The 288,358-nt window shown below is 40.2% G+C and overlaps 1 protein-coding gene across 2 annotated transcripts; it reads right to left on the reverse strand.

The window, feature by feature from the left end:
• Positions 1-1,029: 1,029 nt before the first annotated feature.
• LOC126269060 (ubiquitin carboxyl-terminal hydrolase 8) lies at positions 1,030-229,839 on the reverse strand. Of its 2 annotated transcripts, XM_049973962.1 has the most exons (16): positions 229,194-229,839; positions 215,647-215,868; positions 177,550-177,692; positions 150,946-151,102; positions 147,506-147,668; positions 134,945-135,092; positions 109,170-109,657; positions 102,177-102,361; positions 84,303-84,427; positions 76,423-76,508; positions 76,215-76,346; positions 52,218-52,448; positions 44,410-44,517; positions 29,426-29,647; positions 28,375-28,508; positions 1,030-2,035 (listed from the first exon to the last, which is right to left on the reverse strand). In XM_049973962.1, exons 1-16 carry the CDS (start codon positions 229,295-229,297, stop codon positions 1,726-1,728), a joined length of 2,958 nt encoding a protein of 985 aa, XP_049829919.1. In that variant the 5' UTR covers positions 229,298-229,839; the 3' UTR covers positions 1,030-1,725. The 2 variants fall into 2 exon arrangements, with proteins under 2 accessions (XP_049829919.1, XP_049829920.1); XM_049973963.1 differs by lacking the exon at positions 28,375-28,508 and having other exon boundaries at positions 1,892-2,035.
• Positions 229,840-288,358: the final 58,519 nt, after the last annotated feature.

Here is a 288,358-nt window from a genome sequence, read left to right on the forward strand (position 1 = left end):
TATATGACTGTGAATCCCAACCATGAGAAGTTAATAAAGATAAGACTGATTTTAAAATAAAAAAGGAGTTTAAAAGAAACAATTCGAATCATGTGCCTAGTGAATGAAAAGAAGAACAAACAAAACTTAGCTTACTGTCCTAACATTTGTAGACGTGGACAATTTTTTACGATATAAGATGAAATATGATGTCCCAATCCTTTAACTAAATGGAGATAAAGTGTGCACGCGCACATGCACACACACTCACACACAAAAGACAGGTTTGCAGTCTATCACAACTTATGTTTAACTTTTCTGTCGAAGAATTAATGAAAGTAGTAAAATGAAATATCAGAAGAAGAATGAAAGTGTAATGGGAAAATATGTAATTGCTAAGGATATTTGAAGACAATTTGGCTAAAAGTAATAAGACCTGGAAGATGTGGTGAATAGAAAGCAACATTACAAAGGCTGACAACAGGAAGTTACTTGCACCATTTAATAAAATGGCACCACTTGCATCAATTAATTACTAGCTATTCAGAAACAAACTGACAACTATATTGAATTGTAACATATTAAGCTAAGGAATACAACTGCAAAAATCTTCATATTGTTATCACAGACCATAAGGTTCGTTAGCTTCTTGATAGTTTCTAGAAAACTTACTTTATTAAATGTGCTAGTTAAATAGCTGTATGTCGCTGCTTATCTGACAAATCTTTTAACCCTTATTATACTGTATTATGAACGATTAGTAAATACAGTGCCATACTGTTATACATTTATTTTTATTTATGGACAGTATGGTCACCTACAGAAGACCTTATAGTGTGTAACTGGAACTCTCTCGATACATATGCAGCAATGTAAGGAAGTCACGAAAGATTTTTATATCTGTGAACAGGTGCAAACTGTATCACTATCCTTCCAAATATACATCACAAGATTCATACCATAGCATCTTATCAGTTAAAATGTGAATTCATAATCATAATTGGACAAAAGGAAGTTTATGAAAAGTATACGACTGAACTGCTTAAAATGTAATTTTTTGTAGATATTTTATTACATACAGCTCTCTTATGAATGATAATCACAGCCATTCATCTGACATTGCAGGCCTCCTGTTGACTCCAACATACAGCATGATACATGCTTATAATGTAACGTGGATCCCACATTTAACAAACCATAATAAGGTGGGCTTATTGTGAAAATGAGGATCAACATTCATACGCATTACTTAACTTATGAGTACAAGCATTATTACAACAACATTACTGTACATTCTGGCACTTTGTTGGAAATGCTATATACATGTTATAATTTAATAATATACATAGCACAAATAATACAAGAAAACATATACAGTAGATTATCATACAATTGATTTCAGCCTTACCAAATTTTAAGCCATTTTAAATACCAGGCCCATATTTTAAAAATACACAGTATTCATTGTGATGGTACATGAAGCATCTTCAATGCATCTTCGACAACTTCAGCCATAATCTTTGGTGTTGATTCTATCAAGTTTTCATCCATATCAAATGCATCACAATCCATATTTGCTACACATTTAAAAAGCATTTTGTACATATATTTAAAAATCCCAATAACCAATGTTATTGAAAATTTTGTACATTATGTGCAAATATAAGTTTTTAAATGAACAGAAGTTACTAATATACTTCTGTAAACCGTTAGCAACCATATAAATATGTTCTGCTGCATATCAGTTCAGCTTATTGTACTGTGCAAAGATGCATAAAACAAAATGTATGCAGCACCAGTTTTCACAGATAATGGTGACATAGCATTTACTTCATGGTCATCAAATTTATACCAATTATTTTTTACATCATTTTTACAATATGCTGTATAATGGCCACCTTCCATAGTTCCATAATGATTTGAGACACCATACAAACTGAAAGTCATGTGTGAATGGTTGTAACTTGATTCATTAAGATACTGTTCCATATCAAGTTTGTCAATGGGAAAATCAACATAGTTTTGTCTTTTCCGACACCAACCGTCGACGTAAAACCTGAAATAAGAATGTTCAAAATGAGAATTGGCAAAGCATGCAAGCAAAGATGAGAAATGATACAAAACAGTGGTACAGAACAATCATCTCATTGTTGCCAGTTTTCTTTCTTTCTTCTTTTGTTGTAAAGCAAAAAGAAAGAGAGAAAGAAAGGAGGAAACAGTCATGCGCAACTCAATGTAAACACACAGGACAGATGAGCACAACCACTAAAATAGTTTGGATTTCACAGACAATTGTCAACTCCACAGGCTCTATTTATCTTGACAGTTTACAAACAAAAATCAATAAATCAGCAATTATTTCCATTGTGATTATTTTGTGATCTCAGCAAGGCTTTTGATATCCCTAAGAAAAGATTAAACTGTTATGGAACAGTATGCACAGCAAGACAATGTTTTTGTATCTTGTATGCCTTACAGAAAAAAGTGTGTTTCAGTCCTATGTGGATCACACAACAATAAGTAGCATTTGAAGTGTGTGGCCAGAAAATGTAATTGATACGAATACAAGAATGAAAGCAGTACTGGTCATATAGCTGAAAAGGCAGTTAATGAAATATTTGACAAATTCAACAGGTTATTCAAAGCTAATGAATTACCATTAAATTTTGACATGATTCAGTGCATACACTTGAGTACTTTTCATTAAAACTGCACTAGGTACAGCTCTAACAATGAAACACAAGAAGTAGAAAGTACTGAACATGTTTCTACCAGACCTTTCTCAAAAAATATTGGAAAGTGTGAAAATAATGATATGACCATAAACAACTTTTACAATGGCTTCAAGGAGGTGTTTTTTTTTATGTGAGTAAAAATGGGAGTCTTATACACAGGTGCACATGTATTTAGCACCCTGTCAGAAAAAATTTAATATCTTATGGGTAATGTGATGGAATTAAAGACTGAACTATAGAACTTAACTTTTGGACAAACTGCTACTCCAACGAAGAGAACCTTCAAAAACATTATAAGTAATATTTCAGATACAAAGGATGTTCAGAAAGTTCTGCACAGTCATCTCTAACTTTTTTTAAATTTTTTGCAGCAGGAGAATGAATTTTTTTTTAACATACTTGGATCATTTAGCTATAAGTTGGTGTATAAAAGTATTTTTTTATTTACAGGTGAGCCATAATGGACCATGAAGTAGATGTCAGGTTGCAACAATGGTCGGTGATAGAGTTCCACTTTAAAACCAGTGATGACTCTGCCACACTGATTCACAGGAAGTTGCGCCCTGTTTATGGGAGGACACAGTGGATCGCAGCAGTATCCAGCAGTGGTTGCAGAGGTGTAAAGAAGGTGATTTCTCTCTACTGGACAATCCACGATGCGGTAGACCATCAACGGCAGTGAGTGATGTGAATAAGGAGACCATTGGTCAAATCATCCAAAATGACAGATGTGTGATGACACGGCAGCTTACTGAAACTGACTTGTTTGTCATTGGGTAGTGTGGTATCACTGATACAGTAACTAGGGTACAGAAAAATTTGTGCACGCTGGGTGCCTTAAACATTGACAAGAGAAATGAAAAAGATGAGGAATAATGTGTGCGAGAGTCTCACGAAGACCTTTACTGAAGAGTGGAGACAATGTTTTGATGGCGTCATTACCCAGGATGAAACATGGTTATTTTTGTTCGAACCTGAGAGCAAAACCCAATCCATGGAGTGGCGTCATCTGGGTTCCCCTTGGAAGAAGCAACCAAAACTTTCACGAACCGCAGACCGAAAGGTGATAGCCTCCTCCTTCTGGGATCAGTGTGATGTCATTTTCATTGACTTTTTGGAACCTGGGTCCACAATTTTCTGCGACCGTTCCTGTTTGTCACTGAACAAGCTGTGATGTGCCATCAAGACCCACAGACCACAGCATCAGGGTCAGTCCATCAGACTACACCATGACAATGCCAAACCCGATACAGCCCTTATGACACAGGAGAAAGTCAGGAAAATTGTTCCTCATCCTTCCTACTGTCCAGACTTGGCTACATCTAATTTTTACCTCTTTGGTCATCTGAAGGCCCACCTGTGCGATAAAACATTTGATAGTGAGAAAGACCTTATCTGCTGGGTCAAGTGATGGTGTAAAAGTCAATCCCCAGAATTTTATCAAAGTGCATTTACATCATGGAAAGAATGTTGGGCCAGATATGTCACAGCTGATGGAGGCAACATTGAGTAGGCTCGATGTATAGCTAAATGTTCCAAGTATGTTTACAAAAAATTCATTCTCCTCCTGCAAAAAATAAAAAAATCAGAGACAACCATGGAAAACTTTTACTTTCTGACTGAGAAAACAAATGGCAGTTTTCGTAGTTCTAGCTTCAAAATTCCCTTAAGAGCAACATACTTTCATAAAGCCTTTCATACACAATTTAACCTCCTTAGGAGTAGAATTTCGGACAATCTCTTCCTAAATGATTTCTACTGAATAAGATTCACACATTCTACACACTTCAAGTTTCTATCCTCAAGTGGTTTGGGTTGGGCAATGATGAGTCAGTGAACCAGTCTGACCCTACTTCAGCCTCTTAAGGGTTGAATTTCCAAAAACAGTGAAACAACAAACCTCAACCTCCTCTAATTGCACACAGACCCAGTCTCTCCCATCTACTCAATCTCCCACTTCCAGCTCCACTCCCCCCAACTCCTCAAAATTCTAGTCAACACAATCTGGAACCACAACACCCCAATTCAGTAGTTAACCTTTCCTCCAAACCTCTCTCCCAATCCGAAACCTCTGTCCTATCCAAAGGCCTCACCTTCAGCCCCACTCCCAGGTTCAACCAAACTGCCCTTGTCAAAGATTTACTGTCCTACACTCGTAGTCTCTGCTGGAAATATCACTTTGCCATGAAGAAAAATAATCCTGATCCCACTCCTAATGATCCAACTCCCCAAGACACTATCCAAATTGAACCCCGCCTGGAACAGTTCCGTCCTCCATCACAGCGGGACCCACCTCCTCTTCCTCAAAATCACCCTCTCCAAACCTTCCAGGAATTTCTCACTTCCAACCTTGCCTCTCAATCTTTCTTGAAAAACCTTAATCCTACTCCCAACAACACCACAGCTGAAGCCCAGGCTATCCGTGATCTGAAAGCTGACCAATCCATCATCATTCCTCCGGCTCACAAGGGTTCCACGACCGTGGTACTTGATCGTCGGGAGTATGTGGCTGAGGGACTGCGTCAGCTTTCAGACAACTCTACATACAAAGTTTGCCAAGGTAATCCCATTCCTGATGTCCAGGCAGAGCTTCAAGGAATCCTCAGAACCTTAGGCCCCCTACAAAACCTTTCACCTAACTCCATCAAACTCCTGACCCCACCGACACCTCGCACTCCTACCTTCTACCTACTTCCTAAAATTCACAAAACCCAAACATCCCGGCTGCCCCATTGTAGCTGGTTACCAAGCCCCCACAGAACGTATCTCTGCCTAACACCTTCAACCCATTACATGCAGTCTCCCATCCTTCATCAAAGACACCAACCACTTTCTTGAACGCCTGGAATCCTTACCCAGTCTGTTACGCCCAGAAACCATCCTTGTAACCATTGATGCCACTTCCCTATACACAAATATCCTGCACGTCCAGGGCCTCGCTTCCTTTCACGCCGATCACCTGCCACCCTACCAAAAACCTCTTTCCTCGTCACCTTAGCCAGCTTCATCCTGACCCACAACTTCTTCACTTTTGAAGGCCAGACATACCAACAATTAAAGGGAACAGCCATGGGTACCAGGATGCCCCCCCCCCCCCCCCCCCCCGTATGCCAATCTATTTATGGGTCGCTTAGAGGAAGCCTTCTTGGTTACCCAAGCCTGCCAACCCAAAGTTTGGTACAGATTTATTGATGACATCTTCATGATCTGGACTCATAGAGAAGAACAACTCCTGAATTTCCTCTCCAACCTCAACTCCTTTGGTTCCATCAGATTCACCTGGTCCTACTCCAAATCCCATGCCACTTTCCTGACATTGACCTCCATCTGTCCAATGGCCAGCTTCACACATCCGTCCACATCAAACCCACCAACAATCAACAGTACCTCCATTATGACAGCTGCCACCCATTCCATATCAAACGGTCCCTTCCCTACACCCTAGGCCTTCGTGGCAAACGAATCTGCTCCAGTCCTGAATCTCTGAACCATTACACCAACAACCTGAAAACAGCTTTCGCATCCCACAACTTCCCTCCCGACCTGGTACAGAAGCAAATAACCAGAGCCACTTCCTCATCCCCTCAAACCCAGAACCTCTCACAGAAGAAGCCTAAAAGTGCCCCACTTGTGACAGGATACTTCCCGGGATGGATCAGACTCTGAATGTGGCTCTCCAGCAGGGATACGACTTCCTAAAATCCTGCCCCGAAATGAGATCCATCCTTCATGAAATCGTCCCCACTCCACCAAGACTGTCTGTCTGCAGTCCACCAAGCCTTCGTAACCTCTTAGTGCATCCCTATGAAATCCCCAAACCACCTTGTAACCGCCCTTGTAACCGCCCCCGGGGTAAAACCTGTCCTATGCACCCTCCCACCACCACCTACTCCAGTCCTGTAACCCGGAAGGTGTACACGATCAAAGGCAGAGCCACGTGTGAAAGCACCCACGTGATTTACCAACTGACCTGCCTACACTGTGACGCTTTCTATGTGGGAATGACCAGCAACAAACTGTCCATTCGCATGAATGGACACAGGCAGACAGTGTTTGTTGGTAATGAGGATCACCCTGTGGCTAAACATGCCTTGGTGCACGGCCAGCACATCTTGGCACAGTGTTACACCACCTGGGTTATCTGGATACTTCCCACCAACACCAACCTATCCAAACTCCGGAGATGGGAACTCGCCCTCCAGCATATCCTCTCTTCTCGATATTCGCCAGGCCTCAACCTCCACTAATTTCAAGTTGCTGCCACTCATACCTCACCTGTCTTTTAACAACTTCTTTGCCTCTGTACTTCTGCCTCGACTGACATCTCTGCCCGAACTCTTTGCCTTTACAAATGTCTGCTTGTGTCTGTGTATGTGCGAGTGTACACCTGTCATTTTTTCCCCCTAAGGGAAGTCTTTCTGCTCCCGGGATTGGAATGGCTCCTTACCCTCTCCCTTAAAACCCACATCCTTTCGTCTTTCCCTCTCCTTCCCTCTTTCCTGAAGAAGCAACCGTTGGTTGCGAAAGCTATAAATTCTGTGTGTGTGTTTTGTGTTTTATTTATTGTGCCTATCTACCGGCATTTTCCCGCTTGGTAAGTCTTGGAAAATTATATATATATATATATATATATATATATATATATATATATATATATATATATATATATATATATATATATAAAACAGAAAGAAACTTCCACATGGGAAAAATATATTACAAACAAAGATTCCAAGACTTACCAAGCGGGAAAGCGCCGGCAGACAGGCACATGAACAAAACACACAAACACACACACAGAATTACTAGCTTTCGCAACCGATGGTTGCTTCTTCAGGAAGGAGAGGGAAAGATGAAAGGATGTGGGTTTTAAGGGAGAGGGTAAGGAGTCATTCCAATCCCGGGAGCGGAAAGACTTCCCTTAGGGGAAAAAAAGGACAGGTGTACACTCGCGCACACACACACACATATCCATCCGCACATACACAGACACAAGCAGACATATTTAAAGGCAAAGAGTTAAGGGCAGAGATGTCAGTCGAGGCGGAAGTACAGAGGCAAAGAAGTTGTTGAAAGACAGGTGAGGTATGAGCGGCGGCAACTTGAAATTAGCGGAGGTTGAGGCCTGGCGGATATCGAGAAGAGAGGATATACTGAAGGGCGAGTTCCCATCTCCGGAGTTCGGATAGGTTGGTGTTGGTGGGAAGTATCCAGATAACTCGGACGGTGTAACACTGTGCCAAGATGTGCTGGCCGTGCATCAAGGCATGTTTAGCCACAGGGTGATCCTCATTACCAACAAACACTGTCTGCCTGTGTCCATTCATGCGAATGGACAGTTTGTTGCTGGTCATTCCCACATAGAAAGCATCACAGTGCAGGCAGGTCAGTTGGTAAATCACGTGGGTGCTTTCACATGTGGCTCTCCCTTTGATCGTGTACACCTTCCGGGTTACAGGACTGGAGTAGGTGGTGGTGGGAGGGTGCATAGGACAGGTTTTACACCGGGGGCGGTTGCAAGGGTAGGAGCCAGAGGGTAGGGGAGGTGGTTTGGGGATTTCATAGGGATGAACCAAGAGGTTACGAAGGTTAGGTGGACGGCGGAAAGACACTCTTGGTGGAGTGGGGAGGATTTCATGAAGGATGGATCTCATTTCGGGGCAGGATTTTAGGAAGTCGTATCCCTGCTGGAGAGCCACATTCAAGGTCTGATCCAGTCCCGGGAAGTATTCTGTTACAAGTGGGGCACTTTTGGGGTTCTTCTGTGAGAGGTTCTGGGTTTGAGGGGATGAGGAAGTGGCTCTGGTTATCTGCTTCTGTACCAGGTTGGGAGGGTAGTTGCGGGATGCGAAAGCTGTTTTCAGGTTGTTGGTGTAATGGTCGAGGGATTCAGGACTGGAGCAGATTCGTTTGCCACGAAGGCCTAGGCTGTAGGGAAGGGACCGTTTGATATGGAATGGGTGGCAGCTGTCATAATGGAGGTACTGTTGCTTGTTGGTGGGTTTGATGTGGACGGATGTGTGCAGCTGGCCATTGGACAGATGGAGGTCAACATCTAGGAAAGTGGCATGGGATTTGGAGTAGGACCAGGTGAATCTGATGGAACCAAAGGAGTTGAGGTTGGAGAGGAAATTCTGGAGTTGTTCTTCACTGTGAGTCCAGATCATGAAGATGTCATCAATAAATCTGTACCAAACTTTGGGTTGGTAGGCTTGGGTAACCAAGAAGGCTTCCTCTAAGCGACCCATAAATAGGTTGGCATACGAGGGGGGGGGGGGGGGGGCATGCTGGTACCCATGGCTGTTCCCTTTAATTGTTGGTATGTCTGGCCTTCAAAAGTGAAGAAGTTGTGGGTCAGGATGAAGCTGGCTAAGGTGACGAGGAAAGAGGTTTTAGGTAGGGTGGCAGGTGATCGGCGTGAAAGGAAGTGCTCCATTGCAGCGAGGCCCTGGACGTGCGGGATATTTGTGTATAGGGAAGTGGCATCAATGGTTACCAGGATGGTTTCTGGGGGTAACAGACTGGGTACGGATTCCAGGCGTTCGAGAAAGTGGTTGGTGTCTTTGATGAAGGATGGGAGACTGCATGTAATGGGTTGAAGGTGTTGATCTACGTAGGCAGAGATACGTTCTGTGGGGGTTTGGTAACCAGCTACAATCGGGCGGCCAGGATGTTTGGGTTTGTGAATTTTAGGAAGTAGGTAGAAGGTAGGAGTGCGAGGTGACGGTGGGGTGAGGAGTTTGATGGAGTCAGGTGAAAGGTTTTGTAGGGGGCCTAGGGTTCTGAGGAATCCTTGAAGCTCCGCCTGGACATCAGGAATGGGATTACTTCGGCTAACTTTGTATGTAGAGTTGTCTGAAAGCTGACGCAGTCCCTCAGCCACATACTCCCGACGATCAAGTACCACAGTCGTGGAACCCTTGTCAGCCGGAATATATATATATATATATATATATATATATATATATATATATATATATATATATATATATATATGATGTAAATAAAATAGAAAGAAACTTCCACATGGGAAAAATATATTAAAAACAAAGATTCCAGGACTTACCAAGCGGGAAAGTGCCGGCAGACAGGCACATTAACAAAACACACAAACACACACACAGAATTGCTAGCTTTCGCAACCGATGGTTGCTTCTTCAGGAAGGAGAGGGAAAGACGAAAGGATGTGGGTTTTAAGGGAGATGGTGAGGAGTCATTCCAATCCTGGGAGCGGAAAGACTTCCCTTAGGGGAAAAAAAAGGACAGGTGTACACTCGCACACACATACACACACATATCCATCCGCACATACACAGACACAAGCAGACATATTTAAAGGCAAAGAGTAAGGGCAGAGAGAGAGATATATATATATATATATATATATATATATATATATATATATATATATATATATATATATATATATATTTGTGTGTGTGTGTGTGTGTGTGTGTGTTCAACGGTACAGACAGACATTTGTTTGATGGCGCACTGGGTCATGCAAAGAATTTTCATGTGTGTATTACACTCCAAGACAATGCAAAACCTAAGTTTTAAAGCCTTCACCCGGTACCCTAAACCGTTTACGACGAAGTTGCTTCTGAACTCAACAGTTTAGAACAAATCGACATTTTGTAACCAGTTTTTGCAAGTTAGTGGGTATCTCCCATTGTGATCACAAAAAAGCGAACATGAAGATCAGACGTTTTGCTGACTTTAAAGCCACTGTTAATACTCAAATAATGACTGATTCCTCGTCGTTTACATGAATTGATGAGCCTACGGATTGCCTAGCAGGTGGACGACTCTTCAAAAAAATTTTTGCCGAAGACTTATCTTCAACTTCCCCTGAATGAAGAAACAAAAAAAGCTATGGTGACTAACATGCCTTCACTCAGGAAGTCCCTCACTGCTGCAATATTTCAATGCTTTCTTGACCGTGTGACATCAAAAGTTCCGTCCTGTTCAAATTGTTTAGATGATGATATGGTATCCAAGCTAACACCGGAACAGCATCTTAAAAATTTGGAGTGTTTTTAAAATTTGAGGAGACACAGAGCTCAAGTGTAATTTACCGAAATGTTCGATTTTAAAACTGAAATTGAATGCTTGGGACATATTATTGAGACCCACGATGCTTGTTCCTCAATCAAGCATTTAGAGGCCATATGGATATTATCTTATCTTACAAATGTACGAAAACTCCAAACTGTTCTCGGAAAAGAGAAATACTACATCAAAGTCATTTCAAATGGAGCACAAGCAGCCACTCTTTGTATATTCATATTCATATTCTTTATTCACCATTGACCACCTGAGGTGGAATAGGCAATGGTATAAAAATGCTCCTTTTGATTTGACTGGATAATGCAAAATATCTTTTTAGAAATTGGAACATGCATTACTGGTTTGTTCTTGTTTATGCATTTTGATCCACAAAAAGAGTGGTTCTTGCAGTTGAAAACTCTTCATGTGGAACAGGGCAGTTTTATCTCACAAGGTTGGCAATATGGAATTTCCTGTAGCATTTGTATCTAAAACACTTAACAATGTCACAGTCAACCACAGTCAGCTGTAAAAGGAAGCTTTAGCCATAATTTATAATGTCACAAAATTTCATCGATATTTGTACGATAGAAAATGTTTTCTTGTGACAGATCATAAACTGCAAACTGCTCTTTTTCATCTGTACCTGATCATACAGCACGAAAGTTGCAACATTAGTTACCTAGTGCTTTCCAGTTATTAACATGAAATTCTTTATCGCCTTATGTCACAGCGTGTAATACAGAAGCTCTGTTTCATTTACCTATGGGGAAACAATCTGGACTTCGACACACCAGAAGTTTCTTGTCTTCAAATTGATCATTCTTATTTGCAAGCACTGCAAGCTTTTACCAGTGATTCTCAGCGCATCACAGAGGCTACTGAACCTGAACAATTACGATTGATCACGTACTGCATTTGGATACAGTGGAGTCACAATCCAAAAATCAATCTCACAAGGAACCCCATGAGTGCGAGTTCACAAGACGCCAATGAAGTTTATGCCATTCGATGCCCCGCATTTTGTCTACTGAGCAGCCACAATATTGGCTGCTAATTGCAACAGAGGTGGGATTGGAGGTATACAATGGAGAACACAGCATGAGGCTAAGGAGCATAGTTCCACTGCTTAGTTGACAAGTGCCTCACAGCAATGCTACAGAGCTAGTGCTGCTGATACAAAGCATAGAATGACAATGATAAACAAAGCAAAACTGCAAACTGAGGGTGTTCTATGGCTACATGGATGACACGTTCGTGATTTGGCCACATGGTGAAGAAAATCTACAAGAATTTCTTAACAACCTCAATGGCATACATGACAATATTAAATTCACCATGGAGGTGGAAGAAAACAGACGTCTGCCTTTCCTCATCATAATAAAGAAGAAGACTTGTGGCACCCTAGGCCATTCTGTGTACAGAAAGAAGACACACACTGACCTGTACTTTAAAGTCAGCAGCTGCAACAATCCACAACAAAGCAAATCCATGCTCACCATCTTGGTGTGCACAAGACGAGAGATATGCGACAATGAGAGTCACCTGCCAAAATGCAGCACTTGAGAAAGACCTTTTGCAAGAATGGTTATTGTGAGTCGCAGATAAGATGCATATTAGAAAAGAGCAACATTAAAACTATCTTTCGCTCATTGGCCAAATCAAGATTATGCTATGCTTAGTGAAGGATAACCTAGGAATACAGGCACCAGGAGTCTACAGCATCAGCTGCACATGTCGCAAACAATATGTTGGCCACCAGACCCAGCGATGCATATCACAGTGCTACTCAGCTCACATAAGGAGCATTCACCTTGGGCAAACAGAGAAATCTGCCGTGGCAGAACACTGTCTCAAGGAAAATCGTATGTTTGATTTTGAACAAAGAAACCTGCTGTGCAGGGTGAACGGGTTCTGGGAGTCAATCTTTGAAGAGGCTGTGGAAGAACGAGTTCATGACCAGAGGAGCCTGTGGTCCAGTGGCTATAAAGAACTTGACAGGACATGAACTCAACGCTTCACCTATAGATGACAAATAGGAAGCTTGTTGAAACGTTACCACAGGACGACGCCTTGATTCAGCTGATGACCCGAGAAGACTCGATGCCATGACTTGACTAATAAACTGAGAAGACTTCATCATTGAGATTCACAAAGAAAGTGTAAATTCGCATATAGCTGTCAGTTTTTTTGCACGACATACCGCACACAGGGGCTCTCAAATTGATTCTGTATTCACAGAGGTCCAAAAATGTTTTTGATATCATTCCTCATAAGCGGCTTCCAGCTGCATTGTCTCAGTTGTGTGACTGGATTCGTGATTTCCTGTCTGAGAGGTCACTTCTAATACTGTGTGTTGTGTACCCCATTATGACGAAAACTTGATGTGAAATTCAGAGGTTGGTTGGACTGAGACTAGCTTGTAATGGCTAAGGTGTGGGTTCCATTCCTGCTGGAGGTACCCATTTTTAACAGCCACAAATATAACCTATTTACCTCCAGTAATGCCAAGTAAAGAGCGCAGGACTGGCACTAGATTGGGATTCAAGCTCGGATTCCAATTTTTCTCTAGATTTGAACCCTTCAAGATGATACTGCCTCATCAATTTTGGGGTTTCTTCATGATGCCAAACTCCTCCAGGTCCCTACACATGGCACGATTCTAACTACTATTTAAAGGGAATTCAATAGTTGACACCTGTTCATGTGGGGTCAACAATGATGATTTGCGCAGCACAAAACTATTTGTTGCAATACCTCTAGCCCAACATGTGCGCATCTCACTACTGGTAAAGAAACAATACATATTTCAAGTCTATTTGTGGCAGTAAGACAATAGCAAAAGGTGCCGGGTTTGAACCCTGCCAGGCAAAAATCAATTGTGTCACTGTTTCCGATTTCAATACCATGTTGTTGGTGAACATATTTATAATCTGACATCAGATTGTGCTAAGTTAACAATTAACTTAGGTACTGGGTTCTACTCCCCGTCCATCACCACAACTTTACTTCATGGCGTTTCACAATTGTGGTATTACATACTTTTTGTGGATACTTCTCATGGGCAGTATAAGCTTCGTGGTGTTCTTGGTGCAGTGCTGAATGTATAGTCATTTACTTTCTTTTCAGGTTTGGATATTCGGTCTTGCAAACTGATACTGATGAACATTTCGATATGTAATGTAACATTTTGGTTAAGTGTCAAAATACTTAAGTAATGAATTAAATTTAAAATTTAGTGAGCAAAGCACTGAATTAGATTCGAAATTTCAAGACTTGTCCAAAAATATGCACAAGAAATTTGATACTGTGGTGACGAACTTGAACAGTCAATTAAATGTGAATCTCATGCAGATCAGAACTGCGAGCACAAGTCTCAGAGGCATACCATGAGATTTCTGATCAAGTTGGAAGGTTGTCTCAAGATGGAAAAGAGTTGAAAGATACTCAGACAACAAACACAAACAAAAATGTCAAACTTGACAAAGCAGTTTAATGATCTTTCCCTTGAGCAAGATCACAAGTGGAGGAAAATCTCACTGCTCAAGGTGAAAAATTAAAGTTTTTGATGAATGGATATCCAGATGTAATACGGACATATATCAGAAAGTAGAGAAAGAAATACATGCCACAATGCAATGGAAGTATTATCCGAACTGGGAACATCAGGCGAATCTCTTCACAATGAATTTTGTCAGATACAAAATATTTTTAACAAAAAAGTTGCCTAGGTTGTGGCAAGAAGTTGATGACTTAAAGGGGAAATCCGACATATACAAGAGTCGCTGCACGTGGCAACATCTCCACTGCTGTTTTTGCATCATAATTTGACGTGGGCAAGAGAAAAATGACGTAACATCATTGCAACATACTGGACCCTGCAGTCTGTGCATAAATTCCCCACTGGAACCTGTGTGGGTGGCAACAACTTTAACTGTGGTGTTTCTGGAAGAAGTGTTACTGAAACATGATCAATTTCAGATTTTGTTCCTGAAAAGAAATTCCCACATTCCATTGTGTTTATAGGATATTTTAGAAGGTATTACCTACATCATAGACAGATCGCTAGAAAATACAATTTGTGCTAGGTTATATGCAAGGTGAATCCGCACTGTGGGCCACAGCTGCTGCCAAACAATATTCTACATATGATTAGTTTGAGCAAGTGTTCTCGGCCAAAGTATTGGTCATTGCACTTACAAGCCTGCCTACAATAGGAAGTTTTCAGTTCTTAAGCATGGAGCCTTCAAAAATATTTTGAACGGTACATTAATAAGACATGATATTGGGATAATCCCATCACACCCAATGATGCGGTCGGGATACTACAAGGCAAATTACCGGTGGACATATTTGAAAAGTTAAATCATGCACCAGAAGATAACACCGAGGGTTTTCAGTCTAATCAATGAATTAGATTTAATCTATGACAACACGTGACAAACAAACTGACACAGTGGTACACCAACAGTGCATTCCTGCACCCATAACAACAACGGCCGGTACGACGCTCTCACAACAGTGTAAACAGAAATCAGGAGGTGCATAATGGCACCAAATTCCAGCATAGAAACCTAAATAATAGGTTCCACACTGGTCATCAGAATGGCAGGAACAGACCACATGCAGAGCAGTGGTCATCAGGCAGAAGAATGGTATCCTGTGGAGACCAAACTATCCACAGGATAATATTCAAGCAAATGGAAATCATGGCTGGAATCAACTTGCTTCCGAGTCGAGACCACCGAAAGGATGATCACAAACCTTGCAAAATGGGACACTATCGATTTTGGAGTGCATGGATGAGAGGCCTCGACAAACAAACAATGCGTCAAACTAAATGTAGTCTCATCGCACTCTGATTGTAGTTGCGGGTATTAATGGGGATGACAGTTCTTGTAATCTGACAAGCATGCTTCGTTATAATGATAATCAAGATATCTGTGATGAACTATGTACTAATATGATGCCATGTAGGGAAGTCTGGGTATATCAGGTACAAGCGGCACTGAGTGGTGTAGTCAGAGGTATTCCAGTCACCATAGTGATTGACACCAGAGCTAATATGAGTGTGATGGCCATTCATTTCTTAAAAAGAATTTTGGAAAGAACTAAGGTTCCGAATCTGCTGGTAAAGAATTGTGTCGAGTCGGAACTGTGAAGAGCAGAGAAGCAAGTATTGGTTTTAATAGAATTTGTGAGCAGAGCTGTTGAGTGCTCGTTCCTAGTGGTTAAGAGCCTAAATTTATCTTGTTTGGTGGGAATGGAGTTCGCAAAATGGAGGAATGTGTGTCAGCTTCCAATGTGGAACATGCACCCTATTTGTTAATGAGAAGGAGGTGAAATTGACGGGAGGTGAAATTGATGGGAGGTGAAATTGACAAGGACCGCCAGGGAAAATTATGCCAGGACCTGTCAATCAAATTAATTGATATAAATGTACTCTGGAAAGACATTCATTTTACCAACACTGAAACAGAACCAGTGACAGTCAATGCAAATCATAATCTACCCGATGTAAACGGAATTTGCACCAAGACTCAGGAATCTGAATGACTTGACATAAAGCAAAAGAACAAACTTGTGCACTTATTGATGACATATGTATATTTTTTTTCTAAGAATCCTGGTATTTCAAAAGGATACACCTATCACATGAATGACGCTCCCCACCAAACTTATTGTAATCAAATCTATGCCACCCCATGGGCCAGGAGGGAGGTAGTGACACAAGAATTACACAAGATGCTCACATAGGACATTACTGAGACCTCATTCTCTGCCTACTGCAATCTGTTGTTCATCATAGTGAAGCCAAGAGGTGGGGTACACTTAGTTCTCAATGCATGTAACATAAACAAAATCACTGTGCTCATATGAACCAGTCTGGAAGTTCTGAAAGAGTCATTGCAAAAGTTTTCAGGTATGAACTTCCTACTGACACTCAATTTCTGATCATCATTCTGGTAGATCCCCTTGACAGAGGAATCTAGGAAATATACTTCTTTTGTCTTCACTGGATGGTTGTACCAATTTAGGGTGCTACTGTTTGGTATGAATGTCAGATCTGGCATATTTATTATGGCCCTCGACACCGTTCTCGGGTCGGGTTTGTTAGACTGAGTTACCGTTTAGTGGATGACTTGTTAATAGCCACAGCTTCCTGGGAGGAGCACATAAAGCTGTTAAGGCAAGTTTTGCAACAGTTTTCAAAGTCAGAAGAGACTGCGAACTTAGAGAAATCAAAATTCGGCAAACAACAGATCAAGTTTTTAGGACATGTCATATCTATGGCAGGTGTAGAACCTGAGCCAGACAAGATACAAGATACAGCCAAATATCCACTGCTAATGTCACAAAAACAGCCGAAAATGTTTTTGGGCATGACATCATTCTTTAGGTGGATCATTCAGAATCAACTCTAAAGCAACCAAGAATTACTGGCTTTGTTAAACAAAAGTTCTCTCTGGTCCTGATCCCCCAGTGCCCGGAAGCTTTTGACAAAACTAAAGTTGTGCCAGGCCATGCTGAGATCTTGCACCATCCCGATACGGGAAAGGATTTTTTGTTTCATCTCAAATGAGTCATACTCAGGACTTGGATCTTATTTATTTCAGACAGTTGAGGTTTATAGTTAAATGGAAGTCCATGTCATCATGTGACGTTGCAAGTTCTTACGGGATCAAATTTATTGCAGTAAAATACCTAGATGTGGAGCCTGGTGAACATACAGGGAGCTGCAAACTTGTGTCTTAGCCATGACTTATAGCACATCTGTCGCTACTAGCTAGCATGAGAATGGGCTTCTGTGTCACTTAGAACGACCTTATATTCATACCCCCTATGAATCTAAATAAAACATATTAAATATCAACATATTATTTTCAAACTTGGTATACTATTTTTTGTTATTCAGAAGAAGATCTCCAAATTACAAAGCTGTATATATAATAGTTTCGACGATTCAGAAAATTACCTACAACCCACCAAACCGACACTCAGGGTGAAAAATTCAGTTAGAAACGATTACAGTTTGTCTTTTGTTACCATTTGAAATCATTCACTGAGTTCTCAATATATCAAATCAATTAGTTTGAATTCTTATTTTCAAAACTTCAATTATTCTTCATTTCATAGTACAAAAATTCAGAAAAAATTTCCATCTGTTTATTATGTTGTTTTGTGAATAAATGAGAATGAGTGAGAGTGTGTATGTGGGACATACGAAAATATTCAATATTATATTATGTACAACATTAAGTAATTGGAATGCAGGAAATATGTAATTTACCCACACTGCTGATGACACATGTCTAGGGGTGATAGGTTTTGTAAGAAGGCGACCAGAATATTAGTTTAATGTGCAATCGTTTTCGAAATTATTTTCAAGATTCATTTTATTTCGTTTTGTTTTATTAAACATTGTGTTAGTATTGACACTTTGGGATGACATAAATTACTTTCTGAACAGTGATTGGCTTAGGCGAGTTTTGCCATGAGAATGATCTCTAAGGATCTTTCTGATTAGTCCGTCAGACTGATCAGCCAATGAGAATTAAGTAGTTCCCGTGCACAGCTAGTGAGATATGCTGTGAGTGAGGTAGTATCGGGAGAGTCGCTCGCCAGATTTGGACATGGAAGGAGATGTTAAATGTGATGATTCTCATTATGTATACAATGATATTGAGTTCCTCAAGTTTAATATGTGTGGTGACTAATGCTGATGTAGTATCAACAGTTTGATGAAGGTTTGGAGTTTTGGGAGTATTTTGTTGGGAAGTTAGTCTTGTGTGTACTTTCGGCCTTTATGCAAAATTCCGTGTGGTGTATTCTGTATTCAGTTGTGGAGTATTTGGTGAGCAGCTCTTTTAAAGAAACCCACTGAAAAGGCCGAAATGTAAAACTCATTTATAGTAGCGGATCTGTGACTGTGAGATCGTGCCATCAATCGGGTTGGACTTGAGTAAATTTCTGGCTGCTTTGCATGCGAAACTGGTTGTATGAACTGTGAACAGAGAACTATAGATACGTTAGTTAGGTAAATGCAGACTCGATAGCTCATTTTCATGTGTACTAGAAGCAATAAAAAGACCTATATACAAATTTTTTGGAAAATTTACTATGTGAAAAAATACACTATATCACTACCCGAAGTCTTGATATATGTGAGATTGCAGGAACTGAAATACTACTGGAGTTTGTGCGCACTTTGCAGGATAGATATTAGGCAGCATTTTCTTCAGTACTGCTTTTTCGCCATCTAGTAAGTATCTATGCTTGCAGAGTGAAGGGATGTTGAGCAGAAGCTGTACTGAGGTAGGTGGACGTTTATTTTGAACAGTACGACGAATGATTTTTTTTTAACCCGCCCCGCAGCAATCAGGTTCGCTTGTAGGGTGTGGACAGTGTGTTAAAGGTCATACTCGGCCCTCTCCATGGACTGGTCTCTTAAGAAGTTTCATTACTTTATCTGTGGTTGGCATGTTACAGTGTTCTGCAACAACAAAGCTTTAAGTTTTCCTTTAATCTGTAGGCTACACTAGCAGAGGTTAATGTGGTGGGTATTGTTCTTGCAAGAATATGATTTTGAAATTGTTTATATAAAAGCTAGTGAAAACGTTATTGCTGGTGCATTATCCATGTTACCCTATGGCTCGCCCGAGTTTAATGAACCTGTAGAACAGGTGATAGATTACAAAGTGTTGCTTATGAAGGACACTGTTCAGTGATGATATTACTTATAGATGTGTAAAAACATGAAAGCACTGCAGGATACAGATCCTATGTGTTCAAAAGTTAAATGGTTTTGGTAATTCAGACAAATCAAAGACTGAGTCAGAATTACACCTTGCATAATGATGTGTTTTTCCACAGGAGAAATACAGACAATGAGTTGTTGTTGTTTGTGTGTGTATGTGTGTGTGTGTGTGTGTGTGTGTGTGTGTGTGTGTGTGTGTGTGTAACACGTGCAAACCACAATCACCTGATATGGTGTACATACATGGCCTGGGGATATTGTTGTAGGATTGAGAAATGTAAATGGAAAATTGCCACATACTGTTACTTGCCAAGTCTGCACAGAAGAGTACATAGTTTTTTGCAAGCATGTTGTATGTCAGAAGACTAAACCAATGAACCTGCTAAGTAAAATTCCCTTGCATCCGATTCTGACAAGTAACCTGGAGGAACTGCCTCAACTGACATTTCTGGGCCATACCCTCAAGGAAGGGGAGGTGTGAAATACCTAGTTGCAATTCACAGTTTATTTCAAAACATGTCTGTCTACATGTCATGAAGTCTACTGATGTTGCACCAATAGTCAAGAGATTGAGGGATGACTACTTCCCTAGCTTTGGAAATCCCGATGCAATATTATGCGACAATGCATAAAATTTTACTAGGCGAGTTTGGTGCTCATTTCTGCATGAGCATAAAATCAAACAAATTCTGATTTCACATTTACATTCTGAAAGTAATTGTACAGAATGAATTTTCAGAGAATTCAATCATTTTATCAGAACTACACACCACATAAGCAGACAAAGTGAGCTGATTTTGTCACCCTGTCTGAGGACATAATGAACAACCTTTCACATCTTTCCTCAGGTCACAAACCAAAAGAACTTATGCTAAACGAAGTCGAGAAAAATGAGTGAAGGTCTCTGCTTCCAGTGGCCCTGAGATGTGACATCTCATGGTGAAGAGAAGAAACTCCATCTCTTGTGTCCTTGAATGCCAGTGCTGTGACATGCAAGGGAGCATATGATAAAAAACTAGGTCAGACCCAGTGGTTTGACCTATATGAGATGGTGCTACTTACATCTCATCCTAAGCCATCCCTTCTAAAGAAATAGAACAAGCAGTGACAATTATTATACAGTGGCCCATACCAAATAATGAAAATTACACATGACGGACACTTCCTCTTTGTGTACCCGAATTCGTTTAAACTCCAAGGACTACAAATTTATGACATTTTTATCTTGTACTTTGTATACGTAAGTATCTCAATATAAAATATATAAAATGACTTGACTTTTTGTCAAATAATGCATGAATGATGGTGCTTGTTGCTCGAAGTACTGAAAGCAAATGATGCTTGTGCAAGCAGTAAACTATTCACTTAAAATGATGTCAGTTCTTATGATAACCTGTGCTATATTTAATGTTGATTCATATTTTGAGGATTGTGTCCTCCACACACCAGTTAGTGCCTTCTGCACTATAAATTTTAGTAATGTAAGTGAATTCAAGCTAATATTTTTATCTTGCCATTTGGCTAATGTGTTCTTTTATGTAATGTAAATGGTAATCTAGAATTTAGTCACTGAGGATATGGATCCTCTCATTACATGTGTTACTAATGAGTGGAACATCACTGTAAGCACCTGCATGACGATGACTTTTGCGCCTAAAGTGCGAACATTCATAACCAATCATTACATAGACTAATAATCATTGCAAACATGGACTTAGTGGTAGTCGCTATTCCATAATTTTCTTTGAGATACAGATCTCTAGAAACAAACTATATATAGTAGTTTCAAGTTTCATGAACTGAATACTTCTGTGAAATTAATTCTGATGTACCTAATTAGTATACCAATTTTAAATTCTATGATCTCTGTGTTCACTACAGTGTATTATATAATACGTTTTTCTAAAGTGTATTTGTGTTTATGCTACGAGTATATGTTTGTATGAATAGTTTGCTATGTCCTGAACATGATGTGGAAAATGAGTTATTGGGTAGATGCTGAAAGTGTGTCATGTGAGGTTAGTTTATGTTGTACTGTTGTGTTGGCCAGCCTTGTTGTTTTTCTGGCTCTGGTCATTTAGCTTTCCTTTCTGTGATGTTTGGGTTTAGGAGGCTTGATGTCTCAACCTTTTATCTACATTATCTTATTTGTTAGACCTTGGGCCAATTGCAAGTGTCAGACTGACTGATAAATTCCAAACTTGGAAAATAAAGCTGACTTTAACCTATGCCTTGTCTCTGAAAATCACTAATTACTTGTTAACTGACCATTTGTAATTAATTAGGAAGTACAATCTTATGAAAAAGAATCTCAAAAGACTATTGTCATGATACTGGGACTATAGCGCAAATATTATGCACAGTTCCAGTGCACAAGCTATTCACAGATAGTCATGTGACGAATTATGATGCACAGACACTCCATGAAGTGAAGAAATTCACAAACACATTGGCAAAGCAAAACTTTCTCAACTCCGTGTGAGGCCAACAGACATGAAACAGAAGAATGTGCATAGCAGTAGTGTTTACTCACACCTGCTCGGCCCCGATTGGGTACTCCCTCGGACAATGTAATCTTCGATCTTGCAGGTAGTGCACTCTTCACAAAGACTGTCACAGAATAAACATGCATGTGACGAAGTTAATAGCATGAGAACTGAAGAGTCACCTGACTGTGCATGGTAGCTGATGGGCACAGCTCAGATATTATCAGAATATTGTCACGTTGTGTGCATTATTAAACTTAAACCTTTCTGTATGGCAGCAAGAATTTACTTACATGCCATATATGGACACTCCAGCAGTGTGTGTGGTGTCATTTTGAAATAAATGTGTGTTTAAGAGACATTTCTGCTCTCTTGAGCACTGCTGTTTGTTTAGCATTAAATGTTTTGAACACTAGTAAATGTTGAGCCAGCGGACAGCACATATAGTACCAACTTACAGACAGTGTACATAAAGTGAGTCCATAGTGAAACGGATAACGATCAAAGTTTTGCATAAAACCAGAAAATGGGTCAGGACATAAGTTCAGAACATCACATTGGCAGTAAAACATGAACGAGTCTTTATCAATCACTGATGCTGGAATTTGACTTTGTTTCATGAAACCTGTCGAGTACTGTGCAAACAGTTTGCAACACTCCGGAGCCTACCAGTGCGCGCGCCTGCACTTTCGAAGTTCACGGTTCCTGCACACTGCTATTTTGCTGACAGTGTACGTGCAGGGGGCTGCCTGCAGTCATCAAGCTGAGGACGTGGCCTGCTCTCATGCCCCCCCCCCCTTCCCCCCCCCGAGTGCTCTCCTGCTGATGCACAAAATGAAAATTTCATCGACGAGCCTACATTGAGTTTATGTCATTTAAACAAGAAGATTCTGATGTTACTCAACATTATATGACCATGAGTTAGATCTGTATAAATTTCTTACAATTTGGATATTTTCTTTGACAGCCATCGCTAGAAGACCTTGAGTCTTCTTTTCTTTGTATAAATTCATTACTTTTGAACTTTTCTGCATCAACACTTGTCAGAATACTACGAGTCAACTTGTCTACACTGTTTTTGTACAACTTCAACCTTTCTTTGGACCATCGCCGACTGTTGATCTGTGAAGACGTCAAGTCTACTTAGCATTGCATCTAGCCAAATTTCTAGAAAATGGTAATAGTCTGAAGCGTGACCATTTCAAAATTCATCCTTGGCAAATTTATGACATGAAATCATTGAAATCGGCTATAACAAGTGAAATCTTTAACTAACCAAGTTGATGTGAAATATCTGATTTGTAAATCATTGTACTTTTATGAAAAACTTTAATCTTTTGAAGTTATCACTCATCTATGGATCCGTGTATTGGTTGTAAAGATACAAATACTCTATGACTGAATTTGAATTCTATTTTACTGAAATACCTATAAAATACATAATTAATTAAATCAAAATCATCATCTGATTCTACTGTATGTAACAAGATCTGAATTTCTTATGGTATATGTACACTTAACCTGTGTACCAACTTATGTACTGAAATACTTTGTGAAATGAAAATATGGCAACCCATTGTACCATGGCTTATAGCCTAATGTTGGCCGAAGACTTGAAGGTATTCAGTGTTTTGTATACCTTAAGGCCTTAAAAGGGTAATGTGTTATTACTTTTTATTTCATCCCATTTTGTATGTGTGAACTGTTTACGAACTAATTCTGTAAATGATGCACCTGTGCTCTTACATTAAGTAAGTATCAAACATATAAAACCTCATATCTAATCGCTGGACTAATTTTGTTCATCTGACATTTATACTTCAGATTTTTTGTTATCTCTTGTGAGTTTTGTCTTTTGCTGTCTTGCTCTGCGGATGCCATTCAGCTGTGCTCACTGTAAAGATTATTACGTAAATGATAATTAGAATTTTCAAACAATGGAAAATCCAGGATGACACGTATCAATACTATGAAAAGGAAAGTAGCTACTCACCATACAGTGGGGATGCTGAGTCGCAGGTGGCTTCAGTTGCCAGAGACTGCAACTGTGTGTGTGTGTGTGTGAGAGAGAGAGAGAGAGAGAGAGAGAGAGGGAGAGGGAGAGAGAGAGAGAGAGAGAGAGAGAGAGAGAGAGAGAGAGAGAGATCTATTTTTGACGAAGGCCATACTGGCCGAAAGCTTATTTGTGACAGTCTTGTGCCTATCTGCAACTCAGCATCTCCACTATATGGTGAGCAGCAACTTTCCTTTTGATAGTATAATTTGGAGGAATCACGAGTGGAACAGATGTATCAATGGCACTTTGCTAGTAGATGTTAATGACCAAACACTTTTCATGCTCACTCATTGTGTCTTACGCTGTACATTCCTGAGATATTTGGTACGATCATTTTATGTGCACTTCGCAGGATTTTCACACAAGCTATGCAAAGAATGATTCGGTCATTCATCTACTAAAAATGACATCATTGTGCAGTCTACATCAGTCAGACATAGGCCCCACGAACATTTAGAAGTTTCTGATGGTGATCAATTTCCCTTATATGTTGCATTCTCAACTTCACACCAAATTCGGTATGAAGCATTAGTTGTATTAGTGCATTGAGCCATACGTATTGCGGATGACAATATGCACAACCATCATCTGGTGACACACAATTTTTTTTAAATTTATATTAAATCATTGAAATTACTGTTTTTGAATCTATTTACGAGTAGTAACATGCCAAGAATCATAGGACCGGTAAATGTGATGAAGGATTTAATAGAATTTTTAGCCAATTAATATCAGTTAACACAAACGGAAAGAAGAAGATGAATTTTACTTTTTTGCAAGGAACTCAACTGGATCACTAACACTGACCACTTGTTTAGAATAAATTCTGCTGATAAATGAACTGCAGTTCACAGGACTTTCAGATAGCAGTTCAGGCATTTGGCTGAACAAAGGGCACCTATAGTTTCAAATATAAACTGCTGATTTAATGGAACTGCTCTATTCAGATAATTGCCCAGCATTTTAACATCCACACTGCTGCATGCTGTTCCTCAATGCAGAAAGGGTGCACACATCTCTGCCATGTGACATCATCCGTTCTTTGTTCCAGCAATCAAGGAGGAGTTGTGGACGAACCCCTTTAATCTTGTTCTATCCACTGAAAGTTGTTGGCTTATGAAATAATTAATATTTGGGCATCTTTTGTCAATGCATTCATGCATCTGTTCTCTCAAATGTCATGACGCCTTCCAACAGGTGTTTTGCCTGGCATAGTTCTTTCAAAACATTTTATGAGTATTCTCAAAGCAGGAATGACTAGGAGAGAAAACAAGCTGTAGAAACATGGATGAGTATGGGAAAGGTAGATGCTATCTTTAGGAAAAAAGACAAATAATTGTATGAATATTAAGAGCTTATATGGCAAGCTAGCACTTAGCAAAGAAGGGAAGGCTAAATGGTGGAACATATATACATGTCCCATGAGGAGTGGTTAAAATTCATAGATATCATATAAATATTTGTCGATATGACAGGAATGATCATTTGAAGCAAAAGAGCCTAGAAAATGTGGGGTCTAAAATGCACACCTTAAGAGCAACAGGCACTACTTCATCTTCATTATTGTGAAACAATTCTCTTCTGATGTGAGCTATTTAATTTACGTATTTTGTTAGGTGGCAGTATGGTCCAAAACAGGTAAAAATATTCTGTAAACATGGGCTCTAAAGTGCATACCTCAAGAGCTATGAGCACTTGCTCATCTTCGCTACAGTGAAATACATCTCTTCTACTGAACAGATGCTCATAGCTCTTAAGGTATGCATTTCAGAACCCATGTTTACTACAGAATTTTTCCTTGTTTTGGTCCATTCCATCAGCCCCCCGCCCCCCAAATATGGAAAGCAGAGTCAATGTTAGCTAGCTTTTTTTTATTTGAATGATCATTAGTGTCATATCTCTGACTATTGATCATTTCTCTTGGGACACTATGAATAGAGGTTATATGTAAGGGAAACAAACTGGAGGGAAATATTTACAAAGATAAGAGGAAGCAGGAGAAGGTAAGATTGGAGATACGATACTGCGAGAAGGTGTTGACGGAACACTGAAAGACCTAAGTCTAAACAAGGTTCCTGGAATAGACAACATTCTCTAAGACTTATTTAGATACTTGGGAGTGCCAACCACGAAAAACTTTTCCACCTGGTTTGCAATGTTTATGTCACAGGTGAAATACTCTCAGACTTGAAGAAGGGTGTAATAATTCCAGTTTCAAAGAAGGCATGACAAGTGTGAGTAGTACTGAACAATCAGTTTGATGAGTCATGGCTGTCAAAATACTGACATGAATTATTTACAGAACAATGGAGGAACTGGTAGAAGCCAACCTTGGGGAAGATCAGTTTGGGAACACATGAGGCAATACTGATTCTATAACTGATTTTAGATGATAGGCTAACAAAAGGCAAACCTATGTTTACAGGATTTGTAGACTTAGAGAAAGCTTTTGACACTGTTGACTGGAAATTTGACTTCGAAATTATAAAGGTAGCAGGGGTAAAATACAGGGAGTGAAAACTTAATTACAACTTGTACAGAAACCAAATGGCAGTTATAAGAGTCGAGGGGTAGGAAAGTAAAGGAATGGTTGAGAAGGGAATGAGACATAGTTGTTGCCTATCTGCAATGATTTTCAATACACTGAACAAGTAGTAAAGGAAACCAAGGATAAATTTGGAAAAGGAATTAGAGTTCAGGGTGAAGAAATAAAAATTCTGAATTTTAATTCTGTCAATGGAAGACTTGAAAGAGGACCCGAAAGGAATGGATTGTTTCTTGAAAATAGGTTACAAGGTGAACATCAATAAAAATTAAAACAATAGTAAGAATGTACCTGATTCAAATCAGCCAATAATTTGGGAAATTAGATTAGGAAATGAAGACAATGAAAGCAGTAGATGAGTTTCGATATTTGGGCAGCAAAATGAGTGACGATGGCTGAAGAAGACAGGATATAAAATGCTGTCTTGCAATAGTAAGAAAAATATTTCTGATAAAGAGAAATTGGTTAACTTGAATATAAATTTAAATGTTAGGATATCTTTTCAGAAGGTAATTGTCTGAAGTGTAGTCAAGTACAAAAACGAGAAGTGGATGATAAACTGTTCAGATTAAAAGAAAATAATAGGAGATTTTGGAATATGGTGCTACAGGAGAATGATGATTACATGCACAGATAATATAATTAATGAACAGTTTCTAAATAAAGTTGAGAAGAAAAGAAATTTGTGGCACAAATTGATTAAAAGAAGTGGTCAGTTGATAGAATACATTCTGAGGCGCCATGGAACTGTAAGTTTGGTAACAGAGGGAAGTATGGGGATACAAATTGTAGAGGGAGACCAAGGGATGAATATGGTAGGCAGGTTCTGATGGATATTGGTTGTTACTCATCACACAGAAATGGTACTGAGTTGCGCACAGGCACAATGAAAATGACTGCTAATATATATTAAATCCTGGACTTCCCATTACTGGATACAGGTTGTAGTAGTTATGTGGAGATGAAGAGGCTTGCACATGACAGACTAGTGAAGAGCTGGATCAGACCAACTTTGGACTTAAATACCACAAAAGTAACATTTTCGAATAACTTCTCACTAAAGGAAAGAGAATTTATTGTAAAAAATAAGGTATTTAGAATTATGCTGTTTCCAAAATAGTATATTTTGCAGGCATCTGTTCATGCAGTTGGGGATGGCTTATTGACAACATATCTCAAGTCAGAAAGTAAAACAGAAAGTGTAAGGAAAAAGTGATCTGTACTATAATCTAGTAACCTAACTTTTAACATAAATTATAAAACTCTTTAAAAATCTAATCTTCATAGCGGCATAAACAGACAGACAGGCGGTAACAACATTTTCAAACACAGATTTAAGTTTTTTTTCCTGAACAACTTGTTCAATATATGTGCAAAAACAATTGGTTGCCAATTCAGTTTGTGACTGACTACTTACTTCTATTGAAATCAATCTCTCTCTCTCTCTCTCTCTCTCTCTCTCTCTGTGTGTGTGTGTGTGTGTGTGTGTGTGTGTGTGTGTGTGTGTGTGTGTGTGTGTGTGCGCGCGCGCACGCATGCATGTGTGTGTGCGCGCGCACGCGTGTGTGCGTGCATGTGCTCGCATGTGTGAACAGTGTGCAGCTTTTTTTTCTATTGGCCTATTCCACATCATGACATTTGTCATGAATATTAAATAAGGAAACCATAAAAAAATGTAGCCATCTTAAAAATGAACCGCAAACATGGAACTTTGGGTAAAATGTGAATATTTATAAAACTATTAGAATAATTTTCATGAGAAATACCTTTTAAAATGTATAATTAAGACTGGAGGTAGATACAAAATGTCAAATTTTTTCACGGCATCACGTTTCTCCTTGCAAGCAGGACACGTCCAGCCAGTGATTCGTTCACCTGCTAAGTACAGTTTCAGGCAGTCCTAGAAAACATAGGACCTGTTACTGAGAACCAACAGGACTGATTATATATTACAAGGCTTTTATAATTTTTTATCAACAGTCTCAGTCATTCACATAAACAAATGAAATGTTCAGAATGAACAACAGCACACAGTTTCTTTCTTGGAATTAAGGTGCTGTAATATTTCCATAACAAATATTCATTATTTTTATTCTATAATATTTGTTAGTTACATGTAACTGTATATATTACAGCACTTAAACAGAACTACAGGTTACAGGTAACAGAAAATAATTGTTACCCTACAAAATATAAATACTGCCAGTGTGCTACACAAAATACTGTGTCATTTCTTTTTACGTATTAGTTAAAGTTTGGGTGTTGCAATAGATTTTCATATAGTTGCAGTTTTGTCCAAAATATAAGTTGACATACGTAAAACTGTTGTTTAACACCAGCAGAATTGTGGAGACAATGTTTTGAGTACCACTGCCAAGACATTTAGACACTGTTAATGTTATAAGTTATTTATATAGTACAGTTATATAAATAACACAAAATGATAATGAATATTTTATTTTATTTACTTGCTACTATATTACTATCAAAACAAAACCTATTTTGGTGATTCAAAATTAGATAATAATGTACAACCTCCCCCCCCCCCCCCCCTCTCTTTAAGGCTGACCACGAAATACAACCAGTTTCTCAGACGTTTATTAAATTTTTAAGTAAGTTTTTATTTCAAGTTGCTTTTTTCCAATACTACTACTACTACTACTACTACTACTACTACTACTACTACCACCCCAGCTGCTGCTGCAAATAACATACTACTACCGGGTGAGCCTTAAATAACACATACAGAGTCTTGTTAATGTATTTATTTTTGTTCAGATTTGTATCACCATCAAGCTTCAAAACACTATTACTTACATCAAGCGAGCAGTTGTTATTATGTGGCAATGGAAGTGTCAAATTGGAAAATGTCTCATATGTTACTGATTCTTTGTCACATCTGAGGCACCTGACAGTTGATTTTTGCTGTCCATAAAACAGATCAACAATGAACGACTTGTTTTTCCTCTTAAACTCTATAAAATGCTTGCTTGCCTCATTCAAGACACTTTGGCTCTCATTTATTCGGGAATCATCTTTCTGAAAGAAAAGACACATCAAAGTAATATGCAAACATATCATAAACAACAAATGTATAAAAGACGAATATTCATTCTCTCATTACAGTAAATAATGAAGACTTTGAGGCCCACATTCTTTTCTTCTTGTACATCTCTTCCTAAATTGCAGCCGGCCGAGTGGTTCTAGGTGCTACAGTCTGGAACCGCGCAACCTCTACAGTCGCAGGTTCGAATCCTGCCTGGGGCATGGATTTCTGTGATGTCCTTAGGTTAGTTAGGTTTAAGTAGTTCTAAGTTATAGGGGACTGATGACCTCAGAAGTTAAGTCCCATAGTGCTCAGAGCCATTTGAACCTAAATTGCAAAATGTGCTGTGTGACACTATTTTCATACCACTGCAACACAAAAACACATCAAAGATATCAGCTATATAAAGAACCTTAAAACAGGATGCAATCTGGAATGGCATTAGTGACTACCTCAAAATATATTGAGGCAACGATCAACGGTGTTCCTATACTGTTCCTACAGGATATTTTAAGTTGACTTTGCCATGTATTATTGCACCTTGTGTACAATTCTGCTGATGAGTGTTTCAAAGTAATGCAATAAATTTATGTTGTTGGAGAACGATAATTTTATTACAGTTGAAAGAAATGAGTAGCATTTTTTCAAAACTCAATAAACACAAAAAAGTACATTTTTGAGGAAACACGTTTTTTTTAAATATTTACTAATAAATGAGGTAATTTAACAATTAACACAGACTTTTTACGCTTGATTTCAGCTGTGTGTTTGACTTTTATTCTTATTGTTTATTTCAGAATAGAGGGAGAAAATTTCCAAGTTTTTCCAAAAGTCAATAAATGAAAAGATGAAAGTTGGAAGTTTTGTTGATATAAACATTCAAATTGATTTTTTTCCATTTTTTAATATTTAACATTAATTACAAAGACAGCTTCTTTATAGTTGATTTTGGACAGAAATACAATAATGCGCAACATCATAAGACTGTAACATTATACATTTCTACAAATGTTTGATAAACAGAAGTGTAAAATAACAAACACTGCTGAAATACAATACAAAATACTGCTGCAACATTACTAAACTGGAACTCTATTGATCACTTTCAACAATGTCCTTATAAAACTCTTCTGCTCTTTCTGGTTCATTAAAATGCCTGATAAGTTTTAAGACATTCTTTTTCTTTTCCTTGCTGACTGTGATATCCTTTTCCAATAAGGCTGCTTTCCTCTCTTCTAGGCTGTTGTTTCTGGATTTCTGTATCTCAACCTCTAAAGGACAAAACAATACGTTCTTCTTAGACTTTTCAAAAGCTTTCACTCACTGAGCAATCATTCAGAAAAGCTCCTTAGGTCACACAGCTTTTAATGGATTGGATCTGAGAGCATTTGCTTCCCAGTCTTTATTTAATACCTTGACAATGCCATCTTGTTCCATGACTTTACAGTATTCAATCAGTGAAAGAATATCTTCCTTTTATTGGTAGTCTTTATCCAATCTACAAAACACTCTGTCATGCATTAGGCCTTCCCTCAGCCTGTTGCAGCTACACCTGGCCATCATTTTGCAGGTCTTCCAGTGCATCTTTTACCCTGCAGAATGCAGGACAGAAAACCATACGATGAACTGTGTCCACGTACCGTTTTTTTTTTCAATTTGACTGGTCTCAAAATAAATGCATTTCATTAGACCATTCCCTGGTTTGGATGCCTTACGACTGCTGACAAAGTCCAATGGCACGGGGGCTACTTGGCCGCATCCTTTCGGTCCTTCTGTTTCAGACCAAGTATAAAACCAATTCTTTCCTTTGTCTGTACTTGGGAATGAATCAGAATGTACAAATCGTTTAGCCAAACGTGTCTTGAATATAATACTTCACCTACGGTGTTGTCCGATTCTGTTGTATATCAATAAATACTTTAGCCACATTTGGATTTTCCTTCTTCATTATTGAATAGAATGTTTTTGCACAGAATGAAACCTGTGGTTTGTTACTAATTGATTTTTTCTCTCCAGATCTGTTCCTTTTGAGAGTCTACCTTTGGACACCCCTGATGTTGCTCAAAAGGTCGTGCCACATACAAGTACTGTCTGGCCATTTTTCTTACTTATGCTGTACTTTATTTCAATAACATTTTTTCTTTATGTTTCATTCATGTTGTACATTCTCCCTGATAAATCTGGCTCGAACTTGGCAATAATCAGGAGTTAATGTTGTTGTGTAAACCACTAATTTAGTTCTGGCAGAAAGTGCTTGCCTACAGTTTTTTATTGCAAAAAACTCTCTGACATTACCATTGAAAATTATGTCCTACACTGTCAGTCTCCATTTTCAAGTCTCTCAGAAGCAAAGTACAGTTTGTGTTTATTGGCTTTTGCTTTAACTGGCAGAGAGCAAGCATCAAGTTTTGCAAAAACTCTTAGGTCTCAACACCCTATAACAATATAAAACACTGGCTTTTGACAAAACCATTTCAACAGGCCATGCATCATAAAAAGCTTGATTTGTAAATTTAAAAAATCTAAATTTTGAAAAGCTGAGCATTTACTGACTTTCTGAAAAACTGCTCCTCAAATGCCTGTGTTCTTGTTTGAAGAATGTGTGTGACATTTGTCTACTGGAGCCTTAAAATACTCAGGATAGCACTCAACGCAAACTAAATATTCATACCATTAACAGAATGACACCGAGAAATATATTAAAATCATTTACAAAAAGCTTTTATTCCCTCAATTAAAAATAGATTCATGTGCATTGACATGTAGGGGCAATAGAAAAGAGACAACCATTGTCATGTTTAAGATTTTTTTAAGGGTAAGTCATACAGTGATTGAAAGATAAAAGTTTCTATTAAACAATGGACACTCCAGGTTGGAACATCAACAAGGTAGATTACCACTCACCCACACTGACTAGCATACAGACAACAAAAAGCTTTCAGCAAAAGCCTTCTTCAAAAAGTAAACACACCCATATTCACACAAGGAAGCACATCTCAGGCACACATGACCAGTCTCAGCTGCCGGAGGTGGACAAGAGCTGTTAGTGTAACAGTCTTTTCACTGTGTCTGTCTGCAACTCAACACTTCATCTGAAAGGTTACAAGCACTCCAGCTTGTCTCCTTCCATTAATAAGTTAACACTATCTGCTCCATGTTATGACAGGAGATACGCGCGTCATACTATTCTCATAGCTTTTTTTTTTTTTACCCTGTTTACCAAACTTGATTCTGAGTGCTGTATTTCATAAAAAGTGCAGGTGTTGTCTGAAGTTATGTCAGTTTCGACAAAGGGATTCTTGAGAACCTTGTAGTTTGTTTCCCCAGGAGTTGCAGAATGGCTGAGGTGCACAATTCTGGAAATAACAGCGCAGTTCACTTGCCACTCAGAGGATTATGTCCCTCATTTACACTGTTGGTGGAGACAGCAGAGTGAGACTTGTGGGACTCCCTGTCACTGAAAGGAGGACAGGATTTGTGGTGTTGTGGCATACAGTACTGTCTGTGCCCAGCTAGCTGGCCCACAACCTATTAACACCTGGAAAGAACTCACTGTTTCTGAAGAGGCCAAGCCTGTTCTTACTACATTGCTACGATGATGAGTGGGAATGTAACCTTTTCCCAAAACAGTTTCTATTAATGATTTGTTACATTTGCACCAAAGTGGAGAAATTTTTCTCTCTTCAGATGCATTAAAAAAAATAGTTTTAATGGAAGTGATTCATAACTGAATTTACATGACTACACTGTCCAAACAAAATCTTATGACTAAATTATTTTCTCATTGGTTACAAATCAGAATTCCATCAGTGAATACAAGTACACTTGCAAATGCAACTATATAGTGTGATGGTATTACACAGTCCAGTCACATTAATGTGATCACCACCTATGTTCGACATCTATGTACCATAACCACTCACAGATGGCAGGTGGCACCACTAGCAGTGGATGGTATATGAAGTGTGTTGGGGGATGTGGAGAACAGTGCAGTTGTTGTCGTAATGTGGAAATGCAACAATTTATCTAATGTCCAAAAGAGTTTATCACTGACAAGGAAGGAAGTATTTCAGAAATTGCTAAGTTTGTAAAATGTTCATGTACCACAGTGGTTAAAGTATAGTTTGGATGGCAAAATGGCGCAATCCAAAACCAGTGCTAAGGCAACTGTGGTACACCACAGGCAATAGATGGCGGATGAACGATGGCTGCGAAGATGTGAACGGGGAACAGAACTGTAATTGTCAAGCAATTGACCACCCAGATGATCCAAGTGCTTACAACTGTCTTCTTCTCAATAACCATTCGGTGAATGTTGCTGTGTATGGAACACTGCAGCATGTGTCTGGTTCATGCCACCCATATTATCTGCTATTCTTTGGCAAAAATGGCTGCAATCTGCATACCAACACTCTAGCTGGATGTCCACTGGGTTGTGAAAGGCGGCCTTTGCATAAGAAACACATTTTATGCTCCATCGGACAGATCATTGTTGGAGTGTATGGTGTGAAATGTCTCAAAGCAAACACCCTGCAACAATCATTAGTCTTATGTTCTAGGGAATGTTTTTGTTGTATTCCCTGGGTGATCTCGTCATTCTGGAAGGTACAATGAATCAACACAAGACCGCATCCATCTTTTGAGATCACGTCCACTCCCACATGCAGTTTGTTTTTCCTTAGCACAATGGCATCTAGTGACAGTACAACTCAATGTGACACACAGCTCACTGCGTACGTACAAGGTGCAAAGAGCACCACGATGAGTTTACCAAACTTCCATGTCTTAACAATTTCACAGTTCCAGCGCCTTCCTGAACTTTTGAGTTGAAAAATTGAAGAAAAGTTTCGTTGCTGAATGCCTGCAGTAACAATGGCTCCATATAGGAACACTGAATATATTTATTAACCATTATAAAAAACTGAATCTATTAATCTACATCTACATTTATACTCTGCAAGCCACCAAACGGTGTGTGGCAGAGGACACTTTACGTGCCACTGTCATTACCTCCCTTTCATGTTCCAGTTGCGTATGGTTCGCGGGAAGAACGACTGCCAGAAAGCCTCCATGCACACTCGAATCTCTCTAATTTTACATTCGTGATCTCCTCGGGAGGTATAGGTAGGGGGAAGCAATATATCCGATACCTCTTCCAATCATTTTGATTGAAAACAACAGAATATATACAAACCTATTAATTGAATTGTTCACAGTGTTGCCACAAGCTGCTCAAAGCAAAATTCCCCAATTTCCAGAGACTGTTTTCGCATTTTTCCCCTGACAGATTTTGAGATGTGAAGGTTAAGTGAATAGGTAAGCTGGCAAAAACATGTAAGGACTTCTGTATTTCTGAATGTGTTATTAACACTAATTTTGAATGAACAGCAAGTTATTGTCTCCTTTACAGGATTTATGGTCTGAAGAGTAAGTAAATAGGAAAACTGTGCAAATAAGAACCATTTGTAGCTAAGGGTTTCTGTGTTTATTAACAAATTGACATGAGCTTCAAATTAACTGCATATTTTTGTTCCTTCTCCCATACACATGAACTTATCAGGCAAGTCAATGTGCCAGTTAGGACAAGAAACATAAAACAACATAACATTAAAGTTCACAAAATAAAAATGACAGCACAAGGTATGCACAGTGACATTTTATCTGCCAATAAATACTCAGTGTTTTGTCAAACAAACAATTAAAATCAATCAATGAAAACCAGTCAAAACTCCTTTGTGAGAGAAGTAATTTCTTCATTAATTCCATACATTTAGAGACCCTCCTGGGCAGTTTCCATGACTTTTTGGCCTTCAATTGATAAACTTGCTGGGTGATGGATGTCTTCCATCTAGCACTCTGGACTTCTTCATCCTCTTCACATTCTTCTCCTTTAAAGCCTCTCACTAGTGCAATAGTTCAGAATCATTCTCTTGCTTGTGTCAGTCTTGAAGACAATGACAGCTGATGTAAGGCTCTCATACACTTGAAGTATGGCTACAAATGACTTGGCTTCATGAGTGACTATCATACACCATCAACGAGAAAAACCTCGGTCGATGAAGGATTGACCATGGCTTCGAATAAGAACCTTTTGAAGAAAGCTAAGCAAATGCTGACAGGTTGTAGAGATTCAAGAACTTCTGCGTAAATTCTAGAACCACTCGGCCTTCTACCATCTCGAACACACAATATTTTAGAAACGAGTGTGAGAAAGTGGAATCCTACCTACAGCATGTCACATGTTTGTGTGTGCAGGTTAGAAATGAGTTGCGAGCAGAATGGAGATGCAGTGGCCGAACTGCACCAACGAGTACTTGCCGATAAATCCATGGAAGTTTAGTGAAAGTGGACAGAAGAACCACAGAGTGTTTATGCTACTCCATTCTAATTGTGTTTTGATCATTGTTATAGTAACGTGGAAAAAACTTTTGTCTTAGCCTTGTTGAAGGGAAGATATATATTAGGATCCATGTTGAGAATGGACATGGTTATTAAGCCAACCTTCTCTTATATGTAAATTAACTTTATTTCTGACGTTGTGACACTAACCCGCATTTGTTAATGTGAAGAGAGGGATTTTCTAAAATGTCTGAAGTTCAACTATACATCGTTGGTAGAATCAAATGAAACTTTGTACATCTACTTATTTTTATAAGCAGCAAAAGTCTTGAGAAATTCCTGTAACTAGTAACACACTTTGGAGAAAAAGAGTTTGCAGTGGCAGGCTAACCAGCAAGGAAGTTCGGCCAAACATCTCAAGTAAGTCATCTCGTTAAAGAAGTGGAAGTTTGCATACATACTACAACACTTTAAGTTGTCCAAACCATTATAACATGGTGACCTGTGTGAAAGGACAGAAGAAAACAGGAATTTTGAGACGAAAACGAGAGGAAAAGTTATCATATGTTGTCAAAGCAACCGAGCATACTAACCAGAAAATCTTGACGTGTTAGGCCAAGAAGAAATATGCCTAGAACAGTCCGAATTAGAAGATTCAGTGCGGCAGGGAGTATACAGCTCTCCCACGCATCACGGGGATGCAGACGCAGAAACCAACACCCGAGACTGCTGGCACCAGTTGCTGTTCACCGGTGCTGACCTGCTTACACATGCACTCATTTATGCAGCGAGAACTCTATGCTAGTTGAGTGTGAAACAAAACTTAATTACTGTAGTAACAAGTGTGACCGAATACTGTGGAGTGAATCTTTACTGTGTATTTATTATAATTACAATTAGCATTAAATGCTTACAAGGTCTACAGCCTACAGGAGTATGGATAACATACAGCAAGCCAAGGCTATGAAAGTTAGCAAAAAGGATATGACTGGTCTGAGTTAATAAATCTGATCAAAACTTTAAATTCTAAATTAGATGCCCAGAGTGAAGCTTCAAATGCTCAAATGCAACTCTAAGTAAAGAGCTATGTTTAGGCCATTCTAGTTTATACACTCAGAGTGAAGTTCTAAATAACCAGAGTGAAACCTTAAATAATCAAGCAACCAATATAGTTTTGTTAAGTGCGTTGACACACAGAGCAAAGAATTTAGTAATATATGCGAAGGCATAGAGGCTTTAAAGAATGAATTTGACATCTTAAATAGTAAAGTAGAGGATTTGAAATTAGACTTAAAGAATGAATTAACTAATTCCCTTGAACATTCATGTAAATCAACTGTTCACTGACTTTAGTCTGAAACAGAATGATAAATTTCAGGATTTAACAAAAAGGCTAGAATTGAATATTGAAGACAAATGAAATAGTGTGGAATCAGAGATGAATGAAAAGTTAGGATCCTTTGAAAATGTGTACAATGTTAAATTCAATGCTGTAAAGCAAGGGGGGAGTGTCGATAAGCAAGATAACTTGATGCCAATTATCCAATCACAAATTACAGGTGTAAATACAAGAGTGGATAATGTGGAAAGGAACTTCAAAGAGAAATTACCGAACTCTGATATCATAAATATAAGTAATTTGGAGGAACAGGGAGCAGAACTTATACATCGCAAAGTTTCTGAGAAAGTAACATCCGTAAACGTATCTCCTATTCTATCTTCTGAACTTAGTGATACCAAGAAAGTTATAGATGACCTGTGGAGAGAATTCAAACTTATCCAGAATAAAGTAGACAAAGGGGTAACTTCACATAATGAAGTATTAACTAGTGAAGTAATGACTGATCTACAATGGGGGGGCTAATTCCAGATTATCCAGGCAATTTCCTAAATTTAAGCCAGACAGGTATGTACATCCGACCCATTTTGTGGAGGGATTCAATCAAGATTTGCCAAAGAATTGGGAAGATTCTAAAAAGATTGAATTCGCTGTGGGGTACCTACTAGGAGAGGCCTCAGAATGGGGAACCGTAAAATATCGAGAATTTTTCTTCTTGGGGAAACTTCCGAAAGAAATTTAAAGAGAAATACTGGTCTACCAGTGCACAAGAAAAGGTAATATCAGATCCATAGGACCCGGGCGGAGTCATATATCTGCCCCGGGATGTTAACATTCTGTGTTAACAGGCAGAGTGATGACCGTCGGATCCCGAGTTGTTTTCGGTGTTTCTTCCAAAATAGTTTTCCTGCACCGAATTCCTTTAAAATTTTAAACTATTCTGTCATCTATTCCTAAAATCTTTCCAATAATTTTAGTAATTAGAAAACCAGATATGACAAGTAGAAAACTATCCAGGTGAATCACAGAATAAGAAGGAAATTGGTATTGACATGAAAATAAAATAAATGGGATATTATGTTTGTAGAAAACACAATAATGTGACTAGTTGAACAACTAATATACTGTAGTGTATAGATTTTTTATTTGGTATGGAATACTTTATACTTTTTGTGAGATGTGGTATAGATCAGAGGGTTTGTATCAATTTTGAAAGGTGTGGTTACATAGATAAAAGTATGGTTTACGAGAACACATAAATCATGGCTAACACAAAACATACATCACTCCTTTCAAACAACCGTCACAAACATGTGTGTCTGATTCTTCATAACTTGCCATTTTCATAGGGTTGCTAAGATTTCCTTTGGGACCTCAAGGGTGAAGGTGGGGATGTCCATTCTGTAGGGGACGATTTAACACCAAACCTCCTCTGGCGTCTCACTCAAGTACCTACGAAGAGGAGATCCTGGAGAAGAGGGGTGGGAAGGGTTTCCTGTCGTTGAGGCTATCTTCTTTCTCTTCTTTGATATTAGCAACTACATCTATTTTTTTACTTTCTTACTTCTCATTTGAGGACCTATCTATTTTTTCCCTCTTTCCATATTCACTAACTTCTATCGCTGAAGTCCTTCCTTGTTTCCATGGTTTCTAATAACCTATATCTTATCTTTAGATAAGAAGGCTGAAGAATCAGAGTACATGAACACACATCCGCATACACACAAGAATACCCTTATACACAAACTTTGAAATTACAGACTACAAACCTGTCATGACGTGAGAAACTGCCAAGTGTTGTAGGGGGAAAGATATGTGTACATCTGGAGATATGCACACATCATTTTTATGATGGTTCTACATCTTTTTTTTTTAATTTTATATATACAAAGAGGGGTTTATAAAGAAAGGATAATGGCAATGAACTCATGTGCAAAGAGAGAAAAGAGCATGTGAGTCTGTGGAATAACTATAAAGCAGTAATGAGCATGGGATAGGCAAGGAAGAGGCATGAGCAAAGAAGGAGAATGTAAGCAAGAGTGGCATTGATCGTGATAGTCATTTAAGAATAGTCATTATAATAAATACTCTGATAAATTGATGAATAGTAGGATAGTGGGACTTGTATTATAGGTAGACATAGTATCTATTAAGAGTATATAAGTTGAGAAGAAGAGGAGGACTCTAGGGAATAGATGATGTATTAAGAAGTGAAAGTGAAGTTTGAGACAGATTTGTATCTTAACCAGAAAATACTTGATTAGGTTATACATAGAAATGTACACTAGGCTAATGAACAGTGAGGCCTACTCAGAAAAGATAAAGGGGGCGTACCCGGAATTTACTGAGTATACAGGGCAGGCGTACCTATGTGGAGATAGGATGACCTGTGGCCTAAAAGATAGGAATGTTTTATATAGGGGCGTACCTACCAGAATGGAAAGAGGAAGAGCACTCATAAGGTCAACACTCAAGTAAGGTATACATACTGATCCTAGCAGAAGGGGACAGTATTGTGACAGAAGTCACACATTTTATAGGAATTATCCTAGAAAGTATGAATTCTATACAAAACTAGCATTATTACATTTCATGTAAATAAATAAGTGTCAAAAAGAATGCTTTCCTTTTTCCCAGAGTTCCTCCAAATTACGAAAAATAATAGAACTAGTACATACTGACGAAAAGGTAGTACAAAGAATAAGACTAGAAAATAGATCAATCAAGTGTCATAAACACTTAAAGTTTACGATTTGAAATAAGGAAAGAGTCCTCACGATTCCTAAATACTAGTCAATCTTACTAAATCACGAATGAACACTCAGGTCTTGATATCAAAGTAAAGTGAGAATAGAATAAAGAGATACTCAGCTAAAGATTGTTCTAGAGAAAACAAAAAGTTTTTATTGAAATGGAAGATGTATATATAAACCTATGTAAGAAATGTATAACGCTAAAATGTAAAATGTTATTATGTGCGATACTATGTACATGATGATTATGTATAAAATATCGTGTTCGTGAGTGGGGAGGATATGTAGTATTCCAGAATTTCTGCATAAATTCTAGAACCACTAAGCCTTCTAGTTTTGAATACACGGTATTTTAGATATGAGTGTGAGAAAGTGGAATCCTACCTACTGCATGTCACATGTTCTTGTGTGCAGGTTGGAAATGAGTCGCGGGCAGAATGTAGATGCCGCGGCAGAACTGCACCAACAACTACTTGTTGGTCGATCCACGGAAGTTTAGTGAAAGTTGACAGAACAACCCTGGAGCGTTTATGCTACTCTGTTCTAAATGTGTTTTGACGATTGTTGTAGTAATGTGGAGGGAGGGGGGGGGGGGGGAACTTTTGTCTTAGCCTTGTTGAAGGGAAGATATATATTAGGATTCGTGTTGAGAATGGACATGTTTATTAAGTCAACCTTCTCTTACATGTAAATTAACTTTATTTCTGATGTTTGGACACATGAGAGACTTACTAAACCATATTTATATATGTGAAGAGTGGGACTTTGTAAAATGTCTGAAATTCAAATATACATCATCAGTTGAATCAAATGAAACTTTGTACATCTACTTATTTTTATAAGTAGCAAAAGTCTTGAGAAATTCCTGTAACTAGCAACATACTTCAGAGAAGAAGAGAAAGAGAGTTTGTAGTGGCAGGCTAACCAGCAACGAAGGTCGGCCGAACATCTCAAAGAAGTCATCTCGTTAAAGAAGTGGAAATTTACATACATACTTCAACACTTTATGTTGTCCAAACCATTAGGAAGTGGTATCACCATCCACAAAATCTCCTTAGAAGTGATCAATTCTCGTCCTACTTCTATTATAGCTTTCGCAGGGATCTAAAAATTTTTGCTTACCAAGAAGTAGTGCGAATTCTTTCTCAACCTTATCACAGTCCGTAGCACTCTTTTAATTCTGGGAAGAGAACTGCTGCATGGCATTTGAGATTCTATTCACGCTAGTTCTGGGGCTGCTATTTATCACAACTGAATCAAAAAAGCTTATGTTTCTACAAATACTGTATGGTAAACTCTTGATTATCTGCAGTGATCGGGACTTCAAAACCCTGGATAATCAAATTCTGCAGATAATCCGCAGTTCATGTGCACAGTAATGTATTAGCACAAAAAATTAATAACATTGTCATAATTAAAATCATTAAACAAATGTTAATAATAAATTCAACTGCAATAATTGAAGTACATATGAAAATTACTTACAAAGAATACAGTATAATCCAGTTTCACATTACCTTACACAACTCTGAAACAAAATACAGTCCAGCATTTGTAGAGTTCGAGCAGCACATTGTTCACTACACTCACAATTTAACACGAGATTATCACTCACCTGTGATCACTCTTGGATTAAACTAAAATTTTCAGAAGGAAAAAACCTTCGATGCAGATAATACATTGGGATTAATTACTATAGACATCACAGCATCAAGAACAGAAGACAAAGCATTGTACAGGCCAAATGCTATGTGGCGTCACACATTGGAAATCGTTTAAAAAGGTCGTGACCTAAACCAAAACAAAGCCAAAGAAGATATTTTAGCTGGCAGCAGAGGATCTTCAAAATTGTTCACCAGCTGTTAAGTACCTATTTTAATTTTGTGATCCTTTACTTTGTCCATATAAGTCTTTAGAAAAGGGATGACTTGTACACTCCAATCAGCCAGCATAAGGAGCAAAACATTTTTGAGAAGAGCTGATTTTCAGATTAATTTTATAATCAACTCTTCTTGCAGGCTTGCAAGTAAAGTCTTCAATATCCTACAAACTGACCTTAGAAAAGGTATTATGTGCATCCAGAAAGTAAGTTACAATGATTGATTTTAAAAAAATCACTGAGTAAGAAATACTTATTGGAATGTTTACATAGATTCACTGGCTACTTCTCAACATAATCACCACTATTGCTGAGGCATTTATCACAACAGCACACCGCCAACTGTCTACCCATTTCATAGGAGCTTGCTGCCAACATCCACAGCCTCAAAAGTCACTTCATTCTGCACCAATGTGTTGTCATGGAAATGTTTTCCTGCCAAATGCTTTATGAGACGGAAGAGATTGTCACAGAACACTTGCCAGATTTCTCTCTCTTTTCCGTCTGGAACTTATTACTGATGAGAGAGAGTAGACTTTGGGATCTGAAAGTGTTCTGAAAAACTAATTCACTGTTCATGAAGAGAAACAAAGAGCTCTCAGGATTGTTGCATCTCGCGCACTGTATACGGTCTGGTGACTGACCCCGTGCTTCCCACACTCTCGCGTGTTACACTGTTACACTATGGTAGTGACACTGAGCAGCAAGTGATCAGGCCATTGTAACAAAGGGGTGCAGTGGATTATTGAGAAAAATTAAGTGAAATCCATAACATAAAATACTGTAGTGGACAGCACTACATATTTACTTGCTTATTGAGTCTGGACAAAGAATAAGATATGGAATAATAATATGGGCACAATATTTTAGTTTGTAGTACGAATTGACCAAAATTCAATTTAAGCAGTAGATTTGTTGACACACTTCAGCAAGAACCAAATGTCTGGTATTGATTAACCGAGTTATCGGTGTATCAGATATCAAAATAACGGGGGTTTACTGTATTTGTTTCCTAATGGTGATGGTACGTTTCAAGATGACAGGTCCCTGTTCACACAGATCGCATCACCCAGGACTGGTTCCGTGAGCAAGAGTATAAACTGGTACATCTCCCCAGGTGACCAAAGTCACCAGATCTCAACATTATTGAGCCTTTGTGGTCTACTTTGGAAAGAAGGGTGTATGTTCGCTGTCCGCCTCCATCATTATTATCTGAACTTGCCACTATTTTGCAGGAAGAATTGTGTAAGTTCCCTATATTTATCCCCTCCCAAATGTCTGCAGCTGTTGTGGGTGCCAAAGGCTTTCTTACAGTGTATTAAGCATGGTAACATGTTACATTTTTGGTATTTCCATACTTTTGTCCACCCACTGTATTACCAATATGAGTGATGGTATCGTTGCAATGGTCATCTCACGGTTTGCTAGCAGTTTCTACATAAATGATGATAATGCCAATATGTAAACTACAGTAACATACGATTTTAGAATGGAACTGTTAACAGCTATTCTCTGTTAATAAGTAATAGTGACTGAGGGCACAAATTATTAAGGCATACAACTTTTTTTCTTTTTGTCTGCCAACACAGCTGGAGTTCTAGGGAACAACAGCTGAAAATTATACTGAATGACAAAGTGTGCATTGCGTAGTTGTTTTGGATCGTCATTTATGCAGAAGACTAATGAGGACCACTTTGCTCATGTTTTGCATGGAAGTGATGGTTGCAGATGTAAAAATTGTTCCTGGGTTTCCTTCCATACAAGTACTGGAACCATCATGTTTTGCAGCACTGCTACATTTTGATAGGAGCTTTGACAACGATTTGCTTTACTAAGGCACTGGGACTAGTGGAAAAAATAGTGTAACTCCAGTGGCACAGTGCACTGTATCATATTAACTCAATGGTCAGTCATCCACTTCAATCATTAAGTGATTACTCAAAAGTAAGAAAAATATGAAAAGGGGTGGGGGGTGGGGGGGTGGGTGGGGGGGTGGGTGGGGGGAAGGAGGCAAAGAAACATTGTATGACAATGACTTTCTCCAAATCTCCAACAATGCTCGAATAACTTGTGGACAGTAGTAATCATCTGTCAGCGAAAACAAAGGAAAGGGATAAAAGAAAGATAATTGATTAGTTAATTAAGATAGTCAGTGAAAATTTCGCATGAGGATATGATGAAAAACAAGAAGACAAGACAATGAACTGATGATATACAACACCAGAGAAGTAAGAAGTGGCAGAGAGGATTGTCAGCAAGACAGAAATGAACAATGAAAGTAAGCTGATGGCCTGTTGCAATCAGAAAGTAAGTACATGCTGTAGATAAGCAGGTTTGTAAGAATTAAATGAAGGAGTACAAAATTACTAACTTCAGACAGTGTAACAGAAATAAACATTAAAAACTGGTTGTCAACAGAAACAGTTTAACAGATAGAAATATTACCAGTTTCTTTAAATCTTCATGAAGCCAATCCATAAGTACAGTGAGGAATTCATTTGAATCTTGTTGTTGAGATGTTCGAAACTGCTCTCGGAAACGTCCAACCACTGCCTAAAACAGAAGAAACAGAACTAATAGTACTGGAAAGCTACCCCATAATTATAAAGAGTTTTCTATAATTTTCAAAAAATGATTATCAAATTCAGAGAAACAGATACCAAGATTCAAAATTATAACAAGTTTTAATCTCTATTGACATCCCCTACATCTACATCTACATCTACATCTACATGACTACTCTGCAATTCACATTTAAGTGCTTGGCAGAGGGTTCATCGAACCACAATCATACTATCTCTCTACTATTCCACTCCCGAACAGCGAGCGGGAAAAACCAACACCTAAATGTTTCTGTTCGAGCTCTGATTTCTCTTATTTTATTTTGATGATCATTCCTACCTATGTAGGTTGGGCTCAACAAAATATTTTCGCATTCGGAAGAGAAAGTTGGTGACTGAAATTTCGTAAAAAGGTCTCGCCGCGGCGAAACCTGATACAAAATACCTCCGTGTGCATTTATATTACAATGCCCTGCTACACATTTATTGTCTGAAGGTTGAACCACCAGAGTAAGATGTGTGACACTTTTTATGCGGAAGTTCAAAAGCAAGAAAAACTACTGACAAGACAGGCATCAAAAATTAGTAAATAACTCAACTCTGACAAGATACACTAATTATTTCAAGTAATTATAATAAACATGTTTAAGGTGAGATACAACTTCTCAGTGGCAAAATACGTAGCTAGTATATAGTAATGCCCAAGGCAGTATGGTTGTATGAAACTGAATCCATTCAGTACTTTAATTTCAATGCTGACAAAAAATTAACTTATGATATGGTTGGAGAATTTTGAAGGCATTTACAATTGTTGTTATGTAACACTGATAAACAAATGGATTTTTTTCCTTGAACATGCTCAATGGAAGAAAATCACTGAATTTATATTACTTAATACTTACCGAAGTTAAGAATAATATGGATAACCATACATAAAATTAACATTACTAGGCAATAATGGAGATGTGAATACCTGATTTAGCTGTTGAATTTTTAGAGATGGCCATCCTAATAATAGCATCAGGGGAGAAGAACTGCTCAGTTTAACAACAAGTTTTTCACAACATATTTGTTGTATTAAATGTTCTCAAATGCACTGGCGTAGAAGTGCCCACTGTGACCAGATATTCCATTGAAGTGAATGATGAAATGTCACTTTTGGTCCCACTGTGGTTTTTTGAACAGACATCATGATATACGAAGTATGTTCAAAAAATTCCAGAACATTCGTAATTTTGCACCAATGGCATGTTGGAGTGAAACTCACTTATGGTTCAGTGCTGTATGGAGTACAGCATTGTGTTACACAGTTTTTGAATTTTGAGACGACAGAGTTAGAGGAGCAATGTGTCTGCAATAAATGTTGCATGAAACTCAAGAAAACATTTACAGAGACACGCCAAATGATGGAGAAAGCCTACAGTGATGAGTGCTTAATGCCGTACTCAGTGTTACGAATGGTTCACATGGTTTAAAAAAAGGCTGGATGAAAGTTAAAGATGACCCTTATTCAGGACGCCCTCAGATGTCTGCCAACGAAGCTCATGAGAGGAATGTCAACGGAATTGTGTGTACCATTTGAAGACTGACTGTCTGAGAGACTGCAGAAGAATGTAACCTTTCAGTTTGATCATGTCATGAAATTCTGACAAGCATCTTGGAATGCATCGTGCTCCTGCCAAATTTGCCCCATGGCTCATGAGTCAATACAGAAAGACTTTCGCCTCACAATTTGTGAAGAGCTTTTGGATTGAGCAAATGAGAATGACATGTTCCTTAAGAGTATCCTAACTATTGATGAGACCTGTATCTATGGTTATGATGTTGAGACTAAGGTTCAATCATCACAATGGATCTGAAAAGGTTCTCAAAGACAAAAATGTTCTTCAGGTCAGGTCAAATGTCAAAGCCATGCTGACATTGACATGCTGATAATTTTCTTGGACTTTAAGGATTAGTTCATCATCAATTCATGCCACAGGGACAAACTGTTAATTGATTGTAGTGTTGGGATGTGTTGCAATGCCTGTGAGGAAATGTGAAATGGAAACAGCCTGAAATGTGGCAAGACAATTCACAGTTCTTGCAGATGATAACACTTCTACACATTCATGCTCAAAAAATGAAACCACTGTGCTGTCTCATGCTCTGTACTCTCCAGACCTGGCCCCTATGAACTTTTTTATTTTTTATTTCCAAAGTTGAAAACCCCATTGAAAGGACGAAGATTTGCAACAATAGATGACATAAAAGAAAACTTGCAGGTGGCACTTCGGAATTCAGTAGGCACAGAAAGACTGCTTCCAGAAGTGGAAACAGCATTGTGAGTGGTGTATCAATTGTGGAGGAGAGTATTTTGAAGGAGACCATGCACAATAAGTAAAATGTAAGGGGAAAAAAATCTTGTGAACCAAGTTCCAGAATTATCTGAAAAGTGCTCGTGTAATATGGGATACATTCGTATGCAGACTGTAGTGTCAAGCACCTATTAACACACATTGATGAGTGGGAATCCTGTTATCTCTGTTAAAGTTGTTCACAAACATTCTAATTTATACAGTGTCTTTGATGACTGAGCCTCAGTAGTTTGAAGTGTGGGCTGGAATCCGTCCGTATCTTCTAAAACAAGTTTTGGTGCTAATTTGTAAGGCTAGATTTCTATACTTGATGTGTGTTAATATTCAGTACAACTGTGGGAGACAATTCAAACAGACTTTCCTACGTATCTACTGCTACATTCTTACAGAATATTATACTCGCCTGGGACTCTGAAGCCAAACCTACTCTTCACAGGATGTAACATCTATTTCATTTTCTTAGGTGGCTGAAAGATTATTTTAGACTCATGCTGTATGTCAAATTTTACTTGATGCTGCTTCACTACATGGAAGGAACATTGTGTGATGATTAGGTTAGAGTAGATTTACTTTAATTCCAATTTATCCATAGTGAGGAGGTCCTCCAGAATGTAGAACATGTCAGAAAAACAATAATACATGACAAATATTTACAACTATTTGCATCAAACCAGTCTCAGGACTGAAGACCACAACAACAACAACATTTGCAACTAAAACAAGTAAGCTAATGAACAGTCCACAGGTCCCAAGTAGAATGATATCTCTCTCTCTCTCTCTCTCTCCCCTTTTTGTAACGGTTGTAATGGTTGTAATGTTTAGAATGCTCACCTGAAGGACATGTTCTCTAGTTCAGACCTGTCACAAACAATTTCAACTCCTTATCTGAATCGGAAATGTGAAAGATCCATAAAAAGATGGGAAGACATCCTGTGTTGTCCCAGTGGTGTAGCTTTCTGAAGATATTATGGCTCTTAGTGCTACAGGGTTTCTCAAGATTGAAAAATAGGTGATGCTTATGTAGGAAAACTTCCAAAAGGGTGAGGTTATCAATGACAGAATAATACCAATATCATTCAAAAAGTAATCCACAGATAAATACCTCCTCCTTCTGAACCTACATTGGGAAGATCTAAGCAACTGTCTGGAGCTTGGAACTGAAACATGCAAACATTTTACCATTTTCTCCAAGGGCTGTTTTCTATACAGTTCATAAGGGGAATATTGTAATATCTAAATGTGCAAGAAGAGATATTCCTTGGCTTCACAAGAGGGATTAGGATGGTTTTCTTCCACACATTGGGCAACTATCTCGTTCCAGCTAAACAGCATAGGGGGCACTACTTTTACTGCCCAATGAGGTATCATGGCACTGTTTAATGCACTGTACATGAGCAAATGCCATGCCATGAACAACAGACAATCCCAAATACAGGTCTCACATAGAGAAAGGTTGGGTTTATAGACTTTCTCATCCCTGGAACAAAAGTTACAATTGCCTCTCTCACTGATGACTCTGAGCTGCCTGAAGGCCAGTTGCTGAATGGCAGTAATGCTACATCTGTCAAGTATTTTTCTATGTCCCTTGATCTGGTACACAGACTTGCACTAAGCATTAGGGCACCTCCTACCGAACCCAAATATCTTCTAGATAGTCTCTCCTGTGAACCTGCAGCAACTTACACAAACCAAAAATTACTGATTATCTTCAGGGAAAAAATAATCAGTTGTGATTTAATTAATGCCAAAATGTCTAAATGAAGTTACTTTCTAACAAAAATCTGGGTGAACTCAAAATAAAATGTATAATTTCTTTTTCTTATATTTGTGATTATTTGCTCTTGTTAATGAAATATACTAGCTTGCATTCATTTTGCAAGACAACTGGCTAGGTCCTTTTAAGCTGCTTAAAAGATAGGCAAGTACTAATAGGCACAGTAAAAGGGAGTAATGCATTTTCTGTTTCAGTTGTGTAACTATAACATTTACATTCTTCTGACTGATTTTCAAATGTGTCCACACTACATAAACATTACGAGAAGCCATATAGGCTTAGAATTCAGGTCAGTACATGTGCAAGTTCAGGAGAGTACTGAGTAGAAATCAGAAGTACTTATATGGAGAACAGTACAATTTTCAATTTTCCTTTCCTGGAATTGTCTCAAATAAAAAACAAACAATTTTTCATTTGTAACTTTCGATCTGCCTATAATTTTAGCTTTTGCCAATGATTATCTGCAGGAAAGGCCAGAGCACTGATTCAAACATATCAAATATATTACATATGATACTGTACATGACGATAGTATCTGTTCCTGAAAGAACAGTTACGGTAGATGACCATGCAGCTTTGCTAGAAATGAAATGATAATTAAATTGACACCCTAGCTGCAAACAGGCATTGATGTACTTCATTAGGGACATGTTGAAAATGTGTGCCCCGACCGGGACTCGAGCCCGGGATCTCCTGCTTACATGGCAGATACTCTATCCATCTGAGCCACCGAGGGCACAGAGGATAGCGCGACTGCAGGGACTTATCCCTTGCACGCTCCCTGTGAGACCCACATTCCCAACATGCCCACACCACTACATTCGTAGTGCGCCTAAGAGATGTTTGCCCACCATACTCATTACTCGTGGAAGATTAATCTACCAAGTCCCGTACGAGTTCGGGCATAGTGTGTGCGTTCGCACAAGGTCAATGACCGGGAAGCCATATTTTAACTATACATGACGATAGTACCTGTTCCCGAATGTCCCTAATGAAGTACATCAACGCCTGTTTGCAGCTAGGGTGTCCATTTAATTATCATTTCATTTCTAGCAAAGCTGCATGGTCATCTATGGTAACTGCTCTTCCGGGAACAGATACTATCATCATGTATAGTTAAAATATGGCTTCCCGGCCATTGACCTTCTTGTGCGAATGCACACACACTATGCCCGAACTCATACGGGAGGGGGGACATTAAATGTGAATGAGACAGCCGTTTCATTTTTCAAATCCCATTAATTTTCCACTGTTCAATGTTAACATAAGCAGTTTACAGTAGATCAACAATAATCAGTTATTAGTGCAGTTTGGAACTGAGGGTTCATTTCTTGATGAATAGTTTGACTTGTTCCATATCTATACAGTTTGTGCTTCATGATGATGTCATTATAAATGAACAGTTGAATGAATGGAAGTGGCCATAAAATTTATGATGACTTATCTTCTGGCTTTTATATTTCTTCTTTGTGCAATGTCTAATAAATATTTACAGCATCACAGGTAACTTGAAATAGAAGCGGTATTATACGTATAAGTGAAATGAGTAGGTGAATAATGTAAGTTGCTTATCAGATTAATACTCATCAGATGGGTTCAGCTGTTTAAATTACACTCAGACTGAGTGCATTCAAACCAACCAACAGAAGCTCTCTACAAATAGGAACCACAAGCTTAATGGAAACATTCAATGCAGATTTGTATGAATCTGTCAGTACACTGGCACAGGAAATCTTTGTCAGTGCCTATACAGTGTATGCAAGAGTTACTGTTTTTTTTTAGAAATAGGTTAAACATCAACAATTATGCACAAAAGAGTCCAAATTAAGGGCACACCCTGCTGCTTTGTAATGAAGATTTGAAGATGTTCTTGCGGTGGAAGATTTACTAACTATAAATAAATTGAATGTTTTTTCTAGGTCTATGCAGTTGCAGTGCATACTGAATGTATACTGTGATAACTATATTGGTGTCCAAAATTAAAGCAACAAACTGCTAAGTCCCCATCCTGTGTCTAATTCATGATATAATCATACTCACTGTTCACAGGTACCCGTATGGTTATGTTCTGCATGGAAGTTGCATTTCAGTCAAAGGAAAACCATGCCAACGATGAGATCAGGGCACCAATCAAATGGAGTAGTGTTTGTCGGGTAGTCCCACATCCACAATTGCGGTGTACTCAATCACAGACAACGCAGTATGTATAGAGAAGATGCTTACCAGACTCTCTGCAGTGGAGGGCCACAGGAAGAATGGACGCAGGACAGTCGCAAACTCATGTGGCCTGATGGCTTAATATAAATCGTTCTGTTGTTTCTCGGATGTGGAGACAGTTTATAGAGACTGAAACAGTATCATGAAGACAAGAGCAAGGCCAACCACGTGTAACATAAGAAAGAGAGGACTGTTATTTGGCTGTAAAGGCATGACGGTACTGCCTTAGTCCTGCCCAGCAACTGGCATCGGACCTCACAGCAACCACTGGATGTGTTGTACTGTGGCATGGGGATGGTTTTGACAGAGTGGTGTTTATTTTCAGAGACCTGCAGTATCTGTGCCTCTGAAGTTTCTTAATAGAAGAGAATGTCTAGAGTGAAACAGTGGGCCAGTTTTCTTCTCATAGATGAGTCCCAATTTGGTCTGGAGAATGGTTCTTGGAAGATTCACATCTGAAGGGAATGTTGAACACAATTTTGAGACCCGAACATTGTGGATAGAGACCGACTGCGGAGGATCGCTAATGGTGTGGCCAGGGATAACGTTGACAACTCTAATACCTCTTCATGAAATTGTTTGGGTGAATCAGAAAGGTTTAACTGCTGTCAGGTATCGTGACAAGGTCTTGGGACCTCATGTACAGGTGTTGCAAGGTGCTGTGGGTCCAGACTTCATACTGATGGACGATAGTGCTAGACCTCATAGAGAATGAGTGGTTGATGTTTTCTTGAAAATGGAAGATATGCTCACTCTTTGGATTTGAATTCCATAGAGCAGGTATGGGATGCACTAGAGAGACGGGTTGCATCACGTCAATATTCACAACCACTCTCCAAGACTCGCAAGCAGCTCCGCAGGAAAAAGGGGTATTATTGCCTCAACATCACATTGCTGACATTATTCACAGCATGCTCCGTTGTTGTCAGCCTGTATTGTTGCCAGAGGTGGTCACACCGTATAGTGAGCACATTAACCAGTTGCAATGTGTGTGGAAATCTGTTAAGTTGGGGGAACACACACATTTTCATCTACTTTTATGTATATTGCAGTTGTTTATGTTCTGTACTCTTTATGTTGTTTCTACTTTGGTATCACCTGTTTATACTGTTTTGTGGCAAAATAAACACAATCTTGCAAAACTTCCATTTTTTGCTTTAATTTAGGACACCAGTGTATTTGCATACAAGATTTTGCAAAGATGTTCTGGCATTTTTTTAAAACAGATATTTTATGTAGGGCAACAAAACACAATAGCAATCATAACAGGAACTGCTTTTTAACTACCAATTTTGAGGAAGAAAATAAGAGATACACAAATATAAAGCTGGACAGTCAACATACCTTCAGGTCATCACACACAAAGTATCTGTATTGACCACTCCACAAACTCATTATAACAACAGCTACTGCCTCCACAATGCAGCCTCTTGTATCAGACTGTTTGTTTACATAGTTACGATACGTCCCCTGCACAAAAAATTCTTTGAGTTGAGAAGTATTACTGAGGCACTGTAAAATTGAGTTCATGTAGCACGTATTGCCAAGATTTTTCAATCCGGTTAATCCTCGCTCCTGAAAATGAAAATACAATAGTGTTAGGAATGAAGTGCACAGGCATTCAATTAACAGAAAATATTGTGCCAAAAGATTTTCTGAAGTGTAGACCATTTATTAGCAATCAAAAACACTCCGAACCAAAATTTATCACCATTGACCAAAAGTCTCACATTTATAACTGAAATGTAAGTTTACAGTATATGAAAGTTTGGGCATATCCACATAATCTTTGTAAAGAAATTTTTTTTGTGTGTTTTTTTTACCAGACAGAAGCATTATCCTCAGAAAATCATCAAAATGCTAACTTATAGAATGGAATTCAAACGAAGTCAGTAAATTACAAATAGTGATAAAATCACATTTTTAATGTCAGAAAATAATTACTTAGAGTCTACATACCTGTCTTCTCTCAGAAAAATACATGTAATTTCTCTCATTGACTCAGTATTTTACTTAAAATGCCTATTAATTTATCTCCAGAAAAAAAAAAAAAACAATTATGCGAGGGCTTGCTGGAAAGTAACGTCTCCAAATTTTTTATGAGGAACTCTTAAAACTTTTCTAATAAAACAAATGTTCCTGAGATTCTACATCTTTATTCTTCATGTGTACACATTTGTTTCTCTATGTATTCACCATGGCAACAAAGAAATTTTTCCTAATGAGAGACCAGTTTGTTGATACTGTCACTATAGAATGTTTGACTTTGTTGATGGAGCCACAATCTCACCTATGATTGCACTGCTTCATTACTATCAAAGTGAAGTCTTGAGGTGTGCTTTATGTTTTGCAAACAGATGAAAATCAGGTGGGGCCAAGTCGAGACTGTATGGAGGACGACTGAGGACAGTGAACCCCCTGGTATGTTGGATTGTTGCAGCACTCGTGTGTAGTCTGGCAGTGGCATGCCAAAGGAGAAAGTGTATACGAACTCTTCAAATTCAAAACTCAATTACAGCATGCTGTTTCTCAAACACTGACAATTACATTACATACTGCCATGTTACACATTGCTATTTGGAGCCTTCTAGCAGCAGAGGGTGCAAATACATAAACATGAAGAATACAAATGCAGAATGTTAATAGCATTTGTTTTATTTTAAAGGTTTTAAGAATTTTCACATACAAAATTTGGAAGCATTAGTTTTCAGCACACCCTCGCACATTAAAATTATGTTGCTGGACCAAAGTTCGAACCCAGAACCTTGTCTTTTGCTGAGCTACCTAGCAATGAATTGCAATGTGCCCTCATAGTAACATTTCTGCAGTACCTCTGTCCTTCTTTCTAAACTCCTTGGAAACTCTGATGTACACTCTGTTGGACTAGCACCTGTGGCAGAAAGAATATTATAGAGAATGGGTTAGCCACAAGTGAAACTTTCACCCTGTTGTACACATACCACTTCAGAGTGAAGATTCATTGAAGTAACATTTATTATCTCAGCAAAACTCATAATTATTAATGTTTTAGTTAGGTACAGTCAATATTGTAATAAATGGGAGCAAACCTCTATTCCAGCAATACTACCAAATAAGTAACAAAGGAAACTGTTCTGTGGGTACAACCACGTAATATAGGAAGGCTAGTTAAAAATGGAATTTAAAATCTGTGATGTGGACCATGGTAGAGAGAGTTATCATTTGCTAATTAAGATGAGAATTGCGGGAGGCTAAGTGACAGCAGTGTTTTCCTCAAAGCCATCAGTCTTTCAACTGTTTTGATGCTTTCATTTAACTCTTGCTATTCTGAGCTAACATTGTCACTTCTCTCCAAGTACTGCACATGCGCACCCATGCAAGTTTCACTTTTTACCTCACAACACATTTCTCCTTTTATTTACTCTTCCCAATAGCAATGTACCTATTTGTGGATGGCATAACAAATCCCCTAATCATGTCTTCTCTGATAAAAAATTTCTATAAACTACTTCCTGTCCGCTACTTCTGGTATTTTATCCATTAACTTCATTTTTGCCAATATCTTTCTCAAAAAACATATTTAAAATAGTTCCCTTTTTTCTTCCACAATTTTTATTGTCAGCAGGATAATTTTCAGATAATACCTGATGGTAATGAACTCATTTCTGGCACATCTGTGCATGCACATGGGTGTGCTGGTTCACCACAGCACGTTACCAAGACACAACCAATACTTTTTTGTCCCATTTTGATCTGCTGGCTACCAGACTGTGAACATACGCTTTGATCCAAAATATTTTAAGATGTCAAAGATCCGTCCTGAAGAGGACCAGAGCAAGTTGGTCAAAATGTCGGCAACTTAGTCATTTTAGTAGAAAACAATGATGCAGCCCAACATCTAAAATTATTTTATCCAAAATCCAGCTTCCTGTTTTCCCAAGTTTCTTTTGGAGTCTTGGTTTTCAATGCCATAATTGAAGATCGGTAAATTAGGTGGACTGCAGCTAACATTGCTTTTGCCTAGCATTTCGCAAATTTTCTTCAATGAATAAGCATCCTGCTTTTTCTCCTATCACAAGGTTATAATGCTCAGCTATTGAATTTTGTACTGGCACTTATGATACATAGTCTGATGTTGGGTCCCTTCCTGTCTTAAAAAAAAAAAAAAAAATCAAATTATCTTTCATAAATATTTTCTGCTATTATGTGCATGCGAGTACATATCCTTCTTCTAGTTTGGCTTTCAACTAGGTTTTTAAAGTCATGAATTAACTATGGTCCTTCATCTTTATGCCTAGTTGTATGTACAGAAATACTTCCTGGGATAGTCATCAATTAAGTAAAGAAGTATTTGCCCTACTTTGCATCAGCAGCTCACAAAAATCTGAGTGTAGTACAAATTATGCATGAAGTATTAAATACTCCCTCTTACAAAATGCCACTAACCAGACCTTTATGTAGTTCATGCTTCAGAATGCAGATGACCTATCTTTGACACAAGTCTGCAGTGTTTGATTGTAATACTGATTTTCTTTCAAAATTCTGGGCATATGTTTTGTCTGTTTGGTATGTTCAATTTGCTAATGACACAATAGCAAATACCTTTTTAAAGGTGTCATAAATACAACAGCCCTGTTTTCACATAAATTCAAATGGCCTCCTTCTACTATTTTACCAACAGACACTCCATTCATACTCAGCTGAGGTAGGTATAAAATGTTCTTTACTTTAAAGCAAGATGCCTGATGTTTAAAATGAATTTGCCAAATAAATTCTGGGCAGAAAAAGTTTTCACTGCAGTCTACTTAACTAACAAACCCCCAACTCAGGCACTGAAAGACCAGATTGCAGAAGAAACTGTGAAAAGCAAAAAGCAGGATCTTTGACACATTAAAATATTTGGATGCAAGCTCCTACATTCACATTCTTGCAATTTGTAGATAAAAACGGGACAAAAAAGTAGAGTGTTTCTCAGTGTGAAAATTTTGGAGAATGGAAGGCCTATACACTTTTTGAACCAGCCCACCACAGAACCGTAAAAGCGATGAGTGTTATGTGTGATGAAGCTACCTCAAAATATCCACCTTTTTGATTTGCAGCTCCTTGCATTGGCTTCAAAATAGTATAAAGAAAAAACTGAGTCTCAGGAGCCTAGCTGATTATTTAGCCAATTCATGGACCTGAAGCAGAATTAAATAAAGACAAACGAACAAGAAGAAATTGATCCCAAGTCTGGGACTATCAAACCAAGTAGGAATTCGAGGAGAACTAGCTACAGTGCAAAAAATTCTCTAACAAATGAAGTATAAACTGCAAATTCCCACAATTCTGCAGATACTGTTTCAGCTCTATCATTTCTGTCCTTCAAATGTGAAAGTAAAGAAGCATTTCACTCAAGTCTATATCAATATCTGATAACAGTAGCAAGCTTTTTTCACTTCTACTAATCTGCTTCTGATGCCTGCTTTCGCCATACTTGCTTGCTAGATAGTTTTAGTATCCTCCCCACAGCTGATATCTATTGCCATGGCCACTCAGAGATGATTACATCCTCATTTGGACGAGTGCTGCTTATTTGCTTCCAGTGTTAAACTCTTGCAGCACATCTTAGTGGCAAACATATCATACCTATTCATGAACGCATTCAGAAACTTGACAGTATCCACTAAACTAAAACAACTGCATTCTTTTATAAAAAAAAGTCAACTACAGCATTAATTTTATATCCCAATCAGTAGAAATTGCACATCCACTAAGTCAGTTTTACAAGCCGGCCATGAAATTTTTGTGGTCAGCGACATTTCAGCATACTTGAACCACAGTTGATGCTTGCAACAAATGCAACACAGTATGGGACTGGTGTTGTTCTATCTTTTAATATGATGTCTGACAGATCCGAATGCTTGACACTACAGTTGACGCTTGCAACGGATACATCATAGTATGGCAGTGATGTGATTCTATCTCTTAAAATGATGCCTGACAGATCTGAAAGACAGATTGCTTAGCAAATAAATAGAAAACAAACTTGGCAAGGATCAAATGGAATCAAAAATTAAATTGACTGAACTTTATAAAACAGTAAAGAAATCACTCACTCGTGATGGTCAGGAGCCATTTTAGAATACCAAATAATAACACAGAGTAAAAATAGAAATGAAGCTACAAAGACACTCATCAATTCAGGGACATTGATTATGAGAACTTCTTTGGGGGCAGGCAGGTATCTACATCTACACAGATACTCTGCAAGCCACCGTACGGTGCATGGCACAGTGTACCACTACTCGTCATTTCCTTTCCTGTTCCACTCACAAAAAGAGCAAGGGAAAAATGACTGTGTGCTTCTTATGCGCGACGTATGTTGGCAGCAGTAGAATCATTTGGCAGTCAGCTTCAAATGCTAGTTCTCTAAATTTTCTCAATAGTGTTCCTCGAAAAGGAGATTCAGGGATTCCCATTTGAGTTCCTGAAGCACCTCCGTAACACTTACATGTTGTTCAAACCTACCGGTAGCAAATCTAGCAGCCTACCTCCGAATTTCTTCAATATAGTCCTTCAACCCAACCTGGCACAGATCCCAAACACTCACACAATACTCAAGAATAGGTCGCATCAGTGTCTAATATGCAGTCTCCTTTACAGGTGAACCACTCTTTCCTAAAAATCTCCTAATAAAACTGAGGTCAACCATTCTCATTCCCTACCACAGTTCCCACAAGCTTGCTCCATTTCACATTGCTTTGCAACATTATGCTCAGATATTTAAATGACTTGACTGCATCAAAGAGGACACTAATAACATTGTATCTGAACATTAAACGTTTTTTTTTTTCCTTACTCATCTGCATTAACTTACATTTCTCCACATTTAGAGCTAGCAGCCATCCATCACACCAATTAGAAATTTTGCCTAAGTTGTCTTGTATATTCCTACAGCCACACCACAGCATCATCAGTAAACAACTGCAGATTGCTGCCCACCAAATCATTTATGTATATAGAGAACAGCAGCCATCCTATGACACTTCCCTGGGTCACTCCTGACAATATTCTTGTTTCTGATGAACACTCACCGTCCACTGTTCAAAGTGCCGTTAATGCGAACAACAGGCGACTGAGACGTGTAACCAATGGCACCACATACCATCACGCCAGGTGATATAATAGTATGGCGATGACGAATACATGCTTCCAATGTGTGTGCACCGCGATGTTTTCAAACATGGATGTGACCATCATGATGCTGTAAACAGAACCTGGATTCATCCGAAAAAATGACGTTTTGACATTCGTGCAACCAGGTTCGTCGTTGAGTACACCATCGCATGTGCTCCTGTCTGTGATGCAGCGTCAAGGGTAATCGCAGCCATGGTCTCCAAGCTGATAGTCCATGCTGCTGCAAAAACGTCATCGAACTGTTCGTACAGATGGTTGTTGTCTTGTAAACGTCCCCATCTGTTTACTCGGGGATCGAGATGTAGCTGCACGATCCGTTACAGCCATGCGCATAAGATGCCTGTCATCTTGACTGCTAGTAATAGGGGGCCGATGGGATGCAGCACGGCGTTCCGTATTGCCCTCCTGAACCCACCGATTCCATATTCTGCTAACAGTCATTGGATCTCGACCAATGCGAGCAGCAATGTCATGATACGATAAACCACAATCGCGATAGCCTACAATTTGACCTTTATCACAGTCAGAAACGTGATGGTACGCATTTCTCCTCCTTACATGAGACATCACAACAACGTTTCACCAAGCAACGCCAGTCAACTGCTGTTTGTGTATGAGAAATCGGTTGGAAACTTCCCTCATGTCAGCACGTTGTAGGTGTCGCCACCAGTGCCAACCTTGTGTGAATGCTCTGAAAAGCTAATAATTTGCATATCACAAGATTATAAACATTTGGACGAAGTAGTAATAGTAGTCTTAAAGGATCTATTTGGCTCTTTTCAAAAAAGTTAACAAAGTCAGCCATTAATTAATTCCAATGTAATTACAGTTTCATCATCTGTTAATTTCATCATTTAAACAAATAATTCGGCTTAACCCTCGTGGTAGAAGGCCATGTTAAAAAGAACCAATTTTTCGATGTATTGACTTAATTTAATGAGTTATGTTTTAATTGTAATTTCTGTAAATTAAACATTGAACAATGTATACTTTCAGTACCTATTATTGTGAGGATATATAAAGGCCCAATTTTTGGTCCCAAGATAGTCAGTCCACACCCAATTTTCAGACAAGGAATTGGAGCTGGTTAGAACAACAACAATGCATCATCTTAACTGTGAAATAAGTGTAACACAATTAGGCCATGTGTTAAAACAATGACTGTGTCTGTTCAATACATACCATATTATTCTGCAAGTACTTTGAACTGCGAGTTACGTTTTTACTGCTTGTAGATACTCAACAGTAAACTACTGTGGCAGTGCGCCGATGTTCGCGTGCAACCTATTAATGAGGCTTATCAAAATTGGCCAATAAGTAACTGGCAATATAACTGTGTAATATTGGGAGGTTGTGAACAGTGAAAGTAAAGAACTATGAAATGCAACTGTGCAAGTGCCTGCTACGTCATTTAAAGTAATCAGTGTTTAACCCCCACCACTGCTACACCCCAAGGCAGAAGCCTGAAGGTGACTGACCATAGATAGCCAAAAGTGCTTTCTGCTACTCACGAACTGTGTCCAGCTCCTCCTGCATCTGCACACGGAATGCACACATCTTAACCATCCTAGCAAGACTAACTAAAAAAGTAAGCTATAAAAGCAGATAGAATCCTAGTTTTTCAACTTGCTGCCCCCCTGATGTGCCACCAACGGATACTTAAGAGATAATGAGCTATGTAACAGGCTATTCAGTGAGCAAATACAGCACTACAGAGTGAATGAATTCAAAAGCTTCTACATTCTTCTCATGTGAAACACATAACATCCACATTTCACTTCCATACTAGGCTGCACTGCAGACAAATACTTTCAGTAATGACTTCCTAACACTTCAATTTATATTAGATATTAACATAATTCCTCATTTTCAGAAATGCTTTTCTTGTTACTGCTATACTTCATATGGCGAGAGAAGAGGTCTGACAGTTGACGCTGTGCGCATCCGTGACGGCCAATCAGACTGTGAGCATTTGTTGACATTACCGTGACAAGGCCCCAGTGTTGCCGTAGTGCTGGGCGACTGCTGCTTTCAGTCAATGCGCCACATGCTACATTCAAATTTGTGTATCTGCTACATCTGTGAGTGTTTTGCTGTTTGTATAAGTGGAAACGTGCATAAGTGGAAAATGGCTGCCTATAGTGCAGAGAAGAGGACTTTTGGGAAAGAAGCTATGCTGAAATCTCAAGCACATGAATTTATATACAGATTGTGGGTTTACTTTGAAAGGGAAAGGGACATTGGCAGGCCTTTGATATCAGTGAGAAAAGTTGTTGACAGAATGACAGAAGCATTAAACATCTCTACAGCAACAGTGAAGAGAGTCACAAATGATAAAGAGGCTGACAATTTAGCTGTGAGCCCTGTTAATGTGACGCCTGGAAAGTCAAGGAAGAGATCGTGTCATGTGACTGAAACAGACAACTTTGATGTAAGTGCTATCAGGCAACACATATGTGCCTACTACAGCAAGAATGAGTATCAGACACTTGAAAAGTTGATGGCATCACTGTCAGACAGTGGTTTGTACACAGGCAGAACAACAAGTCTCTCCATTGTTTTGAGGGGGGGAAAAAAAGAAGGTTCTCAGGACCAAAGGTGTTAATGGAACACGAGGACATTGTAGCATGGAGATGTCATTTCCTACGCAAGTTGCTACATGGGTCAACGCATGTTCCGTTGCAGACGGACAGACGACGCGCGCCATGAAACTACGAGTGTGCCAACTGGTAAGGGAGGGTGATTAATTACAGTTTATGCTTGCTCTATGAACAGTTCTGTGCCCTGTGCTATTATCATGTTTCAGTAAAAAAACTGTTGACTAAAACGAGGAGATGAATACAGATACATTCAAAGACTGGTTCGTTACTCATTTGCTATGAAACGTCAGTTCTGGTAGTGTTCTTGTAATGGACAACACACTTACCATTCTGTACAATTAAAGAGGGCACCAACAGCTGCTGCATGGAGAGGTGAAATAGTCAGCTGGTTGTAAGATAATAAAATATGCTTTGAACAGAATATGCAGAAAGCGAAACTTCTGGAATTAGTGAAACGATACAAGCCAATGAAGACACATTATGTGATTGATACATTATCAGATAACCAAAGCCACAAAGTTGTACATCTTCCACCATACCACTGCCATTACACCACAGTTGAAATCATCTGGGCTCAAATAAAAGCAGACGTTGAGGAACGAAACAAAACCTTTACGTAGCAAGACACAGAGAGGCTAGTAAATGAGGCTGTCACATGAATAACGCCAGAAAATTGGAAGAACGTCATGAACCATGTGTGGACAGGGATTACGAGGTCAAACATAGAAGATGGTGTAAGAGAAGAATCCGTTCATAATATTGTAGATACCTGAGACTATGTGGTCATAACGAGAGATGACCAATCAGGTGACAATGATCTTGGAGTTTCCATTCTCCCACACCAAAAATAAAGGTAACGTTCTTATTTGATATTTTACTTGTAACATTTGCACAATTTGCTTTACATTGTTAATGTTGTAAACCTGCGTGTAGTTCGTTTTGGCTGGAAGCATCATGATGGTAATTTTTTTAATGGTGTTACCGCCGTTTGACGGGAATAATTTTTATTTTATTGTTATACGATCCCGAGTCCAGCAATAGGCCATTTATATGTCGAAAGATATTTTACTGGTATGAAATACAGAGAAATCTGAACTGTGTAACAATAAAATAAAATTGTTGCAGTCAAATGGCTGCAACATCATTACAGAAAATATTTACATGTGTGTTTGTGTAAGGTGACAAACACGGGTAGTGCATGTGAAAAAGTATTCCATCAAGGAACACATCAGTCAGCAGAATGCTACCCCTACAGGAATGCTGAAGGAGCCGAGTGTTGCCACAGGCCGAAGGTTGGTACGGGAAGGTCTGTCACCTCGCTCTCCCTTGCCACTCGCACCCTGCCCATCCGTGTCGAATACTGGCAACTGTGCTGCCAGCTGTCAGAGCTCTTCTCTCAATGAACAAAGTTTCACAGTCTGTGTTTTGTATCCTCTCTGCTTAGGCCATCAGCTGTTATTTTCCTGCACAAATAGCACAGTTCATCTACTACTTCTAGTGTCTCATTCCCTAATCTAATTCCCTCAGCACTGCCTGATTTATCTGACAAAATTCCATTACCCTTATGTTACTTGTGTTGATGTTCATCTTATAACCTATTTTCAAGACACTGCCCATTCAGTTCAACTGCTCTTCCAAGTCCTTCGCCATCTCTGACAGAATTACAATGTCATTGGCAAACTTCAAAGCTTTTATTTGTGCTTCCTGAACTTTAATCCCTTCTACAAATTTTTCTTTGGTTTTCTTTGCTGCCTGCTCAATGTACAGATTGCATAACATTGGAGGTAGGCTACAACACTATCCCTCCCCCTTCTCAACTGCTGCTTCCTGTTCATGTTCTTCGGCTCTTGTAACTGCTGTCTGGTTTCTATACAATTTGTAAATAATCTTTCGCCTCCTGCATTCTATCACTGTTCCATTCAAAATTTCAAAGTGTGTTGTCCCGTGAACTCTGCCAAATCTTTCTCTAAATTTACATATGCTAAACACCTAAGTTTGCCTTTGTCAATCTATCTTATACACTAAGACTTACGGTGAAGTATTGGCTCGCATGTTCCTGCATTTTTCCAGAATCTAAAGTAACCTTTCTCAAAGTTGAATTCTAGCAGTTTTTCCATTCTTCTGTAAATAATTCGTGCCACTATTTTGCAGCTACAACTTATTAAATTGATGGTTCGGCATTATTAACACCTGTCAGCACTGGCCTTATTTCAAATTGGAATTATTACATTCTTTCTACAGTCTGAGGATATTTCTCCTGTGGCATATATATTGCACACCAGGGGGAAAAATTTTATCATGGCTGGCTCTCTCGAGGACTTCAACAATTCACAGGGAATGTTATGTACTGCAGGAGGCTTTTTACCACCAAGGTCTTTAAATGCTCTGTCAAATTCTTCTCGCAGTATCTTATCTCCCATCTCATCTTCATTTACTTCCTCTTACCTTCCTATATAACTGCCCTCAAGTTTGTTTCCCTTACAATGGCCTTCTACACATTCCTTCTACTTTTAGCTTACCTTTCATTGCTTAACAGTGGCTTCGTCACCTGAGCTCTCGATATTCATGTTAACTGTTTCTTTTTCTATAGGCAGTGTCTACCTTTTCCCTAGTCACGCATATCTCTACATCATTGCATTAGTCCTCTAGTCATTCCTGCTTAACATTTTGCATTTTCTGTCAATCTCATTTATTAAATGTATGTATTTCTTTTCACCTGCTTCGGGTGCTGTATTTTTTCAATTAAATTCAATGTCTTACCCAGGCACTCCTACTAGGCCTTGTCTTCTTATCTATGTGATCCTCTGTCGCCTTCTCTATTTTATCTCTCATAGTTATCCATCCATTTTGTATTGTATTCCTTTCCCAATTTTCAATCCAACATTGCCTAATGCTCCCTCTGAAACTTTCAAATTCTCTGGTCCTTTCAATTTATCCAAGTCCTATCTCCACAAATTTCTACTTTTCTGTAATTTCTTTGATTGAATCAATAACATCAGAAAGTTCTCGTGTCGACATTTTTTTGCAAAATGAGATATTGGCGGATTATGTATCTTTGAAGGCAGTGGTATTGATTGTGACACAAATACCTCATGTCCACCTAATGGTTTCCATGTTACATGATGATAAATTTTAATGATAATTAACTGAAATCCTCAGCTGCCGACAGATGTTGTTGATATACATTGATGGGGACAGTGAAAATGAGTGCCCCGACCAGGACTTGAATCCAGGATTACTGCTGCGAGTAATGAGTGGATGGGCAAATATCTATTAGGAATTTTAGATATTTAGGTTGTGGACAGTTGGAAATGTGGGTTTCACAGGAAGCATGCACGGGATAGGTCCCTGCAGTGGCACTACTCATATGTGTCCTCGGTGGGTAGATGGACAGAGCCTCTGCCATGTAAGCAGGAGATCCCGGGTTCGAGTCCTGGTCAAGGCACACATTTTCAGCTGTTCCCATCAAGGTATATCAACAATACCTGTCAGAAGCGGAGGGTTTCAGTAAATTATCATTTATTCTAGAGAAGCTGCAAGGTCATTAATGGTATCTGTTCTTTCGAGAAAAGTTACTATCTTCATATAAATTTTAATGTTTTGTTCAGAAACACCTACACTTAATGAATGGAGATGTCATTCTCTTAGCTTTCTCATTGGTTGCCTTGGTAGTTTACTTCGTTTTCTAAGGTAGTTGTACCTTACCGGATTATAGTTGACAGTCAATATTATATATAAATGTTACATAACTGTAGAACAACTAATATTACACTCACATTTTATTGCATTCAGTTTAACTATAGCTTCTGTGTTGATGAAGCCTTTCTAATATGAGCAATGTAGAACCACCAAGAAAGAAAAGAAAAGGTGTTCACAGAAAACATCAATGTGATATTATAAAGGAATTGAAGCTAAAACACAGAAAGTACACAAACTACAAGGGGGAGGGCGTGTTTCCAAATGCTCATGGTTTACAGTGCGAGTAACACTGTTATGACAGTTATACAGTCAATTTAATAATCATGTATTTAACGTTGTTACTGTGATTTGTATATTTTTTCCATTTAATCAGATTCAAATATTAATCTAACGTGTGTCAAGGTTACATTCTATCTTATACCAGCTAGGAATCTAGAATATATTGCTGCTCACATTGACTATTTTGTACACTGAAGAGCCAAAGAAACTCGTACAACTGCCTAATATCATGTAGGATCCTTGTGATCACGCGGAAGTGCCGCAACACAACATGGTATGGACTCTACTAATGTCTGAAGTAGTGTTGGACAGAATTGACACCATGAGTCCTGCAGGACTGTCCATAATTCTCTAAGATTAAGAGGGGGCAGAGATCTCTTCTGAACAGCACACTGCAAGGCATCCCACATATACTCAATAACGTTCATGGTCTGGGGAGTTTGGTTGCCAGCAGAAGTGTTTAAATTCCGAAGAATGTTCCTGGAGCCACTTTGTAGCAATTCTGGACATATGGGGTGTCGCACTGTCATGCTGCAATTGCCGAAGTCCATCGGTATGTATCAGACAGGGTGCTTACATATGTGTCACCTATCATAGTTGTATCTAGACGTATCTGGGGTCCCATATCACTCCAACTGCACATGTCCAACACCATTACAGGGACTCCACCAGCTTGAACAGTCTCCTGCTGACATGCAGGGTCCGTGGGTTCGTGAGGCTGTCTCTATACTCATAAATGTCCATCTGCTCGATACAATTTGAAACAAGACTCATCCAACCACACAACACATTTCCAGTCATCAACAGTTCAGTGATGGTGTTGATGGGCCCAGGCGAGGCATAAAGCTTTGTGTCGTTCAGTCATAAAGGGTAGACGAGTAGGCTTTCGGCTCCAAAAGCCTACATCGATGATGTTTCAATGAATGGTTCGTAAGCTGACACTTGTTGATGGCCCAGCACTGAAATCTGCAGCAATTTGCAGAAGGGTTGCACTTCTATCACACTGAACGATTCTCTTCAGTTGTCGGTGGTCCCTACAAGATCTTTTTCCAGCTGTAGCGGTGTTGGAGATTTGATGTTTTACTAGATTCCATATATTCATGGTACACTTGTGAAATAGTTATATGGGAAAATACCCACTTCATCACTGCCTCAGAGGAGCTATGTTCCACCACTCATGCACTGGCTATAACACCACTTTCAAATTAAATTAAATCTTGATAACTTGCCATTGTAGCAGCAGCAGCAATTGACCTAATAACTATGCTAGACACTTGTTGTCTTATATACAGGGTGTCCCAAAATAATGTATACACACTTTGAAACAGAATGTCTCTTAAATTAAAGGAGACAGAAAAACAATTTTTATAGGTAATAATTTAGAAGGTGGTGAAAAACATAACAATCCTCCTTTTGTTTCAGGATTGTCAGCAAAACATGGCGTCCTCATTTGAACAACGGAAAAGAGTGCTGAAGTGTTACTGGAGAACAGGGTATTGAGTGTGGTATGCCGATGTTGGATAGTTGAATTTGGAACACCACCACTGACAAGAGTAACAACTACAAGAATCAGAGATAAGTTTGAAGTTGAAGAAGGGACACTCAAGCAAAGGGTGAACCTGGCTTTTGAAGTGGATGTAGCTTAATTAAGCAATTGCGAGTCAGGAACAAAATAATACAATGGAGCAATTATGATATGAATCACCACTTTGCTTGGAACTAAACAGACTTCGAGAAATCTTTTTAAGACAAGTTTCAAGGAAATCAATACTAAAAGCCCTTGGGCAATGAGAATATATGGGCCAGTGTTACATCTTCCATTAGATTTTATCAGGATAACAGAAAACTCCAAGTTTAAAAAGGAGTCCTCCAAGAAAATTCCACATCACCAACACTAGTCTGTTTCCCACAACAGTAAAAGAAAAAAGAATATTTATTAATGTAAAATATCTGAATATGCTGGAACACATTAGGGGAGAATTTTTGCAAATAATTTCTGTTACCTTCACGACAGAACACCATAGATATATATTTTTTGCTCAGTAACCTAGAAACTATTAACAATTCAACCAATATCATTAAAAAGTTTCTAGAAAAAGTTCATCAGAAAAAAATAGTTAAAAGTATTTTAACTGCATTATGGACTACAGTTCCCCGACATTCTGCACATTTTAAGCATGATTCCACTTTCACAAATAGTGTTAAACATAGCTTCTGCTTTTCTGCAGAAAGCTTTAAAAGGAACAAAGAATTAATAGAAGGGACAGAAATAAGGGTAGACCAACATTAGACCATGTAAAACAGATCAGACAGGATGTTTGATTTATTAGTTACAAAGAGATGAAAAGTTTTTTAGCATGTGATATGAAAAGATGATGGAAAAAATGGAGCTTTAAAAATGATTTCAGTAAAGATTCTCTATAGGAATGTGGCCTTCTAAAATAATAAGTTGAGGAATTCACTGAAATTAAATGAACTCTCAAATGTAAGCAGCCTAAAACTAAACTTACTTTCTTGAGTGCAAAAAATAAAATATTGTACGCAGAGAAACTTATTCGGTACCTAACTAAGAGCACCATTTCTGAAGCACCACAGAAGACTACTGCAGCAACAAGGCTGCCCACCTTACACACAACTGCTTTACTCACGTGGCTAACACATATGAACGAGAGGCACTTGTAGGGTTTCTATAATGAGAGCTCCTACTTAAGAAGCTTTGTCCAACTGCTATACGGTGTGTAGAGCTTAACCCATGAAACAGACTGTTTTTGCAAAAGTACCTATTACAATTAATAAAGAATGTAGTAGGATACAAATAATCCATATTCCAGTCTTACAGAAAGTAGTGGTAATATTCAGTTGACAAACAGCTTAATATATTACACATGGCAAAGTAACATACATAGTAAAGTGTTTACAATTATATGATGTGAGATACTGGGATTTAATACCACCCTTCATTTAGATAGCCAATGTTAGAACTTAAGAGTTTACATGTACCTACACTTGAAACCTCTTATTTCAAAATTGTTAATCGTATTTTATTTCAGGTGTTAATTATTTTCTTTTACTTGTAATATTAATATGTAACAGCTATTTTTACTCTATGGCTGTCACCTAAAAAAAGTGCATACTTGTATATGCAGTTATGATTGCAACCTGATACATGAAAACCTTAATTCAAATTTATATAATTTAATAACAGGTACAGTTAATAAGGTAGTCAGGTTTATATATTATTACTGTAATTAACTAAACTGCCTTTGCCTTAATTTGTTACTAATGTAACTAGTGATAAAGGGATAGCCTTATGTCATTTTTATTTAATTATTAAACATTAAGAATTAATTTAATTTAATGGAAGACAAAAAAGGATTCTTCATTGTATAAAAAAAGTGAAAACTGAGAGATATCCAGTACTTTATCTCTGCAGCTGATAACTTCATAAAAGGGGTTACGGTAGATGATTGCAGATTAGGGTAAATAAGTACAGCTTCCACTGCATTTAAACAGACATACTTCACGTCAAGACAAGAAAATCACAGTCTGGATTCAAATACAAAAGCTACATTACACATAACTGCTACCATCCAAATTTTGCTAAAACTTTTGCAATTATGCACTTCACAGTATCCTCTTCGATATGCTCAAATATTAATGTGTCATAGTTCTTGGTGGCAACTTGTTGTCATCCTATGTATCTAAGAGAGCTAATATATCAACAAAAATAATCAATTTTTGAAAATATAATGCAACTGGATGGATTAAAGTATCTACTCACCAAGCACCGGCAGGAGAAAATGTATATAATCGTTAAGTATATGTGCAAGCTTTCAGAGCCAGCGGCTTTTTTTTTTCTAGCTGAAGGGTTGAAGGGGAAGGAAGAAGGCTCAAGAAAAATGATAAGTAATGTTTAGAAAAACAGGGAGCATTAGGAGAAGTTGTCCAGAACCTTGGGTCAGGGACACTTAATGGGTGGGATGGGAAAAGAAGACTGATTCTTGGGGACTGCACCAACATTTGAGGTTCTCAACCCTGGGTTCTGGGCAGCTTTTCTGAACTCTTCCCACTTTCTGAAACTCACCAGTACATTTCCTTCATCCCTGTTCCACTATCTCCCCCTTCAACCCTTCTGCCAGAAGAAAGAGTCATTGGATCCAAAAGCTTGCACATTCACTTAATCTTTACGTTTGTTTTGTCCTACAACTGTTTGGTGAGTAGATGTGTTACCTATCCAGCTACACAGATGTGCTTGCTTGTGTGTGTGTGTGTGTGTGTGTGTGTGTGTGTGTGTGTGTGTGTGTGTGTGTCTCTCTCTCTCTCTCTCTCTCTCTCTCTCTCTCTCGTACACACACACACACACACACACACACACACACACACACACTCACACACTCTGACAAAGTCTGTGGCCAAAAGCTATAAGTGAGCATCTTTTAATTGTGCCTGACTGCAACTTGGCGTGTCTTCTTTATGGCAAGTAGCAATCAGTCTTTTCTTACATTGTTGACATTCCTACCTGGAGTTCCCATTGTTTGATTTTTGCAGAACAGCTTTCTTCCATCCCACAACCCTGTGAAGTATTCCTCTGGTACCCTTATCTATAGTATTACTGTTTTCAGTTTCCATTCTATTCTTCTTTCCTTTGTTTATTCACCATTCTACTTCTGAGCCACACTGTATTCAAGATTGTCCACGTGCGCAGATTGTTGATGCAGCATCAAATGCCCCAGATTCTCTCCTCTGATAGTTATAATTACATTTATTCCTATTGATTCCACTTCATCTCTCATCCTGACATACTTCTGCATTTTGTTTTCCACATCTGCCTGTGCCACATGAACTTTTGATCCCCAATCTAACCCACCCCTTCCCTCTTTCTTCACTTATTGCAAAACACACACACACACACACACACACACACACACACACACACACACACACACATATATCAATGTTCCTTTTCACCCACATTTCTGTACATTTCTAATATATTTGTTCATGTTTTATGTGCTTTCACATGTTTTTGCTTATTTTTATGTATTTGTGTAGATTTTTACATATCTGATCATATTATTGTGTATCTGTGCATGTTTCTGCATGTCTCTGTGTATTTTTACACATCTTTATGCTTCTTTCCTCTTATCCAGCTCCTCTCACAACCATGAACCCCTATTTTGCCCATTTCTGTGTCATTCCCATTCCCTTTATGCCATTCCTGCCACAATGGACCCTTGCTCCATGTTTCTGCACCAGTTCAGAAACATATCCCTTTCCCTGGCTAAAACCCAGTGCCACATCCTGTTTCTCAAACAATGGAATCTCCCCCCCCCCCCCCCCCCCAAATGGCCTAACAGCAAAGATTCCTTTCCCTGGATCCCATCCCTCCTTTCACAATGACATACACTTTCTCAGATTCTGCCAATCCCTGGCTCTCACAAACCTGGTATGGAAAAAACACATTTCCATGGCACAGGTGTCCCAGACCCACCTCTGCTCCATCCACAAGATAGTACTACTCTGCAATCCTTACTCCAGACATCACATCTCTGAAACTGAATCCTTTGCTCCCCAATACCTGGAGGAGCATTCCAGACACCACCTCCATAAGTTATCTAACCTGCTGACATCCTACTGCTGCCTCAGAGCACCTCTGTCTAACCCCTATCGTACCCACAGTGTTCCTCTTTGACCAGCCTTCATATCAGCTAAACACTGCTTAGCTGTCCTTTTCAACTTGCCACATCCCCCAAACTCCCTACCAACCCTCCACCAAACCAAGAGCCAAAACATTCCCGTAACATTGTTGTTACACTTCCCACCAAAACCCTTAGCTCCACAGAAGTTTCAGATCCAAAGGCATCACCTTCAGCCCTACACCCAAATTTAACCATACTGGACTTGTCAAAGACCTATCCTTCTTCGCCCGATCCCTGCAATTAAAGCACTTCTGTGTTGACAATCCTTGCAACCAATACTACCCTCATTCTAACACTGAACCCTGCCTCTTCCATTTCATACGACCATCCAACCATGATCCTCCCCCCCTCCCACCTAACCACCTGCTGAGCACCTTCCAGAAAATCCTTACCTCCAACTTAGCCTCACTGTCCTTCCTCAAGTCCCTTCCCCAGAACAACAACCTTCCAGTAGAAAACAGCCATATACAACCTCAAAACAAATCCTCACCTAATCATCCTACCTGCTGACAAAGGTTCCACCACTGCTGTTATGAATTGCAGTGACTATCTGGTAGAAGGCCTCTGCCAATTATCTGAGCCTTCCAACTACAAACTCTGCCACAGTGATCCCATCCCAGAAGTCCAACACAAACTCCAATCCCTGCTTAAAACCTTAGGCCTTTCCTAGAACATCTCCCCTGGATCCAGTTCCCTCCTCACCCCAAGACAACCCACACACTGACCTCCTACATACTCCACAAAATTCACAAACCTAACAATCCTGGACACCCCATTGTGGCTGGTTATTGTGCACCCACTGAAAGAATTTCAGCCCTCACTGTCCACACCTCCAACCAATACCCCGTAAACTAGCCTCCCACATCAAATACACCAACCTCTTCCTTCACTGACTCTCTACCATCCCCAGCCCTTTACATCCTGGATCCCTACTCAACACTGTTGATTCCACCTCACTATACACCAACATCCCTCATGCCCCCCATCTTACCACTACTAAACACTACTTTTCCCTACATCCTGCAGACTCCAGACCCACTACCTCATTCCTCATTAATCTCACTAACTTTATCCCAACCCGCAACTACTTCTCATTTGAAGGGAAAGTACACAAACAAATCCGCAGCATAGCCACCCGCATGGCACACTCCTATGCCAATCTTTTGATGAGCCATCTAGAGGAGATGTTCCCAGCCTCTCAAAATACCAATCCCCTAGTCTGGTTCAAGTTCACTGATGATATCTTCATGATCTGGACTCAGGACCAAGACATCCTATCTTCATTCCTTCATGACCTCAACATCATCTCTGCCATCCGCTTTACGTGCCACCTTCCTAGATGTTGACCTCCTCCTCTCTGATGGCTCCATTCGCCCCCCCCCCCCCCCCCCCCACATTAAACCAACCAACCACCAGCAGTACCTGCATTTTGACAGCTGTCAGGCCTTTCACACCAAAAATTCCCTCACCTGCAGCGACAAAACTCCCTTGCTCAGTATGCTGAGGATCTCACCAAGGTTTTCATAGACTGGTGATATCCCCCAGACCTAGTGCACAAACAAATCTCCCATGCCATTTCCCCTCACATCCCAATCCTCCCACCACTCACCAGCCAAAGGCGAGTGTTCCTTTCATCACCCAGTGCCACACTGGACTGGAACAACTGAACCACATCCTTCAGCAGGACTTTGATTACCTATCACCGTGTCCTGAAATGAGGGGCATCCTACCAAAGTTACTTCCCACCCCTCCTAAAGTAGAGTTCCATCGACCACCCAACCTCCGAAACATCCTAGTACATCTCTATGTCACTGCCAATCCCAACCCCTTGCCAAAAGGATCATATGCCTGTGGAAGACCCAACTGCAAAAACTATCCAATCCACCTACCCAGTACTTCCTGTTCCAGTCCTGTCAAAGGTTTATCCTACACCATCAGGGGCTGGGCCCCCTGTGAAAGCAGACACGACATTTACCAGCTCTGCTGCAACAATTGCATGGCTTTTCATATTGGTATGACTACGAACCAGAAGTGTGCCAGGATGAACGGCCACTGCCAAACTGAGGCCAAGAGCAAGGTGAACCACCCTGTGGCACAGCATGCAGCTGAACACAACACACTGGATTTCAATGGCAGCTTCACTACCCGAGCCATCTGGATCCTTCCCTCTGAAATTTGCAGGTGGGAGTTATCCTGACAATGAATTCTCCGCTTCTGTAAGTATCCTGGCATCAACCTACAGTAACATATTGTTCCCACTCCCTTCACCCAACAGTTTCCACCCCTCTGTCCTATCATCTCCTCCCCATTTTCATCTCTACCCCGTTTATTTGCAGCTCTCGCTCTCTGCGAACACATCCGCCTGTCTTTCTCCGCTCCTCTCTCTTTTTGCTCCTTTTTCCCCCACTCCCTGCCCCACAACCTCCTGATGTTGCACCTGTTGGCAGTCTAGTCCCTGCACACTCCACCAGATAGAATTCATCTCTCTCCCCACCCATACACTACTATACTTTCCCCTTCCCTTCCCTACTCCCTCCAGATTGCTGCTTGCATCCCATGTGATGTTGCATTCTGGCCCAAGATGCTGGAGTTGGAAGTTTCGCGCACGCTTGTGTGTGTGTGTGTGTGTGTGTGTGTGTGTGTGTGTGTGTGTGTGTTTTTTTTTTTTACTGATGAGGGCTGTGACCAAAAACTGTATGTAAGCATCTTTTAACTGTGCCTGTCTGCAACTTGACGTGTCTTCTTCATGGTAAGTAGCAACCTGCCTTTTCCTACACTGCAGGTCCATTATATGTACCTAAGAGGACACAGATATGTGTATACAATGAAACAGTTACTTCAGAATAGGGAATAATCAGATTTGGTATGACACAGGGATCAATATTGGGTCCATACTCATTATTGTAACTAACGTCCGCTCCCGGTAGCTGAGTGGTCAGCACGACAGAATGTCAGTCCTTAAGGCCCGGGTTCGATTCCCGGCTGGGTTGGAGATTATCTCCGCTCACGGACTGAATGTTGTGTTGTCCTAATTATCATCATTTCATACCTATCGACGTGCAAGTCGCTGAAGTGGCGTCAAATTGAAAGACTTGTACCTGGTGAACAGTCTACCAGACAGGAGGCCCTAGTCACATGACACGACATTATAACTAATGAGTTATTTGCTACCGATGAAGCAGAAACAGTTCTATGCCACAAACCACTTTACAGTATGAGGTGAAGGGTACTTCTAGTGCAACTATCTAATATCCTTTCCATTGGTAAATGATACATGGGAAGAATTACTATTGATAAACTTCTGCATTAGCTCTAATTTCTCAAATTCTGTCACTGTGGTCATTTTGTGAGATATATGTGGAGGAAGTAAGAAGTTGCTGATCTCTTCATGGCCCATACTCTCTCAATTTCAATAGTAAATCTCATGACAATGCACAAGGTCTCTCCTGTAGCATCACCTGCTGGAGCTTGTTGAGCAATTCCGTAACCCTTTCACACCAGGTAAAAGACACATCACAAAACCTGCCACTCTTGATTAGTCCATGTCTATTTCTTCTATTAACCCTACTTGGTAACTGTCCCACACTGATGAACAATACTCAAGAATCAGTTGAACTGGTATTTTGTAAGCAACCACTTTCATGAGTAAATGCCATTCCTTTAAGATTCTCCTCTTCCTACTATTTGTTTTATGTGATCGTACTACTTTTTGTCTCTCTGAATGGTTATTCCTACTGTTTCTAGCAATCTGTCACCAATAAGGTGTAATTGTACAATAGTTGGTAACTTCTCCTATGTATATGAAATATGTTCCATTTATTTATGTTCAGTGACAACAGCCATTCCTCCACCATTCATAAATCCTCTCAACGTCTTCCTACAGTTCACAACAATATCCTCATACTGTTACCTACTTACAGAAAACTGCACCATCTACAAACAGCCTCAGGGAGCTTCTGACAGTATTCACTAGATCTTCTATATATACTGAAACAGAAAACGTCATTTTACAGTTCCTCGCGGTGCTCCTAAAATTATCTTCACACTTGTCAATTTTGTTCTGTTACAACTGACAGGAATGATAGTGTTGAACTGAATCAAATGTCTTCCTGAAGTCAAGGCACATGGCATGAGGCTGAGTGCTGATGTCTATGGCATTCTGGATCTCGCGGAGGGACAGTGTGAGCTGAGTTTCATAAGAACATTACATTGTTGGTGGAGTCCATATTGACTTTTTTGGTCTCCAAGAACGTCGTAATATGTGACCAGAAAACAAGTGCCATAATTCTACAACAGACTGACATCAGCGACATAGGCTTATAGTTAGGTGCATCTGTCCCAAGACTTCTTGAAAATTGGAATGACCTGCATTTTTTTACAGTCACTAGGAATCCTTTGTTGTTCCAGTGACCTACAATAAGCTGCTACTAGAGGGGGAGCATGCTCTTTCAGATAATATCTGGAGAATCTTACAGGTATCTCATTTAGTCCAAATGTTTTTCCTCTACTAAGAGATTGCAGTCACTTTTCTATTTAGCAATCACTTATATCAATACCTGCTAGGGGTTGGGGTTGGGAGCAGGGGTTGTATAGAGATGGACAAAGATACTGTATAGGTTCGATGGTCAGCAGAATACCACTATCGGGGAGGGGGGGGGGGGGGGGGGGGGGGGGAAGGATAGTGGGTAGGAAATTCCTCACTTCAAGGCATGTCAAGAGGTAGTTGAAACCCTAATGGATAATGTGATTTTGTTGCTCCAGTCATGGGCGGTGATGAGTCACAGAGGGAATGGTCCTCTGTGGCTGGACAGTGGGATTTTGGGTGGTGGGTGACTGAAGACAGAAAGCACAGGAGATCTGATTTGTAGAAGGTTGGTACGATAATTACAGTCTGTGAAGGCCTCAATGAGACCCTCTGTATACTTTGAGAGGGACCGCTTGTCGCTACAGATGCGACGGTGATGGGTGGCTAGACTGTATGGAAGGCACTTTTGTTGTGGAATGGGTGGCAGCTGTCGAAGTGGAGGTATTTATTGCTGGTGGATGGTAGGTTTGGTATGAACAGAGGAGTGGGAATTCAATTTACAACTCCTTCCGCTATGCTTATAAATTCTGAATGTTTAATAATATTAACACTGTGCATATGTAGTTGGGATCCAGGAGCACTATGGCATGAGACAGAGAATTTACTATCTCAAAGAAATAATGTTGCATAATTAATCTTTTGTTTGTTTGCAGGCACATTTCTGCAGGCCTGGTAGACATTTGAATCCCTACAGCAATGCAGCATGCTGCTGAAGCAGCCAAAAGGAAATGGTGCAGCCTGTCTCCATTACATCAAACTAAATGACCACTCTTTGTGATTGATCAACATTTTTCAATGAGAAACTGTATTACTATTGTAAAAAATGATTCATTCCACATTATAGACAGAGACTGCCGTTATGACCCATGGTCTGAATGTTCAACCTTTTTATCATGTGTAAGTACTGCCAACTGTTGGGCATCACTTTGAAAATATCAGCAAGTCAACATAGCAGCATGCATTGCTGCTCGTGACCACCAGCTTGGTTCGCTGTATTCCACAGTATAATTGAATACTGTTATTGTTATTTTGCTTGGTAATTATTAGATGATCATTTTACTATTGATTACAACAGAGAATATTCCATAATTAGTTATTTTAGTCCATATATGTAGATGTATGTAAAATGAAGCCAAGTGTACAATGTATGTCGTGAAAACTGATACACATTTTTGTACAAATCTTGCATGTAAAATCATTAAAGAATCATCTAAGAGCATTACCAAAAACAAATATTTTCTTCCCTCCAGAAAAAATTCAGGTCTGAATGGATTAAGCCTAAATCAAAATTTTCACTGATAATTAATGAGCCACAACTTACCACAACACCATAAACAGAGTACAATTTCTTCTGGTGAGGGGTGTAGAACATCTCATTTGGTCGAGAAACAATTCCAGGTTTGCTTGTCCTGTCAACTTGGGGTGTTTTGGTGCTCCGATCAGGTTCATCCAGCTAAGAAAAGTTTATAAAACCAATTTAATACAACATTAAAGATTTCAGTACGGAGCTAATTCCTGTATTTACTTACCTTAGCTAAGTCTGGAGATGAATGGGATCGTTTCATTGGGCTAGAAGTTGAAGGACCATCATGTCTGAGGTGGGTGTAATAAACACCTAGTGGAAAAATGGAAATTGACCACATTTATATTTTTCACAGAACTGCTACACTTAATCAACATAGTTACTTTAATTAATCAACATATTTACTAAGATTCCAAAGTCCCTTGCAGGTCTAGAAAATATTTCACATGAAAATATAATAAAAAAGCAAAAAACAACAATTTATGAGGTTTTCCCTCTGAATGTTTACTTTTGTTCTACAAATACAGCAAAATATATCTTTGTTTCTGTAAAACTGTGGGTAGCTTACTACTTCGTCTAAGTAAGGCAAATATGAGGTCGGACCCAAAAATAACTGGAATTTCTTTCTAGAAAGTATATACTTTATTGTTTTCGAATACAACCTTCATCTCCTACGAAGTACTCTCCATTAGCATTAATACACTTGTCCAAATGTTCATTCCAGTGTGCGACGCACCTTTTAAATTCACCCTCTTCGATACCTGCTAGCATTTTCATGACATTGCATTTTATGTCTTCCACATCCACAAAACGCTTCCCTCTCAAGTCTCTTTTCATCCTCGGGAATAGGAAGAATCTTAAGGGTGCTAAATCCGGCGAATAGGGTGCGTGGGTCAAGGTAATCGTCTTCGTTGAGGCCAAAAACTGGCGAATGCTGAGAGCCGTGTGTGCGTGAACGTTGTCATGATGCAGGAACCATATGCCAAAATCTCACAAAGCCAGATGTTTTCGCGACAAACTTCTGCAAAGCCATTTCATAACCTCCAAATAGAATTGTTGGTTTACTGTCTGGTTTTCAAGGGCAAATTCAGTGTGTATGATCCCTTTGATGCAAAAAAACAGATCAACATCGTTTTCACATTCGATTTCACTTGTAGAGTTTTTTTGGTCGAGGTTAGCCAGGTGACTTCCATTGTAATGACTGTTGTTTACTTTCTGGATCATAACCGTAGCACCATGAGCTGTAACGATTTTTTTGAAAAAATGTGGATCATCTTTGAACACATCCTTTATTTCAAGACAGGCTTGAATGCAACGATCCCTTTGATCTCCAGTAAGAAGCTTCAGCACGAATTTTGTTGCCACTCTTTGCATCCCCAAATCGATGGTCAAGATGTGCTGAATTGAGCTCCAGGACAACCCAGACAAGTTCTTGAGTTGGTGAATGTTGTCTTCGCTTCGCTTCGAGCAGTTGAAGGTCGGCTGGAATGGGGCTGATCTTCAACCACCATTTCTCCCTTTTTAAACCGAGAAAACCATTCATACCCTTCCATTTTACTAAGAGCATGGTCTTTGTAGGTTGTCTGAATCATCGCAACAGTTTCTGCTGAGTTCATGCTGAGCAAGAAACAAAACTTCCCTGCTGCAAGTTGTTCGTAAGAACTAGCCATTTTCTCGTAACACGTCTGCACTGTACGCAAACTCAAAGAACTGTCAAAGAAACCACACTTCTCACTGTTTGGTGATTCCGCGTGGCAGAATGACTCAGCAGAGCACCTATTACAACCCTCTGGCAGCGCAACCTGCTACTACAAGTACACGATGTGCAGCATTACGATTCCGGTTACTTTTGGGTCCCCCCTCATATATGAGCCTCAGTGGCCGTGTAACAATGGCATGTGCCAGCATTACAAGTCCTACATCTGTTTACACTTCTGCATACCAATTAGTTGCAGTGACAATGATTTTGGAAGAATGTACACTGGATGTGCGATGCTAAATATTAAATCATATATGGCTATTTTGCAAGGGTAGATATGTCCAGTAAATAATTAAAGATATCGTTTTATTTCTAATACACTTCACTCTTCAATTATTGTAAGCTGCTGCATATTATCACTTCTTGCAAACAGAGGAAAAGGACAAAACCAAATAATATCTTTGCAGTCTACCTCCAGTTTCAGAATAACTGTTCTCTAGTGTTCATTACATATTTATTTCTGTGTGTCAAACTAAGAATTTATGGTTATAACAAATGTTCTTACTTTTGGTAACAGAATACCAAGTAATAAATATTTTGCTTTGGTAAATATAAGAATACTGTCACTGAAATGCTTATTTGTGCAGTTCTGTTTAACAGACATCCCAATGATAGGACAGCACTTGCAGGTATGTATCAGCAGGTGGTAAAGTAAGCTTATTATTTTGCAATGTTCATTGTGATGAAAAGGGCAATGTTGTCGTAATAATTTTCACTGTTAAGTACTGTATGTTGCTCATATACTGAATATCAAGAATCTGTCAATATGGCATTACAGATATTTTTAAGTTAATGAGTTACAACACATGACAACAAACACACAGCAATATTGCATGTTGTCCACCCACCATAGATTATTGTAAGAAATTTTAATCTTCACCCAATGACAAAGGTAAAAAAGGGGGCAGGGAGAGAAGGCGGAGAGTGGAATGAAAGATATATACAAACATTACAGAGTGCACTTGAAGCAGGTCAAAGCATGCTCCACATTCAAAATGATGTGCAGTGGATGAAGGACAATGTCATTGACATATTTTTTCTTCTAACAGAAAAGATTGCTTCTGTTTGCTATGCAGGTTGTTTTGTATACTATGAAAGGAATCTAAACTGGATAAATATTTTTACTTCGAATTCCACATCTTGAAGGTAAGACCTGGCCAATCTTTCTGTCTTCATGTAAGTTGTATTTTTTTTCTCTCCCTCCCCCCCCTTTTTTTTACAATCTATACTGCTTGATTTTGAATTGTCATGATTTGTGTACTGTTCTACCTTCACATGTCTTTGGATGAAAACCACTTATCCGAGGTTCTTAAGAAACATGGAAAACATGTATAGGGGGTAGAAAAATGAAAACAAGATAGATGGAAAACATAAGTACAAAGTTTATTATTTCAAAAGTAACTGGCATACCTGTTAATACATTTATATCACTGTGAGACAAAACAGTCAATGCCTTCATGGAAATATGTTTGTGGTTGCCTTTGGAACCATGGTTGTATCCAGGCATAAACCTCTTTGTCTGAAGCAAATCAACAGCCATGAATGTCTTCCTTCAGAACTCCAAACATGTGGAAATCCAATGTGAAGAGATTGGGGCTTTATAGAGGATGTATAAAGCCTGCCCAGCAAAGCTTCTATATTGTAGTCAAAACAAGGTTGGCAATATGTGGGCCCACTGCAAAAGTTTCACTGAGAAGCCGTTACACATCCTCCATACAGTCCGGATCTCCCCCCCATGCAAGTTCCATATTTTTTGGGCCCTAAAGAAGACATTTGTGGCCACTGATTTGCTTCAGATGGAGAGATGCATGCATGGGTATAATCATGGTTCCATAGGCAATTGCAAACATTTCCCCCCAAAGACAGGGGGATAAATGTATTGCCCATTATGCCAATTTCTTGTGGAATAATAAACCATTTAGTTATTTTTTTCTATCTGTCTCATTTTCGTTTGACTGCTCCTTATAAGAGTAATAAAAATAAATTGCGGCAAATCAGTGATGTATTAACTATCCAAAACGGCAACAACAGAATGTGTTCATGTCCGCCTTTGTGCCCATAGGATTACAGTCATTGTTTAATGAGTGACATATTTTGCTTCAGCAACAGCTCTTTATTTTCAAAAATGTTTGCTTTACAACAGAGCATCATTAATAGTGACTTTGAGATGTGTACAGAAACAACTCTCAGAGATATGTTGCAGTTAGAAGACGTCATTACATCCATGAGACTGTTCAACGCTCGTATGTTTCACAGGAATATTTCCACTCGATGTTTTGTGTGAAGAAATAATTGATCTAAGTGCCTCTTGTCTGGTACATCATCCTTGTTGAATGAATCAGATTGTGCAAATACTGAATTTGGCTTATAAAGAACCAATATTTGCACTTATAATATAGTTGGACCAGATTAAGAAAGAAATGAATCTGTCTATGGAACGAACAAACAACCGAAAAGCTCAAAAATGCTATAATTAAAGAAAAGAAGAAAACATAAAATAGCTTTTGCTGGTTGGTCTTCATTAACTCAGTGATTTAGGCAGGTACAATATGAAGAAATGTTGCTTTTTTGAATTTCGATACAATTTATTTTTAGTACCATTACCTAGTTTTCACACCACTGCAGGCTCATCTTTAGATGAAGGTGTAACAGAAACATATCCAGACCATGTATAGCTAGACGCTATGGCCATGCTGTTGGCGGAAATAACAGAAATTTAGTTAATGTAAACTTTTTATGATGTCTAGCATAACAAAATAATTTGTCACGGATGCGGTGTAGCAGTGCCATGTAAACACCCTAAAACATGGCAATCTTAATTTCATAATTTCCCCCCCCCCCCCTGCCCAATCAGGACCACAACCATAGCATCTAACTGCACATAATGCACCTGTATACTCTCTTTCCCATGCTAAGCCTGCAGTGGCTTGAAAACTGGTCAATGGTACCCAAAAAATCATGTTAAAATTCATAAAGAGAGAATGGTTGTATACTGTATACACATAAATTGTCAATTTAAATCACAGCTGCCATTCACCATCCACAATAGATACAGAGAAGAAAAGCATAAATGCATGCCACAAATCTACTCTTGATAAATAAACCACATTAAGCTAATCTCATTTAAAATAAAACAATGGTATGTTGTAGCAATTATTGTCCACGGAATGGTTGCAGTTGTTTGGGTATCATTAAGAAGACAAAAGATATGCTGCATCTCTTGAAGGACAATATATCTACCTACTCATAACAGCTGATGTGATCAGGCAGGTGGAATTAATAATTGTGATGATGACTGTGACTCTTGATGATATGGGAAATTCTGCTTTGTTTGCCATTTGTAAATCATCCAGGAAAGAATGTTCCTTGTTTGTTTATCATCCGTTTATAAGCCTATAAACTTTGCCTGCCTATCATCCATTTACATGCCCGCATGTCATATCTGGCTCCATTTAATTTTCATTACAGCCACAATTTATACAGTCTGTTCTCTGATCCACTTGTTTGTTATTCCATCCCTCGAACTAGTTCTCAACAAACATCACAACACTGCTTGCTGAGAGAGCAACAAGAGATGAATGGTTTTGTACTAAACCCAAAACTGTTAACACACATTCATTATTAATTTACCTTTTCAGGGTCATAGGAAGCTTAGTTTTGATAACTGTTACATTAAACACATTTCAAGATTTTTTTGTGGTTATTAATTGTGTCTTCATTGTTAATTTGTAACTTTTCCTTTTGAATATATTCACTGTACATGATTATTGTGTAGCTATTATTGTGAATTTTAGGTTCACTTTGAAACTTCTTATTTTTTTTCCCATTTGTCTTCACCTGAAACTCATTTGTGGTAGAGACCAACAAAACAATATTATCATCAATATGAAGAAGGCTCAGATGTGTTCCATCAACACACGTTCTTCTTTGGTTCCCATTTAAGAATCAGAAAACTTCCTCTACAGATGCTTACAATAACTTTGCTGACATGGAGCCTCGTTGTCTGAGCCTTTTCTCACATCTAAATTCCTCAGTGTCCTTAAGAAGTCTAAAGGAGACTGCAGCACTGATATATACACTCCTGGAAATTGAAATAAGAACACCGTGAATTCATTGTCCCAGGAAGGGGAAACTTTAGTGACACATTCCTGGGGTCAGATACATCACATGATCACACTGACAGAACCACAGGCACATAGACACAGGCAACAGAGCATGCACAATGTCGGCACTAGTACAGTGTATATCCACCTTTCGCAGTAATGCAGGCTGCTGTTCTCCCATGGAGACGATCGTAGAGATGCTGGATGCAGTCCTGTGGAACGGCTTGCCATGCCATTTCCACCTGGCGCCTCAGTTGGACCAGCGTTCGTGCTGGACGTGCAGACCGCGTGAGACGACACTTCATCCAGTCCCAAACATGCTCAATGGGGGACAGATCCGGAGATCTTGCTGGCCAGGGTAGTTGACTTACACCTTCTAGAGCACGTTGGGTGGCACGAGATACATGCGGACGTGCATTGTCCTGTTGGAACAGCAAGTTCCCTTGCTGGTCTAGGAATGGTAGAACGATGGGTTCGATGACAGTTTGGATGTACCGTGCACTATTCAGTGTCCCCTAGACGATCACCAGAGGTGTACGGCCAGTGTAGGAGATCGCTCCCCACACCATGATGCCGGGTGTTGGCCCTGTGTGCCTCGGTCGTATGCAGTCCTGATTGTGGCGCTCACCTGCACGGCGCCAAACACGCTTACGACCATCATTGGCACCAAGGCAGAAGCGACTCTCATCGCTGAAGACGACACGTCTCCATTCGTCCCTCCATTCACGCCTGTCGCGACACCACTGGAGGCAGGCTGCACGATGTTGGGGCGCGAGCGGAAGACGGCCTAACGGTGTGCGGGACCGTAGCCCAGCTTCATGGAGACGGTTGCGAATGGTCCTCGCCGATACCCCAGGAGCAACAGTGTCCCTAATTTGCTGGGAAGTGGCGGTAAGGTCCCCTACGGCACTGCGTAGGATCCTACGGTCTTAGCGTGCATCCGTGCGTCGCTGCGGTCCGGTCCCAGGTCGACGGGCACGTGCACCTTCCGCCGACCACTGGCGACAACATCGATGTACTGTGGAGACCTCACGCCCCACGTGTTGAGTAATTTGGCGGTATGTCCACCCGGCCTCCCGCATGCCCACTATACGCCCTCGCTCAAAGTCCGTCAACTGCACATACGGTTCATGTCCACGCTGTCGCGGCATGCTACCAGTGTTAAATACTGCGATGGAGCTCCGTATGCCACGGCAAACTGGCTGACACTGACGGCGGCGGTGCACAAATGCTGCGCAGCTAGCGCCATTCGACAGCCAACACCGCGGTTCCTGGTGTGTCCGCTGTGCCATGCGTGTGATCATTGCTTGTACAGCCCTCTCTCAGTGTCAGGAGCAAGTATGGTGGGTCTGACACACTGGTGTCAATGTGTTCTTTTTTCCATTTCCAGGAGTGTATGTCCTTCAGTATACAAACATAGACTGAATTGGTACCCTCTTGCTCAAGAGCTCCTTGCAAAAACTTTTGTTCAGAGTCAAAAGCATATACAATACTTCTGAAGCCCAGGCAACGCAAAAATTCATTTCAACTGCTCCGCTTAATTATATCCATTTTTAAAACCAGTTTCTCATTTTGCTCATACAACTATGTTTCCATTTTTACTTATCATGCCATATGCCATCTTAACAGAAAAAATTTAACGTCTTTATCAAAATAAGTTTATTTTTTGCATTGTTAATTTGTTTCTATAATCAAGAATTCATTATCATCTTCTGGCATTTTGAAAAAATTTCTGAATATTTTTATTTAACTTATGTTCCTTGCATTATTTGTTGGAAACTACTGCAATTTCTTTTTAATTATAAGCTGCAGTACATTTACATCACTTCTTTCTGAAGCAAAGTTAGATTTACTAGATTAGTGGGTATAATAATTTTCATTTGGTTTCCTTTTCTATTGCTTTTTTCAGAGCTTGGTTATTCAAATGTTCTAGGGATCATAATTGCAACCTTTCACAATGATGTGTAATGAGTCAGTGTCACAATGATAGTACAATTTCTTAGTGAAAAAGGCAACATTCTCATTTTTTCCATGTCTTAAGTGCTTAACCTACTCACATCAGGGAGAACTGTAGGATCTTCAAATAATGAATTAACATTTTACTGAAACCAACTGAGACTGTCTCATTAGTAAGACAAAACATGTTTGGGTGTATAAATAAAATTCATGTGCAGTATGACAAAAAAGCATTTTTTTGCTAACTACTACAATTTAAATTTAAAAATGTGTGAAATGCATAATTACCTTTTCCAGGAACTGGTTTTTCCTTCTCTTGTGTTTCATGTTCCTTTTCTTTTCTTTTCGCTACCTGTTCTATCCTCAACTTCTCTTGTTCTTTGAGTTCTCTTTGTTTCTTTTCAGCGACTTTTCTGTGCAATAATAATATAATGAATTTGAAAAAAAACACACTACTATGCAGATAACTTAAAAATTACAACAAATTTGACACCATAACAGCAAAATGGTGAATCAGTTTTGTGACTCAAACCATCAGCAGTAGCAAATCTCTGACTCCAATCCCAATGCATGCATATTTTCCCTTTTAGCTATGTTTTTTATGCCCCACAACCCCAATAAAAGTTATAACAATGTATTTCCTTAATTGTTACATACATTTCAATAAATTTTAAAAATGTTTACATAATAAATCAAAGATATTTACTGTCTGTTGACCACTTGTCAATAAAATTAAAAAATGTCATTAGTGTGTCAAAATACAAACTCTGCTATGCTGATCCCAAGCTGTAGCCACCTCATGCAATTGAGGAGGAGGGAGGGAGGAACAAAATCATAAAAAAAACCTTGCCTCACCAGTTCCAGGTGATAGTACTTTGTGAGGGCTTCATGTTAGGATTACAGTGAAGAATTCATGGGTAGTGAAGATGAAAAGAATGGATATTCAAATGGCATAACTGGGTGGAAAAGCAACCCCAGAAAAAAATCCACACTGTGTCTGACATGCAACAAGTGGTAAAGTGGTCACTCACTGTATGTTCACCAGAGATGTGGCTGGAAATGTTTTCCTTGAAACTAACAACCTCGAGCAGTATCATCAACAAGCAGTCAACAATCAACATGCACTTTGTAAGAGACTTTACTCCTGGGAGTAACCAATATCCCATTTTCAAGGAAATGAGAAGTAGGGACATTCAGAAATTGGGTGCCTAAAACACGAGAAGTTCACTTTTAAAAACAAGAAATCTTAAAACTTTAATAAACTTTTATGGTAAAAAATATAATGGTAAAATTACTGTGTGAAACAAGATTTACTAATGAACATGGTTTCCATTCAGAAGGATTCAGGATATTTACAAGAAAACCAGGAAAAAGAGTTATGAAAAATGAACCTATATTTGGAAAAGCTTTCATTGTAAATAAAAATATATTACATGCAGCAACAAATGAGAAAAACAGTTATATTACTTGGGGTTGTCTATGTACAAATGTCAAAGAACATCAGCACATATCCATAATAGGAAAATTTCTTGCAAATAAATGAACCAATGCCAAATAGATAAGGCTCTTAAAAGACTGCGCAGACAGCATAACACAGTACTAAAGTCTATTTCAAAGCACTCCCTAGAAAACAAACTACATGGATATCAAATCCAATCTGTGGTGGAAAACAACTTGGTCACATTGCTATAAGCAAACATTTTGCAGTGGAGATACTCAATTTAAAATTGGCTAAGAATGCCAGCTTAGATTCAGACCACAAATCTACCCACCTATCTGTCATTAAATTCAAGATCAGACCAATATTTAAAAAAAAAAAGAAAAAAAAAGAAAATAAAACTGCCCCAAATAGTTTGACACCCGAAAGTTATCAAAAATTCATTTGTAAAAAAAATTATACTTGGAAAACACTTGAAAATTACACTATTCAGTCTGCAGAAGAAACTGTTGTTCTTAAAAAGAACTGGAAACGTGCATAGTGGAATGATGTTTGTGATGAGTTAATTATAAAGAGCTTGGAATACCTCGAATGCAAATATAAATAATGATAACAGTGAAAATTTTATAGAAGCCAGAAACCTGAATCAAGAGGTATCGAAAACATCAGAGTACAACATATAAAAGACCACAGCATATGAAAGATCAACTAATGTCAGATGAGTAATATTTTAAGCAGAATACAAGTGATTTTTATAAAACATTCAAAAATTCTACAAATTTAAACTCCACATAGTTTACAATTTGCATATCAAAAAACACAGAAGACGGCATATACGAACACTGAGAACTGCACAATACTTGTGAACCATTCGAAGAACTACACAAATGCAATCCACCAGCTACAATCCACCAGAAGAATAATTTGATTTTCATAACATAATCCAAATACAACCACACTCAAAGCCACCAACAATAGAGCACATCAGAGAAACAACTGAAAAATATACAGCATCAGAAGAATACAATATAGTTGCTCAATTATGGAAAAATAGGAAAATTATTCTATGTCTAACCAAAATCAATAATGAAATATTGACAAAAAACAGCTACCATCAGAATAGACATTGATATTATGACATCCAGAAGATAAAAAAGAAAAAAAAACATATCCTAACAATTACAGAGGAATCTCTCTCTTTTCAATGAATTATAAGATCTTATCAATGGCAATTTTGAAGAGAGATGAAGGAATAGCCAACCTACAACCAGGAGAATCTTTCAAGCAGTATTTAGAGTGGGGAGATATTGTGCAGAGCAAACACTAAATCTAAAGAACATAACAGAAATGAGGAAAATCAAAAATTTGAAATATGTGATGATTTCCACAGATTTTAAAATGGACTATGACTCAACCGATAGATATGCACTAATCAAAGTTATAAATGCATCTGAAATTGATACTAAAATAACTGAAATAATTAAATGAAGTTTAATAAACACAAAATCAAAAGTAAAATTTATGAGGGAACCATCAAAAGCTTTACTTAAAGTCAGAAGTGAGACAAGGAAACAGTTTGTCAGCTCTACTTTTCAACTGGGCATTAGAGATGGTAATGAGAAGATGGAGGAATCCCATCAATACTACAGGAGCTCAACTAGGAAGAAATCCAAATAAAATCACTACAGATTGTCTAGCTTTTGCAGATGTTACAGGGTTAATTACTGACTCACTGGATAGTGACAAAGAACAAATCCCAGAACTACAGAAATAAGCGCGCAAAATAGAACTGAAAAAATCATTTGGAAAAAAAAAAAATTGTTCATGACAAAGATCAATGACGCTCCCTAAAATCCTAAAATTCATAACAATACACTATCTAAAACAAGCTGTTTGAAGTAACTAGGAGAATGGATAATGAGGAATACAAAAAGAAGAGATCACAACAGAAAATAGAGAAAATACAAAACAGATTGCACAAAATGGAAATGGAATTCCATATGGCAAACATTTATAACAAAAAATCTTTAATCTGAAACACAAAACTACGACTCTATCAAACAGTAATAAGGCCTGAAACACTATAAGCAACAGAAACACTTAAAATAACAAGATCTGGGGATCTTCAAAAACTGGAATGAGTTGAAAGAAGAATTCTAAGGGAAATGCTGGGAGCTAAAAGTGATAGTAAAGTTGAATACAAATTAAGTTAAAACAGAGAGCTCTATCTGAAAAAGGAAAAGCTAACTGATGTAATGAGTAGAAGAAGACTACAGTTTTATGGACAGACACACTGAATGGATAATAACAGACTAATTGAGCAGATCTCAACTTACTAAACAGCTACAAATATAAATCCACACAGTTCTCTATAATTTACAAATATACAAAATAAATTATAGTGGACATAACAGAAAACAGAATATTTTTTACAGAAGCAACACAAAAGGCAGAACTTTAGGAATCAAAGAAGTCTGAAAAGGAGGGAAGTGGATCCAGTACAAAAGGAACGACGCTCTTGAAGAGCATGAAGTCTGGGTGCACAAAAATTAAACACAAAGAATCAAAAACAGAGTTCATTTATCATACCCTCCAAATGAGTTATTCGAATAAACCAAAGTACGGTACATAACAAGTACAGAACACAACAATACAAAAATCCTAAAAGCTAATTTTATTGTCCTCAAATTTCAAAGAGCTTGTGCATTTAAAAATGTCAGCTTACTGATGTTCAAAAAACTCACCTACAATAATATAGCAGTAATCAAGATGAAATAATTTTTACCTGCTTTAATCATATTTCTGCTGCCTACCAAATATAACGTGTCAATGGCCACTGCTAATATGCTTTCCTCTGTTTCATTACAGCCCACTTGAGGATCACTCTTAGGTCAATAAGTTAACCTTACATCTCCTCCATTATTCATTAATGTGTTTATCTTTCTCCTTCCTCTCTATTGCTGCACATTGTGTTTCCAGTCTTCTTGATAAGCTTTAATATATGTGCATCACTCCTTTCTGAAGCGAAGTTAGATTTACTAGATTAGTGAGTATAGTAACTTTCCCTTTTTGTTTTGATATTTGCCACTGTCAATTTTATCATGGGTGTATGTCTTTTTTTGGTCACTACGGTCACTGAGGATTTTATTGGTAGTTTGGATACAGCTTTAAAAATGAGATACTTGCTCAAAAGGTCAGCTTCCATTTAGTGATCACAGAGTGGTTGTACATAGCAACAGAAAAGAACAGTATCCATGACCATGATTGTAAGACTTGAGACTCCCAGCCATAAAGAAGAATTACTTCCTCCAAAGCACAAAAGTAATATAGGTCACTGGTGAATATCGTTTACAGGAAAGGAAAGGTGATCTGATATATATCTCCCCACCTAAACTCAATCATCTGCCATTATCATGAGATAGACAGAAAGCAGGAGAGAATAGGGAAAAGTCATGAGTGAGAGAATGCAAACAGAAAATGGATAAAACTAGTCAATTGTTTGTTATTTAGCACAAGCCTCTGGAGTTTGGAAATAGATTTTGTTGGCTTATGGTATCTGCAGGACTCAATTTGTGGGACAAAAACTCAGAATTTGCTGTTATGTCACCTGCATCATCAAAATTGTGAAATATAGTATCATATTTACTTGGTTGACATTACAAACCAAATTCTCTTGATGTGGACTCCACTAATAAACACCAAAAGCTTCAATTAAAACATTTTCCACAGCCGCCTGACTCACCAGCTTTTGACTTTTTTTTCATGACTTTGACTTGAGAATAACTCCTGAGGAATATCTTTTATTTTCTTATTCTTTTATTTGTTTTCTCATTCCACTTCCAGAATGATTACATTAGCCCAGTGTTATCAATGACCTTTGTTTTACACATATATACCAGGAAAGGGCTATCTAATCTTAAATGATACCAAAGTGCTCTTTCCTTTGTTCATGTTAAGAACCATGGCACCAGTTTTGTAAAAAGTAGTATGCGCATTAAGTTTTTCTATCAAAATTGAATAATTAAACTGGATAATTACTACAACTTCCAGTTTGCATGCAGTTATATGTGAGCTTAAGCAGATCATATCCCAACTCAAAAAGCACTATCATCATCATCATCATCTTTTAGGTTATGTTCAACAAATGTCCTTCCACATGTTACGGAACAAATTCCATCATAAGACTGCGTGTGGCCCATGTATTCCTCCTCCCAAGTTTCTTGCAACACATTGCGAGTTTCTGAAAGTTCAAAAAGTGAAACTGACCATTCAGTTCTAAGTAGAAGTTGTGAAAAGTGTTGAGGCAAATGAAAATAAGGTAAGCAGTGTAGTTCAACTTTGTAATTTTCATTGCACTTCCAAGTACACAAAACTGCACAGTTGCATTGTCTCAACATTGGTATCTGACTGAATGACGACTTAAACTTATTGCACACATACTGTAATATTGCCGAATACCTTATCAATATGCTAGATAGTTATCTTTACTCAGTCCATTGTTTTTATTTAGCCCAGGATTACCCATTGTCAAGTTTCTGGGTGTTTTCGTGGAATCTCTCTCAATTTCATAGCAAATTTCACCAATATCACAGTGGTCTACAAGAGTTTTCATTTTCATACTAATGTAAATTGGCTACAGTGATGAAAAGAGGTTGAACAAACATTTTTAACAACAGTATAGGAGCAGCAATACCTGTCACAGCAAATGATATACAAACAGTGCTACTGTGGGATATCCTCAGAGAACTAGCATGTCAATTTAGAAGTTACATTATACTGTGATCTCATTTGTATATCTAAGTTGTATTTTTTAAAGTATAATAAAGCAAATTTTATTAATGATTCATCACACTTCACTCAAAATGCTGTTCATGATAAGGATTGCTCCCAAGGCCACACTGAGTGAACCACAGCCAAGAAATATCCTGTTTTATGATTTATATTGACTTTATCAGAGTATGACAAATTTCTTCAACATAATATACTTCCTAAGGAAAAAAAGTTGATGTTCCACTTAGAAAAACCTGCGAAGAATTGTTATGGACTCAAACAGACTCAACTGATCTACTGACCAACATTATATTTTGCCACATTCCAGTCAGACAAGAAAGAAAAAGCCAATGACAGAACTCCTGTCACACAAGAGCCACAAAAGTGCAAATCTGCACTGCTCTGGTCCATGTTGAATCAACACCAGCCGAATTAAAATACAAGGGCAACAAGAAACATTCTTGGCCTGGTGCAGAAATAGCTTTAATATCACTGAAGTGTACATGTTCTTCGAACAGTTGTGTTGTGTGCATTTCATCTGAGTGGAATACCTTGCTGCCTTAAATTCTCTGTTTTGTACAATTTTTTGAAAGCACAAATTTCTTCAAGTTTAGTGAAGTTTTATATTGGCACAAGCTGCGGAGCATGCCGTATGGAATAGTGTTGTCTACCATCAGGCTATCCAAACATGGTCTCTGGCCTGACTCAAATTATCAGTTTTATGTAGAAACAGCCAAAGTTTCAAGAATCAGTTTTTTTATGTAATTGATGACTAGTTTTGGGTTACCTGAACTCATTTTCAAATCTCCAAACAGACAAAAGGGTATTTTCCACAACAGCATGCAAACCTGTTAAAATTGTACATACACATATATCAAAGTCAAGTTTTCTATTAACTTTGGCAGGCCAAATTCTCTCCCACACGTGACTATGTGTACTATTCAGAATATCTTTCTATTGTGTTGATCAATAAATTTATTATGAAAAAGTTTATTTAAATAACCGCTTTTTCATAATTTTTGATACAGTCATGGTCGAAATATAGTCATAATGGCTTTAAATAAATTTATCCCGTATATATGAAAGAGTACTTTCTGGAAAACTCATTTAACTAGCTGAAAAATAGGAAAAGTTCCACTCTCTCAGCTCACTGTGATGAGTCTGAGCTCATGGGATTCGGGCCAGGGCAAGAGACACTAAGGAAGGAATATTGGGATGATGGGTGAAGTGAGTGCACCCACATCTCAACGCCTGTGATGATTCTGAACAGAAACTCATTCTGCTCTGAGCACGAACAACATGCAGTGTAGATTCCATATCTGGCACCATTGTGGGGCTGTTCGCTAAGACCATGTCCTGCACTCTGTCAATGTTATTTTCATTTGTGGCTGTGGAGGGACATTCACTGTGATCTTTATTCTCCAATCTCTGGCTTCCTTCTCTGAACATGCAATACCAGCAACCAACAATTTGATGAGACATTACCGGTTCACCATACATGGTCCATTGACATTTATGGATGACAGAACATCTGGTTCCACATGCCCATTCACACCAGATAACAGCACACACTTCCACTGATGACAACATAGTTAGTATACGTCCGCATGTCACAATGACATGTACTCTAATAACCTCAGGGACAGCAGTCTGTTGCTACTCTCTCTTCTTCAGTGCTCTGCACATGTATCATTCCTGTTCCGCTGACTCGCCTTCCATTGTTAAAGCGGCACTGAGTATAAATTCATATAACATTTGTATGTATCACGTGGTTTATCTTCTCTTTCAAAAACAATGACGAAACTTAATTTTAAAATGTATCATATACAAATCTGACGTCTACTCTTCCCCTGAAGGGACAAATGTCTTCACTGATGCCAAAAGTTTTTTTCTGGGTAATAGAAGTTTTCATAATTTTTCTCTCATTGAACTGATATGAGGTTCAACTTAAAAAAAAATGCGTCAAATCTTTGTCCACCTTCGTTTTTTACATTTCTGTTATTATTTAAATGAAACACAGATGATATGTTTAAACATCTACCACTTAGCAAAACCCTGGGGCAAAAATTACAACTGACAACATGCCTCTCCAATGACACTTACTCTTCTGCCACTCACTTTGTTTCCATATGCAGCAAAACAGCAAAGGACTTTTCATTTCTGCTGTTGTTAATTTTCCACTGTTTTAATCTAGAACCAAAGAAGAGGCTTATTCAAAGACCTCAGCTTTGCAGGTTTTTGCCATACGTAACAATCAGTTTGTTCCTTCCTGACTATTAATAATAGACTGTAAAAGAGTAAATTTAAAGGCTCATTTGATTCATCAAGCGCTTGATTCTGTTTAATCCATGAAGCATTGTATACACAGCTATATCAGGGATTTTGCCTGCATCAGTCTATTTACCATCATAGTCACTTTTAGAACTTTTTCTGACAAAGCATGCTCCGATTCATTTCCTGAAATGCCTGCATGACAATCATCCATAAAACAACACAATAAGCATAAGAAGCAACTCCAGTTCAAGCAAATCTAGACTTACCACTATTTTCCAATGGAACAGAGAAAACTCAAATTTCAGCTAATGCCTACAAAGTGAGTAACAATGACAAACTTTTTAGGAATTATTAATTTTTCCAATGATGTCACTACTGCCATTTAGCCATTACAGTAGAAACATCGTCACAGATGTTTGCAGAATCATAAACACACATTCAACGTCACGGAAAATCATCATAACTAGCATGATGTAATACTATGTCTATTGAACATTCTCATTTCCTGCAATCATAATAATATGTCGAAATTCCTCATTGGAATATCAACAACATAATGAAAAGTTAGATTGATACTCACAATAAGGACGACATGTTTAATCGCTGACAGGCACACACTAGCTTTTGGCCAAAGCCTTCATCAGAAAAGGAAACACACATACATTCGTTCACATAAGCAAACACACCTCATCCACACATGACCGCCATCTCCGGTAGCTGAGATTGGAGAGTAATTGTCACATAGAATGGAAGCAGCATTCTGAATTGGTGGGAATAGGAAGGCATAGCAGGATATGGGTGGGGGGGGGGGGGGGGGGAGGGGGGAGAGAGGGAAGAGAATTGTCTGGCAGAGTGTGTAGAGGCTAGACTGCCAGTTGCCAGGAGGCTGTGGGGCAGGGAAGTGGGGAGGGAAACAAAGAGCAAAAAAGGATAGGACTGGGGAATGGGAAAGATGGACATGTAAATTGGCAGAGGGTGGCACACAAAGGTGGTTGGTGATGAGATTAGGAATTAAGTGATAGGACAGAGGGTATGGGGACAGTAGGTAACTGTAGGTTGAGACCAGGATAATTTTGAGAGCACAGAATGTGTTGTAAGGATAACTCCCATCTTTGCAGTTCAAAAAGGCTGGTGGAGGACAAGAGGATCCAGATGGCTTGAGGGGGAGGGGGAAACAGTAACTGAAATCAAGCATGTGATGTTCAGCTGCATGTTATACCACAGGATTGTCTCCTTTGCTCTTAGGCATAGTTTGGCAAAGGTTGTTCATCCTGGTGGAAAGTTGGTTGGTGGTCATACCAATATAAAAAGCTGTGCAATGATTGCAGCAGAGGTGGTATATGACATGGCTGATTTCAAAACAGGCCTGACCTCTGATGGGGTATATAAGCCTGATACAGGACTGGAATTGGAAGTGCTGGGTGGGCAAATTGGGCAGGTCTTGCACATGTGTCTTCCACAGGGATATGACCCCTGTGGCAAGAGGCTGGGACTGGGAGTAGCATTGGGATGGACTCAGATGTTGTGAAGGTTGGCTGGGCAACAGAACACTGCTTTAGGAGGGGTAGGAAGGATCTTCGGTAAGGTGACCCTCATTTCAGAGCATGATAGGTAATCAAAGCTCCAACGTAGGATGTGAGGTGGAACTGGGGGTATGAAAGGGGCACTCCTCTGTAGCTGGCACCTGAATTTGGAGGGGGGGGGGGGGGGGGGGGGGAATTGGGGGTGTGAGGGGAAATGGCACAGGAGAGCTGTTTGCAGACTAGGTCCAGGGACAGTGCCTGCATGTGGATGCCTTGGTGACCCCCTCGGCATACTTGGCAAGGGAGTTATTGTCACTGCAGATAAACCATGCCTGTGTGACCAGCCTGCATGGGAGGGAATTTTTGGTACTGAAGGGATGGTAGCTGGCAATATGCAGTTATTGTTGGTGGTTGGCAAGTTTATTGTGGACAGAGGTGTGGATGGAAACATCACAGAAGAGGATGTTAACGTCAAGGACGCTGGCACACTGGATTGAGGAAGACCAGATTAAGCAGATGGGAAGGTAGCTGTTGAGGTTGTGAAGGAATGAAGAGAGGGTGTCTTGGCCCCAAGTCCAGATCATGAAGGTATCATCAATGGACTTGAAACAGACAAGGGGTCTGGCATTTTGGGAGGCTAGGGAGGTCCTCTCTAGATGGCCTATAAACAGGTTAGCGTGGGAGGGCACCATGTAGATGCCCATGGTTGTGCTGCAGATTTGTTTGTATACCTTCCCTTCAGAGGAGAAGTAATTGGGAGTTGGGATAAAGTTAGTTAGGTGTATCGGAAATAAGGTAGGGGGTTTGAATTCTCAAGGACTTTGGGAAAGTTAGTGTTCAACACCAGTAAGCTCTCATGATCTGAGGGATGTTGGTGCATAGGGAGTTGGTGTCATCAGTGACAAGTACAGATCCAGGAGGTAAAGGGGTGGGGATGGTGTTGAGTCAATGGAGGTAGCAGTTGGTAACTTTGATGTGGGAGGCTAGTATATGGGCACCTGGTTGGAGGTGATTTGTCAATGAGGGCCAAAATTCTCTCCCGGGAGGGGGGCACACTAGCCAACTGCAGTGGAGCACCTACAATTGTTGGGTTTGTGGATTTTGGGGGGCAGGTAGAGGAGAGAAATGGATTCTGGGGAGAGGTTCTGGGAAGGGCCTGAGACTTTAAGCAAATACTGGAGGTTACAGTGAACTTCTGGGATGGGATCACTCTGTCATGATTTATAGGTGGAGGAGTCAGATAAATGGCAGGGGTCTTCAGCCAGTTAATTACTATGATTCATAACAACGGTGGTGGAACCTTTGCCTGCAGGTAGGATGACTCTGGCAGGATTTGTTTTGAGATTGTATACTGCTGTCCTTTCTTCTGCTGCAAGGGTGGCATTCTTAGGAAGGGATCTAGGGAATGATGATGAAGCCAAGTTGGAGGTAAGGAATTCCTGGAAGATAATAAGTCAGTGGTTCAGTGACAAGGGGGGCGGGGGTGAACTGAGAGAGGCAGAAGTCAATGTTAAGATTAGGTTGGTTTTGGTTGGAGCGATTGATGGCAAAGAAGTGATTCCATCGCAGCTCTTTGACAAAGCCAGCATCGATAAATTTGGGTGAAGGCCTGCCTAAAGGTGAGGTCTTTGGATAAGGCAAACTTCTGCAGGGCTGAGTGTTTTGGTAGAAAGGTTAACAATAGTGTTATGGGAAAGTTTCAACTTTGGGTTTGATGGAGTGTTAGTTACAACAGTTGTGACCCCTCCCATACAGCCTGGCCAGCCGAAGGTGGTGGATCTGCAGTGACAAGAATTCCCTTGCCCAGTAGGCTGAGGGTCTCACCAAGGACTTCACAGGGACACTATCCCCCAGACCTAATGTGCAAACAGGGCTCTGTGCCAATTCCCTTCGCACCCCCAATCCTCCCATCATCCACAAGAACCAGCTACAAAGGAGTGCCCCCTTTGTCCCCAGCAGCACCCTAGTCTGGAACACTGTAACCACAACCTTTGTCAGGGCTTTAATTACCTATCAACATGCCCTGAAACAATGGACAGTCTCCCAAGATCCATCCCTCCGAAATTAGTGTTCCGTCACTCACCCAACTACCACAACATCCTAGTCCATCCTTATTCCATTCACAATCCCAACTTCTTGCCACAGGGATCAAGACAAAGGAGACCACCTTATGGCACAACATATAGCTGAACATAAGATGCTCGATTCCAAAGGCTGCTTAACTACACAAGCTCTACCACCAGCTTCCCTGAACTGCACAGATGGGAGTTATCCTTACAACACATTCTCTCCTCTCTAAATTACCCTGACCTCAACCTACGGTAACCTACTGTCCATCACACTTCATCCAATCCAACAGTTTCCACACCATATGTCCTACACCTCCACCCTATTTTCATCTCCAATTTTCTTCGTGTGGTGTCCTCTGACAACATACCTGCCCATCTCCCCCCCACCCCCCCATTCCTCTCCTTTCTCCTCATTTCCCTCCACTCTCCCCAACCTCCCTGCACCATAGCCTCCCCACACCCCACATTGTGCCTGTTGACACTCCATTCCCTGAATGCTCTGCCAGATAGTGCTCTTCTCTGCCCCTACCTGTACCCTGCTATCCCTTTCCACTTCATATTGCTGCTTCTGTTCTATGTGACAACTGCATTCTGGTCTGAGCCTACAGAGATGGCCATCATGTGTGTATGAGGCGTGCCTGATTGTGTGAATGAAAGTGTGCGTGTTTTCTTTTCTAATGAAGGCTTTGGCTGAGAGCTAATGTGCAAGTGTCTTTTTATTCTGTCTGTCTGAAACTCAATGTGTCATCTTTACAGTGAATAGCAATCTATCTTTTCCTTATACTGGTAATATTACGTCAGCCACACACTAAGTATTAGAGACAACGTACAAGCTCGGATAGGGGAAGGTAACTGTCAATGCACTTTCCAATGAACCATTCTCACCTTGAACTTTAAGTGACTGATGGAAAACCTGGAAACCTAAATCTGGATGGCTGGATAGGGATAAGAACTTACTTCGTCAGTGTTTAGCTATTTCTGCCTATTTATTAATGTTTGGATAGTAACAAAAAGGTGATGTCTTCAGCAGAGGGTACTCATTATAAATGAAACATGTAGAATATTTAAGCTCAGATGACAGAACTGTGTCAGGATTTGAAAATACAATACAATGACATCTACTGTTATTTTTAATTGTACACTAGAAGGAAAACAAAAAAATGGTCTATTTACTGCTCACTTTTGTTTAGTGTTTGTTGCTACACTTCATCACACTAGATGATTCTTTCTCTATCACACACTTTTTCAGAACTGAAGGGGAAGTCATCTCAGCCCTGATGTTTTGTATGTTTCTTGGCAGTGGTTATATTAATTTGATACAGTATTGAGCTTCATTTTCAAAAACATTTAACCTACCTATGAAATATTTAAAATAGGCCTAGTTATATGTTTTCACGTTATGGGGATGAGTTGTGTCACTGGTCGCTACGTTTGTGAGGTCTTGTAGTGCTCTTACAAACAGTTCGAATTTATGCATTTCGCAATTCCTCTTACAGACTTGTAGGGATTGGAGAGGGGCTTACACCCATACCTCCAGATTTCACACACTCAGATCGGCACAAAATGTTGTGTGTCAATAGAGTATCAATCAAAACACTGATTTAGTTCGTGCTGTGTGTTTTTTACCTGTAAAAGATGCTTAAATGATAATTAAAATTAACACCAGAACAACAGAGTATAAAGAAACTATGTGAGAACTGCAAATGTGGAAATATTTGGTAGGTGAGTTGGTAGAGCATCAGATCATCATACTAAAGATCTGGAGTTTGAAACCCATTGATGGCAATTTTTTTTAACAGTTTACGCGTAAAATTGTTATTTGTAAGAACAGTTTTCTGAAACGCAAAAGGACGTTTTGGAGTTTGTAGCAATATTCTTTTAGCAGTCTGCTTTAGCTTCGTTAGCTGAAAGTAGCAAACCTATATCATACATTTATATAGATAACACACCTATCTATACAAATGTACTCTACAAGTTTGCTACTTTCAATTAATGAAGTGAAAGCAGACTATCAAAAGAACATTGCTACAAACTCCGAAACAACCTTTTATATGCCTGAAAAATGTTCTCCTCTATAACAAGTTCACACGTTAACTGGTAAAAAGAAAAATTGCAATAAGTGGGTTTCAAACTCAGGACCTTTAGCACGACAATCTGACGCCCTACCAACTCACCTACCACAGGTCTTCAAAGTCACACCTCATTGATATGCTTTTTCTATACTACATAGTTCTGGTGTTACTTTTAATTACCATTTATACTTTTCCTACTGGACAACAGCACACATCACAAACTAAATTGGTGTTTTGGTTGATACTCTATCAACACACAATGTTTGATACTGATCTGAGTGTCTTGATATCTGGAGGTTTGGATGTTAGTAGATGAAGTTTTGACAAGGAACACATGACTGGAAATGCACACCTGGGTAAGTTTGAAGATCAGATCACTTGCAAATCTCTCACTTTCCAGTACACACACAAACTGAGAAGAGGGCACCATTGTGAGTCCCTGTTGTAATTATGACGTAATATACCATTTTTGTCTACCTATAACAATGGCTGGGAGAAACTGGTATGTTCACAACTACAAAGGCTGACTGTGGTGCTTCACAAACATGCTGCACATTCAACTTTGAAGAGAACATCCTTCATCATCTAGATGAGAAGCTGGCAAGAAACACCTGAAAAGGTACCAAAATGACAAATTTATAGAAAAAGCCAGTAATAAAATCAAAGCAGCATGGAAAATCACCAAACAAGAAACTAATAGGAAAAAATTAAAGCCAGTAAACATACAGTTTCAGCACAATGATACCAAAATAAATGATCCCAAAAAAACTAGCAAACTTTGCCAATCAATATTTCAGTAACATAGCTACCAGACTGCAACAGAAGTTCAACAAAACAAAGCAATCACAAACTCTGAACAAAATAGCACACACAATGATGCTACGACCAACCACAGCAGAAGAAGTATCCAATATCGTGAGTAACCTAAAATGTAAAAATTCAGCAGGCATAGATGAAATACCTGTGTGCTTACTGAAGGACTGCATAGACAACATCAAAGACCCATTAGTACACGTCATCAATGAATCCTTCTCCATGGGTTGCTTCCCAGAAATACTAAAGCATGCAAAAATCCTACCTATATATAAGAAAGGTGACCCAGAAATCATAGAAAACTACAGACCAATCTCATTACTGTCATCCTTTTCAAAAGTCATAGAGACCATAATGAAAAACAGGCTCATGGGGTACTTAACAAAGTTCAATCTTCTGAGTAAAGAGCAATTTGGTTTTCGGGCTGGCAAAAGCACAAATTCAGCTGTAGCTCACTTCTCAAATGTTATCCTCGAAGCACTAGACAAAGGAGACCACATAACAGGGATCTTCCTTGATTTGACCAAAGCATTTGACACGGTAGACCACACAATTTTGCTAAACAAACTAAATGCACTAGGAGTAAGAGGAGTAACAAACATGTGGTTTCATTCATACCTGCAAAACAGGGTCCAACAGGTGGAGATCACTCAAACCAACTCCAGTCACACCTTTTCACACCTTTCAAACCCAGAATACATCAACATAGGAGTCCCCCAAGGAAGTGTGCTGGGCCCAATCCTCTTTTTAATATACATAAACGATTTTCCACAAAGTGTCAAACATGGTGAATCAGTACTGTTTGCTGATGACAGTAACATCCTAATCAAAGCTGAGTCGCCAAGTGCACTCAATGAAAAAGCTGAGGAAACACTTAAGCATGTATGCCAATGGATAGAGACTAATAAATTAACCCTAAATGTAAAAAAAAAACCAACAGTATTAGCTTCCACTTAAACAGAAAACCGAACAGTAGCAAGCTAAAAGTTAATGACGAGCACATAGAATGTGTACCATCAACAAAATTTTTAGGCATGCATGTCGACTCTCAACTAAATTGGACCAAGCACACTGCAGTACTTGGAAAGCGAATAGCTTCAGCATGCTATGCACTTAGGATTATAAATTCAGTGTGTAGTAGCCGGTGTACTAGAACTGCATATTTTGCGTATGTCCACTCTATAATTAGTTATGGCATAACCTTCTGGGGATCAACAGAGCAGAACAGACAAACAATATTTAAGTTGCAAAAACGGGCCGTACGAATCATAACAAAAAGTAGCAGTAGATCCCATTGCACAGAGTTATTCAAATCTTTGGGTATATTGACAGTTCCGTGTGAATACATTTTGCAGACAGTAATATACATAAAAAGACACATTGACCAGTTCCCGATAAACAGTTCCATACATGCACATGACACCAGACACAGACAACACTTACACCTCTATAGGAAAAACAAATCAAAAACTCAAAATAGCATGTTATATAATGGAATTAAATTATACAATAAACTTCCACAAGGGATCAAAGACAAGCAAAATAGATAACCTGAGGAAATCGCTAAAAAAATATCTCTCGGAAAAGTGCTTTTATACTGTCAATGATTACTTGAGATGATGTGAATGCATAGAAATATGTAAAAATTAGCAACTGTGTCATTATATTAAAGACAAAGATTCCAAGACTTACCAAGCGGGAAAGTGCCGGCAGACAGGCACATGAACAAAACACACAAACACACACACGTAATTCTGTGTGTGTGTTTTGTTCATGTGCCTGTCTGCCGGCGCTTTCCCGCTTGGTAAGTCTTGGAATCTTTGTTTTTAATATATTTTTCCCATGTGGAAGTTTCTTTCTATTTTATGTACAACTGTGTCATTAAGTGGTTTAAAAATGCATCTTGTTATAATATTCATGAATTCCGATTGTGACAATTATAAATTTGTGTACCTATTTTATATACTCATGTTGACAACATCCATACAATCCTGACTGTCTACGGATGGATAAATAAATAAATAAAATAAATAAATTGCCCTTTGCCATGAGTTCTTGTAGAGCATGCATGTCAAATCTCATTTTCTCCACTGTGTGCGTATCTTAAAGTGGGAGATTTGAAGTCATCCTATCTTTAATCTTACTTTAGCCTACATCCAAACAATACATTTCTGGGCATGGGTTTCTTATCGAAACTTTATCTCCTAAGTTCCCTCCATAACCCCTGGAAGTATGTAACAGGAATTGCGAAACAACCCATAAAGTGACTGAAAGAATACAATATTGAAATCCTTAAAATTAATAAACAATTGTTTGACTCTTTTCCAACATAATTCAAATGGACATTTTTAAAGCAATTATACTTTTCATACCCATGATTATACAATTCATCTGTACTGTGATTCTGTGATTTACAGTGTACAGATTGTTATATGCACACAGTTGTTCCATTATAAATACTGCTGAGCTTAATTTATTGGAAAAAGTATTAATCTGTTGTTTCCATTTTAGCTCATAGTTTAACATTATATCCAGAAATTTAATCGAAACTTTTTATTCTTCTTTTGGAAGTTTCAAACCATGTGAACTACAGTCAAATTTATTTTATTTTAGTGTTTATTTTCTGCAGCCACATACTTAATGCTTTTGTTGTACTTCTAATCACTTTAAATCATAAAAGCAATAACTTTATATCCGTTGTATTAATGTTTCGGTTAATTGCTTTCTCATTTTTATCATCTTGAGAGTGTTAAAATATTAATGTTGTATTCCTGACACGTGTTATCTTCTTTTAAGCATTTATATTTATGTTCACACAATTAATGGGATAAGTCTGAAAGAAAGTCTGTGGGAATTCTTTCACAGTATCCAGATGTCCTTTGGTTGTGTGCTTATTGTTCCTTGCAGTAGTCTTCAGTCTTATTATCAAGGCAGATGGGGATTTGTTCATTCTAGTGCATCCTATGCAGGTCTCTCGCATTTCTATCTAGCTACTGCAGCTTTTGTCGTGCATTCAAAGCCTTGATTTCTTCCTACAATTTTTAGTATCCTCATTACCAAATTATTATTTTTTTTAGTGCCCCACAATGTGTCTTTTCAGCCAAATTCTGCCACTAAGGTCTTTTCTCCATCTAATCTGCTACATCCTTCTGAAGCACAGACATTTAAAAAAGATGTGAAAGAGTAAAAAAGATTCCACAAACCTTTCCTGTTCTTTTTGTTCCCTTTGTTGGGTGATCTTTTTCATTTCTGTTTCTGTAAGATTAATTCTTTCATTTACTTCCTTTTCAAGATCTGTTAGCTTCTTGTCTTTTGCCAGATTTAATTCCTCCTGCTCTTTACTTTTGTACAATTCTAATTCATTGCGTAGCGATTGGTTTTCCAATTCCTGTAAAGTATGTGTCATTTAGTTCATGCAAGTTATCATTCTAGATTTCTACAAATAATCATAACACATAAATGAAACAAATCAAAACTGAGTCAAGGTGAGGCAACGAGTGCAAAATATCATACTACTTGCAGCTAAACTTCCCACCCTGCCACCCCTCACCCCAGAAATAGAAAATAAATATTGACATTATGTGCTCCATGGACTATGCTTACCTGAAGAAGCTCAAAAATGAGAGTAGCTGCCATTATTGCACGTACAATAACTTACTTACTTACTGTCAAGCATCATAACAAAACTACTGATAAGTGAGGGCAGGTAGTATGCACATATAAAATGTACTGACCAACTGATCACCACTCATACCTCAGTTTTAACAGCTGCCACTACTTCGGCCTATTCTGCAGCATTAGGGGGAGAGAGTAGCAAGTTGGAGAGCTGAGACAGTGTGTCCAACATTTCCATTTTGCTATCTATCTGCAGTTTAGAGCCTAGTTTAAGCATTATGTGGTTGCCTTCCCTCACACCATTGTTTAGTTAGTAAGTACTACACAACTGACACCATTGAAAAACAAAGAAAGAAAAGACTAAAGAGCTTGTCAGTTCACAACAACAAAGTATGTGTTATGTTTAAAAAGTAATGGAAATTTTTTTTGTTGCATGTTGTATTACTCTCATTCATGCGATTTTCTTGTTTTTGTGCTATTAAACATTGCTGATACATACCTCTACAGTGTTAACCATGCTTGATATTTAGTCTGTTGTCAGATGTCAAAATTGAGATATGTTTTGATAGTAACAGCAATAATTTATTCTGTATAAAAATTGATGAGAAAACTTGTATTAAGTTTTGTTGTAAGAACACAAAACAATGAACAAAACTTTAGAAATATTAGACATTGCTTTTCGTGAGTCTACTACAAGTAAAACAATGGTTTACATGTGGTATAAACAGTTCGAAGAAGGCCTTCAAGATGTTGAAAATGGCTAATACTCTGGACACAACAAAATATTGCCAACCAATGAAATCATGGAAAAAAGTGAAAGAAATTATCACAAACAATCGCCGAATCACAATCAGAAAATTTGCTGGTAATCTTGCCACACCCCACTCATGCCACCAAAATTTTCCAGATGTTTTGAATACGAAACATGTGATACCAAAATTAGTTCAAAAATAGTTGAATTTTGAACAAAAACAACAATGAATGCAAGTTATTCAGGAGTCTCTAGATAAAAATCAACAATAGTGGTGAATCATGTCATAATAGGTGATGAAAAGTGGATTTACAGATATGATGTTGAAACTAATGCTTGATCATACCAATGGGAGCATTATGGATTTTATGGATTGCCACAACCAATTAAAATTTGAAAAGTGCAGTCAAACATACAGGTTACACTCCTTGTGTTCTTTTATTTTAACAGCGTAGTGCAACATGAGTTCTTGTTATAGGGTTTAACATTCAGTAACAAGCACTACTTCGAAGAAGTTTAGTTTATGTGAAGTCATGAGGGGGAGGGGGGGGGGGGTTGGGGGCGATAGCCCAGAAGATGACGAAACAACCCACAGCTTCTGCAACATGATAACGCAGCTGTGCACACTTCTGTGCTTGTTTTTGGACAAAAACAATAGCGTAATGGTCGGGTAGGCAGGTAAGAAAATTTAAATGGGAAATGGACAGGTTAAAGTTAGATGTAGTGGAAATTAGTGAAGTTCGGTTTCAGGAGGAACAAGATTTGTGGTCAGGTGAATATAGGGTTATAAATACAAAATCTAATATAGGTGATGCAGGAGTAGATTTAATATTGGATTAAAAAAATTGGGAGCATGGGTAAGCTACTACAAACAGCATAGTGAACGTATTATTGTAGCCAAGATAGACACAAAGCCCATGCCTATTCAGTAGCAAAACTTTATGTGCCAACTAGCTTTGCAGATGACAAAGATATTCAAGAAACATATGATGAGATAAAAGAAATTATTCAGATAGTGAAAGGAGATGAAAATTAATTAGTCATGGAGGACTGGAATTCAATAGTAGGAAAAGGAAGAGTAGGAAAAGTACTAGGTGAATATGGAATGGGGGTAAGGAAAGAAAGAGCAAGCTGCCAGGTAGAATTTTGCACAGAGCATAAGTTAATCATACCTAACACTTGGTTTAAGAATCATGAAAGAAGGTTGTATACGTGGAAGAGGCCTGGAGACACTGGAAGGTTTGAGATTGATTATATAATGGTACGAGAGAGATATAGGAACCAGGTTTTATTTCCAGGGACAGATGTGGACTCTGACCACTATCTACTGGTTATGAACAGTAGATTAAAACTGAAGACACTGCAGAAATGAGATGGGACATGGATAAACTGAAAGAACCAGAGGTTGTAGAGACTTTCAGAGAGAGAGAGTGTTATGGAACAATTGACAAGAAAAGGGGAAAGAAATACAATAGAAGAAGAATGGGTAGCTTTGAGAGATGAAATAGTGAAGGCAGCAGAGGATCAAGTAGGTAAAAAGACGAGGGCTAGTAGAAATCCATGGGTAACAGAAGATGAAAGGAGAAAATATAAAAACGCAGTAAATAAAGCAGCCAAAAAGGAATACAATTGTCTCAAAAATGAGATCGACAGGAAGTGCAAAATGGCCAAGCGGAGATGGCTAGAGGACAAATGCAAGGATGTACAGGTATATGTCACTAAGGGTAAGATAGATACTGCCTACAGGAAAATTAAAGAGACCTTTGGAGAAAAGAGAACTAAAACTAGACTCAACTCATCCCAAACAGGCCACGAAGGCCCAAAAGTACCGACCAGCCGCTGTGTCATCATCAGCCAAAAGGCGTCACTGGATGCAGATATGGAGGGGGGGCATGTGGTTGGCACACCACTCTCCCGGCCGTATGTCAGTTTCTGAGACCAGAGCCACTAATTCTCAATCCAATAGCGCCTCAATTTGCCTCACAAGGGCTGAGTGCACCCCACTTGCCAACAGCGCTTGGCAGACCGGATGTTCACCCATCCAAGAGTTAGCCCAGCCCGACAGCGCTTAACTTCGGTGATCTGACGGGAACTGGTGTTACCTCTGTGGCAAGGCCGTTGGCAGAAAAGAGAACTAGTTGAGTGAAGATTAAGAGCTCAGATGGAAAACCAGTTCTAAGCAAATAAGGGAAAGCAGAAAGGTGGAATGTGTATGTAGAGGATCTATACGAGGGTAATGTACTTGAGGGCAATATTATGGAAATGGAAGAGGATGTAGATGAAGATGAAATGAGAGATATGATACTGCAAGAAGAATCTGACAGAGCACTGTAAGACCTAAGTTGAAACAAGGCCCCAGGAGTGGACAACATTAAATTAGAACTACTGATAGCCATGGAACAGCCAGCCCTGTCAATACTCTTCCATCTGGTGAGCAAGATGTACGAGACAGGTGAAATACCCTTGGACCTCAAGAAGAATGTAATAATTCCAATCCCAAAGAAAGCAGGTGTTGACAAGTGTGAAAATTATCGAACTATCAGTTTAATAAATCACGGCTGCAAAATACTAACATGAATTCATTACAGACGAATGTAGAAGCTGACCTTCTGGAGGCTCATTTGGATTCAATAGAAATGTTGAAAAACATGGGGCAATACTGACCCTCGACGTATGTTAGAAGATAGATTAAGGAAAGGCAAATCTACGTTTCTGGCATTTGTAGACTGTAAGAAGGCTTTCGTCAATGTTGACTGGAATACTCTCAAATTTTGAAGGTGCCAGGGGTCAAATACAGGAAGCAAAAGGCTATTTACAATTTGTGCAGAAACCAGATGGCAGTTATAAGAGTCGAGGGGCATGAAAGGGAAGCAGTGGTTGGGAAGGGAGTGAGACAGGGTTGTAGCCTCTCCCCAAAGTTATTCAATCTGTATACTGATCAAGCAATAAAGGAAAGAAAAGAAAAATTCAGAGTAGGTATTAAAATCCATGCACAATAAGTAAAAAGTTTGAGGTTCGCCGATGACATTGTAATTCTGTCAGAGACAGCAAAGGACTTGGAAGAGCAGTTGAATGGAATGGACAGTGTCTTGAAAGGAGGATATAAGATGAACATCAACAGAAGCAAAACGAGGGTACTGGAATGTAGTTGAATTAAATCAGGTTATGTTGAGGGAATTAGATTACGAAATGAGACACTTAAAGTAGTAAGGGAGTTTTGCTATTTGGGGAGCAACATAACTGATCATGGTCGAAGTAGAGAGGATATAAAATGTAGACAGGCAATGACAAGGAAAGCGTTTCTGAAGAAGAGGAATTTGTTAACATCGAGTATTGATTTAAGTGTCAGCAAGACGTTTCTGAAAGTATTTGTATGGAGTGTAACCATGTATGGCAGTGAAACATGGACAATAACTAGCTTAGACAAGAAGAGAATAGAAGTTTTTGAAATGTCGTGCTACAGAAAAATGCTGAAGATTAGATGGGTAGATCACGTAACTAATGAGGAGGTACTGAACAGAACTGGGGAGAAGAGGAATTTGTGGCAGAACTTGACTAGAAGAAGTGATCACTTGATAGGACGTGTTCTGAGGCCTCAAGCGATCACCAATTTAATACTGGAGGCACCATGGAGGGTAAAAATCATAAAGGGAGACCAAGACATGAATACACTACGCAGATTCAGAAGGATGTAGGTTGCAGTAGTTCCTTGGAGATGAAAAACCTCGTGCAGGACAGAGTAGCATGGAGGACTGCATCAAACCAGTCTCTGGACTGAAGACCACAACAACAACAACAACAACAACAACAACAACGATGATGCCTCAGCCTCTGTATTCACCAGACATGGCAGCACATGGCTTTTTCTGTCCCCAAACACATAAAGCTTACAGGGTCACTATTTTACAAACATAGATGAGATTAGAGTGCTGAAAGATCTAATGGCTGTACAGAAGTGATTTGGGGTTTGTAAAGAGCACTGTCATAAGTGTATAATTTCTAGTGTGGGCTATCTTGGAAATGATAATAGTTATGTTGATAGACGACAAGGAAAGAATTGTAGATAGATGGAAAGAATAGTTCTCTGAACTGTGGAATCACCCAGACCAAGGTAGGATATTACCTGCAAACACTACGGAGGAAAGGAAAGATGAAGAAGAATGGGAAGTTAGTGAAGAAGACGTGAAAATCACAATCAAAAGACTCAGAAACAACGAAGTCCCAGGGGAGGACGGAACATCATCAGAATTATTCAAGGAGGGAGGTGAGAGCTTACACTTAGAGATATATAAACTGATCCAGTTGATATGGGAGAAGGAGACATTGCCAGAAGAATGGAAATTGGCTATAATATGCCCCAATATACAAGAAGGAAAGCAAATTGGAATGTGGTAACTACAGAGGAATCAGCTTGTTGAATGTAATGTATAAGGAGCTGTCCATCATTATCCTCAGAAAATTGCAACCATTCATAGAGAACAACATACATGAGTACCAAGCTGGCTTTCGACCAAACTGATCGACAATAGATCACATTTTCACACTAAGACAATTGTTCGAAAAACATTGGAAATTGAAGATATCTACAGCCTGTTCATCGATTTTCAATGTGCATATGACAACATCCACAGGAATAGCCTACACAATGCAATGCGAGACTTCAGAATCCCTTAGAAGCTAGTGAGAATGGTGCAAGCTTGTATGGAAGGATCAAAGGCAGCAGTATGTTTCCGAGGAGCCACATCAGAAACATCTGAGATTGAGACAGGCCTTAGACAAGGGGATGCTCTCTCATGTGTTCTGTTCAATGTCATCTTAGAGAAAGTAATAAAAGAGTGGAGCCAAAAGGAGTGGGCTGGAATGGAGATGGACGGTAACTTCAATTGTCTCGCATGTGCAGATGACGTAGTACTATTACGTGAATCTAAGCACGAGTTGAAAGAAATATACCTGAAAATGGACAATTATGCACAGAAGGTAGGGCTCAAAGTCAATCAAGACAAAACAGAGTTCACGCAATTAGGAATAAGACAAGAGCAGGTATAATTTCTTGAGATAGATGGCAAGAGGTTCAAGAGAGTAGACCAGTTCAAATACTTGGGATCTTGGTTCACCACGGACAACAACATAAAAATGGACATCAAGGAAAGAATAACAGTAGGAACAAAATGCATGCATCCCCTCAGAGAAATGCTTGGCTCTAAATCAATCTCAGTGAACACTAAGATGAAAATCTACAACACAGTGATATGCTCAGCAGTAATGTATGGTTCAGAAACACGGAGCATGACTAAGCGAGAAAGGGAAAAATGATTAACATTTGAAAGAAGAGTAATGAGGAAGATATGGGAACCAGTTTTAGATAATGGAGAATGGAGGAGGACAAAAAAAAAGGAAATCTACCTTCTGATGCGACAAACAGCTATCCTACAGAAGATAAAGAGCAAAGGAATACAATGGTTGGGCCATGTAGCCCGTATGCCAGATGGAAGCAATGCAAAGTTAGCACTAGTGGGGAAACCAAACACCAAATGCCCCATTGGACGACCAAGGCAGTACTGGATGGACAACCTGGCGAAGGACCTAGCAGCCCTGGGAATTGAAGACACCTAGAGGGGCACAAAACAGCAAGGAATGGAGGCAGTTTGTGGAAGCACCGTGTGGTCTGCAGGGCCTGTGATTGCTGAATATCTATCTATCTATCTAACAGTTATGTAGACAAACAAAAGAAATTTTTGCCAGAAAACAAAAATTCACATTAGTTTTTCTTTAACATACCATTACACATGTATTTTTCTAGTACAGCTGCAATGTGATTTAAATAACTTGCCTTCTCCTTTCGTTCCTTTTCTAAGTTCCTTATATTTTTTAGCAGTTCTTCCTCCTTCTGCTGAAGCTGCATTCTCAGCTCCTTTTCTGCTTCCTTCTCTTTACGTAGTCTAATTTGCTCCCACTCTTCTTCTGCTTTAAGCCGGTTTTTTTCCAAATTCAGTGTGCTATTTGCCAATGTCTCTCGCTTTTCTAGAAGGCTGGCTAAAGCACGACTTCTTTCCTCATACAATTGAAGAGCTGCTGCCTTAGATGAACGATCAAAGGCTGGCTTGTTGTGTGGTGTAAAACTCACATTATCATGTTGCACTGATGGAGCATCTGAAACAACACTGCCACCACCAGCATCAGCGTCACTTGGGCCTGTACTATTACTGTTAGTTGGTCCAGCTATAGCAACATGTGCTGGTTTGGATGAACGATCCACTTTTGGCAGTGATGGTGCAGTATTTGTGACTGAGTCATTTATATCAGGGTATTCTATTGTATCTGAAACAAAGAAAGAATAACACATAAAAAAGAAAAAGTTGCTTTACAAGTACCAAGGTGGCCAATAGAATGAATACTACAACTCACTGAAAAGGAAAGTAGATAACAAAATAATCAACATATAAAATGTTGCAATACAAATATATAAACTACTAAAAAGTGATCGTTTAAATTCTTCTCTTCGGAAGGAGATTAAGAAGGAATTCCCTACACTACTGCAGCAATCACAGAATGTTTCCAATTTTTATTTATTTTATCTGAAAGGAAAATTGGGCTACATTATAGCTAAATGAGAAAATATCACAGTTTTTAAGTATTTTAGCTGGCAACTACATGACATCACATATGTCTCCATTCAGGATAAATTTTCCCTGGCGGGTTGCCTTTACACCTCTATAAATGAAAATCAAATAGGGCTCTATGCTTTACAAGGCACACACACTTGCTATGAAATTACCCTGATAATGTCAGTAACATGTTGTCTTTCATTGTGTAAAGAAAAGTAGATGAATGCTTGTGTTGTGTAAAAAGAACAATACAGAAACTTATTCCAGCTCACCTGGAAACATCTTTCAACTTACATTCTTTATCTATATCCTTTGAGGCATAGTATAATTTGTGACACACACGTTAGACTCTAGGTAATCAGGCCATTCATTTCACATATGGGTGTTGGATTAGTGGAAGTGCTGGATTATTGAGAGTGTCTGAAATGTATTTTAAAAACATGGGGGATGTACTTTATTAAATCCAAAGATATAACTCTAAAAACATAGAGGATGTGCTTCACTAAATCCGAACAGAAATTTTAATAATATAGGGGGATATACTTTATTAAATTCAATGATATATTCATTTCCAAAGGCAACTTTGTCAATGAGTGTGTACATATTTATACAGTAGTATCACACATTACAAAACATGTTACAAATTTTTAATTGTCCGAATGACAATATGCGATGGCAGCATGCTTTGTCACACAACTAATTTATTATCATTACATTGGTACTGCAAGTATCTGGTTGCGGCATAATGTACTCCAGGAAGATGTCTGTAGTGTGAGAAATCTTCATGCTCACTCTTTCTCTGTCCTCTTTTTCATCACTTTGAACACTTTCCTGCTTGCTTTTGCTTTTGATTATTTTTTCATCTGTAAATGTTTGGTCTGTCTCACAGGTTTCCTCTTTCAACCACTTACCAACATCTTCATCATCAATTTCTCCTCCTCCTGGAAGCTTGTGGAACATGTCAGTGTACAAGGTATCAGCAACTGATGACTCTGAATTGAGTGGCTCATCACTGTCACTCTGCTTCAATGGATGGCAACACTTTTCTCCAGCCCTTTATCATCATAGTGCTTTCCACTTTATCCCATGCTTCATCTTCCTGGAGAACATCAAGTAAGTTCATTGCTTTCGACACCTTCAGCATAGTCTTGGAAGAGTCATTTTCACATTCATTCAGCAAGGAGGCCAGGTGTGCATGTCGATAATGACATTTAATTGATTCCAAAATTCCCTGGTCCACGAGCTGAATCAGGGCTGTCACACTACATGGAAGAAAAAGTGCTTGTAAACCCCTGGGCTTCAGAGCCATATTGGAAGAATGATTGGGGGCACTTCAGTAATAAGAACAGCTTACAGTGGAAGTTGCTGCTTCTTCTCCTCCTTCTTCTTCTTCTTCTTTTTCTTTGGATCTTTTCTCACAGCTGGTACAAATGTTTCATGGAACCACCGAGAGAATATTTTTCTGTACAGCCACACTTTCTTCTGAGTGAAATATTGCACTAGTAGTGTATTTATGTCACTCTGTCGAAAAAAAAAAGTGGAAGTTGGTATTTCCCAATCACCGTGAGCAGAAGCTTATGACTCATTTGCGTTACAACATTCCATTTATGTTACGCACTGTTTCTCTTGCTTGTACCCAAAGTCTCCTTCTCATGTTTGGCAACTCATGTTTCTCAAGGAAGGATCTTGTAAAAGAGAGCACTTTCATCAGCACTGTACAAGGCATCAGCAGTTATATCTTCCTTCTCTATTACCTTCCTTAACTTGTTTACAAACTCGTTTGCATATTGTCCATCAGCTGAGTGACTTTCCCCGGTGGCTGTCCGATACTGAACGCCATGTAATTTCCAATAGCCAACCCTCACTTGCTGCAAACAAGTTACTACCACCAAGTTGTTTGTTAAATGCAGCTCCTTTTTCTTTTATTCTGGGACTATCTGGACTTCCCTTACTGCACTGTTGTATGAACCATCTACAAACATCTACGTCCAGTTTTTCATTCTAACTTTTTCCCATAACCTTCTGTTTTCCCAGCTCACCATCCATTTTGGTTGCACAATGTTGAATAAAATAGTCTTTCTTTTTGACATCATAAATAGTTGCTTGTCCAACACGGTACTCAGCAGCAATGGCTTTCACCTTCCCTAAAATTCTGAATTTCTGTTTGAGCTCTAGCATAACATGTTTCCTTTTAGAAGGCATGATTCTGAACTGTAAAGATTCCCACAATTTCAAATATGTGTAGCATTCTTTAACATTGTAATTCACTAACGACACTGTTGCACCTGATGGTTCATTCTTGTGTGTCATTTCGAATGCAAGTTGAATTGTTGAGAGGCCAAACTAGTAAAGGCTGGTTTGGCAAGAGTTTGATGTAGTTTACCAATATTATTCCTTTTCTTCTGCCTTTATCTTGTTCTACAAAGGAATATTACTGATCTGGTTACTACGGGAAATGTACATGGAAGAAAAATAAAATGTTGGTTGCTCAATCTTGTAATGTTCACTCACTGAACTAGACACCACGTCTGTCGTGTAGATTCTCCCTATGTAATATGTAGAACATTTCAATAAGGCTCTCAACTTGAGTGAACAAAATCATAACAAACCACACGACTTCTCTTAAAAACTTATTCGATTAATTCAAGGGTAAGGGTCCCACACTGACAATTTTAGATTCAGCCTGACAAAAGTTTTGTAAACCATCTTTTTTGTGGATACTTACACTTCCTTAGTTTTCTGCCAATGAGAATCAGTCTGTTTCATGGCTTCCCTGCAATTTAATTTATGTGGACATTCCATGTTAAATCATTCTGCATGGTTACCCAATGTATTTGACATACTGACAGGGAGAGATGCCCAGGGGTGGGATTGATAGTTTGAAATGTTTAGTGCAATTTATGAAAAATAATTTCCTGTAATGCTCTAGAGACTCAATAGTAATAGTATTACACAGAACGATTGCTGAGCTTAGTGGTTAAGACATATTCCTGACGTGCAGAAAGTTGTGGGTTCAAATCTCATCAAGTGGTTTGATATTTTTTTATTATTAAGTCTTTATGACTTCGATTATTATTTTTATTTGATTGACTGATTATAATATTTTTTATTTCTTTGTTGCATCATTTTTTTCATCATTTAAATTTTTCATTTGCTTTAATTTTTTCTTCTTATCACTTTTTCTTTCACTTGGAATCTTTGTCCATATGATTTTAATTATTTTTTTATTGATTAACTTTAGAGTGATTAACTTTGATTAGAAAAAGACCTTACATGGGGAGAAGCGAAAGAGGCACTGGGCAAGATGAAGGGAGGGAAGTCACCAGCTAAGTGTAGAGATGATGAGAGCAGCAGGAGAGGTAGGGATACAATGGCTATATTGAGTAATGAAAATTGTGTGGAGACAGAAGATGATCCCAGAAGACCAGAAGAAGAGAATAATTGTCCTGATCTTTAAGAAGGGAAATAGAAAAGAGTGCAAGGGGATAACATTGATGAGCCATTGTGCAAAGATTTTTGAGAAAATTTTGGAAGGACAAATTCGGGGAAAATTAGAAGGAAGAATGAGAGAAGAGCAACATGGCTTCAGAACAGGGGGGTCCACTGTGGATCTAATTTTTGCTGTACAACAACTGCAGGAACAGCATTATGAATATGGAATAGGTCTACTAATGTCTTTCTTGGACACTGAAAAAAAGTATGATAGTGTACTTAGAAGCAAAGTGTGGAAAGCCCTGGAGAACAGAGGAGTAGCAAAACAGATTATTTGGAGGATAAGGGGAAATGTACCATGGCAGTGTGAGCTGTGTGAAAGTGGAAGCAGAGAGATCAGCTTGGATTGAACAGAAGAATGGCTTGAGGCAGGGAAGTGCACTTTCACCATTACTCTTCACTGTAGTGATGGATGATGTAATGAGTACAGTAGCACAAGTAATTGGTGAAAGGAATATGAAAGCTATGGTGTTTGCAGATGATCTGATGATTTGGGGGAATGAGGAGGAGGAAGTACAAGAGCAGGTGGACATATGGCAACGAACACTACAAGAATATGGGATGAAATTTAGTATACGTAAGAGTGAGATGATTATCGCAACAAGAAAGGAGGAGAGAGTAACAATGGGAATAATAATTGGTGGGGAATGATTGAGGAGAGTAGAGAGTTTCAAGTTCCTAGGAAGCCTGACACAGGAAGATGGACGGCAGAGAAATAAATGAGAGGGGAGAAAAGCAGAAGCATTTTGGAAGAGTGTCAGAAGCCTGATATGGAGCAAGGATGTGCCTCAATTCAGTAAAAAGGTTTTATACCAGTCATACTATGTGCTGATCCTGACATATTCATCAAAAACCTGGGTTATGAAAGGAAGAGAGAAAAGCTATGGAGATCAAATTCTTGAGAAACAGTATTGGAGTGACAAAGATAGACGGGCTAAGAAATGATAGGATCAGAGAGTTAATGAAGGTTTAACCATACAGGAGATAGAAAAATCAAAGCTGAGATGGTATGGACACGTTAAGAGAATGGACGAGAAGAGGATACTCAGGAGGATACATGAGATGAAACTTGAAGGAAAGAGACCAAGAGGAAGATCGAGAGACAGACAGCTGAAAGGAGTAGAGGAGTGCCTCCAGAAGAAAGGAGAAGACTAGACCAAGGTGAAGACGGAGAGATGGTGGCAAGACAGAAGACAATGGAGAGGCCTATGTTCCATACAGACCTGGCCAGGGAATTGAAATTGTCCAAGATGATGATGATGATGATTATGCTTGTTTTAATTTCTTCCATTTTATCATTTTATATTTTCATCCATGTTATTGCATTCATTACTTCTCTTCCTCATTCTACTTAAAATTCATTTTATTTACAATCCCTTCTCTCGCTTAAATCTTCATCTGCTTTATTTTGCCCATAGTGCAACAAGAATTTACATTTTAAATGTTTGTATGGCGATTACCACAAAAAATTTACAGCTTGTAATGAAAAATAAATTGTTGATGCCATTGCATGGCCTATATGATTGATTTATTATCTTATCCTTTTTTTGCGCAAGTATTCCAAATGAATAAAGAATGATAGGAAGAAAAAATACGAGCAAAGGAAAGGGTCAATACTATGATACTGTGAAATATTAGAAGTAAAAAATTACATTTAAAACAATTAAAAGAATAAAAATAATTATGAAAATAATTTTGATAAGTATTTAAAAATAAAAAATATCATGGCATGTGACAACATTCGAACTCACAACCTTCTGCACATTAGGAATATATCTTCACCATTAGACTACAGCCATCATTCTGCATAATACTACATATTTAAGCCCCTTGAGCATCTTGGAATTTTTTTTCCATTGATTACTTGCAAATGAGAGTCCAATTTCAGGAATGGATCCAGATGTGATACCTCAGACCCTAACCTACACTACCATATAGATGATTTCTTGAAGTTCTTCCCACCATTTCTTCTCCTTGTGAGCCTACAGACTGATTAGTTGGATGGTTGATTTGGGAGGAGGGACCACACAGCAAGGTCATCGGTCCCATCAGATGAGGGAAGGAAATTGGCCGTAATCTTCCAAAGGAACAATCCCGGCATTTGCCTAAAGCAATTTACGGAAATTACAGAAAACCTAAATAAGAATGGCTGGACACGGGTTTGAACAGTCATCCTCCTGAATGCGAGTCCTGTATGCTAACCACTGCGCCACTTCACCTGGTGACTGATTAGTGATTGTTCAAACCTAGTCTTTTCATCTATTACATAAACTTTCTGATTGTGGCGGACAACTGACAGTCCCTGCATCAAATGACAATCACAGGGAAATAATAATGTGGCTTGAAACTTACTTGTAGATTAAAACTCTGTACAGGACAGAGACTTGAACTCGAGTCCTGAGTTTGAGTCGCGGTCCAGCACACAGTTTAAATCTGCCAGGAAGTTTCATACCAACGCACATTCCACTGCAGAGTGAAAATATCACTCTAATAATGTGGTTTCATTGTATAGAAGTGTATTGTCAGCAAATAATATCAGAGAAATACCAATTTTCATCTTCCATGACAAGGCGTATAAAGCGTGTTATTGTCACACAACTTTTCAAATGCATCATAGTTTTGGCATGAAGATGTAGGAGTACAAAATCAGCTGTAGTAGAATTAACAAAAGTAGTACTTGATGCTCATAACAAGGATGAGTGTGTCGCAGAGCATATTCTTAGAACTGTCTGAGGTACTGGGTGATCAAAGTATAGTATAAATTTGGAAACTTAATAAACCACGGAATAATGTAGACAGAGAGGTAAAAATTGACACACATGCTTGGAATGACATGGGGTTCTATTAGAGAGAGTGAGAGTGAGAGGGAGAGAGAGGAAGGAGAAAAAAAAAAACTCCCATATTGCTAGACGCGTGAAAGATCTCTTGCGCGTGTCATTTGGTGATGATCGTGTGCCCAGCCAACAGTTTTGTCATGCTTGGGCTCCCAGGTCCCCAGACCTCAGTACGTGCGATTATTGGCTTTGGGGTTACCTGAAGTCGCAAGTGTATCGTGATCGACTGACATCTCTAGGGATGCTGAAAGACAACACCGACGCCAATGCCTCACCATAACTCCGGACATGCTATACAATGCTGTTCACAACATTATTCCTTGACTACAGCTATTGTTGAAGAATGATGGTGGACATATTGAGCATTTCCTGTAAAGAACATCATCTTTGCTTTGTCTTATTTTGTTATTCTGATCAGATAAAGCACCATCTGTCGGGCATTTTTTGAACGTTTGTATATAATTTTTTTTTTTTTTTTCTAGTAAAACCCCATGTCATTCCAAGCATATGTGTCAATTTGTACCTCTCTACATTATTCTGTGATTTATTCAGTTTTCAAATTTATACTGACTTTTTGATCACCCAGTACGTGATTCTACTACATAAGCTAGTGTCATATGGAATAAGAGATGCGGCTAATGGCTGGTTCTGATCATACATAGCAATTAGGGTACAAAAATTGGAGATAACAAAAGCCTCAAATGAGGCTAAACTGTGAGTGAAGCACTTATCAGATCCAAACTACATTAATATAGGAGTTCCTATATTACTGTTCCTGATATACTTCACTAAATTACCCAATATTGTGAGTCATGGAAAAAAACTCTTTACTGATGATACCAATATTTTAGTAAGATAAAAAATAAGGGAGCTACCTGCAGAGAAAGAAAATGAAACCCTAAGGGAAGTCTATAATTTGTCTGTATGCAGTTAAGTTAAACTGAACATGAAGAAAATAAATTCATTAATTTTACTTTGAAAAGTGGAAAAAAAGACAGTTAAATTAATGAAGATAGTACCTCTACAGGGTGTTACAAAAACGTATGGCCAAACTTTCACGAAACATTCCCCACACACAAAGAAAGAAAATATGTTATGTGGACATGTGTCCGGAAACACTTACTTTCCATGTTAGAGCTCATTTTATTACTTCTCTTCAAATCACATTAATCAGAGAATGGAAACACACAGCAACAGAACGTACCAGCGTGACTTCAAACACTTTGTTACAGGAAATGTTCAAAATGTCCTCCGTTAGCGAGGATACATGCATCCACCCTCCGTCACATGGAATACCTGATGCGCTGATGCGGCCCTGGAGAATGGCGTATTGTATCACAGCCGTCCACAATACGAGCACGAAGAGTCTCTACACTTGGTACCGGGGTTGCATAGACAACAACTTTCAAATGCCCCCATGAATGAAGTCAGGAGGGTTGAGGTCAGGAGAGCGTGGAGGCCACGGAATTGGTTCGCCTCTACCACTCCATCGGTCACCGAATCTGTTGTTGAGAAGCGTACGAACACTTTGGCTGAAATGTACAGGAGCTCCATCGCGCATGACCCACATGTTGTGTCGTACTTGTAAAGGCACATGTTCTAGCAGCACAGGTGGAGTATGAAATCATGATAACGTGCTCCATTGAGCGTAGGTGGACGAAACTAAAATGAGCTCTAACATGGAAATTAAGCATTTCCGGACACATGTCCACATAACATCTTTTCTTTATTTGTGTGTGAGGAGTGTTTCCTAATAGTTTGGCCATACCTTTTTGTAACACCCTGTATATTAGGTAGCAAGCACAATGTTTTTAGAAAAGAATACCGATTCTCAGTTTAAGTGGTATGAACACTCAAAATGCTTGCAAAGAGAATATCACCAGCATACTATGCTCTTAGAGCCTTTTAGTTACATACTGCTCATGTGTACACTCAGTTCTTAGCTATGGAATTATTTCCTGGGGAACAAATGAATAAATATGGTTCAAATGGCTCTAAGTACTATGGGACTTAATATCTGAGGTCATCAGTCCACTACACTTAGAACTACGTAAACCTAAATAACCTAAGGACATCACACACATCCATGCCCGAGGCAAGATTCGAACTTGCGAGCCACTTGGTTCCAGACTGATGCGCCTAGAACTGCTCGACCACAGTGGACGGCAACAAATGAATAAAATATGAACATAGTTTCTACAGGAACTTAAGCATAATAATAACCACAAATAGTAATCACTCTGGTTTAGCAATCTGCTCAAAATACTGAAGATTCTAAATTCATTATGCAAGTACATTTACAATCAGTTATACATTTAATAAATAACCCTGATAATTACTGCAAAACCACTATGCCCATGACAGTGGAACACAGTTTAAACTGTTACTTATATTTACAAAGAATTACTAAACAGGAACCTCAACTGGAATTTTCTACCAAGGAAATAAATTTATGATAAATTGCCCAAAATGTTACATTTATGGATGACAGACTTTATGTTTTCAAATGATAATTGTTAAAAGACATCACAAAAGCAAATTTATTTAAAAAGGCTATTAAAAAATAAATATGTGGTGAAGGGTTACTTAGATAATATAGAGTAGGATCTTGGTACAAAATGTAACACAAGTAATTAATACCAACACACCCCTCTAAATTTCACAACATACTTTCACATTTTGCAGTAGCTAACACTATTGCCTTATCCTCTTTCTGAACTCAACATCTCATTATGGAGACTCAGCATCTCCACTATATGGTGAGTAGCTATTTTCCTTCTCATAGTATTGTTAAATTCCATCCTGTATTTTCCATTGTTTGATTATTGTATATATGAATTTTTTACTAATACTAGGACATATCCAACATCCTTGTAAAAACCATCCACCACTGAATAATACAACACCAACTATGAAATCCCCCATGAACCATGGACCTTGCCGTTGGTGGGGAGGCTTGCGTGCCTCAGCGATACAGATAGCCATACCATAGGTACAACCACAACGGAGGGGTATCTGTTGAGAGGCCAGACAAATGTGTGGTTCCTGAAGAGGGGCAGCAGCCTTTTTAGTAGTTGCAGGGGCAACAGTATGGATGATTGACTGATCTGGCCTTGTAACACTAACCAAAATGGCCTTGCTGTTATGGTACTGCGAACGGCTGAAAGCAAGGGGAAACTACGGCCATAATTTTTCCTGAGGGCATGCACCTCTACTGTATGATTAAATGATGGCGTCCTCTTGGGTAAAATATTCCGGAGGTAAAATAGTCCCCCATTCGGATCTCCGGGCGGGGACTACTCAAGAGGATTTCGCTATCAGGAGAAAGAAAGCTGGCGTTCTACGGATTGGAGCGTGGAATGTCAGATCCCTTAATCGGGCAGGTAGGTTAGAAAATTTAAAAAGGGAAATGGATAGGTTAAAGTTACACATAGTGGGAATTAGTGAAGGTCAGTGGCAGGAGGAACAAGACTTCTGGTCAGGTGATTACAGGGTTATAAACACAAAATCAAATAGGAGTAATGCAGGAGTAAGTTTAATAATGAATAGCAAAATAGGAATGCGGGTAAGCTACTACAAACAGCATAGTGAACGCATTATTGTGGCCAAGATAGAAACGAACCCCACACCTACTACAGTAGTACAAGTTTATATGCCAACTAGCTCTGCAGATGACGAAGAAATTGAAGAAATGTATTATGAAATTAAAAAAAATTAATCAGATAGTGAAGGGAGACGAAAATTTAATAGTCATGGGTGACTGGAATTCGAGTGTAGGAAAAGGGAGAGAAGGAAACGTAGTAGGTGAATATGGATTGGGGCTAAGAAATGAAAGAGGAAGCTGCCTGGTAGAAATTTGCACAGAGCACAACTTAATCATAGGTAACACTTGGTTCAAGAATGATAAAAGAAGGCTGTATACATGGAAGAAGCCTGGGGATACTGGCAGGTTTCAGATAGATTTATATAATGGTAAGACAGAGATTTAGGAACCAGGTTTTAATTTGTAAGACATTTCCAGGGGCTGATGTAGACTCTGACCACAATCTATTGGTTATGACCTATAGACTAAAACTGAAGAAACTGCAAAAACGTGGAAATTTAAGGAAATGGGACCTGGATAAAGTGACTAAACCAGAGGTTGTACAGAGTTTCAGGGAGAGCGTAAGGGAACAATTGACAGGAATGGGGGAAAGAAATACAGTAGAAGAAGAATGGGTAGCTTTGAGGGATGAAGTAGTGAAGGCAGCAGAGGAACAAGTAGGTAAAAAGACGAGGGCTAGTAGAAATCCTTGGGTAACAGAAGAAATATTGAATTTAATTGATGAAAGGAGAACATATAAAAATGCAGTAAATGAAGCAGGCAAAAAGGAATACAAACGTCTCAAAAATGAGATCGACAGGAAATGCAAAATGGGTAAGCAGGGATGGCTAGAGGACAAATGTAAGGATTAGAGGCTTATCTCACAAGGGGTACGATAGATACTGCCTACAGGAAAATTAAAGAGACCTTTGGAGAAAAGAGAACCACTTGTATGAACATCAAGAGCTCAGATGGAAACCCAGTTCTAAGCAAAGAAGGGAAAGCAGAAAGGTGGAAGGAGTATATAGAGGGTCTATACAAGGGCGATGTACTTGAGGACAATATTATGAAAACTGAAGAGGATGTAGATGAAGACGAAATGGGAGATATGATACTGCGTGAAGAGTGTGACAGAGCACTGAAAGACCTGAGTTGAAACAAGGCCCCCGGAGTAGACAACATTCCATTGCAACTACTGATGGCCTTGGGAGAGCCAGTCCTGACAAAACTCTACCATCTGGTGAGCAAGGTGTATGAAACAGGCGAAATACCCTCAGACTTCAAGAAGAATATAATAATTCCAATCCCAAAGAAAGCAGGTGTTGACAGATGTGAAAATTACCAAACCATCAGTTTAATAGGCCACAGCTGCAAAATACTAACACGAATTCTTTACAGACGAATGGAAAAACTAGTAGAAGCCAACCTCGGGGAAGATCAGTTTGGATTCCGTAGAAATACTGGAACACGTGAGGCAATACTGACCTTACGCCTTATCTTAGAAGAAAGATTAAGGAAAGGCAAACCGACGTTTCTAGCATTTGTAGACTTAGAGAAAGCTTTTGACAATGTTGACTGGAATACTCTCTTTCAAATTCTAAAGGTGGCAAGAGTAAAATACAGAGAGCGAAAGGCTATTTACAATTTGTACAGAAACCAGATGGCAGTTATAAGAGTCGAGGGACATGAAAGGGAAGCAGTTGTTGGGAAGGGAGTAAGACAGGGTTGTAGCCTCTCCCCAATGTGATTCAATCTGTATATTGAGCAAGAAGTAAAGGAAACAAAACAAAATTTCGGAGTAGGTATTAAAGTCCATGGAGAAGAAATAAAAACTTGGAGGTTCACCGATGACATTGTAATTCTGTCAGAGACAGCAAAGGACTTGGAAGAGCAGTTGAATGGAATGGACAGTGTCTTGAAAGGAGGATAGAAGATTAACATCAACAAAAGCAAAATGAGGATAATGGAATGTAGTCGAATTAAGTTGGGTGATGCTGAGGGAATTAGATTAGGAAATGAGACACTTAAAGTAGTAAAGGAGTTTTGCTATTTGGGGAGCAAAATAACTGATGATGGTCGAAGTAGAGAGGATATAAAATGTAGACTGGCAATGGCAAGGAAAGCGTTTCTGAAGAAGAGAAATTTGTTAACATCGAGTATTGATTTAAGTGTGAGGAAGTCATTTCTGAAAGTATTTGTATGGAGTGTTGCCATGTATGGAAGTGAAACATGGACGATAAATAGTTTGGACAAGAAGAGAATAGAAGCTTTCGAAATGTGGTGCTACAGAAGAATGCTGAAAATTAGATGGGTAGATCACATAACTAATGAGGAAGTATTGAATAGGATTGGGGAGAAGAGAAGTTTGTGGCACAACTTGACCACAAGAAGGGATCAGTTGGTAGGACATGTTCTGAGGCATCAAGGGATCACCAATTTAGTATTGGAGGGCAGCGTGGAGGGTAAAAATCGTAGAGGGAGACCAAGAGATGAATACACTAAGCAGATTCAGAATGTTGTAGGCTGCAGTAGGTACTGTGAGATGAAGAAGCTTGCACAGGATAGAGTAGCATGGAGAGCTGCATCAAACCAGTCTCAGGACTGAAGACCACAACAACAACAACTATGAAATCAAGTAGCGAATGGTACTCTCTATCAAATTTCTTGCTTTATAAATATTATGGATAAGTTCTGATAGAACATAAATAATTTAGAAGTAAAGGAGACCATTCAATTACAGCAGAAATGTTGAGTCATCAACACACAGAGGAGAAAGAAAACCTACTAGCTTCCAAAATAATTGCAGTTCAGCAGTTAGAACAGACTGGGTATGGGATGTGTAGGTGCAGTTGTAGGTTAGAAATATGAGAAGGAGAGGTGGCAGGTGCATCAGCTGGGCATGTGATGCGTGAGTGTGGGAGCCGATGTGGAGTGGGGCACAATGAAGGCAGCTTGAAGTTGTGAATTGGGAGGAGGTGACATGACAGACGAACGGAAATTTACAATTAAGTGATACTGGATGGCAAGATGGGCACTTCTTTGTAACTGATTCATGGGGAGGATAAGGGATGTGTGAGAATATAGCCCATGAAATCTGTTTGTTAACTAAGTTTGGGGGATAGTGCTGACCTATGAAGACCCTCATAAGCTCTTCTGCATACTGGGAGAAGGGAATTTTTGTTACTGCAGATACAGTGTCTAAGGGTGGACTGGCTGTATGGGAGAACTTTTTGATGTGAAAGGAATGACATCCGTCAAAATTCAGCTATTGTTGGTGGTTAATGTGTTTAATATGGACATAGGTGCAGATGGAGCCATCTCTGAGATTCCAACATCCAGGAAGATGGCGCACTGGGGTGCGGGGGAACCAGGTGAGGTGGATGGGACAGAAGGTACTGGGATTGCGGAGGGATAAGGAAGGATGTCCTGGCACTCAATCCAGTTCATCAAGATAACACAATGAATCTGAACTAGACAAAGGGTTTATGGTTTTGGGAGGCTAGGAGAGTGCCATGCAGGTGCCCATAGCTGTGAAAAGAATTTGTTTATATACCCTCCCCTCAAAGGAGAAGCACTTGTAAGTTATGATACACTTAGTAAGGTGTAGGAGCAATGAGTTGGTACGTTTGGAGTCTGAAGGACTTTGGGAGAGGTGGTGTTCAATAGTAGAAAGGCCATGGGCATCAGGATGTTATTGTACAGAGAGCTGGCACCGCGTCCACCAACATTAATAATGCTCTCAAAAATCTACAAACCCAGTAATCCTGGACACTCCACTGGTACTGGTTATTGAGCTCCTACTGAAAGAATTTCCGTCCTTGTTGATCAGTACCTCCAACCAATTGCCTCGAACCTAGCCTCTTGCATCAACTATACTAAACACTTCCTTCACCGACTCTCCACCATTCTCTCCCTTTCACCTCCCGAATCCCTATTCACCATTGATGATGCCACTTCACATACCCCATCATCGCACCATGCCCCTCTCGGGTACAAAGGAGCACCCTCCTCAGCAACCAATATCATCCTGGACTGGAACAACTGAACCATATCCTTCGCCAAGGCTTTGATTGGCTACCATCATGCCCTGAAATGAAGGACATCCTACCCAAGATCCTACTCATCCATTCTAAAGTGGTATTCTGTCACCCGTCCAACCTACACAACATCCTAGTCCATCCCTACCCTATGCAACTCACACTCCCAAACCCTTAACCACAGTACACAGTTCACCTGCCGAAATGCAATGCTGGGACTGTGCGTCCTGTCAGAATTACGTGGTCCAGCTTGAGAAAGGATTTATTTTGAAATCTCTTGCTTTGTGTATCACACAATTAAGAAAATTATTAATATGAAATGTTTTCATTTACAGAAGAAAGCAAAGGAAATACGCTGCAATCAGAACAGACTGTAGTGCATGGTAGCTAAACCCTCTAGTTGTTAGTTACATGGTGTATTTCGTTTACACAGTAAAGCACAACACAGAAACACAGGTGGTAATTAAGTTACTAATGGAATGAAGGGAAATGAAAATTTTCATATATAATGTGCTAAATACTGAATTTTCACGACTTCTCACTTCAATACGATGAACAGAAACTACATGGTTCCAAACACAAATTCTGCAGAAAATTTAACAATTATATAAACTTTTTTGACTGTGCCCCTTCCTTGTGGTACACCCCTTGTAACAATGTGGCTTAGCGACTCAGCAAGGAAGTATCAGTCCACAAATGCAAAAGTCTGGGGCCAAACGCCAGTAGGTCCAAGGAGTTTTCTGACACTTACTGCTCCTCTCACCTCCAAATTAAGTTGTGCGTGTTCAAAAAGGATATAATGGACTGTGATTCATAGTCTATGTTAAACTGTAGTTCCCTTACAAGTTGCTGGATAAGTCAGTTTAAAGGTAGGAAAAGAGAAGAGCCATACTTGCTAAAATAAGATTGCTAAAATAAGGTGGGGTATTTACTTGCACAAATTGTGTATTTTTTAATATAGTCAATAAAATAGAAAGAAACTTCCACATGGGAAAAATATATTAAAAACAAAGATTCCAAGACTTACCAAGTGGGAAAGCGCCGGTAGATAGGCACAATAAATAAAACACACAAACACACAACCGACGGTTGCTTCTTCAGGAAGAAGGGAAGGAGAGGGAAAGACAAAAGGATGTGGGTTTTAAGGGAGAGGGTAAGGAGTCATTCCAATCCCGGGAGCGGAAAGACTTCCCTTAGGGGGAAAAAAGGGCAGGTGTACACTCGCGCACACACACACACATATCCATCTGCACATACACAGACACAAGCAGACATTTGCAAAGGCAAAGAGTTCGGGCAGAGATGTCAGTCGAGGCGGAAGTACAGAGGCAAAGAAGTTGTTGAAAGACAGGTGAGGTATGAGCGGCGGCAACTTGAAATTAGCGGAGGTTGAGGCCTGGCAGATATCAAGAAGAGAGGATATACTGAAGGGCGAGTTCCCATGTCCGGAGTTTGCATAGGTTGGTATTGGTGGGAAGTATCCAGATAACCCGGATGGTGTAACACTGTGCCAAGATGTGCTGGCCGTGCACCAAGGCATGTTTAGCCACAGGGTGATCCTCATGACCAACAAACACTGTCTGCCTGTGTCCATTCATGCGAATGGACAGTTTGTTGCTGGTCATTCCCACATTGAAAGCGTCACAGTGTAGGCAGGTCAGTTGGTAAATCACGTGGGTGCTTTCACACGTGGCTCTGCCTTTGATCATGTACACCTTCTGGGTTACAGGACTGGAGTAGGTGGTGGTGGGAGGGTGCATAGGACAGGTTTTACCCCGGGGGCGGTTACAAGGGTAGGAGCCAGAGGGTAGGGAAGGTGGTTTGGGGATTTCATAGGGATGATCCAAGAGGTTACAAAGGTTAGGTGGACGGCGGAAAGACACTCTTGGTGGAGTGGGGAGGATTTCATGAAGGATGGATCTCATTTCGGCGCAGGATTTTAGGAAGTCGTATCGCTGCTGGAGAGCCACATTCAGAGTCTGATCCAGTCCCGGGAAGTATCCTGTCACAAGTAGGGCACTTTTAGGGTTCTTCTGTGAGAGGTTCTTGGTTTGAGGGGATGAGGAAGTGGCTCTGGTTATTTGCTTCTGTACCAGGTCGGGAGGGTAGTTGCGGGATGTGAAAGCTGTTTTCAGGTTGTTGGTGTAATGGTACAGGGATTCAGGACTGGAGCAGATTTATTTGCCACGAAGGCCTAGGCTGTAGGGAAGGGACCGTTTGATATGGAATGGGTGGCAGCTGTCATAATGGAGGTACTGTTGCTTGTTGGTGGGTTTGATGTGGACGGATGTGTGAAGCTGGCCATTGGACAGATGGAGGTCAACGTCAAAAAAAGTGGCATGGGATTTGGAGTAGGACCAGGTGAATCTGATGGAACCAAAGGAGTTGAGGTTGGAGAGGAAATTCAGGAGTTGTTCTTCATGTGAGTCCAGATCATATTGTCTCTGTTGCATTTCAAAATCTTCTCTATCATCTTACTTTTCTCTTTTTGTTTGTACAAGTAGTTTCACTTTGTATTCATCTTCCCTTTTTCCATAATCTACCATACATTTTATCCTGCCTAATTATACTCAATAATACGTAATTTACTTCCAAACCATAACCTAAAAAATTTTAATGCTTTCAACATAACCGCTGCTATAAAATCCACTGTTCCAAGTTTACAAACATTTCGTGTAAACTCGTGAATACTATTTCACAGCTTCAGTTCCTTTCACCCATTAAACAACCATCTCAGCTATTTCCAACAACTATCGTTTTATTTCAATTCCTGTTTTTCCCACGTAACTGATCATTTTTTAGCAGCTTCCCACAGGATTAAACGTTATTATTTCTTCATCAAACAATTGTTAGCCCCATTTTCATAACCTGCCAGTACATAACCAGTCCTTTGAATACATTTACACGCAATTTTTTTCGGGAACTTTTTTTCGAAATTTTTTTTTGAGACTTTTTTCGTAAAGTTTTTTCGAAATTTTCCTGAATTTCCCCACCCTTTAACGTGTTTTGGAGACAACACAACTACATAACCTTTGCACCCATTGTTGTTCACCAACCTAAGTTCAGCACAGGATCAACATAGCTCATCTCAAACCAACACTTTTTCGACTTTTTTCACACATTTATCTCTCCCTATATATATTTCTATTTATTTTATCTTTAACCTCATATTACCCTTTACACCTTCTAATACCATGTCAACCTCACAACATCCCTACAACGACCCCATTAAATTTTATTTACATTCCCTCCGCAAACATGCCTTCACCCTAGCCAGATTACGCTCCCATATTTTATTTACTCAGGCTTGTCTGACATTTTGCATTACACCCAAAGGCCTCACACTTAAAGTTCCCATCTCTGGCTGCAATCCTTCTTTCCATCAGTCCTTATACCAGTTCCAAACTGCACAATCCATAGCCCTCACCTGCCTAATCCTTCACCTATACATCGACTCGGCCAATGAACACACCCGTCAACTCCTATCCCAAATCAAAGTCCTCAATCTTTCCTCTCCCACATCCACACCGGCTGTTCATAGCATCCTCCTACAGGCCAACCGCAAATTAGAACAGCTTGCCACCCTCCACCTCAAAAAACTATCCAATCTCCTGGTTTCCCACCTCCGGAAAGGCAACTCACTCACCCTCCACAACCTTTCCAACAAACCTCAACCTCCTCTCACTGCACACAGACCCAGTCTCTCCCATCTACTCAATCTCCCACTTCCAGCTCCACTCCCCCCAACACCTCAAAATTCTAGTCAACACAATCTGGAACCACAACTGTCCATTTGCGTGAATGGACACAGGCAGACAGTGTTTGTTGGTAATGAGGATCACCCTGTGGTTAAACATGCCTTGGTGCACGGCCAGCACATCTTGGCGCAGTGTTACACCATCCGGGTTATCTGGATACTTATCACCAACATCAACCTATCCGAACTCCGGACATGGGAACTCGCCCTTCAGTATATCCTCTCTTCTCGATATCCGCCAGGCCTCAACCTCCGCTAATTTCAAGCTGCCGCAGCTCATACCTCATCTGTCTTTCAACAACTTCTTTGCCTCTGCACTTCCGCCTCGACTGACATCTCTGCCCGAACTCTTTGCCTTTACAAGTGTCTGCTTGTGTCTGTGTATGTGCAGATGGATGTGTGTGTGTGTGTGTGTGTGTGTGTGTGTGTGTGTGTGTGTATGTGTATGTGTGTGTGTGTGTGTGTGTGTGTGTGTGTGTGTGTGTGTATGAGCGTGTGTGGGCGGGCGCGCGCGCGCGGATGTACACCTTTCCTTTTTTCCCCCTAAGGGAAGTCTTTCAGCTCCCAGGATTGGAATGACTCCTTACCCTCTCCCTTGAAACCCACATCCTTTCATCTTTCCCTCTCCTTCCCTCTTTCCTGAAGAAGCAACCGTCGGTTGCGAAAGCTAGAAATTCTGTGTGTGTGTGTGTGTGTGTGTGTGTGTGTGTGTGTGTGTGTGTTTTATTTATTGTGCCTATCTACCGGCGCTTTCCCGCTTGGTAAGTCTTGGAATCTTTGTTTTTAATATATTTTTCTTATAGTCAAATCAACAACTGTCAACATGAGGGCCATAACCCCTTTGATCAATGAATATGGTCTACTTTAAAAACATAGTTTTGCAGGAGTGTGGTGAAAAAACTGAATGAGTACATTAATCTCCGAAGTTGACATCTTGTTTATTCCTACTATTAATGCAGTATTTGGAATTTTAGGTCTGAAGTTCGTCCTTGGAGCACAAGTGATAGTGAATGGTAAGCTGAAGGAAACAGAACATAATACCTGCTGAGGTGGACACAGGCATTTAATTAAAACTTTCATTTCAAATTTACTCATGCACAACATCAGTGTTAGTTTCTGCCACAAAGTTCCATGGACCACTTAGTCCAATGTTTAACTGTTTACATGCTTGATGTCTTCAACAGTATTAATCAATTTTTACTATACTGTGTTTAATTGAAGCCACATATCCACATTTCTGTAAGTGTGGACCTATCACTGCACTGCTGTAACTTCTGTTATGTGTGTATCGAAGGTAAGGCTTGCACTTTTCATTCTGCCTCTAATCTAACCTAATCTAATCCAATCTGCCTCTACTATTGTACTTTATTTTCGTTCTTTAAAGGTTTTCTTACTACTTCATACATATAAGTAAACCCCCTCCCGTTTAGCACAGCCTTGACGCATGCTTATTCTACAGTATAACAATAAACATAACCTTTCTTTCCAATGGTTTGTAGATGCTTCTTTAATATTTTTATTTCAGGCTATGCACGACATGACCACAATTGCAGCCAGCACTTGATTTTTAAAAAATAATGTTCCGGTATAGAGATCTTCCGGAGGTGTGTTTCTGAAATTTGAACTTCTTAAAATGTTATTTTAACACCTTTCTGTGCATTTTAAAAGTGTGAAAACAACATTTGTATTGATAAAAAATAAATTTCTATTTTACCACATCTCAAAATCTGCAGTTATAAATTTCTATTTTATCACATCTCAAAATCTGCAGTTATGACTTTTCTATTGACAGAGGTATCGGTATGGAATACTGGTGCATACCATCACAAATGAAGCACTGCCTGCATTTATTTATTTTATCCTTTCTTGTTTATTTGTAGAAATTCTGGCGATGTCCTAAAGAAACGAAACACATCATTAAACAATAATTACTGCAACCAAGACTGTTTTCCTTCAAAATAATATTTATATGTTTGCTGTATCAGCCAACCTGAAGGAGAGGGAAAAGTTTTATAAGTTTTGTAAGAACCCTCCATGAATATTCGTTGCTGCTTCCCTCTCATGCAAAAATCTGTAATAAGATTCAGCTGCTGTCATATTCAATTTACATAGACACAACATTTATTTTAAGAGTGGCTTGTTAAAAATTTGTATTTTAAAGTTGCTTGAATAAACAACTATTCATTAAAATATTTTGTACCATGGGATGGACTTGATCAGCCAAAATGGTCAAATAAATTTGACACAGTGTGAAACAAGACTCATCCGACCAAATGAATTTCTTCCAATGGTCCATAGCTCACGTTTTTCGGCTTTGGCACCAATTTTTCTTTTCTGACATCTGCACAACTCATGAGTGGTTTTGGAATTCCAACTCACCGGGCAAATTGTTTGCTCATGAAGCTCCCTTAATGTCACTTTTATGCTGACAAGTTTCATGAGAGCAGCGTTCAGCTTTACAGTGATTTTTGCAGCTGCCGTCCTCTTATTTCTCGTCACAATCCTCTTCAATGAATGACTCTCACAAAAACTTGGCACATGCTTTCATCCACATTGTGACTTAGCAGATGATATTTTTGTGCTTTCCCTGTATGCGACATAGAACTTCACTATGGTGTCTGCTGAAATACCGAACACTTCAGCTTCCTTGGTTACAGTAGCACCAACCACGTGAGCACCAAAAATTTTTTCACACTTGAATTCACTTAGCTCTCACATAATGCACTCACTACTACACAAACACTGTTCTGACCATGATTCCACTTTCAACTTATTAAGGACATTGCACAGGAGTCATTCATGGGCAAATACAACAGTGCAACCCACAGTCTTGGATAGATGTGCATTTATGTTCAAGTATGCATTTCTCATGATATTTCTATATTTTTGTCTAGCACCTTTATCTGTTGGACAGGTGTAAATGTAATGAATATTACACAAGCTGTTACCACAGAAATTTTCTTAGTCAAGGAAAAGGAATGTTTTTGTGGAATGAGTAATCATTAATATAAACTTTCAGAGTCATCCTGCAGAAGAAAGAAATTTTTGTTTTCAGGAAAAAGACAGATGAATTTTTATTATTTTTATCATTTTATACATAAACTATTAAAATTTCTGTTATCTTACGTCATGATTTCCTTCTTACTGTGAAGTGACAATGCACAAAGGGTTTAAGCCATGAGTGAACTGAACATAAATGTGTGACTTCAGTGAAGTGTTAGTATGTTCAGAATTTTTATAACTCTTCCTCCTGTATGTAGTCTTCTTTTAATCAATGATCACCTTCCAATACTACATGATACAAAAGAATGTGTCTTCCTTAATATATTGCTAACAGCATAAAAGTTCCTATTACATGGAAGTGTCCTACTGGGACATTTCTCTCTGTACACACAATATGCTTCTTCAACTTTGACCCTTTGCCATATGATGGTTTATTTTACATGTCAGTGGAGCTAACTAAATACAAGAATATGTTATGCTCACACAGAAGTGTAAGAATGTCACTTTAACTCACTGACAATCACTGAACTGTGTTCCCCTATTCCCAAAGTTATAAATCTATTCTGCCCTCTTTCAAAACTGAAACCTAAAGTATATTTTGTAATTAGTTTTTTGTTTTATGAAAAATGATGGATTATCTGTTATTAGCGTTATTATTTCACTCGTAAATTATTCATATTTCCCTTATCCTACCTTGTCACTCATAAATTGATCGACAATGTGCAGGAGGTTTTAAGCTGAACAATTGGAAGTCAAAACATTCGTATATATGCCCATAAACTAAAAAGATAGCTTTACTGTTAACTAAAAACAAAATAATAACCAAAATACTGTCAGTGTGAAAGAGTACAGGTTTGTGTATATGCAACACCAAAATCTGCTGTCTCACTCATACTCTACTGCTTCAACCTGTGCATTGTAACATGCTTGTAACCTTGCTGGTATTCTGTCCACAAGGTGGGTGAGATATTGCCACTATTTGATAATGGACTTCCTGAGGTCATCCGGTGCGCAAGGTGGGTTCCTGCAATGTTGCAATGCAAGTTGCAACTGGTTCCAAGTTTGCTAATGGAGTTAATGTCAACAAATGCCACAAACCATTCTTTTCAGTCGATTCCTGTCTCATGGAGAACATCATTCATGAGGTGGGCATGTGCATCATTATCATCCACAAAGATGAACCCACACCAAAATGTTGACTGTAGTGCTGGAAAATACTTCGGGGGATCATACTCTAATATATCACAGTCCTCAAATTACCTTTAACAGAGGTTTCTGACATCCGTAACAGGTACATGTCCAAAACAGAACTGATTCATCTCCCTGCTGAACCTGTAGAGCTCCATGTATCTAACACCCTCCACACTCTTCTAGGATGATGAGCAGGTACAGACAAATCCTGCGTTCAGCCAGTGTAGAGGACATGACTTCACTGACCTAGAATCCATTCCAGGTGTTCTCCTGTTCACCTCTTTCATTCAACATGGTGCTTGGAAAGGGGGAGGGGGGGGGGGGGGGTAGTACTGCTGTTTGTAATGAATACCGAGTACAAACTGAACAATGGAAATTCCGGGTAAGAATATTAACAATGTAGGAAAAGACAGATTGCTACTTAATGTAAAGAAGAAATATCAAGTTGCAGACAGACACAACTGAAAGACACTGACATGATGCTTTCGACTACAGCCTTCATCACTAAAAGAGACACACACCATTCACACACACATAAGCAAGCACACCTCACACACACATGACCACCAACTCCAGCGTCTTGCAACAATGCAACTGTCACATGGGATGCAAGCAGCAATCTGGAGGGAGCAGGAAAGGGGAAGAGATAGTAGTGTACAGGTGGGGAGAGAGATGAACGCTCTCTGGTGGAGTGTGCAGGGACTAGACTGCCAACAGGCAGAGCGTCAAGAGGTTGTAGGGCAGGGAGTGGGGAAAAAAGGAGAGGAGTGGGGAAAGACGGGCGGATGCATTGGCAGCGGGCTGCAAATAAAGAGGGTGGGAGGTGAGAATGGGGAGGAGATGACAGGAAAGAGGTGTTGGAAACTGTTGGATGCAGAATGAGGTAGATTGAGACCGGGATAATTACAGGAGTGGACAATCTGTTGTGAGGATAACTCATATCGGTGTAGTTCAGAAAAAGCTGGGAGAGGAGGGAACGATCCATTTGGCTCGGGTAGTGATGAAGCCACCGAAATCAAGTGCGTTATGTTCCGTTGCATGTTGTGCCACAGGATGGTGTACCACGCTCTTGGTCCCAGTTTGGCACTAGCTGTTCATCCTGGGTGACATCTGGTTGATAGTCACGCAAAGGCCACTGTCAAACTGTGGGCAAGAGCAAAGTAGATCACCCTGTGGCACAACAGGCTGCTGAACATAACATACTTGATATCAATGGCAGCTTCACTACCCAAGCCATCTGGATCCTTCCCTCCAACACCAACTTTTCTCAACTGCACAGATGGGTGTTATCCTTACAACACATTCTCTGCTCCCATAATTATCCCAGCTTGAACCTACAGTAACATAATGCCCCCACACCGTCCACCCAACAGTTTCCATCCCCTCTGCCCTATTATCTCCTCCCCATTCTCATTTCCTCCTCTGTTGATTTGCAGGCCTCTGCCAATGCATCTGTCCATCTTTGCCCATTCCTCCCCTTTTTTGCTCCTTTTCCCCCCCACCTCCCTGACCCACAACCTCCTGCCGCTGTGCCTGTTGGCTGTCTAGTCCCTGCAAATTCCACTAGACAGTGTTCGTCTCTCTTCCCACCAATACACTACTAACCCTTCCCCTCCCCTCTCCGGCCCCTCCAGACTGCTCCTTGCATCCCACGTGACAGCTGCATTGTGACCCAAGATTCTACAGTTGGAGGTCATGTGTGCGTGAGGCATGTTTTCTTGTGTGCGTGAATGGTGATGAAGGGTGTGGCCAAAAGCTTTATGAATGTGTCTTTTAATTGTGCCTCTCTGCAACTTGATGTGTCTCCTTTATTGTAAGTAGCAATCTGCCTTTTCGTAAATTGTCGAAAGGTCAAACTGATTGTATGGAGACAGTTGCATATTGTTTGGGTCAATACAGACCTCCCAGCAGTTTGCAAAAAAGCAGTATGCATTTCTGTAGAATTCTCTTTACAGTACCGAATTTGTAGGCTGCAGTGAACAGCTGGCATTGTTGAACAGAGGTGACTACTATGAGGCAAATGTTAATTGGTGTGTATTACAGAGTAGTAGTTGAATGTTTGAATAATGTTACTGCAGTGCACCCTAATATGGCAGCCAAGTTCCCAAGTTGGCAACACTTCTTATTGTGAAGTGGCAGTGTGCATGTGGTCTGAACTTGAAATGACCTTTCAAGGCCTGTCGACAAACAGAACAGTGTACGCAAGCCAGAACAGTGTGCACTGTCGAAATGCACTGCATTACACAGGTTGATGCACATAGTGATTTCCTGTCATCATGTCATTTCTGCACTAACGAAATTAATAAAAGCTGGCACTGTAGCTGTGATGGAAGGACAGAAGACTGAAACTAATATTTTGGCCTTCACTATAACATTTTCTGTATCAAAGGCAGTATGATCTATAAGTGACTGAATACATGATTTTGGTCTGGTAGGGGACTTAACAAGGAATCAAAATATCCCAGCTTTTTTAATTCTTCTTAAAAATTCTACAAATGCTGCTCTCATAATTGCCCTTTTGGTTATTTTAACTTCAGTCAGCTTCTGTATTATGAGTATGGTTTTAGCTTCCTCCAAGTTAGATTCTTTTGCTTTTGTAGCAACTTTTAATCATGGTGGATCCTCTCCATGCTTCATTATCTGCACAAAACCTACTCTTTCTGTGTGCCTCACAATAGTCTTAACTTCAGCTAGCAGTTCTGATATCCTTGCTGCTAGAGGTTCTAAGATATTAGTATTGCAAGTGGAATGCTTAACTGTTCAAAATACTTTTTACTCAATAATTTCGTACAATATCACTTGAAGCATCACTGTTCTTTCCAAGTGGACTAAATTCATGTCCCTTTCAGTTCACTGCTAGCAAACTGAAATCACCTACTGAAATCAGCTATTGTTACAGTATTATGGAGGAAGTTGTTGAATCTTTCTCAGAAGCATTTGTCCTCGTCAGTACATTAAGCTGAAATTATTTATTAAAAAAAAAAAACTTTGTAAAAGCATCTAGCATGTTCACAATTTTAACAAATTGGCACTAAAAATATACGAGACACATTTGCAGATTTTTAAAATATTATGTTTTCAAACTAGAGATAAGTTACCTTACCCAATAGTTCAAACAAATCATTAGAATTAGCAGACACTGGTGCAACAACATGGCTGTTTGTTGTATACATAGGATATCTGTCCAACCAGTCACTGTATCCTCCTTCCAGTATGACAGGTTGATGTTTGTACTTTGTATCTGGATCCCACTAAATAAAAAAATTAAACAAGAACTCAGCATATAATTATTTTTTGTTCACATGAACAAATAGTATTTATGGATAAAAGTAAGTATAAATAAGTCATACTGAAGCTTCTATACTCCAAAGCTAACTACTTCAAGGAGTTGTGGTAACATTTTAATAATAGCCTCCCATCAGATGCAATAAGCTCAACTCCACATGTACAAGTATGAGTCATTGAAGAGAAACCTCTTTCTTGCCCACAGGGCAATTCTCGTATCATATTTCTTTCTCCCCCTCCTCTTGTTTAAATGATGACATCCACATATCGAACAGACTCCTCACAATATTTTGATTTCTACTTTGCAGTAAGCTTTTAACTGTACTGTGATACACAGTCACAATTCAAGACACAAAAATAATTTCCGTGTAGACTTATCCTTGTCCAGGGTTCAGAATGGAATTATGTACTCTGGAGGTAAGCTGTCCAACAAGCTCCCGTCTAACATAAAGCAAGAAATGGGAATCCCTATCAGTTCAAAACAAAATTGAAAAAATATCTCATTAAATACTATTTCTACAAATTATCTGAATATCCTGAGTCAAGGATTTATAATTTCTGTTATTTTCATACCAAGTAACAGTGTCTGTTATAAAGCTGTATGAGATGTAATAATGTAATGCAAATAGGATTCAGTATTTACATATGCAAAAATATTTTCCCCACAAAATACCATTGTAATCTAGTAGATATTAAGCTACTAATAGCAGTTAAATTAAGCTATAAGAAAAACTGAGGAGGGAGCAGGTTTTTTCATAGTAGTACCTTTCTTACCAATTTACTCCATTAAATTTAGATGGCAGAAAAGTTGCAGTGACCGAGCTTCAGTTCTCTAGCAGAGTAGTGCAGTGTGGTGTCAAGTTGTCACATGTCCATGAATGTATATGTACAAAAATCATTATGGCATAGCTGTCAATTGGCTTTCTGTGTCAGCTGCCAGGGGTGCTGGTATCAAAGGTGGATTATTCCAAGCTGTTAGAGTGTTTTTATGATTGTTATGTGTGTTCTTGTATTTTTATTTTTCTTATCAATAAGAAACAGTTCAGATACATTTTATCTGCACTAACATTGTGTATCATCAAGCCACGAGCTTGTTATTTCCTTGTAAAGAGTTTAGCTTCCTCGGTGAACACAGTAAAGAGAAGGTTCGCATACACAGTTATGTCATTTCACACACCTTCTAGCTAGATAATGAATCAGTTGATGATGAATCTAGCAGTACAATCACAGTGGTGACGTCAATTTGATCTAGCCTGTGACACAGGAGGTGCCACCACACTAGATCTGATATGGAAGAGTCATCGGAAGCGAGAATTCTGCCAGTTTCCCAATTATCAGTGCATTTGCCTCAATTCTGGCCACACAACCCAGTGCTATGGTTCACACAGGTGGAAGACAGTTTGCTCTATGCGGGTATTATGGCAGACTCCACTAAATTCGCAAAGGTCATGTGTCAGCTGAAGCATCATTACACTGCTAAAGTGGAAGACGTGATCATCGCACCACCCGGAGCCCATGCGCGTGAAAAGTTAAAATCAGAATTGATACGTCAGATTTCTATGTCACAAGAAGAATGCCTCCAGCAAGTGTAAGCACAAGAGGATATATGAGACTGAAAACCTTCACAACTTTTATGACAATTGCAAAGCACACTGGATCCAAGCCAGACAACCTTTTGTGAACGTTATGGAGCAGCCGCTTGGCACCACAGTTGAAAGCCACAATAGCATCACATACACAGATGCCTTTGAATGCAGTAGCCAACTAGGCCAACAGGATAGAGCCCACTACATTACCTGCAGCAACCTGTGCATCAGTCGCTATGTATAACAATGTGCCAACAATGTCAAATAATCCAGTACCGTCGACTATGTTCTCCACCCTGTATGGTTCACCACCTGTGACCTATCAAGGTCTATGATATCTGGTAGCTGAGATCGAGGCCCTCACTAAGCAGATCAACGAGCTGCTATCCTGGTGCAACAGCAGCAGCAATAGAGACCGATACAGCAGGGTGTCTGGAAGTTGTTCTTCCATTACCATGTACACATCCAGACAAGAACAGCTCTCAGTCTGCTGGTATGACAGACAATTTAGGGACCAGGCACACAAGCTCTTATCACCATGCACGTACCCAAATGCTGGTGGCGTCAGACGTAGGTGCTGCCTCTGACTGCAAAGTGCCATTTCAGCTCCTTTTTATCAATGATGGGAAGTTGGGCAACAAATATCTAGTGGATACTGGCTCAATTTTATATTTTTTTCCTGGAGACTCCTATGTTGTCATAGACCAGAAACCTTATTCCGTCTGTCATCAGCGAACGGCCCAGTGACTTCTGGCTTCCATTGCTGCGCAGTGGTGCACTCACCCAAAGTTGTGCATGCGAATGTTGGGGAGTACGCATGTCTACTACAGTGGTTCTCAACCTTGACATGACCCCCAGGAGCACTGAAAGCGGTATGTCATGATTCTGTACATCATATCAAGACCAAAGAGAGCCCGCCAGTTTCTTGCTGACCACAATGTACAGTCCCAGACTGGTTAATGATCAGGCAGAATTTAACATCATGCAGAGAGAGAATTATATGGACATCCAATAGTCCATGGTTCTCTCAATTGTATCTTGAGCCAAAGAAAGATAGTCCATGGTGTTTCTGTGGGCATTACAGTGCCCTAAGTGCTCAGCTGGTTCCAGATCAGTATTCTGTTCCTCTACTGTGGAATTAGACTATGTCTTATGCGCTGTGACAGTTTTTAGTGTCCTGGAGAGTGCTAAGGTGATACCCGTAGTGGAGAAAAACAATCCAAAAACCACAATCGCCACCCTATTCTGATTGTTCGAGAGTCTGTATACCATATTTACTCGAATCTAAGCCGCACTCGAATCTAAGCCACACCTGAAAAATGAGCCTCAAAATCAAGGAAAAAAAAATTCTCCGAATCTAAGTCGCACCTGAAATTTGAGACTCTAAATTCAAGGGGAGAGAAAAGTTTTGGGCCGCATCTCCAAATCGAAACAAAGTTGGTTCATTGTAATATGAGACACAATTTAGGTCGAATGAATGACAATACAGCTACGGTAGTTTGGTTCGAGTCGTAATCTTAGCAGTTAAACTTTACCAGGTAGCCATTGCTATGCGTCAGGCGCTCCGCCCGTATTTATATGGGTACCCTTCCTTTTTCATGTGCTTCGTCTGGTTTGAATTGATTGCTTATTTTTCTTTGATCTGATAAGCGCCGTTTTATTTGTTATAGGTATTTACGTCACTCTTAAGCTGAAAATGCTTTACATCAGGAAAGAAATGGAACCCAGCGTAGTTGCAATAAGGTATGTAAACGAACGACTGATATGGATAGATTTGACAGTGTCTAGCAAGAAAATTGGGATTGTGTCAGTATATTCGCACTGTGAAGGGACAGATCAAGATAAGATGGATAGTTTTTATGAGGCACTCAGTGATGTAGTTGTTAGAGTAAAGGACAAGGACAGTGTTCTGCTCATGGGTGATTTTAATGCCAGGATTGGAAATCGAACAGAAGGGTATGAAAAGGTTATAGGTAAATTTGGAGAGGATATGGAGGCCAACAGGAACGGGAAACAACTTCTGGATTTCTTTGCCAGTATGGGCTTAGTAATCACAAACTCCTTTTTTAAACATAAGAACATTCACCGGTATACTTGGGAAAGCAGGGGAACCAGATCTGTCATTGACTATATAATAACAGATCAGGAATTCAGGAAGACTGTGAGGGACACACGTGTATTCAGAGGATTCTTTGATGACACTGATCATTATTTAATCTGCAGTGACATTGGGATTGTGAGAGTGGAAGTGCAGGAGGTCAGGTTGGTATGTAGGAGGATAAGAGTGGAGAAACTTCAGGATAAGGAAATCAGACACAAGTACATGACAGCGACCTCAGAAAGGTACCAGTTAGTTGAATGTAGACAATTACAGTCATTGGAAAAGGAATGGACTAGGTAAAAGAATGTCTTGGAACAGTAGTGTGTAAAGGTAGGATGAAGCAAACAGCTTGGTGGAATGACACAGTCAAGGAAGCCTGTAAAAGCAAAAAGAAGGCGTATCAAAAATGGCTACATTCTAGAACTCAGGTAGACAGAGAAAGCTATGTTGAAGAAAGAAACAAAGCCAAACAGATAATTGCAGCATCCAAGAAGAAATCTTGGGAAGACTTTGGAAACAGATTGGAGACTATGGGTCAAGCTGCTGGAAAACCATTCTGGAGTGTAATTAGCAGTCTTCGAAAGGGAGGTAAGAAGGAAATGACAAGTATTTTGGACAGGTCAGGAAAACTGCTGGCGAATCCTGTGGATGCCTTGGGCAGATGGAGGGAATATTTTGAAGAGTTGCTCAATGTAGGTGAAAATACGATCAGTAATATTTCAGATTTTGAGGTAGAATGGGATAGGAATGATGATGAAAATAGGATCACATTTGAGGAAGTGGAGAAAATGGTCAATAGATTGCAGTGCAATAAAGCAGCTGGGGTGGATGAAATTAAGTCAGGACTCATCAAATACAGTGGAATGGCAGGTCTTAAATGGCTACACAGGATAATTGAAATGGCCTGGGAGTCGGGACAGGTTCCATCAGACTGGACAAAAGCAGTAATCACACCAGTCTTTAAACATGGAAACAGAAAAGATTGTAACAACTACAGAGGTATCTCTTTAATCAGCATTGTGGGTAAAATCTTCTCAGGTATTGTTGAAAGGAAAGTGTGAGTATTAGTTGAGGACCAATTGGATGAAAATCAGTGTGGGTTTAGGCCTCTTAGAGGTTGTCAGGACCAGATCTTTAGCTTACGGCAAATAATGGAGAAGTGTTATGAGTGGAACAGGGAATTGTATCTATGCTTTATAGATCTAGAAAAGGCATATGACCGGGTTCCTAGGAGGAAGTTATTGTCTGTTCTACGAGATTATGGAATAGGAGGCAAACTTTTGCAAGCAATTAAAGGTCTTTACATGGATAGTCAGGCAGCAGTTTCCAGTTGACGGTAAATTGAGTTCATTGTTCAGAGTAGTTTCAGGGGTAAGACAAGGCTGCAACCTGTCTCCACTATTGTTCATATTATTTATGGATCATATGTTGAAAACAATAGACTGGCTGGGTGAGATTAAGATATGTGAACACAAAATAAGCAGTCTTGCATATGCGGATGACTTAGTTGTGATGGCAGATTCAATTGAAAGTTTGTAAAGTAATATTTCAGAGCTAAATCAGAAATGTAAGGACTATGGTATGAAGATTACCATCTCCAAAATGAAAGTAATGTCAGTGGGAAAGAAATATAAACGGATTGAGTGCCAAATAGGAGGAACAAAGTTAGAACAGGTGGACGGTTTCAAGTACTTAGGATGCATATTCTCACAGGATGGCAACATAGTGAAAGAACTGGAAGCGAGGTGTAGCAAAGCTAATGCAGTGAGCGCTCAGCTACGATCTACTCTTTTCTGTAAGAAGGAAGTCAGTACCAAGAATAAGTTATCTGTGCACCGTTCAATCTTTTGAACAACTTTGTTGTATGGGAGCGAAAGCTGGGTGGATTCAGGTTACCTTATCAACAAGGTTGAGGTTACGGATATGAAAGTAGCTAGGATGATTGCAGGTACTAGTAGATGGGAACAATGGCAGGATGGTGTCCACAATGAGGAAATCAAAGAAAAACTGGGAATGAACTCTATGGATGTAGCAGTCAGGGCGAACAGGCTTAGATGGTGGGGTCATGTTATACACATGGGAGAAGCAAGGTTACCCAAGAGACTAATGGGTTCAGCAGTAGAGGGTAGGAGGAGTCGGGGCAGACCACAGAGAAGGTACCTGGATTCAGTTAAGAATGATATTGAAGTAATAGGTTTAAGAGGCACCAATGTTAGCACTGAATAGGGGAACATGGAGGAATTTTATAAGGGGGCTATGCTCCAGACTGAACGCTGAAAGACATAATCAGTCTTAAATGATGATGATGATGATGATGATGATGATGATTGAAATGCTGCTACATTCGAAGATGAACAAAATGGAATTTATATTTACTTCGTTGGATAATGTATGAAAATGCAGTGGTCGAAACTCGGGACGGGGAAAAAAATGTCATCTTCCACTTTTTTTAAAAAAAAAAAAAAAAAATATTTACTGACGCAGAGGATTTGGTGCCAGTATTTATCTTAGTGCCTACAAAGCATGCCTGTGTAGCGCTACATATATTCGATGGCAGAAGCTAGTTGTGGTGGCACCCACCAACATTTTTCAGAACTGCCGCTTGTTTTGCACTCGATTCTAAGCCGCAGGCGGTTTTTTGGATTACAAAAACCGGAAAAAAGTGCGGCTTAGATTTGAGTAAATACGGTATATCATTTGGATTGTGAAATGCCGCACAAACATGGCAGCAGTTTACTGTTGATGTGCTACTACAAGGCTATCCTTCTGTTTCGCCTACTTAAGACAACATTCTGATCTTCTTGTCAACTGCAGAGCAACATGAGCAACACCTGATACAAGTCCTGGAACAGTTAAAAAAATATGGTATGGTATTGAACACAGCCAAGTGTGTTTCTTGGACAACCACAGATAGATTTTTTAAGGGTACCAAATTTCATACTAGGGCTCACTTCCCCCACCTGAAAAGGTAGAAGTCATTTTGCAGATCACGCCCCCATGCACAGTACATGTGTTACAACTTTTTCTCAGCATGCTGAATTTCTATTGCCGACACGTGCCACACTCAGTGGCATAACCAGAACATCTTACAACAGCACTCACCACAGTGAAAACCAAGGACACTTCACCCATTCAGTGGACTTATGCTATGAGTTCAGCCTTTGAAGCAGCGAAGTGTAGCACAGCAGAATGCAGCACTCCTGACTCATCCAGAATTAGAAGCACCCCTTGCACTGGTGGTTGATGGATGTCAAACAAAAATCAGGGTTGCTCTACAGCAGTTATATGAGGGCACGTGTGAATCTTCAGTCATCTACTTCCATAAGCTGTTGTCATCTCAGCAGCAGTTGAGCATTTATGATTGGGAACCTCTCACACTATATGAGGCAATAAAATACGCCCACAACTGGAAGCTAGGAAGTTCATAATTTTTACAGACCACAATTCACTGACATATGCATTCCAGCAGAACAAAAACTGCTCACCTCACCACAATGACAACTCAGTTTCATAACATTACTAAAACAGGTGTTAGGTGGAAGTCGGGTATTGACAATGCAGTGACCGATTCCCTGTCTCACATCTATGGAATTTTGAACAGTTCAAGCACTATGGATTTCGTCCGACTCACTGAGGCACAGAAATCTAATCAAGAGCTTCAAAACTACCTTCTTTCAATGGACAACGATACATCCTTGTCATGATAGCCTGAAACAACCACGGTGGACAACATATCCTCAGAAACATTGACGTCTGCCTTCACATCAAGTTGGATTTCTCACTTTGGTTGTCCACAGCGCATGACGAAAGATCTGAGTTGGACCTGTTCTCCCTACTAACAAAGTTCTGCAGCACAGTGCACTATAGGACCACCAGTTACTACGTAGCCAGTAATGGTCTGATTGAGTACTGGCACCACTCGCTCTATGCAGCAATCATTAACCAAGATTTAGATTGGACGACAGCATTGGTAAATGATATTACTAGGCTTCCAGATGACACATAAACCTGATTTAGATATGTCAACAGCAGAACTTGTTTAGAGCAAAACCCTGCGCCTAGCTCGAGAGTTTGCAGAAGCGCAACCATTGCAGTTACCTGGTCTCTATCACTGTGACTTCATATGCCAACTAAGGGAGCATGTCACCCAATTATGCCCACACCAAGCTTCAAGGCATGGCATCCCTGCTATCTACATGAATTAGGAGCTACTGAACTGCACTCAAATCATGCTTCTCACAGGCGCCGTCAGACCTTCATTGGCCCCCACAGGATGTTGCAACAAAGGAAACATAAGTTCAAGATATTGGTAAATGACAAACCTACTACAGCCTCAACAGACGGGGTGAAGCCAGTGTACATTTCACATGATAATCAACAATCCAATGGCCCATGACCACACTTGCCAGCATCAATGCCAGCACCAGCATCAACATCAACATCTCGCCACCCAACACAGAACCACTGTTGACACACACAACAAGATCTGGACGGCGAGTACACTTCCTGGTGTGCTATCGGGATGGCGCACCACTTCCCACAAGTAGGATGAGGTAGCAATAGAGCTTCAATTCTCTCGCAGTATGGTGCAGGACAGCATCGAGTTGTGTCTTGTGCGCGAGTGTGTACATACAAGTATTGTTACAGCACAACTGACAGTTGGCTTTCCATGTCAGCCACTAAGAGTGCTGGTATCAACAATAAATTATTCCAAAATGACAGAGTGTTTTTGTGATTTTTTCATATGTTCTTGTGGTTTACTTTTCCTTAGTGACGAGAAATAGTTTTAGTTCAGATATACAAATTAAATTTAATGATTTCTTCGTCTCATGTTAATACCCTGATTTGTTACACATCCCTGAAGCTTCACCTTCTCGAGAACATTGATGGAACACGATGAATGCATGAATGAATGGTCTTGACTATTCTAAATGATTTCTGTGAATAGGTGTGCTGTCTCAATATATTCTTCCTTTATCTTCAGTTTGACTTTTTATTGTATATGTTTGATAAACCTTACAACATTTAGGTGCTACAGCTTCTCATGATATGCAGCTCATAATGTCTTTATAATGAGCCACTTCTTAGGAGAGTGACACTATTTTTAGACTAGTTTGAATAATATAACAATGAAGCTCTCCACAGCTGAGTGACAAGTCCAGTGCAGAGCAATATTTCAGTTTTAAGTTACCTATTTCCTCACCATTATACTTCCAGCCCCCTCACTCTTAAGGCAAAGTGCACATATGCATTTTATTAAATATTGGGTTCAAACATACCAGTACAGAATGCATCTTTTAAGTTAGAAAACTTCTATTCAAAGATATTTGCATAAGTATAGGCAGTCATCACACAGAAAGAACAACATAATTACAACAACTGGGTTCCAAGCAATCCACAAATAAATAGAATCTATGCATGATGAACAAAGTTCAGCAAAATTCTTTTAAAATCGATTGGCAGGTGTTGTAAATATAAAAATTTGCAATTTTCCTTCTTAATCACCAAAAATTAATGCAACATGAACCACAGACATGGGCTGTATTAATTGGTAACACCCACCCACTATTTTTGGTAGTGCTGTTGTGGCCAGCACATTTAGGGACATATAGTTTCAAGTTAGTCTAGGAAGGATAACTTAGACTGTGTATAATTTTTGTGCCACAAATGTGAATTAGTAAGCATAGATGCTAGACGTTACACTACACAAGTGGATTCCAGTGATGACTATTGAAGTTAATTTTTTGTGTAAAAAATAGCAACATTATGTCAGCTTAAAAATACTGCGCAGACTAGCATCGTCTTCACATAGCAGAAATTCTTTGATGAAGATTGTTTGAACCTCTTATTTGACATATTCAAAGAAGCCAATAACAGCTACACCATTAAATATGATAACCTTCAACCATACAGACTTTACAGGGTCTTTCCATATGGTAGAATGTACAATCTCACTAGTTCTGTAAGTGAGACACTAAAACTCCAAATATACAAAAACTCTAGCAAATAATTTCAAAGAGATGTAACCTGTGAAAAAATTTCTATTAATAATATTGTTGTGTATTTGAGTTGGATGCTACTGGACAATTTTATTGCATAAGAAGCTATGTCACACACCTTCAATCAGGAAATGGAACTGTTTGTAGCACTACAAGTATCTGTACTGAAAGTGTGAAGAAAAATGATGCACTGTGGGCTGTCAGCAGAGCAACCATAACTGCAGGTTCTATTGACATGTCCATACAAAGAGGTATATCAAGGACGTACCTGAGGAGAACAAATATTCCTTGACTGTATGTGATATGGGTCCAGAACAAGTCCTGATGGTACAGGGAACCATTGGGAATACAACATGATTGTATAGCCATTGGGTATTCAACACGATCATACAGCCGTTAATTTGGACAGCATCATTACATTTCTGACACATTAAGACTGGTGGCTGGTCTCTATCTTTTACAGGCCTTTGACATTATCTTTAAACATGATAAAGCAAGACCTCAAGTCACTCATGGTGACCTGCCTAACTCACATGGTGTCCTGCCTAATTCAATACAGAGGTTGTTCTATTGCTGCCCTGGCCAGCATGTTATCCAGACTTCTCACCCACTGAAAACATCTGCTCTGCTCTTGTCTCAGCTGGATACTGGCATACCACCAATCACCAGCAATTAGGATTGATGGGCTTTGGCATAGGAGTTGAAGCAGCATGGAATGACATACCTGTATCATTCAAGCAAGCTCAGTTTGACTCGGGGCTCAGCCATGTTATGATCATTTTTGCTGCCAGAAGTGGCATTTCTGAGTATTAAATTTCGCAACCTGTACACCCCTGAGTTGCCTACAAATTTTACCGCATATTCTTCCTACTATATTGTACAGGTACAGTAAGTAAAATTTCATTATTTACTATCTTTCTTGGCGTTTCAATATTAATGATTAGCATTTTTCTTGGTAGCAGGATGTGACTTTTGTTTGTGGAAAAAATCACGTCTGGTTGGGGGTTCCTCCAACGTCATGCACAATGTTCAGTGGTGCAACAATGGACAGTGTTCTAGTTGTTGAGGCAACTCCTAACAAAACACCGATTTTCTCACAGACCGATGCCACATCCTGCAGTTAATTAAATTATGTGTGGACAAGTAGTACCCATTAAGTTCTTCATAAATGTAATGATTTAAACTTGAAAGGCAAAAGGATATAAAACAAACAAAGTGCAAAGTTTCATCTTTCTCAACTAAATAATAAATTTGAGGCAACTGTCACGTCACTTCAGTTTGTATGAGGGTAAGCCAATTATTATCTGCAATTTAGTTATATTTTTGTTTATTTTGGTAGTACTGTCGTTTTACTTTGATGATGCATGCTTTGTTTATTTGTTGTTATATCTTTGCAATTTTCAAGCTGCTAGGTTAGTTGGAGGGTATAAGATGAACATGAGCAAAAGCAAAACGAGGATAATGGAATGTAGTGGAATTAAGTCGGGTGCTGCTGAGGGAATTAGATTAGGAAATGCGACACTTAAAGCAGTAAAGGAGTTTTGCTATTTGGGGAGCAAAATAACTGATGATGGTCGAAGTAGAGAGGATATAAAATGTAGCCTGGCAATGGCAAGGAAAACGTTTCTGAAGAAGAGAAATTTGTTAACATCGAATATAGATTTAAGTGTCAGGAAGTCGTTTCTGAAAGTATTTATATGGAGTGTAGCCATGTATGGAAGTGAAACGTGGATGATAAATAGTTTAGACAAGAAGAGAATAGAAGCTTTCGAAATGTGGTGCTACAGCAGAATGCTGAAGATTAGATGGGTAGATCACATAACTAATAAGGAGGTATTGAATAGAACTGGGGAGAAGAGGAGCTTGTGGCACAATTTGACTAGAAGAAGGGATCGGTTGGTAGGATATGTTCCGAGACATCGAGGGACTTTCAGAGCATTTAAAGGAGCTGAATGTAAATGATCAGTATTTAAACAAAATATAACTTCAAAGCTTAGATATCTCAACTCTGTATGTGTAAACATTTAAGTAAACTTCCCCTTAAGATGAAAGTCCTAGCAAAACAAGCAGCTTAACCTTTCCATTAGAAACACTATAGTTGTTTACTCAGTGATACAGAATTTATAGAGCATATAGTTGTGATATAACATACAGTATCTTCCACACTGTGTTTAAAGCAATGTAACACTGTACCCTTTAACAACACAGATAACGGTAACTTTAATAACACAGATAACGGTAACTTTAATTTTAATTGAATATGGAATGTCGTATCTATGACAGAGGTATGTGTATTTTTTGAGCACGATAATATTTATATGACAAATATTAATTTGGATCAGTCAGAAAATTTATTTTGATGTGTCTCTCTCAACGTCTCTCTCTCTCTCTCTCTCTCTCTCTCTCTCTCTCTCTCTCTCTCTCTCTCTCTCCTCTCTCTCTCTCTCTCTCTCTCTCTCCACACACACACACACACACACACACACACACACACACACACAAACAAACACAGATATATATGCACAGTTACACTGTTGCACAATGGTCTTAAACTGAATTTCTAAATTCGGCACAAATAAAGCAAAATAAGTACTTTCTTTCCTGCAGAGAGTGTGCAAAAATTTCTATTACAATTTTGCTGAATCATGAATTCATGCAAAAAAGTGACACTGCATAAATTAACGTTTTCATACCTTTATCAATGTGTCTTTCAGGATCTTCAACTTACTGTCCTCGTTGAGAACTGAATGTTTTGACGTCCAATCCATGAGAATTATTAAGTCAACTTTTCCACGTTTTGACCACAATTCTTTAGACTTTGGGGGTAACAACTTTTCCAGTGTAGCTGCACTTTGCCTAAAATACATAATATAATTTGTAATGAACATAGTAAATTAGAGTCACACATTAAATCTTGTTCATTAAAATTCATCTACTAACACTGCTATGGAAAACTGAAGGAAAGTAAATATTTTAGTGCAGAAAGGGAAGCAAACTCCACTACACGAAGTGTCTCAAGATATAAAAAGACCACAATATACAAAACTGATGGCTGCTTAAATATTCAATGAAATAAATTAGTTTTTAAATAACTGCCAATCTTTACATCATCTTCATGAACAATTGGCCTTGTCAAGACGGGGTGGCTTTTGTATATCAATGATATAGATAGCTGTACCATAGGCACAACCGCAATGGAGAGTTATCTGTGGAGGGGTCAGACCAACTTATGGTACCTGAAGAGGGCATCAGCCTTTTCAATGGTTGCAGGGGAAACAGTCTTGATGGTTGATCTAACCCATACTGCCAAGCCATATAAATAAAAAGCTACATTTTCAGGTTTTGTGTGTGTGTGTGTGTGTGTGTGTGTGTGTGTGTGTGTGTGTGTGTGTGTGTGTGTGCGCCAAAATTATGTTTTCAACAATGCAAGAACAGTCGAATATGTGAGACAGTAGTGCTAGTACTTGTATTTTAAACATTATTTATCTGAGCCAATTCAACATTTACAATGTTTTCCACAGGACCTAAACATGCATCAGATTCCAGAATGAGATTTTCACTCTGCAGCAGAGTGTGCACTGATATGAAACTTTCTGGCAGATTAAAACTGTGTGCCCGACCGAGACTCGAACTCGGGACCTTTACCTTTTGCGGGCAAGTGCTCTACCATCTGATGATGCATGACGGATACTGGCAGAAGTGAAGCTGTGAGTACCGGGCATGAGTCATGCTTCGGTATCTCAGATGGTAGAGCACTTGCCCACGAAAGGCAAAGGTCCCGAGTTCGAGTCTCAGTCGGGCACACAGTTTTAATCTGCCAGGAAGTTTCATGCATCAGATGGTTCATGTTCCTTTTTTAGTTCAGTGATCAAAATAATTGAGGCCTGTAATCTCTTTTCTCACATAGGTATGCTACGATGGTACTGCAAACAGCTCAAATAACAATTCTACACTAATTAATTATTTGGCCATATCATTTTCTAGAATTGATTAATCAGGACAAGAAGATACTGAAAGTACAGTGAATCCAGACTTACTTACAGGTGGAGATACTTGCAGTGAAGACATGCACCCAATCTTCAGTATCAAGAATATAAGTTTAGTACTAACATTCATAGACTAACAAAGTGTTTATCTTATGAGATGAAAATTTAACTTTGATAAGAGACAGGAATTTGAAAGGAAGAAAAGGGAAGAATACGCACTTGTCGATCATCCAGACCATTCATTAACTTATAGTGTTTCAACTCTCAATCTTTCTTCATATTATGGACAATAGGGCATTATTATAACACTTAGATGAATTTATTCACTCATTTGTGAAGGGCCTATTTTTTGATAGTAGATGCACCTTTTTGTCCCCCCTACTGGCATACACCGGAAACACATCGTGCAAGACTTGTTCACAAACAAACACACAGTTTTCATTCATATATTGTGCTTGTCTTTCTTAATATGGTATAGGGAACAAAATCTATATTAATAAATGACTAACCCAGTTGATGGTTCAGAGTCCTAGTTGTAGTTATCCTATCTAAAAAAAATTTAAAAGGTTTAACACAGTGAGAGAAATATTATAGCTAGAAACTGTGTATATGTCTTGAGGCAGCATAACTCACTGCAAGCAAATTAGCCACAGTTCATTCACCCAGTATTAGTGAATGAGAGCATTCAGTGACATGCAACATACTTTACACACAATTTGAAACCTTTACAAAACTTGTTCTCACTAACGTCACCACCCCCCCCCCCCCCCCCACCCACCCCCCCACCTCCCAGAAAAAAAATTGCTTACTGCATTTTTGCTGCTCAGGCAATAAAACTGCTCCATTAGGCATGACGTTTTAATTCATTATTCTTTATTACTAAGTCTTAAAGTAGTACATGAGAGTATCAAAAGTCAAAGTAGTAGATGAGTTTTGCTATTTGGGGTGCAAAATAACTGATGATGGTCGAATGCAGACTGGGGATGGCAAGGAAAGTGTTTTTGAAGAAGAGAAATTTGTTAACATTGATTATAGATTTAAGTGTCAGCAAGTCGTTTCTGAAAGTATTTGTATGGAGTATAACCACGTATTGAAGTGAAACAAGGACAATGAATAGTTTAGACAAGAAGAGAATAGAACCTTTCAAAATGTGACGCTACAGAAGAATGCTGAAGATTAGATGGGTAGAAGATGTAACTAATGAGAAGGTACTGAATAGCATTGGGGATAAGAGGAATTTGTGGCACAGCTTGACTAGAAGAAGGGATCGGTTGGTAGGACATGTTCTGAGGCATCAAGGGATCACCGATTTAGTATTGGAGGGCAGCGTGGAGGGCAAAAATCATAGAGAGAGACCAAGAGATGAATATACTAAGCAGATTCAGAAAGATGTAAGTTGCAGTAGGTGATAAAGAAGCTTGCACAGGATAGATTAGCAAGGAGAGCTGCATCAAACCAGTCTCTGGACTGAAGACAACAACAACAACAACAACAACAACACATTTTGCAGACTGTATCCACATACAACTGAAAAATTATATCACTGTACAACACACAGTTCATGAAATATGACATCATAAACATTGTGATGCATGGAAAACTATCTTTTGCCTAAAACAGAGTGCATATTATCTCAATATATTCATTGAGCTCTTAGTGACTTCCAAAAAACTTTAAATACAATTTCAATCCTTTTCCAAACTTTTTCTCGATTACATGCTTAACATCACACATTTAACACCTTAGCCCATTTGTAAAGTAATCAGAAGTTTGAAGCTATTTTCTACATGGCAGGACTATTGTTTAAAGAATACGAGGTTTATTGGTGATGTACTAATCACGTACTATTCCTCTCATCAGTTTGCTTAACTGTGCTTAATATACATTGTATAATAATCAAAGATTGTATTTTAACCTTATGGGAAAAGGCTGAATTTTTGTACTAGAAGCTGATCAAACAGTAATTAAACCAAGAGTAACTGACACATGCCGACTAAAGGTAATTCCTGAATGTCCGGACCACAATCAGCTTGGATATAACCATTTCGAAGAAAAACTTTTTGGTGTGACTTGTTGCTTCAATGAATTTGTTTTTCATAACTTGAATTTAAGCCTACTGTCATCAATGACATTAGCATGTCACTTACCCCTTGTTAATGATTTCTTCTGGAACATTGGCAATACAGTTTCCGAGTTTTATGTGGGACTTCACAAAACATGTAGTTTGACGAGCATCAAATATTACTATTTCCAGTTTGTGGTCCATGAGAAGTTCAAAGAGCTTCTCACTAGTGATACTGGACTCTGAAAAAAAGTAAAGTGCCTAAGGTACGAAGTTATAACACTTTGCTAGAGCCATACATAGTTAGTACTAAAATGAACTATAAACAATCACATTAATTAAAGGAATGGCAATGAAATTACTGTGTTTGTCAATAGCAAGTTACCAAGAATCTACTAAACTGCATCTGCTCTATCACAATCTTCCCTATCACAATGTAACAAACAGAAATATCTCACATGGATTACAGAAGAGTTTGTATACAATTGCTTCTGTACAATCTCTGTGTGTGAATCTATTATTTTTCTGTGAGATGCCAGGCTTTTGGTTGTGAGTACATAATATACATATACAGGTACTTAACTGATTTAAAATTCCTAAACAATAACAGCTGCTTCAGCACAGATTAGTATATCAAACAATTTTTACAGTTATAAAATATTTAGTAAGAATGGTCTCCAAAGCATCAGTCGCTTGGAATTAAATATTTAGCAGTAAAAATAACAACTTACTGAGTCTTTGATAGTCTCACAAACAAGATTGAGAACTTTGTGCCCCCCCTCCCCCCAATCCCCCCTACTCATACACACATGTATGGCTACAATGTGCTGGCTGAATACTCCATGCTGGAGTGCTGGAATTGCAGTCCTGCAGCTTGACTGGGGTGATGTGTTGTTTTCAGTGAGTTTGGGTGAGGGGAGAAATGATCAGGAACAAGACGGAGGGTTGTGGGAGGATGCCTGACAGCTGGGAAGGAGATGCAGTTGGTGCATGGGAAAGGAATACAGGAGGGAGATGCAGCTGGCACACAAGATATTAATGTGACACAGGCACTAAGACTGGTGAATTTGTGCAGTGTACAGTCACAATAATGAGGAGGAGTAGATTGGGAGGAGGAGACACAACACAGTAATAGGAGACTTCAGGGAAGAGAGTGGGAGTGCAGTATTAGTGAAATTAAGCTCTGTGGGCAGGTTGGGGTCGGGTGTAGGACAGCGGGTTGGCAGTGAATGAGGCCATAAGGTTTATTGCAGCAGAGTTGGTACATGACATGACTGCTTTCACAGGTGACCCCAACTCTGAGGGCATAGGATAAACCTGTGACAGCACTCAAGTCGAATATGGTGTGTGATGTATCTGACAATTCTTACACCTAGGTCTTCCATAGATATTTGGCCCAAGTGGCAAGGAGTTGGAAGTGGGTGACGAAATGCTATCCTGACACCCATTATGCAATATTCTAGTCCATCCCTCTGCCATACCTACTCCCAATTCCTTGCCACTCTAGGATTTATCTCAAAGCTAGAAAGTTCTCATTCTTGTTTATGTGCCTTACCACAACTCAATGCCTCTACTATTCACAGTTCTTACCATTACTCCTAAATATTTGCACTCCAGCATGACTTTCCAAAGCAAGATTTTGATATTACACAGTTTTCATACATCATAGTTCTATATATGGAGCTTTTGACAAACAAGAATGGTTTCATATCACACATGAAATTTACAGCTTAGAATCAAAACTCTTAGAATAGTAAGCCCTCTGTACCTCTATGAGGGACATAGCCTTGTTAAAGACCTAACCGTGTGGGCAGAGAGCTATTCTCATGTGAAGCGGAGAGCTATACAAGCTGTAGCATGGCCACTGTAAGGGGCGGACAGACCTTAGCAGATGAACCACACAGAGTGCCCCACAATGCTATATCTCTCCTATATTCACCCCGTAAGTCCTTCCCCAGTTCCCCGTATAGCCAAAACAAAGTATGATGCGACCCATGTTGAGGGGTGCATCCTCTGGAATACTGGGCAACATTCCTATGTAATTAGTCTTGCATCGCAAGGGGTTTCATTGTGTCGACTGAATAAATCCCCTATTTTTTGTGGATTGAAATGGAGAACATGGAACAAAACAAAACGCAAACTGAAAGACTCGGTGGGACCTCAAATATCCATGTATTGGGTTTGGAACTGATGGAAGCTGTTTCAGCAATTGGATCAGATGACAGAACACTCCAAGAAGTGGAAATCACTACTGAGAAGTTGGGTCGGGTTAAGATTAAATCCTTGTCTGGAGCTCAAAGGGAGAATCTCCTCCAAAAATAAAAGGAAACTAAAGAATGGCTTCCTAAACATAAATAGAAAGAACTAAAAGGTCTTTAACCCGAGATGTCAAAAAAAGTACGTCTCAGTGTGAAGGGGGTACTCAGACCTCTTCTACCTCTAAGACAGGGAGCAGTATAATGTTCCCACTTGCTGGGATAAATGAATGCATAGAAACCTGCGAAGAAGGAAAACAGGAGGGGGGGGGGGGGGGGGGGGGGGACAGGCCTACAGCACAACAGCCTTGGTTTTGAGGATGATGGTTTTCCAACAGGGATATCATGTGGTCAACATAATCTCGCAACTTGTTCAGATGGCTGTCTTTGAGAAGATTGGGGAGGATGCTAGTCCAGGTCCCAAACTCAAATGGGTCTATCTGGACAAAGGTGCTCTTTGTCAGCAAGGAGATGGGAACAGTACCTTGGATTAGACAGGTGGTGCCCAAGACATCTCCATGGTATGAGGCATAGATGCTTGTCAAGACAGCAGCTGAGCTCTTCAAGACTGCAAAGATATCAATTTGGGTACTCAAATTCCTCCAGGATACTCCTCCAAAGACTTTGTTTGAGAAAGTACAGGTGCAGAACCAGAACATCTTGACAGGGGACAGGAGGGTAAACAAATGAAAGCTTGTATCAGGCGGGCTCAGAGTTCTCACAAGTTTCCATTGGGATAACCACACACATCAGAAGTAACTATGGCAGCAAGTTGGATGCTGCAAGTGTTGCAGATAAACCTATGGCACAGTAAAGAGCAACTACCACCCTGAGTCGTCTTCTGGGAAGACAGGAGATTTATGTGCTCCTGATCCAGGAACCCTATCTACAACGAAATTAAAAAATCAGTCTTTCAAAACTATAACTGTCTCTCGTTCCAATGAATCAGTTTGAACTTTGGCTCAAAGGTGCCTGTAATGGTGCAAAAGTGTGGCACCCTGCAACATCACCCTTGGCCATGATGATGCTTCGAAAAGCAAGGTGTTGACAATGTGAGAACAAGGCCACAACTATAAGTTCATGTTATGTACAAAGTGGGTTCATAATGCCACATTGGTACCAAATTTCACTACAAATCTGGCTAAAGCCACCATGGAAATTTCACTCAATGGGACGGTCATCACAGACCCTCTTACTAACATTTCATGCCTTCTCTTGGGACCTCTGCAATGGATGTCAGAACTATAATTCCCAGTGTTATAATCACAAGGTTTTCTTATGAGTGGCCGAGCAAAACATTTCAGACACACTGCCACTCAGAATCAAAACAGAAAGGCCTCAGGGGATGGCATAAAGGACGTAATTGAAACAACCCCTCTCTGTGACATGTTGATCTCACACTATTCACGGTCAAAAATGACTGTACGCAGTGTGATGCGCAACAGGAAAACATTCTTGACAACCTCCTGATCGACTCAACCATTCTTGACAGACATCACAGGGCTGCATCCCCACTGAACATGATCTCACCCCTTTGGAGTGTTGTGCAATCACAGTTTTTGCTCTGCTGCACAGGTAGTAACCATTTGAGACCATTAAAACCCATCTGATGAAATCTGAACAAGATCTGAAACAGCAAAGGGTCCTTATGCTCCTTCTGCCCTACAGTTTCATGTCCTCCTAGGGCAGATGCCAAATTGATGTGTGTGAATAAAATAGCAAGGGGTGCCTTTTAGACCCTCACCAGTTTGACAAATCCCTCCGTGGCACTTATCCAAATTTATTAAGTACTTTAAAACTGTACATTTATAAAGAAAACCCATGAAATACTCCTAGGCACCCAATGACAAGCAACTGGCCTTGGAGGTGTGTCAAGCGCCTGCCTACCTGCAGTTGCCTCGGGCTACTTTGCAGATTTTCTCTGTAGAGGTACATTTTTTAAAATTCTCAATAATGTGGGCAGGTGTCACCGAGGGTTGTGCCAAACTGGGGAGCGTCTAACAGGATTCCTTTGCTGTTTTCTTCACGCATGTAAATACTGCACACCTCTGTGATAACACCACAGAGGAGCATGAAACTGGAGAACTGAAAAAGTATGAGCCCTTTGCTGCTTCAGATCATGTTCAAATTTTGACAAATGGTTTTCAATGGTCCTCAGTGATTCCACCCTGTACATCAGAGCATAAATTGTGGTCGCACTACACTCAAAGGGTGAGATCACATTTAATGTTTTTGTAGCCCCATGATGTCTGTTGAGAAGGGCTGAATTGTCCAGGAGGTGTCAACAGTGACAAAGGTTGCCCAAAACATCTTCCTGTTGCTTGTTGCATTGTGAACTGTCACTTTAGACTGCAAAATCTGTGGGAATCAATGTCCCAAGGAAAGGGGCGATTTCATTGACGCCCTTTATACCATCCCCAGAGGCCTTTCCTTTTCGATTCTGAACAGTGGTGTGTCTGAAATATTTTCCTCAGCCATCCATAAGAAAACCATGTGATTTCAATGCTGGGCATTGCCGTTCTGACCTCCATTGGAGAGATGTCAAACAAAAGGGCGAAATGTTGATTAGAGGGGCTGTGGACAACCTTCCCATTGTGTGACACAACCATGGTGGCATTGGGCAGAATTTTGGTGAAATTTGATGCCAATGTGACATCATTAACCCGCTTGACACATCACATGAACTTCTGAGTGCTGGCCCTTTTTATGTGTTGACATCATGCTGTTTGAAGCGTCGCCGAGCCCGGGGGTGGCATCTCTGGCACCACACTTTTGTACCATTACAGAGGAAGGTTGTAGACATCCTTGAATCAAATTTCAAACTTATTAGTCAGAATGGGAGACAATTACAAGATTTTGAAACAGTGATCCTCTGATTCTGCTGCACAATGTATAAAATGGGAGCGTTTCAGACCATGGAGGAACTGGAGGTAAGTTGATTTATACCAGAAATCTAAATAAATCCAGAACGTGTATTTATGTTAAAAAATGGAATTTCATTTATGCCAGAGATGGACTTCTGTTTGAAGGACTTAGTGACCACCAGGATGAAACAATGTGAGGAACGAAGCACAGGGGAAACTGCATTAGCCTCAGCTTAGCTTCTGTACCAGGACAGTACTACTCCTTCCCAGGAAGTGGGAAGACTGATACACAGGTGTTCACAGGAGAATGGCCGACAACTGGTTGGTTGTGATGCCAATGCCCGTAACACGGTGTGGGGAAGCAGTGACACCAATAGCAGAGGTCAGCACCTACTCGATTACCTACTAGAAAGCAATTTGAAAATCTTGAGTAGGGGTAGTGAACCTACCTTCAAGACCAGAAGAAGGGAAGAACTAATACGTGAAATAAGGGAAAGACAACAAATCACCTACAGTAGATCGATGCATGAAGCACAGAGACATGTATCAGGAAACAGTAGTCACACTAGGTTTCAAGCACTAGCTCTTTTTCTATCAATAGCACACACATTCACAGACACACACACCCACACCCCCACACCCCACAGGCATCCAAATGCACACTCCCATGGCCACAGCAAGACTAATTACTGATACCCAATTATGAGAAGCAGATGCTTGAGCTGATGGTAGTGGGGAGGGGCTACAGAAGCATGCAAGGAGGTGGTAGTGGGAAAGAGGCAGGTCTTTGGCCATATGACTTCACAGCCACATAAAATGACAAAAAGAGTACAGAGGATACAGCAGAAATAGATGTGTGCGGAAGAGGGGGGGGGGGGGGGGGGGGGAGAAGAGAAGAGAAAAGAGCGAGATAAAGATGAAGACATAGAAAGTGAGGGGAGGGAGAAGGAAGATGTATAAAAGCAGCATTCTATGTAGGCATGATAAGTAACCAACATGAATAGCCGTCGCCAAACTGTGGCAAACCACAAACTTGACTAGCACCTAATTATCAAACATGCGGCACACAACAAATCCTGCACTCTCACAATCCCTCTGCCCTGAACCTCTGCTAATTGCCCCTCCCCCCCCCCCCCCTTTTTCCTTTTTCAACCCACCATCATTCTCTCTCCCCCCCATTTTTTTCCCTGTAACCTCTGTACTCCTTTCATCTTTATGTGTGGCTATGGAATTACCTACCCAAAGACATGCCTCTTTCCTGCTACCACCTTCTTGCATACCTACTTACTCCTTGCCCATTTCCATCAGCTCAGGCAAACTGCTTTCAATAATCATATAGCAATAATTACTCTTGCCACGACATGGGAGTGTGCATTTGGGTGTCATTGTGGCAGAATGTGGGCATGTGTTTGCTATTGCTAGAAAAAGAGCTAGTCCTCAAAAGCTAGTGTGAATGCTGTTTTCTGTTATGTGTCTCTGTGCTCCACACATTGATCCACTATAGGTGAGCAGTTGCCTATATCTTATTTTACGTATTGCTCCATCCAGAAGGGAAGAAGTAGTAATGACATAACTTTTGGGTCCACTCTAAGAGCAATGCTATGTGGTGATGGAGCCATCCTTAGCTGACCAAATGTATCTTAAGTTTGAGGTTCAAATAAGTACCAAACAAACCATGGCCTACAGGAATCCTAGGAAGACAGACTGAGACCCATGTAGGGTATACTTAAGCTCACACTTACCTGAAGTCAGAGCTTTGATAAGCAACATAGTAGATTTTGAGGAAATGCAGTGATATCTGCCATTACCAGGTCACATTTAGAAAACAGCAAGTGCAAGTGCACATACAGAAAATGTACCTTCGTGGAATAACAATCAAGAACTGCAAATGAAGCAAATAAGAAGACTGTTAAACCTTGCAAGAAAGGAAGGAATGTGGGCAAAATTCTGGGAGGTCCAATGACAGTATATATATATATATATATATATATATATATATATATATATATATATATATATATATATCAAAGATTCCAAGACTTACCAAGCAGGAAAGCACCGGTAGATAGGCACAATGAATAAAACACACAAACACACACACAGAATTTCGAGCTTTCGCAACCGGCGGCTGCTTCGTCAGGAAAGAGGGAAGGAAAAGGAAAGAAGAAAGGATGTGGGTTTTAAAGGAGAGGGATTGGAATGCTTGTGTCTGCTTGTGTCTGTGTATGTGCGGATGGATATGTGTGTGTGTGTGTGTGTGTGTGTGTGTGTGCAAGTGTACACCTGTCCTTTTTTCCCCCTAAGGGAAGTCTTTCCGCTCCCGGGATTGGAATGACTCCTTACCCTCTCCCTTAAAACCCACATCCTTTCGTCTTTCCCTCTCCTTCCTGAAGAAGCAACCATCGGTTGCGAAAGCTAGTAATTCTGTGTGTGTGTGTGTTTGTGTGTTTTGTTCATGTGCCTGTCTGCCGGCGCTTTCTCGTTAGAAAGAAACTTCCACATGGGAAAAATATATTAAAAACAAAGATTCCAAGACTTACCAAGGGGGAAAGCGCCAGTAGACAGGCACAATAAAATAACACACAAAATTTCTAGCTTTCGCAACCAACAGTTGCTTCCCACATGAATGACCAGCAACAAACTGTCCATTTGCATGAATGGACACAGGCAGACAGTGCTTGTTGGTAATGAGGATCACCCTGTGGCTAAACATGCCTTGGTGCACAGCCAGCACATCTTGGCACAGTGTTACACCGTCCGGGTTATCTGGATACTTCCCACCAACACCAACCTATCCGAACTCCGGAGATGGGAACTTGCCCTTCAATATATCCTCTCTTCTCGTTATCCACCAGGCCTCAATCTCTGCTAATTTCAAGTTGCCGCCACTCATACCTCACCTGTCATTCAACATCATCTTTGCCTCTGCACTTCCGCCTCGACTGACATCTCTGCCCAAATTCTTTACCTTTAAATATGTCTGCTTGTGTCTGTATATGTATGGATGGATGTGTGTGTGTGTGTGTGTGTGTGTGTGTGTGTGTGTGTGTGTGTGTGTGTGCGCGCGCGCGCGCGCGCGCGCGAGAGTATATACCTATCCTTTTTCCCCCTAAGGTAAGTCTTTCCGCTCCCGGGATTGGAATGACTCCTTACCCTCTCCTTCCCTCTTTCCTGAAGAAGCAACCGTTGGTTGCGAAAGCTAGAAATTTTGTGTGTGTGTTTGTGTGTTATTTTATTGTGCCTGTCTACAGGCGCTTTCCCGCTTGGTAAGACTCAGAATCTTTGTTTTTAATATATTTTTCCCATGTGGAAGTTTCTTTCTATTTTATTTACATCATTATATATATTGACAGGCTAATGTCAAAATACCCAGACTAGTGAACAGGGGTCGACAAGAGGTTCGTGAACTTACATAACTTATTGCCCGAACCGCCTGTTTCTGAGCCAAAACTATCATTTTAGAATGGGAAGAGTTATCCCAAAATACAGGGTGTACATAAAGTCCAGGATTACTTTCAATTATTTACTGCAAAAGAACTAAACATTATATAGATGTCATACATATTGCATTTTGAAGAGAAACTGAAAGTTCTTTTTTTTTACAAACATTCAATATACGAACCATGAGTGACCCGGAAGACATCAATATGGTAATCGAATTCTTGCCATACTCGTCCCAGCATGGCATTGTCGACTGTGGTAGTCGTTTCCCATATTCTCTCCTGGAGGTCTGCTGCATCATGTGGTAGAGGCGGTACAGACACCATATCTTTAGTGTGTCCCTACAGAAAAAGTCACACGGAGTGAGATCTGATGATTAGGGAGGCCATTTCACGAAAAAGATGTCCGCTTCTGTACCATGGCCGATCCATCAATGCGGCAGCTCTGTGTTCAGGTACCCACAAACTTCACGATGAAAATGGGGTGGAGCCCAAGAAAGAAGAACGGAGAGTCCAATTGCATTTGAGGCATCAGCCATTGCTGCAACATGACGAAGTAGGAATATCCAGTGACAGTGCTCTTGGCAAAGAAGAATGGCCCGTACAGTTTTCGGCATGACAAAGCACAACCAACCCGTCGTAATGAATTTGTTGTGCCAGTAGTAAGTGGCCTTACTTGTTGGTGGCCTCTTACCGTACTTGGTTTTAAACATCAGCTGAACAACTGTAGCACACCTGTTTTTGTCTAACTCCAACACACAGCAAGCTCGCTCAGCACCTACACTCACCATGTTTGCGACTAGTGCTGACTATCGCCAAATTACCAAACTACGCTGTGGCAGTATACATGAAAAAAGAAAAAAAAAAAAAAAAAAAAAAAACTTTCAGGGTTTCTCTTCATAATGACATGTATATGATATCTGTACAATTCTTGGTTCTTGCGCAATAAATAATTGAAAGTGTTCCCAACCTTTACGTACACCATGTATAATACCACACGACATAAGCAAATGAAAATAAGCAAAGTATACTAATTTTCATGTTCAACGGTCACTTACTTCAGGTACCATTCGAATAGTAAAAATGGCAGCATTATTTTTTGAACAAGATCCTGAAAGTGGGCTTTCCATGACAGTTTAATATCTATCTGAACACCTAGAAATCTGAACTGTTCAGTTTTACTAATCATATGTCAATTCTTTGAAATTAAAACATCGGGTTTTGTTGAATTGTGAGTTAGAAACTGTAAAAACTGAGTCTTACTGTTATTTAGTTTTAGTTTATTTTCTACAAGCCATGAACTTATGTCATGAACTTCCCTATTTGAAACCAAGCCAGTGTTGCACACAACAGCCTTAACTACCAAGCTAGTGTCATCAGGAAAAAGAAAAACTGTCGCACAGGAAGCTGAGTAGCAACGTGGTGTAGTGGTTATGATACCAAACTGTGGCATGGAGGGTCGTGAGTTCAAAACTCACCTGGACTGTACAATTTTAATTTCTATATTCAGTTCGCGTACATTCTAGAAGTATCCACAAATGTCAAGAATCATTGTACTGGGATGTTCTGTAGCTGTATATATACTGTATGTGTTCTGGCCGGAGGCAGTTTGCTCCGCGCTCTTGTATGTGCAAGTGCTGAATAAACCTTTGTTAAGTGAAGTTAGTGTTCATCAATCATCTAATTACACCTTCTTCTATGTGACATTATTCTGGTGGAGGCACCTCGTATTGGAACTTGTGATAGCGCACATTATTGATGACACAGTGGCTCCCATCAGGCCACGACAGAGTCACCGTTTACGTGGCGAGAAACCCAAGTTCGAGCCATATTAACCAAATCGCAATCTATTGGAAACAGAAGAAGAGGAGGGCGTTACGATGACAGCAACTGTGTGCCACCACATGAAACATCCTTCCAGGTTCTCTGGTGACGATGGCCAAGATCCAAAAAAGTGACTGAAGACATGTGAGCGTATAGCCAAATTTAACAAATAGGATGATACCATGTGTTTCGATAACGGATTTTTCTTTTGGAGGGCACTGCCAAGCAATGATATGAGAACAACGAGGAGAAGTTCACAAGCTGGGAAGTATTCCAGGCGGAACTGCGCAAGTATTTCAGCGACACACAACGATGAAAGTGCAGGGCTGAAGATAAATTAAAGTGCAGGGCACAGCGTCCATGAGAAACTACTGCATCCTACATTCAAGACGTCTTGGAGCTGTGTAAAATAGTGGATCCTAGAATGAAGGAGGAAGATAAGGTTGCACATCTCATGAAGGGTGTTGCTGAGGACACGTATCAAGCCCTACTCCTGAAGCAAGTTTCAACAGCAGACGACTTCATAAAATGGTGCCAGTATATCGAGACAATGCATCAAAAAAGAATTACATGCAAGAAGTTTGAACAACTTCAAAATGTCATAACGATGACTGTGATGGAGGAGCAACTGATTTCACAAGCAGTGTTCATCAGATAGTGAGAGCGGAAATCCAGAAGGCACTTGGATTGCACAGCGAGCAAAAAACCGAGACACTTCAAGAGGTCATAAGTGAGGAAGTGGAACAGGCACTGAACCCAATATCCCGTCCTTCATTTCCCTTTAAAATGGTGAAAAAGTCAAGACCTAGGTGGAGCTACGTTCCTACAATGCTGCATGAGAAACCTATCTGCACACCATGGTAGAGTGACGTCTGGAGGACCCAGGATAACCAACCAGTATGTTTCCACTGTGTACAACCAGGACATGTGGTGTGCTATTGTCGAGAAAGGTAGTGGATATTTGTTGACACCTGCGCCAGAAGACAGCAGACTGATCTTAACCGACACCAACTCCTGGGCATCGAAGATGAAAAAGATGATGTGGATGCAGGGCGACACAGGTCACCATCGCCGCAAGCTAGTGCTGGAGAGGATGCTCCCCAACACGCCGATCAAGTTCTCCATCACTGCTTAGAAGCTCCAGCCTATCACCTACCTGCTGCAACCTGGAAAACAAAGGGTGTGACCTTCCTTGGAGGTGAGGCTACAGCCCTCCATCGATCACTACAAAAATGATAGGAAACTACATAGATATCCTCATGGATGGCCGACCAGCCCAAGCTCTTGTGGACTCTGGGGCAATACATTCAGTCATTTCGGAGAATTACTGTCGCCAGTTGCAGAAAACCGTATTCGTCGACAACAAAACATCTCTGCTGAAGGTGGCTAATAGGAAATATGTAAAACCTTCATTAAGATGTACCTTTCTTGTGAGTATAAGTGGCCATACACAGCCCTTAGAATTCATCATCTTACAAAGTTGTAGTCGTGACGTCATTCTCAGATGGAACTTTTTAAAAGCTCCTCAGGCAATTATAGATTGTGGTCACTCGAAGATAAGGAACAGGAAGATGCGAATCCGAGTGTGTGGAGACTGTGTGCTGAATGAAGTGATCATTCCTGCACTCAGCACTAGAAAGGTAACTGTCACGTGTCATGCCATGCATTAACGCATGGATCTTGTAGTGGAATGTAAGAGAATAACTTTGTCATGCCAGCCTCTGTCATCTCATTTAAGAATGAATTTGGTGAAGTGTGGATAGTTAACAGGCACGGAGAACTGCAGATCCTTCCAAGACACATGTGCACAGTAACTGCTGAGCCATTAATTGAAGAACAGCTGAGCATCATAGAAACCTTCTATGCCGAATCTGTGGGCAAAATTAGTGCTACCACTACGAGATAAGATCTTCTAGCCCGACTATCTCCAGATCACACTAAGGAACAACCGAAGAAGCTACTTGCCATTCTTCAAGAGTTCTCTGAATGCTTCAATCCACAGGTGAGGAGCCACATAGACAAATCGACAGTGAAGCACCGGATTAGCACTGGAGACCATCAACCAATAAGCCAGAGAGCATACTGTGTGTCAGCAATGGAACGTCGAATAATTTGTGACAAGGTAGAGAAAATTATGAAGAATGACATCATTCAACCTTCACAGAGCCCATGGTTGTCACCAGTGGTTCTCATCAAGAAGAAAGATGGCAGTTGGCACTTTTGTGTTGATTACGGGAAGCTTAATGAGGTAACTAAAAAGTGCATTTACCCTCTTCTACGAATTGATGATACACTATATTGTCTGAAGGGAGCTAAGTTTTTCTCAACCATGGACATGTTCTTGGGATACTGGCAAATCGAAGTAGATGTGGCTGATCGTGAGAAAACAGCGTTCATCACCCCTGTGGGCCTGTATGAGTTTAAAGTAATGTTATTTGGTTGGTGTAATGCATGAGCTACTTCTGAACGGGTGATGGATAATCTTCCAAGGCAACTGAAGTAGACGATGTGTCTTTGTTATTTAGATGAGATTATGGTGTTCTCAGAGACATTTGATGAACATATAAAAAGACTGAGGGTCATTCTTAAGTGTCTCCCACTAGGTGGACTGAAACTTTAAGTGTGTCTTTGGAGCAAAAGAAATCAAAATATTTGGACATCTTGTGTCAAACGAAGGTGTGCGGCCAGACCCAGAAAAGGTGAGATCTATAATGGAACTTCCTATTCCTAAAAGTATTAGAGATGTGAGAAGCTTCCTCAGATTATATTCTTATTACAGACATTTTATCAAAGACTTTTGTATCAAACCCAGGCCATTCCAAGAGTGGTTAAAAGCTGATCCTAAATTTGTCTGGGGTGCTGCTCAACAAGATTCTTTTGATGTTCTGCAAAAAGCTGACAACTGACCCTGTACTTGGTCTATATGATGAGAGAGCATCTACAGAACTACACACAGATGGCAGCAGGTATGGGATCGGTGCTATTCTGGCACAAATTTCGAACGGAATAGAGAAGGTTATAGCCTACGCTTCTAAGACACTTAGAAAAGCTGAGAGAAACTACTAAACTACAGAAAGAGGATGTCTTACTGTGATCTGGGCCATGTGCAGATTTCGACAACATCTCTATGGAAGGCCATTCAAAGTTGTTACAGACCATCACTCACTTTGTTGGTTGACAGGTCTTAAGGATCCAACAGGACGACTCACCAGGTGGGCACTATGTCTTCAAGAATATGACATTACCACATTGTACAAAACTGGAAGAAACCACCAAGATGCCGACTGTCTCTCAAGAAACCCTGTGCAAGACCATCAAGACTTTGATGAAGATAGTGACTGTCTCGCTGCACTCCAGGATCTCTCTGCTGAGCAGAAGAAGGATGCCAAGATATCTCAAATTATGCTTGCCTTAAATCAGTCAAAGGATGTGAAAGGGCAATTTAAGATAGTTAATGGATTACTTTGCATGAAAAACTTTGATCTGTTTGGAAAGAGGTGGCTACCAGTGATTCCTAAACACATGCACTTAGATGTTCTACAGAAATTCCATGACGTACCTGAGGCCAGACATTTAGGATTTATTAAGACATACAATAGGATCTGCTAGAGATTTTTCTGGTCAGGTTTATTTAGGGAGGGTCCGTCACCATGCATCGCACTGTCAAGAGTGCCAGAGGAGAAACGCAATTCCTCAGAAACCACCTGGCCGACTCATACCAATTCCAATAGATGAAATGCCTTTCCAGCGTGTTGGGATTGATCTCCTCAGCCGATTTCCAACATCTTCTAGTGACAATAGATGTATTATTGTTTGCACTGATTATCTGACACGGTATGCCATTACAAAAGCTGTGAAAACAGCCGAAGAATCCAAGGTAGCCAAATTCATCGTGGAAGACATTGTATTGAAACATGGTGCCCCAAGGTCATTAATTACGGATCGAGGAAAGTTTTTCAATCGAATCTTGTGACAGAGAGAAGCCGTCGATGCAACATTACTCATCACATGATGACTGTCTACCATCCACAAACTAACGGGCTTACTGAATGCCTTAATAAGACCTTGGCCGACATGCTATCAATGTTCATCAAGGCTGAGCAAAGCAACTGGGATGAGGTGCTACCTTTCGTGATGTTTGCCTACAACACCGCCAAACAAGACACCACAGGATTTACGCCATTTTTCCTGGTGCATGGGCATGAGGCGACTACGATGATGGATACTGTGTTTCTGTTACATCCTGATGACGTGGATGACGACTACATCGGCCAGGTGTTAACCAGAGCTGAGGAAGCTCGGCAGTTAGCTCGACTCTGCATGCTGCAGGCTCAAGAAATCGATCGCAGAAGATATGACACGAGCCACTGCACTGTTGTCTACCACCTGGGTGGCCTCATCTGGAGTAAGACAGTTGTCTGATGTTACTTATGTAGTTGAAGATTTTGACCCTGACATAAGATGACGAAAGATCAGAGATACAGTCCACATCCTTTGAATGAAGCCCTATAAGGATCCTGCAAGCCAGGGTAAATTCGAAACTCCAGCAACACACAACAAGCAGAAAGGTGACAAAGAGTGTAGCGGGAAAAGAAGTTCTAAGAAAATCATTGCCAGGGCGAGAATCAGTCATCAGGAGTCAGAGTATGCAGGACTGATGACTTGTTCCCGGAACAGGAGACGCTGTTCTCTTAAGGAAGGAGCAATGTCACAGAAGAAGCTGAGTAGCAGCGTGGTGTAGTGGTTATGATACTACACTGTTGCATGAAGGGTCATGAGTTCAAAACTCACCTAGACTGTACAATTTTAATTTCTATATTTGGTTCGAGTACATTTTAGAAGTATCCACAAATGCCAAGAATCATTGTACTGGTATGTTCTGTAGCCGTATATATATTGTATGTGTTCTGGCCAGAGGCAGTTTGCTCCGCGCTCTTGTATGTGTAAGTGCTGAATAAACCATCATTAAGTGAAATTAGTGTTCATCATTCATCTAATTACACCTTCTTCTACGTGACATTATTTCAAGTTACCCGAAATACTAGCGGGCATATCATTTATATAAATAAGGAACAGGAGTGGCCCCAACACTGATCCCTGGGGCACACTCCACTTGACCATATCCCACTCAGACCCCACATCACAGCCATTCTCGACATTGTAGATAATGTGCTTTTGCTTTCTGTTGCTAAAGTAAGAAGTGAACCAATTGTGAGCTACTCCCTGTATTCCATAATCGTACAATTTCTGGAGCAATATTTTGTGATCGACACAATCAAACACCTTAGTTAAATCAAAAAATATGCCTAGCATTTGAAACCTTTTGTTTATCACATCCAGTACCTCACATTGAAAAGAGAATATAGCATTTTCAGTCAATTTTTAAAGATGAACTGTACATTTGATAGCAATTTGTGTGATATAAAATGATCAGTTATCCTTACATACACAGCCTTTTCAATAAGTTAAGCAAACATTGATGACACAGAAATAGGTCTGAAATTGTCTACATTATCTCTTTCTCCCTTTTTATAAAGCGGCCTTACTACTGAGTACTTTAATCGTTGAGGAAACTGACCATTCATAAAAGAAAAATTACAAATATGGCTAAATACAGGACTAACACATGTGCAGCACAGTACTTTAATATTCTGCTAGGCACTCCATCATATTGATAAGAGTCCTTACACTTCAGTGGTTTAATTATTGACTCAATCTCCCCCTTATCTGTGTCACAGAGGAGTATTTCAGTCATCAATCTCGGATTGGCATTTGCCAAGAGCGTTATATGATTCCCTGTAGAGACTAAACTTTTATTTAATTCACCAGCAATGCTACTTATACCTTCTGTTAATGCTTCATGTGCTGAATGTTTATGTCTGAACTCAGGATACAAGAGAACTCAGACAGGATTTCTGCTGGGTGGAATGAATGGCAGCTAGCTCTAAATGTAAAAATATAAAAATTAGCAATATTGTGAAAAGGATATCCTTTTCATAATATTATTGATAATATGGCTAATACTGTTGATATTCCAATCTGAATTTCCCATTATTTGAACAGATAAATTAATGCACAAGAGTAGTAGAAACAGTATTAGTAGTGCGTTGCTTGAAACAGTTATGTCAATTAAATATCTAGGTGTCACAGTGGCAAGCAAAATGAAATGGCCAGGCATGTAAGAGTGGTAGTAGGGAAGGCAAATAGTCAGCTTGAAGTTGTTGGGAGAATTCTGGGAAGCGTAGCTCATCTATAAAGGAGATCGGATACAGAATACTGTGTGACACATTCCCAAGTCTCAAATGTTTGAGATCACCACCAAGTCAGGTTAAAGGAAGACATCAAAGCAGTTCAGATATGTGCCGTTAAATTTGTTACCAGAAGGTTCAAGCAACATGCAAGTATTATAGAAATTCTCTGTGATCTCATATGGGAATCCATGGATGGAAGATGATGTTCTTTTCATTAAACACACTTGAGATAAATTACAGAAATGGAAATTGTGACTGACTGCAGAGCAATTCTACTGCCACAGACATACATCTCACACAAGAACTGCGGAGACTAGAAAAAAGGAAATACGGCTCTTGCGGAGATATACAGTCACTTTTCCCTCACTCCTTTTCTGAGTGGAACATGAAAGGGAAGAACTAAGAGTTGTACAAGATAGCCTCAGCCATGTATAATATGGAGTATGTACACTCCTGGAAATTGAAATAAGAACACCGTGAATTTATTGTCCCAGGAAGGGGAAACTTTATTGACACATTCCTGGGAGCAGATACATCACATGATCACACTGACAGAACCACAGGCACATAGACACAGGCAACAGAGTATGCACAATGTCGGCACTAGTACAGTGTATATCCACCTTTCGCAGCAATGCAGGCTGCTATTCTCCCATGGAGACGATCGTAGAGATGCTGTGGAACGTCTTGCCATGCCATTTCCACCTGGCGCCTCAGTTGGACCAGCGTTCGTGCTGGACGTGCAGACCGCGTGAGACGACGCTTCATCCAGTCCCAAACATGCTCAATAGGGGACAGATCCGGAGATCTTGCTGGCCAGGGTAGTTGACTTACACCTTCTAGAGCACGTTGGGTGGCACGGGATACATGCAGACGTGCATTGTCCTGTTGGAACAGCAAGTTTCCTTGCCGGTCTAGGAATGGTAGAACGATGGGTTCGATGATGGTTTGGATGTCCCGTGCACTATTCAGTGTCCCCTCGACGATCACCAGAGGTGTACGGCCAGTGTAGGAGATCGCTCCTCACACCATGATGCTGGGTGTTGGCCCTGTGTGCCTCGGTTGTATGCAGTCCTGATTGTGGCACTCACCTGCACGGCGCCAAACACGCATACGACCATCATTGGCACCAAGGCAGAAGCGACTCTCATCGCTGAAGACGACACGTCTCCATTCGTCCCTCCATTCACCCCTGTCGCGACACCACTGGAGGCGGGCTGCACGATGTTGGGGCGTGAGCAGAAGACGGCCTAACGGTGTGCGGGACCGTAGCCCAGCTTCATGGAGACGGTTGCAAATGGTCCTCGCCGATACCCCAGGAGCAACAGTGTCCCTAATTTGCTGGGAAGTGGCGGTGCGCTCCCCTACGGCACTGCGTAGGATCCTACGGTCTTGGCATGCATCCGTGTGTCGCTGCGGTCCGGTCCCAGGTCGACGGGCACCTGCACCTTCCGCTGACCACTGGCGACAACATCGATGTACTGTTGAGACCTCACGCCCCACGTGTTGAGCAATTCGGCGGTACGTCCACCCGGCCTCCCGCATGCCCACTATACGCCCTCGCTCAAAGTCCGTCAACTGCACATACGGTTCACGTCCACGTTGTTGCGGCATGCTACCAGTGTTAAAGACTGCGATGGAGCTCCGTATGCCATGGCAAACTGGCTGACACTGACGGCGGCGGTGCACAAATGCTGCGCAGCTAGCGCCATTCGGCGGCGAACACCGCGGTTCCTGGTGTGTCCGCTGTGCCGTGCGTGTGATCATTGCTTGTACAGCCCTCTCGCAGTGTCCGGAGCAAGTATGGTGGGTCTGACACACCGGTGTCAATGTGTTCTTTTTTCCATTTCCAGGAGTGTATATAGATGTAGAATATTCTGAATATAATACATGAAAGGAATACATCATGCTTTCCAAAAAACAGTTGCAGTATGACATCAGTAGTAATTAAGAGAAACCACAAAAAACAGCTTCTTTGGATTGAGCATGGAGTATATCAGTTGAAAGTTGTGCAAATGCCCATTTATGGCAAAAAATAAGCTATAAACAGAAGAGTACATAAACATCTAATTACACTTGCAAAATGTTCTCACTGAATAAAAGTCAATATTAAACAAGAACGAAAAATGCTCTTATCATAGCACAAAAAAAGGTGAATATGTCCTGGGCAGAGTTGGGATGTAAAAGAAGGGAACTAACTTTTTAACTTATCTGGTAACTTCAAAGACATTTAAATCAAAACATCTTGACATATTTGTGCTTTTAAACTTGTTAGTATTAGTATCCATGTTATGTCAGTATTAGTATCCATGTGACAAGTAAAGTCACATTGTACATGATGTCATGTAGTATAATGTGACACATTCCATCATGTCATCCAACATGACATCTGTCATGTCTGCAGTATGACACAATATGTCATTAGAGTTTAATACGCAATCAACCCTCACTACTGGATACTTTGGATTCTAGAAGCATCCCACACTCTATCGAGCAAGGTGGCACAGTGGTTAGCACACTGGACTCGCATTTGGGAGGACAATGGTCCAATCCCACGTCCGGCCATCCTCATTTAGGTTTTCCGTGATTTCCCTAAATCGCTTTAGGCAAATGCCAGGATGGTTCCTTTGACCAGGCACTGCCTACTTCCTTCCTCATCCTTTCCTTATCCGATGAGACTGATGACCTTACTGTTTGGTCTCTTCCCCCAAATCAACCCCAACCCAACCCACTCTCTAGCAGCACATAAATCTGTGTCTATTTGTTCTTACACCCCTCACCACACAAGTAACAAGGGGTGGGTTTGGGGAAGAAATGGTCCCCTTAGGAAAAGAATGAACTGCCATTCAGAAATCACAAAAATTGTTTTAGTGTCCCCTCCCAGAAAAAGGTTTTTAGATATTTCATATATGCTCTTCAGCCACACGATATTATATATTTTGTTTTCTAAGGCTGGTGAATCTTCTGGATTTTGGACACAGGATCAGGGACTTTAGTCTGTAAATTGCAAGTCGCAGGTGTGCCAATATCTTGCAGATAAGAAAGCTCACTGCATTGGGGTAGCAGGATTAACTCATAAATGGTGCAACTTTGTCAAGATGTTTTGATTCAAATGTTTTCGAAGCGGCCAAATAAACCGGAAAGCCAGTTCCCTTCTCTACATCTCTAACTCTGCCCAGAACATATTCAACTTTTTTTGGATGCTATGATAGAAGCATTTTTCATTCTGGTTCCAACTTTTATCCTACCATAACTTTGACATAGCTTTGCAACCAATGTCAATTGACTCTAGCGGCAACTGATCTGGTACAACTTTTTTATTTTCTTTCATACCAAATTTCTTTATCATGGCAACAGATAAAGCTTTCAAAAACAATAGGATGACCATCAATGATGTATATCAGTTGGCTGCTGTTGTGGTCTTCAGTCCTAAGACTGGTTCGATGCAACTCTTCATACTACTAAATCCTGTGCGAGCCTCTTCATCTCCAAATAACTACTTCAACCTACATCCCAGTGAATCTGCTTACTGTGTTCATGTATTGGTCTACCGCTACAATTTTTAACCCCCACACTTCCCTCCAATACTAAATTCATGATTCCCCGATGTCTCAAAATGTGTTCTATCAAGTGATTCCTTCTTTTGGTCAAACTGTGCCACAAATTTCTTGTCCCCAAAATTCTTTTCAGAACCTCCTCATTAGTTACACGATATATCCATCTACTCTTCAACATTCGTTGGCAGCACCACATTTCAAACGCTTCTATTCTCTTTTTGTCTAAACTGTTTATTGCCCATGTTTCGCTTCCATACATGGCAACACACAAAATACTTTCAGAAAAGACTTCCTAACACTTAAATCTATACTCTATTTTAACAAATTTCTCTTCTTCATATCTGCTTTCTTGCCATTGCCAGTCTACATTCTATGTCCTCCCGACTTTGACCATCATCAGTTATTTTACTGCCCAAATAGTGAAACTCATCTACTACTTTACTTTAAAGTGACTCGTTTCCTCATCTAATTCCCTTAGCATCACCTCATTTAATTTGATTACATTCCATTATCCTTTTTCAGTTTTTGTTGATGTTATCTTCTATCCTCCTTTCAAGGCAATGCCCATTCTGTTCAACTCCTCTTTCAAGTCCATTGTTGTCTCTGACAGACTTGCAATATTATCAAAAAACCTTAAGGTTTTTATTTCCTTTCCCTGAACTTTAATTCCTACTGCAAATTTTTCTTTGGTTTCCTTTACTGTTTGTTCAGTGCACAAATAGAATAACATCAGGGATAGGCTACAATCCTCTCTGAATCCTTCTCTACCAGTGCTTCCCTTTCATGCCCCTCAACTCTTGTGACTGCTGTCCGGTTTCAGTACAAGCTGTAAATAGCCTTTCGCTCGCTTGCTACTTTCAGAATTCCAAAGAGAGTCAGTCTGTCTACCTTCTTACAAAATTTGGACCGATTTGTGCAAGTCTGAAACACAGAAATTGTGTGCATAAAAAACACAAAAATGTGTTTTTTGCAAGTGCAAGTGTTACATTTAGATTAACTTTAAACCACCCTATCTCAACAATGGAGAAATATTATTGGTTAAAAAAATTTTGTTTTGACTTTATCCATTTATCTACCCTTGTGCACAGTTTGAACCAATTCGTATAAGATCTCAGTGTAGAAGTGGCGTTCACCAAAAATCTCCCTGACAATTTTTTTTCCCCTCCACTTAAAATCCAAGCAACACAAATATTTTTTCCAACAGTTAAAATTTATCTTAAACCAAGGTCCAATATACCGGAGGACTAAATGTGTCCCATTAGTCTTGCTCCAGTCTGGCATTATTTAAGGGTGACTGTTTTTACTTTTTTTGCATGTAAAATCTGAACATTGCACATACAAATAGTGCCATTAGCTGTGTGTTAATTTCAGTCCAATTGAAATCTATTGCAGAAGGAACAATTTCACCTACTTACTATCAACCAATTCATCACTGGATTTGGAAAAACACTACTAACAATAATCCAATGACAACAAGATGTAGTTCATGAGGGAACGTACCAAGGACTCCATACAGGATTTGCATCCAATACAAAAGGTGTAACAAATTAAATCTGTGAGGGTTATCTGGAAACTAAGGTTACAAGGCATGTAGCTACAACACTGAATGTCCATGGGGGAAGTTGGCACCGCTGCCGTGTAGTGGGAAGCAAGAGGAAGGATCAAGCATTCCCAACTATCAATAGCTCATCAATTAGTGTTGTGGTGACAGTTAGAAATGAGCATTCTCACTCCGGCTCCCATCAGATGTGAAGTGCATGCTGTAATTTGCTACCTAAATGCTACGGGCATGAACGCTGCTGCGATGCATCATGAAATTGTTTCAGTTTATGGTGAGGACATAATGTCAAAGCAACTTGTGACAAAATGGATACAGAATTTCAATTTTGGAAGGATTGAAAGTCACAATGACAGAAATGGAAAGCCATCTGTTGTGAATGACAATGTGGTGCAGAAAATTGAAGATCATCATCTCTCTGATCACCGTTCGACATCTGATGACCTGCATGCAGTTGGTCCAAACATTTCACAAACTGTTTCTCATGAAATTGTAACTAATCAACTAAATTATCGCTAGTTGTGTGTGCGATGGGTGTCCAAGATGCTTACTGAAGCACACAAAACAAACAAGAGTCAGTGCCACTCGCAAATTACTTGATTGTTTTGACAATAAAAGTGAGGCTTTTCTCAACTCTATAATAACAGGAGATGAAACTTTGGCTTATCATCATACTCCAGAGAGCAAACGACAATCAATGCAGTTACGCCATACTCATTGTCCCTCAGCCAAAAAATTCAAAAATCAGTAAACAGTGAGGAAAATCATGGTGACAGTGTTTTGGGATAGAAAAGGGGTTCTGCAAGATATTGTTAGGTCACAAAGAAACTTCACAGAGCCATACAAAACAAATGTTGCAGGATGCTGACAACGGGAGTCTGTCTCCTTCATGTCAATGTGAATCCGTACATCGCTCATACAACACAAGAGTTTCTGACTTCTTTTGGTTGGAATGTTTTAAGCCACCCCTCTCACAGCCACTATCTTGCACCTGGTGGCTATCATCTGTTCACTAAATTGAAGGAACACCTTCCTGGAAAACACTTTTCCGGCGATGACGAGGTGAAAATCGAAATGAAGAACTGGTTGAAAAAGGTGGCAGCAGATGCCTATCACACATGAATGAAAAAACTCATCCCATGGATGACAAAATGTATTGAGGTAAATGGTGATTATGTGGAAAAGTAACGCAAGACCTATACTACAATGCATGTAAATTTTATTAAAATTAATTCTTTTTTTGTACTTCAAAAAATTCTTGTAACCTTACTATCTGGATTAGCCTCATACATTAACGAGTTTAATTTAATATTTCGTAAGCCACTTACATTACTATTAAGTTATAATATAAAAAATCAATTCTAAAAAATATACTAAGACAATTAATACAATAAAATTATTTCTATTAAAAGTTGAAAGTGTTGAGGGAAGAAGGTTAGATTTACTCCAATAAATATAATTGCGAACTGGATTTTTAATCCTGTACTGTTTACAGTTAAGCCTTTAAATAATTGATTCCCACACTTTTCCTGGGTGTCAACTCTGGTTTGTCATTCAAAACTTGCTTAATGTACTGTAATTTAGCTACAGTATGACATGTTCAAATGACTATACAAATAGCTGCTGGTTCAGCCTAAACCAAAAACTATTTATCCCATGTTCCCAGCTCAACTGAGTACCAAGCCCCCCCCCCCACACACCACAAACTGCAAAATTCTGCACATGGTGATTTTCATACATGTTTGTTATGGTGCTTCTCTGCTCTAACAATACAATATAAGATTATTACGAGTGCGTGTTCAATAAGTACCCAATATCCTGTTTTATCAATAACTTCTCATCACACATGTACCGCTTACTGCACAGTGCATCCTTCATCGGGCTAAACGGATGGAAGGTTCGAGATCCGGACTGTAGGGAGGATGAGGAAGAACAGTCCAATGAGGTTTTGTGAATTCTCCTCACAGGTGCAGACTTCTGTGAGGCCCTGCATCGTCATGGAGAAAGGGAAGTTCATTTGCATTTTTGTGGCGACAAACACGCTCAAGTCATTTCTTCAATTTCCTGAGAGTAGTACAATACACTTCAGATATGATTGTTGCACCATTAGGGAGGACATCAAACACAATAACTCTTTCAGAGTCCCACAAGACCACGTTGAAGTCAGTTCTTCAATTTCCTGAGAGTAGCACAATAAACTTCAAGTTTTTCTTTTGAGGTGAGACTTCATGGCAGCACTCCATAGATTTACATTTCATTTCTGGTTTCAAGTTATGAACCCAGGTTTTATTACCTGTGACGATGTTTGACAAAAAATTGTCACGATCAGCGTTGTAGCATGCAAGTAATTCCACGCATATAGTCTTTTATTGCTCTTTATGGTCTTCTCTTAGGTGGTGAGGAACGAAACAGGCATACACCATTAAATACCCCAAATGGTGGACGAATGCATCGCACAACCGACAGAGATGTCCAGTTGAGCAGCAAGGTGTTTGACTGTGATCCGCCAGTCACCTCAAATGACACTGTTTGCACATTCCAACACAGCGGGAGTCACTTTGTGCAGCCAGCCAGCATATGGAAGATCGGACAGGTTTGTGCAACCTTGTTGTAATGATGAAAGACATCTCACCCAACGACTCAATGTGCGCTTGTTCACTACCAGGTCTGCGGAGACATTCTGCAAGCACCTATGAGCATCTGAGATGCTCTGGTTTTCTGCCTTCTGGTAGCTCTCTGCTTGGAATGTGTCTCCGTTACAGAGGACATTCATGAAGGCTATGTATGGTGCTGCCCCCTATCGAAAGTCATTAAACTAAAATTGACTGAGAAAAAAAAATATACATTACATTGTTTACTGCGTTATTTACTGACAGCATCTCATATATTTTTGCTTAAGAAGTGCCTTAAACGGTCAACACTATGATGATGCAGAAGCTGTTATTTCCACAGTTAATAAGTGATTAGTGGAACTGAACATTTTTAAGTTTGGTTACACAGATGGCTATTTGCATCACTATTTTCAGTTTATAGAGAATATTTCAATTTTTCTTCACAGATAGCTTCACAGAATTCTTCATAAAATGTTTATGGGCTTACTTCTGCAGTATTGTGTGATGTGTCATATTATCAGCACTACAATAGAGTGTTTATGTATTACTGACAGGTACAAGTGAGAGATTGGTTTCAATTGAGGCTGAGGTGACTTTCACAACTGTTAGTTGATAATCAGCATCAGCAGTTTAATTACATATTTAATTAAGCACCTGTTTGTTCATCTGCAAGACATTTACTAATTAAATATCTTACTAACCATAACTATGGGCTTTGGGTAACATTTGAGTGTAAGACAATCACAATGAGAGATAACAAAATAATTCTGTTTTGACTAAGGACACACTTGGTCAGAGACAAGTTAAAAATGACAGCATAACAGCTCATATAAATTTAAGGAGTATATGTAACAACTCACTAGAGAGCTGAAGCACAAACAGGAATGTTAACAAAACTGAGAAAGTTTTCAGCCTCAGTGGTATATACGAGGGCTGACTGAAAAGTAACGCCTCCACCTTCGTACCTCTTCAACATTTGGCAGCATTGGTATGTGGCAGGTACTGGCTTGTTCCATAGCCTTTTCTCTACAGCTCCAGTTGGTGGACAGCCTTAGCATTGAATGGTTGTGTTATTACAGTGTAATGTATGGAACCCTCTGCGAACGGTCGGTCAATGTGATTTAAGCAATGTGCAGTCATTGAATTCTTGACAGCAGAAGGTGTCACCCCAAAGGAGATTCATCAGAGAATGAAAGCAATTTATGGTAATTTTGTTGATGTGAGTACTGGGCATCTTCATTATCGTAACATGAGAGGAGTTCCTGGCAAATTTCAAGCCTGTGCACTTTCACTTCAGGAGAGAGCATCCAGTGTACCCATCGTGCACGGATCTTCCGCCAGCCAAGCAAAGCAATAATGTGATCCACATGTTCTTGTGAAATGCCGATTGTGCTTTCAATTGCTCTCCGAGTGATATGACGATCATCCTAAATCAATCTGTCAACATTTTGCTTGTGAAACACTGCGGTTGCTGTCACAGGATGTCTATCTCTTTGTTTGTCATGCGGGTCAGATGTCTCCCCCCCCCCCCCCCCCTCCTCCCATCCCCAACATCTTTAGACTTACTCGCCCTACGATGCACAGTACTACTCACATCAACACAATCACCATAGACTGCTTTCATTCTCTGATGAATCTCCTTTGGGGTGACACCTTATGATGTCAAGAATTCAATGACTGCTCGTTGATTAAATCGTACTGACCGACTATCTGCGCGGGTTTCCATACTTTTTCTCTGTAACAACGCAGCCATTCAGTGCTAAGGCCTCTCGCCAACTGGAGCTGTAGAGAAGAGGCTACGGAACAAGCCAGTACCAGCCGCATACCAATGCTGCCAACTGTTGAAGAGTTACGAAGGTGGAAGCATTACTATTCAGTCAACCCTCGTAGTTCACATACACCATCATGGCTACACACTGTACCACGTGAATACATTGTTTCTTGCACTGAAATCAAGCAGAATGTGACAATATAGTTATACAGGATTTTTGTTTGTTTGTTTGTGTGTGTGTGTGTATGTGTGTGTGTGTGTGTGTGTGTGTGTGTGTGTGTGTGTGTGTACGCAGGCGTGCACGCGAGTGAGAGTGCGTGCACATGCACTCTATAGCTTCGAAAGGCATGTTCAGGCACTAGCAACATTCTCAGTCCTGTTTATGTGCTTATGAGCTCTTCAGTAAGTTGTTCCCATTACTCCTTAAATTATATATATTCCAAGAAGGAATTTCCAACCAGTTTTACTGTTAATAATTAAATGTAAATATAGTATAAATAAAACATTTTCAAGGTCATGAAAGGTAAGGGATGGATGGACAGAAAAACATACGGCACCTGGTAAGCCATTATAAAATGGTTCTTCCTTCTTTTTAGGCTCATTAATTTTTGGAACTTCCTTTTGTAATTCATCTGATGAGCCTTTTTCTTCAGCCTTTGGCACAATACGTTGCTTTTCTTGGTCTTGTAGAGCCTTGTAGCTTTTAAAAGAAGAAAAGAGCATTTAAAAAAAGTTATGAATGTCTGAAACTAAAACAACAATATGGAAAGGATAAAGGGGGCTTTGAATAAGACAACCACAGCAAAAAAGAATGCTAAAAATTTTCAGTTTTTGGAGAAGTCCTTCATCAGAAGTAGACAGCTTGCACACAATCGCAACTCGTACACACACGGCCACTGTCATCTCCAGGGGCTACGCCTTCATTGCCTGTATATATCTTGTGTGACAAGCCCACAATGTACAATATTTCAACTGGGTTTGCTCTTTAGATTAATGGTAACGGCCCTAACTACATTTCAGTAATTACGAATTCTGTCCCCATTTGTTCTGGACAACTCATCAAACAAGATAACCTTGCATACCTGACTAACATGACCTCCACAACTAAATTCACTACAATATGGCATACACATAAATTAATGTGACTCTTCCAAGTAGTCTGCTGAATTGTTGTTTCCAACGTACATTATTTTGACGACTGACCCACTCATCTTCTTCAGGTGCTGCAAGTTTTGCTGCTGTGTGTGTTCATTGCCTGGACTCCAATCAGACTATGAACTATGGTTGGTCTCGTGCTGCTATTTATAGTTGACTTAAGACTGCTGACACCCACTATGCCATTTGATGCCCTTTCGTTTTTCAGGGCTCACACCCACTGATATTCCATGAAACACAAATTTTCTCAGCATTTTTCACTTCTAGTGGATGTGATGGCCAGCGATACTTTAATAAAATGAGTGCTACACCAAGAGTAATTTAAATCGAAACTGCCGTCCCAGTTCATTATGTTTTCTGACATCATTATTTCATGATTACATTCAAGGCAGTTCTTAGCAACAGTGGAGTTGCTTGATTGTTTTAGTCAAACATGTCACTGATGCTCTTGCGCATCTCCTCAACTGACCTGATAGACTGCTCCATGTAAGACATGCCATATACCATTAACCACAAAGAAATTCAGTGCTAAAGACTCTGATCCACAGAGCTTGACAACTTTCAGACAAGGTGAGCATTGCCAATGAATTGCAGCAGCTACCAACAGTGTTCCACAAGAGTGAGTATTCAAGATCATAAAACTGAATGGGTGACGCAGTCAAGAGGTTAAGATTGAGACAGAGGACGACATGCAAAAAAAAAAATCACTAAACTCGTAGCACCTGAAGAAAGCTGGTCGGTCATCAAAATATTGGGCACAGATGGAAGCAACAACTCAGCAGAGCACCTAGATGCACACAATTTATCAACTGTGCTGAGAAAACCTGAGAGATTATATGCAAACTGTTGCTGCCAAGTAAGTTTCTCAATTAACATGGACTTGCTTATGTTCATATCACCAAATAAATACAGTTGAGGCTTACAAACCTTGCATGAATGAAAGTTTACATTATATCAGTCTATCACCATCTTCCCCCAACCAGAATACAATAAATCACATCTACTTATGGGAGTAACCTTCCTCGTGTGTTGTCGATAGGATCATACACATTTCTCAGTGAAATGTAGACAGTTACAATTGTTAATGAGGAAGAGATCAGTGTAAGCCACCTTCATAGTACACTCTACCCACATACATAACATAACAATAAACGTAAATTACTTTCATTGCAGTTCGTGATATGTTCATCATCATTCTTCATACAATACAAAGAGTTATTTTTCCTTGATTGGCATACCTGAACTTCATTCACATACTACAGATCCAAACATCTGTATTGTAAGCAAAAACTAAGTTGACCCACAGTGCAGTGGCCACTGGCCGCAGGGGAGTGTCGTAGGACCGTTGCTATTCACAATATACATAAATAACCTCGTGGATGACATAGGAAGTTCACCAAGGCTTTTTGCGGATGATGCTGTGGTATATTAAGAGGTTGTAACAATGGAAAATTGTACTGAAATGCAAGAGGATCTGCAGCGAATTGATGCATGGTGCAGGGAAATTGAATCTCAATGTAGACAAGTGTAATGTGCTGTGAATACATAGAAAGAAAGATCCCTTACCATTTAGCTACAATATAGCAGGTCAGCAACTGGAAGCAGTTAATTCCATAAATTATCTAGGAGTAAGCATTAGGAGTGATTTAAAATGGAATGATCATATAAAGTTGATCGTCGATAAGGCAGATGCCAGACTGAGATTCATTGGAAGAATCCTAAGGAAATGCAATCCGAAAACAAAGGAAGTAGGTTACAGTACGCTTGTTCGCCCACTGCTTGAATACTGCTCAGCAGTGTGGGATCCTTACCAGATAGGGTAGATAGAAGAGATAGGGAAGATCCAACAGAGAGCAGCGCGCTTCGTTACAGGATCATTTAGTAATCGAAAAAGCTTTAAGGAGATGATAGATAAACTCCAGTGGAAGACTCTGCAGGAGATACGCTCAGTAGCTCGGTACGGGCTTTTGTTGAAGTTTCGAGAACATATCTTCACCGAGGAGTCAAGCAGTATACTGCACCCTCCTACGTATACCTCGCGAAGAGACCATGAGGATAAAATCAGAGAGATTAGAGCCCACACAGAGGCATACCGACAATCCTTCTTTCCACGAACAATACGAGACTGGAAGAGCAGGGAAAACCGATAGAGGTACCCAAGGTACCCTCCGCCACACACAGTCAGGTGGCTTGTGGAGTATGGATGTAGAAGTAGATGTAGACGTAGATGTAACTGAGCACTACTCATTGCCAGCAGTGTTCCACACGCCCCCAGAACCGCCTGCTCCATGCCAACAGTCCCTACTGTGACAAAAGGAATACCATCAATTTATTTTATGTTATTTTAGTTCTAAGATTGTATTCACTCCTCAACCACTTACAATATGTAATACTCTTGTTTACAGAGTCATTATTCATTCCTCAACCACTTCCAATATGTAATAATCTTGTGTACAGAGTAAAAAATCGTGTGATGACAGTTTGATAAAAGACCGAAACAAGTCATGAAACAAAATATTCTTACAACTTCTGCACCACTTGTTGGCAGCAGACACAATGACTGCACCAAAGACTGAGACAGCGTGGAGTTTTACAATTATTTATTGAACTTTCTTTACAACTTCTCCCCTGTCGTCGCTGCCCAGCCCTGCGGATCTCTCCGCCTGGCTGCTGCTGTTTAGATTCTCCGACAATGCGTGCAACGTGCACCGCTGATCACACTCAGGAACCTCAGGCCAGCAGTGCTCTGCTGAAGCCAGGATGCCCTGTAGTTGAGATGAACTCGTCGTCACTTGGCGCCCCAGTACGGCACACCCACGGAACTGTGTCGCTGTGAGGTCAGCTGCTGATGCCTGCTGCACCGGCGGCTGGGAAGCCGTCAGTCACGATGTCCGCGAGGTCCCGTCATGGACGGGAAGTTCTCGCTGTAGTTAGTCAGCCATGGTGACAACCGAACTCGGGCCGACCTCCAGAGCTGAAGTTGACATCTGGCAGCGAACGGATGACTCCTGTGAGCTGGAACAGACTTCCGGAATCATCACCTACAAAGATTGAAAATTCAGACACAGACCACATCCATCCTCAGATCTGAACTGCTTCCTAATGGCTTCTGTCTGTTGCTGCCTGCGCTCCACTATTTATATCCGGCAGGAGGACATTTTTTACCCTCGGTGGTAGCTTTTTGTTATTACTCCCGCAGTATATTGCAGCAAAACTTAGCGTGCTGGCCTCACTTCCCCTTACTCAGCACTCTCCAGGCTTCGCTCGGCGCTCGGTCTGTGTGCTGCTGTCAGCAAGGCTATCTGTGCCAGCCTACTTTGCAACGCCTTGGTCGCTGGCATGCCTCTGTTTTGCCATTCTCCACTCCGTGAAGCAACGCTTACTACATGTGGCCCCAACACTGCCTCCTCCTAAAAATTAATTTCGTCCCCAAATTTACCCAATACGTTAACTCTAGTTCTATCCTATATTCTACTTCTTCCCTATACACATCCAGGTTGCCCTGACTCATGCCCTACTGGTAATCCATTCTACAGGAATCTCATGGAGCGGTCTTGGATTAACACGCTGAATCCTCCATTTTAATAAGACATACAACACACCAATAAATACAATCAACACAGTAATAGTACTGGTTGAAATACCAATGGTCACTATTTTACGATTCCGCCTGGTACCGTACTCTTCCACACGCCTTAATAATTGCTGCATTGAAATTTGACCTTTCTCCGAATCTACTAGTTTATCTATCGTTTGCAAAAGTTTAGCATCCAAGGTGGTTTTAATATACGTCAAATTTTCTCCTGGAGTGATGCTGAATGACACATCTGGCCAGTACAACATCAGATGAGTATCTGTAACCTTGGTGACTCCCGTGACTGTCTCTGGAAAGCTGAAACGATCCCCTACTATTTCACAATTTGCCCTGTTGATTAGCAAACCACTGTCCCGTAATTCCATCTCCATGGTTGCTGTCCAGTTCCCATTGTCATAACACTTGGCTGATATCCTCTCTGTAGCAAATACTGAATACAACCAATGCCTCCCAACCTGCTGAAAATGTGGCGTAGGCTTCACTATTATTCTCCGACACTCCGAAGCTTCTGCTTCTGCCCTAAATAACTGGATCTGACACGATCTCTTGCCCGTGAAAACAACCCATGATGGACAAATGGCAACTGACTCCATTAGACACCTACTCAACTCTAAACTGGACACAGTAGCACGACTATCCCCCTCCTTAGAAATTAATAAAATCTCCTCTGTCCTGAACTGTACGCCCTTCCCCATGCACTCCCATCTGACCACATAAGGATGCACTGTGTAACAGTGATACTGTCTCCCCACACTAGTTACTGGAAATCTAATCTCTATATACATCTTAACTAGATCCGTTGTTACCTTAATCCTAGACATATGATAAAAAAGTGACAAACTCACTTCAATTATCAGCACTACATGCTCTACCCTTCCGAAAACTCTCCCTCTGCCTGCTTCAGACTCCGTCTGAATTTTTCTGGTGACATCAACATCACACTCACCTGCCCATGCAATGCGTGATGTACTGCCTCTTGCAATTCCTCCATCCTCACTCATGCATCACCAATGCTGTTAACCAGTTCCCGCAGCAATTTAGCCATTTCCAGCTTCCTTTCCACTATATCCAATCACGCTTGTACCTGTTCCAGATCCGTATTCAATCATTTCTGTGTTTGTTCTATATATGTTCATAACCCTGTAGCCATCCCACGCACAACGCATGTCACATTCAACAACTCTGTACCTAATCCCCGTATCTCTGTTGTGGTATAACCACTAACTTCCCTATGCTTTCCTCCCTGTCACGAATAACTGTTAAAGGATTGTTCAAACCTTCAATATCGTCTCTATCTGCTGTTCCAAAAATTGTTTTCAGTAACTTCCCACCTGCATTCAACCAACCCCCTCTTTACTCTCTTTCTCCTCCCTGGAATCATGCTTACGACTTGGCGCAATTGTTCCCTTATTTCCTTACATGACCTATCCAAAGCCTCGTACTCTTCTTGCATGTCCCGTAATATTCTGTTCTTAGATGCAAGCGTTTCCACACTCGATACCACCTCCTGTAGCTGCCGCATCTCGTTCCTTGCCTGCAGGATGCTGAGTGCCAGCCGAAGCGTCCATTCGTGACTCGTGAGGACCACATCCGTTTGTTTCCCAAACAACACCCCACTTCGCAACGGCATATCCTGTACCTGACCAGCTTGTGTCAGCTGCCTGAGGACTACGCCCCATACTATCCACTTGTACCCCATCCTGTGTCACCTACAGAATGGAGAGAGAAGGAAAAAACTCCCATCACTACCCCTTAATACCAATAAAATAACCCTAGTCTGTGCACAAAAATAACACACACATGATAATTACTGCTAACTACACATCCCTCGAATGCAACTTGTACTTAATACCCAGTTTACTGTCTGCTTCTGGCGGTTCTTTCCACTTTCTGCCAGAAGAAGTAGTACATATACCCTGATCTACTACCCCCTGGAACGGCTTAACTCTACTAACGTGAACCACCATTATCTTGGTAGGCAATTGTAATTTTACACTGACAGATGATGTCATTTCCACAACCTGGTACAGTCCTTGGAACTTGTTTGTGTGGGGGACTGATGACCTTAGCTGTTTAGTCCCCCTTAAACATCTCAACAACCACCACCACCACCACCACTTGTTTGTGAACTACTTGGTTCTCCCTTTTGGAACATACGGATTAGCTAGTAGCACCCATTGGCCTACTCTGTACTGTGGCAACTTCCTCGTTGTACCTCCCATTCGTTCCTGTCATTCCAATGCTTTCGTGTTAGCTCGTACAACTCTCTGCCATAGTTCCATAATAGTTTTCGCAAATTGCCTTACATGCTCACCCTCCAATCCCAGCCTTGGACAAAGCATGTCAAAAGGTGATGGCATCTTCCGCCCATACACCACTTCGTACGACGACAATCCTGTCGACGTATGTACCTTACTATTATATGCATTGGTTACAAATTACAATTAGACATCCCAGTCAGTGTGTTGACTATTTATGTAGTGACTCAACATCTTAGCGATCGTGCGATGCACTCTATCCGTTCGTCCATTTGCTTGTGGATGGGATGGACTAGTCCGTAGTTTCTTTACCTTCAGTAACTTACACAGTTGCTTCATCAGATCAGACGTGAAATTAGTACCTTGATCTGAGATTAAGGACTGAGGTATCCCATATCTGAGGAACCAATTATTAACTAAAGCTTGTGCCACCGTACTTGCTTTCTGATCTGGTAATGCGACCATGTCTAATTACCTACAAAAGTGGTCAATCACTGTTAACACACACTTATTCCCTGCTGCACTCCTATTAAATGGGCCTAATACATCAATTCATATTTGTTGGAAATATCTGTCTGCCTTTGGTAATCTTTGAAGCTGAATCTTTTTATGGCTCAAGTTCGCACGCCGTGCGCATGGCACACAATTCCTGACATAATCGTCCACGTCTTGACATCGTGTTCTCCACCTAAACTTCTCCGCTATCCGCCTATCCGTAGCTCTTCTCCCACCATGTCCTGAACACTATCCATGGCTTGTGCCCTTTTCCACTCCTCTCCCATCACCCCTGTTACTTGTAATACTGCCACTTTCCTGCTCAATGTGTCAGCATTGGCATGTTTCACACCTGGCTTGTGTATTACCTCATAATCGAACTCACCGAGTTTCAGCGCGCATCTCACTACCCTACTCACTGGGTCTTTCAGACCTAATAACCATTTCAGTGCTGAATGATCCATCACAACCTCAAAACTTCTACTGTACAGATAACATTGAAAGTACGAAATCCCGTATATTACCGCAACCAATTCCTTCTCCGTCATGGAGTAATTTTGTTCCACCTTGTTAAGTTAACGAGACACGAACGCAATTGGATGTTCTTTGCCATCAGTTTCTTGCCCAAGTACAACCCCATGAGTGTGATTAGATGCGTCACATTGTGGTATAAACTCCTTCAAAAAGTCTGGAAACTTCAATATTGGATCTGATGTCACTATCCGTTTAAACTCTTGAAATGCTTTCTCGCACTATGACATCCACTGGAAGGTAACACCTTTTCTTAGCAACTTAGTAAGTGGCCTCCCTATTTCTGTGAACCCCTGTATGAATTTTCGATAATAGCTCACAAGAACAATATACGATTGCAGTTGTTTAACCATTTGTGGAACCGGAAAATCTCGTACTGCAGAAGTGAGATGAGGATCTGTTCGTACCCCATCCCGACTGATAACATTCCCCGGGATAATTTACTTGCGCTTGCGCGAAATGGCGTTTGTCCAAATTTAATGTTAGCTGTGTTGCCTCTAATCTTTTAAGCACCACCTCTAACCGTTCCACAAGCTACTCTATATCTCTTCAAAAAACTATAATGTCATCCAGATACACCATGCATTTTTTCGGTTTCAACCCATGAAAGACTCCATCCAACAACCTCTGAAATGTTGCTGGAGTGTTTTTTAGTCCAAACGGCATTCTTTTATACTCGAAGTGGCCACAACACGTCATAAATGCTGTTTTTGGCCTGTTCTCCGGACATACTTCAATCTGGTGATAACCGCTTCGCAAATCCACAGTGGAGAAAAATTCACACTGCCCTAGGTTGTCTAACATTTCTGTGATATTCGGAATCGGATATACGTCCGCCACTATCCGTTCATTCAAATGTCTAATCGCAACAAAAGCGAAATTTTTTCGACCTGTCTAATGTCTTCTTCGGAACTAGGACCACACTGCTAGACCAAGGACTATTACTGTGCTGGATTATCCCATCTTCCAGTTGTTGCTCTATTAATTGCTCTACTACTGGTTGTAATTGTTGCAGTAGTCTGTATGGCTTACAATACACCGGAGTGTGATTCCCTGTCGGAATACGATGCTGTGTCATCGGCGTAGCAGGTAATGTACCCTGTGCTTCAGACAATGCTTTATACTTTTGTAATAATGCTTCCATACCCGAATGATCATTTCCTCTCAAATGATTTACCTTGTCACAAAGTGCAGACATGCTGACGATTTGCTTTACATCATAGTCTAGCCTCGAACTATCAATGTCCTCTTCATCCATTAACTCTACTGTGGCTATTACTAATCTCTTCGGCAGATCGACATCATCCTGCCCGAAGTTATCTAAACTCACCGGAACCATAAACTGCCCGTTTATGTCTGTTACCCATGATACACTCCTACGTATAAAGCAATGCTTTTCGTCGAAAACCTCATTACTCGGTAGTGGCTCTACCAAGAATAATCCCTGCCGTGACACATCGACATCCACTGATACCCAGATCAACTTCCGTGTACCTGTTCGTACTTTGTCACACGAAATCACCTTTAATGCACTTGTACGCAGTTTAGTTGGTATCACCTTAGCTATCAGCGCACCTTGAACTCTGAAACATTTGCAACGGCTGTACCCATTGAGAACAAATTCCCATCAAGTTCCAGCGCATGTTGCTAAAGGTCAATTTTGATGTGATGTTTAATCAGAAAGTCCAACCCAAGTATCGCTGAAAATCCCTGTCCCACAGTTGACAATGCCTCCATTGCTCCCGGAACCACACGTTCCCTCTTTTAAACTTGAGCTGTGCTGTCCCTAGTGCATCTAATTTTTTATCACCTACTGCGCGCAATCTGTATCTCAGGACTTCCAATCCTTTCCTGCCCCCGAGGTCCACACTGATAACTGATACGTGCGCTCCAGTACCCACAAAAACTCTTCAACACTTATCTTTTATCCAAACCATCAAACTACAATCCACCTCTTCGTGCACTCTCTGAGTACCTCTTTTTACTGGGAATGCTTCCCAACAGCAGGAACACTCCCTTTTTGGTTTAACAGTTTTTTACCTGCTGTATCATTAACCCATTTCTTGGCTTTACACTGCTGTGCCTTATACCCTATTTTCCAACAACCGAAACACTGTGGTTCCCGACATTGTCCCTTAAAATGACCTTGCTTCCCACAACGGTAACACTCTTTGGAAGACAAAAAATTTTTCTTGTCATTGTGACTTCTAGTGGCGCTATCCACTTCCTCCAAATGTGTAACTACGCACAATGTTGTTGCTAAGTCACTTGGACTTTCCATCCGTATCCGGCGTGAAAAATCCGGCAAGACTCCTCGCAAAAATGCATCTAAAGCTCTATTCTCTGCTTCTTTCAACAGAACTTCATTTGCACTCGCATCTTGCATTAACTCATACGTCTGCGCATTCGTTCTCCTAATTCTGTCTGAAAATTCTTCTACCGTTTCACCCATTTTTTGCATCATCCTCCCCAATTTTTCTCTAAAAAATCTGGCACTGTTTTGTTTCCTAAACCTTCGCAATAATCCCTCAGCCAACTCTGTGAACGTAGTAGTATCCTTTAACCCTTCATGGTATGCCACATAAGTCTTGGCGATGTTACGGTTAGTAGGTGACGCAATCTGACCAGCCACACAGTCTAGTCGTACTACGTACGTAACCAATGAAAACATTCACATCCTCTGATGTTTTACCCGAGAAGGAAGGTATCAAATTAGCTGCTGAACAATCTGCCACACCGGAAAAGACCGTACCCTTGCATTCTACAATATCGCTTCCTGAGCCTGACTGAGTATTTTGCAACAATTGTTGCTCCATCCTCTGCATGTGCTGCTTTTACAAATTTATTTTCTTCAATCAGTTTCTTAACTTGCTCTGTCAATGCGACTACAGTGTCACTTGTCCTGGTTGCACGTGTCTCTGGCATTTTCCGTGTGGTATACCTTACCTCACAAAAATGAAATTGTATTACTGAGAAGCACGTTAATTCCTAGCATGTCTAATGGCAAGCCATCTAGACTTACCACACTGTCCCGTTACATGACCATAGAAGCCACACACATCACAAGTGCTTGGTACAAATTTATCGCAAGGAGCAAAGTGGCCTGTTAATCCACACAGCACACATTTAGATGGTACTAAGTTAATGTGACTATCATTCCCACAAAACTGTGATAAGTCTACAGAGCTGCTAGGCCTTTCAAATGACACTCTCACATCCCTTAACGTTACCCACAACATGTCTAGCTACACAGAAAACATAGAGAGAAGGCAGTTTCTGAACTCACCCTATTCAGTGTTTATCGGTTGCTACGCACAGTGCTCGTCAAAGTCATGGTGTGGGTGCCCCTGACACTACTTATTATAACTTCTGTACTGCTTGTTAGCAGCACAGTGGCTGCACCAAAGACTGAGATGGTGTGGAGTTTTACAATTATTTATTGAACTTTCTTTACAATTTCTCCCCCGTCGTCACTGCCCAGCCCTTCGGATCCCTCCGCCTGGCTGCTACTGTGTACTCTCCGCTGAAGCCAGGATGCCCTTTGGTTGAGATGAACTCGTCGCCGCTCGGCGCCCCAGTATGGCACGCCCACGGAGCCGCGTCACCATGAAGTCAGCTGCTGACGCCTGCTGCACCGGCGGCTGGGAAGCCATCAGTTGCGATGTCCGCGAGGTCCCGTCATGGACGGACCACGCGCCGTGGGGCTGGATTGCCGTGAAGTCCGGGCGTCAGTCCCCGGCAGTGCCTGTGACCAAGACCACGCTGCGGCTGGTCCTGCTGGAAGTTGTCGCTGTATTCAATCAGCCATGGTGCCGACCGAACTCGGGCCGACCACCAGAGCTGAAGTTGACATCTGGCGGTGAACGGATGACTCCTGCTAGCTGGAACAGACTTCCGGAATCGTCACCTACGAAGACTGAACATTCGCACACAGACCACGTCCGTCCTCAGATCCGAACTGCTTCCTAATGGCTTCTATCTGTTGCTGCCTGCACTCCAATATTTATATTCGGCAGGAGGACTTTTTTACTCTCGGTGGTAGCTTTTTGTTATTACTCCCGCAGTATATTGCAGCATAACTTAGCGAGCTGACCTCACTTCCCCTTACTCAGCACTCTCCATGCTTTGCTCGGCACTCAGTCTGTATGTGTCCTTGTGTCAGTCCGTTGATAGACTGCTGCTGTCAGCAAGGCTACCTGTTCCTTCCAACTTCGCAATGCCTCAGTCGCCGGCGTGCCTCTGTTTTGCAATTCTCCACTGCGTGAAGCAATGCTTACTACATGTGGCCGCAACAATATATACAACTTACATGTGATCTAGACTGTTTTACTGAAATAATTTTAATATAATTTCAGCAATCACTGTTTTCCTATGGACAATGTTCCAAAAACTTCATCATCTATGTGGTGAGGAACAATCTATCCTTTCCATAGTTGCTTTCCATCCTGGATTTTCCATTGTTTGAAACTAATGTAAAACAGAAGAGAAACATATCCAAGCTAGCAATTATAGGGACAGTAAAGATGAATATGGGCATCAAAAAGGAAAAGACAGAAGGCAGAAAGGGCATGGATTTAGATTGTTGGGGGAAGTGGAGGGAGGATCACTCCAAATTCTGAACACAATACAATGGAAAAAAATTTGAAGTAACATTAACAGATAGAGGGGTTGGACAAAACTGCTCCAAACTAATATTAGTAATCAACATATGCATTTATATGAAGGACATAGTCTGTCTTTATAGCACTGTGCACGACAGCATTTATAGCACGACAAGTGCTTGCTTGAACATAAATACAGATGCCAGCCAAGACCGCAGGTTGCACTGTTGTATTTGACCACATATGCCACCTGTGAATGTCCTTGATATTCTGCACATGTCAGTCACATTCAGAACAGTGTTCCATGTAGCTGTCAGAGCATTATGTTAGGGTTAAGTGAATTCGAACATGGGAAAATTGTTGGTGCTCATATGGCACCATGCTTGCATGACCACGGTAGATGAAGTGTTTGGTGTTTCAAGAGACATCGTATCAAAGATTTATACCAAATACAGGGAATGCAGTAAATCATCATCCACTAAGTAACAACACAACGAAAGTGTATGTTGAGTGATCATGGTTGACAATGACTAAAAAGGACTGTGACAACAAATAAGAGGATTACAGCAGGAGAACTGAGTGTTGCATTCGTGAACTCTGGCAGCATCAAAACAACACCAAGGAAGCTTCATAAGGAGTGAATCTCAGGGTGGGCTGGAATTCCAAAACCACATATGAGGTATGCAAATGCTTGTAGCAGGAAATGGGGTGCTGAAGCCATAAAACCTGGACTATAGAGCAAAGGAAGAACGTCATTTGGTCAGATGAGTCTTGATTCACACTGTTTCCAATTTCTGGCTGAGTTTATGTCCCATGAGTACATACTGGGGAGTTTGATGATGATTTCACGGTATTCCACAAGCCCCATGGTTACTCTACAAGGATTATGTGACCATTTTGGCTGATCAGGTCTATCACGTGGTACAATGTTAGCTCTCAATTGACGCTGTGTTCTGAAATGGCAGGGCCCCTGTTCACACAGCTTACATCATCCAGAACTAGTTTTCTGAGCACAAGGATGAATTGCCGCATCTCTCATGACCACCAAAGTCACCAGATCTAAATATTATTGAGCCACTGTGATCTACTTTGCAGAGAAAGGTGCATGATTGCTATCGGCCTCCAATATGTTTACCTGAACTTACCACTACTTCATAGAAGAATTGTATAAGATTCCCTTGAAAACCATACATGACCTGTATTTATCCATTGTGAGATGACTGGAAGCTGTTTTGAATGTCGGCAGTTTTCCTACACTATATTAGGAATTGTAATGTATTCTCTTTTTGATAATTCCATATTTTGAGCCACTATCTCTATGTATTGTTCATTTCAGCTATGATCTGTCTTCCCTTTCTCTTTACGGTGAAGTGTAATTCAGAATAAATTTTCTGTTTGTGTTGACTATTTTGCTGTTCCACTCCAGGTACTCTTCTTCTTTCTCATTAGATAAATGGTCTGTTGCTAATGTATAAATATTGTGAAAACTTGTAACTCATATCAAATATTTACTGTAAATAAATCCTATTGAGGACAAAAATATTTCACTTCTGTAGAACAGTTAACACTTTGTTAATATCCTGTGCTAGGATAAATTTAATATTTTCGTTGATATAATTTTTAAATGATTTCCAATAAAATGACAACTCAGGTTTTTAAATTTGAAAACGGCTTTAACACTAACTACATGCAACCACACTATTTTGATTAACGATGTATGACCCAAAGCATTATAAAGTATCCTGTCAGCCACTGCTTTGCTACTGTACAACACTTTGACGAATTCCATATGTTTCATCTGTCTTAACGCTGATGGGTAGAACATCAATGACAATGAACATAGCATTCATTAATACATCACAAGACAACTTTGTTAAATGACAAGAGTATGACAGAAATTTTACTCAAATATTATAATACTTGGTTACGAACTGCAGTTAGTGATTACAAATAATGTGGAGTAATGGTAATCTCTCATAGAACAGTTGAGATGCTGAGTTACCAACAGGCATATAAACACAACAAGACCTGCTCTTATAGCCACATATGCAGTATGTAACTTCAGGATTTGGGGAGGCATGGCGGCCCTGGATAGAACAAGGGCTGGTGTGTCAATCAGCTCCGATGTTATTTTAGGAGAGTTACCACATCTGACTAGGTGACTGCCAGGCTGGTACCCATATCCCATCTCAGTTACACAATACTCAGACATTTCAGAAATGTTCTCATGCTTCCACATAGGTTAACACTATACATAGACAGATAGGGTACACAAGTTCTGTCCCAGGGGAAAGGAGGGATACGGGAAGGGTGGCAACTGGAAGGGCATCTGCCAGCCATTTACCATTAACATTGCCAATTCCAGATTAACATGCTGAACCTATGAAGAAATTAAATAAGACCAGGAAAAAGCAGGATTTTACATGGCATGACCACCAACCAGCTGTCCACCCGAATGAATGCCCACTGCCAGACAGAGGCCAAGAGCAGAGTTGATCATCTGCTGTCAGAACATGCTGCTGAGCACAACATGGTCAATCTCAATGGCTGCTTCAGAACCCATGCTATCTGGAAATCTACTATGAATTACATAGATGGGAAATGCCCTTCGATCCCGTAGTTCTCTTGGCATCGATCTCTGCAAACCCCTGACCCAACTCATCCCCATCTTCTCCTGGGCCCTACCTTCATTCATCCTGCACTCACACGCTTCTTGCTACTGTCTTCTTCTTCTTCTTCTTCTTCCTCCTACCCTCCCCCTCTGTTCCACCCAACCCCACAAATCTAGTCCTCCTCATCACTGTGCACCGCACACAGCTCCTCCTGTCTGTGGCCAGAACAAGCTCAAGGATCCCACATTCCTGTCCTGTTGCCTCTCCCTTCCAGCTGTCAGCCATCCTTCCTCTCTCCCCCCTCGCCCATTCCACCAGACACAACCAGTTAAGCCGCAGTGCCAACACAGTGTAGACAGTAGGGATAATATATGTTTGTGTGAGTGTGTGTACTCTATAACTTTGAAGTAGAATTTGTTTGAAAGCTAGTAATGTTCACAGTTTTTTATGCGCCTATCAACAATCAGTGTCTCAAACAGCCTGAGGAACTATAATCACTCTACTCTAAATGATTTACATTCCACCACAGATTTTCCATTACCATTCTGAATGATTACAGTTCCTTAGGCTGGTTGTTGGCAATATACCAATGCAATCCTAATTTCCCATCCTTCTGCTCAAGTACGGAGTATTTCCTATGCATTCCTTCAGAAATTTCAGTTCTTAGATACGGTAAAGAAGTGCTCAGAATTAAAGCTTCACATTTGTAAAAATATATACTTCAAATTCATAGGCTACTTTTTAAAAGATGTCAATCAGTCTGCCTGACATAACTGTTCCCAATGAGATAAGGGAAGTACTACAACAATTTTATCTAGTATTATTGGTCTGAATGGTGCCCTGAGATTTAGTCTGGGTAATTGCACTTTACTCAGCAAGTCATTGGCCCATGTACGAGTGCAGCCTTTGCACTACAGCATTCCAGTATCATGAAAACCGCTATCATAAACCAGTTTATAACTGAAGATGAACTTCAGCAGCAGAATGGTTAGAGTAAACTGCCGTACAGTATTCATGACAGTCTATACTAGCTTAAAAAAACAAGACAGATAATGCAATTAAAGTGTAGTACATGACTTGTAAGTGGAGTTAGACTCTTAGTATCATAGAGGACCACCTATGAGGGTTCAGAATGGTCGAGCGGAGGGGTGTTGCTGAGAACCTGTGTCATGCCCGAGGCAGTGATGAGACAGCGTTAAATTAACATCCATTTATTGCAGGGAGTTTTAGTGATTCAGTCCACTCCTGAGTGCGGCCTGGTAACAGTCTTGCTGTGTCCATGTTGCAGGAATAAGTTGCATGGTGCATCAGTGCCCATAATAGAATCTACAGTTGTAGTCTCTGGTGTTGCCTGCAGTCAGTTTTGCGGTATCATGCAGGGCAGAGCAGTAGGTAGCGTGTTCCCCAAACCTCGTGTGACTATGGATGACCGCTGAAGCCTCAGCACTTCCGTTGAGAGCAGCCGCCCTTAGGCTTGCTGCCAGAAATCTGCATACTCCTGATGATGGTTGTTGTGATGGTCAGAAGGCAGAAATCCCAACAGTGACATGGAAGACAACCCAAGAAGCGGTCTCAGTGTACAGCCAGTAACGCAGTACACACAAGCCAAGGAGAGGCGGCACCAGGTGCCCTGCTCCCAAGTCGTTCAGCTTACAGTCTGTTGCATCCTTGCCAATGGATGCAATCGGCACTGGCACTCAGACATTTCCCGACTGGTGCCGTGGGTGGCACTTTGGACTGCGCTTGTGATTAGTGGCAAATTTCAATCAGGAATCTCCACACCACCACCAATAAGATGGACTTCCACATTGTGATAAGAGGTGGCCACAGGCAGCAACATGTTTGACATGGAGGACAACCCAATAAGCGGTCTCAGTGTACAGCCAGTAACGCAGTACACACAAGCCAAGGAGAGGCACCACCAGGCGCCCGTTCCCATGGCGTTGGCATATGACAGTTCTAGTACGAAGTTGCAGGGTTGCAGTTTGCAGCTACAGCTTGTAGTGCAGAACAGCCTGCGAGACTTAGTCCTACAAGTGGAGTCACCTATAGCCTTTGCTTTACAATTTAAGTATCGCACCACAACAAATTGTACATTTGTGTGTAACTAATGTGTTTGCACTGTCACCGTTCCTCCAGCTATCTCGAAGCACCTAAACTTAATATGACGTGTATGACCCATTCTACCCAGAACATCCGCACACATCATCTGGCGACGAGGATTCTGAACTCACTGTGCTGCATCATATGTTGCGTTACTTTGCTATTCCTTGGATGCTTGTTTGGTAACTTTGGTGCTCGAGGAAATTTTCTGTCAAACCCACCAATCCAAATCTCTCATTTGCCTGCATTACAATTAGCAGTACGACAAATGTAAATGCCTGGGGCATCACTACTCAGTCTAAACCAGTAGCTTCAGTTACAGATGCAGTCAATGAACCAGTTTACGGAACTCATGAAGGGGTTCATCCAAACACAGATGGCAGTAACTAAGACACGGAATCAGATCGTCATTACCCACTGCACTGCCACAAGCAACACAACCTTCATTGCTGTCTCCATTTCAACAATTTGAAGAAAAAAAAGGAAGATTAGTCAGAATATTTGCCACAATTTGAAACACACTTGCCTGCTCACCAAATTCAATATACTGTGAAGTGCTCTTTCTTTCTGTCCATTGTTGGTATCTCCATTAACTGCATTTGTGTGAAGTTATTCCCTACAAGAAGACCACAACTAGTTAGCTATGATGATCTTATTCAAGCATTGAACAAATATTACGAAGATAAGATCAATGTGGCAGCTGCCAGATCTAAAGTCTTTGGGCTCAAGAAATAACCAGGCCACATAGGCAATGTGTGACAAATTTGCAGACACTCACAAGACCCTGACTCCACACTGCAACAAGTTTAGCAGATTATTGAGTTTCAAGATTCATATGGAGTTGATAATTTTCAAGCAGGGAACATTTGTGCCATAGCCCAATGGGATTACACTGAGCGGCAATGTAAGCAGCCTACTTTAAAGGCAAACACACTGCATCACCACACAGTGTTTCAATTGCTGCACCCACCATGGTTGCTGGTGCCTACTCTGCCCACTCAAGCAATGTATAAAGCAAATCAACAAATTTTGTTCAGATTGTACAGCTGACAGAAAACCTGGGAGCATGGCAGTATTGTAAAATCATTAGGTAGATCCATGTTTCTTGTACACGGTTCACGAGGTTAGCAGCAGTGGAACTGGGATCAACTTCACCCTTTTATTTTACGTGATCCTGCCTCCAAGTCTTTGTTTACAGATTTGTTGCCTTCCCAGGCGATGCAAGCTGCACTACATCCAACTACCTGGGGTCCTGCGTTGCCACTACCAGGCCCTGAACCCATGAACCAGGACCCAATGCCTCAGCCTGGACAAGAGATATCTTTGAGGATTGTCCACTCCACGCCATGGCCAAGAGGCCGCCGTACCAAATCACAGCACCATTGCAGGTCATCACCATGAAGATTGAACTCCATTGTTGGATGCGCGAGTGTGCCTTCCGCCTCATTTCTCAGATACCGTTCTGCGGCGGTCGCAAGGGAAATGCTGGCACACCAGTGGGGGCTCAGCACCACCTACAAACTTAACTCCCATTCCCTCATCACTTGCTGCATCCTCCACACCTCTCCCTAACCTTTGTAGCTGCAACTGATACTACATGATGACAGTGAGGAGTGTTGTATCCTTGCCAATGGATGCAACCAGAACTGGCACTTAGACAGTTTCAGACTGGTGCCACAGGCAGCGCTCTGAAGTTTGCTGCCGACCACAAGCGCAATCCATGGACAGTTCACGTTCGGTATTGGCACACGTCAATTCTAGAATGGAGATCCGGGGTAGCAGTTTGTATATTCGATAATTTTGTAGATCAATACCAAGAAAACCTTCTCCATCTGTGATTTTCCTAACATTCAATATTTCATGTAAAAAAAAAAGTTTAGACTGTGCATCAGGCAAAGAGAATGACCATAACAATTGCAGAAGCCTGACAGATTCTGCTCACATCTTTTTCCATGTCGTGTTTGAGTTGCGATGCTCAGGCAGGCATTGTTCAATGCAGTCTTCATGTTCTCTGTTGCAGAAATTATGTTACAAGTTTTCTGAAAGGCGCTACTGTTGTCAGTCTCTCCACTGTACTGTAATCCAATGTGCTTCAGTGTTGGTTAAAAGTACTAATGTTTTACTGTAGAAATTATGCTTCGGTTGAAGGGATGAGTTAGGAAGAAAAAAGTGATCACTCATATTAAATAATTAGGATTAGGTTATGTTTCTGTTTAATGCCTGGTCCTTCACTATCACTTTATGTCATTAGACAAAAGGAGCATAAGTACAGATTGAACAAGATCAGTCTTGTGCTATTTCAAAGTAAGCATCCTGACACCTGCCTTATGCAATTTAGGGAAACCATGGAAACTAAATTTGGAAGGGAAAATCGGGAACTGAACCTCATCCCCCCAAATGCCAGATCGGTGTCTTAACCACTCCACAGTTTGCTTGTTTTCATGATCCAAGAGCAAACAGACCCCACTGTGGGACTCCCTCTGATCTTTATTTCCGACAATCAGATAATAAGCACTTTCTCCACTCTGCAGCCATACTTACTCTCACACAATGTTTCTTTTCTCTAGTTTGGACATAATAAAATTTGCAAATAATGTCACAAATACCATTGGTAAGATGTGCACATAATTAGACCTTAATCTTAAATTTGAACTATGGCACACTGTTCAATATTTACAGCAAAAGATGAAAACCGATACAAATTATAGAAACCAAAAAGTTTTGTGTCACCATTTTAAATTTATATTGTCAGTTCATCAGTCACTAAAATCAAATGTGACATTTCTTATGTCTTTACCTACGAACAAAAGGTGTGAATCGCCTGATTATGTTTCAAAACCTCCTCAGTGGTATGTGACACACAGCTCTGAATCCTATTTATAAATCTAATCTAATTATAATAATAAAATAAATCCTTTGTGAGATATGTTTCTCTCTTACAAAGGAGAAACAAGAGCTACAGGAGGTAAATATAATGTAATCTAAAATGCTCCAAAGTTACATTTAGACATTTACTGTGTCTAATTCCATTCATTCATTGTGGGCTACTGGGGATTCTTTGAAAATACATGAAGCAAAGCAAATCTAGTTATTATTTAAACCTTTTGTTTAACCAGTAACATGGATCTTATATTTATCATGGCAAAACACTTCAATTACAAGAGCTGCAGAATTGTTAGTATTCTGGATACAGGATCTTTCATCCCTTTATCCTCAAACAAGAATGTGGCTGCCAAATTTCATAAATTTTAAAATGTAATAATAAACCGACGCAAGCACTGAAATGTATTTAACCTCTTATATATGTCAGTCTCAATGCATCTAAATAAAGTGAGTGTCCAAAGCATGATAGGTAAGATGTCCTGTAAATATAAGCACACAGCTCATCTCACACACTTTTTATAACGTTTGGTCTTTTTATTAAAGTACATATTTTGACACCTTAATATAAGGTTGAATCAAATATAAATCAGATTTTTTAAATTTTATTTAGACTTCAGAAAAATTCATAAACAAGAATTTTTCTGCATAGTCTCCTGAATGGGAAACACATCGTTCCCACTGGACAGCCATTTTCTTGATCCCATTCACATAAAATGTAGGTGGCTGTGACAGCAGCCAGTTGCACACGAACATTTTAGGTGTGCCTTTGCTGTCAAGGCTATGTCCTCTGACTGCTTTCTTTATGGTCCAAACAAATGAAAATCACAGGATGATAATACTCTGTGTAGGGAGGATGTTCTAGTGTAATCCAGAACAATTCCTGGATTTTTATTTTTATTATTTTTATTTATTTATTTATTTATTTATTTATTTGTGTGTGGAGTTGTGGGTGGCAGCTGTGGTGGGAAATGAGCACTGTCATGAAGCACAATCACATCCTGGATTGGAAATGTGCACCTTTTCAGATAATATGCACATTTTGTTTGGTCCAAACCTTGGCAACAGCCTGCAGTGTTCACAGTACCTTTGTTTAGAAAATCGATGAGAAGAGCTCCTTTAAAACCAAAAAAGACTGGTGTAAGAACCTTGTCCACAGAGAGACAGTTTTTGCCTTTTATAAAAACTAGTTTGTCCTTTTTCCACCATTCCATGCTGGTTCTGCATCCCCCACCTGTTTCTGGGGTGTAGCAGTGCACCCACGTTTCATCACAGGTCACAATTCAGTTAAAAAAATGTTCCCCTGCAGTTTGATAGTGTGACAATAGACATTTGCGTAACACAATGAAATTTGTGCTCTGTCATGAGAAGATGAGGCATCCACTTTGTGGACACTTTTTGAAATCCCAGGTTGTCAATAATGATCGTCTAAGCACTACCATAGCTTACACCAACCTCAGTAGGAATTTCAGAGCTGTTATTCAGCAATGGTCTCCAACAAGGTGGCTAACAACATGAATATTCTCCTCAATCATGTTGGTCCTCGAGCAGTGTCAGTTAGCTACATTCTCAACTGTTTCTCATCCACATAAAAATTGTTTGTGCCACGCATACCTTTGAGTTTTTCTAATGGTGTTGTCCTGAACTGTGCAAAAATCCTTTTCGAAATTTTCGAGAAACTTGTTTATGATGCATTACACAACAAATGACAGTGCCTCTTGGGCTGGCACTGTGAGTCTGACTAAAGAAATAGTACAAAAACATTCTAGTTGTGGAGAGCAATCAACGGAAACAAAAGCAAAAATGAGCATCGATCACAACACTCTCCATTTACAAAAAGGTGCGTAAAACAAGAATTCCTCTTTACACATGATTCACCTTTGTATATTAAGTACTTCGCATATGGTCTATGAATCATGGACCTTGCCGTTGGTGGGGAGGCTAGCTTGCCTCAGCGATACAGACAACCATACCATAAGTGTAACCACAATGGAGGGGTATCTGTTGAGAGGCCACACAAATGTGAGGTTCCTGAAGAGAGGCAGCAACCTTTTCAATAGTTGCAGGGGCAACAGTCTGGATGACTGACTGATTTGGCCTTGTAACACTAACCAAAACGGCCTTGCTGTGCTGGTACTGCAAACTGCTGAAAGCAAGGAGAAACTACAGCCGTAATTTTTCCAAAGGACATGCAGATTTACTGTATGGTTAAATGACAATGATGCCCTCTTGGGTAAAATATTCTGGAGGTAAAATAGTCCCCCATTTGGATCTCAGGGCGGGGCCTACTCAGGAGAATATCTTCATCAAGAGAAACAGAGCTGGCGTTCTATGGATCGGAGGGTGGAATGTCAGGTCCCTTAAACAGGAAGGTAGGTTAGAAAATTTAAAAGGGGAAATGGATAGGTTAAAGTTAGATATAGTAAGAATTAGTAAAGTTCGGTGGCAGGAGGAACAAGACTTCTGGCTAGATGCATACAAGGCTATAAATATAAACTCAAATAGAGGTAATGCTGGAGTAGGTTTAATATGAATGAAAAATAGGAGCGTGGGTAAGCTGCTAAGAACAGCATAGTGAAAGCATTATTATAGCCAAGATAGACACGAAAGCCCACACCTACCACAGCAGTACAAGTTTATATGCAAACTAGCTCCACAAATGACAAAGAGGTTGAAGAAATGTATGATGAGATAAAAAAAATTATTCAGGTAGTGAAAGGAGACGAAAATTTAATAGTCACAGAGAACGGGAATTCGACAACAGGAAAATGGAGAGAAAGAAAAGTAGTAGGTGAAAATGGAATGGAGGTAAGGAATGAATGAGGAAGCCGAGTGGAAGAATTTTACACAGACCATGACTTGACTTGGTTAAAGAATCATGAAAGAAGGTTGTATTCGTGGAAGAGGCCTGGAGACACTGGAAGATTTCAGATAGATTATATAATGGTAAGCCAGAGATTTAGGAACCAGGTTTTAAATTGTAAGACATTTCCAAGGGCAGATGTGGATTCTGAACACAATCTATTGGTTATGAACTGTAGATTATCACTGAAGAAACTGTAAAAAGGGGGGAATTTAATGAGTTAGGATCTGGATAAACTGAAAGAACCAGAGGTTGTAGACAGTTTCAGAAAGAGTATTAGGGAACAATTGACAAAGAAAGTGGGAAGAAATACAATAGAAGAAGAATGGATAGCTTTGAGAGATGAAATAGTGAAGGCTGCAGAGGATCAAGTAGATAAAATGATGAGGGGGTAGTACAAATCCGTGGATAACAGAAGAGATACTGAATTTAATTGATGAAAGGAGAAAATATAAACAAGCGGTAAATGAAGCAGGCAGAAAGGAATACAAATGTCTCAACAGGAAGTGCAAATTGGCTAAGATGGGAAGGCTAGAGGGCAAACGTTAGGATGTAGAGGCATATGTCACTAGGGGTAAGACACATACTACCTACAGGAAAATTAAGAGACCTTTGGAGAAAAGAGTGTCACTTGTATGAATATCGAGATCTCAGATGAAAAACCGGTTCTATGCAAAAAAGGGAAAGCAGAAAGGTGGAAGGAGTATATGGAGGGTCTATACAAGGGTAATGTACTTGAGGGCAATATTATGGAAATGGAAGCGGGCGTAGATGAAGATGAAAAGGGAGATATGATAGTGCGTGAAGAATTTGACAGAGCACTGAAAGACCTAAGTTGAAACAAGGCCCTAGGAGTAGACAGCATACCATTAGAACTACTGATAGCCTTTGTCCTACAGGTGGTCCCTCACAGTACATCCTGTAAAAACAATGTCATCAAGGTAGTTGAAAAAGTGCAGAATATTGGATGTTACCCATTCCAAATAGCGCTGAAAAACTGCTGGTGCACTTGTCACCCCAAATATCAACCACTGGTACCGGTACCGATAGAGGCCGAATTGTGTGTCAATGACCATAATATCTTGAAATTATCATCCATGGGTAACTGGTGATATGCTTCCGACATATCAAGTTTGAAGAAGAATTGACCATTTGCTAAGTGTGTAAACAATTTGTTAGAACGTGGCAATAGGCACATGTCAACAACAGACTGTGAATACACATTGGCCTTAAAATCACCGCAAAAGCACAATTTACCAGAGCATTTCTTAACAATGACAAGATGTGTGGCCCATTCAATTGAAGAATTGGGAACTGAAACCCTGAAGGAGGCGAGCTGGTCCAGCTCTGCCTTGACTTGGGAGTGGAGGGCCAGGGGATTCTGCCTAACGTGGAAAAAACTGGGACGAGCTGACTGCTTCAAGGATTGTAGGCTTGAAAGCCTATGATGCATCTTATGCCTACCATAAAGATGTTCTAAAATTCTGAGCACAGAGGTTTCAAACACTGATAGGGAACCTGGACAGATGCCAAATGCATGGAGTCTCTGACCGTAAAGCCAAAGGCCTGAAAGGCATCAAAACCAAAAAGGTTTGCTGAACTAGTATCTGTTTATGACCATTGGTCAAGTCACTGATTTATAGGTAATTCCGGCCATGAATTCGCCAAGCAAGGGGATTTGCTGTTTACCATATCTCCTGAAGTGCCTGTTTACTAGCGACAACTGGAGAGAATCAAGATCTGAATATGTGTGGGCATTAAACAGGGAAACTGCTGCACCTGTGTCTACCAACAGATGCAGCTGTCACAAGAACCAAAACCACAATAAAAAGCTTGCTGTAATCATAATCAGGAACCAGCCCTGACAGTGACACTTTCCCAATATCCATGGTCTCTGATGCTACATTCTGTGCAGCTGAATGGCAGGAGTATTGCAATGTGGCCTTTTTTCCGTCACTTGCAACAGACAGCGAAATGATGGGGACACACTGATCTGTCACTTTTGGAGTAACACAATGCACATGACGGTAACAGGAAGCAGCAATTAGAGCACTGTATGTGCACTGTGTGGGAGCTGCTGGATCGGCCAGCTTGCACTGCCGAAGGCTTCTAGTTGCTGACCAGTAGCTTTAGAGACCTCATACAACTGGGCGATTGACAAAGCTTCTTCGAAGAAGGTGTCCTCTAACTGGAGGGCTCATTGTCAGACTTCCATATCCAGAGCGGAGTGGATGATAACATCACAAACCATGAAACCCACATTTTGACTTGTCTGTGACAAAACTGCACTTGAGACCCAGGTCAAGAAGGGTCACAGCTCACGACCAATAAGACTGATGGGGCTGCTTCTTGCACTGGTAAAATTCAACCCTAGTGGTCACAACATGTGTGGGGTGGCGATAAGAGGAAGACAACAACGAACATAAGGTATCAAACAAAACAAGAAGGATTACTGCAATGGGGCCAACTGAAACAACACCTGGTATAAGGTGGGAGAAATGCAGGAAAACAATAGTGCATGATAAACCTCTGCATCTGTAAAAAGGATGGCGTGAAAATGCTGCTGTAGGCAGTGTTCATACACCTCCTGATCTCCTGCCACCTCATCAAAAGGCAGGAACTGAGGAAGAAAAGGATTAGGAGATGAATTTTTGGAGAGTAATGCCAGCAAAACCTGTTGCACGACCATGATGAGGTCTCTCCATTGCTGCACCAATGTTGGAATCAAAGACTCCATGTCACGGAAAAATGCGAAAGGCAACTAAACAATGAAAAACACATGAAGATCTGACCCTACATATCACAAATGTGTTCTAATGCCACAAGAGACCACCACATGATGACTGAGAAAACAAACATTATTAAGTCTAGAAAAAGACTTAATACAATGGGTGCAGTAGCCATGGAGTGGCTCACAACAACAGTCTGATAACACACATGTGGAGGGAAACGGGACTGAGTTAGAGCTGGCCGGGCCCATCTCTAAAAGCTGTCAGCCATCTGGTAGAGTGGGTGGATAAGAGTCTGTGCACACATCCGTGAGTGGCAGTTTCTGAAAGATGTCAAACTTCTCGCTGCATTTGCCGACTTCTGTGGCACGTCTTATGACTGTGTGCCTGGATATTGGCTGTGGATCTATGTGGTTCACTATACATACAGTTCTATGTCATAAGACACCACATTTGTTACAGGTACAGAACTTGAAGACCTCCTATCGGACAATAATGATGCCACCTAGAGTATTCATGTTCGCGGGACCATCAGTATATGTACAATAAAACCATGAAGTTCATTAAAAATACAATTAAAAACATTGTTTCCTGTGTTATGTTATTTTTATTTCATTTATTTTTAAAACTGAGACTGAGCATTTTAATTAACCAGCCTAAGGACCTACTCGAACCTTGACAGTGAATCTTAGCATCTGTTCCTTCTAATGTCAGAACGCATTCTCACGCTCTGACCCTGAATGGTTTTGTTGTGTTCCATATGTTAATAAACGGCTGTTCAAAAGGCAAGTTAGTGCTTTCATTGAATGTCAATGATTGCAGCTGTGACAGAACCTGTTCGGTTAAGCACTGGTCACCAGTCTAAAGCCTTCATTGTCAATATCTTACATCTTTACATAAACCGTAGAAGTCAACAACTCTCCCATGTACAGTAGCTAAGTCATTTCAAGATATTAATAGTTTTCTGACATCTACCTTTCAACAAATTTAAAAGGTGCCTTTCATAATGTGAATGATTAAAATAAGCCCATTGTTCCAATCTCTTAAATGACATTTAAAGTTTATATGCTGTTGAGATCAGACTGAATGAGGAACAGGAAAATGAGAAATCCTTTATGAATAAGTGATTCATGAATGAAATCATAAATGAATCACTGGGCTGGAACAGAGTACACTTCCTTGGGAATGACATTTTTTTTAAGGATGTAATCTGATAGTACGTCTCCGATTATATAACAAAAATAGTGTTAACTCAGGAAGGATAGGACAAGAAGGGAAAGAGGTACTCATATTCCTCAATCACATAGTTGCTCAACAGTGTTGTGGCTCCAAGTGCAACCATATAATTCTTATAATCCTCAATACTGAAGAAGATTCCAACAAGACAGTAACCTTGCTTCTGGAGCTGTTCTACAAGTGTCAATTTCTGACAAAATTGGAAAATCCATAAAATGTGCATCCAGTTTTTGTCCCTTTCCCCATATAAATAATCTGCTAGCTGATTCACACAGCATGTAGAATTTTATTCCAAATCTTGCCCTTTTCATCTGGATATACTGTACCCAACACGGTCGGCTGTTGTACGAAAGTAGACGTTCATCCACCTTAGTCTCCTTTGAAGACCATAAAAAGTTTTTACTTTATTTTCAAGGTGCTTCTAAACTGGCCAAATCTTGTTCAGCTTAGGATTTGGGTGATTTGCAACATCATACATTCTGTTATCAGAAAAATTAAGATACTTTGTAATTTGGGAAAACCTTTTGTAGGACATTACGTCACTGAGAAATTGAGATTGAGAGGCTCGCCTGCTGTGACCAGTACATCTGCATTTCAGATTTCTGAGCAACTTTTTGCAAACTGGGTTAGAGCAAGGGAAATTTGAAGTTCTTCACATCATGTCAGCAAAACACTACATTCGGTGGTTGAAACATTTTGACTGATATATTTACCTGTTTCCACCAGTATAATTTCCATCAAATCTCTCTCAAAAAAGTGTTGAAATATTTCAAGTTCGTCATTGGCAAAAGGAATCATACAACTGGGATTATAAGCGAATGGAAATCTTGGTGGAGCACAATCAGTATTTTATCAACAACATACCACACTCTCAGATGAGATCAGTCTGTATCTGTGTCTTCCTCACATTCTTCCTCATTTGATGAAAGTTCAAAATAGTTATCGCTAGATTCCGAAACAGGGGTGTCTTCCCACTGCTCTTCCTCACTGTAATAATTACTATTCCTTTTAGAAGACTGCAAGCAGTTGGAAGGAAAAGAGGGGGGGGGGGGGGGGCGAGAGAGAGAGAGAGAGAGAGAGAGAGAGAGAGAGAGAGAGAGAGAGAGAGAGAGAGAGAGGGGGGGGGGGGGGGGGGAGGGCGGGGGCTGTGAAACAGCATGGTAATGCTGCAACATCTTAAAGAGCATAAGCCAGCTATGATACACAGCAGCAAAACTTGAAACTGCCAACTTTCACACATTCCCCACAGTTAACAGACTTCCTAGTTTTGAAGCCCACTGATAGTTACAGAACATTAAAAACTGCCCAGAAAGAGATGTCATGATCTCTCAGAAATAAAAAAATTCTGTATAGAGGAAATTGCAGATGAAGGATGAGTAAAACTTCCAGTATTGCATTGGAAAAACAAGAAATGTGTGGTACTTCTTTCATGTATCCACACTATGGGTATGGTGCAGACTGAGAAAAGGCCAAAGCAAGTAATGAAGCCAAAGCTTGTGCTTGACAACAATAACACAATGGGAAGAGTAGATCGAGCTGATCAAAGAATGGCATCATATCCAATACAAAGAAAGCAAAGCAAGAAGTATTACACAGGAATTCATATCAACCCTCTCAGAAAAAAATAGTTTGTAATGTACAAAGTGAGCATTATTTCTCCTAACCAAGGCCAACCAGGATAAATACCCCTCCCTCTTTGGTTGACGGGAAGACATTTCCCTGAAGTCGTCGGGCCAACACAGAAGAAATACAATCTTACATGAGTGTGCACAGTTTGTTCCAAGAAGCAGGACACATGTGAGAGGTGCATCCAGAGAGAAACATGATACTACTGCTCATGGTGTCAGGTCCCTTGGTGCATCACACCACACTTCAGAACCTATCATACACAAACAGATTTTTAATATTAATCTTGTCTGCCATCTTATTTGTATATTTAAATCAAAAATTTTCATCCTCGTAATAAACAACATGTTGTAACAACTATTTGCCGATAACAATATTATGAAAAGGAAAGTTGCCACTCCCCATATAGCAGAGATTCTGAGTCGCAGATAGGCACAACAAAAAGACTGTTACAAACAAAGCTTACAGTTGATTGGTTGGTTTAAAAGATGGGGGGATGGGACCAAACTACGAGGTCATCGGACCCTTGTTCCTAGTAAAACAATGCCACAAGTGTGAGAATAACACAGGAGACATACAGCACAAAACAGAAAGGAAGGAAAAACCACAAGGACGAAGGAAAGGCAACAAACACTAAAAGGAACAATAGAGGACAAGAAAACAACAGAGAGGCACTAGAAACAGAAGAGAGTAAAACAAGAAAGCATATTACAGTGGCTGGCCGACCAAAAGAATAAAAAAGAAAAGCCAGCCACTCTGCAACACATTAAAAATTCCACCCTAAAAGTGCTAGGGTGGAGGGCACAGAGGGACAAAGGACATGCGCTAAAACTTAGATCAAATGTTAAAACCCACTCTCATGAATAAAACGTAAAACTAAATCAGCCAATAAAGCGTTGTCAGATAAAATGAGCGGCAAAGAGTCTGGTAACCCAATATTTCACCATTGGGCAGTCAAAGTAGGACAGTGCATCAGAATATTGGCGAGAGGCTCATATGGAAGACTTCCACACATTTGTAGTCTCCTTAATGACATGCAGATTGTTGTGCATACTGTTATGCCATTCCATCACCCAAAGCTGAAAAACTGTGTGGCATAAGTCAGAATGCAGGTCAGTTCAGAGATGTCCATCTCCAGAAGCCGTTTCCGTAAGCCTGTTTGACCAGCCTGTCAGCAAATTCATTGCTTGGGATGCGGACGTATCCTGGGGTCTACACAAACACCACTGACTGAGGGGAGCGGTCCAGGACACAGATGGACTCCTGGATGGACGCCACCAAAGGATGGCAAGGATAGCACTGGTCGACAGCTTGTAGGCTGCTCAAGGAGTCAGTACACAGAAGGAACGATTCCTCGGAGCAAGAACGGATATACTGAATTGCACAAAATATGGCCACCAGCTCTGCAGTGAATACACTACAGCCATTGGGCAAGGAATGCTGTTCAACATAGCCTCTGTGGACAAAGGCAAAGCCAACATTACCATCAGCCATCAAGCCTTCGGTGTAAACCACTTCAGAGCCCCAGAACGCTTCAAGAATACAGAGTAAGTGACAGTTGGGAGTCGCAGGGTTAACAGAGTCCTTATAGCCATGCAAAAGGTCCAGGCAAAGCTTTGAGCCACAGCTACACCACGGAGGTGTACATGAATGGACCTCGAGGAGAGGTGGTGAAGGGAAGGACTCCAGTTCAGATAGAAGCTATCGCACATGAACTGCAATCGTTAGCCATGACCTGGGCCGTCTATACGGGAGGTGAACTGCCATGGTTGGGAAAAGAAGACAGTAATTAGGATGTTGAGGAGAGCTATGAATGTGTGCAACATAACTAGCGAGTAGTTGTGCACATCTGATCTTCAATGGAGGGACTCCAGCCTCCACCAGTATGCTTGTCCCCAGACCTGTTCTAAAATCTCCTGTCGCTAGTTGAACTCCACAATAGTGCAATGCGTCGAGCGAACACAATGCTAAGGGCGCTGCCAAACCATAAACCAGACTCTGATATTCAATGCAGGATTGAACAAGGGCTCTGTAGAGCTGCAGCCGCGTTGAGCGATCTGCACCCCAGTTGGTGTTGCTCAGGCATGCGGAGGGCATTGAGGTGCTGCCAACACTTCCATTTAAGCTGATGAAGATCGGGAAGCCAAGACAAAAGAACATTGAAAATCATACCTAAGAATCGATATGTCTCCACTACAGTGAGTGGATCGTCATTACGGTAAAGTGCTGGTTCTGGATGAATGGTACAACACCGACTGAAATGCACGACACTCATCTTCATGGCGGATCCCACTCATACAATGTGGCAAGGATATGATGTCACCAGGTCGTACTATATGCTTTATGTAAGTCAAAAAAGATGGCAACCAGGTGTTGGCATCTGGAAAAGGCTGTTCGGATGGCAGGTTCAGGGACACACGATTATCAGTGGTAGGGCGACCATGGCAGAAGCCGCCCTGACATGAAGCCAGTAGGCTACATGACTCCAGGACCCAACCCAACCCAACCCAACTCAACCCAAACGCTGACACACTATATGTTCCAGCAGCTTACAGAGAACGTTGGTGAGGCTGATGGGCTGATATCTATCTGCATCAAGTAGGTTTTTACCACATTTGAGCAACGGAATGATGGTGCTCTCCTGCCATTGTGATGGAAAGACGTCATCACACCAGATCCAATTGAAGACGATGAGGATATGTCGCTTGTACTCAGATGAGAGATGTTTAATCATCTAACTGTGGATCTGATCAGGCCCAGGAGCTGTGTTGGGGCAATGTGCAAGGGCACTGACGAGCTCCCACTCTGTAAATGGGGCATTAGGATACACTGTGACATGCAGTGCATGAGAGGACTTCCCTTCCAGCCGCTGTTTGAGAGTGCGAAAGGCTGGGGGTAATTCTATGATGTCGAGGCTCAAGCAAAGTGCTTGTCAAAGTGCTCGGCAATCGCATTTGCGTCGGTAGATAACTCTCTATTTATGGTAACACCGGGAACACCTTTGGGGTCTAGTAGCCGGAAAGACATTTGATCTTTGCCCAGACTTGGGAAGGGACATTTGGCACCCAATGGTCGAGACATATCTTTCCCAACACTCCTACTTCCATCATTTGGTACGTTGGCAAACGCAGGCACCGAGCCGTTTAAAGGCTATGGGGTGCTCCAGGAAAGGGTGCCCCTTATGCTGCTGTAGAGCTCGCCAATGCTCCTTAATTGCTTCAGCGACTTCTGGTGACCACCAAGTGACTGCCTTACACCGGGGGCACCCTAAAGAGCTAGGGATTGCATTTTCTGCCGCAGAAACATATACTGTAGTCACCTGCTCAACCATCACATTGATGGTACCATGTGGGGGAAATTCAACGGTGACAACAGAGGTGAAACTTTCCCAGTCCACCTTGTTTAAAGCCCATCTGGGCAGGTGTCCGTGGGCGTGATGCCGGGGCAGTAACAGGAAGATGAGGAAGTGGTCACAACCACACAGGTCATTATGTGCTCTCCAGTGGATAGATGGGAGAAGTCCTGGGCTTCAAATTTATAAATCAATGGCCGAGTAACTACCATGAGCCACACTGAAATGTGTGGCAGCCCCAGTATTTAAGAGGCAGAGGTCGAACTGAGACAGTAAAGTTTCATTTGTGCCTCGGCCAGTAAGCACGGTGCTACCCCATAAGGGGTTTTGGGTGTTAAAATCTCCCAAAAGTAGGAAAGGTTTACGGAGATGATCAGTCAGTGCAGCTAATACATTCAGGGATACTCCAGCATCTGGAGGAAGACATACATTGCAGACAGTTATTGACTGTGTTGTCCTTACCCTGACAGCCACAGCTTCAAGAGGAGTTTAAGGGGCAAAGTGTAACTACAAACTGAGTTTAGGTCACAGACACAAACTCCAAATGACACTCGATTAGTCACTACGGTTCCTGTAATATCCCTTACAGCCATGGAGGGAGGGGTCCACATCCCTGGGAATCACGTTTCCTGGAGGGCAATACATATAGCAGGTGTAAAGCTTAGTAGCTGCTGTAGCTCAGCCAGGCAGTGGAAAAAACCGCCACAATTCCACTGGAGGATGACGTCATCGTGAGACTGGAAAGACATGGAACATTCAATGAGGCAGCTTACACCTCAGAGTCACCTGCTGCCATCGACTTATTGCCTGAGCAGTCTATATCCATTGTGTTTGAGGGTGTGACGAGAACCAGGTCCTCAGCAGACGCCAGAATCTCCACCCCATCCTCAGAAGCAGAGCTTGTAGGTAGCAGCGGTGTGGGTGCCACCACAATTTCCTTGGTCTTAGGGGTCTTCTTCTTGGATTTCTCCCACTGCTCCTTGGGTTTCCCAGGCTGGGAGGAGTTCACTGGCTCAGTCTCTGGGACTGAGGATGAGCGTGAAGCCCTACGACCAGCTGCTTTTGAGCTCTTCAGCCACTGGCGGGTGTCATCTGTCCCACTAGCAGAAACCTGGGAAGGGAGTGACCCAAGAAACCCCTTCCTAGCGAGAGAAGCTGAAGATGGCTTACGCTTCTCCAGCTTAGAAGTGGGGACGGACTTCCTCGATGATTGGGTGAGGAGGGGGGGGGGGGGGGGTGTGCTACTGAAGTAGGTGGTGCATGGGCAACAGGGAGGGAAATGCCCCCACCATCAAGGGCGCAGGTGTAGTCTTCCAGCTCCGAGAGGTGACTGGGGTTTGTGGAGCTGATGGTGCCAGAACTATTGTAGCGGTAGTGTAAGACGTCATATGTAACAGGATGCAGGCATCCAAATTTTCTCTTAACCTCAGTGTAGGTCTGTCAGTCCAGGGTCTTGTACTAAATGATTTTCCTTTCTTTCTGGAGAATCATCTACTTTGGCTAGCAAGGTGAATGGTGCTCTCTGCAGTCGACACAGATAGGAGGCAGGGCACATGGAATAGTGGGATGCGATGGGCATCCGCAATCTCGACATGTTACGCTGGCAGTACAGCAGGAAGACATATGGCCAAACATCCAGCATTGGGGGAGGGATACAGGGCATTACATCACAGCAGTAGACCATCATCTTGACCTTCTCGAGCAATGTATCACCCTCAAAGGTCAAAATGAAGGCACCGGTGGCAACCTGATTATCCCTCGGACCCCAGTGGACACACCGGATGAAATGTACACCTCACCGCTCTAAATTGGAGCGCAGCTCATTGTCAGACTGTGAAATATGATACCCTGGACCATATTAAAGCACTTATGGGGCGTGATGGTTACACAAACTTCCCCATGCTTGTCACAAGCGAGTAACATCCGTGACTGGGCAGAGGATGCTGTTCTGATCAAAACTGACCCAGATCTCATTTTGGACAATCCCTCCACCTCCCCAAACTTGTCCCCTAAATGCTAAACAAAAAACTGAGGCTTCATAGTCACGAAATATTCCTCATCAGCTTTGGAACATACAAGGTACCAGGGTGAATAAGACCTGCTGCCATCCTTAGCCTGGGAATGATTGGAGGTCGTACTTCTGTGTGCTGAATTGAGCTCATGAATGCTTAGAGGCTGCTGGTGTTTCACCACCAGCAAGAGATGACACTTCATCGCGTGTCATCTGCCCTGATGCCACCCACTACGACCAGGGGACCTCCCTACAGGTGCCACCCAGCCACAGCAAAGGCCACTTGGCAGGATGGCCATTGCCGGGAGTCCCAATGCCCCAGGGGGATGGGCATCTACCCCTTGGCATACATGGGGAGTTAACGGTGAAGGCATCAGGAGAGTGATCCCTGTGCGGTCAGGTGGCTACAAATAACATGGTACATGGTGGCCCCACCACAACAGACTGGCTACTGTGCTGGATATCAGGTGCAAAGAAATCCATTGTCATCGTCGGCACAGAAAGTGACACTGAAAAGTGCATGGTGGAAAATGCACCCACGGTGTCCTCGCCCAAGAGATGGAGAATGGGCGGGACTGCAATCTGACGTTGAGAAAGTGGGCTAAAGATCTCAATGCATGATGGACATGATGCACCATAAAGGCGCCCTTCCCCAACTGGCTCGCTCTTCGGGAAAATTATGAAAAATGGAAGTCAAACCCTACAGGAGACCACCACATAAAGATTGAACCTTGCGAGACCCCTTTTAGTCACCTCTTACGACAGGCAGGAACACACACACACACACACACATTGCAGTATGTGTGTGTGTGTGTGTGTGTGTGTGTGTGTGTGTGTGTGTGTGTGTGTGTCACCTATTGTTGATGACGGCATTACAGACCGAAAGCTTTATTTGTGCCTACCTACTACTCAGCATCTCCACTATTTGGTGAGTAGCAACTTTCCTTTTCATAACATTGTTACATTCCATCCTGGATTTTCTATTGTTTGCGATTTGCAGATAATTTTGAAGAGCCTGAGTTATCTTAGGATAATGCGGTGGCAGAATCTTTTCACAAAATTCAAGTCACCAACTTTCTCCTCCAAATGCAAAAATATTTTGTTGGCAATGACCTACATAGTGAAACTGTCGTTCCACTATTGTTATTTTGTAATAAAACCTGGCATAGTTCAAATAAAGTAGTCACTTTTTTGTATATATGTAATAGTTAAATTCCTACAGGTGGCTTCAGTTGTCTAATATGAGTATGATTCCAATAGTGCCGTTTGTTGGATGCAGAAGTTCCGCTGTTCACCGTGTCTGTCTCAATTTGGGTATTTCTAATACCATTTTTCTTTCTGGATGTGCTTGCTTGCTGCTACTTGATATAAAAAGTAATACGAAAAACTCATAAGTTCATCATTCACTTTCGATTTATTTCACAGGGAAGTACAACTTTGTTCCACGACTGCGTCTCAACCGACCACAGCCGACTCTACAAGTAACAAAGAATGACTCTAGTTTCAAAGATATTCCACTTGACACCCAAACTTCCGCTTGTAATAAGTCTCTTTGATATTGCAATTTTTTAAACATAATAGTAAATTAACATAAAAAACAAGTAGATTATAATTTATAAAAATTTCGACAAAAATATAAGAGAAAAACATTCACCACTTCGCCCACTAAATTCGGTATTGATAACTTCAGTTGAAAATAATACATCTCCCAGATCCATTACAATAGGGAGAAATGATCACCACGATAAAATAAGGGAAATCAGAGCTCGTACAGAAAGATATAAGTGTTTGTTCTTCCTGCGTGCTATATGAGATTGGAATAATAGAGAATTGTGAAGGTGGTTTGATGAACCCTCTGCCAGACACTTAAATGTGATTTGCAGAGTGTGCGTCTAGATGTAGATACCTTTTATCTACTTCCACCTGCATCACCTCCTTAGATTTTCAAGATGAATGTATGAATGAATTGCCCAACCAATATATTTTCAAAAAAATGTAAAATTATGTAAAAAATAGGTAAGGTTTTAAATGTTTTGTAGTAGGAACAGAAACGTTAGGAGGTTAACACTGTCTCCCTACAAGAGTTGGTGTAGAGCCCATCAGACCAAATTTAATTGAAAGAAGCAAGCATGGTTTCTTCTGAGCACAAACTGTCATGTTTAGAAACACTGAATCTTGTCTGTCTCAGGTGAGCTATCATGAGCCACTGACACAGCTAGTTCCAGTTCCCACATAATGAATGCATGGTTCTACACCTTTGTATTGTCTGACATAAAGTGCAACCACTGTTTATAAGGATACGTGTCTTGTAGCAAAGAAGCCCATTTCCTTACTCCACGTGCGTAACATGGCTGCATGATTCTGCAAAACTGAGGACAATAAGTTTGTCCCAGGAGGTGCTAGTTCCACAGGAATACTGAGATCCTGCATGGCACTGAGTATGTCCCTCTCAAATCCACTGATTACATATTTACATGATAGTAACGAAATCCCAACCTGCATGAGCAGCAATATTGCGGAACAATAAAACGCAGTCCCAATAAGCCACAATACTGTCACTATCAAATTCTGACATCCTAGTAACATTTCTCCTATTACAGAAGGCACAACATGATCTTCTCAAAAATGACTAACATTCAACTATAATTTCAGAATGATAAACTCATCACATAATTCTTCCTTATATACTACATGCAGATGGCATCACCCCTATATCTGTAATATGCCTGGCGGTTACACTTACTAAGCACTGGTGAAGCTTGTCAATTCCCAGTTTGAGTCCACAGGACTGCCTGGCTCATACTCAAGCCTTTATTTGCTATGCTCCTGAGGGAATAGACTTGTTGCGTGGAAAGATCAGTAGTGCTGCAAGAGCTTAAGCTCATCTGTTCACCAATCACTTGCAAAAGGGGTATAGAAGTAGAAGCTGATACCCAATTACATTATTCTTTCAAATAAGCTATACGGTTCCAGAGACCTTTTCAAGCCTCAGACATCTATGATCTATATATGCGGACTGAATCAACAAATGAAAATTTGTACCAAGGCTGGGATTCAAACTTTGATCTCCTATTCACTTCGCGGATGTGCTAACTACTGTGCCTTCTGGCACAGTGGCTTTGCACAACTACAAGAACTATCTTAGCATGCCTTCCTCCTCAACCCAATTACCAACTATGCTGATAGCATTGTAGAGGCTCTCCAACTGTACTGGAATAGCACTTCAGCATCAAACAAAATGGAGGTTCCTGCTTGAAATCCTGGCACAGGTGCTTTAATGAAAAAGAGTTTGAGTTTAGGGGGAATACCAAGTGGGCTGAGCCGTCAAAGGGAATTTAAACTGAGGTGGGAGGCATGCTAGGGTAAGTCCATGTAGTTTATAAAGCCACTATGCCAGGATGGCATAGTGGTTAGTGTGTTTGCCTAGTGGGCAGGAGACATGTGTTTGAATTGCAGCCTTTGTTCAAATTTTCATTTGTTGCTTCAGTCTGTGAGTATTCATACAGATGTTTGAGATTTGAAAAGGTCTATGGAATGAAGCATTTGATTGAAGCACCTATGACTGTGTTTCAGGCAGGATCCTCCATTTTGTTCGATGCTGAGAGAGCTGGAGAGCCTTTGCAATGCTGTTTGATTTTGGAGGGAATACTGAGTGAGCTGAGACGTGAAAGAGAATTTGGATTGAGGAGGGAGGCATGCTAGGGTAGTCGGTGCAGTTGTGTAAAGGGATTGTGCCAGGGTGGCATAGTGGTTAGCGTGTTTGCCCAGTGAGCAGGAGACCCAGGTTCGAATCTCAGCCTTGGTATAAATTTTCATTTGTGTCTTAGGTCTGCATACATACATTATTTTGTATTATGTACAAATATAATACAAAAAAAAATTCATTGATCTCGAAACTATTTCTGTGGTTGGTCAGGAAATTTTTTTTTCACAAATATTCTTAACATAAGACCTAATCTTCAAGTAAGTGGATGCAGATGTAAGGCTCAGTAGGTTCGCTTTTTTATCATTATGACTCACTATAGCTGACTTGACACCTTTTGAGTACTTGAACCATGCCCGATACTTTCAACTTGAATTTATTGCGAAATAAGGTCCTTTCAATTAATTAGTTACAGAAATTAACACTACTGCACAATTCAAAATGACCCAAATTGCAGTTCCCATACTTCATCTTCTGGAGTAAGAGATAAGGAAATAAGAAAGGAAATTAGGGTTAATGTCCTATCATTAAACAGCGACCACAAGCTCGGACAGGAAGGAAACAGCACATTCAAACAGAACCATCCCCTTTCGAGGAACCCATGGAACACCCACATCTGGACTGTTAGACAATAACTTGAATCCCACTACTCTATGCTACCCTATTGAGGGAGTGAAACACACATGGTATGGAAATGTCAGAAGTGAACATGTACATAAGAAAACTTAAGTTTTATCTTCATGTCAGTGGAAAATAAGCAATTCGAAGCAATGCTGATTCCGCTAATGCTCATTTAATACATCATACAGCACATATTTTTTATCACCATATTTATGAAACAAGAAATTATAACAGTAAAATTGGAAATTTATGCCTCAATCATTTGCACAGGTCAGATACTTACCGTTTTTCAAGACTTAGAGACAGTTTTTCAGCAGCTATTACGCTTTCTTTTAATGCATCTCTTAATGAATCAGCTTTTCTATTACTCTTGGGTTCTTCTCTCTTGAGAACATACATCATTGTTTCTATGTATCTCATATGTAAAACATAACTCTTCTCCTCATCCCCATCCTTGAGGGATTGTTGAGCTTCTAGAAGTATTTTCGCTGCAGATTTCCGTAATCTGGAAAACAAGGTCATCCACTACTGACAAATTGGTATGCATGTTCACAATGAAATAAAAAATGACTTACATTCCATCCATAGTTTGGAAGTTTTGATGACATGGCATAGCACCATTTAACATTCACAAGGAAAACATGAATAATGATAGAAACAGATATACACCATGGAAAGATTTACCATTTACACATGGCATTAAATACAATTGAGCCTTACTCATAAAATTTTGAGAAGAAGAAGAAACATAAGAAGGAACAGCATTTCTGGACATCTGACAATGTAACATGCAAGTTACACAAAGTGCTGTCAAGAAGAGTCTCTTAGATATATGGAGGAGAGTTGATAGAGTTGGTTATTGTGGAGTAACAGCAAGGCAAGAGAGAAAAAATAAGGTCCAGATAACAGTAGATCAAAAACACAAAATAAATGAAAACTGAAGAAAGATACTAAACAAATATGGCATAAAGCAGGCAGTAGATTAATAAATGGCAACCAACAGCAATGATGATGAAACTCCTGGTAGGCTGGAACTGTGCGCTGAACCAAGACTCTAACTTGGGGACCTTTTGCCATTCGTGGGAAAATGCTCTACCAGTTGTGCTACCCAGCATAACTCACAATCTGTCCTCACAGCTTTACTTCTGGCAGTTCCTCACCTCCCACCTTCCATATTGGTAAATGAGGAACTGGCGACAGTAAAGCTGTGAGGGCAGTTCATGGGTTTCGCTTAGGCAGATTAGTTGGAAGAGCACTTGCTCATGAAAGACAATGGTCCCAAGGTTGATTTTTTGGTCCAGCACACACTTCTAGTCTTCCTGGCAGTTTCATGTCAGTTCACACACTGCTGAAGAGTGAAAATTCATTCTAACAACACTAATAACAAAATGTTACAATGAAGTTCAGTACTTAAAGCAAAAAGAAGAAAGAACAATTATGGGAGCACAAAGTAGGTCAGCAAGAGGTGAGGAGGAGGACATACAGAAAGAAGGTGAGGATATTGTGATTAAGTATCTTGAAAAGGTATCTGGGGGGATAGGAGATGGATTGAAAGAGGAATGAAATTCTCATTTGCTATTGAGGAAATCATGTATAAAAACCCTGTATTTTGGGTTCTTCCCACCTTCAATCTACTGTATAAACGTCATGTTTGTAGATCTTAAGCTGCACTACTGATTATATATTATTTACCAAACCAGTAAATGCACAGCCAATTTTCAGTGGTATCTAATACAGGGAACAAGAAAACAAACATTACTTAGTTAACCAACTACCTCAGTATACCAATGCTACAACTGTTCAACATGAAACAACTGGGTGACATGCTTCAGCATGTATATCTTCATCAGTGTCATCCAGTATGTCTCACATTGTATCACAATCCTCTTACAAGAAATATATTGACTCATACATAGGTGGCGTCTGTGCAAAAAGTTTTAAAGCTGACAATTTCACGCCACTGATGTAAATGTTCATACTTATGTTAGCCATTCAAATTATTTTAAGTTGAATAGTTGTGTACTAGTAGTGTTTTATAATGTACTGATTTAACTGGTTAAATGAAAGTTTATTTTCCAATTCTTGTATTAAATATCACTGAAGACAAGTCTTTCTCAGTTACAGTTTGTTATAGAATCGTTACTGGAACTATAAGTGTATCACCACGTTGTCATCTATATATCATTTGCTAAATTATCCATTCTTATCAGAATAATAAAGATAAAGAATGTTAAATGGGTGAGAAGTTCCATCATTAAAACTTCAACTACTTACATTCACTATGATCATTCCAATGTAAATAGAACCACCAATTATGCTAAAAACTTTTACCAATTTGACTGTCAATATTTAATCTAATTACTGAGTGTATTTAAAATGTTGTTATAATCAATTCATTAAGGTATATGTTCCAGATTTAATACAGTAAAATAAGTATTATAGTTACAAACTGTATATATGTCTTGAGTCAACAGAACTCACTGTGTGCAAATAGATCAGCACATATTCATCCAGTATTTGAGAATGAGAGCACTTAGTGATTTCCAACAAACTTTACAAATAATTTCAAACCTTCATGAAACTTTTTCTCACTGGCAAAACTCCGCAAAATAACGTAAGGAAAAGAGTTTATCATTTATTACATTTTCACTGTTCGTGCAGGAAAACCTTAGCATCAGGCCTGACTTTTTTACAACTAAGTCTATTCGCAACACATTCTCAGACAGTATCCACACGTAACAACATACTGAATCCATCTGCAAAATTATAGCATTGTTCAATACATATTTCAGGAGATGTAATGTCATAAACATTGAGAAGCATGAAAAACTAGCTTTTTCTTAAAACAGAGCATGTGGTAACCTGACTATACTGATTCAGTGTTTGATAGGGCACTTAGCAAGTTCCAAAAAACTTTAAACATAATTTCAGACTTTTTCTCACTTACATGTTTATGACATATTAGCACATTAACTCATTTGTAAAGTAAGCAGAATTACGTAGTTGTTTTGTGCATAGGAGTTTGACTCTTTAAAGAATTGTGGGTTTACTGGTGAAGTACTAGTTCCTTCTCTTCCCACCTCCCAGCCTCTATCCCTTACAATACTCTCCTAAAAGCAATTTCTCTAATCTATAGAATACTTCAATACCAAATGCTTTTTACTGCCATTACTCAATACTACATAAATTCTGTCTAGATCTACGACTTTCAGATCACTCAGCCTTATTTGCCTCACTGCTAAAAACTGATAAACATAATATAAGAAAAACATATATCAAAAAAAGTTTCAATAAAACAAATACTGAAACATTCTAAGAGAAACTAAGTAGTTGTCATCACCAGATAGATTCCATGTGGAGGGTACAGGGCTGGACCTACTCATGATGATGGCTGAGGTGATGGTAGCAATGGGCTCAATGGAGGTGGCCCGACCGGAACAGCACGCTGTGGCAATGGATCCGAGGCCAGAGGCAGATCAGCACCTGCTGCCAGGAAGCTGGACCGCAGAGCACCACATGTGGAGGAGGCAGTGAATAGGATGGGGGGGGCCTCCACAGCAGACGATGACTGGTTTGAAGCAGAGGGGGCACACACCCATGGACTGGTAGCTTCCAGGGGCACAACTGATCAAAGTGGTTTGCCAACAGTGTGTCGGCTGTATGCACATCATAAAGACAGCACCCTTGGTGGGCAAAAGTGGCTCATATCCACTTGGGCTGGCGACCAAACCCTCATGCAACACCAGCGATCCTGCTACAAAGTGATTGGATGAACTTGACCGTGACAGGTGTGGCGCAGGCCACAGAAAGTGGAGGAGTGTGTGTGGCTCCCGGCTAACGAGTAACTCATCCGGGCTCTGCTTCTCCATAGGTGTGAAGCGATAGGTGCTCAGAAAATGGAGAAGGCATTGTCCAGCAAAGAATTCTGCCATTTGATTGAGGGTGGAATGGCAGAGCCACAACATGATGAATGCTGTGAATGGAACAAAATAATTGAAAGTTGTGTGATACAAACTAGGGCCCATTATTGGATACTAAGATACGAGCAACCCCCTCAATAGAAAAAAACCCTCGAAAGCATACAAATTGTTACCTCAGCCAAAATCGATGCACACCAGAGAACATACGGAACTGGGGATAACACATCCACAACCAAGTGCGAATAGGAATTCAAGAAGGGATCCACAAAGTCTATATTAATGCTTTTCCATGGCTGGTGTGGAGTGGGCCAGGGGAACAGAGATGTGCTGGCAGCTGCCTGTTGTCAGGCGCACTGTCACCCCAATGGCCCTGGTGTGGGGGGGGGGGGGGGGGGGTGGAAGGTGTTGAACCTCACACCGTAACAGGGTGAGAATGACTATTCTGGAAGAGAGATTTTCTGTGGACAATAGCAAGGGGTGGCAGAGAGATTGGGGGGAGAGAGGAGGGGAGCACTTTGATTTGCTTTTTTGCTTCCCCTGTTGCCAAAAGCCATGTAGCTGTCCCACTGCGCCTTAAACAAACGCCTTCAAAAAACACTCCTGTTCACTCCCTACTTCCCACTATTGTTAAGCCTTTGTGTCGTGTGCAGCATCAACCCACTATTTCCAAACCCCCTATTATATGGTCTGCAGAGCCCATAAAATCTATAAATAATAGACAAGGATCTTCTCTGTACCTTCCCCATAATTATTTCTCTTCCTAATTAATTGACATTAAATCAACTACTCAAAAGAATAAATTAAAAAACTTTATAACAAAATATTTCCCTGATTTGGAACACTCATTAAACAAATAACTCAACATAGCAGGGAGACTTTATCACCTGAGGGTGTAAGCATTACTCAGCAGAGTGCAAGGGGTAAATATCTGACAAAAGGCAATTTGACTGAACTGTAAGATTCAGTTATACCACAGTATGTTACCTTTGTACCCTAAATCTTGGTTCTCTTAATCAAATTCACAGTCTACATTTATTGGTCACATGCACAGATTAACAATTCAGTGTGTGTATCTTTACTACCCAAAATTTTGACAATCTTCCCACAATCTGATCTAATCGTGAAATACATATTATATCAAACAACAACAATTAGCATACTCCAATGCACATTTCTATAAATATAATTTTTACTAATATATTCCAAAATCTACTTTCTTCTTCATACTTTTATAGACCTTTAGCTTCAGCTGCCACATGCAGTTGCTTTAAGCTGCACTGCAGGATGCTCTTTTTGATCTATTCAGCTTTTGAAATGAAAAGCAAAATTTTATAATGGATTTCTTGTGATTACTCGAGCATAACTCAAAACACCTGAAAGAAACCTTTCAAAATTTTATCTTTTCACTATTGTCTAAATCTAATTTCAATTCAATTTTTTCTCACATTTGCAGTCACTGAAATATTTAATAATAGTTTTCAAAAGTTAAATTCTAAATCCTTGGGTCTCACAGTGTAACTTTGTCTTTGGTATCTCCCACTGACTGTTTACGCATTTTTTCCGATTCTCTATTTGTTCCTCATTTATAATTGAAACTATTCTCCCTTTTGAAAACTTATGTTCCACCTGTCTGAGAACTTTATTTATAAATGATACTATGGATAAATACTAGTTTGCTTGACTCCCTACTGTCCCAATCACTTTTGCAAATCATCATCATCATCATCATATCTTATCAGAGATCACTTCTTACACATGTCAATGCCATTTTATAGCAGTTTTGGCCATGACATCACTCCATTCTTTTAATTCTTCCAGTCTTTTACCATATCTTATTTTGGACGTTGAAGTAGTTCTTATTTCCATGTCTTTCCATAGCACCTATTTGCCCATTTCTTTGCTTCAAACCCTCATGCATCTATATTACTACACTGTTTAAGTCATTATCCATATATTCATTGAATTTTTTCCAATTTTTGCATGGTCAGTGTATTGTTTTCAGCTTATGTCACTTTGAATATAATTAGGGAATATATTCAAATAAAAATAAATACAAGATCAACAATAGAAGGAGTTGTTGAGTGGCAAATAAGTACACTGTGTGTGTGTGTGTGTGTGTGTGTGTGTGTGTAGACACATATTGCAGGCAGTTTCAGTGTGCTCTTCATATTGTTATTATTCGATACTGTTTTTCCCACTATTTAAGTAGAAGATCAGGCATACGCAGAATCCCATGTGCATGTGGCCACTCAAAACACTAAGAGGAATACACCAGGTGCATGGGACTGGGAGACAGAGCATACCATAGATGGAGATCCCACTTTTGACACTGAGAACACAAAACTGCCTTGCCGATCAACTGGCTATTGAGATGATATTGTTAAGGTATCCATGGAAAAACAGATACATGGAGAACCTAGTCAATATGAACAAATCTTATTGATGCAGTCTGGCATGGGATCCTGCATCAGCAGCAATATAATGAGAGCCTACCCAATACTGTCCAGCACACAAGGTGCATCTGGTACGCCCATATAGAATTTCAAGCACAGTCTTTGACCTGTCTGTCACCTGTACCACTGCGTTCCCAGTCCCACTCCATGCCTATCAACTACAGAAGACCCTGCCGCCCCAAGTCAGATGGAGGGAGCTTACCAGTAGTATAAATATACGGATACCCACAAATCTCAACACTTCCCGGGAGATGATAAACACAATACTCAAAACAATGCAGTATCCACCTGTACTGAAACACAAGAGCTTTTACCAAATACAAGATCAGTTCCATTTCTCAGAAATTAACGCCGCCCCACAAAATATTTAATATAAAATAGTGATTTACACTGAGTTAAAACTGAAATTATTGTTCTAAAAGTTTGGGAGTGATAGACAACAGCTAACAGTTTCACAGTTCTTTAGAGTTTTCAATTTTAGTTTGAGAGGGGATGTATGTAAAATGATGGAAGATAACATTTCAATATCCACAAACTGATTCTGGGAATGGACATCCAAATGAAAAATGTTGTCAAGTACCAACCTCAGCAAATACATTTTGTTGAAAAGCACGGTGCACAACTGGGTGATCTACTTGTCTGCAACACACCCCTGGGGCTTGATTAGTGGTGGAAGTGATACTTCTACATCCAACAGGCAGTACCCCACCACTCCCCCTCCAGCACTATGATAAAAGAGACTGGCAATATAATCTAGCCAGTAAAAATAGTGAAAGAGAGGGGGAGGGGGCCCTGTGGACTTCTAACAACACGAATGTAAAGTAACAGAAGTTGGAAAGATTTGGTGTCATCTCAGAATGTCCAATCAGGTGCTGACAGCGGCCTCTGCAGCTTATTGTGTGGTACAAGACATCCCTCCATTCCCTGACAGCAGCCAACAAGGTCATGACAATAAATCTCAATTGAAATATATTGCCCACACTCACAAACAAGATGTAGCATTAGGTCTGTGGTGTGGACACTACTGGCTGGTTGATAAGGAAGCAAGTACACAAGTCATAATGAAACTTCCTGGCAGATTAAAACTGTGTGCCCGACCGAAACTCGAACTCGGGACCTTTGCCTTTCGCGGGCAAGTGCTCTACCAACTAAGCTACCGAAGCACGACTCACGCCCGATACTCACAGCTGTACTTCTGCCAGTATCCGTCTCCTACCTTCCAAACTTTACAGAAGCTCTCCTGCGAACCTTGCAGAACTAGCACTCCTGAAAGAAAGGATATTGCGGAGACATGGCTTAGCCACAGCCTGGGGGATGTTTCCAGAATGAGATTTTCACTCTGCAGCAGAGTGTGCACTGATATGAAACTTCCTAGCAGAGTGATAATCTCATTCTGGAAACATCCCCCAGCCTGTGGCTAAGCCATGTCTCCGCAATATTCTTTCTTTCAGGAGTGCTAGTTCTGCAAGGTTCGCAGGAGAGCTTCTATAAAGTTTGGAAGGTAGGAGACGGATACTGGCAGAAGTAAAGCTGTGAGTATCAGGCGTGAGTCGTGCTTCGGTAGCTCAGTTGGTAGAGCACTTGCCCGCGAAAGGCAAAGGTCCTGAGTTCGAGTCTCGGTCGGGCACACAGTTTTAATCTGCCAGGAAGTTTCATATCAGCGCACACTCCGCTGCAGAGTGAAAATCTCATTCTGGAAACATCCCCCAGGCTGTGGCTAAGCCATGTCTCCGCAATATTCTTTCTTTCAGGAGTGCTAGTTCTGCAAGGTTCGCAGGAGAGCTTCTGTAAAGTTTGGAAGGTAGGAGACGGATACTGGCAGAAGTACAGCTGTAAGTATCGGGCGTGAGTCGTGCTTCGGTAGCTCAGTTGGTAGAGAACTTGCCCGCGAAAGGCAAAGGTCCTGAGTTCGAGTCCCGGTCGGGCACACAGTTTTAATCTGCCAGGAAGTTTCATATCAGCGCACACTCCGCTACAGAGTGAAAATCTCATTCTGGAAACATCCACCAGGCTGTGGCTAAGCCATGTCTTCGCAATATCCTTTCTTTCAGGAGTGCTAGTTCTGCAAGGTTCGCAGGAGAGCTTCTGTAAAGTTTGGAAGGTAGGAGACGGATACTGGCAGAAGTAAAGCTGTAAGTATCGGGCGTGAGTCGTGCTTCGGTAGCTCAGTTGGTAGAGCACTTGCCCGCGAAAGACAAAGGTCCCGAGTTCGAGTCTCGGTCGGGCACACAGTTTTAATCTGCCAGGAAGTTTCATATCAGCGCACACTCCGCTGCAGAGTGAAAATCTCATTCTGGAAACATCCCCCAGGCTGTGGCTAAGCCATGTCTCCGCAATATTCTTTCTTTCAGGAGTGCTAGTTCTGCAAGGTTCGCAGGAGAGCTTCTATAAAGTTTGGAAGGTAGGAGACGGATACTGGCAGAAGTAAAGCTGTGAGTATCAGGCGTGAGTCGTGCTTCGGTAGCTCAGTTGGTAGAGCACTTGCCCGCGAAAGGCAAAGGTCCCGAGTTCGAGTCTCGGTCGGGCACACAGTTTTAATCTGCCAGGAAGTTTCATATCAGCGCACACTCCGCTGCAGAGTGAAAATCTCATTCTGGACACAAGTCATAATGTTTGCCACAAAGCAGCATAACTGGGGCATTCTAATTATACGTGTGTCGTCAATGGGGGGCGTAACAAATTTGGAAAGAGAGTCATCACATGGTAGTGGTCTCCTGTTGTTTTGTGTAAATTCATGTGCAGTTAATGCCCACCTCCAAGTATCCCCATCGCCAAAATAAAATTAAAGCTTTATTCAGCCACAGAAGGATGTTGCAATCACAGCCCAGAATATATTGCTGAGGCAGCAGAAACTAACACTTACTTCATTATCTTTTCAGTGGTACGAGGATTAAATTGGAGCAATTCTCCTGTGTTTTCCTTTTTAAAGGAACATTTCAAAATGGAGTTAATCATTTAAACTCTTGCTTTACTGCCCTCAATTGCAAGGTACTAGACACTGACGTTGGTGCCAGTAACAACCTTTACATATAACCAGAGTTTCTTTGAGTTTTGTGAAATATCATTTGAAAATATTCCGCTATGGTAGTCACTGAAGGCATCGCACTTTCCTCTCTTGACAGCCAAACACGTTTCATTCAGCAGCTCTCTGTCTATAGCACTATACTTTGTCTTACACCTATTATACAGTAATCTCTGTTTATTTAGAAATTTCTTTATAGTGACTGTATACCATGGAGGATTCCTCCCATTATGAACTGCTCTACTGGGTATATACCTATGTCGTTCAAGGTCAACTATTCTTTTAAACTTGAGCCATATTTCCTCTATACACTCTTCGCATATGCTGAAAGTTTCAAGTTCCTCATTGGGGAATAACACTAATGATTTATTTTTTTTTTTTTGACTAGTTTACTGAACATGTATACCTTTGTACTTGTAATTGTTTTGTCATTCTTTGTATTCTGGAATCATTGCTGCGCAACCACATCATGGTCACTGATACAAATTTCAATGCAGACATCCACAAATAGATCAGGTCTATTTGTTGCCAGTAGATGCAATATATTTCCATTACAAGTAGGGTTCCGAACAATCTCTTCTAGGTAGTTTTCACATAGGGCATTTAGTAATGTTTCACAGGATGTCTTATCACATCCACTACTAACAAAATTGTAATTTTCCCTATTAATTTATGGATGATTTAAGTCTCCACCAATGATTGCAGTATGATAGGGGAACTTATGTACAAGTGAACTAAGGCTTTCTCTTAAGTTTTTGGTTACATCAGGAGATGAGTCTCTTGGGTGATAGAAGGATACAATTATAGGTAATGCTTCTGATCTTTAGATATACCGGTCTTGCTGATCCCCACACTTGGTACTTACAATCAATTTCCTATTTCACAAAAATCTTGCAGAACTACAGCAGACGTGCCCCTACCCATGATCTGTGACAATTTCAATTGGTTTACATGTGGTAATCTGTTGAGGTTTTCACTGAACACAAACGCAAAACACTGTAAAATTGTTCATGTATAAGAAAGCTTGCAATATATAGCAAAAGTAGAAGCTTGGTGGACAAACATTGAGGTGTGGAGCATGTGCCTGTTCCTTCCTTATTACCTCTTTCCTCAAATGAAAGTATCTGTAGGTCAGAAATTATTTCCTCCACTTATATAAAGGCGCAGTTGGGGTAATTTGAATATAATGGGGTAAGCTGGGGGTAAATGACAATTTTATTCCATAATACTTAATCTAATCTTCCTAGATAGACTATTCAGATTTAATCTATGTTGTACATTTCACAGGTGGCTATAATATAGTGTTAATAATTTGTGCTGGCCACAGTGACACTGTCATTTTGAAATAAATGTATGTTTCTCTTAACAATGCAATGAGGACCTGGAATTTTAGTTCAAGAGCTGCTGTTGAGAAAGTATCTGCGATACAGTAACCAAACTCAAGTATGTACACCTTAAACATGTTTTGAACATAATTTTAATAAAATAGTAATACGTTAGTTAATAAATCACAGTTTATGAATCAGGCATAATTTGGGTATAACTGTATGTTGGAGCGAACAATGAACTTAAGTTTTCCTTTCTAGATCACGCCACACACATATACTAAGAAAATGGCATCCACACATGAGATCTTGAGAAGGTCAGAGAAGAAATAAAACAGAGAATGTCAGTGTATGCTGTAGCTAAAATGTTCAACATTCCATACAAAACACTAAGGCATTGGAAGAAATTTCCTCCTGTTCATCAAGGTGCTGGTGGGGGTACAGCATTATCTAAACAAGAGTAGAAACATATTCCTGGTATTTCAGTGCGCTTGCAAAAATGTGGGTACCCAATGGATAGACAAGATTTAAAACGCATGGTGAAAACAGTGAGTAGAAAGATTGCTTTCAAAAATGACATACCAAGTTATGATTTTCTTGTTAGGTTCCAACAATGGAGGATGAACTAGTAAAGTGAAAGCCTGAGCTTTTAACAAAAGGACGAAGGGCTTCTCATTTTGTTGTTAATGCGTTTTTTATCAGCAAACACTTCCTGAAAATAATGGGCACCCAGAAAGAACTTTCAACCTTGGCAATCTAGGCCTTGCAAATGATCCTACAAAAAGTGAAGTGTGCCCCCCCCCCCCCCCCTCTCAAAAAAATAAATAAAATAAAATAATTAAAAAAGTGCTAGAGTGACACAGTCCCATTTAGGGATTCAGAGGATACAGGAATATTACAGTACAATGTTCTCTTTGTAGCAAGTGCTGATGCTGAGCATTATCCTCCCTTTGTTATCTTTACAGGTGCTGGAACCCTGCGCAGGACTTGGGTTCAAAATAGACCAACTGGTGCACTATATGGTGTCACAGAATCTGGTTGGATGTAGGTTTACATATTCAAAAGATAGCTCAATGTATCTGTCAATCAAGTCAAAAACAATGAAAAAATGTGTCTTGTTATCTTCGATGGGCATGGCAGTCATCTTTACTACAATGTCACCTGTACAGCAAGAGAATATGGCGCTATTCTTCTGTCTTCCTACAAATATATCTCATGCTCTTCAACGTTTGGATTTTAGCGAATTTGCCCCATGAAGAAGGCTTGGAAAGATGTCCTGAATAAATGGTACCGCAAGTCCTGCTCAAAGAATATGGATAAGGGTGTATTCCCAAGTCTTTTGAAGAAGCTTGTAGCTGTTTCTTTCACAGCTAAGTAAATATTCATGACTTCAAGAGGTCTGGTTTCCATCCAATACATAAAGATGCAACTGGTCATCATAGAACCAGTGGAGACACACCTTATCTGAGACATCTTCAACTACACCACACAACTCTGAAATACACCAAACCCACTCAATTAGGTAGGCATAAAAATGTGCTGGGGCCAACATCTGTGGGTAGGCCTACTGCTACTGACAAACTCCATTATCAATAATGAAGAAACTAAGAGAAGCAAATATTAAGGCTGTATCACCTAAACAGTCAGCAGGGCCTTGATCAATTCAAAGAAGAAACAATGAAGAGTACAAGGCAGTACTGAAGAAGTGCTTACAAACAACGAAGTAAAAGAAAGACTAAAGGAAGAGGAAGAGGTAAGAAATCAGAAGAAGAAAGTTCACATCAGTATGAGCAAAGAACTTAAAGATGAAAATAAACATCTGAAAAACAAAAGGAGCAAGCTTAGGTTGTGAAGAAACTTTGCTTTGCAAAGCTTTGTTAGGAAATGATAAAACTGAAGATGAAGAAGAAAGCCTTAGTTGTACTACAAGAATTAACTCAAATCCAGAAATAAAAATGAGGTCATGGGTTTCAGGGCACTACTGAAGTGAGTGTGATAATACAGCACAGGAATGTGGAGAACAAGTAACAGCATAAGAGCCACGGAAGCAATACCAATATTCAGTGAAGTTTTTATCCAAAAGCAAGGGACATGGTCATCACCATATTTTCCCAAAAGTAATTGACATAGAATGTATTTATTCAGGGAAATAGTTGAAGTGTTTTCTGTACTTGATTTTCTTGCAGGTATTTAAAATTTACTTGAATGGCATGAGGTAGAAGTATCTGTTTTATCTATGTCATGTAACTCACATTACTGATTTCTCATTATATTTTTTGGAAACTTAGTTGTGTGTGCTTTGTCATGGGTTTCATGGAATTAATCTTACCTAAAGTTCAGATAAGTGTGGCATTATAGTAGATTATAGTATGTTTAACTTAAACAGTACAGTATGTACTCAAATTAACCCTTTCATGGGATCAATTGGGTATAGTTCAACTCAGGATAATTGTGATAAGAAAGGGGCATCATACTTTAAAATGCAACAGAAATATTCTGGGTCACATAGTTAACTTATGAAAAATTCACACAATATTGTATCATGGTAATAAGCTGTAAGCCATTAAACTTAAAAATGCTGTTTCTTTATACCCATACTATTCCAGCTGAACCTAATGGAGGTAAAAAGGGTTAAAGATTGTATATAAGGGCCTAACAGGAAAAATTGTAGTAGCTTTGTCATACATGTTGTTTTTAATTCCACTTTGTAGCATGTTTATGCCTTCAAATATTTGTTGCCAATAAAGAAATTTGCGTGAGCTAATCTGTAATTTACAGAACCATTATCACAAATCCCTACATTTTCTTACAGGCACAGACCTAGTTAACAGTAGCCTTTGAAAATGACAGACATTACACGCTGATGTTAAATTACAATAGTTGGGCGACACTGTCTTTTCTATTTCATCATTGTTCCCATTACCCTTCGTACAGACTACGCGCTATATCATACGTTACATTGACATACTTAATCTTCCTCCTTAATCTACGATTATTCACCATACAATACGGGCGGATTCTACACTGCTAACAAGGCTGGGTTCTGTACTATTATCAACAAAGTTAAAAAATGTGTTTGCATATATTACGTAAGAACACTTTCTACTCACATTTCTGGGTTTCTGCCCATAATATCTTTTCCACAATCCAGCATGGGCTTCAAGTCATTGAGGCATTTTCCCAAATATATTTGCTTGACACTTGTATCCGGCATTGTTTATGGCTTGTCGAAACACTTGTACGACGATCTGTCACAACTGTCATGCAGCAGTTCGTTTTACAAATCTTTGCAACAAATACAAACGTCGTATCATTAAAAAAAAAAAAAAGAAAAAAACAATCGTCAAGTATAGCCAAGAAATAACCACCCGCCGAAGTTTATACCCCGATGTGGACATCAACACACATATTTAATGCACAACGCAAATATTTTCATCGTCTTATTTCTCATACACGCCAAAGATAATTTTACATACACTAACAAGATCACCCAAGTTTAATCCGTTTACCGACTCAGCGAAGTTATACTCGAAGTAGACGGAACTGATCTTGTGTGTATCTGCAAAAGTGAAAGATTATCTAAAGAACGAGAAATTCATGACAAGTGAAAAGGCACCACCATAAAGGTAACACAAATTAAATAGTATTCAAATACTTCCCCATAAATAAAATAAAACCAAAATTAAGAGTACAGAAGAAACTGCGGTTATTTCGTAAACATTACAGGAAGATGCGGATTCACCTTGGTAAGGCCCATATCACGCAACGAGCTGTCTGAGCAAAAGTCTGCGCTCACAAAATCTCCGCAGACATTTCGTTGCGCGGGAATAACGGATTTGCGCAGATATGAGCGTAAATATGGAGTTTGAAGTTGGAGGTTTGAGCGAAATTGCTCAAATCTGTGAGTTCATGTCACATCTGCGCAGACCACTGGATCGCATGGACAGGAGATCACTGTTAATCTGGCGCCAAAACGTATTTGAGTCAGTTATTTGTTCAGTCAAGTGTTCTCGTCTGTGTGTACACTTCGGACAGCGAATTTCAAAATAACAGCTACAGTGTTCTACATAGCTGATCATCGAATTTTATCGAAATATATAGAAGTCACACACGCCTGTGGAAAATTAAAATGAAGAGAATACAGAGATAGGGATAAGAAGGCAGCTGTTTATAATTTTTTTACAGAGAAAATACTAGTGGTTGGCCGAACGCAAAACAAGGAAACTGCACATAATTAAAAGAAAAGTCGTAGAAAATTGTTTACAGAAAGGAGCTAAGCATAGTAATGAAATCTATTCAATCTAGTGCTGAAGGATTGCTAGCATACTTTCACTCAGTACTGTCCTATGCCATAATCTAGTGAACCATGACACTGTAGCAAAAAATAGGCACTATTTGTTCTAAAGGAGAATGGAGCCAAAATACTGTATGAAGCTGATAATGGAAAATCTTGGAACTGTTCCCTCAGGGACATAGTTTTTATTAAACTTCTTTTACTTCCTAATATAGGAAGAGAGATTTAGAGGTGAACTGTAAAAATGATGATTACCATATTGCAAGTAAAACTTTCCAGGTATAATCCCTGTCTAAAATACAGAATGGAATTTTATATTCTGGTGCAAAGTTGCTGGTACACTTCAAACAGGGAACTGAAAATTTCGACTTAGAAAAAACTTAACTCTAGCTTATTGGACACATATATAATTCCAAAGGATATACTGTCTCTCAAACATATCTGAAAGTGTAAAAATATTATCTGTAACTTGTCAGAACTATGGTATAGTACCTTATTTGCCTTCATGAAATCATCCTTCAGTACAGCATAAATAGCTCACGTGTGTTGGATGCTTGTTTCGAAATTGCAATTGCATATTCTACATGCTTCTAGCTCTTATCACAAGGAATCTTTATGTCATCTTCAGCTGCTCATGTGGAGAAATTTCTCTCCTCATATTTTCCGTATTATACTAGGAATTATGAATATGCGCTTCCAAATCTATCTGAAAAGAGTTACACCAGTTGTAAGTTCGCCCTGCAGCTCGTTAGGTAAATTTATGTGTGAAAATTGCCTTTCCTTAAACATCCACTGTGCAGAAAATTCTGATCTGTTTTTCTGTTTGTGAAATTTTGTTTGCTTTTCGGTTTTTGCAACAAAGTCCGTAATAGAATTTCTTCCATTTCTGAATAAATGATATGAAGTAGAAACTGCAAAAAATATAATAATAATTACTAATAATAATAATTCTTTTGTGTAAAGAAAACTTCTGTCAAAGTGACACATATCATATCATCACGAAATGTTGTATTCATGGTCTATGGAACAAGGATTAATGTATTTATGAAAGTAATGAAAAAAACTTTGAGGTTGCTGCACGAGAAAGCAGTCGTTGCCAGTGAAACTTTTTTTTCTACATCAACAGATGATGGGTGAGTAGCAGATTGTAATTTGTGTAGTGTGAAAATACCACATTTGCGGTGATCTATTGCAAGTACAGACTTTAAGTCTAATCATGACATAATACAGAAGTTCAATGCACTAGCCTGCTGTGTTGTATAGCACTGCTAGGGCAAAATTGACTGACTCTAACAAAGCTGTGGTTTCTGAGTTCATAAAAAATGGAGAACGAAAATTACATGATAGACTTTAGATTATTTCAAATGTCTGGAAGAGAAAGAGTTTTGTATATGGCAGATGGAACACGTATGAAGTCTGTAAAGCCCAAAAAACGTTACACTCTTGTTTAATCTGCTTCCGCCATGAATAGTATGTGATCCAAAAAAAGAAAACAGGACTCAGATCAGCGTCACTATTGTGTACCCGCAACCAAGAAGTGTGCTATATATGATTCAGTGGCACTCATATGCTGGAAAGATATTAGAGCATTCAGTAAGATTCATGGCTCTAGTTTCAAAAAGGTAGCCCAAGCACTCATAAGTGCAGGAGCTGTAGTGCATTGTGACATTGATGTGGATTCTATACTACCATGTCCAAGTACAGTTAGGAATAGAGTAATTGTAATTGCAGACATTGTTAAGAAGATGCTGGTTCCACGGGTTATTGTTGTTACTGTCGATAAAAGAGCCTCTTTCAAGACTGATATCTCGTAGATGGAGGACACACATAAAATAACATACAGTCTGTGACTGTATCCACTATTAGTGAACTATGGCTTAGGGAGAGCAGAGTATTACTTACAAACCTATTTCCTGATAAGTAAAAAACAGCAGTTGCCGTTTTACTGGAGCTTGTTCGCCGTTTCGACTCCTTAACAATTTCTGGGGACTTAATGAAATCAGCACCATTCATAATAGATCAAGGTTGTAATACAGTGACATGTCTGACAGGTATCACAAGACTTCCTTGTACATCTTGTGGTCTTAGCACTTTGCTCAAACATAATTTTAATTTAGAGCTTTTAACATCGCAGCCAGAGCTAATTCGTTAGGAGAGACAGTAAACTCATGTAAAGCACTAGTGGCATATTGTAAGAGAGTTAGTTTCTCAAAGTGACTCACAAAATCACTTAAACAAGAGATCAAAGTCCAACACAACAGTTTATTAGACACGCTAGTTTTAGTGTGTGATCCTTTGATTGAGGTTAGGGAATTAGTCCCACAAGAAGACTTTAGAATACACATGACTATACACTAAAAGAACTTGCCATGTTCTTCAAGCGATTCAAAGGAGCTAGTAGTGATCTAGAATGTGACAACTATCCATTTCTCAATTTAGTACTTCTTTGACGATGTATAATTCTGGATGAGTACTTGAGCCCTAATGAATTAGAGAGTGACACCATGGCATTAATTAAATTAAAGTTCAGAAGTTACATAGAAGTAATGATAAGATTAAATTGCACTTGTACTACAAGATCGCAACACTGTTGTGTCCCTTATATTGAGATCTTTTGATGCTGGAGACACAGTTAAATTTTCAAAGAGGTTGATGCTCTGTATGCAGACATTTCAGCTGGGTGAACAATTAACATTCTTTGTTTGTGGAACATGATAACAAGTGAATGTTACTGCAAATTGCGACATCTGTTCTTTCTAGTTATTCATGGTTCACATGAAAGTACACCATGCCCATCGAATCTGCCACAACTGTTGAGGGTACAGTTGTATGCAAGAAGCCTGGGCCATATGGGCAAACACTGCAAAGTATCATTCTACCTCTCAATTTTTCCTACCAAAAAACAATGCAGAGGCCAAAACTGATATTCTTGGATAGGGGGAAAATATTAAACGACAGTACCCTCTCTGCCACATGTAGCTAAGAGCATACTGTGCATTCCAAGTGGATCTAGAGAGAGGAACTCCAGTGCTGCAGGTTTAGTTGTTACGGAACATTACAGTTGTCTGGACCACCATATTGTGAATGAGATTCTATTGGCTCACAGTGAAAATGGCCTGTACTTCTGATGTAAATCAATTGGCATTCATACTATTCAGGTATTAAAGTAATATTATGTTATTTAAATTTAATGATCCTCATCAACAGTTTCTTATAAACATCTAGTCCATTTTTCTTTTTTTTTGACAACTGCTCTAAGTTTATTTTAATATTTAATCACTATTCAGAGAAACCACCTCATCCTTGCATTCTGTTTACATGTTCTGTCATCTCATTCATGGTTTCTTGTCAAAAGTCACTATTCATTGCTAACAGATCAGTGTCAGTAAACTATCAATGACCCACCATGGATTTGCATGGGTGGCACTAATTACCTATGGCCAGACCCATATAGTATAATGGTATTACATTATATACACACATGGTTCTTGTGAATCAGTCTACCTATTAATGAAACCGTATCTAAATCCCTACAGTAGTATCCAAGATTAGTCTTCCCATAGGGACAGAAAACCACAGAGGGTGGGTGTTGGCACCTTGAAGTTATACTATTTATAGACAGCGCCAATATCGCGAGTGCCTGGTTGTACTCGTGAACTCGTATACTAGCTCTCCTTTCTGCGATGGCATAGTACAGGAGTACCTGACAAAAGAGTCAAGTGATATGTTGTTGGTTACAGGGCAGTGATGGAGACTCAAAAGTCAAGTCTCCGAGTATATGGAGACAGCGAGATCAGAGATGAAGTCAGACTAACTGCAGGCGATTTTAAAGCGAGTTCATTGGACTGCATTTCTGATCTCTAGTGGATGGGCCTTAAACTTCCATGTGGTGTCACTATGACGTGTACATACCCAGTTTAGATCATTGAAGTCGTATAGTGATTTTCATGGTCATATCGGCAAGCCTATAATTCACAAGACTTTCTGCAAACGTCAGGTCATACTGATGTCACATGCTGTATTGAAGATGGAAAGAGCTGTCCACTGACTTTCATGATTGCTTAGTTCATAACATAAGAGGCGAACATGGTGCTCAAAACGATAATATTCATCTTTAGTAGAGAGAACTGTAGATTACCTTTTTTCTTTACTGCACAGTATATCAACCTCGAAGTTACATCTTTTATAATTGCATAAAGTTTTTCTTTCATGTTAACTGGGCTGTGGATAAGGGAGAAACTATAGTATTAACAGGATTTTACTCCGAAACTACTGAAAAAGTTGTAGAAGTTACTTTTTCTAATACTCCGCCATCAACCATGAAAGCGAGATGACTTACTGATTCACAAGCAAAAAAAGCTGAAGCCAGCTGGCATTGAATCCTGTTATGTATATACCGGTATTCAACAATGTAATTGAAGTATCTCATCAAAATAAGCTTATTTTTTAGAAACTCTGAAACTGGATTCAGGAATTGTTCTTTAATTATAAAGGGTGGGTACCCAATCTAGCAGACGATTAAAGCAGCAACTTATGTTGAAAGAGTAAATGCTGTTTCAAAACACCAACACGTTGAGGATCTCTCGGAAATCCGTCGCTATTAGTAAAATTTGTTCCAATAAAATGACAAAAAGCGTAGTACTGGTGGTTAAAGAAGAACATTAATTGAAGAAGTTTGTTTAGAAAAGGAGTATTTTGAAAGAAATAGCTCATAAACTGTCTTTTATACACTTTACAGAAGTATGAAACTAAGTTATCTTTCAGTTATGTTAAAATGTGTTAGTCTTTTATATGCTTTTTATTCTGAATGGTAGTTTGCTTTACCAGATGATCAACATGTGAATATCTACTCGCATTTGGGTGTTCCATGCTTACTTATAAAAATCAATGGAACAAAAAACCAGACCAAGTTACAATTGTTTTATTATTAATTCCATGACTAGTTTCGAGCCGAGTTCGATTTTCAGTTCAACCTACAGGGCAGAAAACCAAATTTGCACTCATGCATAAAACAGTTGTTGTCAAATTCTTAAGTATAATCCAAAGATACAGAACATGTTGTTTTAAACTTACATAACAAAGTCGAAAAAGGCATTTCTGGAGATTTCAAACAATGTGTAATGTGCATTGACAGTGCAGTTTACTCCTTCTTTTATTGTCATAAGGAAACCTCAGGAAGGGGGCGTCCTACCAGGATATAGGAAACTCTTTTCATTTATTAAAATTTTTCCTCCAGCACCAAGAATACAAGAATTCATACAATAACTGTACAATTCCACAATAACATTTGTGCTTTTTTTTTAAAAATCTTTACCAAATAGAGTCAGGTACTTAATAGCATTGACCAGTAGTACACAGCAGCGCCACAAACGACCCATACTTGTTGGGGATACTTGAACAAACATTTTCCAGTGTGCATGGTGGAGCACAAGATATGATCTGCAGAGTGCATTAGACTCTGTGGAATATACATGTTCCGTGTTTGTTGATGCGGCAACGTAAAATAATTTGGTAGTCAAATGTATTAATATGTGTTGTGTGAATAAAGCTTAAGTTTATTTTGTACCTTAAATAGTAGTTACATGTCATGTAGCTGAGTTAATCTGCGTAAACTACAACAGGTTATTGGCCCAGCTACTGGATTAAAGCGAAATAATAAGCTTAATGGTAACGTGTATTTGCACAAAAAACGTGCGGAAGTTCATATAAAGTTGGATTGTGTACACTATACAAAGAAGAAAATAACTGTGAAATGAGTATAACACAGATACCGCAAATAGGGCGGCTTGTAAAGCGTGAAAATTACACGACCTGAAAATTTGCCATTGAGGCGTATTCGCACTTGGATGACTTATGGGATGCCGTAAACGGTAAATTGGCGCCTATGGAATCAAGTGTTTCTACTAAGGATCGGAAGGCGAAATCAAAACTAATCCTTTTGATAGATGCAGTGAATTATGTTCACATAGAAAAGGCAACATCAGCAAAGGAGGTATGGGACAAACTGAAAAACGCATTTGAAGATGTTGGTTAACCAGAAAAGTAGGATTACTTCGTGAACTGATAACCACAAGATTGAATAAGTGCAAAAACGTGGATGAATATGTGAATAAAATAATTTCAATCTCCAATCGTCTGAGGAACATTGGTTTTGAAATTTTGGATGGACAGATTGGAACAGTATTGCTAGCTGGACTACCAGAGAAATATTCGCCAATGGTTATGGGTTTGGAAAGTTCGGTAATACCCATTACAGAGGATAGTGTTAAAGTAAAGGTTCTACAGGACGTGAAGAATGAACCAGAGTGTAATGCTCCTGAAAAAGAAACAGCATCGGTTTTATACTCAAAGTACAACAAGAAGAAGCCAATAAGATGTTTCAGATGCCAGAAAATTGGACATATTGCTTCAAAGTGTAACGACAAGTTAAGTATAAAAGAAAAGAAGCATGTTAATTCTAGTAGTCCTGAGAGAAAGACTAATGATAAGGAAAGGCATTTTCTGTTTTTTACTCTTTTAATGAAGCGAGTGACGATAATGGAGAGTGGTTCCTAGATTCAGGAGCATCTGTGCACTTTACCAAAAATACGTCAGGTTTGTATGATGTTCAGTCAAAGACTGACATTGGAATTTCCACAGTTGATGAATCTAAGTTAATGTGTGAACGGACAGAAAAAGTGGATCTTAATTTGGTTGTGAATGGGGTAAAGGAAATTGTTACTGTTCATGATCTACATTCTGTAAAAAATATTGCAACTAATTTGTTGTCAGTAAGCGAAATAATAAAGAAGGGTAATAAAGTTATCTTCGATATAGAGGGAGACAAAGTGATAGATTCCTGTGGTGATATTGTTGCTACTGCAAGTATTGTAAGAGGTATTTACAAAGTGAGTACAGTTCAAAATACTGCTGAAACAGGAAATCGCTCTGTTTATGCTGCAAACGGTTTCTTGTGGCATAGGAGACTTGGACATTTGAATAGGAAAAGTATGACTTTACTGAAGAATATGACAACTGGGATGGAAAATTATGGAATGAATAACGTTCAATGTGAGGTGTGTTTGGAAGGGAAACAGGCTAGATTGCCATGGAAATCGAGGCAGAACAGATCTACCGAAGTCTTACAACGTATACACTCAGATTTCTATGGACCTACAGACAATAAATCCTTAGGAGGTAGCTTCTATTTCCTGATATTCATAGATGATTTTTCGAGGATACATGCATGTTTATTTTATAAGTGGCAAGGATCAAGTGAATGATGTATTTGTTGTTTATTGCAAAATGGTCGAAAGACAGACTGGGAGGAAAATTAAAATTATTAGATCAGACAATGGATCAGAATATGTAAACAGACGGTTTAAAGAACAGTTTAATGGAATGGGTATTAGGCATCAGACTACCAATCGCTACAGTCCTTCTCAGGATGGAGTTTCAGACTGAGCCCACAGAACCATTATAAGAAAGGCAAGAAGTATGTTAATCAGTGGTGAACCACCTAAGTGTTTTGGAGCAGAGGCTGTGTCAACAGCAGTGTATTTAATTAAGAGATCACCTTCCAAAGTGTGAGACACAAGACACCTTATGAAGTATGGACTGGAAAGAAACTGAATCTAAACCACGTAAAAGTCTTTGGATGTGAAGCCATAGTTCAGATTCCAAAACCATTAAGAGGAAAGTGGGATGTAAAATCTCAAAAATATAGTTTTGTTGGCTAATGTGAGGATTCAAAAGATTACAGATTTTATAATTCTGTGAATAAGAAGATAATAAGTAGTAATATGTAGTATTTTTGGAGGATTATAGACCTAAAATAAAGGAAAGTAGTAAAAATGATACAGTAATGCAACCAAGCATAATATGTGGTAGTGCTGAAACAGAGATGGAAACTGAAACAGAGGAAGACAAGAATAAAGAGAAAGTTGATGTGCTATCCGAGAATCAAATTGAGGAAGAACAGTCAACAGAAGAAGTCACTTTAAGATGGTCTTCACATATAGCAAAACCAAGAGAATATCCAGATTATGAAATGTATACTGCCCAAACAATTAACAATGAACCAATCACAGTTGATGAAGCTTTAGCAAGTTCAAATGCTCAAGATTGTAAAAAGGCTATTGAAAAGGAGCTGCAATCTTTTGTGGATAATAATACATATGAATGGGTTGACATGCCTGAAAATAAAAAGCCACTAAGAACAAGATGGGTGTTTAGTATTAAAAATCCTGAGAGTGCTATACCAAAATTCAAAACCATATTGGTAGTTAAAGGATATTCCCAGAAAGAAGGAATAGATTGTAATAAAAGTTTCTCTCCAGTGGCGAAGTATTCATCATTAAGTGACCTTTTGGCTCTTGCAATAAAGGAAGACTTGTTAATTCATCAAATGGATGTGAAAACAGCCTACCTGAATGGAAGACTGGAAGAGGAAATATATGTGATTCCACCTGATGAAGTTAAGCGACCTTATCAAGGGAAAAGGAGAATTTGCCGTTTGAGGAAAGGCATGTATGGATTAAAGCAAAGTGGCCATTGCTGTAATAAATGTTTGCATAAAAGTTTGATAAAACTAGGCATGTTATAGTCAAAGGCAGTTCCCAGTAAGTATCAGAAAAGGAGCAATGGAGAAAATGCAATGATGGCCATATGGGTAGATGATTATTTTTATTTTAACCAATAGTGAAAGCCAGATGGACTTTTTTAAAGAACAGTTACAGTCAGAATTTAATATGCATGATTTAGGGGAAATTAATTAATACTTAGGCATGAGGATTCTAAGAAGTGCCAACAGAGAAGACAAGGAAGATCTTAGTAAAGTTCAATATGGAAAATTGTATACCTGTTTCTAATCCTATGGAAAATAATGCAAAACTGCTAATAACTGATGATGACAAGAAATATAAGGAAAGTGTACCTTATCTGAAAGCTGTAGGAAGTCTACTGTACTTAGTACAGAATTCCAGACCAGACACTACATTTGCCACAAATGCAGTAAGCCAGTTTTGCAGTGATCTCAGAGAAATGCACTGGGTGGCAGTCAAGAGAATGTTCAGATATTTAAATGGAACTGCTGATTATAAGTTAAAATGTTCTAAAAGTGGAAATGTAATTGTGGAAGGAGACAGTGATGCAGACTGGGGAAATGAGTTGGAAAGCAGACACTCCATCAGTGGGAGGATTGATATCATGGTCATGTAAGAGTCAAAGAACTGTTGCATTGAGTACTGTAGAAACTGAATTTATGGCCTTGTCCTCCACTATCCAAGAAGCTATTTGGATTTTTACACTGAGGAGTGAAATAGAATCTCCTCCAACATTAAAGCCAACTGTGGTATTTTGTGACAATACGGGAGCTATTAAACTTGCAAAAAATAATGTCATCAGTGTAAGATCCAAACATATTGAGATAAGGCATCACTTTACAAGACATCATGTGGAACAGGGGAATATAATCCTCACTTATCTGTGCACAGAAGAAATGTTATTTGATCTCCTAACCAAGCCTCTCAGTGAGGACAAATTTCAGAAGCTGGTGAAACATTATGGTTTAACCTCGGATGTATAGTGTTCAGTATCTGAAAAACATTTGTTCAAGGGAGACTTTTGGGGATATGTGAACAAACATCTTCCAGTGTGCATAATGGCGCACAAGATATGATGTGCAGAGTGCATTAGACTCTGTGGAATATACATGTTCCGTGTTTGTTGATGGGGTAACGTAATGTAATTTGTCAGTCAAATGTATTAATATGTGTTGTGCGAATAAAGCATATGTTTATTTTGTCCCTTAAGTAGTTGTTACCTGTCATTTAGCTACGTTAATCTGCATAACCTACAACAATATTACAAAATTGTAATATATAGCATACAATTTTATAATATGTGGCGCTGTTGTGTACTACTCGTCAGTGATTTTAAGTACTTGACATCTTCAGAAATGCCATTTTAGACTTTGTTATATAAATTTAGGACGATATTTTCTGTATCTTTGGCATTTGCTTGTGAATTTGGTAATAACTGTATTATGTATGAGTGTAAATTTAGTTTTCTGCCCTGTTGATTTGAAAATGGGTCTTGGCCCGAAACTAGGCACTGAATGAAAAATAAAATATTTGTAACTCCGACTAGTTTTTCGTTCTATTGATTTACACGAGTTGCTGATCCAAGTTACTCCAGCATGCTGGAAGTTCGTAATCTGAAAATTATTGACAATGACAACTCACACCTGACAGTCTCAGAGAGAGAGAGAGAGAGAGAGAGAGAGAGAGAGAGAGAGAGCACTCTGTATGTTACATCGAATGTGACAGAAGGAGCATATTTCTATTAACTTAATAAATCAATCCCACAACAATTTACAAAATCAAATGCAAAAAAATTGCATGTGGCCAGGCCAAGCATGAACCACCTTCATAGTTATCCTAAATTTTGTAACTCAATGCTTATAACCACTACACTACAATGGCAATCACAAAACATCATGTCATGTCAAAACACTTTGCAGTGCATTTCAAATTGTGCTACCCACACACGTTGCCCTGTCATTTCGTTGCACTGTCAATATTTCGTGGAGAGAAAGTTTTGATCACATGATCAACAGCAGACTCATTTCCTCTTGATACACACCATGCACACATCTATATATGTCATGGGTGATATCAGTTGTTTGTTGTTCATTATTTTTGTTCTTTGTTATAAATTGTTTTGTTCAATTATTTCTTTTGTTAAAATTTATAATTTTATAATAAATGACGAAAGATTAATTGAAGCAGTGAGGCACCCATCTGAATTGTACAACAAGAGTGTACCAAATTACATGCCTGCTACTATACTTAGAAAGAGGATTTTTATACATAGCAGTGCCATATTTAATATTTTACAGCAAAATGGACTACAGTGTGGTTTCAGCTTGAAGTGAAAAAGTACAGTGGATAGAATCAGATCGATTGGTAAGTGAAATTTGTTTGTACATTGTCAGACGTTTGTAATGTTGCATAAAGAAACTGCCTCACACCTTTAGACAATGAAACAGTGGCAAAATCCTTTTTGTGAAGTATATGTCAAGTAATGTATAACAGCTGTTTGTTTAGATATGTGTTTGTGGGAGGCTTATTTATCGTAATTGGCTCTGCTGGTTCTGCAGGAAACTGTTTTGCAAGCATCAGTGATCAATATTTATGAGGTTTCACTAGCTAACCCCAGTACAAATAAAACACTTGAACCATTAAAAGCCAAATTCAAAATGTAAAGAAAACCAATAAATCTTCAAGGAAAAGGTGCGAGGGAGATATGGCTCCTGTACAAAAATTTCCACTGGACTGGAAACTAAACTTAAGCTTAACAAACCAATTTTTCGCAGGATGTGATGGCAGCTTGTAACACTGTGTTACTTTTACTGATTGTAGATGCAGTTTCACGTAACAAAGTATAGTGTATAGTGTGTGATGTTCCCTTTCTGTTCAACATAATAACATTTTTCGGACCACTTTGTTTTTCCCTTCTGCATTCCTTCACTAGTATACAAGCTATCGTTCTTCCGCAAGCTGCAAACCATTTAAGTCAAATAAATGTCAATTTCGTACAAATTGAGACACTAGCATCCTCGTATTAAGCTACAGTGTAAGAACAGTTGAAATCATCTAATGAAGATCACAATTCCTAAGGAAGTAGCAGCTGAGAACAGTCATGCACGTTGAGATCACGTGACTTGAATTGACTTAACATGTCGTGACATGATATGATGCACAGCATGAATATACCTTGACACCACAGTGCGGTGAGTTGATGGTGCCATGACAGCCAGTATAAGCTGGCCTTGAAATAGTGAAAGTCCAGCGTTTGAACTGTAGCTCACATACCTCATGAAGACTTTAACAGGTAATATGCCATTCTGTGACATTTAAGTATAACCAATCGTACCGAAAATGACGTGTTTTTATAAATCTTCAATGTGGCATTGCCTTGAACATGCAGACTTGATTACAAAATTGAGGAATAAAATATGGTGTTTCCCAAGCACCCAGCATTCAATGTTAACGAAAGTCAATAGCACATTATGTAGTCTTCAGTGAGTATGTGTGTGACATTAAAATGACTTCATGAGTGCATAAAGTCTTGTAAATTGTATGTTACCTGATCATTTCAAGTTCTAAGTAGTGGGAGAATCCATTTTTGATAGGTTTTTAAGTACTTCAAGTGTCCTATAAATGGAAGTGGCATCAAAGATTTAGTATCTTTCATAATTGTGTTGCTGTTGTACGATTTTTTATAACTAAATACGACAGTTAAATTCTTCATGCTGTTCAAATTTAAACCCTAGTTAGTAGTAAGTGGGTATATTGTGTGCATTTGGCATGTTTTTATTCCACAGCCTGTTTATGATAAATTAATTCAATTAATTTTATTTTAATGTGGATTAATTAACAACTTAAAATTTTCTTACATAATTTTTTTAAAAATTAAATAAAAGTAATTAAAAATTAAAATAAAATTAACTTACTTAATTTTGAATTAAAATAAAATTAAGTAAACTAATTCATCAAAAGAGGGTGGAAAATGAAAAGATACCAACTACACCCAATGCATTTACTTACAACTATGGCTTTATAAAAATACACATCAATTTTGAGCGCATTAGAATTAATTTAAGAAGTAATTTGAGCCCTAAATTAAACCAAAGGTAATAAAACACTTTTCTCTCATCTGCTTTTATAAAACAATTTAATTTTTATCATCTCTAAATCTGACTACCAAGTAAACCCATTCAGAGTATTTGGGGCAACTTTGGTAACATTGTTCTCAAGCTCCCACAAATTAAAAAAAACATCAGCAAATATACATAAAAGGTCTGAAAAAATTTAAATAAAAAACTCTAGATCATGAAGTTCACTATCATCATTCTTAAGTTACTTTATTCCTTAATACCCAACTTTAAGATTCCCTAATTCAAAAAAATTGAAAATCCCAACCACTAATTTATTTCAAATATCTTTCTGACAAAATAATGTTAAATTCATTTCCTCTCCATGCCTAACAATCAAATATACATAAGCAGAAATGTTATATAAAATATTTATATGCAGTTCACTAATTTTTTTCAAGCAAATTAGCGTTGTTAGCGTTGTTGAGCTTCTTCAATAAGGCTTCCATTCATATAGAATACAAATTTATTAAAATTAATAATTTCGTCACCTTTCCGCTTGTTGCCTGTCGCTTGAAGCTTTGAATTTGGCCTGGGTTGTAGGATCCTTATAGGGCTTCATTTGAAGGACGTGGACCATATCTCTGATATTTCGTCGTCTTGTGTCGGGGTCCAAATCTTCAACTTCATAAGTAACATCAGACAACTGTCTTACAACGTTACAAGATCCAAAGTAGCGCCTGAGGAGCTTCTCAGAGACACCAACCTTCCAAACGGGAGTGAAGATCCAGACGAGGTCACCCAGCTGGTAGACAACTGGGCAGTTGCTCGCGTCATACCTTTGCCGATCGTTTTCTTGAGCCTGCAGCGTGCGGAGTCGAGCTAACTGCCGTGCTTCCTCAGCTCTGGTTAACACCTGGCCGATGTAGTCGTTGTCCACGTCATCATGATGTAATGGTAACACAGTGTCCATCGTCATGGTCGCCTCCAGCCCACGCACCAGGAAAAATGGCGTAAATCCTGTGGTGTCTTGTTTGGCGGTGTTGCAGGCAAACGTCACGAAGTGTAGCACCTCATCCTAGTTGCTCTGCTCAACAGTGACGAGCATTAGCGTGTCGGTCAAGGTCTTATTAAGACGTTCAGTAAGCTCTTTAGTTTGCGGATGGTAGGCAGTCGTCATGTGATGAGTAATTTTGCACCGATGATTTATCTCCGTCACAAGATTCGATTGAAAACCTTTCTGTCGATCCGTAAGTAACGACCTTGGGGCACCATATTTCAATACAATGTCGTCCATCCCACGATGAATTTGGGTACTTCGGATGCTTTGGCTGTTTTCATAGCTTTCGTAATGACGTACCATGTCAGATAATCAGTGCAAACAATAATCCATCTATTGCCACTAGCAGACGTTGAAAGTCGTCCGAGGAGGGCAATCCCAACACGCTGGAAAGGCGTTTCGGCTGGTGGAATTGGTATAAGTCGGCCAGGTGGTTTCTGAGGAACTGCCTTTCTCCTCTGGCACTCAACAGTGCGACAAATAGTGACAGGGACTCCTAAATAAACCTGGCCAGAAAAATCTGTTGCGGATTCTATTGTATGTCTTAGTAAATCCAAAATGTCCGTCCTCAGATGTGTCATGGAATTTCTGTAGAACATCTAAGCGCATGTGTTTAGGTATGCTGGTAGCCACCTCTTTCCAAACAGATCAAAGTTTTTCTTGCAAAGTAATCCATTAACTACCTTAAATTGTCCATTCACTTCCTCTGACCGATTTAAGGCAAGCATAATTTGAGATACCTTGGCGTCCTTCATCTGCTTAGCAGAGAGATCCTGGAGTGCAGCAAGACAGTCACCATCTTCATCAAAGTCTTTGATGGTCTTGCACATTTTATTGAGAGACAGTCGGCATCTTGGAGATTTCTTCCACTTTTATACTCTATGGTAATGTCATAATCTTGAAGATGTAGTGACCACAGGCGAGTTGTACTTTTGGATCCCTAAGACCTGTCAACCAACAAAGTGAATGATGGTTTGTAAAAACTGTGATTGGCCTTCCATAGAGATACTGTCGAAATCTGCACATGGCCCAGATCACAACAAGACATTCTCTCTCTGTAGTTGAGTAGTTTCTCCTGGCTTTTGTAAGTGTCCCACAAGCATAGGCTAAAACCTTTCCTTTTCCGTCCGAAATTTGCACCATAACAGCACCGATTCCATACCAGCTGGCATCTATGTGTATTTCTGTAGGTGCTCTCTCATCATATAGTCCAAGTACAGGGCCAGTCGTCAGAGTTTTTCGGAGCACATCAAAAGAATTTTATTGAGCAGCACCTCAGACAAATTTAGCATCAGCTTTTAACAACTCTTGGAGTGGCCTAGCATTGGTACAAAAGTCTTTGATAAAACTACGGTAATAAGAACATAATTAGAAAAAGCTTCTCACATCTCTAATACTTTTAGGAATAGGAAATTCTGTTATAGATCTCACCTTTTCTGGGTCTGGCCTCACACCTTCGTGTGACACAAGGTGTCCAAGTATGTTGATTTCTTTTGCTCCAAAGAGACACTTCCTCGGATTAAGTTTCAGGTCACCTTGTTGGAGACACTTAAGAACGGCCCTCAGTCTTTTTACGTGTGCATCAAATGTTTGTGAGAACACTATAATGTCATCTAAATAACAAAGACACATCGTCCACTTCAGGTGACTTAGAAGATTATCTGTCATCCATACAAAAGTTGATGGGGCATTACACAAACCAAACGTCATTACCTTAAACTTATACAGGGCCTCAGGAGTGATGAACGCAGTTTTCTCACGATCAGTCTCTACTTCGCTTTGCCAATATCCCGAGTATATGTCCATGGTGGAGAAAAACTTAGCCGCCTTCAGACAATTTAGTGTATCGTCAATTCGTGGAAGAAGGTAAATGTCCTTTATAGTTATCTTATTACGCTTCTTGCAATCAACACAAAAGCCATCCTTCTTCCTGAAGAAGACCAATGGTGATGAGCATGAGCTCTGCGAAGGCTGGATGACGTCGTTCTTCATCATTTTCTCTACCTTCTCGTGAATTATTCGACGTTCCATTGCTGACACATGGCATCCTGTTTTATTGGTTGATGGTCTCCAGTGCTAATTCAGTGCTGCACCGTCGATTTGTCTAATTTGCTCTTCACCTGTGGATTGAAGCATTCAGAGAACTCTTGAAGAATGGCAAGTAGATGGTGGTGGTGGTGGTGTTGTTTGGGGAAGGAGACCAGACAGCGATGTCATAGGTCTCATCGGATTAGGGAAGGAAAAGGAGGGAAGTCGGTCGTGCCATTTCAAAGGAACCATCCCGGCATTTGCCTAGAGTAGTTTAGGGAAATCACGGAAAACCTAAATCAGGATGACCGGACGCGGGATTGAACCGTCGTCCTCCCGAATGCGAGTCCAGTGTCTAACCACTGTGCCACCTCGCTCGGTGGCAAGTAGATTCTTCTATTGTCCCGTAGTGAAATCTGGTGATAGTTGAGCTAAAAGATTTTGTCTCGTAGTGGTAGCGCTAATTTAGCCCACAGACTCGGCATGAGAGGTTTCTATGACGGTCAGCTGTTCTTAAATTAATAGCTCAGCATTTGCTATGCACAAACGTCTTGGAAGGATCTGCAGTTCTTCTCAACAGTTAACTATCCACAATTCTTAAATGAGACGACCAAAGCTGAGATGACCAAGTTATTATTCAGTGGTATGCTTCTCTTACATTCCACTACAAGATCCATGGGTTGATGCATGGCATGACACGAGACAGTTACCTTTCTAGCGGTGACTGCAGGAACGGCCAATTCATCCAGCACAAACAGTCTCCACACACTCGGATGCGCATCTTCCTGTCCACAGTATCTCATCTCGTCTAGCATAATCTTCAAAATGGTTCAAATGGCTCTATGGGAATTAGCATTTATGGTCATCAGTCGCCTAGAACTTAGAACTACTTAAACCTAACGAACCTAAGGACATCACAGAACACCCAGTCATCACGAGGCAGAGAAAATCCCTGACCTCGCCAGGAATCGAATCCGGCAACCCGGGCGCGGGAAGCGAGAACGCTACCGCACGACCACGAGCTGCGGACGCATAATCTTCGAGCGACCACAATCTATAACTGCCCGAGAAGCTTTCACTAAGTCCCATCCGAGAATGACGTCTTGACTACACTCTTGTAAGACCATGAAATCTAAGGGCTGTGTATGGCCACTTATACCCACACGCATTGTACATCTTCCTGTAGGTTTTACATATTTCCCATTAGCCACCTTCAGCGGAGATGTTTTGCTGTCGACAAATATGGTTCTCTGAAACTGACGACGGTACTTCTCCGAAATGACTGAATATGATGTTCCAGAGTCCACAAGAGCTTGGGCTGGTCGGTCATCCATGAGAATGTCGACGTATTTTCCTATCATTTTTGTAGTGATCGACAGCGGAAGATTTTTCTCTTCGGCGGCCTTACCTTCAAGGAAGGTCACACCCTTTAGTTTTCCAGTTTGCGGTGGCTAGGTGATCGCCTGTAGCTTCTAAACGCTGATGGACTAGTTGATCAGCCTGTTGGGGAGCGTCCTCTCCAGTAGCTGGCTAGCGGCGATGGTGACCTAAGTCGTCCTGCACCCACATCTTCTTGTTCATCTTCGTCGTCCCGGAATTGGCGTCGGCTAAGACGCAAGGAAAGCATTTCTGAAGAAAACAAATTTGTTAACATCGAGTATAAATTTAAATGTCAGGAAGTCGTTTCTGAAGGTATTTGAGTGGAGTGTAGCCATATATGGAAATGTAACGTGGACGAAAAATAGTTTAGACAAGAAGAGAATAGAAGCTTTCGAAATGTGGTGCTACAGAAGAATGCTGAAGTTTAGATGGGTAGATCACATAACTAACGAGGAGGTATTGAATAGAATTGGGGAGAAGAGGAGCTTTTGGCACAACTTGACTAGAAGAAGGGATCGGTTGTTAGGACATGTTCTGAGACATCGAGGGATCAACAATTAAGTATTGGAGAGCAGCATGGAGGGTAAAAATCGTAGACGGAGACCAAGAGATGAATACACTAAGCAGATTCAGAAGGATGTAGGCTGCAGTATGTACTGGGAGATGAAGAAGCTTGCACAGGATAGAGTAGCATGGAGAGCTGCATCAAACCAGTCTGAGAACTGAAGACCACAACAACAACAACAAGGTCGGTCTGCTGTCTTCTGGAGCGGACGTCATCACACATTCGCCGCCTTTCTCAAAAATAGCGCACCACATGTCCCGGTCGTCCACAGTGGAAACATATTGGTTGGTTAGCCTGGGTCCTCCAGACGTCGGTCTTCCTTGGTGCCCAAACAGGTTCCTTCATGTGCCATTGTAGGAACGTAACTCCGCCTGGGTCTCGTGTTTCTCACCGTTTTAAAGGGAAATGAAGGACGAGTGATTGGGTTCGATGTCTGTTCCACTTCCTCCCTTATGACCTCTTGAAGCGTATCGGGTTTTTACTCGCTGTGCAGTCCAAGTGCCTTCTTAACTTCCGCTCTCACTATGTGACGAAGAACACTTGTGAAATCAGTTGCTTCCTCCATCACAGACATCGATACGATGTTTCGAAGCCGTTCAAACTTCTTGCCTGTAAATATTTTTCGATGCACTTTTTCTATATACTGGCATCATTTTATGAAGTCGTCTGCTGTCGAAACCTCCTACAGGAGTAGGGCTTGATACGTGTTCCCATCAACACCCTTCATGAGATGTGCAACCTTATCTTCCTCCTTCATTCTAGGGTCCATTATTTCACACAGCTCCAAGACGTCTTGAATGTAGGATGCTGTAGTTTCTCCTGGACGTTGTGCCCTTCACTTTAATTTATATTCAGCCTTGCACTTCTGTCATTGTGTGTCGCCGAAATACTTGCGCAGTTCGGCCTGGAATACTCCCCAGCTTGTGAACTTCTCCTCTTTGTTCTCATACCATTGCTTGGCAGTGCCCTCCAAGTAGAAAAATACGTTAGCCAAACACATGGTGTCATTTCATTTGTTAAATTTGACTATACAATCATATACCTTCGGCTACTTGTTTGGATCTTGGCCATCATCACCAGAGAACCCAGAAGGATGTCTCATGTGGTGGCACAGTTGATGTCATCGTAACGTCCTCTTCTTCTTCTTCTGTCTCCGATATTTTGCTACCTGTTGAATATGGCTCGAACTCGGGTTTGTCGCCTCGTAAACGGTGGCTCTGTCATGGCCTGATGGGAGCCACTGTGTCGTCGATAATGTGCGCTATCACAAGTTCCGATACCCAGCGTCTCCACCAGAATAATTTCATGTAGAAGAAGGTGTAATTAGATGAGTGACGAACACTAACTTCACTTACTGAAGGTTTATTCAGCACTTGCACATACAAAAGCTTGGAGCGAACTGTCTCCGGCCAGAACAGATACGGTATATATACAACTACAGAACGTTCCAGTACAATGATTCTTGACATTTGTGGATAATTCTAGAATGTACTCGCACCGGATATAGAAATTAGAATTATACAGTCCAGGTGAGTGTTGAACTCACAATCCTCCGTGCAACACTTTAGTATCCTAACGGTGCTACTAAACATATTCTGCCCCAATACCATCTACCTACAGAATTCTGTATGTGGAAGATCCATCTACAGAATTCCGTAGATGGGTTATATTCCATTTTGAACACTCAAAAATGTAATAATTTGTATATAAAATATTCTTCACCAAACTTGCTTTCACATACACTACCTTTTTGTATTTTTTATTGCATATAATAATTATGTTTTGTAATTCAGGTTCTACATAACAGTTTCTACATATTTCAGAGCCAAAGCCATGTTTATGTTCTTTAAATCTCAAAGAAATCCTTTCACATTCCTGTATCACTAACTTATTGGTGAGTGTTTAAGCATTCTATTAAAGTTCTCACAGTATATCTTATTTTCCACACTATTGTGTTCTGTACCATTGCATAAAACACATATAATAATTTTTTAGTCTTGGAATTGCTAACATTTGAATATTAAATGTAGTATATGCTATAGCAATACACTCACCAGATGTTACTATATTTCTGATATCATTGCACAAAAATTACAGAGACCGTTTAGTATTGTCTGATACTTTATATCGTGTAGAATTTGGATGAAACATTTTTTTATTTACTGTTGCTATATTCAACTTATTTCTTTTTCTGAAGTTGGTTCTACAATATTCGTAGCTACTTGTACCATAGAATTAAGTTCTTTTGTTGTATCTAGTTTACAAATATTAGTATTGTTAAAGGCAATTATATAGTCAAAATGTCGAGGTTTGAAGTTTTCATTAAATTAAGATCTTATTTATGTAATCTCAAATAGTTTATTTTTAGGCATTTTCTCCTCTTTTTCTTGCTTGGATTGTTTACTACTGAATGGATATATTTTAGCTACTCTCACTATTTTTTCTTGTGTTGGGAGTCAAGTTTTTTCAAAGGTATCATTACCAAACTGGTAAAAATAATTTACATTGGGTACACATTTTGTTGTTGTGTTACTCTTTTGAAATAATTCTTGATGGAATGGAAAATCTTGTAAAATAATTGATTTAATTATTTCTGACTTTGTTAATGTACTGAAGCCTCTGATACCAAGTTTTTTTAGCTTTGCAAAGAATAAGTCATTCAAGAAGAATGTTTTAACCTACATATGTACATCATTATCATCATCATCATCATCATCATCATCATTTAAGACTGATTATGCCTTTCAGCGTTCAGTCTGGAGCATAGCCCCCTTATAAAATTCCTCCATGATTCCCTATTCAGTGCTAACATTGGTGCCTCTTCTGATGTTAAACCTATTACTTCAAAATCATTCTTAACCAAATACAGGTACCTTCTCCTTGGTCTGCCCCGACTCCTCCTATCCTCTACTGCTGAACCCATGAGTCTCTTGGGTAACCTTGCTTCTCCCATGCGTGTAACACGACCCCACCATCTAAGCCTGCTTGTCCTGACTGCTACATCTATAGAGTTCATTCCCAGTTTTTCTTTGATTTCCTCATTGTGGACACCCTCCTGCCATTGTTCCCATCAACATACCTGCAATCATCCTAGCTACTTTCATATCCGTAACCTCAACCTTGTCGATAAGGTAACCTGAATCCACCCAGCTTTCGCTCCCATACAACAAAGTTGCTCGAAAGATTGAACGGTGCACAGATAACTTAGTCTTGGTACTGACTTCCTTCTTGCAGAAGAGAGTAGATCGTAGCTGAGCGCTCACTGCATTAGTTTTGCTACACCTCGCTTTCCGTTCTTTCACTATGTTGCCATCCTGTGAGAACATGCATCCTAAGTACTTGAAACTGTCCACCTGTTCTAACTTTGTTCCTCCTATTTGGCACTCAATCCGTTTATATTTCTTTCCTACTGACATTACTTTCGTTTTGGAGATGCTAATCTTCATACCATAGTCCTTACATTTCTGATCTAGTTCTGAAATATTACTTTGCAAACTTTCAATTGAATCTGCCATCATAACTAAGTCATCTGCATATGCAAGACTGCTTATTTTGTGTTCACATATCTTAATCTCACCCAGCCAGTCTATTGTTTTCAACATATAATCCATAAATAATATGAACAACAGTGGAGACAGGTTGCAGCCTTGTATTACCCCTGAAACTACTCTGAACCATGAACTCAATTTACCGTCACCTCTAATTGCTGTCTGACTATCCATGTAAAGACCTTTAATTGCTTGCAAAACTTTGTCTCCTATTCCATAATCTCGTAGAACAGACAATAACTTCCTCCTAGGGACCCGGTCATATGCCTGTTCTAGATCTATAAAGCATAGATACAGTTCCCTGTTCCACTCATAACACTTCTCCATTATTTGCGGTAAACTAAAGATCTGGTCCCGACAACCTCTAAGAGGCCTAAACCCACACTGATTTTCATCCAATTGGTCCTCAACTAATACTCGCACTTTCCTTTCAACAATACCTAATAAGATTCTACCGACAACGCTGATTAAAGAAATACCTCTGTAGTTGTTACAATCTTTTCTGTTTCCATGTTTAAAGATTGGTGTGATTATTGCTTTTGTCCAGTCTGATGGAGCCTGTCCCAACTCTCAGGCCATTTCAATTATCCTGTGTAGCGGTTTAAGACCTGACGTTCCACTGTATTTGATGAGTTCCGACTTAATTTCATCCACCCCAGCTGCTTTATGGCACTGCAATCTATTGACCATTTTCTCCACTTCCTCAAATGTGATCCTATTTCCATCATCATTGCTATCCCATTCTACCTCGAAATCTGAAACATTGCTGATCGTATTTTCACCTACATTGAGCAACTCTTCAAAATATTCCCTCCATTTGCCCAAGGCATCCACAGGATTCACCAGCAGTTTCCTGACCTGTCCAAAATACTTGTCATTTCCTTCTTACCTCCCTTTCGAAGACTGCTAATTACACTCCAGAATGGTTTTCCAGCAGCTTGACCCATAGTCTCCAACCTGTTTCCAAAGTCTTCCCAAGATTTCTTCTTGGATGCTGCAATTATCTGTTTGGCTTTGTTTCTTTCTTCAACATAACTTTCTCTGTCTACCTGAGTTCTAGTATGTAGCCATTTTTGATACACCTTCTTTTTCCTTTTACAGGCTGCCTTGACTGTGTCATTCCACCAAGCAGTTTGCTACATCCTACTTTTACACACTACTGTTCCCAGACATTCTTTAGCCACTTCTAGTACTGTGTCCCTGTACCTTGTCCATTCCTTTTCCAATGACTGTAACTGACTACATTCAACTAACTGGTACCTTTCTGAGATTGCTGTTATGTACTTGTGCCTGATTTCCTTATCCTGAAGTTTCTCCACTCTTATCCTCCTACATATATACATATGTACAAAGATCAACAAAATTTATCAATGAACCCAGTATTTATTATTTTAACAATGAAAAATTTAATTTAAACTTTATCCTATTATGGAGCCAGTCACCAACTTCAACAACAACAAGCTTACATATAATAATTAGCAAGTGTTTGTGATTATTGATGAGAAGAATAAAACATGGTTTAAACTTAACATGTGGTAGAACTTTTCGAATTTACAAACACAAGAAATACAATATCAGATCATATTAGAGAAAGTATAGGAAAAGTATAAGGACTTGAAGGGTAATAATTCGTTTCTCTTACATCCAGACAAAAATTGTATTAATGAACCTGGTCTGTATTCAGTAATGATAAAATAAAAAATGAGATTAGCAGAAAATTTTCAAGATTGGGTTATGAAAAAGTTTTACCTTCGAGTTTGTAAACATTGGGAATATAAAATAAAAAAGGAATTAATGAAAGACATGAAAGAGATTCGTAAAATTTAAATAAAATTCGAGAGGATCGCATATATGATTTAGGTGGAATACTTGATAATGCTGAGGGAATAATATAAGAATAAAACCGAAAAGTAGAAAGAACCTTATCACCTGTTGCATAACAAATTGAAGACTATAATTTAAGGTCAACATTGGTCCATTTAAAATTATTTGATTAATACTTTGAATACATTTATTATGTCATCAAAGCACAATGAAAAAATTTATGAAGGCAGTTATATAGAACTGAAGATAGATACCCAGAATATGAAGAAATATTAAGACTAAACAATAATACCAGTTCAATAACTTGTACCAAAAAATGAAAGAAATTTTAAGAAATGTTTGTTGGCAGAATTATTTCAATATTGTGGATGACTACACTCAAAAGCAATTGATTAATGATATATTAACTCTTTGATTCACTGTTAGACTGCATTAGCTGTTGCTTCATCCAAATTGTGTTGATATAAATATTTACACGTCTACATTCTGGACAAGACGAATCATCTACTAACTGTTTACCAACACATTCTATATGCATTTTCACTAGTTCACTTGATGCATATAGCAAGTTTACTTTATCTTGAAATTCGATTACAAAATTTTCAGATATTTTTTGTTGGTATGGAGGCCTCTGCAGCTATTGAAATTTTAGTCGATCTGTGAACGAAATGGGAGTGTGTTACACTAAGTTCTTACATGATGGATACTCAAAAGTATACAACAGTGTAGTAACCGCTTAGCCTTATGGTGAGAATGTGTTGGTCATGTCCAGAAGAGGATGGGCACCAGGCTGAGGAAGTTTAAACAAAGTTGAGAGTCAAGAAACTTTCTGATGGTAAAACGATAAGAGGCAGGCTGACAGACAAAATGATTGATGAACTACAGCAGTATTATGGGATGGACATTAGAAATAATAGTGTGGATTTATTGAAAAAGAAACAGGCAGTATGGGCTACCTTCTACCACAGGCTGTCAACTGATGAAAAACCAGTACACCACCTTTGCTCTCGTGGACCTGATTCGTGGTGCAATTACCACAATGCCCAGTACTCAAACAGTTCATACAGCAATAAACATTTCATCATAGCAGCAGTCATGGATATCATAAAACCTATTTACAGAGCTCTGAAAATCCTGAATTGCTGAAGAAGTGTCTCCATAGTCGGACTCAAAATCCCAATGAGTCGTTCAATAATCTTGTATGGACTCATCAAAAAATGTTTTTGTTGGACTGATGACACTAAAATGGGGGGTTCAGTGATTCTGTTATTGCTTTTAATGATGGCGTAACTAGTAGGGTGAAAGTGCTACAACATATAAGAATTATTCCTTGAGCAAACTGCATCTGAGAACTTGAATGGATGGACAAGGTTTGCATTGATAAAGTAGAGCATACAGCACAGTTGGCCACTAAGGAGTCCAGAAAGAAGAAAAGAAGAAAAAACTTGGGAAAATATCAAGAGAATGATATGCAGTATGGTGGAGGATGCTTCTGAGTGACTAAAACTAACAAATTAAGCATGTATTAAGTTAGATATAGTCTTTTGAAAGTTTAGAAGCCGTTCCTGAAAATTTACATTTTCTGTTGCAGTTTAATTTTTCCCTAAATGTCAGAAACTACTTCGAGCAGAGTATTCAGATTTTCAGGGTGTAGTAACATACATAGCCTCAGTCTACTGAACTAAAAGAAGAACAAAACGTTATGTATAATTAAAATTATTTAGGATATTTATCATGTCAACGGCTAAAGTGGTTCCTAGGTTCCTGAAATACCTGGAAGCCACCTCACTAAATATAACTGCCCTTAAGGGAAACGAGGGGGGGGGGGCAAATCGTCTCACCATTATTCGTTATCATACGTCGTCTACTGCTGTCCTCATCATCAATTTCACCTTTGACGAGGGCCAGGTACGATCTTCACGTTGTCTGTGTGTTGTCGATTGCGTGGCCAAAGCTGTGATATTACTGTGTCAGAAGGCGGATTTTAGTGGTGGGTGGAAGAGTCCTCATGTCTTGCTTCCACACTGTCTCACATTCTCCCCTATTTCCCACCTCATTCATCTATCACCTCAACTCCTATTCGAAATTTTCTTCCTTTCAGCGTTATCATTGGAGGACAAAATTTTCAATGCAGTCCAATGACACAGTCCTATTTCATGGTCATGCCTCTCCGTGCAGGGTGGAAATTTCCTATCTGGCGTGGGCTGGTGCGTGCCTCGTGAATTAGGATCTTTCTCGCGGTTTCATGTTCTTACGATGTTTTCCTGCATTCCGAAGCCGTTTTGACAGCAGCTGCACAGCACTTCTTTGTAACCACTGTTTATGCATGAGACCTGGACAGACGCATGTCTCAGAGTCTGCTGGCGTTCGTGATTTATTAGGGACGTCCTTACTGTCGAGAAAAACATCTTCTTGAGAACGTTGACCTCTTTCAAACGCCACCCTGCGCGAATTTTCCATGCATTGTGTATGCTCCTCCATGTGCCTGTAGGGTGCTGGAATTGTCTCCCCATTCCTGCTTTTTAATGGAGGTAAAATGACTACTGCCTGGTCAGAAAAATTCACATGCTTTTGCACATGCATTCTTGATGTTCCATCCTAATGGCTGCAGGTGTCCATCAGATCTCGGCACGTTTCTCATTGTCAGTCAGGCTCTGTGCAATGTTTCCCTTCTTGAGCGAGGCGAGAACGTCCACCTAGCTGCCCACTGTGCGCTTGAAGAATAGCTACAGTGTCCTCCCCTCGAGCGCTCGCCGCAGGGCGTCTGGCTCCCTCCTCCTCCTCCTCCTCCTCCTCCTCCTCCTTGGCCGCTGGCACTGCAAGTTAGCAAAAGTGGTGCAGGCAGAGATACCACAAAGCTCCTTGTCATGGCTATTAAGCATCTGATAACGAAGGTTCAAAGTCATGGCAAAGCGATCAGTCCATGCTTACTTGGCCTGTCACACATACAATTCAAAAAGAAAACAAGATATTCACTCCCTAATAGTAAGAATGACACTTCACCCACTGATGTGGGATACTAAGGGGATGTTACGTTTTTAGTTGTGCCCTAGCGTATCAATCCCAGTCAGCTCTTTACATATATGGTTGCCTTTAATAGTTAGATACAAGGTATGCATAAATAAATAAAGATCAAAATAAATAAACAACACACGAAGAACACAAATCGCAATGAAAGTGATAATAACGTCGCAGATATACATAAAACGTATGCAACATATACATGTAATCAATACATGTGAAAATCAAATATAAACCACATACAATAATATGGTTCATCACGTCGCAGATGAGAATACTATACATCTACATATTTATTAACAGTTATATGTCAGATATGCCAATATGAAAAACACACAAGGCACTTTGAGCTAACACAAGTAACATAAAGGTTGACCTTAAGTAGTATCGTTCATCAAAGAGCTCTATAAATCGACACAAAATGTTTCTCACATCAAACGGCTGGTCACGCAAAACAATAATTTCGATGACATACTTTATTGGATTGAGTTTGTTCGATTGGCTTCATCTACAAGACAGCTCGCAGTACTTGCAATGAGATATTTTGCACTTTTTCGTTTCACGTTTCGTATTTCAAACGTGATGATCCTGATACTGACAATGAACAGGGTGTCAAACACCTTTCAGCTGTCTAGTTTCCAAACTTATTTGGCTACCAGTTTCAGTGATTTACTACACCATATTCGGGCAACTGACCGACATATAGAAAGATTCCACCTGGGTTCTGATCAAAAGAGGGGCCAGCTCTAGTGATTGTTAGAGCAATCAGAAATCTACTAATATTAGTACTGTTGGCCCTTGTTTCGATCAGAACCGAGGTGGAATCTTCCTAGACTGTGAGGGGCCCGAAGATGGCGTAGTAAATCGCCGAAACTGGTAGCTAAATAAGATAAGTTTGGAAACTAGACGACTGAAAGGTGTTTATTTTGACATACTGCATCGAACAGCGGAGTACAGGCAACTATCTCTGAAAAGATGGACTTACAGAGACTAGGAACTGTGACCAAGTGAGAATGACATTAGCGTTTTACTAAAAAGTTTGCATGATGAAATAATTTCTTTCTTATGTCGAGGACTACAGTAAATTTGTGTCGTGCTATTTCTAATGAAACTTCTATAAGCCGATGTTCTTATTTTTGGACATGGTACTTTTCTTTTTGCCTTATACCATGTTCATGGTTGGTTGATTTGGGGGAGGGGACCATCGGATTACCGATGGATGGGGAAGGAAGTCTGCTGTGCGCTTTCAAAGGAACCATCCAGGCATATTTCTTTATGAGACATACAAAAATAAGATCGGTATTTTCTCTTCCGACACAGAACCCACAATCACAATGTATAATGTACGCATCGTTGATCTTTGGGAGGCCTCCTTCTCATTTATTAGGTTGCATAGTGTCAGCTGTGCGAACCGCGTGGACGGACTCGAATGTCAACAAAAAATTGTTCGTGTACTAACTTTGTCTACCCTTAACTTAAACATGCAAAATATTATTTTATATACTAAATTCAATAGTGTCAGCTGTGCGAACCGTGCATGCGGTCTTGAATGTCAACAAACAAAAAACAAATATTTTGTGTACCTTGCTTTTTACACTCGCGAGATTTTAACCGATCCTTAAATTCTAACATCTAAAATAATGCTAACACGCTTCAATCAACGTTTCGTGTACTACTTTGCAAAGGTAATATGTCCTCTCCACCAACTGCAAGGTACCTTTGGTACACCACTATATGCTGTAACAGAAATCTCATCAAATATTGGTGTACGTTTGGTTTTCACCTTTCATGGTAGAGCCATTACATTGAACACCCGACATGGTAATATGATGAAACATGGATTCATCAAAGTAGGGGGAAAAACTATGTTGTAACGCATTTTGTTAGTGCGGATTGCCCACCTCAGGGATAACTATGCACTTAGGCGCAAACCTATTGTTCTCCTGCGATTGACACGTACTTAACCTATTGTTCTCCTTTGATTGACAGGTACTTAAACTATTGTTCTGTTAAGTGGTTTTCCATATCACCCCCATTTCCTTTTGATTGACAGGCTCTTATCCTATTGTCCCCCTGCCCCCTCCACATGACCTCCCACCATTTTCTGGTACACTTTTCGAATTTCACATGCTTTTGAACGCCATTTCTGGTGCATTCTTCTCTGTCGCCCAGCCCCTTAAACTATGGTACTCTATTTTACATGAAAATTATGCAAATTAACCTAGTGTTCTGCACTTAACCTGGTATTCTGCTCCATGACACCCACTCACGAACAACCTCCCTTAACTATTGTACTGCTAACACCACGTTGATATAAAAAATTTATGCAAATTAATTAAATCGATATTTTTCACATGTATTGGGTAGGTTTTTTTTTTTAATTCGCAGCATCCTATCGGCCGGTGAAATGGATGGAATACAGTTTCAGCAAAAGGTCACTAATAATAAACACATCACCACTCGATGCCCACTGCCGCCACTGAACCCTGGCCCCGACCCTACCATGGTCCCGCCGACACAGCATTGCTCTGGCGCACATGGGCTGCCCTGCCTCAGGCTAGCACGTTAGGGCTGCAGCAACCAGGCTTCCCGCAGCGGTCCGATTCCACAGCATCTCCTCCTCCGCTGTCACGTCCTCGCCGATCACATGAGATACAGCATAGATCCCTGTCCACCTCGCCACAGAACTCCAAAGCGCTCTCACACCCATCCCATACGCAAAACGCCACTGGGCAGCAAGTGTGCTTACCATTGCTGACGCTCTACCTGTGGATACTGACGTCACCGATGGCGCTATAGAAATCTGTTCCAGAATAAGACAGGCTGCTTTCTCCCTAGTGGTCCTAACGGGACATATGAGCTGTATCCAGCTGTGCTTACCTGCCCCAGCGTGACTGACGCCTCGTCGCGAAAGGTCCACATGGCGACTCACCATCTAAAACATTCTCGGTGTTATACTGACGTCACATGGCTATGTAAAATAAGAGCCAAGTCGACCTCTTGGAAATTGTATAGTGACCCAGAAATAGTTAATGGTGGCTTTTGTAGGAGGTTTTAAGATGTGTCAGCTTGTCCGCATGGAAATTCTTGTCCTAGCAGAACCTGTTTACGAAAATAGCGCGGAATAACGCCGAATGCATTCCTCTTGATGGTCCTAATGTGGCACCCTGTCCATCACCTCTTACCCTTCCTGCTTTCAACATGCACAAACGTTCTCACCACTATGTAGAGACTCCTATATCACAGCACAAAGGATGTCTTATGAATGAATGGAGGATTATGATTGGCTCTTATTGAATTTATCCGCCATATTACTGATTCAACCAGTGTGGAAGCACTGTCCACCTTTTTTTTTTCTTTCTGTATACTAGACTTTCAGCCCCAAAAAACTATTTTATACAGATAGCCATACTGAACCCACAATTAAACCTTGCAAAGTGCCTTACATATCGCCAAAAAGGGAAAAAGTCTTAATTACACTGCTATCGCCAGCCAGTGTGGCTGAGCAGTTCTAGACACTTTAGTCTGGAACTGCGCGACCGCTACAGTCGCAGGTTCGAATACTGCCTCGGGCATGGATGCATGTGATGTGCACAGGTTAGTTATGTTTAAGTAGTTCTACGTTCTAGGGGACTGATGACCTCAGATGTTAAGTCCCATAGTCCTCAGAGCCATTTGAACCATTTGAACACTGCTATCTGACTGAGGACAGGAGCTTGAATATTAGAGGGTGAAACCAATCTCCAACCCAGCAATATATCACCATGTAGTAAATATACAATTCTTATCCTGCACCATACAAAATCACCCACTTTTACATCATTTGTACATGTACGACAAAGACAGACAGCATAAGCACATGGAACGTTGGCATACTCGTGGCACTAGATATTTCCTGTAGGTCGGGCCGTCGTCCAATCCCAACGCATGACCAGAGCGCCCTCAGTGGATGGAACTCACTCTCAGAGCTCTTGTGCAAAGAGTGACTCGTTTCCCCCTCGGCACAAACGCATTACTGTTTATGGTCCGGACCTGCTTGCTTGCTCGCTTTTCTACACACATTTCCAGACTAGGTGATTACAAGAACATATCTAACTTCGCATGGTTTGCTAGAATATCATATTATTTTCACTCTACTTCTCGATAACAAACTCATTTCAATATCGCTTGCATAGCAGTAGCGCTAGCGCGACATAATTCCGAAGATACAGACTGGAAATTATTTCTCTAGAAACCCGAATCTTTAGGTAGGTGGAGTGTGCTGTAAACCATAGAGTAACTAGAAACTCATCCCGTCTGTGAAGACCTTTATGTGAAAAAACTCGACAAAAGAAAACTAGAGTAAACTGATATTTCCACTCGCTAATAACGAAGTCAGTGCGCCGGCCGCGGTGGTCTCGCGGTTCCAGGCGCGCAATCCGGAACAGTGCGACTGCTACGGTCGCAGGTTCGAATCCTGCCTCGGGCATGGATGTGTGTGATGTCCTTAGGTTAGTTAGGTTTAAGTAGTTCTAAGTTCTAGGGGACTGATGACCACAGCAGTTGAGTCCCATAGTGCTCAGAGCCATTTTTGAAGTCAGTACTGTAACAGATTCCAAATCATCCTTATAATTTACAAATTCAAATAACATGTTCTCATGTCTAGAGAACCAGCAAATATGTCTTCCACCTTCTAGATGCATACAGCACAATCGATATTCTCTCAACTAAATAAAGGCGTGAAATGTGACGAAGCAGCCAACAGAACAATTTGCATGTGTGGCAATAATGGCGCAGCGCAAACACACATCCATATTGAATCTTCTCAAATTTCCACACGATCACGAAAGCTGCCCAACACATACTAAGTATTAGATCGCTATTCTGCCATCTAGAGGACTACTGGGTTAAGTCATCTACATTCCTGCACTCCAACAGGCCTTTCCATTCGGATTACTCCTACTGTTAACGGGAATCGTGAATCATTCCCATCGCCGGCACTGCATGCCAAGCACACATAGGCAGAATCATACTAGAAAATCGGTCACATATATGTTTTATCATTTTACTTACAATTAAATGTTCCAACTGCGCTCTCAGTTGAATGACATTCAGTAATGAGTGAAGTACAGAAGTACACCCTGCTGACGCCTGTGACTCTGCAAATAGAAATATAGGTACCATTCTTATGACGACATACTCTTCCCTTTGCTATCACAGTACTCCACATCAAATCCATACCTTCCTTACGACTGGACACAGTAATTTCATTTGCGCACATCAGAAGACAAGCACATACTTTATAAGCCTGATGCTCAAGGCAAACCTATCACGCACCCCCTACTACTAAGTATAATACTTCGTCAATAAGTGATTGATGGTGATACGAAATAATACTGACGTAAAATCCACATGGATGGACATGTCTCATAAGTTTTTCTTATGAGTGCTACCATCTTGTCTTAGAAAGAGAGGCGTAATCGTCTTACAAATCGCTATATGTTTTAAGAAAAAGACAATCATATTACCGTCACAAGCGGTTTGGTTCTACAGGTGAACATGAGTATCCATGTTAAAAGCTATACCAGCTTTATAAATCCACTTATGGTATTACCTACAAATGATGTGATGTTTCCAGACGAACACCGTGACTCTGAATATAAACGGTGATCGCCGAAGTGTATATTATCACACAAGCAGTGCTGTTACACATCGCCGACGGCGCACCCTTGCAATAAAATTACCGAATTTTGAGAGTGATTCGGCTAAGGAGCGTGGTATGAAACCGGTATTTGGAACCCCTCACGCTGCCGTCGCTAGATATTTCTCCAGTATTTGTAACACATTCTGTCTCGATGCAATGTCAGAGGGTTGGTGATACATCCACTGGGCTATAGGCAATGGTTGATTGAGAAGGACCAGAAACAGTATATGGTGTGCTGATTGAGGTCGTAAGAAATGTAGACTAGCTTTTCAGATCTCTAGTGCTACACTATCCGCTAGAAATGCCATGTGGGATTTGAAATCAAGTCGTCGTCTCCCCCCCATTCAAGCACATACCTGCGTCGGAGCCTATGGAGAAGTCTTTCAATGATTACAGCCACTAGTGAATCATATTTCTGGCACTCTCATATCTTTCTCGAACCTGTCTGCTACAGCAAAATTCCCACCTCGATTTAGGTAGCCTCTATGCATCCTGCAACTGCCCCCTCAGACTGCACTACCGTCCCTGTAGGTTTGCGCACGTGATCGTTACAATGTAAGTTGGAACTGAATAGGGGTCGGAGGAAACTATATCCACCTCCTTCTGCAGCCCATGTATAAACTGGCAAGCTGAGTTACTGTGAAACAACTGTGTTCTGGCCATTCCACGGAAACAAACCCTGTTCCTGCAACACGAGGTAGTATAAAATGACAGTACAGGAAGTAGGCGCAAGATGTGGATTTTGCTACTGCATAGTGGTGCTTCTCCAAACTACAAGCAGGTAATACAGATCCACGTCCCTCAGGGCCCATTCACGTCTATCACCCCAACATTCTATCATCGTTATTCTATTCCATCCACCAGCGAAAAATTACTAACTGTCAAAGCTTCACTAACTTCATCCGATAGAGAACTCGATAAGATTTTTACCTCATCTCTCTCCTCCCATATACCGAAAACAAATACCGCATGCGTGCCGGCATCGAGCACATGTGACGATCCTATTAAATATACAGGTGTTGATCCACTGCACAGACCAATTTAAAGTTTCATCACTTGTGCTGTAAGAGGATGGCCATATCCCACAGACCACAATGTAAGTCGTTGTTTGAAACATTGTTTTCTAATACGCTTTATACACCGCCAAACATTTTGTATTTCTGCCACGACATCAATGTCTGTGTCAGATCCTAAACTGACAATAAGACGCTCAGATCCACGGCCTCTCGGAGAAAACTAGATATTGTAAGATGTAAATCATATTGCTACTGTAGCTACCATAACACGCCACAAACACTGGATAATTTTAAATAAAGGAGATTTACAACTTAAGTAAATTGGGGGAGGTTTGCGGCGTTGTGGATGGTATCCAAACTACAGTCCGAAAGTGATTCACGAGATCAACAATTAAATTCATCTGCCATAGACATGGAATAGCTGATGACTCTACGCTCCATTTCGACTGATTCATCATATTGTAGTCATGTACGCGATCACTGTTTCAGTGCTATCCACCCCAGAAGGTGTTGTCCATCCAACAAAACTCTTTCTCCAACTAAAACAAGCGATGTCAGTCAATCATTATATGGTAACTAAGAGCGTGCCAGTGGACGGAAGGGGTGGAAAAGACACCAATGATGTACTCTAATAATAAGCATCACAGTTGATTGAGCGAACAATTTTAGCAATTTGAGAGTAATTTCAACACCGACCAATGATGCGACAGCATGTTTCCCAATTTCAGTATCATAGCTAAACCACTCCTTCTAGACTTTGTGAGTATCATTGCAAACGTGGATGGATGACTGTGCAGTACGTCCATTCATTGGTAATTCTCGAACACATACATCATCAAAGTATATCAGACAGCGCTCTACATATTTCTAATACCTCGAGCATTGTGCTGACTTTACGATCTATCTCTCTGCGTATGGAAGTCACAGAGCATTCTCGCTGTCTTATGGTAAAATTAGAGAGTGAAAGATCCTCCTCACACTGTCATTGACCAACCAGCCCTGCAACACCGTTACCGAGTTAATCTGCAACAGACCAGAAGAAGACCACTACACTTTACATCTCGTGAATGAATGGAGCTTGCTGAGCCCTCACCCATTCAAGTGCACAAGATTTCTCGAGATGCGCCCGTGTCGATGAGGTTAGCACTCCTTCTCGATGTATAGTAACAGATTTCAAAGTGTCGTGATGTAATAGCAGACGGTTATGAAAAACAAGAAACGAATGGTTTTTATGCGTGATGGAGCTCCAGACGGATGGAAGTCGACGCATTTTTACGTAAATCAACCAAGCTATCAATTTTAAAGTATTATTCCAGAGTCTAGGATCAGGACCTGGAAGGTACTGGTAAGAGAAAACATAAACACATGCTCCCCTATGCCTACAACACTCTGCACTCAAAACAAGCTATAATGTTAGATCGCTTGCATTTCCGATCTATCAATCGTTAATGTTCCAATGTAAGAAATACATTTCAAACACATGACATACATCCTTCTTCCCAGTTTCTCAACGATAAACTATATTATCAAACTATAAAAGGAAAAAACTACTTCCGTAAAACATTTGCTCTGTGTGATACGTGCACAATACAGCTTTCCGAAGATGAATGGTGTCGACTGTTCACATCCGATCACGGTTCAGAAATTATACGATGCCTGCATCAGGCCTATAAAAATGAACCTTAGTATCGGCGAACAGCTCTTACAAGGAAACAGATAAACGCATAGCACCTGCATCCGACATGTGAAAATTAAAAGTCATTCCACCACTAACACTGTAAACAGCACATCTGTAAGGCAATTGTATGCACGGGGATTGCAGTGCCTCACAAGCACTTATCGCTAACGTAATTATGAAGCTGAAGTCTCGATTTTACACCCAAGATGTGACATGGCGATGGAGTACATCGCATAAATCAAAGTTCGTTTAGCGGAAAGTTCAAATGGTTCAAATGGCTCTGAGGACTATGGGACTTAACTGCTGAGGTCATCAGTCCCCTAGAACTACTTAAACCTAACTAACCTAAGGACATCACACACATCCATGCCCGAGGCAGGATTCGAACCTGCGACCGTAGCGGTCACGCGGTTCCAGACTGTAGCGTCTAGAACCGCTTAGCCACTCCGGCCGGCTAGAGGAACGTGCCATGTTTCATCACACATGAGATGGAAGTCCTCTGATGGCCGACAGGTTTACCATTAACGATCGCAAGTAGACAGTGCTTTAAATCACGTACAGAATACGTGGCTGTATACGAATCGAACGCAGGCTATGTCACGTGACTGATGCCTCCAGACAGAACAGAGGAAAAATTGACCTGTAGCAACTTCTGCCTCTTTAGAATGCATCATCAGTCTACCATTAAATCATACCTCGTTACAGCTCCATCTTAATCGATCACCCTGTCCACTCTCTGTTATCCTTTAACGCAGATGCAAGTAAGTTCAGAGGGTGAGGATTCTCTGTCTTCCAGGAAAGTGTCAAATACAGTAGTTAACTCGCATGTATCACTGATAACTCAACAGACATACAGTATAATGCTACCTTGACGGAAAAAAATTGACTGCTTCCCTGAGTCCATTCGCTTCCATGTCGACGTTTTCTCGGATTCATATTGCTGCCGCATACTTGCCGCCATGTAAAAATTGTTCTGTGCGAACCAGAAGATACGCAAGTACTTCCTCAGTTTCCCTGCATTTCATTGTATATTTGTCAATTTGTACCTATTCCCAGCTACTTTTCTCATACTCTATCTATTCTTTTAAGTCAGTTCGATCCATGCGATCATGACATGACCTTTCGTTCTGTGTTCTAAAACTCCTTGTAAATGTAGCACAGCTGCAAACACATAGCCCAATTGCACTGATTGGGAGGTGTAATATAGCACTGTACTCGATTGTATCCAATCAGCTCCACATTTGAAGAGCGTTTGCTCAGTGTTCCTCATGTCTGCGTATATGCGTGCGTCGCCTGTATCGTCTGGAGTCATTTATTCACAAAGTATTATACTTAGTAGTAGTAGGGGATGCGTGATAGATTCACCTTGAGCAAGAAGTTTATAACGTATGTGTTTGTGTTCCAAAATATGCAAGAAGAGTACCTAAAGTGATAACGCTGGTACAGATGTTTCTATTTCCAGAGCCACTGCCCTCAGCAGACTGTGTTTCCGATATTTCGCTCATTGCCGAATGTCGTAAAATTGACCGCCATCATAAAATTTAGTTGTAAGGACAGGCCAAATATCTCACGAAATAACCGTCAAACGAAAACACTACAAAGAACGAAACTTGTCTAGCTTGAAGGGGGAAACCAGATGGCGCTATGATTGGCTCGCTAGATGGCGTTGCCATAGGTCAAACAGATATCAACTGCGTTTTTTTTAAAATAGGAACCCCCACTTTTTATTACATATTCGTGTAGTACGTAAAGAAATATGAATGTTTCAGTTGTACTACTTTTTTCGCTTTGTGACAGATGGCGCTGGAATAGTCACAAACATATGTCTCACAATTTTAGAAGTATAGTTGGTAAAAGGTAGGTTTTTTAAATTAAAATACAGAACGTAGGTACGTTTGAACATTTTATTTCGGTTGTTCCAATGTGATACACGTACCTTTGTGAACTTATAATTTCTGAAAGCATGCTTTTACAGCGTGATTATCTGTAAATACCTCTTTAATGCAATAAATCCTCAAATTGATATCCGTCAACCTCAATGCATTTGGCAATATGTGTAACGACATTCCTCGCAACAGCGAGTAGTTCGCCTTCCGTAATGTTCGCACATACATTGACAACGCGCTGATGCATGTTGTCAGGCGTTGTCGGTGGATGACGGTAGCAAATATCTTTCAACTGTGCCCACAGAAAGAAATCCAGGTAAGTCAGATCCGGTGAACGTGCGAGACATGGTATGGTGCTTCGACGACCAATCCACCTGTCATGAAATATGCTATTCAGTACCGCTTCAACTGCACGCGAGCTATGTGCCGGACATCCATCATGTTGGAAGTACATCGCCATTCTGTCATGCAGTGAAACATCTTGTAGTAACATCGATAGAACATTACGTAGGAAATCAGCATACATTGCACCATTTAGATTGCCATCGATAAAATTGGGGCCAATTATCCTTCCTCTCATAATGTGCACTATACATTAACCAGCCAAGGTCGCTGACGTTCCACTTGTCGCAGCCATCGTGGATTTTCCGCTGCCCAATAGTGCATATTATGCCGGTTTGCGTTACGGCTGTTGGTGACTGACGTTTCGTCGCTAAATAGAACGCGTGCAAAAAATCTGTCATCGTTCTGTAACTTCTCTTGTGCCCTGTGGCAGAACTGTACACGACGTTCAATGTCGTCGCCAAGCAATTCCTGGTGCATAGAAATATGGTACGGGTGCAATCGATGTTAATGTAGCATTCTCAACACCGACGTTTTTGAGATTCCCGATTCTCGTGCAATTTGTCTGCTACTGATGTGCGGATTAGCCACGACATCAGCTAAAACACCTACTTGCGCATCATCATTTGTTGCAAATCGTGGTTGACCTTTCACATGTGGCTGAACACTTCCTGTTTCCTTAAATAACGTAACTATCCGGCGAACGGTCTAGACACTTGGATGATGTCGTACTGGATACCGAGCAGCATACATAGCACACGCCCGTTGGTCATTTTGATCACAATAGTCATACATCAACACAATATCGACCCTTTCCGCAATTGGTAAACGGTCCATTTGAACACGGGTAATGTATCACGAAGCAAATACCGTCCGCACTGGCGGAATGTTAAGTGATACCACGTACTTTCACGTTTGTGACTATTACAGCGCTATCTATCACAAAGCGTAAAAAGTGGTCCAACTAAAACATTCATATTTCTTTACGTACTACACGAATTTGTAATAAAAAATGGGGGTTCCTATTAAAAAATACGCAGTTGATATCCGTTTGACCTATGGCAGCGCCATCTAGCGGGCCAACCATACCTCCATCTGGTTTCCCCCTCAAGCTAGACGAGTTTTGTTCTTTGTAGTTTTTTCGTTTGATGCTTATTTCGTGAGATATTTGGCCCGGTCACTATGAATGGACAACCCTATATATGATTGTGGTTTCTTAGGATGATGATTCTTTATATGCGTGCAGAGTGTGCACAAATGATTCACATTTCCCGTTAACGGTAGGAGTCGTGCAAATGTAGATGACTTATTTATGAAATATCCAGGTGCACTGCTATGTAAGTTGTTTGTGTTTTATTTTATTCACAATGAGCCCATTTCGGCAACTTGCCATCGTCAGCTGCTCTGTAAATACATGGATAAGTGATGGTCTTATTATAATGGTTTTGTAACTATGAACTGAGAATTTATAATATATTCTTAGGTGTTTTACCTTACATGTGACACCGTTGCTGTCATGTCCTGTCTGTTTTGTAATTATTGATTCTTCCAGGTGTAGAGTGGACATATAAATCAGATGTTACTACGTTACTTTTCTGACAGTTAGATGACAGTGGGTCAGCGATGTCATATGTTTACATAGTTACCACTATAAACAAAGGATGTATGAAAGTCAGTTGTTTATTATAGCTACTTTTCATGTAGGTTTGTTTCTGATTACGTTTTTGCCTAAAGTTAGTTTTATTTTACGTTTTTAATTTTTCGTAATAATTGTCATCTATGATTTATGTTGGTGTTCTGTCTCTGTTTTGCACTACTCATGTTATCGCTGTTGCTATGAATATGTGTTGTTTAGAGTCGCTGATATTAAATTTACCCGTTTTCCCGATTTATAATGTGAATAAAGTTTTCTATATAATTTTTGTGCTTTAGGTCGGTTTGTTCGTTCAGTAAATTTGTTGGGTTGCTGTATGCATGTGAATATATCTCTATTTCCTCCAGGATGTTCAACAGTGTTCCCTTTTGCGTGATATGTAGGATTTCAAGTGCTTCGTTTATGGGTTTTACATAGTGTTTCTCAGCTTGTAAATGTTGAAAAAATGTAGATGGGTTGTTTTCACTTTCTCTGGTGTGCTCTTTATATCTAATTTTGAAGTTTCTACCAGTTTGCCCTATGTAGAATTTTTGGCATGTGTTACACGAAATTTTGTAAACGCCAGGATTGTTATGTATGGGAATTTTTGAGCTGCCGTGGTGGATTTTATGTTTGAGGTTGTGTGTGTTTTGAAATGCAAATGTGATGTCGGTTTTGTTGAATAATTTGTTAATTTTGTTCGAGATGTTTCCTATCAACGACCTATCTAGGAAACATCTCGAACAAAATTAACAAATTATTCAACAAAACCGACATCACATTTGCATTTCAAAACACACACAACCTCAAACATAAAATCCACAACGGCAGCTCAAAAATTCCCATACATAACAATCCTGGCGTTTACAAAATTTCGTGTAACACATGCCAAAAATTCTACATAGGGCAAACTGGTAGAAACTTCAAAATTAGATATAAAGAGCACACCAGAGAAAGTGAAAACAACCCATCTACATTTTTTCAACATTTACAAGCTGAGAAACACTATATAAAACCCATAAACGAAGCACCTGAAATCCTACATATCACGCAAAAGGGAACACTGTTGAACATCCTGGAGGAAATAGAGATATATTCACATGCATACAGCAACCCAACAAATTTACTGAACGAACAAACCGACCTAAAGCACAAAAATTATATAGAAAACTTTATTCACCTTATAAATCGGGCAAACGGGTAAATTTAATATCAGCGACTCTAAACAACACATATCCATAGCAACAGCGATAACATGAGTAGTGCAAAACAGAGACAGAACACCAACATAAATCATAGATGACAATTATTACGAAAAATTAAAAACGTAAAATAAAACTAACTTTAGGCAAAAACGTAATCAGAAACAAACCTACATGAAAAGTAGCTATAATAAACAACTGACTTTCATACATCCTTTGTTTATAGTGGTAACTATGTAAACATATGACATCGCTGACCCACTGTCATCTAACTGTCAGAAAAGTAACGTAGTAACATCTGATTTATATGTCCACTCTACACCTGGAAGAATCAATAATTACAAAACAGACAGGACATGACAGCAACGATGTCACATGTAAGGTAAAACACCTAAGAATATATTATAAATTCTCAGTTCATAGTTACAAAACCATTATAATAAGACCATCACTTATCCATGTATTTACAGAGCACCTGACGATGGCAAGTTGCCGAAATGGGCTCATTGTGAATAAAATAAAACACAAACAACTTACATAGCAGTGCACCTGGATATTTCATAAATAATTATGTCATTAAAAGACATATTTCGCGCTGCGGGCCCCAAAGAACAGAAGTAGATGACTTAACTGTGTTATCCTCTAGACGATCGAATAGCGCACTAACAGTTAGTTGGATTGCTTTGGTGATCGCGCAGAAACTAGAGAAGAGTGAATATGGAGGTGTGTTTGTGCTGGACCTTTATTCTCTCCCATGTAAATTGTTCGGTTGACTGTTCCCGCACCTTTCCCGTCTTTATTTGGTTGGGAGAATATCGACTGTGGTGTGTGCATCTAGCAAGTGGGAGATACGTTTACTGGTTTACTATAAGAAACACATTAGTTGAGCTTGTAAATTAGGGGGATGATTTGGAATCCATTACATCAGCGACATCGGTATTCGCGAGTGGAAATATCAGTTTTCTCTGTTTATTTCGAGTTCTCACGTAAAGGTCTTCGCAGGCGGAATAAGCGCTAAAGTTTCGGGTTTGTAGAGAAATAATTTCCAGTCTATATCATCGGGATTACGTTGCGCGAGCGATCGGTAGCATACTGCTGTGTGCTTGATATCGAGAAGTACCGCAAATATGGTATGATATTCTAGCAAGCCATGCGAGATTAGATATGTTCTTGTAATCCCAGAGTCTGGCGATGTGTGTAGAAAAGCGAGCAAGCTAGCAGGCAGGTCCAGACGAGAAACTGTAACGTGTTTGTGCCGAGGAGAAAAGAGCCCGAATTTGTAGAACCGTTCTGAGAGTGACTTCTCATCCACTGAGGGCTCTCTGGTCACTCGCTGGGGTGGATGCCCGCCCGACCTCGTGGTAAATATCTAGAACCACGGGTATACGTACTGTGCTGTCTGTCTTCGCGGTATATGTATGAGTGATGTAAAGGGGCTGACTTTGTATGGTGCAGGATACGAATTGCATGTTTACCAGATCGAAACAATATGCAGGGATATATTGATGGGTCGGAGATTGGTTTCATGTTCTAATATTCAAACTCCTGTCCTCGATGGAAGAGCAGTGTAATTAAATAGGAGTCTTTCCGTATCTGTCGATATTTCGGGTACGCGGTGATATATTGATGGGTTGTAGATCAGTTTCACATTTTAATATTCAAGCTCTTTTCCTCATTGGGCGAATAGTGTGATTGATTAAGAGACTTTTCGTATTTGACGATATGTAGGACACGTTGCTGGGTTTTATTGCCAGTTAAATATGGTAGTCTGTGTGAAATAGTTTTTGCTGCTGGAAGTCTTGTCTGGAGAAAGAAGAAAGAAGGTGGACAGTGCTTCCACATGGGTGACATCAGTAAGTTGGCAGAGCCGAACATAATGTTAGATTCATTCACAAGACATCCTTTGTGCTGGGACGTAGGTATGTCTACAAACTGATTCGAACAAGATGGAGGCAAGGTAAGTATGGAAAGTTCTGAGAAAGCAAGTGTTCAAAGACAAGTTGAAGCATACCATCCATATCTGGTGGGGATGCCGTCATTCATCCGCCACTAAGGCATTAGGACATCTACAGAACTGTAGCTGTAGGATACCTAAAATTCATGACTTTTTTTGTCTTCTGTATGACACTGCTTCGAATTCTGTTTGCGTAACAGTTCTGAATCGCCCCCATCTGTGCATAGACAGTGGTCTGTTTCCAAAGAAGGTGAATGCTTTTATGATTAAGAGTGTTAATGCAAGCGTGCTCTGGCTTTTAGCTGTATGAACGTTTTACGTTTCTGAGAGGTATATCGACAGCAGGACGAACATTCCTCAGCAAAGCGTGAGCCACGCTGGCTGGGTATGCAGGCATGGCTAGACAGAGCTAGCATGTTCTGTTAGGAACGTGAGGAACTAAGGACCCTGTGATATTTGGTAACGAGATCTGTAGTGTCTGTGAGGTTGAGTCGCTAGGCAATTATGTCTTCACTGGACTGCAGGAGAGAGAGTGTTCATGGGCGCACTCGGTCGCTAGGATGACTTAGTGCATTTCCAGATAGACATACACGTGATGTCAGTATAACACGCACTTGTGTACTGGCTCATGCTGGCTGACTCTGATAGCTGTAGTTGATGATAGTTTTTCACATGCACTGAGTGTTTGTGCAACAGAATTTTTCCCTGCTCTTTAAGTGCTATGAGTGTTAGTTATGCAATATTGTTTGAAAATTTAGTAGTTGTTTTGGTGTCTGTTGTATTATTTTGTGAACGGGTGTGCAGTGCATGATTTCGAAAGTTGACTATTAGTAAGCGCATTTGAGGAGTCTTTTAGATGGAGTCAATGCACTCACGCCCCTTGAGCGTCTGCACTATGCAAGTAGGTCTTCGCTAGCATGAGGTCGTGTCAATAATGGTGCCTAGGTGATCACATATTTCGAGAGGAATTTCTAAGGTGTCGAGTATGAAAGGGGTGCCACCACCTCATGCTCGCAGGACCTGTGCGTAATTTTCACTGGGGGTGCCGGTGCATTTCGACTTCTGGGAGCATGTGAGATCCAGTGGATAGGGGGCGGCGGCCAGTGCCTGTGTCTGTCTGTTGCATTATTTTGCCAGCAGGTCTGTACGCTGCACTATGCCTTATGTGGATAGTTTACGAGTACTGAGTGTGTCTACACATCAGTGTGCTGCATTATTTAGGATCAGTTTGCAGGTCTGTGTGCTATGTACTGAAATTATTTCAGTGTAGTAGTTTGCATGTGTGTAGGCTGTGGAATGCATTATTTCGACTGTCTATAATTAGATAGCGTGTCTGTTGGATTATTTACGAGTAGTTTGCAGGTCTGCAGACTGTGTATTGTGACCCCAAGCACATCAGGGCGAGTCTTTTGTGTCAGTGTGACAAATATACTATTTCTCAAAATCCGTCCCTAAATAAATTGTTCCAAGATAAATAAAGTACAATCCTTCCTCTTTGCAGCAGCCCATTTTCCCCTCCAGACAGTCATTTTGGGTTATGTTGCAGAACGGATGTCAGCGCCCTCTGATGATAGCATTGTGTGCTAGATCCATACCTGGTGGCGATCACAGTGTTTCCCGCCATTTCCTCCCCTGTCTTGGGTTACGTGACGGAATGGACAGCAGCGCCCTCTGGTGCCAGTTTTGTGTACTAGGTCAGTTGGATTCTAGATCTCGTGGTGCAGACACTGTTTGCAAAATAAAGATTTATGTCCAGCACACGCAGAGTCCTTTTCCCGCCATTTCCCGCATCCCAGACCGTCTTCTTGGATTACGTCACAGACCAGATGACAGTGCTCTCTGCTGGTGGTACTGTGTACTAGATCCGGACCTTGTGGCGAACACACTGTTTCCCACCATCCAGGATGAGGTGGCAGTCAGATGACTTAGGTTAGTGGTGGTAGTCCAATTGAACTATATTCCAGCCAGTTTCTTAGGTTAGTAGAGGTGACTGTAGTGTGATGCATTATCCTGTTGGAATTTGAAATTCGCCCATTTTTTTGGATGAGGGGAGGGGAGGAGGGTTAGGGTAGTGGAGGTTGCCGAATTGACCTATCTTCCCACCAAAATCCGCCATCTTGGATGGAGTCACAACCGTCATCTTGGATGACGTTATGAGCTGTTTTCAAATCTAAACGCCGCCAACTTGGACGACGTGATCGGCGTCATCTTGGATACATCTGGCAACGATGGAAAGTGGCGCAGAACCCGCCTTGCCCCAATACTGACAGAGTTCCATTGAATTTTCCAAAAGCCCATCAGGGAGCCAAATTTCCCACCTTTGTTCTTTCGCATTCTTCAAGAAACCTCCCCTCTGATCGACCGTGGCCATAAAGCAGTGTTTCTAATTCCAATATCCTTTCCAGCAATGCCATACATCACAAAGTCCTTCACTCTCCAGATTTCTGGCTGTTGGTCATGTGCTGTGGCGAACTCTCTCCTGCATTGTATGATGCATGCATGGTCCCATTGTCGTAAAGCTGCCTTTGTAATCCCATTATTTTCTTGCTCTACATTTTCGTCGCCGTCCTTCTGTCTGTGAAGAGTTGGAAAGGTGCCGAGAAGTCAAGATGTGCCAAACAAATACCATCATCAAATGCTATCTTAACCTTCTCGAATGCATTTTGTTCCTCGTTTCACCAGCTCCGCTATTTGCTCTTCTTCAACAGCGCACATGGAGGATTCAACATCTGCGAGAAGTTGACACTGTACCCACTTAAAATGAAATCAGCCCCAAGAGTTGTCTTAATTCTCACACGCAGAATGGCCATTTCATTTTTGTGATTTCCACTAATCTGCACCTTTCTGGACAGATACTTTCCGGTGAGCGCTCTGTTTGCACACAGGTTCGCTTTATCAGGCCTGTTACACTTCGAATAGGAAGCCAGTGTATTTTCGGCAGGATGGATCGAGGTCAACTTAATTAAGACCGGTTGCAATATCAAAGGCTGACAGCTAATTTTTTCCCGGGAATTGGCGCAGTACGTCCTGGATAGGTTCCAGGCTTGTTCCATCTGCCTCAATGTTATCATTTAACACAACCAATCGAGGCAAGAACGGACAGATCCGTTTTTCTTAGGCACAGTCGTAAGCGGACTCTTATATTCTGATGTGGCCCCCGATAATTACACCGGCTGCCTCCATGGCCTGTATTGCTTCCTTGGTACCCGCTTCCCTTGTAACTTTACAGTGCTTCCAGGCCGCTGAGTACGGTTTCCTTGTCGGCGGCATATCATATGTTACTCTAAACTTGTGGGCCGCTCCCCGAAATCTTCTCGGTAGGAACGAGAATGTATCCCTGAATTACTTTATTGTTTTCTCCACTTCTTGTCTCTGCTGCAGGCTCAACCGTTGATTAGATTGAATACTCTTCCTAAGTATTCCCATCGGATCAAGCTCTCCGTTGTTCACGCACACTTCTGGCTGATCGTGTGTATACGGTGCACCACCTACCATGTCCCTTGTTTCTGAGTGAAGAGGGTTACCAGACGTCCGCATTTACGCGGACATGTCCTCATTTTCGACGTGAAATGTAGTGTCCGCATACATTTTTGCGATTTATGTTAAGGTCCGCATTTTTTGGATTTGGGAATGAAGATCTTTTGATTTTTGTTGTCATGTCGTATCGTCAACAAATTATGTACTTTTTACTGCAGTCATTGAATTGCATAATTTGTTATTAGCTTAAATTCGATCTGTTACACTCACAAAATCGAAAAGATCGATTTGTATTGCATACAAATTATGTATCTTTTACCTTCAAGGTAGCTGCTTCGACCATAGGTATTAACTATGGTCAAATCGTAGCTGTGATTGTCTACGTGCTATTTGTTGTTGCGTGACACACGTTTTTTTAGGGAACTTGTTGATCATCCAACTGCATCTTTATTTTCCGTATTCATCTTATTGGGTAAGTTTCGTGAATTTCAAAATATAGCTTATGGCACAGAATTATAGTTAAGTTTTGTAGGTGAAGACTTTTTCATGGTTTAGCTGAACAATACGTTTTGATCATTCTTTGTTTAACTTTTGTTTAAGATAGTTTCTCATCATGCCAAAGAGGAAGTGTGCATTTACGGATAAACTCCAAGAAATATATCCGAGCTTTCGTCCTGGAAGGGTTCAATGGGAAGCAGAATGTATTGTTTGTTGCCCAGGGACCTATGTATCTATAGCAAATCACGGCGCCACCTATCTGGAAGTGCACATGAAATCAGAAGAACATATGAAGTGTGTTAGAGGTGCAAGTTCGTCAGGTAAAGTGAGTAATTTTCTACAAAACCCCGTGCTGAACTGGACACCAAAGTAAATGCTGCTGAAGGAACTCTTGCTTACCATACTGTGTTTTACCACAGCAGTTACAAATCTGGACTGTCCCAGCGGACTGTTGAGAGAAATTTTCCATGACTCGTCCATATCATCAAAAATCTCGTGAAGCAATAGTGAATTGAATTCTAGCACTTCATTCTTTAAAATGCATCATGAAAGATCTGGAGTGCATTCCTTTTGTTGGTGTCTCGACAGAGGCTAGCAACCATGGGAATATTAAAATGATCCCCATTATAGATCATTATTTTGATCACAGGATCGGAGGACTGCAAAATAAACTTCTAAATATAGAAAGTAGACCCAATGAAACTGCAGAAACTATTTCAACATATCTCACTGATACGCTTAACAAGTTTAAAATTAAGGACAAATGTGTGGCGTTTGGTGCTGATAATTGCAACACAATGTTTGGTGGCATTAAAATAGGTGATGGAAATAATGTATTTGCTAATCTAAAGAGGGTACTTAACGAGGTACTGGTTGGAGTGGGATGTCCTGCTCATATTCTTAATAACTGCATTCAGCACGGAACTGACCTCCTTGAAATTGACTTACAGTGATTAATAATGAAAATATATAATCATTTTTCGATATAAACTGTCCGTGTAGAATCACTAAAGAGCCGGCCGGAGTGGTCGAGCGGTTCTAGGCGCTACAGTCTGGAACCGCTCGACCGCTATGGTCGCAGGTTCGAATCCTTCATCGGGCATGGATGTGTGTGATGTCCTTAGGTTAATTAGGTTTAAGTAGTTCTAAGTTCTAGGGGACTGATGACCTCAGAAGTTAAGTCCCATAGTGCTCAGAGCCATTTGAACCATCACAAAAGAAATTTAGTGATTTTGTCGAAATAGCGTACCAACAACTTCTCAGCCATAGCAAGACTCGATGGCTGTCGCTATTTCCAGCCATTCAGAGACTTACAGAGACGTTTCCCGCTCTGAAATCCTTCTTTCTGTCACAAAACAAACCTCCAACAGTCCTAAGGATTTTTTTATGGACCCTATCAATGAGCTATATCTATGGCATATCCAATCTTTAGTTGACATTTTTCATAATTATATTGGTATCTTAGAAAAAGAAGAAAACTGCCTTATCGATGTCATGAAGGTACTGTATTCCCTTCGTGGTCTTCTTCAGCACAGAAAAGATGAAAATTTTATATCTTTAAGTGTGAAAGAAAGATTGTTTCAAATGGAAAATTATGGTTATGCTTTGAAGGTGAAGGATTTTAAGTGCCATGTTGGTACCCTCTATGAAGGATGTATGGAGTACCTGAATATGCAGATGGAACCATTTTGTGAATTTTCTTGTTTTAAGTGGCTCAATTTTTCAGATATATCGTGGTCTTACGCGGAAGAATCAAGCAAATTTTTGTTGAATAAATATATTAAAATTGACGATGAAAAGTGCTTTGATCAGTTTTCCAGTTTAAAAAAATTCATCGCCACATACGATGGAAAAGAATGGTGGTGCAAGTATGTTGAGTCGTGTAGCAGTGATGAACAGTTTAGCGAGTTAATTAAAACTGCACAGTTCTTCTTCGCGTTGCCAGCCCATAATGCTTGCGTGGAGAGGATGTTCTCCTTAATAGAGGCACAGTGGACAAAGGAGGGAAATATACTCACTATTGACACTGTAAAGGGGACTGCAATGGTGAAATTTAATTTTAGAAATTTGAATTGAAAGAACTTTTTTAAATATTTGTGTCAACAAAAGGAACTTTTAAAAAAATATTCAGTCAAATGAAAAATACGTTGGTGTGGGAGGTGTGTGTAATGTTTTTTTTTTCATGTGTAATAAATTTGAGAAACAGAAAGTGTCCTCTTTTTTCGTCCTAAAATATGGAAAAGTCCTCTTTTTGGCATTCTGAAATCTGGTAACCCTATGAGTGAAACGTGATCAATTCATCTCACCATTTTGACACATGATGACATCTGCAGTCCTCCGAAAACCGTCTTACTTTTGCACATTTTGCTACGGTGGACGAAACAACATTGTCTTCCACTGCTGGCGAATGGACATTAATACTTCTGTGACGCACTTGACGCACTTCACAGTGCTCCTCTGCCACTATGCAATCGCTTTCGCCTTCTACACTCCACAAGAGCTTCTCTGTTGCTGTGAGGGCTTCACCTACAACGTTTTTATTGCCTCGGCGCGCTTGTCGTCACGGCATTTATGGCCTCTGGTGCTCTAAATCCTAATAGTACATGTGCGAGGATCTCTAACGTACGGCCAGTCGCATCATGTCTGTCAGATTCTCTTCCATCAGCTGTGTCCGTGGAATTCTCATTACGATTTGCGGGCAGCAAACTGGCTTCATCTGGAACCCACGTTGCCTCTAATAAATCACCTTTTAGCTCTAATGGCCCACCTTGAATATTTCCTCGTCCTCCCTATATTTTACTAAAGTGATTGTGCCCTTTGTGCTATCTGCACACCATGCCATCGGATTTTCGAACAAATTGATCACGGTTTTAGTAGTCCACTTCATGATCATCGCTCTAGTCGAGAGTATGTTATTACCGACTATAAAATAGAAAACCCACAGATGACAATTGCATCCACCTTGAAGCCACTTCTTCCATCGCTTAGCGACACTATGACCAGCTTCTCTACCTTCTTCCTCCTCGCCCCAAAAATAAAAATTGGTGAAATTCCTTTGACGAGTATGTTGTTATTGTTGTGGTCTTCAGTCCTGAGACTGGTTTGATGCAGCTCTCCATGAAGTAAAGCTGCATGTCCTCGGGAAAAATTACGGCCGTAGTTTCCCATTGCTTTCAGCCGTTTGCAGTACCAGTACAGCAAGGCTGTTTTGGTTATTGTTACAAGGCCAGATCAGTCAATCATCCAGACTGTTGCCCCTGCAGCTACTGAAAAGGCTGCTGCCCCTCTTCAGGAACCACACGTTTGTCTTGCCTCTCAACAGAAACCCCTCCGTTGTGGTTGCACCTACGGTACGGCTATCTGTATCGCTGAGGCATGCAAGCCTCCCAACCAACGGCAAGTCCATGGTTCATGGGGGGGAGGTTGACGAGTGTATCAGCTAATTTACTACCACTTTCTACCGGTTTTGCGTAAAAAGGCGTCGAAAGTGCTGTCAGTTCCGACCCAGAATCCAGACACGCACCAGTCTTAATTCCTTCCATGGTTATTTCAATGAGTGGACACCGATTGTCTGCTTTTTTCGGCAACTCTGGGTCTTCACAGTACTGGTCAACGTCTTGTGATTGCCAGTACCACACACTTCGTATGCGATGGTACTTTTCTACTGTGGCGTACCCTGCGATACCTCATTGTCTTTGTTCATTCACTTGTGTGATCTCACGCTCATCTGCATGATGAAATACCTGAGCTGGTGAACATCCACTACTCTCACGGTTTCCTCCTATTATATGACGCTTACATGCACTTCATGTGGCGTCTGCCCTGCTCTCCCTGGTCGGAACCGTGGCATCTACTTCGCTCTCGCCTACTCCCTTCTTCTCTCTTTCGTCCGTTATTGCGCCAATTCTGCCTGTCATTACGCTGCACAAACCCTTGTGACGCATTAATTTCTGTCTTAATTGAGAAAGCGTGTGCCATCCTTTGCTTCTACTACTCTTCGATGCTGTCCAAGGACCTTAAAATATCGAGGAGCTGTTCCCTCGACCGTGCCTTGATATATTATTCGAATATAACTTACCCTTAAATTCTCAGATAAAATATTCAGATAATTTTTCTTTCTTCGATATACATGTCCAATCAAATTCAGTAAATGAACATTTCTTTTTTATAATCAACAACTTGTAAATTCCAGAAATTCTTCTCTGTGCTGTTACATAACAACAAAATTAGCAGTGAGATCACCCCACATTGGGAGCCAACAACTAGTGGATATCAGTAATTAAATGAAATCAAACACAAAGGGTACGAAATTAAGCGGTCGATGTATGAAGGTAAAATGATTCTTTAGATGATTCAAACATGAAGGTACTGTATTTACTTCAGTGCTGTTGACGCAAGCCAAAACTAAATTATGAATCTCAGGATCGATTTACTGGTGTAGGCATGGCCCAGTTATTCAGGGAAACGAGACGGGTGGGGGAGGGGGGGTCGAATCGTCTCAACATTATCCGTTATCATACGACGTGTGTACTGTTGTCGGCGGCAGGCGCTGTTCCGGCAGGCGCGTCGCTTCGGAGTTGTACGCCGCGAGTTGGCTGCCCCCCATCAGCAGTCGCGCCTTTGCGGCGCGGCCCAGGTACGATCTCCGCGTTGCCTGTCCGTTGTAGCCGGCAAGGTAACTCAGCGTGTTCGGTCAGAAGGTGAGCTGCCCTTTGTAATAAAAAAAACTGAGTTAATAGATCAACGACGAACTGACACGGGTGTCTTGCGACGTCCGGCCCGAGCAGGTACAGCGAACGAAAACGAACAAAATGAGATAAAAAAATTCCGGCACGGTAAATCAGCGTCCTCGGTCAGAGAGTTAGCTGCCCTCTGTAATAAAAGAAACTGAGTTAATGGATCAACGACGAAATGACACGGATGTCTTGCGACGTCCGCTCCGAGCAGGTACAACGAACGAAATGAGATTAAAAAAAAAAAAAAGTTGTGTGTTGCACGGCCGAAGCTGTGATATCACAGTGTCGGAAGGCGAATGTTAGTGACGGATGGAAGGTACCTCATGTCCTTTCGCTCCGGCGCCGCCTCACCAACTTCTCCTATTTCTCGCCTCATCCATCTCTCAGCTCAACTCCTCTTCGAGATATTCATACTTCCAGCGTTGTCACTGGAGGACAAAATTTTCAATGCTGCCCAGTTACAGCGCTCCGTTTCATGTCAGGCCGTTCCGCGCAAGGTGCAAATTTCCCATCTGCCGTGGGTTGGTGTGCGCCTCTTGAATTCTACATCTACATAATACTCCGCAATCCACCATACGGTGCGTGGCGGAGGGTACCTCGTACCATAACTAGCTTCTTCTCTCCCTGTTCCACTCCCAAACAGAACGAAGGAAAAATGACTGCCTATATGCATCTGTACGAGCCCTAATCTCTCTTATCTTATCTGTGTGGTCTTTCCGCGAAATGTAAGTTGGCGACATTAAAAATGTACTGCAGTCAGTCTCAAATGCTGGTCCTCCAAATTTCCCCAGGTCCGATTCACGAAAAGAACGCCTCCTTTCCCCTAGAGACTCCCACCCGAGTTCCTGAAGCATATCTGTAAGACTCGCGTGGTGATCAACCCTACCAGTAACAAATCCAACAGCCTGCCTCTGAATTGCTTCTATGTCGTCCCTCAATCTGACCTGATAGGGATCGCAAACGCTCGAGCAGTACTCAAGAATAGGTCATATTAGTGTTTTATAAGCGGTCTCCTTTACAGATCAACCGCATCTTCCCAAAATTCTATCAATGAACCGAAGACGACTATCCGCCTTCCCCACAACTGCCATTACATGCTTGTCCCACTTCATATCGCTCTGCAATGTTACGCCCAAATATTTAAACGACATGACTGTGCCAAGCGCTACACTACTAACGGAGTATTCAAACTTTACTGGATTCTTTTTCCTATTCATCTGCATTAATTTATATTTATCTATATTTAGAGTTAGCTGCCATTCTTTACACGAATCACAAATCCTGTCCAAATCATCTTGTATCCTCCTACAGTCGCTCAACGGCGACACCTTCCCGTACACCGCAGCATCATCAGCAAACAGCCGCACATTGCTATCCACCCTATCCTAAAGATCATTTATGTAGGTAGAAAACAACAGCGGACCTACCACACTTCCCTGGGGCACTCCAGATGATACCCTCACCTCCGATGAAGACTCACCATCGAGGACAACGTACTGGGTTCTGTTACTTAAGAAGTCTTCGAGCCACTCACATACTTGGGAACCAATCCCATATGCTCGTACCTTAGTTAGGAGTCTGCAGTGGGGCACCGAGTCAAACGGTTTCCGGAAGTCAAGGAATATGGCATCCGTCTGATACCCTTCATCCATGGTTCGCAAGATATCATGTGAAAAAAGGGCGAGTTGCGTTTCTCAGGAGCGATGCTTTCTAAAGCCGTGCTGATGCATGGACAACAAATTCTCTGTCTCAAGGAAATTCATTATATTCGAACTGAGAATATGTTCGAGAACCCTGCAACAAACCCATGTTATGGATATTGGTCTGTAATTTTGAGGATCCGTCCTTCTACCCTTCTTATATACAGGCGTCACCTGCGCTTTTTTCCAGTCGCTCGGGACTTTACGTTGGGCAAGAGATTCGCGATAAATGCAAGCTAAGTAAGGAGCCAATGCAGTAGAGCACTCTCTGTAAAACTGAATTGGAATCCCATCAGGACCTGGCGATTATTTTATTTTCAATCCATTCAGCTGCTTCACAACCCCAGATATGTCTATCACTATGTCCTCCATACGGGAATCTGTACGAGACTCAAACTGCGGTATACACTCCTGGAAATTGAAATAAGAACAGCGTGAATTCATTGTCCCAGGAAGGGGAAACTTTATTGACACATTCCTGGGGTCAGATACATCACACGATCACACTGACAGAACCGCAGGAACATAGACACAGGCAACAGAGCATGCACAATGTCGGCACTAGTACAGTTTATATCCACCTTTCGCAGCAATGCAGGCTGCTATTCTCCTATGGAGACGATCGTAGAGATGCTGGATGTAGTCCTGTGGAACGGCTTGCCATGCCATTTCCACCTGGCACCTCAGTTGGACCAGCGTTCGTGCTGGACGTGCAGACCGCGTGAGACGACGCTTCATCCAGTCCCAAACATGCTCAATGGGGGACAGATCCGGAGATCTTGCTGGCCAGGGTAGTTGATTTACGCCTTCTAGAGCACGTTGGGTGGCACGGGATACATGCGGACGTGCATTGTCCTGTTGGAACAGCAAGTTCCCTTGCCGGTCTATGAATGGTAGAACGATGGGTTCGATGACGGTTTGGATGTACCATGCACTATTCAGTGTCCCCTCGACGATCACCAGTGTAGGAGATCGCTCCCCACACCATGATGCTGGGTGTTGCCCCTGTGTGCCTCGGTCGTATGTAGTCCTGATTGTGGCGCTCATCTGCACGGCGCCAAACACGCATACGACCATCATTGGCACCAAGGCAGAAGCGACTCTCATCGCTGAAGACGACACGTCTCCATTCGTCCCTCCATTCATGCCTGTCGCGACACCACTGGAGGCGGGCTCCACGATGTTGGGGCGTGAACGGAAGACGGCCTTACGGTGTGCGGAACCGTAGCCCACCTTCATGGAGACGGTTGCAAATGGTCTCGCCGATACCCCAGGAGCAACAGTGTCCCTAATTTGCTGGGAAGTGGCGGTGCGGTCCCCTACGGCACTGCGTAGGATCCTACGGTCTTGGCGTGCATCCGTGCGTCGCTGCGGTCCGATCCCAGGTCGACGGGCACGTGCACCTTCCGCCGACCACTGGCGACAACATCGATGTACTGTGGAGACCTCACGCCCCACGTGTTGAGCAATTCGGCGGTACGTCCACCCGGCCTCCCGCATGCCCACTATACGCCCTCGCTCAAAGTCCGTCAACTGCACATACGGTTCACGTCCACGCTGTGGCGGCATGCTACCAGTGTTAAAGACTGCGATGGAGCTCCGTATGCCACGGAAAACTGGCTGACACTGACGGCGGCGGTGCACAAATGCTGCGCAGCTAGCGCCATTCGACGGCCAACACCTGGTGTGTCCGCTGTGCCGTGCGTGTGATCATTGCTTGTACAGCCCTCTCGCAGTGTCCGAAGCAAGTATGGTGGGTCTGACACACCGGTGTCAATGTGTTCTTTTTTCCATTTCCAGGAGTATATTTGTACGACCCTCCTCCGTGAAAAAATTCTGAAATGCTAAATTTAAAAATTCAGCTTTCATTTTGCTGTCTTCTGTAGCTAGGCCAGACTGAACAGTGAGTGACTGGATGGAAGCCTTCGACCCACTTACCGAATTTACGTAAGACCAGAATTTCCTTGGTTTTTCAGCAAGATCTTTTGCTAAGGTGCGACGGTGATAGTGGTTGAATGCTTCGCGCATCATTCTTTTTACAGCACCACGAATCTCTACTAACTTTTGCCTGTCCTCGTTCTCCCGATCTTTCTTGTACCGCGAGTGCATCTGCCTTTTTTCTTCCTGAGCATTCTCCGAATTGCGCTGTTAAACCACGGTGTGTCTTTTCCGTCCGTAACCCACTTTTTCTGCACGTACTTGTCCAATGCGTGATTTACAATGTGTTTAAAATTTGCCCGTAATTCTTCCACGTCCATCGTACCGGAAGTAAATGAAGTCGATTCATTTACTAAGTGGGATGCTATCTGTTCTTTCTAGTCAGAATACTCTCGTAGAATACTCTTGTAACCCTAGTCGTAATGACAACATCATGATCACTCATTCCTGTCTCAACACTGGCGCCGTCGATGAGGTCTGGTCTGTTCGTGGCTACCAGATCCAAAATATTTCCATTACGCGTTGGCTGTCGATTTAGCTGCTCAAGACAGTTTTCGGATAATGTGTTCAAAAGTAATTCACACGACAGCTTGTCTGTACCATTTGTAATGAATCCATAGACACCCCAATCTATACTAGGTAGGTTGAAGTTGTAAGTAGGATGTTTAAGTTTTTTTATTGGTAACGCCAACGCCACGTAGCGCTCTGTATAAAAATCACTGTCTTTGCCGTGTGCAGTCTGTGGCTGGTTTGCATTGTTGTCTGCCATTGTAGTGTTGGGCAGCGGCAGCTGGATGCTAACAGCGCGTAGCGTTGCGCAGTTGGAGGTGAGGTGCCAGCAGTGGTGGATGCGGGGAGAGAGACGGTGGAGTTTTGAAATTTGTAAGAATTGGTGTCATGAACTGAGATATATATATATATATAATGACTATAAAGGTAAATACATTGTTTGTTCTCTATTAAAATCTTTCATTTGCTAACTGTGCCCATCAGTAGTTAGTGACTTCCGTAGTTTGAATCTTTTATTTAGCTGGCAGTAGTGGCGCTCGCTGTATTGCAGTAGTTCGAGTAACCAAGATTTTTGTGAGGTAAGTGATATGTGAAACGTATAGGTTAATGTTAGTCAGGGCCATCCTTTTGTAGGGAGTTCTGAAAGTCAGATTGCGTTACGCAAAAAAAAAAAAAGAAAAAAAAAGAAAAAATCTGTGTCAGTTTAAGCACAGTTATGTATAATTTTTCTAAGGGGACGTTTCATATGTCGACCCTTAGCTGAGGATACCTCACTGGAATCTTCTGATTTTTTTTTGTAGTTTGTGTAATTAGTGTAGATTTTGTTTATTGCTAGCGCGTAATAGTAGAGAGAATCTCCTTTGTAGTTGCAGTCTTTCATTGATGTACAGTAAAACAGGTGTGGCACGCATGTAACTTTGCACCAAGTATTTCGCAGCTGCGCTTTCAATTAACTAGTTATTATTTTCAGTGCTATGTTAATGTGTTTTCTTATTTTGCCCTTCAAATTGTGCTTTTCTGTGTTGTCGTGTGAAATATTGTGACAATAATGGCGTGTGAAAAACGTAATACTAGGCTCCAAAGTAAACTGAGAAATGACAGTGAAGACGAAAGCAGTGTGTTAGCGTCACCATGTAATGAATTCACTAACGTTCAAAGTAGTAATTTGGTAATAGTGCATAGGGAAATGGAGCGGGCTGCAAATAATGGTGTAGACAGTGAAATAATTAGTGAACAGGGAAGCATTATCGATCGATCGGTCGGCAACAGCTCGCGTCAGGAATCCGAAATGACAGGACACAATCTTGCAAATACTGCAGATTCAGGTTTTGCGTCCTCACCGTTTTCTCAAATAAGTCAAGACACATTTTCTGCTTGTCAAAATGTGAATGTTGCCGGTGCAAATGCACTGCCGAAAAGCATAGTGGAACAGGTTCCAGACACTAATACATTATTATTGCAATTAATGCAACAAATGAAACAAAATCAGAGACAAACACAGCAACAGTTAGACACAATGGAACAAAATCTTCAAAAGTTGGATACAATGGAACAACACCAGAGACAAACACAGCAACTGTTAGACACAATGGAACAAAATCAGAGACAAACACAGCAAAATCTTCAAAAGTTAGACACAATGGAACAACACCAGAGACAAACACAGCAACAGTTGGACACAATGGAACATAATCTTCAAAAGTTAGACACAATGGAACAAAATCTTCGGAAGTTAGACACCACACTTGAACAAACACGTGAAGATTTAACTACTGAGTTACATAACATTGAATCGAAATGTCAAAAAATCTGTAATGACGTAAAAACACAAATTTCTGAGCATTTCCAACCTATTTTTTCGCGGCATGAAAATGCATTACAGAATCACGAAGCAGCCATAAAAGAATTGCAAACTATTGTTCGTGAAAATCACGACACCTTGCATGCTAAAATGGACTCAGTTGCATCCACCGATTCGGTTACGCAACTTGCTAGAACTCATAAAAACTTAAAGGACACAGTAGATTCAATTTCAACACAAATGGACACACTGAAACTTGGTTCAGAAAAACACACTGAGGAAATAAGTACACTATCGGAGAAAGTAGCCGAACTTTCGGATCAGTTCATTAACTTATCTGCAAAGGTAGATGATGATCTGAATGACACAAGACTTGTAGCCATCACTGACACAGAAGAGTATGAACAAATTAAGAAATTCAAACAAAATCAGAATCAAATTAATACGCAATACAAAAGAGAAATCCGGAAAGTACAAGATCAGTTGACGCAGGTAATACAAAAATTTCATATTTCAGAGGACACTCGCGCTCCAGCACGGGAAGAGGAACTTAGAAATACGGAAAAGCCACAAAATAATAACACAGGGCACTTTGGAGATTATGAAAGAAATTGGCAAAGTACATCGAATTTTGAGATGGAACCGCCGAAACGACGTAACAATGACCGACATGCGACCCGGCGACACGATGATTTTGACTATAAGCTGTTCATTACTGCACGTAAATTCAAAACATTTAAGAATTCTGGCAACGACATTCATCCACAAGCGTGGCTCCATCAATTCTCTCATTGTTTTCCTTCCAACTGGTCATTAGAGCACAGATTAGAATTTATGTGTGGCTACTTGGAGAATGAGCCAGCGGTAAGAATGCGATCGGGCATTCACGATTGTCACAGTGAAGGAGAATTTTATCATGCCTTCCTCTCAGCATATTGGTCTCAAGCTACACAAGACCGGGTAAAACATAGCATCATGATGATGAAACACTTTGAACAATCTGAATTTTCCAGTCTCGTCAAATATTTTGAAGACATGTTGCATAAGAATCAATATCTTTCAAACCCATATAGCCCTTCAGAACTCATCCGCATTTGCATAATGAAATTGCCTGAACATTTAAGGAATATTATTTTGGCAGGGCGTTGCAAAGACGACATTGAAGCTTTTCAGGGACTCTTACAAGAATTAGAAATTGACACAGATAGTCGCAAGATGCGAAAACAGGAAAACAATCACTACATTTCACATCCGTCACAATTCCGTGACGACAGAAACAATAACTGGACACGACAAGTCTATTCTTATAACGCAAATCGTGACCAAAACAGACACCACCCATATGACAACCACTGGCAGAGTAATAATTACAGAGAAAGATCGCATTTCCGTAGCAATGAATATCACAGAGCCAATCAGAGAAACAGACAATACGGGAACCAAAATAATTATTATGAAGGGAGACGGGATAACTTCAGACGCAACGGTCCAGCGCGCAGTTACGATTCAGGGAGAAATTCTCCACCACGTGACCGACAAGAAATTAATTACTGAAATTGCCGACATGACGACAGACGATATGATCGTAACGACAGACCTGAATTGCATCAGAACTGGCGGGATTCAAACAGAGCAGGGCCGTCTCGGCAAGGTGAATTTGTAGAAGTTAGGTCTCCAAAACCCAATAACGACGCGCGCCAACAAAGAAACAGACAATGACTCGCACCGCAGGCAGCCGCGTGCGCCCGCTGGCTCAGAGAAAAATAACAAAAGCTAACCTTGAGCAAAATTCCAGTGTTCCTTACCGACGTAATCACATGATAATTGCTTTTCAGTTGACAGTCTGCGTACTAGGAAAAGTAAA

Source organism: Schistocerca gregaria, chromosome 1, assembly GCF_023897955.1.
Source record: "Schistocerca gregaria isolate iqSchGreg1 chromosome 1, iqSchGreg1.2, whole genome shotgun sequence".
Classification (NCBI taxonomy): domain Eukaryota; kingdom Metazoa; phylum Arthropoda; class Insecta; order Orthoptera; family Acrididae; genus Schistocerca; species Schistocerca gregaria.

What these genes read in the sequence shown, in the direction of transcription:
- LOC126269060 (XM_049973962.1), bottom strand. Translation starts at nt 229,297, where the DNA reads ATGCCGGATACAAGTGTCAAGCAAATATATTTGGGAAAATGCCTCAAT. An exon ending in AAAACCAGTTCCTGGAAAAG is followed by an intron (nt 76,509 to 84,302) that starts GTAATTATGCAT and finishes TTTTTCCACTAG; the next exon opens with GTGTTTATTACACCCACCTC. An exon ending in TTAATTATACATTTTAAAAG is followed by an intron (nt 2,036 to 28,374) that starts GTATTTCTCATG and finishes TTCTTATTTCAG; the next exon opens with GTTTTACGTCGACGGTTGGT.